The 288,358-nt window shown below is 41.3% G+C and overlaps 5 protein-coding genes across 19 annotated transcripts; 3 read left to right on the forward strand and 2 right to left on the reverse strand.

Moving 5' to 3' along the window:
* The first annotated feature begins 7,775 nt into the window (after window positions 1-7,775).
* DAZL (deleted in azoospermia like) lies at window positions 7,776-25,986 on the forward strand. 2 transcript variants are annotated; one of them, XM_032991659.2, is made up of 11 exons: window positions 7,776-7,902; window positions 12,804-12,938; window positions 13,214-13,305; window positions 14,649-14,700; window positions 18,182-18,248; window positions 18,568-18,701; window positions 20,106-20,183; window positions 21,037-21,087; window positions 23,410-23,514; window positions 24,229-24,327; window positions 25,094-25,986. In XM_032991659.2, exons 1-11 carry the CDS (start codon window positions 7,897-7,899, stop codon window positions 25,145-25,147), a joined length of 873 nt encoding a protein of 290 aa, XP_032847550.1. In that variant the 5' UTR covers window positions 7,776-7,896; the 3' UTR covers window positions 25,148-25,986. The 2 variants fall into 2 exon arrangements, with proteins under 2 accessions (XP_032847550.1, XP_032847551.1); XM_032991660.2 differs by having other exon boundaries at window positions 24,232-24,327.
* Window positions 25,987-46,162: 20,176 nt separating this feature from the next.
* Window positions 46,163-147,494, forward strand: RFTN1 (raftlin, lipid raft linker 1). Its single transcript, XM_042802123.1, has 10 exons — window positions 46,163-46,605; window positions 56,879-57,034; window positions 87,687-87,873; window positions 100,410-100,518; window positions 114,478-114,901; window positions 120,400-120,603; window positions 129,628-129,743; window positions 140,524-140,627; window positions 142,048-142,129; window positions 145,111-147,494. Exons 2-10 carry the CDS (start codon window positions 56,890-56,892, stop codon window positions 145,492-145,494), a joined length of 1,755 nt encoding a protein of 584 aa, XP_042658057.1. The 5' UTR covers window positions 46,163-46,605; window positions 56,879-56,889; the 3' UTR covers window positions 145,495-147,494.
* A 4,971-nt stretch (window positions 147,495-152,465) lies between these two features.
* Window positions 152,466-171,395, reverse strand: OXNAD1 (oxidoreductase NAD binding domain containing 1). Of its 14 annotated transcripts, none has more exons than XM_042801817.1 (12): window positions 171,314-171,395; window positions 170,760-170,840; window positions 167,084-167,246; window positions 166,764-166,827; window positions 163,214-163,320; window positions 160,179-160,238; window positions 159,508-159,649; window positions 156,258-156,294; window positions 156,052-156,149; window positions 155,006-155,188; window positions 153,765-153,873; window positions 152,466-153,084 (listed from the first exon to the last, which is right to left on the reverse strand). In XM_042801817.1, the coding sequence occupies exons 3-12, from the start codon at window positions 167,212-167,214 to the stop codon at window positions 152,930-152,932; spliced, it is 1,086 nt and encodes a 361-aa protein (XP_042657751.1). In that variant the 5' UTR covers window positions 167,215-167,246; window positions 170,760-170,840; window positions 171,314-171,395; the 3' UTR covers window positions 152,466-152,929. The 14 variants fall into 14 exon arrangements, with proteins under 14 accessions (XP_042657751.1, XP_042657750.1, XP_042657745.1 ...); XM_042801816.1 differs by having other exon boundaries at window positions 156,052-156,152; XM_042801811.1 differs by adding an exon at window positions 169,794-169,849 and having other exon boundaries at window positions 156,052-156,294.
* Window positions 171,396-171,401: 6 nt separating this feature from the next.
* Window positions 171,402-174,417, forward strand: DPH3 (diphthamide biosynthesis 3). The gene is made up of 3 exons (XM_032991506.2): window positions 171,402-171,571; window positions 171,687-171,761; window positions 172,253-174,417. Exons 1-3 carry the CDS (start codon window positions 171,464-171,466, stop codon window positions 172,316-172,318), a joined length of 249 nt encoding a protein of 82 aa, XP_032847397.2. The 5' UTR covers window positions 171,402-171,463; the 3' UTR covers window positions 172,319-174,417.
* Window positions 174,418-189,139: 14,722 nt separating this feature from the next.
* GALNT15 (polypeptide N-acetylgalactosaminyltransferase 15) lies at window positions 189,140-216,794 on the reverse strand. The gene is made up of 11 exons (XM_032991730.2): window positions 215,853-216,794; window positions 214,359-214,904; window positions 209,278-209,444; window positions 208,367-208,571; window positions 200,333-200,500; window positions 199,608-199,725; window positions 198,673-198,867; window positions 194,897-195,028; window positions 193,737-193,838; window positions 192,749-192,889; window positions 189,140-191,821 (listed from the first exon to the last, which is right to left on the reverse strand). The coding sequence occupies exons 1-11, from the start codon at window positions 215,876-215,878 to the stop codon at window positions 191,675-191,677; spliced, it is 1,947 nt and encodes a 648-aa protein (XP_032847621.2). The 5' UTR covers window positions 215,879-216,794; the 3' UTR covers window positions 189,140-191,674.
* Window positions 216,795-288,358: the final 71,564 nt, after the last annotated feature.

The following is a 288,358-nucleotide window of genomic DNA, read 5'->3' on the forward strand; positions in this document are numbered from 1 at the left end:
TTTTTTAATAGGTATAGAAAAAAAAATAAAAGTAAATACACCATAGTGAAAAGACACAAAAGTCTTACGGTTCTGAAGGAGGGCTTTTAGGTTCCAGGCCTTGCAGTTGTCTCTCACTTCATAAACAATCTGATCTTATTTGAGGGTCAGGACTGTTTCACAGTCTGCAGTAACTGCATGACAAAGATTACATCAGAAGATGGCACAAAGGACTGGAACCTCTCTCTTTTTCTCTGTCTTGTGCAATAAAGGAATTTGTATACCAGAGCAACAGCCCCACCCGACTGTTTGTCATACATGTATATCACCTTGGATTTGTCCTGAAAGAATGGATGGAATGAGGTGCCTCAGCACACTGGTTTTGAGGTGGAAGGGCAAAACAAGAAGAAAATGCCCATAACAGAAGTTTTCCAGGAAGGGTTTTGGATAGCTCAGGCCACAAGATTAGTATAGTATTACCACCTAATATTTTTTGGCATAATGTATGTCTAGACTGATAATAGATTTGTAAGACTTGCACATAGCCTATTCTCAGTACTTGCCATTACTCCTCTTTGTTTTACTTTGATTCAAAGATTTCTCAGTGCTTGAAAAGTAATGTTCTGGGCTGTCTGTTCAGATGACCAATCACCAAATGATCCTGTAAATGGAAAAAAAACAAAATTTAAAAAAAAGGAATTTAAAGTGCATTTTGGTCTTTATAACCCTATACACATCAGCTTTGTAAGAGATACACCACAATGATAACCCTTACGTAGTCAATACCCTATCTATTTCTTATTCATTAGCTGAATGTATGATTTTCACCTGGTAGATAGAAGATTGTGAAGGATTTGGAAAATTCTCTCTCTCTCAATCGAGTGCACTTTGCAGGGACTTAATGACTTCTGGCTTAGTGGGTACCAACACTGCAACAAACAAAAAGTGGTATAATACCAGAAACTGTCTGAACATACTTGTTGGCTCCCTTTTGCAAAAGCATGTTTAGGAAGCTATTGTCCTTCCTACAGAATTCTAGCTGCTTTAGAATGCAGGCTTAGGTACGAAGTTTGCAAAAGTTTTTGTAGGATTTACTCACACAACAAGAATTCTTGACATAATATGCTTGCTACGCATGTTGAATGCAACTTTTTTTTTTTTTTTTGGGTGGGGTCGGCAGTATATACATCTCAACTACAAGCTCTACCTTAAATGTAGTTACATTAAAGAAGTAACTTGAATAATATACTTCATTTCTGCTCTAGTGGAACACACAGCCAATTTCAGCAAATGGGCCTTTCTACCCATTTGTCATGTAGACCTTAACTGTGTTTACATCATTAGACTTTATTGATATGACCAATACAGGGGTAGTTTTACTGGCAAACTTTTCAATTGTACACAGTCATATGCAAATAATCCTCAACCATTCAGTACTGGTCTGTAAAAGCTCTGTAGTTACTGGTCTAATAGCTGCTAAAGAGCTCACTCAATCTGCTATTAACCAAGGACAACTCAAATATTCTACTGTTGACTGTTTAACTCTTTGTGTAAGAAAGAAGGACACAAGCCAGAAATGTAGTGTTTACTGTCAATATTTCATTCTGATACTGAGCTCAGCAGGTGATAAATATCATTCATTGTCCTCTTCCTTCTCACTTCAGTCAGGAAGATGTCAGCCTAATAGCATCCATAAATAAACTCAAGCAGCCTCATACCATACCAAGTGCTGCTGTTTGGTGACTAGGGAAAGGTTTCCTGTAACTCCTTACACAACAGGTAAAACATCTTCCTAAACAAGAGAGAAGTTTTAATCCCTGTTTCAGCAGGGAGTGTTCTGTAGTAAACTGATGGGGCAGCTGGATGAGTTCAAACCAGTGTTAGAAGCCCTTTTACCTTTACGTAAGGACCAGCTATTTTGCTTCCAAAACCACAGTGTGGGTTCTCACCTGCAAATGTGAGTCCGTATTGATGTGAGGAACTCAGTGCTAGGTTTATATCAAGAGGTAGTTTTCCTTGCAGGAGCAAAAATGGCAAAGCTCCACTGCTGTTTTTCCATCTTCTTCATAGTGTCAGCACATCAGATAGAAACTTCCAGGGAAAGTAGAATGCAGTTTGCTTGAGTTTAAGAGAATAATAATCCCAGTAGACAGAAGTCAGTGCAATAGGAAGTCAAAACCTTCAGCTAGAAATCAGCATCAAGAGATTAAAGAGATCACAAGATACAGAAGAAATTTGTGGACTTTAATCCATAGATGAAAACAGCCCAAAATCAGAAAGATTTGTCCAAGAATCAAAATGTAAGTGGACATCTGCAGATTCAATATACTAAGTTTTCTTTTTAGAGTTTCTCAATTCTATACACTAGTGTACAAGAGTCTGGATACGCACATAAGATTGCAGCTCATTATTTCAATCATGTCAAATGCCTACGTGTTTTTTTAATTTGTGGTCAGAAATAATCTTTAAAAGCTCAAAACATTTATAACATATACGGTAAATAGCATTTTGAATTAGGGTTTTGTTTAAGATGTTTAAAGGTACCATTACCCCTCTCTCAGTTTTATGCTTTTCAGTAGATAATTTTTCTAAAAATGAAAAATGGTAAAAACCAAATTGTTGGATTTATTTATTCAAATATAAAATGCAGACTCTGTGGAAGTTGTTGCTTTGCTGGCATCTTAGTTGAAATTTAGGCAACAAAGAATGGGTCCAAACGGTGTAAGCAAAAAGCTATTTTTGGACTCAGAAGTGTAAGATAAACATTTTAGTCCTCAATAGTACTGAACTGCAGGGGGATTTTTAGTGTTTCTCCAGAAGGAAATATCCATAGTATAAAGTGTACCACATGAGAACCACTAAACTCAGAAGCACACTGAAATCCTTCAGAAGCTGACAGCTGGGCAAAAGATGTGTTAAATCAGGATCAAGGCAGAGAGTTGAGAGGGTTCTCTGGGCCATGGGTGTATGTTTCCCTAAGGCTGGCATCCCACTTTAGAGAATACAGAAAAGCATTAAAGGATGCTGCTTTTCCTCCTCCTCCTCCTCTTTCTTCTGTAGCAGATTGAAGGGTGATGCTCTGCAAGGAAGTGACAACATTAGTAACGCCATCATACAGTGAAATCTGTGTGACAGACAGTATTTGTTCTATTTGTTCTAGCTTCTACATTCTGTTCTTTTAACACAAGAGGCACTAAGGTGAAACTCCCTGAAGGAAGGGACACAGCTCCTGTCATTGAAAGCAACTCGTGCTCCTTACCATGCTGAGGGAAGAAAAGCTTTCAGAGTCTGTAGGGTTAGAGAAAAGGTAGAACCTGCAGCACACCCAAGAAATTAATGAGAAAAGCAGATAGACATTCAAACTCCCCTTGAAATGAAAACTCTTCCTAGAAACTAGAGGAGACACGTACAATTTGTTACAATTCAGAGCAGCCCTTGCCTATCCACTCAGTTTCAGTCAGCTCAGTGGCTTCTCACCTCTTAACAAAGTTGATTTATGGCAGCATAGGGTGGCAAGAGGAGATTGTTTACAAAGAATTTTAATTTTTATTATGTTTTATTGTTTTTTTTTATTCCAGGAAAAAAAATAATCCCTTGTCCTGTTTAATTACCAGTTCAAATAAAGCCAGTCTTTTGGTGTTTAAGCCTTTTCCACCTTTGAGGAAAAGACCTAGATATACCCACTTCCAAGCTCCAGCTGACTCTCTGGTCTTATCACACTTAGGCAACAGTATTCTGGATTTCTGTTTGGAGCACAGCATAACATCTTGAGCCTGAAATGGCTGGAAATCTCTGTGCTAACTGTGGCCTGCTGTAGTTGAGGCCTTTCTGCAGCACATGAGTTAGTGACACAGGGAGGCAAATCAGTTTAAACAAGCGTAGGAGCTGCTGCCCTGTGAGAGGCCGAGCAAGCCAAGGCAGCTGAGGGAAGACGGAACACAGTTAAGACTCTTCAGTCTGAAAGCTGAGACAACAGGAAGGTTGCTATGACAAAAGCCTATAAAATCATGAATGACATCAAAATGTGACAAAAGGGCAAACGTTGGCTGTTAAGTCATGAATAAGATGGCTCTAATTAAATTATCAGGATAAAAGCTTAAGCAAACAAGTACAAGAAATGCTTTTGAGGTTGCCAAGCACAAGGAGAAAATAAAAACAAGAAAAATAACTCTACATGTGTTCTGTCTTCACATGCTTTCCCTAAGCACTACTGCTGGCTATCATGAACAAAGATACTGAACTGGAGGGACTTTTGATTTGAATCATGTATAGATATTTTTATATGTTCCTATGTACTTCCGTTATTCACTTCTGAAAAATGTTTGCACCAAGAACATTACATATCTGTACAACACATTAATTTTTTTCAGTCATGCGACATGGTGTAGTACATTCAACTAACACGTGTATCAGCTCTCCTGCAGTGGTAGTTATTCAGGTTAAAATTTAATGAACTAGTCAGAATGTAAGTGTCTAAAGGCTAATCACAATGAATCGGTAGTGTTAAATATAACCTTGACCACAGAACAATCTCATACAGTGATTTCAGCATTGTCCTGTCATAGATGATGGAAAACTCAAGTTTAGGTGTTTTCACTGAATTATTGCCTGTATATTGTATTGAGTTAAATTTATTATCAGACTAATTAAGGTGTTCTAAAGTAATGCAGTTTCTAGAAAAATAAGCTCCCAAAAGAATTCCACTTCTTAAAATTAAGTCAATGGATTAGTGTTCAAAATAATATTTGGGTTTTCATCCAAATCAAGGGAAGAAAAACATTACTGGAGTTTTACACGTGCAGAAATTCACTGTCTCTTTTTAAAATAAATTATTGTGTTCCATTACTTCATATAGAGTTAGGGGCAAAAATATTAAAAAATCAGTCAGCAAATGATCCACTACATTTCAAAGGATTTTACCATGCTGATAAGAACATAGATTCTGGTTTGCTTACTGAAGCCAATGGAAACTCTAATAGCAATTTCAATGTTAATTATAACAGCATGCAATTATTTTTTTAATACAAGTGTTCATCACAACATTATGGTATATCCCCTTAAATCACTACCCCAATGCAAACAGCAGTAAAGGAAATGTCCAAAATTTAACTAGATACAGCATGACCCTTGAAAGCTGACTGCATGTGGCATTCTTTCTTCAATACAAAACAGAAAACTCAGAAAACAGACGTGCAAATCCTATTTGGTAACTCAGCATCTTTTTCTTAAGCAAGCTTGCCTAGCTGTCTAAAAATTGGAACCTTCTTCTATTGTTCTTAACCTAATAGCTTGCATATCTCTTTTATGTTCTTCTTCTCATGTTCACATTATTTCCTAAGAGCAGTTTGCTGCTTTAGCTTTACAGAAAGACTCAACAAGATTTTCAAGGTCCCCAAATTGCAGAAGAGTTCCAAGAAATGCTATTAAAATTCAAATACTGTATGATGCTCTTGCTATCCAGTTTTAGTTCCACGTCTAGGAAGACTGAATCTAACCTGAACTTTAAAGTATGTACTTCTGACCATTAAATTGTAAGATGTAACCACTACTGTTTGTAATCAGATTGATAATTTTTCATCAGACTTTTTTGCATAATCCTTACCCACTGCTATCAGATCCCAAACCAGAGGCATTCCCTGAATTATTTTATCTGTAACTTTAATTAAAAAAAAAAAAAGGCAAACAACCTAAAGACAGAAAGACAAGCCCTGATTCATCTTTATGGTAACACTGAGACAACCACAATAACTGATCATATCTCCTAGATTACTTAGAATCATAAGATTCCAGAAGAAGACAATTTGACTAAGATCCTCAGTTTTTTATTTTAAATGTGTATTAAAGTGAAAAGTACTGTACAGTATAGCAAAATATAAAACTAGTTTCTTTTTCTGCTACTTGGTGTATTTAACAAACAAAGCTATTGAGCAATAACCCTTCCAGTAGCAATATTAATAAAACAAACCAAGACAGTAATTTCATACTCATCTCTTTCCACTCCTTTTGAGATTTGTGTATTGGCAGCAGAAAATAAACGACTCCATCCTTTGTTTTAAGCAACATATATTCTCCAATTTTAGAAGCTAAAACTGAGTTAAGGAAAAACAGGACACAATCCTGACCCAAACCCAGTCAACCGAAGCTCCAGATAGCCTCACAAAACTAGAATCTGTAATGCCTTGGTAAGGGTTGCTTTTTTATAGCAACTACACCACATTGCTTTTGCATTGGAATCACAGAAGTTTTGCTAGAAGAGGACAATACTCACCATTTCCATGATAAAAGGTAAAGAATTCTTTTTCCTGGAACAGCATTTATATTATCACTTCCAGGACAATTATCTTTCACTTAATAGTAAATAGGAGACCCTTCAGAATACACCTATTTAGGGACACAGAAGAGGAGTAAAGAAGGTAAAAAACCACCCAAACCCACCCCCAATCTGGCTTCTGCTCTATTTTGGACTATTAAGAATAGTTTTAGTTTCAAGCGTTATTAAAAGGAAAATTACTCTTTTTACACTTAAGAAATAGTGGTACTAACCTGTTGCCACTCTTAAGGCCAAATACGAATCCATTTTACTGAGGTAATATTTTCCCTTCATGGTTGGACCACATTTTCAAGGTCTCAGCCATTTAAAATAAAATTTTAAAAGATCTGATATGGTACTGTAGCGCATCTCTTTTATTCAAGTAAAGGGGCATTTAGCTGAATGAAAGCCTATGCAAATTCTTACCTTTAAATACAGCAACCCCCGCTAGCTTTAACAAAATCCCTCCAACAGTTAACATAAATACAGCATCTGTGATCAGGGCTTTGTTAGTGCTATCACCTAAACCAAGTCTGGGTCAGGTACAACTAGTGCAGCAGTCTACTTTTGATTCTTAATATCAGCATCTGAAGAAGGTGAACAGTTGGTCCATTGTTAAAAAAAAAAATAAAATCTATGCATTAGAATAAAATCTCATAGGAAAAAATAGTTTACATGTTATATACACATCAGTTTTTTATCTTTCTGCTTCCGTTTTTCATCCTGAACAAGTATCATTCTTATGCCTTTACCATTAAAAAAAAAATCATAAACCAAAAAACTATTATTTTGGCGAGACATCCTTAATTATTCCCTCTCCCTGAAACTTTCTAAAATCAGTATCTAAACACTTGGTATCAGTGGCAAACAACTATTTAAAACTAACTTCCAAAATCCAGTAGAAGCATAACTGTAAAACCAGAAGGGCTTTTGGAGAGCTTTCCCTCTAGAAAGGGTGACTGGTGAACAGACAGCAGGTTGGTTTTCAGTACAGGCACTAAGAGATGTGATGGAAACAGCTTGCTCTAGAACAGCTAGGTAACACTGGTTCATGAAAACATTGATGAAAACGCTTCAGCTTTTGTCTCACAGTGAGTGAAAGCCTCTTCAACGATACACCACTCTCGAATCTCAACAAACCAAGCAAGTTCTAGTTCTTGCCAGAACGATAAGAGCATGCTGCTACCACAACATCCCGCTCAACAACAAGGCCACAAATAATAGTCCCACCTAGTGTCCCAACAGAGAGAGAAGCCCTTCACCCTTTGTCTACAGGCACTCTCCTAAAACACAGACAAGCCAGGAGCTGACCCCTAAAAGGCGGGAGGGGGCGAACCCCCCGAGAGGGGGCTGTGAGAGGGCGGCCAGGGCGGGTGTGGCCTTTCCCCGCCCCTTCCCGCTTGGGGCTACTTAAGGAGAAGAGCAGTGCTGACCAAGACGAGCTGCCTTTCTCAACCTTTAAAAAAAAAAAAAAAGAAAAAAAAAAAAAAGAAAAAGAAAAAAAAAAAGGACTGTCCAGTGTTTGTTTTCTCAGAAAAGTTCGTTTTGTTTTAAAATCTTAGTTTTTTTTTTTTTTAAGTGTGTGGGCGCTGCCTCAGCTTCGGTGAATGATGGTGAGTGGAGGAGGAGGGACGAAGGGGGACCCATGGTCGGCAAGGTGAGAGGTGGGCTGGAAGGGGTGCTCTTGAACGCTGAGCCTGGGGGCGGCTTGGTCTTGGCCTTCCCTGGGGAGCGGAGGTGAGAGTTGAGTATTAACATCTTTCGCTTGTTCTTAGGGTGAGGAACTGGCATCTCCGCAGCCGCGGTAGCATCGCCTTGTAGCGCAGGGAGGGGTGCGTCCCTGCCTGGGCCGAACCCCAGAGGATTATTGTCATTTTGAATAGCTTCAAGGTTTTTAAAGTCTTAGGAGGAGGCGAGGGATTAAGGTCAGGAAGAGAATACCGCAAGTAAAAACCCTGGGGTGTCTGTGGGCGAAAGCGTCAGGTTTCTCAGCCGCTGGCGCAGTGGTCTGGCGACGACTTCGCGACCGGAGGCGCTTCGCACCCCGAGCGGCCATTTTGTGGCGCCGTGCCGAACCGCCGCGCGCTTTCAGCTCTGGGCATGGCCTGACCGGGCGCTCAGGCGGCGGCCGGAGGCCACGCAGGCGCCGCGGCTGGGCGCGGGCGGCGCCGGCCGGCTCCGTCCCCGCTTTCCATACCCATTCCCGCTTGCCGTCGGGGTCAGGCGGGAGCCCTTGCCCCAGACGCCGGGGGGTTTCAAACAGCTGTCGTTGCCCTCGGGAGGGGCGCCTCATCTTTCGCCCTTCCCTCGTCCCCCAAACCCCTTGGGGAGCGTGAAACCCCCTTCCCCCGCGCCTCGGCCGGTAAGGGGCAGGGCCATGCGGCTGGCCAGGCGCGAAGCCCGCAGGACCCGGGGCGGCGGTTGGCGGCGGCACGAGCCGAGCGGCGGCCGCGCCGGCTCCGTAACGCGCTCGCCTGAGGTTCCCCGTGTTGGGGTGTTTTTTTGTGTGGGGTTTTCTTTGTTGTGGTTTTTTTTTTTTGTTGTTTTGTTTGTTTGGTTGGTTGTTTTTTTGTGTGTGTGTATTTTTCTTTGTTTTTTTGTTTTTTTTTTTTTTTTTTCCCCTCACCAAAGTTGTTAGGGAAAAAACTGGCTTCGCGTTGCGTGTGGTCGGTGGGAGTTACTGCCTGAACTGGCACGTTGCTCCTTCGACTTTCAAGTTGCTCTTTCTTCGGGAGTATTTGAAAAATGGAATTTACGGCTGTAACCCAGACACTTCCAACAACAACTTAGGAGTGGGGTATATTTTTTTTTTTTTTCTAAAAAGTTAAGCCTTGCAAGTCGTAGGCGTTAGCATGCGAGCGTTTTGCAGTGCTTGACTGATAGCTCCACCTGCTGCACATTGTTCTCCCTGTACCGGGAGCCATGTTCTGTCTTTAGGTAGTGTGCTGTCATGGTAACCGTGTCCGGCGCACAGAAAGTCTGCAGGAGCTTTAAATAATTAAAAAAAAAAAAATGTTTAAACAAAGAGTGTGTGGAGTCAGGGAAAGCCGGGGGGAAGCCAAAGACATAGGGGACTGTTGTGGCCGAAAGAAAAGTGAAGGTTTTCCTCCCTTAGATGTGCATAAGACCGAGTGATGTTTATAACTCTCTTGAATAGCCCGGTATTTCCACTACCTGTCCCTAACGGTAGTGCTTTTCCGCCTTTTTTGCCGAAAATCTAGCTAGCATCATGACTAATATAATCAAGAGATTAATTTCATAGCATCAGTTAAACTTGATGCATGCTGGAATAATGCAAAGAGCAAGGTGATTAAACTTCTGATGAGAGAATTACTGTTAATTTCAGTAAGCTGAAAACCTTTGAATAAGCCCTAAGTTTCCTAACATACAGAAATTTGGTATTAAAGATGCTACATCAGATGGATAGACAAATTAACCCCACTGTGGGGTATTTTTGAAGGATTGGGTCACTATACCTGATGGTATAATTTCAGGGTAGCCTATTCATCAATTTAAGGATTTTTCAGATTTTGCGAGCTCTAGATGATTTAGGCTTTGGACACTGATTCAGCAGCAGTGTGAGTTCTTTGCCCATACTGTATGTGGAGGTACAGTTGTTTACATAATGCTACATTAGGTATCCAAACAACATTTTACTAGTGAAATATATAATTAACTTGTTTTTAGATAGGGCAGTACTTTGTTCGAATTGGCAAAAGTTTTGCATTGCAGTACTGAAGACTTGAAAAGTGACTTTGAAAGGAGGAGATTTTGTTACCTGTCATTGTACTGTAAGACTCTTGCCACTGTGCATTTTTCAACAACAGCCCTTTTTCAAGTTCTGAGAAACAAATCAGATCTTCAGGCTTACTTTTGATGTTGACCAATTTGTCAGAACGCCTAAGCAGCCTGTTTACTCTTTTATATATTTAATGTGTAAAAGCATTACATAAGTGTATTTTAATTGAAAAACGTGTTCTGCATCGTTGGTGTGAGAAACGAATGCTGCACTTCCATGGCAAGCAAGGCCACCTAGGACTTGCATACCAGCAGTATCTTGTGTGCCTACCTGCTTTCTTGTGCTGGTTCTGGCACTTGCTGGGTGCCTCTGCTGTGAGCTGTTTCCTGTTGTAGGCTGCCAGAGAATTTGCACTGCAAAGTGAATGCTTTTCTTTGAGCCTGGTTTGCTGAAACAGATCCAGAAAGAAAGAAGTAGAAGCCAGGCTAGGTCAGCTTAAGGTTGCTGCAGAGTTGCAGTCTCAGATTTCAGTTCAAAGGCAATTTAGCTGCGGGTGCAGCCAAGGAAGTGGTGGTCTCACCTCTTGCTTGTTTTTTGCCCTTGTCATGTTCTTACGCTAGCACAAGTGTTTACATAACTGAAGAATGAACTTGGATCAGAAGTGGATGTGTCTGAAAAGTAGAAGAAAATTTTTGCTCTGTGAAACGTAAACATAGGATTGATTTCCTTGCACAGTGATGTAAAGAGTTGTGGTACAATAGGAGGGAAGGGGGAGAGCTACCCTCTCCTGTTCATAGCAGAAATGTTCTACTACACAATCTTTTATTATTGTGGAACAGTGGAAGTTGTGGTCTCCCAACTTCACTGGAAGGGTACATGGAGTTTTTAAAGGATAAAGGGAAAGTATTGACTTAAAAATTTTATTGAGAATTTGCAGTAGAAAGCATAGTCAGTAAGTAAATTGAGCATAGGCAACAGTATCTGGTGTGATGGAACCAGATTCTGTTGAAGGTGTAGCTTCATGAAATTATTTTGAACTGAATTGATGGCTTAGTGCTCCTCAGAAGAGGCTGAGCCACCTCCATCTCTGTTTCCTTTTCAGCATCCACTGATCCTGAGGTGGATCTGGTGCTTGTCTGATTCAATAGTAAGCTGATTGAATTCTCTACAATAGCAGAATACTAATTGAGTGAAAAACTGCTCACTTGATGTTAATACTCCTGCCAAATTTGTTGAGCCAGCTTAATTTGAACTGACAAGTGTTAGAACTTGCGCAGAGGAGGTGTGGGCAGAACCTCTTGGCTTTTAGTAATGGTGTGGTGTTAATTTGGTTCAGTCACACTAAAATCATATTTGGAGAGCTGAATTCTCGTTTTGGCTTTAATTGCTGAACAAATGATGTGCTACACATATAGTTTGCTTCTTGTAATTTTCTCATTCACTTACTGGGTGTCCAGTTTGAATGAGTACTTTTCACTCAGCTGCAGTTTAAATGTGCATTAAACATGAAAATTGTGGCATTAAAAAATTGGATGCTACCTATTGCAAATTGCTAGGTTTCAAAATACCAGATAGCTTTGATTTAGTTGGAAGTTTGGAATATATGAAGTAGGGTTAATGCCACACCAGTTAAATTGTAAGGAAAAGCTTATTAGTGTTTCAAAGTACATTAATATAGGAGGGATGAGTAACGCCAAACTGGTCAGAGTAGTTTATATTCTTACCAATCAGGTGAAGTGTGGCACGTGTTTTCTACTCTCCTGAATGAATGATTCTAGCCGAGAGGGCTTGTGGTGTCCGTGGTGCTTATGTTTTATTTTAGTTCTTGTAAATACTTCTGTAAAACACACTTGAAACCTTATACAGAGTATAGAATTCATCTTTGCTCGCAGCAGTAACAAGAAACAGAATTGTATGTTGTCTGTTCAGCTGGAAAAATAGTGAATTGCAATGCTCCCTAAAGAAACAGTATCTTCCTCTGCACTGAATGAATCCATAACTCTCCCAGGTTGTGTCAAAATCCTTTAGGACCAAAAGGGTGCATCTGACGCCTGAGTGTGCAAAGCACGTGATGGCTATAGTTGTGCTGAAATCATAGCATTCTTTACAGTTGTTCTGTGCATGCAGTGCATGCTTAAGATCCTGCTTTGGTGCAGACAGCTCAAGTTTGTGCCCATTCATATTCCTGTTATACTTTAAATTGACAAAATCTTTTTTTTTACTGAGAAAAGGAATAGCATGAATATTCCATCAAAGTCTGATTTCCCTTCTTACAGCTAACTTTTAGTGTAACCCTGTTACCCGTGCTCTAAGGCTGTTTGTAAGCTTACTCACATCTCAAGTAGTCTAAGCTTTTGACCAGGAAGATGATGGAATTTGTTCTGTTGGATAACCAATTTACAGTAAATTGTATCTTTTAAGGAATATAACTTCTTGCTTTCGTTTCAGGGGTTGGGTAAAGTTTTGAAGTTATTTTGATGTTCTCACTGTATGTCTGGTAGTAGCAACACTGCTTATGAAGCTTCATATAGTCAGATGGGGTACTCTTAAAGTAGCCTAGGTTAGGTTTAGATTTAAATATTTAAAGCTTCTTAAAAGAATTCAGCTTTTTCCCAATGAATGGTCTCTTTGCACCAAGTACTTCCTTTAAGGAATTGGAAAGGTGCTATTAAAATTAATGATTTCATCCTATATAGGAGGATGCAGTCATTCCAGTAACTTGAAATGTGCTATGATAATTTGTCTGAAATACATATTTCTGTTTAAATTTTTCAGTCGGCAAATGTGGAGGCTCAGTGTGCAGGTGTCTCGGAGGACAATACCCGTTTGTCAACAACCAGTCAAGGATATGTTTTACCAGAAGGAAAAATCATGCCAAACACAGTCTTTGTTGGTGGAATTGATATAAGGGTATTTATATATTTCTAATTGTTTAAGATAGGTATATGGCACTTCAGTGGGAAGGAAATGGGAATTTAACTCCCGGGCTGTTTTATTTAATGTGTATGTTTACCAGTCTCAAGATACTGCGGTGTCATGAGGGATTTTTGGAGCAGGTGAGTAACTCTGAGTAACTTTCGTTCTTACGGTAGTAGAAGATGGGTTTAAAAATGGTATTGGCTTCTTTAAATCAGTTTTAAACAGCTGAATGTGTTTGAAGAAGTTTAAGACTTTGTTTCTTTCAGATGAATGAAGCAGAAATTCGGAGTTTCTTTGAAAGATACGGTTCTGTGAAAGAGGTGAAAATAATCACTGACAGAACTGGTGTTTCCAAAGGGTGAGTAGAACATGAATACTTGCTTCAAGTTACTACTCAGGTGGACATAATTCTGTCCTGGTTGTTATGAGCAGGTACTATAGCAATACACTTGACATGCTTAAGCCTTAACACTCGTAGTTTTCTGTTGTGGTAAATTAACACTGTGAAATGTGTAAATCTAGATTGCCCCTAAATCTGCGTAATTTTATAAAGAATAGCCTGATTGATTTTTTTTTTTTTTCTGACTTAGGTCTAACTGCTCAGGGAAAAGAGGGTTATTGCCACTTAACCAGTGGAAACAAAGCTTGAAACTTGTGTGATGCTTATGCAGACAGTTCTTTCATAGGACTTTTCTGATGGCTAGAGTAGTTAACAATCTGCAGAATTCAGGATGGTTAAGAGAAGGGGTGGATTTACTCAGGGCAATGGGACTGCAATCTTCTGATGTTCAGGGATAAGTTATAGAGAAAACAACCAAACTCATTTGAGTGAAGAGTGAAACTAGGTGAACAAAGTTGAAGCAAAGGAAATTCCCATTGGATATACAGAAAAATTCTGAATTGTCTGTGGTGAAACACTTATATAAAGATGTGTAGGCCTGTCGAGTTCTGGGGAAGCTCTCCCAAGTTTGATGTTATCCCTGCTTTGAGAAAGAGGCTCCACACTGTGGGTGTTCCTTACAGCCCAGTTTTTTCTAAGATTCTGTGAGTAGATCCTAAAAAGTCTCATTTTTTTCTTGAGCATATGTAGTAATGCATGAGCTGGATATCTGCTTTATTTCCTCATATCTCTCATGCATAGTCTTCATGGTGAATTCTGATGTGTAATTACCCAGTGTATACTCGGGATAATGAATGGGCATACTCCATTAATTGACACAACTGTTCTTAAAATGCTCTGAAATTACCTTAATTTTATAGACTAGATAAACTAGGGGGACAGTGAAATAAATTGAAAAACCTCTTCAAGGATGACTTACCTGACTGGTCTCACTGTTCTGTAATTCTTGCTTTCATCCAAACCTCTGTAGTAAATACAAAATTTGATAATTCAGATCTTAAAAGTTGTGGGGTTTTTTACGTTGAATTAGTGTTCATTTTGAGTAGCAGAAATGGAGGAACAGCTCTTCTATTTCATATAATTCTAGAATCTGGCATTCAGTTCTTTTCATCTGGCCCAGTAGTATATGCTGCTAGTTAGCAGCAAATAGATTTTCATGCTGAATTATAAACTGTTGTCCTACTTGATACTTTTGGCATGGAATATAATACACCTGCATATATGCTGTTAACTGGTTTTCTTCAAAATTCAGCTAACAAATAAAAATCTGATTATTGAATAACCTGTTTTTTTCTTTTCAGGTATGGATTTGTATCTTTCCTGGACAACGTGGATGTTCAAAAAATAGTAGAAGTAAGCTCTTTGTCTAAATTATCTGAGGAAGTTGATATATGAAGGCTGCAGACGTGTTCAGGGGAAACCAAGTTATATACACACTGTAGAATAAATTAGCACAAGGAAAGTCTAGGGCTGGTCAAAAAGCAGACTTGCTGAAATCTCTACTGGTGGTAGAATCTTTGTTTATTTGCTTAAAAAAGAAACAAAATTAGTTTTAGCCTTGGTATGCTTGAATGTCTCATGTCATTGTATTTCTGGTTGTTCTCATTTATGTGCTTGAAAGCCTCGTGTGTGTTCTTGGCTGCTTGATTTCTGCATTGGATGATTGTCATAGAACCCTTGTGCTTATGGCAGATACATAGACCTGTCAGCATTGTTATTGGGAATAACAACAACATGAAAAACAGCATTATTTTTGTCTCAACAGTTGGGAGTATGTTTTTCTTCCAGCATTTGTGCTTTTGGATGTTACCCAGATTGCAAGTATTTTTTTAAGCCTCCTTGACTGTAAGATGCAACTGTTCACATGTCATGTTTTCCTGTAGTTCACACAGGAGATAAAGGGGTAGAACTGTAACAGACCTTCTGCTCTTAGAGTTCAGTAGCAGACAACAGTTATATCTCAGTGCTACCAACCAAATCTGTTACTTTGTTCTAACAGATGTCAGCAGGTCACAAACCACTGACAGAGCTTTTCATTTTCCCTTTTTCTCCCAAAATTGAGTGTAGTAACTATGAAAATAACATGTATTGAAATATTCTCCTCTGAAGTCTTTTCCTCAGATAACTCCCATGTCTCTGGAGGATGAACAGTCTCTCACTTGCTTTGGAAGCTCTCAGATAGGGAAGTAGATGTGAAAGACAAGTCCAGATCAATGTGCCTGGCACAAATCTAGTGTTCTGTGATAGGTTCAGCTGTGTTTACTGGCTGTCCAGCTCCTTAAAGGGAAAAATAATGAGTTTGAATGGAGAGCAGTGAAATTCCAGTAGGAGATTCCTGATGCTCACCAAAAGATTCCAAAAGCTTGCTTTTTTTAACTGTCATGGTAAGCTGATAAAAATACTGCTGTAGTGAGCAACAGCCTTTCTGAGAATACTTTTTTTTTTTTTACCATGGGTTACAGTTATTGTGCTAGATCAGTGTCAAATATTTGCTCTGAGGCAACAATCTCTGTAGAGACCTGAGTAGTGTTGTCAGTCAAGCCATGTACATTGCTGATTTTTCTGTGTGAATTTCTTCAAAGCTAGAAGCCCTCAGTGTATCTCTAATATAGTACTCACTGATGTGACTTTGTATACCAGATGTCTTGGAAGACCCAGAGGTATATGGCAGATTTTCTTCTCAGTGCAAACTTCAGGTGTACAAGCAGTAGAAATTATTCCATGTCAGGAAGAAGCATATAGAGATAGAAGTCATCTTACAAAGCTATTGGCTTCTGGAGGGGATGGAAAAATGAAAAAAATGAACGTCTGCATTTTAGAGCTCAAGTCTTAAGCAGAGATCACATCACTAAACTATTTCAGGCATTATCAGTACTGAGTGGTCACAATATTTTGTTCATTTACATAAAGCAGCCCCTCTGGTTGGAAGCATTCTAGATGCCTGTGTTTATCTGCCAATCTCTGTAGTTTTGTGCAACCTGAAAGTATTCTTTGTTCTATTCAATTTGTAACTGTGCTCTGGTCTAGTGTGAACCTGTTGGCAGTTCAGAACAGGAAGCTACCTTCTGCTTTGAGAGGAGGCCTGTCTTCTTAAGAGCTCTCATTGCTCAGGTGGGAAAGGTGGTTGCATGGTTCTAGGCACAGCAGGATTGCAGGATCAGTTATAAAACACAACCTGTGAAACTAGTCAAAGTGTTTCACCTTTTTTCCACCTGTGTCTTTATTCTATTTTTATCCATACAAGAAGGTGATCGAATAAGACTATCTATATCACTATTCTGCTTATTTAGCTTGTTTTTACAATCAACAATAAAGTTGCTGTTACCTGTTCAAAGCACTTTCTTTAGCAGAAATGGGAGGAAAAAGCTTAGCAAAGTGTCTTAAAATTGCAAAGTGCGTATTTTCTTCTGAAGCAGGCAAGTCCTTTGTGTGGCATGAGATCAAGAATCTAGATAAACTATGTATCTGTACCTAATGCTAATTTTAATACTTGGTGCTAAATTTGTGTTAATTGGGGTAAAACAGAAATCTTACTTCTGAAGAGTGAAGCATTTGTAATCCTCAGTGTAGCCCTCTGAAGTGTAATGGTACCTTTTTTAGGTAGTGTCATGTGTGCTGTGTGGATCTTCACAGGTAGAGATGGTAGCATCTCAGCAGAGAATGTGGCATCAGACCCAAAAGTGAATTATTTTTGGGGAGCTGTGTGTAGAAGTTAGAGAGTACCTGCATAAACATTAATCTGCTTAAATCTGTGTATTAAAGGAAATGTCTGTACTTCAGACTTTAATCTGGTAGATAAAATTTTACAGTCAGTCTAAATAGATCTTGAAGTGTAAGGATGTTGTGGTGCCATTTTGACCTACATCCATGAATGCTCTTCTAGTTTCAAACTAAGCAGTTTCACTGAAGAGCACAGAATTCAACTTCTGCAGGGAGGGAGTGTGCTTTAAATTCTTCCTGTGCTTTTGTTAATAGCCCCAGATATTCTGCTGGCAAAGCAATACTTGGTCATTGATCATTGGAAGTCTGAAATCCTGCTGCCTGTGTGAACTAGCGTTTGGGCAGAACTTGCAGAATTTGAAGTTACATGTATCTTAGGCATTTGCTGACTATTGAGGGGTGCTTTTAGCCCTGTCTTGCAAGTCTTTCAGATGCTTGTATTCCTGGGTTTGGGTATTTGACAAATGTGTGAACTGTACTTCAGTTTCACACTTTCTTGATTAGTCTGCTGCATAGATGCTTTGGGAAAAAAAGCTGTAAAATATCAGCACATTTCTTGGATGTTCTGAAGGAATTAATGTGAAAACTTCTCTAGAGAGAATACAGCAACATGCTGGTAAACAACAGTGCTTAGACAGCCTTCCATTTCCTTTAGTATTAGGTGGGCAGCTTCTAACATGTTACGTGAAGCCTCTTAGGAGGTTTGTGGAAAGGAAGGTAAGTGATGATGTAAGCAGGGTTTCAAGGGACCCTAGGCTATGGTTACACTTCATAAATATCTTTACTGAGGCAAGAATAGTTTGAATCTGTATGCATAGAACCATAAACCTGGCAGTTACTAATATGTAGTTGCAAACTAGTAGTAGTGCATGTTGCTATTGAGGCAAGTGATGTGCACTAGGTTTGGAGAGTTGGTGAGTAGGCAAAGGGATGTGCTGAGAGCATTGCAGGAAATTAAAAGGCATAAAGTGTTGAGGTGGGAGAGGAAAATGGAGGTGGCTGATCCTGTGTGCAAGTTGATAGCATTGTGTTGCAGTAGAATACAGTCTCTTTAAACTCAAACAAACCACCCACCTCACTGATCCTTTAGCTCACAGAATAACCTGTCTTTCAGTCACAGATCAACTTCCATGGCAAAAAGCTGAAACTGGGGCCAGCAATTAGAAAGCAACAAAACTTGTGTAAGTATATATAAACAAATTTGTTCTTATTACAAGTATATATTTGAGTTGTTTTTTCTTCATTATACATTAACATCCTTTCAAGTACTTCTTTTTATCTGATGTAATACGTATATTGCAATTACACTTAAGTTCTAAATCTTGTGACCTCACTACTTGTGAGATGTACGGCTTTGATAATAAAACTCGGGTTGGTAGCACAATGCAGTTAATGTTGACTTAAATCTAAGAGTCAAAATACTTAAGCTTTTTTTGCAGCTGGAATTTGGATTACTAATGGCATACATGTGAAAATGTCTTTATTTTGCTTTAAAACAAGGTTCTTATGTGCATCCCAGACCGTTAGTCTTCAATCCTCCGGCACCACAGTTCCATAGTGTGTGGGGTAGTCAAAATACAGAGACGTACATGCAGCCCCAAGCTGTAATGAGCCCAGTAACACAGTATGTTCAGGTAAGATTGCTCATGCCACTGATTTTGAATCGTAATTCAATATTTTTGAAGGTATAAGCACGTTACAACTTCAGGAATACATATTTAAGATTCCAATCTTGCCTCACCAGCTTGTTTTCTTACTACCTTCCCCAATAAGAAGCACCCAACTTCAGACCACATTAAAAGAATGCCAACAACCTTGAAAAACTAATTCATTGATGTGATTTCTTTATAAAACAAAAGACAGGGAGATACTTTTTATTTTGCAAATGAAAAGACTGTTAAAGATGGAGATAAGATTTTAATTATATAACAGTTCTTAGGTGATCTTGTTACTTGTCACAGATGCACTTCACAAATCAAATGCATCCTTTAATGTACAGCTGCCCTGCCTCAGAATAAACCATAAACTTTAATTTATCTTTTTTAAACAAGTATGGAACCAGAAGCTGTCTGGCATTCCCCTTTTCCCCCACTCCCCCCAGTTCTTGTTTCTGAACCACTGTTGCGTCTTTGTGAGAATACTGTGTTATGGCATCTGCTGTTAACAGCTGTGACCAGTACAGTATGCCTACAGGACATCACTTTATTGGTACTTCGGTAAGCGTTCTTGCTGAGGTGTAGGCAGAGTACTTCTGGCTTTGTTATGAGTCCTGTACCGTGAATAGAAGGCTTTCCAGATTATGGTCTCTTCCTGTATTAACCCTGTATTATATGGCAATACACCAGGGCAATATTAATTGCAAACTGATTGCTTTGTATATTCTTAAGCAAATGAAGATGAGCAAACTGCAGTGACTCACAGAAACACCTTTTTCTAAGGCAGAGAGAGCTTGATAGTAGTACTACTCTTGATAATTCTTGAAGTTTTTTGGGGAGTGAAATATGTGTCAGAGAATAATTCTCTTAAATGCCGGAATGTGCCTTTAACTAGTTTCTGAAGAAGGTAAAAAGGTTCCAGGTTAACACTGTGTTAAAATAGGTGCAGTGAAGAAATGCCTAGAAAATGCGTGAATTTTAATACTTAGCTTGCCTTTGGCTCCAAGAAACTGATCTTCAGGCTGTAGTTGTTTATTTCATAGTAGTTGGTCTATTTCAGGTCTACTTTAGAAAGTTTATGGGGTTTGTTATGCTTCTGAAGTTACTTAAAAAGATCAGCTGCAAGTAGGTGTGGGATTTTTAAATATATAATATGCTTTAGAATCCTACTTCCTAGAGCTTTTTAGTGCCTGAAGTGCTGGCGCCCAATGGGAAATCTGTAAGGATTGCTTTTAAATAATGAAGCCAGTCTGAAACAGGAATTGAAGTAACAATGTGACTACATACCTCTAAAAATGTGCTTCTGGCTTTATAAATACGTTTACAACTATCATACTTTATCTTGCTTCAAACTTGGATTTTTAAAGAAAGCTTTATTTGCAGACATATCCGTACAGTTCACCAGCTTTATTGATACAGCAGCAAGTTCCTGTAGGATATCATCCAGCCTACAACTATCAGGTATGTAATTCTTTAGTAGCAGCTGATTTGATACCTGACAGAACTGGAATGGAATGAAGTGTTAACTGGAGTCTGATCTTTGTTTCTCTTCCTGTGAATTCTATTTTCCTTCAACTCCTGCTTCACAGCAATCAAAAGTAAAATCAAAATTAGTGATATTCTAATGCAATGAAAATTGTTGAATAACTTGACATACTTTTTTTTTAGTGGTTTGTTGTTTTTTTTTTTTTTTTTCTTAAATACATTATGATAAAAGTACTCGCAAATTAGAAAAAAATACATGAATCAGTAGTACTTTTTATTGTGGAAAGGAGCTTTGCATTTGTATGTGCTGTAGTGCAGGTAGTTGATGTGGGTTACTTAGAACAGAATCACCAAGTCTTATCAGACTACGTAAATGTGGAATGTATATAGAGAGGGGATGTGCTCTTGAGCTCTAAATGTCTGGGAAGGCACTTAGCTGATAATGGGTTTTGAACTCATAAGTGAAATGTGTGGGTAAGTTCTGGTACTGAAACTAAACTAGAAGTAGTTTAGTAACTGTAAATGACTAGAGGTTTGAGATTTTCAGTGTGGCTGCTATGATTCCCTTTATTTCCCTAATTTTTAGAAATCTTTTAAAATTTTTTTTAAAACTTGGAATGAGAAGAGGAAGGAGGTAGTTGAACTTAGTAAGGATGATTTTTAGCTAAAACCTGAGGTACATGTGAAAAATCTATCTTGCTGGTCAGAAGACTGTAAACTACTGTTTAATGAAAAATCCAGACATGAAATGTTATAAATGGTGGCTCTTGAAGAGTCTATGTTGGAAATGAATCAATAAAAACTGGTTCTTATCCAATTCTTGTTTAAGGTTCAACCACAATGGCTTGCTGGGGAGCAAAGAAATTATGTTATGCCTCCGGTAAGTCTGCAAAGTTAAACTTCTGGAACGTTGTCTTCTCAATTAGCACACTCTTCAGACAGTTTAATATTAAATCAAACTACTTTGACTGGTACTGTGTAATAACGGTCTATACAAATCTGTAGCTGCTGACAGCGTAGGTAATTGTTTAGGATTTCCTACTTACATGGTGCTTTCAGGAGCTGCTTGGCATAACAGAACTACCTGTTTTAGGGCATTAATCCACATGTTCTGATCACAGAATTCTAGAACTTGAACAGAAATGGTTTTTCATAAAAAGTTGAAGAAAAAATAAGTGGTGACCTGATGCACAATCCTCACTTAACATCTGTGTGATATTACTGTTGATTGTTCCAAATTTTGAAACTTACAAGGCCTCAAAATATTCTGCTTTCCAAGTACTGATTTTCTGGGGGCTCCTTTCAACAGCTTTTCAAAAATGATTTGCCAGGCTGCTACAGACTGTAGGTGGTGCTGATGGCTTCTAAAGAAATTACGTGTTTTCTGTGACTTTATACAAGGCATTCACAAGAGAGGAAAAAATATTGTGTATTTCTTTAACAGTGTTGGAACTTAAACTTTCATTTTAGGGCATTTTTATGTTCTTTGGGTATAATCTTGTATTTGAGTACAGTTTCTATTGAGTGTTTCAAAGCTGTAATACTTAATTTTCTTCTGAACAGTAGTCTTTCAAGCTAATTCCCAGCAGATGTTTGTAGAATGTGTAGAAGGTAAATGGGGAAAAATGAAGAAAATGGAACTTTGTGCATATGTATTGCTGCCTGCGTGCATCTGACAACTGTCTCTGATCACATTTCAAGAATACTTTATTTCTGCTCACTTCCAATCATGCACTAAGCTTTGCTTTCTGCTTCTTGGCAGAGAAGCAGCTGTCTTGTTTTCATGGAAAGTCAGTATTTCTGTTAGTGAGAATTACCTTTTCTTTAATGGAGGCAGAAACAGGCTTTAAAGAGATCAGAAGTCACTGAAATACTGATGACCCTGTTGAATAACATCGATGAACATGGGTACATCTGCAGTATATCACTTAACAACTAAATGGTAGCAAGCAAGAGAGTTTTTAGATTAGGTGTGCATACTGGCTCTCATTAGACATGTTAAACTTGATTATATGAGCAGACAACTCTTCTAGAATGATCTCAGTTAAGCAACTTTAGTCTTTACAGACTCTTTGAGGACAGGGACATAAGGAGATGGGAAACTTCATCCTTCAGTCTGCTGCTTTATACCCACTTAGTTGGTGGATAATTACAGTTTCCATTCAAAAATGGAATGCTGTGTTTGTGGTGAGGTGGGATACTGATACCCCTTTTGCTGGTTTGGGATGGTGCTCAAAGGAATAGTCTGCTAACACCATAGGCTTCTGCATCTCCCAGTATCATCAGCTTGAAATTAAAGGTTCCATCTTGAAGGGCTTTTGGGAGTGTCAGATGGTATACCTTGTGGTTGCTGTGTATAATCACAAATATCATCCTGAAGAATGATACTGCAAGAAACTGAAAACTACTGTCAAGTCTGGGTAAATCTGAATTCTTTGGGGGGGGGGGGGGGGGGGGGGAACAAACCAAATTATACATTTTTTTTTTCCCCTGAAGAGTGAGAATGCTTAATCTTGCTGTTTGACATGCTGGTAAAATTGAATGTAAAAGCTGCCAATCCTCTTTAGAAGCATCTGGAAGGAAGTTTCCATAGAGAGTAACTGCTTTATCAGGCTCTTCGCTATTGTAATGAAACTCTGCACGGTGTTACCAATTGCAATACTGCACTGTAAGCAGAGGGAAGTGGAGAGAGTTTTAAAAAAGCTGTAAAATGGCTTGTGCTTTTCTAGACCTTTTTATATCTAGAAAAAAATGAATTAGCATGAAAGAAGCTTCAAACAAAGGAACTGTATCGAGAAAAGCAACTCCTTGGAAGAGCAGTGGTGGTAGATATTTTGCTTCCCCTGTCATTTGATTTTTAGTGCTTACTTTCTTGAAGTCACCTGCTGGTTGTCTTGCTCTCAGTGAATGCCTTCTTTCCTCAATATACTTCATAGCAAAACCCATAGATGGAGGAAGTAGGTCGAGAAGCTAAATCTCAAGAGTGATTACAGTGAGGAGAAATGACATTAGAATGGCTTTTTGGAAGGAAGCAGAATTGTCTTAAAAGGGGTCAGGATGCAGTATTTCCCTAACTTGTGAAACTTTTGATAAGGTGTGAAGATAAAGTTGTCATAGCTTATGGATAGGTGAGGACCAATGACAACACAACTACACGTTTCCTCAGTTACTGAAATACTGCAATATTAAAAAAACTATACAGGTTTATACTTCAGTAAGCTATCACTGCACTGAGGACCCAGAATACATACAGACAGAATGTGCTGTTCCAGAGCCCACACAGTCGTCTACTAGCAGTCCACAAAAGGTAAGTGCTTTCTTAAAACTTGAATATTTTTTATCATAAATCCTATTCCCAGAAATCTGCATGAGGATAATGTGGCTTTGTGAAGAGAGCCTCTGACCAGTATTGTAGAAGTGAAGGTTATATTTGATGCATTAGCCAGTTGCTGAGTCCCCTGTATCTGATTTTTATGTACAACTTCAGAAACCTCCCATTTCCTTGAAACTGTTAGTACTTGTCTAGTGCTGAGGGCTCTGTAAAACTTGTGTTCTGCTTCATTAAGTACAATAATGTTTTTAAGTGATGAGAATTCACTTAATCTGCTGAGAATTACAGATGAAAAAGCTGGTTGGGTAGCACTGCCTGTTACCTTATGCAGTTTTATTTCAAGCTTCAAACATAAGAATCTGGTAATGTTTTATTCCCTTCTTCACTTTCTCTTGTGGAAGGTGACCTCAGTTTGGTCAGCGGTATGCTTTGAATTCAGTTTTGTAAAGGAGACTTAGTTTTTCAGCTGTCAGTCTAGTCCACAACTGAACTGGCATGCCACTGGTTGGAACCGTTATGTTGTATCATCTAAGGGTGTTAATGAGTTACCAACGTTAAAAGATTGAAAAAGACAAGAGTTCAGGAAAGGTAAGGCAGTTGAGAGGAATCCTGAATGCAAAGTAAACAGTGACACCCACATTGCTAGTAGTGGGCTAAGAAAATCAGTATTGATATCTAACTGTATTTCAGAAGTCTGTGGACAGGAGCATACAAACAGTTGTATCCTGTCTGTTTAATCCTGAGAACCGCCTGAGGAACAGTTTTGTATCACAGGAAGACTACTTAAAGGTATGTAGTGAAAGCAACTTTAAATCCCTAAAACACAGCTGACTTTCAATTTGTTCACCTACAGGATATCATAAAGATGAAGGGATTCATATCTGGAATGCCATTTAGATTTTTTCTTGTGTGTGCTCTTAAGATGTATGGGTTTGGCTCTCAGTTGCTTAATGCTGGAATTAAGTGCCAAAATTGGAGTCGGTGGATTTAATCCAGACTACATAAAAAAAAAATTGCTGAACAGTTGGCATTCAGACAATCAGGACATGAGGCTGGCTAATCATTCCTCAGTGACAAATTGCTGAAAGGGCAGTGGGTGGCTCCCTAGTTTGGTTGGTGGATGTTGAGTTTGAGCGTCGATAGTCTTTATACCAGTTAGGTAGGTACCTACTGTGGATGGTAGCTCTTTATACTTTGTGTAAAATGTCTACTCTTTAACCAATAAACTGTAGTCCAGGTTGGTAGCCAGTCATCACATTTTTGCTGTATGCATTCAGTCTTTTTAGAATTGAGTTTCTGATTAAGTTCCAAGTGGTGTTTAACTTCTGTTGTTTGTTAATGTTGTATTTAAGACTTTTTTTCCATTTATAAAAAGGGCAGATTCATGAACTAGGCACACATACTCTGAAGCGGGAATACAATAGCTGTATTTATCAGTTTTGGAGGGGGATAGAGTACAGAATGTCTTGAGATATTTTTCATGAAACTTCCGTTGCTTTATTGTGATTATCATCTAGAAAAATGGTTTTCCTCTTTTTCTCCTATCCCATTCTAGGAGAGGAAGGTGCATCACTTCAGAAAAGGAAGAGCAGTACTCAAAAGTGTTTGATCAACAAAGACTTTAAGTATCTAAATCTGTTAACTTGATGTTACTTCAGTTCAGTTGAGCAACATATATAACCTTTTCCAAAAAGTTGCTTCAAGTTGAAGTTTGTGTTCCTGTTCTACCAGTTTCAATACAGTTGGTTTTGTTTGAGTAGTTTGAAGTTTTGAAGTTATAACAGTTGACAAGCTTGCAGGTTGTATTAATTGTTTGCATGCTTCCACTGATAACTGGAATGTTAGAAGTTTTATGTAGGAAAAAGACTCTGTTTGCATGTGGATTTTCTTGGCTTTAAGGTACAGCTTGCATGTTACACTTAGTTTTTCTTAAAACACAATTTAAGTCACTAATACTGACCTGTTACCTCTTGCAGTTTAAAAATTGGAGTAATTATTTGCCCAAGAGGTTGTATTTTAAAACTGAGCTCTTAATCAGTGGAACAGAAGAGGTTAAGTTGTAACTCGACTGAAGCCCTTTAGGTCCTGGTTGTCTTTAGACTACCTAATCAATGTGGTTATGTTCCTTAATGACAGTTTATGTACCTGAAGTCCTGAGCATCGCTTTAGTTTTGGCAAACTAATTAAGAGACTCCTAAAATTCCTATATGTAACTTAAGATGCAAGAATGTAATTCAGCTTTATCGGCTGCTCAGCAGAGTGTACTTTTTACTGGAAAAATGTTCGTGATACCTGTATGTTAAAATTGTGAAGAAATACTGCATTTAAGATACGCCTTTGTGATGCAAACTGTTAATCAAAGGATATCTGTAAGCCTATTTTAATAATGATGTAGATTTTAGTCATGTATTTTGAAACAATTAAAATAAATTTTTATTTTGACTTGGCTTCCCGGACTTCTAGTGACATGCTAATATAATACTACAATTAATTTTAAGCTACCTTGAGAAAGACATACAACGTAATAAAAATTTGTTGAAGCTACTGAAAACTTACTACACTATATGAGAATTCCAGTTTTGTAATAACAAACATTGTTTCGTAGTTATTAGCTGCAGCTTTGAAAGAGTAGAACTGATAACTGTATTGAGTCTTGTATGTTGGTTCCTAGTTTACTTTTCTCATCCTATTCCAACACCTCAATCTCTCCAGACAAAAAAGGAAATTGTGCTGCTTTTTCTTGAGGATGTATACATAAGTTTGAATAGAATTGCATGTTCTGCTTCAGATTTCTAGAAACTTCAGAAGTACTAATGGCTAGGAAAAGACTTGCCCAGAAGTAGATGTTAGTGAAATGTATACAAAGGAACTGAGTTGCTACAGACCTGGACATTGAAGGGAATATGGCTGCAGCATGAAAAAGTCCAAGGACTGCTTCTCAGGAGTATTCTGGGTGGAATTTTTATTAATGAAGAAAAGGGGGGTGGGGGTGTAGGAGAATAGAGATTATTATAGGTTTTGAGCCCTCTTATGCAGAATTGCACCAATGTTCTGATAATATAAATAGACCTGAAAAAGTGGAGCTGTTAACCTTTGCCCAGACTGTTCTGTCACTAGAGATAGTGTTCCCATAAGACTCATTTCTTGTGTTAAAAATAGTAGCTTGATTATACCTAACTTCTGTGTTACCAGCTTCTTACAAGTTTTTTTTTTTAATCTTGCACAGTTTAACTCAGTATTTTTTAAAAAATGTCTGGCGTTTTCTGCATATCAGGACCCTTCCCTTTGCAACTTTACATACCTAAACAGCCTAGTTGGGCAGTTAAAAGCTGCGATGTCAGTTTATTGATAAAGGTAATAGTTCCTTTGCAAATGCAGATTTCATGTTGGCTTGATTGCCCTGGGATGTATTTGAGGCTTTATGCTATAGCTATAAGAAAACACAAAGTGCCTGTGTGCAGTTCCCATTGAGGAGTCTCAACACCAAAAGAAGAGATAAACCAAGATATCTACATAGAGTGCATATTTTATGTTTATTTGACCAAGCGTTACCCATAGGACCATCTGGTGAGCGAGCTGATTGTTCAGAATGTTTGAAATGGTGGTGCTAGATATGAACTGTTGTTAGGAGCATGCTGAGAAGGCTTATCACAGTGAAATGCATAGCCCAGGCCTTATGAGTGCCATTTATTTTCTCTTCCATTAGATCATGTTGTGCTGGTTTTGTTAGCCATTTCTTACCCGTAGGAAACTGATTTTTTTTTTTCTTTTTTTTAATTCCCATCTGGGAATTGTACATCTTGTGGCATATGCCAGTAAAAGTAACAAGTTATAACGAAGAACATGCATTTTTAATGTTCTTTTGAAGTACCCTATAAGCATAACACAAAACCAGTAGGTAAATCTCTTTTTTGTGTTGCATACAGAAAGTTGAAACATCTGTTTAATATGGCTGTAGCTGAAGGCATTTCTAAAATAGGGGCATGATTGGAGCTTCTTGCAAATTTGTACTTTTTGTATTCTCAAATCAAGTGGACTGCATTAATTGTGAACTAGTAGGTGGTAGTGAGTGCTTGTGGATCTGCCTTCGCTTGCAGAGAGCACGTACGTTCTGTGTGGAACCCAAAAGCATGCAAGTCTCCTGTAAAGGGTAAGACAGCTTTTTGTCAAAAGAAACAATTGTTCAAACAAGATGGAAAAACACAGGCAGTGCTTGCATTTCCTTGGTATTATAGGGCTATGGCACTTGTACAGTTCTTACCTGAAGTATCCCAGTGAGCTGCTTGGTGCTGTGGCCTTTTCATACTGTTTTTACAAGCACTGCCACCTGACAGAATTATTCTTGGAATGAGACAGCCAGCCAGATGGTATTCTTGGATCTCCATTAGAATGATTGTCTGGCACAGATGCTAATTCCCTGTCAAAATGGAAATATTTTTTCCTTCTAGGTATTTGTGTGCTAAACCAAGATGCTAAATTCTGTCTTGCATAAAGGTGATCTGATCCTTGAACGCCACAAAGAAACAAAAGAATTTATTTCACTGGGTTTTCTTTCACATGCTTTAATGGTGGAACAGATATTTTTAAAGTCCTCTAACAGGTATACAGTATATATTCTTTGCAGGCATGACTCTGTAGACCGGAATTTTGGAATAGATGTTGTGTAATTTAATGTCTGCTACTCTCAGTGTAGCTGAGAGGAGGAAAAAAAAAAAAATCCAGGCTGTGAAGAGTAGCTATCAGGGCTTCTTCAGATGAAACGTGCATCTCAGAAAGCTTTAAGTAGCTTTACAACCTAGATAGATTCTTACTTTTATACTTTCCTATTTGTACTCTGAAGTTTGGGATGAACTTCACCTTAAATTTGCTTGAAAGGGAGTGAGGAGAAAAGGGGAAAAAACACACTTTCATTATAACTTGAAGAAAGGCAGTGCCAGCTGAATTTACAAAAGCCTTTCTATTGCCCCAGTGACTGTTCTGGCTTTAGATACTGAATAAATTGCGTTGTTTGGTTTTTTTTTTTTTTTTCCCCAGTAGTGTGAAATTCTGTGTACTGGGTGCTCAAGACAGGCATGAAGAGGGGTTGTTCATTCTTTTAGCTTGAGAGGCTCTAGTAAGTCTAGTAATGAGGACAGGTTTTACATTTAAAGATATGTTACTGTAAAATACGGTGTCAGAGCTGAAAATAAGTATTTTTATCCATACAGTAATGTGCTTTAGGACTAGTACCATAATTAAAATCACATAGTCTCTAAAAACCTCTAAATATGTAGTCCAGTAAATATGCATGCTGTAGTCAGCCAATATATTTCTGATATAGTGGAATATTAGAGGGACTGCTGGTAAGACAGTATTCTGCCTATGGGTCTGCAACACTTCTCTGCTGTTCTTTGGGTGTGTGGTTGTAATCATGCCCTCCAAGCTTTTAGCTGTTAATCTGTTCCTGTTGGTATTCATGTAGATTGAGATATTTGAATTAAAACAGGGTTAATGGCTCCTGTGTGCCATAACAGGCATGATAAATGATGCCTGTCTTAAACCAGGCAAAGGTGATCTTACATGTACCTGGTGGAGTAGTCTTAGGAACATGCTTAACTGAGGTGGGCACACACTTCCACCTCTGGATTTTAGGAGGATATTAAGGCAGGTAATAGAATATACATTGGTCAGAGACCATTTATGGAATCATAGACTCATTTAGGTTGGGAAGGACCTTTAAGATCAAGTCCAGCTGAAACCCTCACACTACCAAGTCCACCACTGAACCATGTCCCTGAGTGCCACAGCTACAGGGTTTTTAAATACTTCCAGGGATGGTGATTCAAACCAGGTGAAGAAATTTTTCCAAATGGTCCATCTGAACCTCCCATGGTGCACCTGGAGGCTGTTTCCTCCAAAACAAGCAGTGCTGGGACAAGAGTAGTCCCAACATGCACCCCACTGTAACCTCTTTCAGCTAACTGTAGAGGGTGATAAGGTCTCCCCTTAGCCTCCTTCAGCTTCCTTCAACCCCAGATCCCTCAGCTGCTCCTCATAGGACTTGTTCTCTAGACCCTTCATCAGCTTCACTGCCCTTGTCTGGACAGGCTCCAGCACCTGTGTCTTGGTGTGAGGGGCCCAGAACTGAACACAGTCTTTGAGGTGCAGCCTCACCAGTGCTGAATACAGGGGGATGATGCCTTCCCTGGCCTGCTGGCCACACTGTTTCTGATACAAGCCAGGATGCTCTTGGCCACCTGGGCACACTGCTGGCTCGTATCCAGCTGGCTGGTGGCAAACACCCCCAGGTCCTTTTCTGTTGGGCAGATTTCCAGCCACTCTGTCCCAAGCCTGTAGAGTTGCATGGGGTGGTTGTGACCCAAGTGCAGGACCCGGCACTCAGCCTTGTTGAACTACTGGCTTTAGTCTGTTGATCCAGCCTGTCCTGCCTTTAGGCAGATCAACACTCCTGCCCAACTTACGGACCGTGCACTAGATCCCCTCATTCAGATCACTGATAAAGATACTAACCAGACCTGGCCCCAGTACTGAGCCCTGGGGAGCACCACTTGTGACCAGCTGCCAACTGGATTGAACCCCATTCACTATCAGCCTTTGGGCTCAGCCATCCAGCCAGTTTTTTACCCAGAGAAGAGTACACCCATCCAAGCCACGAGCAGCCAGATTCTCCAGGAGAATGCTGTGGGAAACTGTGTCAAAGGCTTTACTGAAGTCCAGGCAGACAACATGCACAGCCTTTCCCTCACCCACCAAGTGGGTCACCTTGTCACAGAATGAGATCGGGTCAGTCAAGCAGAACCTCCCTCTCACAGACCCGCGCTGACCGGGCCTGATCGCCTGGTTGTCCTGTACACGCCGTGTCATGGCACTCAAGAGGATCTGCTCCGTAACCTGCCCAGCACTGAGGTCAGACTGACAGGCCTGTAGTTCCCCGGATCCTCCTTCTGGCCCTTCTGGTAGATGGGCATCACATTTGCTGCCTTCCAGTTGACTAGGACCTCCCTGGTTAGCTAGGACTGCTGAAAAATGATGGAAAGTGTCTTGGTGAGCACCTCTGCCAGCTCCCTCAGCACCTTTGGGTGGATCCAACCTGGCCCCATAGACTTACACGTGTCTAAGTGGTGTAACAGGCCACTAACCACTTCTCCTTGGATTATGGGGGCTACATTGTGCTCCCCATCCCTGTCTTCCAGCTCGGGGGGCTGGGTACCTGGAGAACAATGGGCGTTGCTATTAAAGGCTGAGGCAAAGAAGGCATTAAGTACCTCAGCCTTATCCTTGGTCACTATGTCCCCCCACACCCAATAAAGGATGGAGATTCTCCTCAGCCCTGCTTCTGTTGCTGATGTATTTATAGAAACGTTTTTTATCGTCTTTTATGGCAGTAGCCAGATTAAGGTCAAGCTGGGCTTTGGCCCTTCTGATTTTCTCCATGCAAAGTTTTGTGATATACCCTTAAAGTATCTTCCTTTCTCCTACAGGGCTACTAGGGCGGAACTCTCTGAAGGTAGTATCTTTAATTATTGGGAGAAAATACTCTTCAGCCTTGTCAGGATTTGTAGGACAATACCCCCTGGCGTTGAGCAGCTGCCCTGTGATTTGCAGGTAGGTTTCAAGTTGGCTACAGATGTTTTCACCACAGCTATTGGAGGGCTCTCACATTCAGTGCTACAGGAGAAGGTCACACTGGAATTGAGAGATGTCAAACAGCAACCAAGCTGAAAACATTGGTTTAAGAGATGTGTAGATCTAGCATCCAGACAAAACCTTACATTGTAAAGATTCCCTTTACTGCCCCTTAAGGCTGTTAATTACCTTTATTTTGAACAGATACGCATAATTGATTTGCTTACAATACCAGAGTAAAATTCTTTTGAAAAGGAAAAGGTAGGTTTTTCCCTTTTTGTTGGATGTTTCATTTGTGCAGATAAAAGTTACTGACTGATACAGCACTAAATGTTAGGAATGCTAACTGAGGTTGCCGCCTTAGTGCTTCTGATTCTCCTTTCACTAGAATAGATTTTTATATAGTTAAGCAACTTATGTGCTGAATCTCTTCTAAGGAGAAATATTGGCAACAACAGATCTTTATCGATAAGACATTTCCTGTACATGCTGGAGTTAACTATTTTTGACAAGGAAATAAGTCTGTGTGATCTGCTTGAATGTTACAATAGCTTTCATAAAACTTAACTTGTCAGTTGTGCTTATCTCACTGTTGCAGTAGTTATTCCCTGACTCAGGAGACAGCCAGACTCAGAAATGATTTGTTTACTTAGGTGGTCTGTGGTAATCTCATTAATTAAAAGTGCAATTCTGTTAACAGGTTTTAAACCCAGATTTTTCAAAGTAAGATAAAAAGGATCAGTAGTGGTGGAGTTTCAGGAATGATATTTTAGTGCTGTGTTGCCTGTCAGTAAATTGTGAAGTCTGGGCTGATTGATTAGCTGTGTTTTGCTGTAGTTTCTGGGCACTGGGTGAAATGCACAGCACTCACGAATACTAGGCTACTAGAAAATGAATGAGAAGCTGCTGTGCTGTGTGGCAGTTCACACCAAAGCATGCTTTCCACCACTGAGACAGTACTAAACCTGTCTGCTGAATAGGGATTTTTGACTTCTCTTGCTACTTGATTGTTTTTGTCCAGCTTTAAGTGACAGTCTTTTAGGCAGTTTTGGTTCCGTGCAGGAATATCTGCAAGAGGCTCAGGAGTCTTGAGCTGGAGAGTCAGTGAATTGAAGATAATCCTGGAACTGACACTTTAGCTAATCCTTGTATGTCCAGAGAAAGAACTTTGGCTAGGTTCCTGTGTAAATTCAGGGCCGCTGCAGAAATATTTCATGTCTCGGCATAGCTGAGCAGGTATCTGCTGACTCCACTGCCCTGGGCTTGGGGGGATGGATATGACAGACGGGTACATCTGCTTCTGAAAGGCCCCTTATTTGTCATTTTTCAAATTATTAAGCAGGTCCTAAACTCAGGCCAGCACTAAGAGCAAACAGAGCTCTGACCGAGTGAGGTTTGGTTACGAAGTGAGCAGGAGACTGTACTTATTCCTTAAGATAAGCTAAGCTTTAAAATGGATTTTTCAAATTACATTCTCAGATAAATGAGACTGAATTATTTTTTACATTATAAGCATTGACTTCTGTCTCTTCTCCTAGATTCTTTGATCCATTTTTGAGAAGCTATACCTGAATAGAACATAGCCCAGTATGGTGACTGAGCTGGGCGCAGCTGAAGGTGTAGGAATTTTCACAGACTAAAGCTACAAGGAGTTCACTGTTTTTGTGGTGTTTCTTATTCGCATTATGCTTTGTAATACTTCAGTGATCAGTCTGGATGGATATTAAAAATCTTAGACTAACGTCTGTCTTATAACCATCTAGGTTCTATTTCTGTATGTTAATCTTCACACCGTGGTGGACCCAGCTGTGCAGTCCATCTTCCACGCAGAATTGTACCAGTTGCCATGACAGCGTGTAGCTACCTGCTGGTGGCAGAACAATCGGCATGTGGACTTCTTTGATGACTGTCACAATGTAATTTAGTCATCAGCCAGCAGGTGGGGCATTAAGCTAACAAAACCCTACCAAATCATGTAATTTAAAAAACGTTTCTCTTGTGGAACACTGCCTTCTGTCCTTTTTACAATAAAAGCTGTCCGTTTGCAGAATGTAGCCGTTCTTACTGTAGGCTAATTAATTTCTGTGTTAAAAAATACAGCTGTAAGAAATGCCATGAAAACACTTAGTAGATTACCAAAGGTTGTGTTAGTGCGTGATAGGTTTGGCAGAAAGGCAGGGTTTGTGAGCAGGTCTGACACTGGTTCCGAGTATATTGCCAGGACAGAGCTGGGCACTCCATAGGGAAGCTGGACAAGGAAGTTTAAACCACTGATGTATTCTGTAGCTGAAAAATTCCTGTCAGTTTGTTCATAACCCTCTTCAGTTCCTCTTTTCATTTGTGCTTACAAATCAAATGCTTAAATGAGCTCAACAGTATTTCAAAGGGGTGTAAGTCAGAAGAGGCTTTGGCCTTCCTTTCTGCTTTCAGGTAAGTGGTTTATTCTACCATCCTGAGAATTTGAGAAATACGAAATAGTAAAAAAGAAAAGCCTGTAGTGATACTTAAATCTCAGTATATTCTGAATGTACTCATTTAGCTGCCTTCTCTGTTCGCTTTTTTACAGAGGTGGGGTTGAAATGCATAAGAACATGGACCACTTCTTTAAACTGGATACCCACACTGGATCTCTGTGGAACACAATAACTGGAATGGATGGGAACGCAATTATGTGGTTTACCTTTGCTACCAGTGCTTAGTAATACCTGCTGTTTTCAGTGTCTCCTAGGACCAGATACCTCTAGGTTGATTGGAGGAGGGGAGGGGGTTATCTAGCAGAAATTGTACATAGCTTAACTTTCAGTTGCTGTGTCTGCCTCCCCTAAGGAGCTGTGAGCTCTCTGAAATGTTTGCTTTCTTGGATGACATTTTCCAATATAAATTACACTTCATGACAGGGTATTATGAAGCCAACAGTGAACAGACTAACAAAAAAAGAGGATTCACTTACATACTTGCTTATCTAATTATTATAGAAGCATCACTGAAGAAATGGAAAATAATAAAGTATTTTGCTGAGTTCCTACATTTGGTGGTGACCCTTAAATAATCTTGGTTAAGAACTACTATACTTGTCCAGATGAAGGTTTGTCTAGTTCAGTATTGTAGGTCATTATTGGAAACCTGTCTGTAGATGGAAAAGTAAAAGGGCAAGAAAATAGATTCTCAAGAACATGCTCAGCTTCTAGCAGCTTGTGCCTCGTGATTTCTGATCTTTCATCCTTCCTCTTGGTACATATTGAATGGCGTAGCATGGCAGTCTGTACTGGAGTATTTTGCCACAATGTCATAGAAAGCAGTTATAAATAAAATGAATATTTGCTGTATGAGTCCAATGTGGTTTTGTCCTTGCCTTTATTGACTTAGTAATGCTTTAACCTAAATAACAATCCATTGATTTGCAACAAAAGCTGTTACTTTAAAAAAAAAAAAATCAAACCATGAAGCAACCTTCTTTCATAGACCATTAAGATCCTTTAACAGATTTTCTGCTATACTCGGTGTTCTGAAAATAATTTAAATTCTGTATTAAAAACCCCAACTCTGTGACAGAACTGCCCAAAAAAGAAGGCAGTAGTAGCTAATGCTATGTATTATACCTAGAATTCTCCAGAAGTACTTGATATTTGTTGTGAATATGGTAGTTTCAAGTGCTGTATACATGCTCCCCTAACCAGCCAAGAATATCCTCTATGCAGAATTAGAAGCAGCTCAGCTCCTGAGACCACAGGTTGTGTCCAGACAAGCTAAATCAGGGAAGTTTTAGTGTAAATTATAAAATATTGTCTGAGTAAGATTCTTGTAACAAATGTAGGGGACCTACGTAGCTAATGATGACTCTGCATCCTGAAGCTTTCAGTTCTTGGTGACAGATCCTGTTACGGCTACTGGAGTGGTCTCTTAATCTACGTGGCAGGGGTCTGTGTTTGGGCAGCAGATGATTGAATTATCTCAAACCAGCCTGCCTGGCTTGTAATGTGCAGCTTCAGAAACTATAAAAGTCACGTTGCTGTGTCTGTTCCCTCACATATGTACAAGCTAAGGCTAAACCAGAATTGTATTGTACCATTAAATATTTTGTATAGTACTGTTAATTATTTTTGAAAGAATGCTTTTCAACTTTGAAAGCAAAAACCCTAAACCTCATTGGAAACAGAATTCTGTCTTACGTTAAGCGTAGGAGTCGTTAAGAGGATTGGGTGAAATGTCTATTAAATGACCCTTGCAAGGCACTGTGGGAAGCAGGCATGATCTGTCTTGCCTGATTTAAAAGCAAAGTTCATTTTACTTTGGTTTGAATTAAATAACATGGAGAGTTAAACTCCAGTCTCTGACCTGTTGGGAAACTTAGTCTGAAAACTTGATTTTTGTGATAATTAATTTTAAGAATCTTACTGCTGCTCTTTCATCCTGTGTGCTCCACTTTATACCTAGGGATAAAGAAAAGGCAGAGGTAGCAGGGAAAATGGAATCGCTGTGACTAGTCACAAATGTCACTAGTGTTTTCTTACTGTATTTTGTTACCTATGACAACAAAGATATACTTTAAATATACATACTTAACTGTAAGGTCAGTGATGAAACTTAGTGGCTTAATTTTTCAAATGCTGTTCCCCAAGTGCATTGCATAGCAGAATAATGGTTCTAAAGACTTGCAGCAGATTTTGTACCTTATCGTCCCAGAAAACTAAAATAGTGTAGAAAATACCAGCTTTTGCTGTTACAGTAAGTTAGTCAACTAAAATCTTTGTTTATAAGTGTACAGATAACATCAGGCAAGCTTACGTTTAACGGTATCTGTATGGAAATGCTAATGAGTATAGAGCCCACACTCACCTTGTTAATTTGTCATGTGTTCAATCAGCTTCTCCAACACCACTGGCTTTCTGTCTCTGGTGTCACAGACTATAGAAACTTCTGCATGCTGAAATCACTTTCATAATGGAACTGCCTGGATCAGTTTTTTAGTTTTCAAAATCTGAAACTAACGTGTAGCTCCTCCACTCATGCTTTTTTCTTGATAACTGAGTCTCTTTGGAGAAGGCTAGTCCTGTCCTGAACTGTTACTTCAAGTTGGATTTAGTATAGAAAGTGCTTTTTGATACTCATTCTTTATACTGCTTCTTAGGAGTCTGGGGTAGATCGTGGTTCTTGTTCATATTCTCCTTGCCAAGATTCATCTTACTAGCTATACGTGTGTCGTGGTTTGAGCCTGGTCGGCAGCCAACCACCACGCAGCCACTCTCTCTCCCTTCCCCTCCGGCAATGAGAAGGGACAGAGAGCCAGGCTTGGGGTTCGAGATAGGACTGGGATGGGGGAAAATCCCCCTTCATGATCACGAGCAAAAGGCAGACTCGTTAGGGGAAGGAAAAAAAAAAACATATTTATTACAGACACTAACAACACTTACCAGAGTAGGACAGTGAGAAGCATTGCCACATCTTGAGAACACCTTCCCCCCACCCCTCCCTTCTTCCCGGGCTCAGCTCTGCTCCCGATATCTCTACCTCCTCCCCCAGGGGCGCAGGGGCAGGGAATGGGGGGTGCAGTCAGCACTGCCACTTCTTCCATCTTTGGTGGGAGGAGCTTCTGGAACTTGTTCCCCCTGCTCCAGCGTGGTCCCCCTCTCACAGGAGACAGTCCTCCACAAACCCTCTCTCACATGAGTCCCTCCCATGGGCCGCAGCGTTCCCCACACTGCTCCGTCGTGGGACACCAACTTTCTCCAACTGGATTCCCTCCCACGGCTGCAGCCCTTCCCGAGCTGCTCCGGCGTGGGACTCCCCCGCATGCTGCAATCCTCCCAGCGCTGAATTACAGCAGCAGGACTGCCTTTTCCCATGAGACCCCGGCCTTCTTCGGGCACAGAACCTTGATAATCCGAGCAGGAGCAACAGGCCATAAATCAATGTCTGCTCCGCCATAGATCTCCATGGGTGGCAGGGGGGGCTGCCCTGCCGTCTCCCCACAGGATACAGGGGGGTCTCTGCTCCGGCACACCTCCCCCCTCCTTTCTTCCTCCGTTCCTCCACTGACCTTGGTGTTCACACAGCTGCAGCGACTCCTCCTCACCAGTCCCACTGCTCCTCACCACGTCCCTTCTTAAATACGTTCTCGCAGAGGCGCAGCTGATGGGCTCAGTTTCCAAACAGAAGTGGAGCTGACTTGGAGCTGGGGGAGCTTCGAGAAGCTTCTCACAGGGGGCTGCCCCGATAGCCCCCTCCCCTGCCACCAAAAAACTCCACCAATCACTCAACCCAGGACAACATGATCCAGTTGTGCAACGAAGTCATCTGAAGAGAGGCTGGCACATTGTACTGTGGAGGGTAAAGCACTTTGAAGACTTTTTAGGTCTCAGTAGTTTAAAGAAAACTTAGAGGTAGAGTAGTTCCAGCCAAGGTGACACTTCTGGTGTATAAAACATACTAACACACTCAGAATACACAGTTCATGTACAACATGTGTGAAGTCCTAAGTTTGGGAAATGGATTAATTCATTACAACTTACTTTCTCATTCAGTAAGCGTTGGGCCACTTCAGTGATTTTTTGTTTGTTTGTTTGTTTATTTCTTTTCAAACCAGCTTCCAGATTCACCTCCTGTGTATGCACAAGTTCAGTTTGCCATATTCAGTAATGATTTCCTTGAATGTAGTAGGAGTACATTAGTTTTCACCTGCAGATCAGGAATCTGTTCATATTTCTGCTGAGCAGGTGAATTTCTAATTATTGGAGGACTGGCTGCATTTTTAACTGTGTTGCAGCATGTATAAAACTTTTCCTCATGCGTGCTGATAAAGATCTTTGACTTTAAAAGAGGATTTCCAAAGCTTCTGTGTTTAGATTACTTTTGCCACAAATTGGTAAATATTTTTTTGAGACTTTTCAGCCTTTTCATCCTGATTGCATTACCTGTGCAGGTACCTACACCTCAATATTCAGCACCCTTGGAAGTATTCAGAGCCCACCCAGACTCGAGTTATTACTGCTCAGTGTGCCATTATGTACTTTGTACTGAATGCATTGGGTGGCTGTGCAGCTCTACAACCTCTTTCCTAAGTTTGGGATTTCATCAAAGCTTGCACAAGCATATCAACAATACTACATCTCTGAGATACTAATTCTAGTGTCAACCAGACAGCATACCACAGTGTGTTATGTGGTGTTTTTCATTTTCTTAATGTACCATTTCCTGGGAACTAGAGCATCCATTGAAACTGCTACAGATCTTACCTATTTGTGACTGAGAAGACTGAAGTGTCTTCAGTTAACTTGCAGAGAAGTCCCTGATACCAAACAAATGTGATATTGCTTAGAATTTGATGTCGTCCTCTTTCACCAGAGCTCAGACTGAGGCCTGAGGGCCATATAAAGGATCACAGCTGCCATGGGTTATATTTTTTCAAGGGTCTTAACACTTTTTCCTGTTAAACTAGTAGAGTGACTTTTGAACTGGGAGAAGTGTTCCTTGACTAGAAAGTCTTAGATTGTGATACTGCTTTTAACTTAATGAACTGGATCTACTTGAATGATACGGATTCCACTGCAAGTTCCTATACCAAGCTGCTGTCGCTTCTCCCCTTCCACTACCCAGAAATATTTTTTTTCACATAGATTGGGAAACTGTACTCACCAAATGCACCACTTTTCAGATCACTGCATTAAGTACTGAATTTCCTGGGACTGTATCTATGTAGTGTTTATTCAGATGGAAATGAAGCAAACTCTTTCCACAAGTTATTAGCAATAGGGCTGGAATCAAGTGCTGATAACCTTAAGATAGTGACCCTGTGTAGTCTGTTGCCTGGTCTAGTCACTGTCTGTGCCATTGGAACAGCTGGGCTGCTGCAAATATTTGGAATATATTTTTCAGGGGTGTATTTTACCTATCCATTTACTATAAAGGTAATAGACTGCTTAACTCTTACTAAAAATTTCATTTCATTAATCTTGTTGCATTATTTAAAGTGCCTGGCTGTCTAGTCTTTTTTCATATTAGTAATATTTATTCTAATGAGAATCTCAGTTGACCTCATTAGTATAGTTGGGCACCAGGTGCCCGGTAGATGGAAATCGAAAACATCAGAAGTTCTGAGAATTGCTTTCCCTTATATGTGAAATAGCTTAATGCAATGGAGAAATTGAAAAATGCATTAGTTGGTTATAGTGCTCTGTTAAACTTCTGGAACGTTCAAGAAACAGAAATATGTATGAGTACATATCTAACTCCTTACTGATGGTACCGAGTAGTGTTTAGTCTGGATATCCAAAGAAAGAAAAAAGCAGATATTCCAGCTCGTTCAGTAATTTAGTGTTTCTTGTTAACATTTAGTCTTACTCAGCCTTCTGCACCGCTTATTACTAGATGACCTTTTATCGAGGGTTTTTACTTTCAGGTTTTTGAAGCACCTAACAGAAATTAATGTAACTCTCCATTTTTTACTTCTGAGAACAGACATGCAAGAGAAGCAACTTGTGTAACATAGTCTGAAGCAGGTCATAGCTTCTCTAGTGCTTGGTTAAATTGGCCCTTCTGACGGAAAATTTGGCTGTTGTTTTTAATCACCTAGATCAAGAGCTGCTCTGGTGCCAACTTGATGTAGAAATAAATCTCACGTTCTGGCCAATAGTCTCTCCTATGCATCCCTTTTGGGGCATATCTCTCCTGCTTCTGAAGGTTCTTCTACAGCTTCGATTTAACCAAAATTATAAATGAATGAGAATGTGAAATCTGTATTTGTAAAATGTGTAGTGAAATATTCAAGAAAGGTAAAATAAATGGGGATGAATTAAAGTTGTCAGTAATTCTCAAATGTAGCCACAGCTTTCTTCTAACTCCTACAGAGGCATATCCTATCAGATACTGATCAAGTCAAAATTACGTGCACATAATCTTATGTAACTATGTGTAGTCTTCAGAAGTCTGTGGCCATAAGTGTATTTTAAGTTTCAATACTATAGAAACCAGCTTTCAGAAAAAGCTTCCAAAACAGAAAATTGATCCTTAATTATATGTAGCCTCTGCAGTTCCCTAGTAGTTGCCTACAGATGAGCAATGGAAGCACGTAAATAATAAAAAAAAATTTAAAAATAAAATTGTCCTGTTCCATTAAAATGCAGTAGTGGCAGGACTCATGCTTAAGTTACTCTTCTCTGAAAATAAAATACGAGCTATTTTTGAGGACTAATTGGGCTAAAACTGTGACCCAGTCTGAGTACATAAGTGTGCATAGGTTGCTTCCCTGGAAAGGCAAAAGTAGCTGCTGTTTCCGAGCAAAGGTCAGCTTGTGTGCTGCTGCTGGGGCAGAAATGGTTACACCACGACCACCACCCACAGGGGACCGGTCTAATTCTCTTTAGCACCAGTATAGACTTGACTTCTCCTTAGCCTTCTATTCTGTCTTGGTTCCTTCTGTGATTTGGAGACCGTTTTCCTGGTATTTTTGAGAAGCTATGGCTCAGTTCTGAATTACACCCAATGAAAAATTTCTTTGCAATAAGAAAACAATTTATCAAAAGTTAAAACTTCTAATTTCCACTCAAGCTTATGATCACCTCCGTGTCTTGAGTGCTTCAGCCTGTTGATGACACAAACCTGTTGAAAACTGCAAGACATTCGAGATCTTGAGAGTGCAAGAGCCTTGGAAAAATCGAATTGGAACCAGACATGGGTCAGACAGCTACAGGTCCTTTCTTGGGGCTACCGTGGTGGCAGATTGCCTGGCACTAAGGAATTATGCAAAACTAAAGGAATGGTTTTCCCTATCAATCATACCAATTTGTACCAAAAGTAGTTTGCACTGGTGGTCTTGAAACTAACAATAAATGAGGAAAATAAGCTAATTGACTTGTCTACCTGAAATAGAGAAGAAATACAGTTTTTCTCATTTTGGCTTTTCATATTTTGTCTTGTTAATAAAAATTTCAGTAGATACTAAATAGGCTTTTGCAGAGTGGCAGGTAAATAAAACTCATTTTCTTTATTGGTATTTTTGTATCTGTTTCTGATTAACTTAATCAGAAGTAACTCAAGTTTTACTGAATCCTGTACAACATGGTGTTGCAGGTGTCTGCTTTTTGATAGAGGAAACAGATCTTGTTCTAAACTAGCTCTAAGTCTTTTCATACTACTGTGAAAACTAGAAAAATGGGATGTGGTTAACTTGAATACTAGAGTCTAACTTTTTAGTGAAAAAAAAAACAAAACACAGTAACTGGCATTACACTGAGTTTCATGCAACAAAATAAAGGGCTTACACATATGTGGCTCTTTCCAACCGGTGGTTCAAATTTAGTCTTGGAACAACCAAGAAAGGAGTTATCTAGTCTCATAATTAGAAACACCTTGTATGAGACAAATGCTTGCGCATGTGATTTCTCACTTCTTTTCACAATGTGTAATCTTCTTTGCCTGTGCCAAAATAAGTACAGATATTTGGCAAAGCAGAATTCTTCAGTGCCCTACCAGTAGCAATTTACACCTGCGTTGAACTTGCCTTACCCAGCTGCACCCAGCACTACAATGTGCAAATGGAAAACGTGATCACTCCTGCTTGGGATACAGGAGAGCTCTGCACTGATAAATGTGTGGATTTACAGGAGAGATTACACTGGCTAGAAACAGAAATAAAATTTATCAAAGCACTTTTTAACTCCTAAGGTAAATTAATATTCCCTAATGAAGTGTCTAGGGAGAACATCTTACTGTTGATTAAAGCAATAAGGTCCTTCAGTTGTTTGTAGTTAAATGGTTATTAGAAGAGTATTTTACTATTTAATTATCAAATCACTTGTGGTTTACAGTAATTAATTGTTCTTGGGGGGAGGGGTGTATACACATGCATTTATACGTATGAAAAAAACAACTGAAATATCTAGGATGCTTGTTTAGGTTTTTTCAAGTTCATCACATTTCTCACAGGAATAATGTTGCCTCTTCATAGAGTACTACATGAAATACCTGTTACAGTCAGAATAAGTTCTAGATCATACCTTATCAAATCAAATCTGTACCAGAACGGTTCTGAAAGAGGCAAATAATCTCAAAATATAGGAACAGTGCAGATTTATTATTTTTTTTTAAGAATATATGAACACTAGTGAGTCAGAGTGGAACTCTGAAATTCTCACAGTGGTACTCTAGAAACAGTAGTTCAGATGTGCAGCATCAGTTTAGATTGTATGCTGTGTTTCAACTTGCATGCCTTGATACCGGGGTCTTGAACCATCTTTGTTTTCTCGAATTTCAATGTAGATAACACCTAAATAAGTGATAGTAGAGGTATCCTATCCTGGTAATTATTCTGTTGCTACTGTAATAGACTTTTGTAGTCAGAGAAAAATATGTCAAAAATCCTGCTGAACAGAATTTTAATTAAAATTTGTCTCTATTGAAAAGTGCAGAAATGCCTTAATGGGTTGTATATTTAACACTGGAGTAGAGGAATTCCAGGTTGAGATTGGTGCATCAAAACACCTCGTATCTGATAGCTCTAAGTTTGCAGACATGTCTGATAGTTACTGACTGGGAAATGGGTAGTGGAAAGATGGTTTAGTGCCTGGGTCTGTGCTGTGTGACCCACTGTAAACATTAATTTGAAACACTTTCCATCTGTACAGGACTGTTACTTCATAGCAACCCATGGTCACCTAGGAATGTTTTCTTAGTGCTGATGTCCCTTTCTGTATCTGAGAAGACTTTGCACCAGCAAAAGTCTTTAATGTTGTCAGACATCCTTTCGGTTCAACCCCTGAGGTGTAGATCTGCAAATCCTACGGTGTCTGCAAGGTGTGGTGCCCAGGATGCTCCTTCTGGAGCCATATATGTCTTGAAGTGTTTATAATACAGGGAAAGCTACACTTTCCCTTCTTCCCTACACACTTAGCCAATCCTTCCCCATATGCTTTAACAGTAGTGTTAGAAAAAACAGCTCAGTTACATGGCACCCTGATGTGACTGCGTGTTGCTTTCTCACACAGTTGGAAAGCCGGAGAAACTAATGAGCGGAGGAAAAATTATGAAGGACAAGGAAAGAGGAAAAGCTGTAAATAATTAAAAGAAACGGAGAGGTAAAAAACAAAACACACAAAAGGAAATAGAAAAATGAGATGGGTAAAGTCACCACACAAAATGTACCGCTGGGTGTTAGCTTCGTAGTTCAGCACTGGTAAAGAAGTACCTTAATTTCCCCACTTCCAGTGTTTTGATGCTTTTGGCTGTGGACTACTAGCTAATGCTGACAGTTGTGTTTTAAGAAGACTTGAATGAAGACAGAGGCCACTCTGGGGAAATTTTCTTGTTCCGTGATGACACTTGAGGGAAAAATGGAGGGAGTACTTTCAAATAGATTTCATCTGTCGCAATACGAGCCTTAAATACAGAAACAGTCTGTAGTTAGGAAGGAATTGAGATGCCAAGGTAGTGTTTGCTTATATATTTGTACATAATTAAATTTGGTTTATGCACTTGCACAGCAGGGAGAGAGATTAAGTGGAGAAATTGGTGCAAATGTAGTTGTGTCTGCTGGGCACAAGGGCCTCGAGCAGTTTCAGTATTAATCAAAGGTGTTTTAGGTGCTACTGAAGAGGTTTCTGACCTATTAAGGGGAATTACAACGAAGGTTGCAAGCCAGGTTCCAGACTTGGTCCACAAGCATGACGTTTGGGGTGGATACACATTTTTCTGGAGACGGGGAAGACAAGGGTGGAGGGTTGTTCCCTCTGTAAAAAGAGCAGGTGGAACGTATGGAGCTCTTGGGTGAATAACAGCCTGGTTGAGAACAGTAAGGATCAAAGGAGAGGCTACTGAGGGTGACATGTTGGTGAATTACAGACCAGCTATTCATGATGAAGGTTGATTAAATTAGCAACTTGGTGACACCTGTGGGCCCCAGATCCTCATTCCTGGAGAGGAGTTAGTCTCCCTGACAGCTGAAATGATAACATGGTGAGATGCAAGCAATCCATCACATTTCAGGAAGCTTTCTTGGTATGTGTACCGAATGGGCCAGCCAGGGGTGTTGCACAAATGGTTGTCCATTACCAGGGAAGAATTGTTTAGGAATGTGATAATAGCAACCCTGGTTGTAGTCGTGATCGTACAGTGGAGCTCAAGATCCTGAATGGAGTGAGGAGGGCAAGTCCTAAAACTTCAGAGAGCTTATTTGGGGAACTGGTAAATGGGACGCCATGGGAGGCAGCTCTGAAAGCTGAAGGGAGCATAGGAAAGCTGACATTTTTAAGGAGAACCTTTTTCCTATGCAAGAGTGGTACAAGGAAAACAAGTTGATGAACTGGGACGCTAGCTAGGCTGAACAGGGAATACCTGACTGAACTTCCTTGGAAAACTCACGGTGGAAGCAAGAACAGATTATGGCGAAGGAGTTATTAGAAATGCTGCTAGGGCGTGTAGGGTTGGTGTTGATGCACACAAGGGCTTGTGGAATCTCATGTTGCTCTCAAAAATGATGTTAACAGTAAGAGGCTGAACAAGGAACGTGTAGGCCTGTTGTTGAATGTAAGCAGAAACAAGGCCGGTGTACTCAGAGCTGCCTTTCCCTCAGTCTTCCTGGCCTGTGTGCTTGCAGGCAAGGTTTCAGTAGGTGAAGAACTACCAGCAATGGATGAGGGAGGATCAAGACAGGGATTCCTTCTGAGAACTTGACCTGTACAAACCTGAGACCAGCTGGACTGTAAGGTTGCTGGGAAGAGCTGTCTGACCCTTTGAGAGCAGTTCCTCTCTGTACTTTTCAGAGTGGGGTGAGGAGGGTTCACAGACTACTAAAGCAAGGCAAATGTTGAACCCATTTTCAGAAGAGGCCAGAAAGACAATTTGGGGAACCATGAAGAAATCAGTCCCTAGGAGAATCATTGAGTCCCCTTGAAACAGACTTGCTTTTGTGTATTTCCTCTGTCTAGAAAAGTTGCCATCATGCCTCACCAAATAACTTCTATGATAAAGCAGCTGCATTGGTAGGCATGAGGATGGTAGTAGATGCCATGGCAACTTTAGTAAGGTGCTTGGCACCGGCTCCTGTGCTATTTTTGTACGTGTTTAGGATTCTGTAGTCTGGGTGGGTGGACAGCTAGATGGTTAAAAAGCTCAATGAGTGGTTGGGCTCAGACACTTGCAGTTTGGTGGGCTGTACTTCGCCGGGAGGGCGGTAGCAAGTAGAGGCTTATTTAACATCTTTTTCAAGGACCTGGAGGAGATGGTAGGACCTACTGTTGCTGTGTCTGTGCATGGCCCCATACTGGGGGTGCAGCTGACAAGCTTCAGGGCTGGGCCGCTGTCCAGAAGGACCCAGGCAGGCTCAAGAACAGGACAGCATGAACTTTCTGAAATTTAACAAGGGCAAACATTCAGCTTCTGGGCAGGGAGGGCACTTTGCACAGGTCTAGATTGGGAACTGCCTGTCTGGCTTGCAGCTCTTGTTGGAAAGGCTGCGGGCATGTTAGCAGGCAGCAAGCTGGCCATAGCCAACAAGGGTAACAACAGCATGCTGGTAGCTTGGAAAAAGTGATTATCCTCTTCTATTGGGCACTTGCTAGGGATCTTCTAGACCACATACGGTGTCCAGGTGTGTCATTCCCCCCTCACAATCTTTTGACAAGAAAGTTGTTGACAAGCTGGGACAAGCTCAGTGGAGGCCCACCAAGGCCAGGGCTGGAGCATGGGGCCCACAAGGAGAAGCTGAGGGAACCGAATTTGCTTGACCTGGAGAAGGGAGGATGAGAGAACTGGCACGTTGAAAGGAGATGTTCGGGCTCTGGGTATAAGGACGCCGGCCCCGCTGCGGTGAGCCCAGGTCTGGCTCGACCCTGTGGGGCTGAAAACACCGAGGCGGGGTCCCGTCCCCCTCCCCGCGCCCCGGCCTGAGGCGGAGGGGAAGGGAGCAGAGCTGCAGCACCGGGGGCCGCGGCGGGCAGTGCGTGAGGGACTTCCCGCCCTGGCCGGCGGGCGGAGCAATCCCCCCTCAGGGCCGCGCAGGCGGCGGGAAGCGCCGCTGCCCTTCTCCCGGCCTCGCCTCGGCTCTCGCTGGGCGCGGGGCTCGGCCCCGCAGCTCGGAGGAAGAGGAAGTGGCCGCGGCCCCAAGCCGGCCGCGCTCGGAGCGGCGCGGAGCGGCGCGGAGCGGAGCGGAGCTACCCGGCCCGGCCCGGCCCCGCGGAGGCGCCTCCCCGCTCCGTGCCGCCGCCCCCGGGCTGCACGGCACAAACTTTCTGCCGGGCAGCGGGGCGGTGTGGCGGCGCGGCGCTGCCCCGGCACCTCCCTGTCGCGGAGCCGAGGGGGGAGCGGCCCCGGAGCGCGGCGCGCGGGCACGGGCGGCAGCCGGAGGAGGAGGAGGAGGAGGAAGAAGAAGCACTGTCAGTGGGGCCGGCCGTCCCCGCCCGCCGGGCATCCTTCAGCACCGCCGGGCTGTGCTTCGCCCGCCGCCTGTCCCAGGTACCGGCGCGCACCCGCCCGGCCCGGTGGGCAAACTTGGCGAGGGGGCGGTCGGGGGGGCTGTTGCTGGGTAGGGTCGGCGCGGCAGAGCCGGGAAGGCGGCTCCAGGGGCTCCGACTCGCCTTGGTCCTCCGGCTCCTGAAGTTCGGAGCGGGGCCCGGGCTGGCCGGCGTGCTCGGCAGCGGAGGGGCTGCTGGCGGCTTGCGCGGAGGGAGGCGCTTCCCCCGCCCTCTCCCCACGGGATGTCGGTTGGGCCAACCGCTTCTCCAGAGGGAGCGGCGGTCCCGGGCGCTTCGGTCCCGCCGTTTGCCGAGGGGCCGGCGCGGAGCCCGCCCGCGCTGGGCGTTAGGCCCGGGCAGGCGGCGGGGCCGGCGGGCGGCCCCGTCCTGTCAGCCGGCGAGGAGCCCCCCCCCCCCCCCCCCGGGCTCGGCCGGGGCGCCGGCGGGGGCCGCAGGCGGCGTTGCCGAGATCCGCTCCCAGGCGGCGCGGTTCTTCGCGTCTGGCCAGCGCCGAGGGGAGGCAGAGCCCGGGAAGGCGGCGAGCTCCGAGGGGAGCCGGGGTGGGTGCCCGCCCGCCCAGCACATGCCGGACACCTGGGAGCGGTGCTACCGCGGCGTGCCATCGTGTGGCTAGCTGGGGGGTTGTGGTTTTACAGTTGCTTTTTTTTTTTTTTTTTTCTCAAAGGCTGGGCTGGATATTGCCTTTTTAAGTCCGCGGTACTGTTTCAGCGCATTCTCATTACAACATAAGGAGAGGTAGCGTGACTGTGGGGCAGCAGCGGCGTCTCGGAGTATGAAATACATCCCTCCTCTCTGGTTTATCTAAAATCTTGTCAGATCAAACTCCTTCTCGCAGCCTGCGTATTTCTGGAGAAGGGGAATGTAGTTGGAGGGACTTTTAGAGCTCTTCTGCGATGCTTCCAACTTGGTCAGATAATTAATGGGGGGACATTTGTTTTGCGTTACGGTTGAGCGTGCTTGGCTCCGGAGCGCTGCCAGCTCGGACCAGGGAACCGGCTGAACCAGGGGCTGCTGTGCGGCGGGACTGGGAGCAGTGCCGGAGTCGTCCTGGGGTCTGGGCAGGGGTGACTTGTGCTACTGCGGTGGTTGGGTGTAAAATAATAAAAACTTAACTATACCTGACAAAGCATTCTGTAACGTTTTCAGCCAAAGTTTGGGAGCTGTGTTATGATTGTATGCCTCTTCTATTTTTATTCTCATTAAAAAAAAACAAATACTTTTTTTTTGTTTTTTTCTTATTTAGGAGGAGAATAACTAACATTGTCAAGACATATCAGATCTCTAGTTTACAAGGAGAAATCTTTTTGGACATCTGCTTTTATGTTTTATTTTTAATGAATCCAAGCCATTTCAGCTTCTGGTATTGAATAACAAGTTACTGGCAATAGCCGTCCTTTTCACAATACTAGTGGTCATATTTTTGTATTTAATTTCTGTTTTTTCTAAGAAAAAAAAAATAAGTCCCAGAATGAAGGGTTATTTTAGGAATCTAACTTAACCTCAAGTTAGTTACATTAGACAAGGGGCTTTCCACAGCTTGAATGCTGGCATTCCCCTGGTTCAAGAGCAAGAATGTAGCACGGAATGAGCATATACCACTGTGACTAAATACCTAGGGGAGTTCTGAGCTGTGATACTGGGAAACACAGATACCATATTGGGTATAATGAAGTGGCCTTAGAATCTGTGGTGAAAAAGCTGAAAAGCTGGAGTCATGGCATCTTGACTAATAAAAATCAGAATTGATGAAGTTTGTATTTAAATAAATAAAAAATAATCACATAACTTTTATTCAATCCACCAGCTTCATACCTGGCTCTAGCGGTCCACTTTACCTTTTACCCCAAATTGGTTAGTCAGGGTTTTACTCCATGTCAAACCAGCAGAAGACAGTAAGCATAGGATTGTCAAGTCTCTCTAGCTTTGTGTTTTACTATGGTTTTTCTTACAGTCATTGAAGCTACTGTGCATACGTTGCAATATGCATCTGTTTTTCATGCTTGTTTTCAGTGGATTCAGAGTGGCATCGCATTAACTTTAAAGGAATGTTGGGTTCGTATCTAACATTCCTATGCATGCTTCTGTAGGGTCTGTTCAGTCTTTAATTTGCTGGACAATAAATGCTAGCTGCTGTAGTTTCTCCTAAAGTTCTCGAGAGGAGTTCTCTAGTTCTTCTCAGCATCTCAGTAGTCTCCTGTCTTCATGTGGAGGTATCTTGCTTGAACACTTGCAGCTGTGGTATTTCAGAAGAAATTTTACCTGTGTTTTATCCAGTGACATTAACACTTGGTTATGTTAACCAGAAATACCCTGCCTAAACGTATGTTGTAGAAATATGTGGTACCATCTGAATCTTTTGCCGTACTGAAAGACAGCATCATGGTATCACTAAGTAATAAAACTTTTGGGTAAGTGTTATGGGGTGATGTGGGTGGGGTAAGAAGCAAGGGTCTCCCACCAGACTACTGTTCCTCAGATTGCTCCCCAACACTAGCACAACGCTTGCCTTACCCCTCTACCAGTTCTGTCTGATCCTGTTTGCTTTTCTTTCTCCCACCCTCCTGCCCACACGAACCAGCTTTGCTTCCCTGGAGAGGGGGTTAAGCGCAGCTGGTGGCAGCCCCTGGTTGAGGTGGCTCGCTGACCTGCAGGCCCAGGTACAGCACAGAGGAAAGTAAGCGTGTGCTATGCAGGGCAGCAGAGTTGAGCCCAAGATGAGTGTTGTGAACACCCTAATGAAAACATGAGCAGCTAGTAGTATTTTGTTGAAATCATGTTATCATGGTGGTGTGTTGACATGCTGCATGCTAGGACTGTGCTTTCTCTGTGACCTGTGATTGAGACCTATCAATATGTTCTAACTTCGCTGAATCCATATTGTATTTATCTGTCTATTATTTTGTTTTATTCTTAAGGCTTTCTAAAGCTTAGCAAACTCTTGAGGCTAGACTAGCAATTGTCTTAATTGCCCAAATTATTTTTCCTCCTTTTTTTTTTTTCTTCTGTGTAGGCAGTACATTTTCTTGTCTCCCGGGGAGATGGCATGAAACTCGGTGCAATAGTTTGCTTTTTACTTCTAGCAATTGGATCTGCAATTCATCATGACAGGTCTTCCAGGGTTCTTGGTATGAATCCAAATTAGTCCTCCTGATTTGTGTTCTGCTTCCGTTTAGTTGTGGTATCTTTGGCCTCTCTAACTGGGCTTGACTTCTGGCACATTTCACTTTATGCTGGTGTTTCTTGATCCGAGACTGTAGTTTCTTCTGCTGAGCTTTTTTCCCCTGTCCTTTGAAAGCTCTCTGCTTATTCTACCTTTCCTTCTTTATTAGGTAATTCATCTCTCCGGGTCTGGAAACCTTCTTATGAATTCTCTCGTCGCTTCCTTGGGTTACAAATTCTGCAGATATTCATATTGTAGTTTAAACATGTTCCAGACCTCCCTTATGCTCACGTCCTCCAACTTTTCATTCATGCTCATCTCACTAATGAGTTCCCTTAGTTTTTGAGATTTGGCTTTTGAAATTGAAAACCTTAATTGCAGATTTATTTGTGTTGCTCTACAGTTTAATTTAAAGAAAGTCAATCGTAAAGAATAAATCTGGGATTATTCTTTCACCAACCTTTCTATGAGTAGAGATTTAGTTATCAGCCACGAGTCTAAAATCCTGATAGTGCTAGTCGAATTGGTAAGTATGCAGTGAAAACATTGATCAGTTGTGACATCTACCAACGGGTAGGACTGATTTATTGTAATTGTTCATTGTATTTTCAAAATAAGTCTTTGAGAATCTTCTAAATTACTTGGTAAACATTAGTTACTTAAACAACTGATCCTTCCCTACAAATAAGAATTATTGTGGTGTTTATTGAATATATGTTTACGTAGTTACCTGTATGGTAATACCCTTCAAAAAGGACCAAGTAGGTATCTCTCAGTACAGAATTTCCCTCCTAATGAGTATGATCTCACAAAAACCCCATACAGTGGTAAGCTGGAGAGGGAAAATGGAGATATGTCAGGAGCATGGCTCTGTTCTGGGAACATATAAAGGATCATCCTAGTACACTATTCTCCTTTCTTTGTTTGCCTGTACACCCAGATTGTCAGGTCTGGTGTTTTTAATCCTCTGCTTTGGTTATGCTTCCCTGCCTGATGTTTTGTTTTTTTGTTTTTTTTTTTTTTTTTTGCCTTGTTATTCCTCTTCTGCTTCATTGCTTTAACTATGCTAGGAAAGGGACTTGGCCGTAATTTGCAAGCTCTCTCAGGGTTTGTTTAGAGCTGAATGGGGGACTAAACACTCTGATGTTTTTTTTAGACTGGGAAGGATGCAAGAATTAAGTGACCACATGCCAGCCGGTGAACTGAGCTGAGCATGAAGTGGTTATTATTTTGAAAATGGAAAGGTCAGGGTTGCAGGAGTGAGGGTTTAAGAAAATAAGTGCATCTCATTACTACACAACAAATGTGAAGTCCTGTAATTATTTATAAAAGCCTTCTAGCATCCCTGTGAGGTAGCTAAGTATTACCCATGGAAGGAAGAACCAGGATGAAAGGACTTAACCAAAATCAAGAGAGAAATCCTATTAGTACATTGCAGTTATCTAGTTTCGCTGCTGCACTCGCCATTAAGAACTGTATTCCATAATTTTGTGAAAGGAACTTTGGCAGTAATTTCCGATACGTATTTTAAAAAATAAATTGATTCATGATAAAGCTTACAAAGTGAGGTCACTAGTTCTGGACAATAAACGTTTAAAATGTGTTGGTGCAAGCAAGCTTGTTCTAACTGCACTCAGAACCAAGCTGACAGTAGCGTAATCAGCCTGTACAGCACGTTTTCTTTGGATGTCATTATAAATATTAAAACTACCTTGTTTCAATTTCAGGTGGTAGTGTATTGCACTTACATGTGTATTAGATGATATCTGAATATTCAGTCTAACGCTCTATGCTTAGCAGTTGACTCCAGTACTATATGTATTTCAAACAATTATATAGTAAGTCTTTTCAAATCATCCCTGTAAGTAGTCATTGACACAATGCTTTCTGCAATATTGATACAGTTGAAATAAACTGTTTAGCCAATATGTACTTAGTTGATAAATATCCCTTAAATTGCTTAGTCTGGTAATCTATTCAAGCTTCCATTAGCCATGTGGTTCTGTTACGTTTCAGTGTAATTTTCATTATTATTCCTTGGAGATAAATTGTTATGGAGTTCCATGAAAGGAGGTGGCAATACATCAGAAAATTAGCTCTATTTGTTCCCCAAAAAGCCCCAAACAAAATGTCAGATAGAAGGCAGGGGTTTTTTCTTCTCTTCTTTGTGCCCTTTTCCTGCTGAAAAGGAATCCTGGGGCCTGAGCCACTATTACCAAGAAAATAAGTTGTTAGCTTCCTGATACGCTTTTATGCTTGTTGTTCTTCTCTGCTAATTCTGAACTTGCTGTATTTCATCTATTTTGAACACAGGCTAGTAAAGTGAGAAAGCAAACCCAAGCTGCAGAGAGTATTTTAACAAAGCTTAGGTTCCGAGATGATGAGTTGAAAACTTGGCAGATCTCTAAAAGAGCTATAAAAATTCCTGTATTTTTTTCTAGATACACTCATTTGCATGGATCACAGAGGTGCTTGAAAATGGAAATACTGTTTTTTTTTTTTTTTTCGAGTATTTTTTGTTTTTCATGGGAAAGGATGGTACCAGTTTCAGTAAAACTTGCATTGGGAAGGAGTGTTCAGGGAAGTGTTGGGAAGGCAGGTTATTTGCTATGCTGGGGTGGGTTTCTGTCCTGTTCCTCCAGGTGTTCCCCATGCTTCCTCTATTGAAATACACAACAAAGGGCTGTAATGGTGAGGAGGAGGTAGTGGCAGCAAGAAGCTTATTTTATGGCTTGCAAGTTGGGTGTTTGCTTGGGATGTACGAAACGGGGGTTAAATTTTTGAACTCAGTTTGCAGAAGCAAGCTGCTAATTTCCTAACCAGTGGGGGCCTTTGCTGTCATTCACAAGACAAACTTAGAAATTGACTGTAGGCTTTGCTATTATTCTGTAACTCATCACAGCTTCCATTCTTCATGTTTCTCAAAATTTAAATGAGATGCGGGCTAAAAAAAAAAAATCTGTTGTTAGATCTGGGTTTCAGTTCTAGTTTTATCGTCATGTGGCTGAACACAAGAACAATTTTAGAGATTATCAAGATCATAGAGCATGCATAAGATTAACTTGCAATCCAAGTGAGTTTGTGGACAGAATAAGCTCTTCCAAGATGTGTAGCTGTAAAAGCCCATAGCTAAATCTTAATTTTAGTGGTTAGTATTCTTCATTAGATGTTACTTTTTCTCCCACTGATGGTATTTCTTTATATATGTAACTAGTGAGTTGATAGTTTCTACATTAATGAAGAGGTTTGTCTTAGAACATACTGCAGAACAAAAAATACTTGACAGTTTTGATGTGTTTTCGAAGAATTGTTTTTTAATTTACTGAAAAGTGTGTATTAGTGATGATAATTAGTTTTAATACTGAATAAAAAAAGAATTCACATGCAGGTGTAGAAAGCCAGGTTAAGCCAGTGTAGTACAGTAACCTTAAGCATCACTTATAGCAAAACAATATACCTGCTGAAAAAGCGGATTGAAGTGGGGAATGCATCAGTGTTGTACACTGCTTACAGCCCTCTTTGATAACTTCAGCATAGAAAATTAAGAAGGTGAATGATGTCCTGTTGACAACTAGGTTTGTGACTGAAAAGCAAGGAGATGGAAAGACTGAACAGCATTAACTTTGCTGCATAGGAAAGGACGGAAGAGGGTAATAACTAATATTAAAAATCTTTGGAAAGTTATAAAACAAGCTGTTCCAGTAAGAAGTTTGTGGGATAACATTGAGCCGAATTTGGTGATTCAGTGATTAGTTGTCATACATACATCATCAGTATCTTTGAGAAAACTTTGTTCATACACGTCTGGAATTTTTTTAATGCTTAGTTCCTATTTTAATACAGGAGTCTTTATTTTTTAACATTTATTTTCTACTGTTGCAGCACTTGCATCCTAATTAGTGTGGAAAAGGTTGTGATGTTGTGAAACTTATTTTTTCTACTGATACCTCATTTTTATTCAAGTGAAAACATCCTTTTCCATATGTGTGCGTTAGTAACATAAATGTAATTGCCTATACTTAATGAAATGTGGGGAAGTATTTATCCTCAAGGATACTAATTGAAGTTTTAGCCAAGCAGAAAGAAGGCGAAAATCCGTCTTCTGGTAAGCAGTCACTTAGTGAATTAATACAAAGAATTGTATGTTCTCAGTCCAGTCCCAAGTGGGCAGGTATCTCCATATTGAATGACTTGTGGGTTGGCACAGTTTGCAGAGATCACCACTCACATGGGCAATGAGGGCAGACTGGTTTTCTCAAAAGGGCCAAGGAAACGTTTGCTGGAAAAGCACAGGAGAGTGTCTTTGGCTGCCACTGGAAGCACAGGCTTGTGTTTTCTAGCACTTTCATCCCAATTGAGGAAAGAATGCAAACCTCTCCGTGATGTGAAATACGGAGTCCCCAAGGCCTCCTTCTGCAGCCATCGCTGTCTGGAGTCCTGTGGATTTCAGACCCTTTGTGTAACTCAGGGTTGCAGGCACTGCTGCCTAATGACCTCTGAAATGGATTTTTTTCCTTACGAAATGCCATCTTGTATACTTACGATGTGTAAAAATTACTGGGCCGTCACTAAAATAAAAAATTTGATACACTTGCTAACACTTATTGCTGTCATAGTTCCTCGCTCTACAATATATTAAAGCACAAGTATACTGCTAGATGTGTTCCATTAGCCCATGTTAGGCACATTAATGTCCAATATACATTTATTTATTATTTAATATTTCAGACTTAAGCTAATGATATTGCACAGACAAAAGAAAGAAGCTGATGTATATATGAAAGAATAACCTTTTTTTTAACTTAATGGTAGTGGATGTCATTACCAAAAAAAAAAAAAAAAATTAGAAAGTATAATTTTGGGAACAGGAAAAGATCCTGAGGAATTTTACCATTAAATGGGGAAAAAAAAAAAATCTCAAACCTAGCTTTCATTTATAGAAATTGTTAAAATAAAAGTTTTTACTTTTCTGTCAAAATAAGCATGGAAAGTTGTTTGCTGTGAAGTGAATCCCCTAAATAGTTAAAGTTCAGGAAAACGTATGACGCATCAACCATTCTTCTTTATTCTGCAAGTCTTTCTAGTAAATGTTTTTTCTGCCTCCAGTTTCTGTGTGATCAAATATTTACTTTGGTGTAAGGTTTGATGTGTTTTTTGGTCAGTCCTATTTTGATGTATGTATTAGTGACTTTGCCATAAGCTGTAGGTGTGCACTTACAGAGTCTGCAGATGATGTGAAGGTGGGTGGCATTGCTGAGCCTGCAAAGACTTCCAGCCCTTCAAAGGGTTCAGGAGAATGGGATGAGATTGTTGCTGAGTAGTAGAAGTGCAAAAGAATAGAGTGAAGTTACGGGAGATGAGCTGAAAACTTCTCAGTTAGCTGTGTTGGATACAAATAAAGAGAAATGGGTTCTTTCTTTGTGGGGAAGCTGATGGTAGACTTAATGTGATTCAGCTGTGAATGATAATTTTAGGTGTAGTAGGCATGTTATTTGCAGTGGAGACAGGGAAGTGTCAATGTTATTTTAATAGGCCTTGTTAAGATCTCATTTTGAGCATATGGTCACCTGTGTTCACGTAGAGAAATGGAAACAAGAGCGATGCAAATGAGAATGGGGTGATGGAGCAGAAATCCTGTCTTGTAAGTGTCAGGAAAGGATTTGAGCACATTTATCCTGGCAAAATACTGGAAGGGATTGGGTAACTGTTCATAAAAGTGATTTCACAAGGAAATGTGAAGGTGGAACAAAAATTATAAAAGTTAAAGCACAATGTAAGTATGAATAAATTTCTACAAGTAGATTCCAGATACATTGGTGCTGGAAATCTGACTAACTTTCTAACCATTTGGAGGATGGAGCTGTGGCATAAGCTTACAAGCACTTTAGAGGCAGGGAACCTGAACTAGTTTTTCATTCTCTGCTTTAGGTTTATTAATTGTCAAGGTAAAGGCAGCCCTAGTCTGTGGCTAAAGTTTTTCAGGTGCTAGTTGTTATCCATCAGAGGTTGCAGGGAGGCTGAAACACTGATCTTTGTGATGCTTCATGTGGCATGTTTACACTGAATGGATCCCATGCCTCAGTGTTTGGCTGGCCTGTGGGAGCCCCTTCTTTGTTCCGGGGTGTTTATTCTACATTTCCCTCCCCATCCCCAAAGCATGAGTTTCTCCATGTAGGCAGACAGGATGTTGGGTGGGTTGTAATGAAAAACCTGAGGTGCCTAGCTGGTGTGTCTTCATCTTTTCATACTCACTGCTGCTTGAAATAGTTTGCCTCAGTCTGACCAACATTGCTGAAGAGGATTGAGAGGTTTTGGATATTCTGAGTATTTTCACCACGCAATTCTTCCATTCTTTTATACTCTGAGCTGCAATATTCGGGATATTGAGAAACATCTCCTGTGTAACAGAAATGGCTGTCAGGAGTAATCCTTTAAAGTGTTGTGGACTGGCAGCTTATTAAAGAGAACTAGATTTATCTAGTCCGGTTCTGTGGTCACGTGCCTCTTTTGTTTTGAAGATGGCTTCTATAAAGTGCCATTATTTCCTGTGGTTTACCTGAAAAAAATGAGGTGGAAGAAAGTGAGGTAGCTTTCTAAATGCTGGGAGTTCTCTGCAAACCTGCTTTTTTCCATTGAATTACAAGTCTAGATATTCATTTGAATCTTACGGAGATCTGTGTAAAAGGTAATACTATCTGCCCTCATAGTAACTGCATATATAAAAATTGTTATTAAGTTGTCAGCCCTTGTATTATAAAGTTATTTTGCATTTTCAGCCACTTTTTATAATGGAATACATGTCTTCCAGGGTATACTATTGAATACATCTGAAAGATGCAAAATACATGTATTAAACTGTTGATTTTCCAATATAATAATAGCATGCCTATGGGTTGATGTGAGTAGTATATACTTCAGTTACTGTCTGAGCATTTATTGAAGTATGCTGTCTCATATAGTTTGTAGGTAGCTTGTATTTAAAAACTAAAAATCACCATAATGTGTGAGTGTGGTGCATGAAACCAGACAGAAAAAACAAAATGAATGGTGTTTATGCATTTCCTTTTTCCCTTTCCCTGCCTCTTTGTTTCAGGAGCTGCTGAAATGGGTTGTGGATTGAACAAACTAGAGAAACATGATGAAAAACGACCTGGTAATATCTATTCAACTTTGAAGAGGCCACAGGTAGAAACCAAGATAGATGTTTGCTATGAATATCGATTCCTGGACTTCACAACACTCAATGATAGTAAGTACACAATATTTTTGTTTAGATTTTTTTTTCTATTTAAATTAACATTTTAATTGCTCCATAATGTTTTTTGAATAGAAGTTTTTTTAAATGCCTTCAGTTTCTTTAGGTAAATGCCTTCTCTTCAGTCATATTGCTTACATGCAGAGATCTTATTGAGGATTTTCTATAAATTTTTAACCTTAGACCTAGTTCTAGAGTATCAGATTTTAGGTTCTTTTACCCCCCTCACCCCCCCTTCCCCCTTTCCCCTTTTTTTTTTTTTTTTTTTTTTTTTATTTGTTACTCTAAGATGGATATTTGTTTCCTTAATTTGCATTTTATCCAAGTTTCATATGGTAAAGCAATTCAGGTCCATCAGGTTATATACTTTACTGCTCTTTTTTCTTTCTGCCCTTCTGCTCCCTGTGCTCCCTCAGGAGTATTTTGAGAGGTTTAAGTTAGTGTTTTCAGTTTTGCTAACTTATCTTAAATAACTGTTATGTGGTTACAGGTATTTATAGGTGCACCCATGAGGGTGGAAACAGGATAGTGGGAGACACTGAAGATCTAAAACATCAGAGGGGTGAAGGTCTCATCCAATTTTTACCTTTTTTTTTTTTTTTTTTCTGTCTGAAATGATCTTGCTTTAATTCACATGACAATCCACAGATACTCCATTTCTTTCCTTCCTGATTGACATCAAGTATCTCTGCCAGTATTGCTCACACCATTGCCTGTGCCCTCTTTCACTTCAAAATTAGCCTGCTCTACAAGCAATTACTCCTCACACCATTTGGAAATCTGAAGCTTGAGCAGAAGGCTGGGACCTGCTTCTTGCTATATATAAAACAACACAGTACCAAAATCTGTTCTAGCTAGCTGGCAGGATGCCAGGTAGAGCCTCTGTGCTTTTGCCCTGCAGTGTGCTGCTGCTTCTCTTGTTTTGCAAGTCAGGTCAAAGGAAAAGCCAAAGCGGTACGTCTCTCACTGTGTGAGACAAAGAGCTGCTGGTGTGTCACTTGATGTGACACCTCTAGCATGGTTCAGTATGTTCAGCCCAGAGTGATGCGAATTTGTAGTTTTTTAAAACTTGCTGCAAGTGAACTTGAATTTGAAAAAAGGTAGATGTTTGGAATAGGTGACTGGACAGGAGTGTGCTTTTGTAGGTAATATGGGAGCTGAGAAATTTTGTCTTTGCAGACTTTTCTTAGTGCCTGTCTCTTGCGCTCATGGAATCTTATTTGTTACGCCGTTTGGGTCATGCTGCAGTTATTGAGAGCACCAAACAAATGGGAGAGGAATTTTTTTCATGTTTATGTATTGCAGCTGTTTCTATGTTTATGTATTTTTATTTCAAAGTGAACTGTTTGTGTCCTTTGATAGTTTGACTGCTTTTACTGAGAGGTACTGTCCGTTTTGTCATTAGTGAAAATGAATTAATATTGAGGACACACTTCTGTAGGCTTTTCTGGGATGCTCATCACTGTTTTGTCTGATTGCCTCACTAGCCTTAGCGTTCTCCTGATGCCTCAGGAAGTCTCATCTTTGTCACTCTATGGAGGAAGAATCAGTACATGCGATAGCAATGTGACTTGCCTCAGGCACAGAGGATGTCTGGCACAGAGCAAAAAAATTAAACCCAGACTTTCCAAGTCTGATTAAATTGATAGGTTTGTTGTAAAGCGTACTTGCACATTTTTCTTACTCATCATAGGTTGTTTTATTATGATTTTAGGAAGCATAGTTTTAAAGAGACTGTAAGTGGAAGTACGTTTATAAAATTTTTTGGCTCGCCAGAGAGTGTAAGCTATCCAGCTCCCATTGAGTTCTGCTTTGGCATGTTGTACACCCATCACTCCAGTCTCCGAAGATGTCAGTGGATAGACAGAGCTGTTGTTCCTGCTCTTTTTCCTTAGTATCACCCATGATTGTGTGCTCTCAGGATTGGCAGGACAACAGCTTGTGGTTATGCAGCTCCCTCCCTATTGATGTCATTGGCTGTGTGAAGGCTCATGTTGCATTACGTAGTGTTATGACGTTCCAGGTTTTTCTCAATGGTGACAGCATCACTGGTTCATTTATATTTTTACTCAGAAATAACCTCTGCAGATAACCAGAGCTAATGGGGAGCATTTCACCTATATCTGCAGATTCAGAGGCTTCTAAAAATGAAATGCTCACAGCTCTGTAAAAAGAGCATTCAGGTTGTGAAGTCTGTCTTCTGTGAATCTACTTTAGCCCTTTCAGTGTGTATATAGATCCTGACATAATTTTTTCCACAGGTTTTCTGCTTCATTAGGTTTTTAGAATAAGTCATGCTAAATTATGAGTGGCTGCAGAGTGTTCTAACATTATTCTAGGCCTTATTTGTAATACTAGTGAGCCTGGCTCTGAAGACAGGTACTCGTTTTATTCTGGGGCTTTCCTGTAACATCTACTGCTCTGATAACTGTATCTCTCACAAGTGTTTAATCTTAATGGTGAGAAGGATGTGATTATCTCCATGTTGCAAGTGGAGGCTAATACACAGATCACTGACAGAAGTTGTCAAAGTCCTTAGCATTTCTTCTTGTGTTCCAAAAGCAGCTCTCATTGACTTCAGTTGTAAAGATGGATGCTGGTCATATTTTCAGTTTGTCACTGCCTGTATTCTCAAATCTGATATCCAGATAGTGAGAGATCACTTCAAGAATGTGGCATATGTTTTATCTGCAGTTTCACAGGCAGCTAGGTGAATGTAAGCTTTCTGCAGCTAGATGTGGGGAGCTACTACTCCCCTCACTCTCCTCTGATCAGCTCTGTGAATTGATTTAACTCAGGGATCTGTCAGAAGGCTATGAAGTCTTTTTGTCTGCTTATCCTCTGCCAGATCAGTGTTTTGTGGAAGGGTCTGAAGAATGCTGGAGCTGGTAGAAGTGGTAGGAGTATGCAGTCAGGACAAGAAATAGGACCTTCTTTAAATCAGCTCATACTGTTATGAACTCATTCCTTTAGCATCACTGTTGAAAACAGGGATAAAATACTGTCCTGCTGGTCATTTCTCTGTTAGGTTAGCCAGAAACTCATTTTTGCTTGCTTGCTGTGTTTGGTTACTTTTACAAGGAAATACACTCCTTTATTATACATTTTTATTCATTTACGAACTTGAGCCTTGCTCTGTACTGATGCAGGTGTATAGTGGAAAACAGTGTTAGATCACTTAAATTAAGTACTATATAAATAATGTATAGATGCAAAAGACAGAATTTTAAGGTTGCAAGTATAAACTGCGTCCTGACATTCCCAATATTACAGGATTGACGTACTTGGAAGTAAAGTGTCTAGAGAAAGATTTCCCAGGCTTTCAAGGAAAGCAGGCTATGAAGAACCCATCAGTTTTCATTGTGTGCCACAACACTGATAATCTGCATGGTTCTTCAGAGTTTAAATGGTTAGATTTGCCACTGTCCTTTATTTCTTGAGCAAGTGTGATGATAGATAGTAGCAGAGGGTTATCATCTAGTGTAGATGATTGACGCTTGAGGAATAAGGAGCACTTTGCTAAGGCATTTCAAAACCATGAGGTGAGTATGCTCGTTTTGAGTTGTTGGCTTTATAATGCCTGCTCATGAGACTTACCTTTCTTGTTTCTGCTAAGGTGGCCTCTTCCAAGAAATCACAGTCTGTCTTCAGTTGTCCCTTGACAGTGTCATCCTGTGTCATCCTTAGTCATCTGTACTGTCCAAAGCTTGTGGGCTGCTGCTCTCCCTCAGGTGAAATCACACCAGATTTCACCTGAATTAAATTAATAAAATCATCACATATTTTTACTTGTCAAGAAGATATTAATAGGTTTGTAAATTGGATGGCTCATTGCTGGGTCAGCAAAATGTTAGAGGAGGTGCAGAGGAAGAGCAGCAGTGAGCTACTGGGTCGCCCTGGCTGTAACATGTAGCTTCATTCTGGTGGAATCATCCAGCTGCTGAACTCTACACTGTCATCTTGTAAGGCTTGCTCCTTCACTGAGTTGGGCTCATCTGTCACTGTATAGTGCAGTCCTGTGTCATCTCCATCTTCAGCTGGTTTCTCCTGACAGATTTCTACCTCCGGTTATTTCTTCTGGTGCTCTCATTCTGTCTCAGAGACCTGGCACTCCCAATGGTGGCATATAACGGGTGCAGGCAGTGTCTTGGAGAGGGTTTAACAGCTTACTCTCAATAGCTTTATCTGCAGTTCGAGCATTCTTGTAGCTCTCTGCTGGCTAATCCTCACTTCAGAGTTGCTCAGCTGATTGCCTTATCACTGACTTTGAGACAATGATTGAATTTTATAACAATAAAAAAATCTGAGGAAAGTCAGAGGCAACAGTGTGAGATTAATGTTGCAGGAAACCTCTTGCTATGAAGCCTTTTGGAAGAGACAAATTAGGGTCTGTGCATGTATACTTCAGGCTTTTACTGGAAAAAAAAACCCAAAAGACTTTATTACCTGCCCAAAAGTAAAAAATTGGTGTTTATTTTGCATCCCTCTCCAAATAAATAAAAGTAGCTGAATAATGACCATCTTGTACCTCTTCTTATCTCCAAGTTTTATTGGAAATAAGAGGTAACATGTTGAGCAAACATGAGGAGGATATGTGCTGACAAATGGAATAGACTTAGTTTAAAGCAATCATGTTTTCAACAGTGACTCCATGAGGCGAGCTGGTTTGTTTTGTTTTGTTATTTTGCTTGAAAGAGAAATATTTCAATAATCTGCATTCCTTCCCTGCTCTTATCTGATCTACTTATTTTGGAAAACTTCACTTGTGATGACAGGTCATACAGAAACTGAGCTCTCACTCTTCATCTTTTATCTCTTTTCTTCCACCTCTTTTTAGTTGTGATCACTTTCTGTGAGAAACCAGGGATCTGATAGTTACTTACCTCTTCCCTTCTCCTCAGAGTAGTGTAGAACTTTTGGTATTTATGTGTGTGTTTTTTTTTTTTTTTTTTACCGACTTGATTGGATCCTTTTTTGCTTTGCTTTACATTCCTATAGTAATTCATTGGCCTGATGAGTTATGACAGGTTTTGGCCTTGAATAAAGTTGGCATGAAACATACGCAAACCATGTGATGAGAATGAAATGGGGGGGTATAAATTGTTTTTAAATGGGGAAAGGCTATACTCTGAACAAGCCATTTGTGCTATAAAACCACTAAAATCCAGATGTTTTGACTGATGGAATGAAAAATAGCAATACTTCACATGTCCCAAAGAAGTTCTTAAGTTGTAATGTGAATACAGGGGTATATGGTTTTTACCCTTATTGTCAAGAATTTGTCTCTCTTAGTAAAAAAAAAAAAAAAATCTAAATGAAGAAAATGATTTAAAAAGTAAGGTTATTACTTACATTCCAATATTTCCACCCTATTTTTTGCTTGAGTGTTGTAAGTTTGTCTAAGGACATGTATTTTACCAGGACAATACTCCTAGTACAACAAATTTATTGCACACATAAAACCTTCTGATTTGAGGCATTTTTATATAGATATGTGTATATATATATGCATGTGTATATATATGTATAAAATTTGAAAATGTATATATCTTTCAAGTTCTGACAAGCTTCTGGATACTATAAAACAATGTCTTGGAACCAGTAACACTGCTCAAAAACATTTGTTACAGTCTTATTGCAACTGCTATGGCTGGGCTTTTGATTGTTTTTTGTTTGCTTGTTTTTTTTTTTTTTTTTCCTCATACAAGACACAAATAATGTATTAACCTTTATGAAAGACATTATTATATTACAAGCAGTGATTAAAGAAACATTTCAGTATGGACATATTCTTAATTTGGGATTAAATTTCCATTGTGTGTAGACTTAAATTAATAAACCCTCAGTTTTCCCCTCAGAGAGGGGAAATAAATTATTTAATTGAAACTTGAAAGTGCCATCCACTGGAAAGTGTGCGAGTTGAGGATAGAGAAGGCATTTTTCCTATAGAAAATGTGTGCATTTTTTTTCAGAAAATTGTTTGCTACAGAACGTAATATTTGTTGTTGACTTCAGTGCTTACTGTCTCTTCCTATTGGTAATTTTTATATTACATTAAACAGTTATTTGTGCCTGGCTTCTGCTTTCTGTTTCTCTTCAACATTCACTTAAAAAAAAAAAAAAAGACCATCAGAAACAAACAAAAAACCCCCACTTCTCTGAGCAAGTGTCTGTACATCTGAAAAAAGAACAAACCCTGCAACCCTGCATTTGCAGGTGGTGTTATTATTTGATTTAAGACTAGTAAAAGCAATTGTTTCCCCATTGGTGAAGTTATTTAATTTCCTGTTTTCATTTCTATAAGCAAAAGAACATGAATGAAATTAGCATTTGAGTTTTGTATTTCAAGTTGACCAGATCTGTTACCACCATTTTGTCCTCAGGAGTGATGAAATAAAATTAGCGTGGCAAAATATTGTTAGGTTATTAATGTGATGTGATAGCTCAAACCAGACTGTGTATAGAACATCTATAACAAACTAAAATATTGCTTCAGAAGAGATTAATATCAATGAGCAGAGGGGCCAGTGGATTACATCTGTGTAGCACAGATTCTGCTAATGCTTCCCCTTATTTAAGCTTTGTCCATGTGCATGTCCCGTTCAGCTTAGTTTGATTATGTGCACATGATAAGAAGAATCAGCATAAGGGGTTTGCTTGATATGGGCTTTGGTACTCTCCATTAATGCAAACATGAAGAAATTAAAGTTTTTGGCTTCTCTTGGTATTCTGTTTCAAGTGAATTACAGTCCGTAGTAATATGTAACCCTTCAGGATTTACCACTGTAAGTCACAGCAAAATGAAATGTTCATGCTGTAGCAGTTTATGAAATTTATTTGTATGTCTTGGGAGAACTGCAATTTGACATAAAAGGAACATTCCACATGTTAGTAGTTTAATAAATGCAATAAATTACATCATAAATGTAATTGCTTTAAAGAATTGTTAGGAATAATTTGAACTTCTTTACCATGGTTGCCTTTTTAATAACGTTGCGTAACTTGAAAAAAATCTGTTAGACATATTCTAGTTTCTAAATACAAGTTTTGCTTTCCATAATTAATGTATCTAGATCCTTGTTATGGTAGACTGTATGCACACATTCTCTCTTCTGTGTGCATACCTCTACCTGTACATCTCAATAAAGTGTGTAATGTATGCACACATAGGTATTGTATATGCATTTATATTAATGAGAGGGTTAATTCGTGAGGATGTGAATATTCAACCTTTTACACTTGGCTTTATGGCTACACTTAATTGTACTACAACAGAAAAGTACAAAGGGCTTTCTCTAAAGTCCTGTGATAGAACTGGGAATAGGTCCTGGGCAGTCCAGTGCTTTGGTGGCTAGATCATGGCCTTCAAAGCACCCTTCTCACTGAATCTAAAGCAGGAAGCTGGTCAATATTATGAATTAAATTTCATAGTCCGTTATCTTAATAGTTATATACTTGCAAAAAGGCTAAACCTTTCACATACTTTCAAATGGAAAAAAAAAATATTTGCTGATACTGCCCATCTCTTCAAGATCTAGCTGAATGGTGGCACTGCTCTTTTGTGCTAGAATAATACATTATAGGCTAGATGAAAGCTTAGATACAATATGGTATGTGTTTAAGAAGTCTCAAATATGTTAAAGAGCACATGTATGATGCATTTTGGAGCTGTATTTTCAACTTGTGATTGGAAATGTAGTTTTCTTTTAGATACTTTTGTGGAATCTTATGCCAAATACATCTAGCAATGTAATAGCCACTTCTTCTACGTGAATTCTGCATATGTAGTTGGTCAGTGGGTGTGTGCCAATGGAAAATGGGCTGGGAAGGGAAGGAACATCTGCAGGATGTTTTCTATTTATGCGTGTTCCACATTGTGAAAAAGTATGGGTGCTGCAGCAGTCACGTTTGTGCTAACTTTCTTAGTCTGTACCCATTCTTAGACTGAAGAATGGGTAGCTATAATACTCCATTCTTACCATGCAGTCATTGATTGTATCTACTGTGTTAGCTGAAGCTTCTTCTTAATGTAATTACTGAATTCTTTTGAGATGCACACTGTACATTGCACATACGTGAACGTTGTAATTTATTTGCATCATGGAACAATAGTTACAGATCTGTCTAAAAAGAGTTCTGAACTTCCAAGAAATTTTGTGTTATATCAGCAACTCAGGAACTGCATATGATCTTTCTGAGTGGCCCTGTTTTTCCTTTTGCCTCTGGCTCTGCACATTTTTCCAATCTTCATGTGGTTTTCATCCTCCTGATGCTGTTCAAGAGCCAAAGAGCCGGACTTGGCAGTTTGCAAGGCTGGTAGACAGGCATTTGTAATGGAATGGTGAAATTCTTCAAGCCACAGGGGCCCAATCCTGTTTTCTCAGAAACAAAACCTTCCCTGTATTTAACTGTAACAGGAGTTCACACAGTGGCTTGTAACTTTGAGTAATAAAGGCTCATGGTTTTATTATGGGAGAGAAGTGGTTAGGAGACATCTCTGTAGTGTTCTGCTTAGTCTTTTTATGACTTGTTACTACAAATTCCTTGACATCAGCCAGATAAAAGTTGATATACAAAATCTGTGCACTGTTTTAATTTTAATGTAGTTCTTAATCATTTACTTCGTAAATAAGTGGTGTTGTTTGGCTAAAATCTCATGCAAATGGGAGGTTGAGAATTCGTTAGTCCCAAGGGGAGGGTATCTGCTTTGAGAGAAAATAGGGGTTGTTGGTGTCAGCTGCTCTTGTCTGTGAGAAGTCTCTTTTCTTAACCATACTGAAAGGAAAATGCTGAGTAGGTATACCTTGATTGTGTGGGATTTTTTCTGTTTGCATTTATTTTTCTAATCTTCTAGATGAAGAATAAAGAGTTGCTATTGCGATGGAAACAGTGTGGATGTTTAGCTGTTTCACATAACTTGTAACAGTGTCTTGGTGGGTCACTTGGCTGGCACTGGGCGGTACCGGGCTGTGCATGTCTTAAACCAGTAGTGCGGTGCAAGAGGAGTAGACGGCCAGGTTGGAGCAGTTACTTCAGGGGAGTTTACACTGCATTAAATGCATTGTCAGGGTTTTGCTTTGGATAAAAGTTCGTGTCCTGTATGCTGAACATCCCACTGCGTGTATTTCAAAGCAGCCTGAAGGAAAGGTATCTGAAAAATGTTTGCTTTCCGGCTGGCAAGCCCTTCTGGGGGCCACTCTGGGAGGTGCCATTTTTGTCTCAATGTCTGTCTGACACAGATGACTGTAGCTTGTCATTTCCGCTGCCAGTGACACTTGTAAAGAGATTTTTGCATGCAGAAACAAATCTAATTTCTGTTCTACTTCTGTTCTGGGTTTATTTTCTGTTCCTGCTTTTTCATACATGCTACCATTGCACTTACTGTCTGACAACTCCTGACTTTTTTGCCGCTGGCAAAACTGATAAGCATCCTCCTACAGCTGTGGCAGCTACTGTGTGAGCACACTCCAGACGAGCTGCTCCCTCCCTACTTCTGTCTGAGGAGGAAGACATGGACTGCGCTTTACTTTTTTGAGTTTTCACGCTTCTGTGTGCTCTGCCTTACATCCACTGGAGGGTACTATGTATGGGTGATGGACACAGGGTTGGATCAGTAGGGCTAGTGGTTGCTTCTGCGCTGAGGATGGTGTGGTGGGTCAGAGCTTGCTGTTGTTACAAGCTGCTGCAATGATTTTGCCATCATTAGATACAATTTTGGCAGTCCAAACCTGCTCTCACAGGTGTGGCTGTTGCCCTGTGGGGTCCCATGATTGCAGTACCTGTTGGTCAGTGGCTAACCAGTCTAGGGAGGGAGGGCAGGCAAATTCGCAGTGGGCAAAGTCATGATCAAGGTCTGCAGTACCATCCTCCATGCAGTTCCAAACACTGCCCTTGCAGAGAGGCACAGCAAAGCTGAGGGTCTAGAAGTGAGGAGATTCACTCTTTTCCCAGGGGTATTTGACCATTTGTCCCTTTTAGGTGGGCATAGTTAGTCGGACTTCCCTGACTCTCAAAGCTCGTTTTGACTTTTTCTTCCTGTTGGCAGATGCCTTTGGATGCTGGCTTAATGGTCCTGAGGAAACCTAGCAGGCTTAGGACTGAGTTGTTCACAAAGGAAAAGCATAGCTGAAAGGTAGCAGCAGTATATATACCATGCAGGAACAGTGAGGGGTGGGGGGGGGAAATCTTGTGCCTTTCTCTTCTGAGAAGTGACAAAGGAGGGAGAACTAACAAAGGGAAGAGTGATGAAGTGTGTCCTTTTGCTCACCTGGCTTTGAGAGGAGAGACTTTTAAGGACAGGGAAGGTGGGCAGTACAGGCTGATTAAGTCCTGCAGTATGGAGATTAGCTGTCCCCTATTCTCCACGAGGAAACGTACATCCCTCCCTGGGAAGCATCTGTTTCTTCCCTGCTTTCCTTTTAGCTTGCAGAGGAAATGGCCTGCCACTCCTGTTCATAGGCTTTTGGATGAAGCGCCCCATTCAGAGCAGGACTGTGCCCTGTCAGCTGCTTGATAGGCTGTCAACACTCGGCTGACATGTCAGCTCATATGAAGATCCAAAGGGTCTTCATAGCCAGAATCCTTCAATCCTAGTAACTGCCTCCACACTCTTTCCCACAAAAAATGCAGCAATCAAGATGTCTGTCAGCCTTGTGATGAGCTGTAACATCCCTAGTCCAGGCTCCCTGCCATAGCTTTCCTGCTGCTGCACCCCAGAAAACACAGGCACTTTAGGCTTCTCTGCTGAAAAAGTGGAAACCACAGCTGCAGCTAAACAGCAGTGGATCAGAAAAAGAGTTCAAACAACACCTTTGCCATCTTTATTCTCCGAGAAGACCAACGTGGCCCAAAAGTTAAGAGAAGTAAAAAGCAAAGGAGGGAAAGTGGGATCTGGAACTTCTGGAGCAGGGACAGAGACAAAGGGCAATGGGGTGCTGATATGGTATACACCAGAAACTCTTCAGTGGACCAGTATGTCCAGAGGGCTAACTGAAACAAAAACTGAACAGGCAGAGCCCAGCTCAGGCATTTGGCACCCCACCTACAGCCATGGGGAGAACATGAGAGGTATGCACCCTGTCTGCAGGCTGCAGCTGAAATGGGGAGTAAAAGCAAGTCTGTACCCAACAACCTCCCATTGAACAACACCCCCGTGCCCCTCCCCACCCCAATACAAAGTGACTCATCCATGCTGTGGGCTCTCTGCAGAGGATCACACCCACAGCTGAAAGGAGTTCCAGGACTGTGTTTCTGCTGCTGCTGCTGCTCCCCTAAGGTGTGTGTGACAGGGTGAATTTTCATGAGTGAGGCAGGGGAGAGAAGGGCACTGCTCTGGTGGCCTCTGCCACCTATTGCTATCTCTTCCAGAGAGGTAGAACCTGGCGTTGACCTGTGTTGTTGTAGGTCTCGGGCACGGAGACCCCAGGCATTGCATGTAGTGCCACTGTTGTGATGATGACCGCTGTGTTTGGACAGGGAGGGGGCTCCACAGCAGCACGTCTCTGTGTCTGGAAGCCTGAGAGGGCTGGGTTAGTGTGACACTTCATATGCTCTGCTCACTTTGGCGCCGGGGTGGATGTGGGCACTCATGCACAGTGGGAAGATGAGACAAGGTCTTCAGGAAGAAGCGGGCATCAAGAGAAAGTAGAGCAGATAAAATAGGGAAAAAATACCAAGGGACAGGAGGAGCTGAACATACAGACAGGAATACCATGAGCGTGATGGATGACAGTAAAAATGGAGGGACAGCTGTCATTTGACTTGTTAAGTAGGAAGAGAAGACGTGGCATTGCATGAGTTTTCAGTGATTTGAGAGCTTTCCATTGCCAGAGGGATGCCTTTCTGTTGTGTTGATATCAATGAAACCCAGCAGGGAGTGCGGCTATTGTTCTGACAAGATTTGCTGTAGAGTTCTGCCTGAATAAAACCCATGGTATTGTGCACGGGCAGGCACATGGTCTCGTACTGAAGAAGACAACTTAATTTCTGGGTTCAGATCCCTTTTTGGTCTTTCATGACAACTTCTTTTGTTTTTTGACTCTGAAAATGACACGAAAAACCTCCCCTCAGTGTGTTAGACTTATTTCATTACTGAACAGGGAAAGGTTACTTTGAACCTTAAAATGCTATAATTTCTAGGAAAGATCAACATTCAATTTAAATTTTGTCTGAAGAATAACCTGAGAACATTTAGGTCGTTTAAATCTATCATGCCTGTTGTGCATGGAAACTGCAGGATTTCTCATTTTTTGCTGACTTCTGTAAATAAGTAGAATTGTTGCTTTAGCAACAAGCATAATTATGACTGCAATTTAAATTAAGGTTTTGAATATTGTACTCAACAAAATAATGTAGTTTGCAAACCTTAGTGATTGTGTCTCAAGTGTTAACTGTTCTTCAGGTTAGTTGTTTTATGGCGTTTATGTGGGTTTTGAGTGTGAATGCCTGACCTGAATTTTCTTTGCCTTGACTTCATATAGAGAGAGGCAGTGATTCTATGTCCATGATAGTGCATTATCTACACAAGACCTTTGTTTCCATTCTGTTTTTCAGTGCCTGTGTGTATGTGCACAGGTGATAGGAAGCCTAATAAGTGTTCTGTCTATACCAGATGTAAATGTCCTGCCAAGGAAACATCTCAAATTGGGCTTGGTATAATGTTCCTTTTTGTGTTAGGTCTGTTTAGTGTTGCATTCCAGGTGCTTCTGACACCTGCTTGCTGGTTCATGGCCAGTCTGCAGCAGTTTCAGAATTCTTCAATATAATTTCTTCGTGAAATACTGTTTGAACATTACTGTCTTACAGCCATAACATATTGCAAAGCTCATAAAGGTTGATCTGGGCCTCCAGATCGTGGCCTTCTCTTTAAGTGATGAGGCAGTCTGGAATTATGTTCGTGGCTCATGTGGAGGACAAGAATTTATTAGCATTTGCTGAGCACTGTGCTAGCCTTCATTCCAGTTCCCAAACCTAGCTCCTTTGGCACTTGTTCAGGTATCTTGGCAAAACCTTGGCATGTGTTGTATATTTTTGCCCTTTATCTTAAACACTAAAGGCAAATCTCAGTGACTTGGTTTCATTTTATTGCAGTCATACAAATAGGTGATATCCTGGATTTAAGAGGAGTCCAGGTGACATGATTACTGCATGAAATTGCAACTTGCTTTCTTTGATACAACTTGCATACCCAGCAAACTCTTGGTTTGTGTGCAGTCATGCTTTTGCTAACAATTTGATACTTGTGACATACCATGCTGTATGGTAAATTTAGGATCAGCAGCGCTGTCAGGGGGTTTCCCAGATATGAGATGCCATATGAGGAATTTCAGCTGAGTCCAATGCTTGCTCAGCTCCTGTAGCTAACTGGTATGGCTCTTACTGGTGAATGGTAACCAATGCATTGTGATAAGGTCTTGTACAGGAACTGCAAGTTTAAGGCTTTCCATCCAACTGATTTTTGCAAACCCTGCTTATTTCATATAAATGGAGCTCTGTTTAGTTGAAATTGTAAAGAACTCTCAGCTTCCTTCCTTTCCTTCTCCCCCCCAAATAATCATCCTCTCAACTTGAGACTTGCAGTGATTAGCTACAGATTCTTCTTGAAAGAAACAGTCCTTTCAAGGGGAAGAGAATCTCATTAAGCCTTTGCTGTGAGCTGCAGCTCTTGATCAACTCATGAAAGACAAGCTTGACAGTCATCAGGTGAGGTAAGAACTGCAAAAATATTGCCTGTCTCTGTTAAACAGTCATGAGTTGAAAGAGTTCACCTCAGTCTGAGAATACAGAGGCTTTTGCATACTCTGTGGCACATAAAAAATTAAAGGCATCAAGGATGTGAGAAGTCCTAAAGATGCCATGCATTTCCAAATGAATTGATAAAAGGCCTTAAATCTGAAAGAGAATGAGGTATGAGGTTTACAAATAAATAGAAGGAATTTTGAGAAAGTTAGAGAGAAGCCAAGCAATGGTTACTGGTGTAATACACATAAACAGCAGTCTAGTGTTGTAGTTCCTCAGTTGCTAAGCCCTCTATTGGTGTTCTTTTATTTGAACAATTGTTTCCTGAATTTCTTAATAACAACTGATATAAGAATTGACAAATAGTGCTAAATTGCATGGGTTAATTCACTAGCAATTATTGTGCAGATTATTAGTAAGCAAAAAAAATTAGCATCTACTTTTATCTCAAATCACAAAACAAAAGAACGAAAAGAGAGTGACAGAATAAATGGTCTTTTGTTAAGTTATTGTCTCATAAAGTTTGGAACTGTGTCAGAATCGATTTTTTGTTTTGTTTTGTTTTTGTTGTTTATTTACTTGGGAATGCTCAGCTCAGATGCAGCATCTGTCTTTGCAGTCCTTCTTCTACCCGATTTTTCCAGCTGGCTTGAATGCCTTGATGAAGCCTTTCAAATGATCAAATAGATAAAATTGTACATATTCTGTGGGATTATTTTCATTGTTCTTCACCACATGTTCACTGAATAACATACTTCATAATTGTAAGGCTTTGTTTTCAAGCTGCACTCTTGCACTACTTGTCGGCTTTGTTGTTTGTTTAGTTTATTATAGTAAATTTTGGGGGAAAATTGATCCACTCATCAGCAGATACTTCCAGGAAATCCTTCCAGAACCATTGGTGAAAACGCAGGCTATTTTATCAGTGATATTTCATTATTAGCCAGTTGAAGATCTGGCCCTTCTTGTCCTAAAAGGACTTAGAAATTATTCTCTATTTTGCATTTAGGAATGGAGAGAAGTGAAAGTGTCTTGAATGTGGGTGGTCATATGGTTATTAGAGCCACGTGAGGCTGCTTGTGACCTCTCTTTGGGTTGCATTATTAGGAACAGTGAGAGCACAGAGTTAGCCAAGGCATAGAGGCACTGTGCTTTGTGTACTCCCACAGGTTTGCTCCTGAGGTATTGCCTGTGCTAGCAGTGACTGACAGGAATAACAGCAAACAGTTCTGTTGTTGCATGCTGGCTGTGAACATGCATCGTCATACGCTACTGTGCCACCTATAAAGTTTATTTTCCGTTCTCTGTAAAGGGAACTGAGAAATTGATCTGTTTATTTGCTTCTGTATTTTATTATTTAATCAGTAAGAATGTGCATATATTGAACTAATTTTTTGATGTCAATAACCCAAAAGGGATCCTATCCAGGGGGTAAGGAAAGTCTTAGATTTTAAGATTGTCTGAATAATGCTTGTTGATTACCGCCTTCATACCATGAAAGAGTTCTGTCCCTGTTGGACAGGAGATCTGCTACATCCTTATTGCATATACTTATTACTTTGGGATTAGATTATAACAACTTCATTAAATCGTCCTTTGGCAGCTTTGAACGTAAGGTGTCTCTGCTTCTTGCCTTTTCATTTCCAGTAACAGTTTTAGATGCAGCACTTCTTCTGACAGAACTACACTAAGAAATAAAGGTAAAATGATGCCTTCTTACAAACAAACATTTGGAGAAATACTCCGGTACTCTTTGCAAACAAAATTGCAGCAACAACCATTTTGTTACAAAATGAAATATCAAAAAAAAAAGTTATTAATTTGGCTTTGGTTGTTCCATTCTAATGATGGTTGAATTTGCGGCCATATTCCCATGACCCATATTAAACAATAGATTTGCATGCTATCAATATTACTGTGTGGGAATTCTTCACTTCAAAACAGAAATTGGCCACATTTTTCTGAAACGAGGGAGTAGGAGTTCAAATTCTGGAGAGTGACAGGAAAATTTGTTCTAAGCAAAAAAAGCAGGGTTTTTTGCCAAGAAAAACTTTTTTCTTTAGTAAATCCATCACCCATGCTCTAGCAGACTTGCTTAAAAAAACAAAACAGTACTTTTGGGAAGTGCTTTGTTAACTTTTAACAGCCTTTTCCACTACTCTTTGGCTTTCTATCAAGCGTTCTTGCCAAGTTGAAGTGATGTGGTGTGTTTGGCAGTGACATACTTCTTTTAGGTGCCAGTGGTGAACTATTGCTTGCTAGTCGTTTTCAATATTCTGTGAAAGCCTTATTGCTGTTAAATACACCGTTAGAGGTGTTACAGAAGGCAATAGCCCATAATACCTTTTGCAGGATTTTCTTTTCAGGTTCTTCGTTTTGAAGGATTTTTATCTTTTTTTTTCAGAGAGTTTGGAGGTGGTAGTGCAATGGGTTTTTCTGTTTTGTTTCTGAACCAGTTTCCTAGGGAAACGAGAATTAAAAAAGGCTCACAGTCTGTCTGTCTCACTCCTCCAAATAACTGCACAATTTCAAACCAATTTACTAGAAATTTTTAAGGACAGTTAGGCTGCTCCTAATTTTGTGGAAGCTGGCAGTTAGGTAGAGGACAAAGACCTGTACTGATCATGGAAAGGTGAGGAGAACCAAGCCGTGGTTGGTTTGGTTTCTCACCACGCTCCCCTCAGTGACAGCAGTGCGCTGGCCAGCGAGCCAGTGCATCGCTCCAAGGTGGCCACAGAATTGCTGTTTCTCATCAGTTTGAGGAATCCAAGGGGTGGGAAGTGTAGAGAAATCTGAGGCTCTGGCAGCAGTGAGGTTGGAGAAGAAAAGCTTCATCAGTGGGAATCACTTTTCATTAGCTATGCTAATGGAAAAAAACTTGAGTAGGAATTTGTATAATAGCACTATATAGAGTGATACAGGTAGCAGAAAGTCAGCAGAAAGTGTCTTATCTAGCACCAATTTTAATCAGATCTTTAACCACCTTTGTGTACCAGTAGAGTTGGCAAATTCACTAATGCATTGACTGTAACGTAGGTCGTCTTTGGTATAGCTGTAACTCTCCTGTACGTAACTTCTAAAGAACACAATTGCCTAACTCATTGCAAAGTAACTGATCCATTTGGTGGTTCTAGCTTCATATCTTCTGGAATTAGTTTTAGTTTATGTGGTCATTCTGAAAATCATAGATGGGGTAATACATGGCTCTTCCACATGCCAAATTAATCAAGAACTGTTGGGAAATTTGCTTGACAGGAATTACCGCCACCCTGTATTTTCAAATATCTGCACCCAATTCTTTGCATGTTAAGTATGTCATTGGAGAGAGGGTTTCCTGTGACCATTTTAAACAGTGAGTACTTGGATTACAAGATCTTCCTCTTCAGGCATGTTTTGCTGCAACTGTCAGGAAAGCTTTAGTTCTAGCTGGATTGCTCCCTCTGATGCTATGGGGTAGCTGAGATCTCTAAGTACAGCTCAGCGATGGTTCTGAGAGCAAGTCTTGTGAGGGTGATATGAGCTCTGCTGTGACAATAAAATTTAAATCCTGCCTGTGTGCAAACACAGACTCTTCACATGAAATTCACACGCCCTAACAGGGGTATTTGTACAGTCGAAGTGATGTGAATATATTCCTGTTGTCAGTACAGCTGAACAAAAAGTAGAAGCGTGGGGCAGGAGAGCTGAGCGGAATGGTAAATACTTTCTAGAGAATGTTTTGCATTTGGTTTTTCATTGTAGTTCCCCAAGCAGGCCTAAGGAAATGAAGACAGATCTAGTTTACTTTTTATTCCTTTTTAGAATTTAGAGTTTTCCTGGAAAGTTCGATGGAGTTAGACGGATCAGTTTTGTTTCTGTTTATAATCCAACAGCTGTTCGGTGTTCTTGGTCTTACATAGGTGCCCATGGAAATGTTTGTCTTAGGATCACTAGAGGGTAATGTGTTAAAAAAAAAAAAAAAAAAAAATCTGAATGCATTATATCTCCTTTTCCTCTGAATTTAATTTACCTGCCCCTGAATATCTCCTGTTTATATTGAATTTCATCATGTAGCATTCTCTTACCCAACTTTCTTTTTCAAACGTAACCAAACCTGGGGCCAAAACCTAAATGAGAATATACCTTCAAGTAACACTGCTTGCTTAGTTATATAATGCATGTTACATTTTTGGCTCCTTTAACATTTATTAGTTTCAGCAGTAAAACTGAAAACAATTTAACAGACATTTATGAAAAATTACAGGGTTTCCCAAATAGGGGAATTTGATTTAAAGAAGTACCAAAAGAACACTGAAAAGTTACACTTTTGTTCTCTTCCAATGAAAAGCATGCATAAGTTTGTAAATTTCTTCTCTCTAAAAATTAAAATATTTCAAGCCAGGAAAAAGATAAAAATAAAAAGTCACTGCTACTTACTCTGATTTAAAATATTAAGTGTTCAGTATGTACCTCTGCCTTTTGAAGAAAAGGAATGTTACTGGTTGATGCAGTCATTGCAGTCAAGAAATGAGAACATCTGAAATAGGATAGTATGTGGACTTCAGTGACAGGATTGGAGAAGAATCCATTTCTAGCTTGTAAAAAAAAAAAAAAAAATCAAACTTGGCACATAGTATCATCCAAAATAAGATTTTACAAGAAAGACTGAAAACACCTATTACAACAGAAGGGGAAAATGCATGTGAAACACTGGAGATTCAAAGTGAATGGAAACAGGAACCAGCAGGTAACATTTGAATAAAGCCTTCAAGCATTTATAAAGCTATCTGTCCTTCTCTGTATATACAATGCAAAGTGTTATGTATAAAATATATACAGGCATGACCTGCCAAGAGGATTTTGGTTTCCCTGGAGACCATCGGTTCCCTGTTACACAGGTTGGCTTGGGGAATAAGAGCTATCTTGATAAATCCAAACCTTTCTTCCCGAGGTTATTTGATATATCACTGAATTTAGATCTTTGTGTTGAAGGCTGAATTTATGAAATGCAAACTTTTAAATGTTCTCTCTAATTTCCAGTTATTTCTCCTGGCACGTACTTATAATATGCATCAATTATCTTGTGAATGGGGGGAAAAAAATTCCTTTATTGTAATACTTTAATGACAGTTTTATCTTGTTTGTCCGAGTCGCGCCAAGTCTTTGATTTTAATCACAATTTTCAGTGTTTCATGAAAAACATACAGCAGATCATAGCACACATATTCAGCCACAGTTACTACCGTTGACTTCTTTCTCCTCCCTTTTCCTTAAAAGTTTTGAAATCTGCTTGACATTTTTCAGTTTAAATCTGATTGAAGCCTAGTTTCCATAGTTATTAACTATCTTGTGAGTATGGAAAAAACCACCCAATATAATGCATGCAATCTACTTTGTTCATCTGTGCTTTATTAAGAATAAACCCAGTAATCTCAAGGTTGTTCTCAGTTGATTTGGATGGAAGTATGGAGATTGATACACAAATCTTTCTACTTTCTAACTCCTTGAAGAGTCAGCACATGCAGTGTTTTATTGAGAATAGGATATAGTGATTTGGAAAGCTTAGAAATGCTACAAATTCCATTTCAGAGGAGACTTTTCTCATCTAGCAAAGTATGCCATAAAATGAATAAATTTGCATAATTTATTAAAGTTATTGAAGTAAGCAATTTTTTGTACTCTTCTGAGGATATTATCTGTGCTTTTACAGTTCTTTTACTGTGATCCAAGTTTGTTTCTTGTAAAATTTACAAAGAATCCCGTGTTACTTCTTTGTTATATTTTGCAGTTCCAAAATCTGAAATGAAAATTTGCCAGGAATATGGAAAGAACATCAAGGTGAAGCATAAAACAGAGAGGAGCAGAGGAAAGGGAAAAGGAGGTGGTTATGCCAGGAAGAAAAGACATATATGTATGTCGTGGTTTGAGCCTGGTCGGCAGCCAACCACCACGCAGCCACTCTCTCTCCCTTCTCTTCCGGCAATGAGAAGGGACAGAGAGCCAGGCTTGGGGTTCGAGATAGGACTGGGATGGGGAAAAAAATCCCCCTTTATGGGCACGAGCAAAAGGCAGACTCCTTAGGGGAAGAAAAAAAAGAACATACATTTATTACAGACACTAACAACATGTAACAGAGTAGGACAGTGAGAAGCATTGCCACATCTTGAGAACACCTTCCCCCCACCCCTCCCTTCTTCCCGGGCTCAGCTCTGCTCCCGATATCTCTACCTCCTCCCCCAGCAGCGCAGGGGCAGGGAATGGGGGGTGCAGTCAGTGCTGCCACTTCCTTCATCTTCGGTGGGGGGAGTTTCTGGAACTTGTTCCCCCTGCTCCATCGTGATCCCCCTCTCACAGGAGACAGTCCTCCACAAACTTTCCCCGACATGAGTCCCTCCCACAGGCCGCAGCGTTCCCCACACTGCTCCGTCATGGGTCACCAACTTTCTCCGACTGGATTCCCTCCCACGGCTGCAGCCCTTCCCGAGCTGCTCCGGCGTGGGACTCCCCCGCATGCTGCAATCCTCCCAGCACTGAATTACAGCAGTGGGGCTACCTTTTCCCATGAGACCCCGGCCCTCTTTGGGCACAGAACCTTGATCAGGCAAGCAGAAGCCACAGGCCATAAATCAATGTCTGCTCCACCGTAGATCTCCATGGGTGTCAGGGGGGGTTGCCCTGCCGTCTCCCCACAGGATACAGGGGGGTCTCTGCTCCGGCACACCTCCCCCCTCCTTTCTTCCTCCGTTCCTCCACTGACCTTGGTGTTCACGCAGCTGCAGCAACTCCTCCTCACAAGTCCCACTGCCCGTCACCACGTCCCTTCTTAAATACGTTATCACAGAGGCGCAGCTGATTGGCTCAGTTTCCAAACAGAAGTGGAGCTGACGTGGAGCTGGGGGAGCTTGGAGAAGCTTCTCACAGGGGGCCGCCCCGATAGCCCCCTCCCCTGCCACCAAAAAACTCCACCACTCACTCAACCCAGGAGAATGTATTAAAAAGTATGAGAATGAGAAGATTCCGTAGGCTGCAGTGTTAGCTGTGAAACTTGCTGGTGTTCATTAGTGTTGCTGCTAAGAAAAATGGTTAGTATGTTAGCTAGAGAGGGGTCAAAGAGAAAATGGTACATCAACCCTCCAAATTTTATTATGCCACCAACTTCTAAGATATCAGAAGACCTCTTCAGTAAGTTTTACTTCTTTTTTTCCTCCTTGAGTAGCTCCTCCTTCCCTCCCTTTTAAAGTTTCATTACTGGCCACTTGCTGTGAGAGGCCATAACTTGCTGCACCAGTGGTGGAAGTGAGGGGGAGTTCTATTACACTACTACTTAAGCTGTTAAAATGAACGGCATTCAGTGTTTGGCTTTGGCAGCTAAAGTATTGCCATCCAGAGATTAACCTGGTGTCTAAAGGCTTTGGGGTAGGGAACCAGTACTTTTTTGGGTGTTGAAAATAGATGTGAATTAACATGCTGACTCTTCTGAACTAATTCCTGTGGTTCAGAATTAACCCCTTTCTTCCTCTGTAATTCAACATAATAGTTGCCTTTTGGAGCTCATAGAGATAACAAGCCCGTATGAATAAAATATTGCAACTTGGAACACTTCCTCCTTTTGGTTAGACATAATTGGAGTTTTCTTGGATTTGTGAAATGTAAATTATCTGTCTTTGTTGTCTCTGTGTTTGGTCTGCATCAGTTTAGGAAGTAGAACCAAGCAGGAGGGAGGGACAGAAAAATATAATTTCAAAAAGCTACTGAAGTACAGAAGGGATAGGATTTGGTTCTTTTTTCTGTGCATAGTTTAAATGTGAAGCCCCTCCCCTCTTTCATCACTTTTCATTTTGCTTTTTGATCAGTCACTAACCCTTCTTGCATCTAGTAGGTGGTCTTAATTTTGCCCATTTTATATAATTTTGACCACAAGCTAATGTGCGTAAACTGTGAATCATTTAAGAAGTGCTTGTCAATTTATTTAGGTAACTACACTTCTGTTTAGTGTTTTTTTCACTTAGTGGAGGTGATGTCCTGGGTATTCCTTATTTCTGAAACACCAAGAATGGAACAATCCCATGTATAATCACATCCTGTTCGTGGCAGACATATGCAGTTCTTCAGATACTTATCTTACACTTGCAAGATACAGAAATGAAACTTTGACTGGGCAATAAACAAGATTACTCAAAGATGTGATGAGATCAGATAACACAGTTGAAGTTGACAACAAAGTTGTCTAATTTCATTGCATCTGTGAGTTATTTTAGTACTTTCTCGATTTGACTAATGCACATATCTACTCTCCTAAAGGAAAGAAAGGAATGTTGGTGTATGTCTGTGTGTGTGTACATATATGCACAAATATATGTATGCATACACAGATATGCACATATCTATATACATACATACTTTCAGAGGGTATATATGCAGTTTCACAGTCCTGTGTTTTTTCCCCTCTCTACCTTCTTAAGATGTGGTGCTTTGCTTTTGAATATTTTTAAGTTCTGTTGTTACATTTTCACTAAAAGTAAACACTATGAGCTTACTGAACAGTTATCCTTCATGTAAAGTCCTGATTTCTCTTGCATATTCATTCTTACTTACTGTGACAGGGACATTTATTCTATTTGTCTTGAAGATTGAAAGAAAAAACACTGAGATTGTCATTTATCATAACCAAAAAGCAACATGATATATTAATGTCCAGTATGTTGCCTCTGCCGATGGCCTGAACAGTAATGCTCCCAGACTGTCTGTCTTGTCTTTGAAATTAAGGAACTGCTATATGCACCTCATAGAAGCTCAAGCTCTATTAGAAAGGAAAAGAGACTGTAGCGCAGCTTGTGTAGTTGTTACTTCAAAAGCTTGAGCTTTTAACTCATTAAATTCTAGCAGTAGTGTGTTTCAGGTAATTAAAACTGTGTGATAGTGTCAGAAGCACGATATATTTTCTGCTAGGTTAGTTGTACTACTTTAGTATTTGTTTGGTAGGTTTTAGTTCAGAAACAATTATTTGGAACTCCTCACAAAGCTTGCCAGAAGGATGTTTACTACTTCGTGTTCTTTAGGTTACATTACTAGTGGATTTGCCTTTATTTTCATTGGAAGTACTCTGATTCTCTGATAGATCTTTGTTGTTGTCATTGTCATGAAACTGTGGGTTGAATGAGGAGAGAATAGTTTAAGTGAGAGTAACACGACTGCATTGTTTTGCCCTGCAAACAGTTTCTACTGCATAAAAGAGAGTGTTTGTAACAAAGAATGAAAATTTGCAATAGATGCCTTAATTTTTTTTGTTTTTGTTTTTGGTTTGAGATTGTTACTGATTGGAAATAACCATGTTCTCCCAGGATCAGTCAAGTGTTTTGATAATATTTATATCATTTAGCTTTCTGATAATATTTATATCAGTTAGCTTTCTGCTCTCTAGAGTAGTGAATTGGTCTTACTAATCCCTGAGAGCTGGAAAGGACACTGATCTGGATTCCTTCAGCTGTTCCAGACTAATTGCTGAGTAAGTCAGTAAAAAAAGCCTTCTTATTTATCGTACAGAGAGGGGGTGTTTCCCAATCTGTGCTGCATCATTAAACGAAACACAACACTTCACAATATATTTTTGCCTTGCACCTTCCTCCAGGTGAATTCTGATGTTCACCTGCCTCTCTGCAAGGAGCTGTGGTACCATTCAGCCCTCAAGGCCTGAACAGATAAACCTGAGGACTTTGGCAAACCAGAAAGAGACCTGTCAGGATGGTCCTTCATTTAGCAGTCAGCATTCAGCTTGCAGAAACTAGCTGCTTGGAGCAGCACTGGTTGGTTTGTCTATCCTAATTGTTGTGAGTGCACCTCCTGTCACTGCAATGGTACCTTTCAGCAAGAAATCACAGTTCCAGTAATGCAGGTAATTCTAAAATTTCAAGTGGAGTGGAAATTCATGGAACCACTGAAAAAATGCACTTGTTTGACCACTAGGATCATGTAAAACATTAACACATTACTTTATTTAACTTCTGAACACTGTCCAAATTAAAAACTTTGCTGCGTTTGACAAGTTCCTATGAAATAGTTTAATGTAGGTGAAACTGCATCTTCTGCCAGTAAACTTTCTAGTTAATTTTTTTGACTGATCCTAATGCAAAGACAATGTTTTGCTCTACTAGAACTTAGTCTGCTGTAGATTTGATTTCTTTAAATTAAATTAAAGTTGCTGGAAAGGAATGAATATTAAATTAAGAAAGAGCAATCCTCATACTGAATAGAAGAAGCATGCTTGTTTTGGTATTCTACAAAATGATCAGGGCTGTTATAAACAATCATAAACATGCTCGGGAAGTGCCCTGTGTGAAAGCATGAGAAATTTTGTGGACTCGGGCCAGATTTATGTGTCTGCTCACACGTGCTCAGTGATATACTCTCTTCCCACATTATTGTCTCCATTCGTCGTTGCTATTTAGTTTTCTGCCAGCAGACATGCAATTACACCACCTTGGTGGGATGCGTGAGGCACAACAGAGCGAGCTAATGCCATTTTCCACAAGGTGGTCACTAAAGGCAGGAGGTAAATAGCCAGATCTATTATAAAGCCCTGCAGGACATCAGTGAATGGTGTTGGGGTAATGACTGTATTACCATATGACCATAATTTTGCTGGTACCTTGTTTTCATCTTACATGTTCGTTGCTAGATCCGTTAACAACCGTAGACGCGAATGCCTGGACATTATTCAGGTTCTTTCAGGTGGTCTCCTATGTGCTCTGCAGAGTGCAGTGGGGGGAGATTTGGGTGCTTTAGGGCAGCAGCAAAAAATTCACACTGGGTAAGGAGCTGTGTGGAAGTAGCGAGTAGGAGTGACTTAAGTGTGTAGCGTGCCCGAATGTTTGCTCCTTTCCAGCTCACAGGCACAGCGCTGCTCAGGGGTGCCTACCTGCCTTTGAGCCTGCAGTGGGGAGAGGGACAGCGGTGCTACGATTGCCTTTGTGGCCCTTCTGTCTGCCACTTCCCTCTTCTGAGGGAGGGCTCCATCAGCCCTGAGCTCTCCTGGGGAGAGGATGTGAGGGTATTGCCCTTTCCATGAGTCACCCGGAGCAGCTGTAGCTTTGCAGAGAGGCCTGCAAGGTTTGTGGTGCTGGAGGGAGGACGTACGAGGAGGAGCACAAGTGACTCTGTAGCCCACTGGCTGTGGGTGCCTCAGATGGAAGTGGCTCACAGGAACGACCGTGGGCTTGGGAATGGCCTCATCCCATGGTTTGAAAAAGAAAACAGTTAGGACTCCATTTCTTGAAGGGTCTGAGACTACTGCTGTGTGTTAGGCCTGATCAGATGACATAGACAGTGGGATCAAGTGCACCAAGTTTGCAGATGGCACCAAGCTGTGTGGTGTGGCCAACATGCCTGAGGGATGGGATGCCATCCAGAGGGACCTGGACAAGCTGGAGAAGTGGGCCCATGTGAACCTCACGAGGGTCAACAAGGCCGAGTGCTGCATGGTCCTGTACCTGGGTCAGGGCAACATCCAGTATCAGTACAGGGCTGGGGGATAAAGGGATTGAAAGCAGCCCTGTGGAGAAGGACTTGGGTGTGTTAGTGGATGAAACACTGGACATGAGCTGGCAGTGTGCTGGCTTGTAACCTAGGTGGCCTGCTGTGTCCTGGGCTGCACCAAAAGCAGCGTGGCCAGCAGGCTGAGGGAGGTGATTCTCCCCTTTCTACTCCGCTCCGGTGAGACCCCACCTGGAGTCCTGTATCCAGCTCGGGGGCCCCCAGCACAAGAAAGGCATGGACCTGTTGGAGCAGATCCAGAGGAGGTCACAAAAATGATCGGGGGGATGGAGCACCTCTCCTATGAGGACAGGCCAAGAGAATTTGGGTTGTTCAGCCTGGAGAAGAGAAGGGTCCACGGGGACCTTGTTGCAGCCTTTCAGTACTTAAAGTGGGCTTACAAGAAAGACGGGGACAGACATTTTAATAGGGCCTGTTGTGATACGGCAAGGAGTACTGGTTTTAAACTGAAAGAGGATAGATTTAGATTGGACATAAGGAAGGAATTTTTTTGTGATGAGGATGGTGAAACACTGAAGCAGGTTGCCTGCAGAGGTGGTAGGTGCCCCATGCCTGGAAACATTCAAGGCCAGGTTGGATGGGGCTCTGAGCATGCTGATCTAGTTGAAGATGTCCCTGCTCATTGCAGGACCTTTAAAGGTCCCTTCCAACCCAAACTATTCTATGAAATAGCAGTAGTGTGCTTGCAGCTACCAGGGAACTCAGTCTCTGCATCACTTAGTTGTGTGGGTCCACCGAGTTTGCCAGTCTTCCTTTTCTTCTTTCAAACCCCGTTATACACCACATTTTGGGCATGTATTGGTGCAAAGTGCTTTCTTCTGTACTCAGTATAGACAGAGAGTGTGTACGATCTATGTACCCACCGATTTGATCTTTGTTTTAATGCCAAGGAAAAAGGCTTAGTTAATGTTTCATAATAAATTGAGGAACATTACTTTGAAAATGCAGATGAATGTGAAAATTTTAAAAGGGAACAGAAACTAGTTAAAAGGAGTCCAATATTTTTGTGGAACCTTTTCATGTGTAGTGTGAACTGTCATTAAGGGCTTCATCAGTCTTTAACAGCTGTGACTGGAATAAGAGCGTAAAAGCTTAATCAGGAAAACATGTTAAAAAATGAAGACCAAAAAATCCCAACAGTTAGTTTCTTTTGTTGGAGTAAACAAGTTAAGTAAACACCTACACAGGATAATAGAAATTTAGAGTAGAACTGTATGCCTGTCCTTTTAAATAAAGTATTTAATTGTCTCCCAGCCGTATTTCTCAGTCTGCTCTCAGTCCCTCAGGATCCCTGTGTCAGACTGTACCACCTTCCTCTGTTTCCCATAAATTGTTTTTTGGAACTGCAGAGATGACTCCTTTCAAATATATGTGACTCAACCCGTAGATTTTTATGTCAACTCAATCATTTCATTGTTTTTTTCTGCGGCAAGATGGGGACAGCGTGTGTGTTTGGTCAGGTTTTTCTATTAGCAGCAAACAATGCACGAGTCTCTGGATCCAGGAAAGTCACCTATGGATATCAGTTGCATAATACAAACTTTCTTTTCTTTTGAAGGATCTCTAAGCTCTAGTTTTCTGTATGTATATGAGCATTGCTGGAAGTGTTCTCAGCTTCAGTTATCAGTCAGGCAACAAACTAATTTGCCTTGTAATCAGTTCCAAAAGCAGTCAGCGCTTCTATTTCCACTTTCAGCCTTAGCAAAATTACACAGCATCTGTCATTTACAAGTTTCTTACACACTCGTCTACATGTAGATAGAATAAACAAAGGAATCTTTTGAGGTCAGGTTGTGTAGTGCAACAATAAATTAGGAAACATGGAGCTGAATATAACACTTAGAGCTAGGTGCATTTCAAGAGCAACATGGAGTCTGCTAAAAGAACTCAGCTTTGTGTTTTGGCAAAACAAAGGGTTATAATAAGCACTGGAGTTATACAAGTTTTTAATTGGTCTTTCATTTGCTCATTTACCTTATGCAAATCCCTGTTGTACATAATTTTGGTTTTACTTTTTCTTTCAAAAGTGGCGTGATTAGAATTCACGTTAAGAACTAAACCAAAAGTTTTAATGGGTTTTCTTGGAAGTAGTGTAAGGTTTTCTGAAAATGTTAGCATTTTTCTAAGGTAAAAAAAAAAAACTGGATCAGTGACTGGTTTCATAAATTAGGCATTTTCAAGTACGTTGAACCTACAGGTATGCACCTTAGAGGAGTTAGCTGAAGAAATAATTGGAATCTTATCATTTAAGTTTGAAGACTGTTGAAAGATGAATGTGACTCTCCAGGAAAGTGCGATGTCCTTTTTCGACCTACTTTTAAAGAGAACTGTATGATTGTTAGCCTAACTTAATGCCCAGAATGATGCTGGAACAAATAACTTCTAAAATATCCAGAGGATGATGAATAGCAGCGATTTGCAGGGAGGGATCTGCATCACACGAACCAGTCTGTCTGTGGGAGAGGAACAAGAATGCACAGCACAGGTCTGTAGACCCAGGAAACTTACGTAGGCCTTGTGGGCATCAGTTGTGTAACAGAAACTGTCTTTTCTTTTTGAAGGATTTCTAGTCCAAGGAGAAATTAGCAGTAGTTCAGCATTAAACCTAAAAGATGTATTAACTGTAAATAGTTCTGTCCAGAGTCTGTTAAAATTCCCTGTTTTCAATAACTAGTCCAGCAGAAGACTTCTGAGTATGATTTATTGAGGTTTGCCAATCTGAGAAGTGCTCTTTGCACTGTGGAGGTCAGAATCCAGAAGGGCCCTTGAAAACAGAAAGAAAAAACCCTAAAATTCACTAAAGGCAGGGACATTTGGCCGCTGTTAGTTGTGGGGAAAAGAATTTAATTTTTTTTTTCCCAAAATGATGTGAACTGATAGGGGATGTATCATAAGCATGAAGGAGCTTTTCCATTCTTCAAAGATGATGTTTGTGCTGGATCACAGTGGTGAGGTTTAGGTGCTATACTTGAAGAAAGATGTGGACCAATTGAAGAGAATCAGGAGAGGACTGTCAAAAAATATTTAGAAATCTGGAAAACACAAGGGAATAGGAAACATCAGAAGTACTGGGTTTATACAGTCTGAAGTGGTACGATTAAGGCGTGACAGGTATTAGGAATTGTAAAATACTGATGCAGAAAAGAAATATTCTAATGAGGAAGTAGCAATCTTGAATTTCAGAGAGGGAAATTTAGGCCAGGTGCTAGGAAAGGGTTTTGAATAGTAAGAACAGAGGAGTACTGAAACATGACTTATGGGCCTTGTAGAATCTCCATTACTAAAGGTTTTTTAAAATAGATGAGAAAAACTGTGAGAAATAGCTAAACTAGACCTGATCCTGCCTCTAGGTAATAGGACGGACTAGTTGGATGATCCCTGCCAGCTCTATTTTCTATTACCTTTCTTTTTTAATCATCAGGCGTACATCCCAAGGCTCCAGTTACACGTGCGTTCATACTTTCCCCTCATGTTTAGCTTTTAGGAGGAAGCAATCACCTTCCCATGTTGATGACTAGACTTTCTACTAGTTTTACCAAGGCATCCTCAGCAGAATCCAGTTACTAGGTTCGTATGCAAGGCAAGCATCAGTTTTCATAATGATTGTTAAAAATTGGAGCACCATTACCAGGATTAGCATTACTGAATAGTGTTTAGTCATTCCATTCTATTAAAGTAAAACTGTCATTTAGAAAGGTATTCTGGCTTTCATATTCTTTCAATTAATTAAATTATTTGCAGCATAGTCTAAAATTTTTGGAGTTTCTGAGCCACAAGAGGGAAAAAGTAGTTCTAACATCTGGGTTTCCCCATTTTGATCCTCAGTAGGGTCCAGGAAGTAACAGGCAATTTTATTATTTATTATGCATTATTCATTTTGCCATCTCTTTTTATGACACTGAAGTGATTTGTATGCTGCTGTAGAAGGTAGAGCCCTGTTGTCAGTCAATGTACACATTGCTTGGATTTCTCATTTTATTTGCAAAAATAATAAAAATTCTGCATCTTACAGTTCTTGGTCAAAAAGTTCCATTATCCTCTTCTGGAACATGGTCTTATATGAAGAAAAAGCATAGCAAGCACAGCTTTCTATTATTATTTAAATTATTCCTCTGTATTATTGGTTTTGAATATTTATTAGTTTTTTGATAACCTCTTTCATTATTCATAAAGGGTAGCCACACAGTTTGATGAAAAAAGCAGTACAATGAAACCTTATTTTGCATAGCTGGCATCTTTCATACAAACTGTTCTCCAGTGCTTTTTTTTAATGAAGGCCTGCAAGGTGCTGGGAACCTCAGTCGTGTTTCTTGCGACATCCCCTCCCTATTGGTTTCAGTGGGAGGGGAAACCATCCAGCATCTCACCACCCTATATTGTCTAGCATGGTTAGGGTTGAAATAATAAATAACCCCCAAGAGAGATGGAAATGAAGAGACAAAGGTCAGGAAAGAAAGGTGTCTTTTCCCAGGAGATATGAAAAACATACGAAGAATTACTGACATAGAGAGAAAGAGAATGGAAGGTTGTTTTAGGTGATTTATGGGATTTTCTTCTGAAGCCCACAAGACTCCAAGGAAATAAGGGCAACTGCTGTACTGACTGCAGTATGTGTGTGTATATTGAGTGTCTGACAGGAGTCAGCATCAGATGCTTCACAGGAAGGCATAAAACCCCCCAGTAAGCAGATTGGGGAAGGATTATTATCATGTACTAGGTCTCATCCTCATCTCTTACATGTATAGGTTTGCTTAAATCCTGAGGTATAAGGTTTAGTGTCTGTTCTAAAGGTTTCTCATCTTTACAGGTATGCATTGCTCTTAGCATTCTTGTTATCAGTATACCTACAAGGTACTCCTTACACATATTGGTGATATTATGTCTCAACAGAATTTTGCATCAGTGATCTCTTAGTCTGATAATAAAACTTCTGTGTAGATGAATGCTTCTGTTTATTGCTTTTGAATTTGACATGTTCTACCTCCACTGACTATCCCCTTTCTCTTGTTTTATATTTTTGACGCATGGCTTGCTCTCCTCAACTTGCATTACTATGATGACTACTAAAACTTAGAATATCTTTTGACTGACTGCCTTGTTTTTATTAAATCCTCCACTTTATCTCTGCCAGGCTATGTAGTGGATTTGGCATTTTAATGTATCTGACTAATTGTTAATTGCACCAGCCTCTTGTGTGATATAAGTCCTTTGCCAAGGCAGCCTGGTTAAAATCTGAAATACAAAATGGGCCTCAGGAAAGGTCAATTTTTGTCTTAATATTGTAGAACAGTGTGAAGCTTGCTTGACTCTGAAGAGCCTGGATTTTAAAAAACATGATAGTCCAGTGTAGGATTATTGACCAATTTCTTTTTGTTTCCAGCTGAGCTGCCAGGATCATCTGCAATCAAGCTCTCCTCCTTGCGTGATCTTCCAGCTCAGCTGCAAGAATTGTACCAGCAGGGCTTCGTCTTGGCTGCTGTCCACCCTTTCGTGCAACCAACTGATGAAAAAGAGAAAACTCCCCAGGAACAAATCTTCAGGGCTGTGCTTATCAAGAAAACAGAAAGGTAAAGCACTTCCAGTGAACTGAGATAAAAATAGACGATGTGATTTCCTGCTGGGTTTTGACCTACATCAGGAAATTATAGCAGTTTACTGTGCAAGACTTGATTTTTTTAATTTTTTTTTTTTTTTGTGGGCTTGAATAGGCTTAACATGTTCTTCATGTTTACAATTCATCTGCACTTTGGCAGACAACTCAGAGAATAACAAGTTGAAATATGCTCTGTATTTTGGGATGTGTTGTCACAAGAGGCAAACAAACAAGCCCTATGCCTGATGATTTCTGAGGATGGTCCGGTTGGTACCCTTTAAGAATTTATTGGATTGAGACAGAAGAAATGTTTGCTTAGAAAAGACATATTAGATGGTTACAGTTAATGCAGTTAATTGGAGAACTGCAGTACTAATGCATACTTCTTAAATTTATGTGTAGACTTTAGGCCCTTCTTTCCTCTAAACAGTACAAATTCTTTTAATTTTTCAGTCAGTGCAAACTCCGTAAATAAAAAGATGACTCTCCTTCTTTGTTCAGTCTCTTAAAATGCATTAAGAACATTTTACATAATCACAGTCTGAAGATGAATAAATGAACAGGAATACTATTCTGTTTTAATCTGATTTTTAAAATATCAATAGAATGGACTGCTAAATAGACCAAAAGAAAAATAAAATGTGAATATTTATAAACATACATTTATGATTTTTAGTTAATGATTTAAAACATAATTTTACGTTATCCAACCATGCACAACTCTGCAGCTACTCGTGTTGTTGCAGCCATTCTGTACAGTTTTCCTACCTTAGTTGCACTCCCTAGTCCACCCCTTCTTACACTGACCTATGCTGAAAGCTGGGGCATAATTCAGCCTCCATTTGCCGATCCTAGTCCCTCTCTTTGTGCTGATGCTTGAAGGAGAGGATGTAACTGTTTTAGACACCTCTATAAAACTAAAGTAAACCCACCATTCAATTTGCTACAGCCTGGTAATCAATCGGTAGCAATTTCTGACGGGGTCGAACTTCAGTCTGTGACCTAAGGAAAAAGTTTTGCATTTCATTAGCAAATAATGTGGGCATTAGGTGTCGCCAGCAATTTTAGCTTCTAAAATAACTGTCAATTTACCTTGACTTGTTTTTAGTCTCATAAATACAGAACTTCATGCTGGCTTGCCTGATATTATAGTTTAAAGGGTTTCCAGTTTTATGGTCAAAACATAAAACATTTGGCTGAACAGTGGACTTCTTGAGTAATATTAGGCTGAGCTTGTCTGGTTTCAGGGCCTTGCTTTCCCTGCCTGCAAAATAACCTGCTGCAAATAATGAAAATATTTACGTGCATGAGTTTGCAATGTTAAGTAAGTGCTTAGGCACTTCTGCTGGATTGAGGTCCAGAGGTTCAGCATCTTTCAGGACTGAGCTGCGGAGACACGTCAGGGAAAAGCAGCATCCTTCTCGGCAGAGTGATTCGGTCTTCAAGCCAGAACGCTCAGCGTATTGCTGCCGTCTCGCACCGTATCCAGTAGTTCACATCTGTGCAGAATGATTGTGAAAGAGTACAAAATCTTAATTGCCTACTCACTCACTTGGGTGCCAGTGTTTCACACACTTCAGACAGCTGTAAATGACTGTACAAAATTGAAGACAGTAGAGAGTCTTGAACCAATTATATTTCCTTTTACATTCACACTTCATTTCTTTGCATTCCCTTATCTGTCATTTCTGACTGCCTAGGGAAGTGGAAGAGACTTGGTGCGGCAGGAAAAAACAGACAAGTACCAGAAAGGGAAGTAACATCAGTTTGGTGATGCAAATGAATGTTTGCACTGCCAAATGCGAAGAGAGATGGGGGTTGTACAGAGTTCAGATGACTATGGCCTGCATAGAGATGAGCTATATTTGAACCATGAGTTTATCCCATTCCACTAACAGCTGGGGAGAAAAAATAGGCAACAGTAGGAAAAAAAGAACATACTATTAATTTTTTAAATTAATCTTTCTCATTACACTGTTGATAAAGAATAAATGATACTTTTTTTCACTAGAGACTATCAGGTCTCTGGCATCTGTAGGCTGTCTCTGTATAAAACAGTTGAACTGTTGGATAGAAGTTAAGGTCTGCTTAGGGTATTGATCAGATGAGCGTTTATTTCTGTTGTAAGATTTTAGGATTATAAGTAGTTCAACTACCATTGTAGGATCACCAGTAACATCATTGATGCTGTGAAGTACGAAGTGGTTCCCTGCTGTTTTCTGTAGTGGCAGTGCCAGGGATTCATGGGGAGCCAAGGAGTCCTAAAAAGTTCTGTACCTTGGTGTGGGGCTCACCCTTGGGCTTCCCCGGCACTTTCTGCAAAACACCTGGGGCTGTAGCGCCTTTCTTACTGCAGGTGTTTCACCACGGATGGCTCCAACGCAGTACGCTTCATCTGTCACTTGTCTGGCAGATACTAGGTGCAGTTTCTCACCTTGCTATTCTTGTTGCCTGAATGGAACAGAAATTAAATTGTTGTATTAGTGCCTTTTTGGTACAGCATTGTCAATTCTGTGTATACCGAGACTGAACTGGACGCTTGAATTGGTCTTTAATCAGTGTTACACCTTTATATGTCAGTTTTATGTTTTAAAATTAATACTGTTGACTCACATTTTGGGACCTTAGTTTTATAGCACTGCCTCTCCAAAAGTAGGAAGATGCTATACTAGCTGCAGCAGGCGATGTACATCAGGAACTACATGCTGCTGCTGTTGCTGAGATTTGCAGTGCCTTAATTTGTTCAAGAATATAATGGAAAAGGTAGTGCTTAGACGTGTTATGTATTAAAACCCACGGAAAAAGTACCTATTAGTGTTATTCCTCCTATTTTGCCATTGTCCTGCAGTTTTAAAATAGTGTGAATTTGCAATGTCATTGTACATTCAAGATGACTTTTAAAATCACTGCAGTTGTTTTGTGTTTAAGCTGTACTGGTATCTCTGTGACTTCATTATCTTATTTATCTAATAATTTCTGGTAAATAAGGAAGCAGAAGTCATTCCTGCTTTAGGACATTTGAGGAAACACATTCCTAACATATGTGGAAGCTGTCAGTGTTAAAAAGCAAGGTTTGCCCCTTGGAAGTCTTAGGAAGAATATGTAAGTAAAGGACAGATTTATTTTTTTTAAAATCAGCAATACAGTTGTTTGCACTGCAAAAAGTGTCACATACAATTAAAATAAATGAAGTAAATACAGGACTATTTAATTTGTTAGAGACACTGGGCAGGAAGGTAGTCTACCAAGTAGCTGACGGACTCTGCCATTGCTCTCATTAAATTTAATATAATAAATATTTCAGTAGCACTAATTGCATTGTGCACACTAGCCAGTTGATTGGAAGTGGTTTGGAAGCAGAATAGAGTTGGATAAAGGAATAACAACTTCATTGCTCCTGTGAATAATTTCTCCTACTTTTTCTCTCTAAATTTCAAGGGACTTCTTAAATAAAAAGCAGTTGATTTTTTTACTGGCTGTCCTGAGTTCTGAGATACTTGGGTTTCTCATAGAAGGCATCTCCTAAAAAAATAAGCAAAAAAAAAATCTTCAGCTCCAGGTTTTTACAGATTATTTTGCTGAACATAGGGAAGGCTCCAAGTGTGAAGTATAGTCCCTGGCCTGCTGGTTCGCATTGATTCACGCTTGAGAAAAGTTGATTCACACTGATTTACACTTGAAGACAAGAATCGTGGGAAAAGGGATATAAGGTGGTGCCCTGGGAAGCGTGAACATGTGACAGCAGATCTCGCCTGGCGAAAGGGATGGGGGAAGGTCCATGCATTTGGGAGGTTCTGGCTAACCAAGATAAGGAGAGTAGCATGTATGTTGCTTACGTTGTGCCAAGGAACAGATATCATTAGTTCTCTGTGTGTGTAATAACCTTTCTCTCTTTGCCCTTTTATTTCCATACTCACTAGTTTTTAATACAACAGTCTCTGTTTAGGTGTCTTGGGCACATTACTATTTTGGATGGCTTGTGGCTATGGCAGATAACCTGTTCCCTTCAAAGAAATCACAAAGTCAGCCCCCAAACAGACCTGTAACAAAATCATAGCACAAAGCTGCTTTAATTTATTCCCACCTCCCTGTAGTGTGACACCCCTCTCTGGTATCTTAAAGTTTCAAAATTCAATGTCAATTAAGATGTTTTTATTTTCTTTTCTTACTACTGTGTACAGGAAAGTAAGCTCCATTTTCTTCCACTAGGAAAGCTACATGGTCCAGGCTTGTAAACTGTCTGCTTACAGTACTTTTGACACGTTTGCAGATGCTCCATATCACCACATTAAAGTGAAGCAGGGGGGATATAAATTGAATTCCAGAAAGGTCTTTCTCTCTGTTGTTCCATTTATGTCTTAGGACTTACCCTTCTACAGGTTTTTCCTCCAATCAGTAAAGCAATCAGCAGGGAAACGTTGCTGTGCAGAAGCAAACTAAGTAGTACCATTTAAGAATAATTTTTTTAGAGTAGACTCCTATGTTTACCTCAAACAACTCTGCAGCTGTTTTCCCTTTCTGTAAAATAATGAGGTGTCAGGTGTTCCAGTGATTCACTTGATGAGATGATTCTGATTCTGTTTCTATAATTTTCCTATATACAATTAATCCTGATGAAATGCAAACTTTCATCCCTTGGCCAAAAATAATTCTGTTTATCTGCAAAGGGATATGATAGACTGAGTTCAAAAGTTTAATAGTAAACCAGGATTTTTACGGTTTCTTTTTTTTTTGCTGGTATGCAATGTTAATTCCAAGTGATTTCAATTAATGGCATCTTCTGAGAGATAGCTAAATTTTTGTGTCCTCTGTGTCATTTAAAGTCTGGATTTACAGAAAATACAGAAAATGGTTTTCTAGAAAGACTGGATTTATAGGAAAGTAGCATGATGTAAATGCAAAATATTGAAATGGCTTTAACGTGCAACGTGAAATGACTTAACACAATGACTACTGTTTTGTTTATTTCTTTGATGCTGTGTTTGCATTTCCAGTTGTCAGTGTCTACTTGGTATTTGCTTAATTATGTTGACTGAAGGGGAAATCCTTGTTTTTCACACCTGAAAGACCAACTCTTCACTCTGTCTTTTGCCAGTCATACTAAGCTCCACTTTTAATAGTAGTGAACAGCTATGAAAGAAAGGAAAACTGTATTATACCAAGGAACTGATGAAGTATGAAAAAATATAATTATGTTGGGAAGAAGCAGCAGCAGCCCCTGGAAGCATTATGCTTTGTGAAGTCTTGGTTTGGTCCTCTGGCATTTGGATTTGCACATTTGTCTTTAGAAGACAAAGGAAAATGTTTCTAAAAACGTCCAGACAATTAATGAAATTTCTGATTCTTAGCTGTTTGAGACACTTTTCTTCAAGCTTTTTTGATAGGAACTTGAAACAATTCTTTTTCAGACTTTGTGTCAATGAAATGGATAGAGCCTTGAGCTATGACTAGTGTCTCTGCCTGGCAAGCCTGTCTTTGAATTTCTCTGGATATTTCTTCATTTTCAATGTGAAAATTTTTCATGCCACGTTTGACCTTCAGTGGCATATCACTGTATAAAACATGCATGGTGGTCTTGAGCTTTCTTGGAGCACACGCTCTGCCATGTCATCTGCAAACTTGACAAGAGCACACCTTGTCCCCTCCTTCATCATTAAGATGTTAAACATGAGAGGTCCCAGGGTGCAGACCCTGGGTGGGGACTTGACTTTTCACTGGCCTCCAGACATGGCTTTACCATTAACCATGGAACTAGTTTTCACTCATCTGTTTTTCCAGACTGTAGTACCCTAACTTGCATACAAAAATAATGTGGGAGGCAGTGCCAAATCTCTTGCTAAAATTGTCATCAGTAACAGGCCACTGCCTGCCTTCCACTTGCCTATAAATCCACTCGTTTTAACATCAAAGGCAATCGGGTGGGTCAAGTATGATTTACCCTTACTACATCCATGCTAACTGTTCCCAGTGCCCTTCTCCTTCGTGGACCCTGAAATGTGCTACAACAGATCTCTGTAGAAATACAGGAACTCCAGCTGAAGCTGTTGCAAAATACAGTCTGACAGAAAGCATCAGTGGTCTCCTCCAGTGTTTCATTGAATTGGTGGAAGTGGATACTTTTAATTGGTACAATATATTTTTAATTTAAATGTAAAGGTGTGTGTGTATGTGTATCTGGTTTTCATGTAGAATTTAGGCTTGAAGATGGCAAATGTCTGACCTTGCCCTCATGAGCATTAGGATCAAACATGTTTTGTGTGCAAAAGCAGTGCGTGTTGTTGCTCTCAGCAGGCTGATTTCAGCTTGCTGAAAAAATAATATTTATTCCATACCCATCTTCCTTTAAGGGACAATGGCTTGAGTTTTTAATGCTTGCTATTTGTTTCAAGTTCAAAGAAATACATATTTCCTTGCAACAACTTCTAACATTGACCCAAAATAAATGTTCTTTCATCTGTGTTCTCAAAATTATAAACACTGCAAGTTAAAGATGCCTATGTCTCCATACATGCCTGAACTTTTAGCAAGTAACTCTATATGCTGTCATTAAAAAAAAGTGTATACATTTTATTAAAAAATAATACATATTCCAGTGATACGGTTTCCTGTATAAGAAAATTCCTAGTGAAGAAAATACTTAGGTAATAAAGTTAAAAGAATGTCATGTGGGCTAGAGTTGAGGTGGTTATGATGCAATATAATAATTTTTTTCTAAAAACCAGTGTGTTTGCTGGGTGGGCATCACAAAACCCATGTGGTTTTAATTACTGCCTTCTTGGTCTTCAGGTACTCTAGTTTTGCTAGATTTTTTACTTGGAAGAATGCAGATACCAGCTGCTCATGTTAATCACCTTGATGCGGTTCTATTTTTTGTAATGTAGATCAGTTTGTTGTAAATGTACAGTTATATCTTGAACTGTAGAGGTATTCCTATATAGTGGAAGATCTCAAAACTGCACCTACATTCCTAGCATCATCTTAATCAAATAGTAATTTTTAGAGTGCCTGCGTAGCTTAGAAGTGTGCTTTCGGCTTTCTAAATTCATTGGCATGGAGAACTTCAGGAAGATTAGGACCAAATGTTGGCTCCCTCATTTCCTTCTTGTATCTGAAAAGGATTGGAAATCCAGTTTGTAACAGACACCAAGTTGTCAGCTTTCATAGTTACTGTGTAAGTTACTGGTACTCTACAGCTGGTAATGGTTTATCTACCATGAAGTGGCGCTTAACTGCAAACAGCTGTACAGGAAATGACAGCCTACTGAAACAACCATCGTAAAATATTTTTGGCCAGTGAACTTCCAATTATAAGTGAAAATCTTATTTATTCTATGTATTTTCTTATTTTTTAATGGCACTGGAGGTCCTATTTAGGATTCAAGACGCCACTCTTTTTACTACTGTGGTCCTCAGCCTTTTCCATATCAGTAACGCTTGTGGGTACCCTCTGCCTTTGGCCCTGATGTGCCTACAAATGCTGTCCCTCTGCACAGGTAGACTGAAGTTCTTTTTCAGCTCTTTGCCACCCCTCAGTTGGGGTTGTCCATGGTGGTCATTCCTTCTTCAGGAAAATAGATAAACGAACAATGAGATACATAACAAAGGAAGAAAACCAAATGAAAGCCCAGGGTGTTACAATTTTGTTACAGCAAAATTTTCTGTCATTCTCCATGGTTAACCTGTGGTTTTCCTCTCCTCGGGTGATGAGGAGGAGACTGTTCTTTCCCACTGCAGGCCAAGCAATAGCGTTGTTCGCGCTGTCCCCGAAGTTCCTCTCAGGTATCACAAAATGCGTTATGGTGTTTACAGGGTGTTGCAATGAGTTGGGTTATACCAGCTTCTCCAGTTCGTCTTGGCTTCCAAGAAGGGTACAGCCTTACTGTATCTAGGTGTGCTTCTTTCACAGCTGGGCCATTTTTAATCAATGCAAGGATTTTTTATTAGAGGAACAAAGGTAATAAAAAAACCTCAATGTTTGAAGACAGTGGAGGGACGAAGATTCAGTTTTCCAACCTTAGGAGGAGGAAGAAAAGAGGAAGAAATTGCTGACTGTACATCCAGAAGTTTGAGCTTACACATTTTTTTGACTACACTGATCTCAGCATTTCTCTTTCTCTTTCGCTTTCTGTTGTGATATATTTTATGATGGGAAAGTGGAAATTATCTTTACATAAAACCATTGCTTTAATTTAAAAATATGTTAAAGATTGGATTCCCAGTAACTTCCTATGCTAGAAAACTGGTAAGAGACTCCAGAGTATGGATTATTGAGTTATTTCTCAAAAGAGTGACATCACTCCTTCTCCAGAAGAGGAGTATGCAAGTGCAGGGACAAGACTGAAGTCGGGAGTCCTGCGCTCTGCTTTTGACTTTTCTTCTGACTGCTGTGATCTTGATAGATGTGTGTATTTTGGGGGTCCTAATTCATAGTCTCTAATAAAAGTATTCCTAAAAGTAGCCCCATTAAATGAATAAAACAAAAAATATAATAATATCTGTTCAGTGTAGAATTTACCTGTACCTATATTTAGCCACTTCTCTATGGCTGTATTAATAATATTCAAAGAGTTTAATGAGAGACTTTCATGATATTTATGAAATACTTTGCGATTCATTTATGAAATGCATAATTTATTGTATAGAGGCTGGAAATAATTTCTTGCCCACCTGGATTTGCTCAGAAAATTATTTTTGTGGTCTGTGAAAGCCACAGCTATTTATTATTTTCATGTGAAAAGCTATGGCTTTTGTTTTGTTTGTTTGTTTTTGATGGAATAATAGGCTCTTAAATGTTTCCTAAAAAGGTGAAAACTACCAGTATAGGCAAAGACTTGCCTTTAACATATATGGACGTATTTTACTTGAAGGCATGGGAAAATAGTTTTTGGCAATATAGAGTACTTCTGTTGGAACATTTTAACTAAAGATTTTATGGCCTTTAGCAGGATCTGTTAGGCATGTTCTGTAAAATAATGTTCCTAACAGTGCAGTGGTATCTGATGCAATTTCTTTCATGAGCCCTAGTTCAGAGGTAGCTCTGAGACTCTTAGAGGAAGAATTCACTGTCTCCTGTTTGCTTAAATATTTATAAGCAGCAAGTGTATTGTTAAAGGAGGCAAAATAAACAGACCATTTTAAGCAGTTGCAGTAAGAATCACTATACTTTTATGGATATATTCTGTATCTCAGATAACTTGTACCCTTTCAAAGAAGTTTGACGTTGGTCCTCCAGAAACCGCACAACATCAGAGTCCAGGGAGCTGTTGAGGGGGAGGAGAGGAATTAGGAGAGAGTGAGTAGTTCAAGTGCAAACTTCCCTATTCCCTTAGGCCTGTGTGTAAACCTCACCAACATAGGGTGAAAGGAATTTGTTTTTACAGGTAGCCAGTGGATTTAAACATGAAAATAGTCTTTCTCGGTCTTTCAGAGCAATTGGGATAGTGAGTTTTTATGTTTATCACAGCAGGTATTTACAGCAGCACCATAGTTTGCATGGAGACCTGATTGTTACGTAAGGAACAGGCCTTGGTGAAAGTGTGGGCACAGAAATACCATGGCTCATACTTAATTTCTGGGATTTGATATCTTAACTTTGAATTTGAGGTGTGTCATTTCAGAGCCTCTGGGCTGGGAGTATGGCTTCCTCAGCTGGGCTGCAGGGGGGCTGCCATGAGTGCGGTGGGTTGTCCCGCCGAGGGAAATGGCAGTGACGTTTGGTCCTCACGTTTGTAGAGGTTTGGTGTTGTCTCCCCAAAATGGGATTGGTTGTCTAAAAAAGGGCTTGGTTCCTTGCTGCCTGTTCCTGTTAACCCACTTCTGGTTTGTAATTAAACAGCAACCAAAGCACTGGAGAATTGTGTTTGCTCTGTTTGATGTTGCACTACAATACCAAGTGGCAGTTTTGATGGTCTGTTGATTGATGGAACATTAGAGAGCCCTAGCTCTTAGTTCTATCTGAAACATGGCTAGATAACATCAGGGCTGAATTTCCAATTAGTCATACTCAGATTTTAGAAAAAAAATGTAGGTATAGTACTAAGTATTCTAGCAGGGAGACTTTTTAAAGTTTACGGTCTTGAATTCATTGAGTTCATCTGTGGCGGAAAATCTCCACAGATTAGATTATTTTATCTAGGAATTTACCTAGAACAGCAGAAATGGTTGTCTGCAGTTCATGTGTTGTCCCTCACAAAATGATTTTGTTTTTTCTAGTCCTTCACAAATTTGTTTGCTGCTGAAATTAATTTCTGTACACCTGTTACAGAGGATTAGTAGTAAAACACTTCTAGTTCCCCAATAATGATTTCTGTAATTCCTATAAAGATGTTTGGAGAGTTTCCACTGACACCAATGTTTTGTTAAAAATTTTGTCCAGACTCAAGAACAGAATGGGACCACAAGTTACGAGAACTTGGAAAGGAGGAGAAAAGCAAATAGGGAAAGGACTTCAGTGTTCCCAAACAACTCACAGTTGGGTAGCACCTGTCCCATGTACAAGCGAGATAAGAGAAACGAAGTGAGAGTATAGCCCGTGTGAAAGCGGGAAGATCAAGTGCAAAATGTAATGTCGTGTGATGCTTCAGAAAATTTCTGCAGTATTGCCTAGGAAACACAGTGCCAGTTTGCAGTCAGCAGCCTACGCATCTCACATGGCTCCAAGTAACTGTTAGCATCTCGGGAAAGCCCCTGGGACCATCTGTAGCTGAAGCGTGTTTCACGTGTCACGCAGTCGCAGTCCCCAGAACAGGGCTTTTACACAGACTGGCTACTGTAAGCATGGCAAGCCTGCAGAGCCCTTGTTTTGTTGTTTCACTGCTTCCGCAGCGCTTTCAGTTCCAAACTTCTGCATCTTTCTTCCTGTCCTGTAGGTGCCCAGTAAATCAAGTGACTGCTGGCCAGGATTAGTTCTTTACTTCAAAGTACATCTTTTGATTCTCCATATGCAATGTTAAGATAACTACTTTGTTACTAATCCCAAGAATTACAGGTTTGCTTTTATTTTTGTACATTCCTCCGTGTGTTCTCCTAAAGAACTGATAAAACAAATGATTCTCTAGAATTCCTCCACTGACCAGGCATATCAGTTTCCTTTCATGGGAGTCTGGAGGAGATGAAAAAAGCCTTCAGTAGCACTGTTTTGCTATATGTGCCTGCGGACTGTTTCTCAGGATCGTTCAGGAAAACTTCCAAACTTTCTCTTGGCATATTTTGACCGATACCATGTTTTCACAGCACTGATTTGTTCAGCCATGTATACGGCAGATGCCATACGCTTTGAATTATTTTAGGAGTTAGTGTCTTCTGAAGGAGAAGAGATTTCACACATAGCTTTACATTTCTCCACAACAAAACATAAGGTAAGACTGAAGTGATACCTTTGAACTAAGATTATTAGAAAACAGATATTTGTGGAATAGAATTATTAAGATCAGTTTAAGCTGTTTTAACCATTTAACCATTGTGCTGCAGAACAAATACTAATCTTTTGAGGAATAGTTAGAATGATGTAGGATGAGGAACTCCTAAATAATCCTACTTGAGACAGTTCGGCCTCGTCGTAGCAGGTGTGAAGAAACATAAAGATAAGGAAGCTGCAAATTAGCAACAAAACCAGACCAGGCCAGCCTTGGAGGACAAGATACGCGTGACCACAGGACTGAGTTTGTGAAGCAGTAAGGGTCAACTGGCAGACACAGTGAAGAAGACTATGAGCCTTCATCTGAAGACCCCTGATGACCACCTGAAGCCTCCAATAGACATGCACAGGAGACATTGACATATGCTAATGAGTTCCTAGAAAAGTTATGAATATGATAAAATATGATAAAAATGCAATGAATATGTATGATTAAGGTCGTATAAATACTTGTAGATTTTGTTTTCACACACACACACACATTATGAGGAACTATCCCCTGTGTGTCCGGGCGCTGTAATAAAAAATGCCTGTTTTCTGAAACTCCAAAATTGAGTCTTAGAGAGTGAATTAATTACCACTTTCCAGTAACAGAAGCGTAGACTACTTTGATTAGCCCCTGATTTTTAAATGTTGTCTTAGAATGGTGGTAGGTAAGAGAAGGGATTCCTTTAATTACTGTGTGTGAAACACACCCTACATCAGGCTGCCCTGAGGGGCCCAGAGCATCTGTCAGCCCATTGCATTGGAATTTGCTTTCTGCATATTCTGAATTACATCACCTGTGCATCTCCTTGGTGTTGGCTATAGATGCTAGGCTGACAAAGTGTTTTTTGGACTGACAAAGAAATTTGGAAGTTCTTGAGGTGTCTTTAACCATCTGCAGTCATTGGTGTGATTTCCCTCCTTAGCAAGTAGGTGAGATGCTGTAGCTGCTGCTTGTCAGAACTGTGTCAAGTTCAGTGGAGTGAATGTGTTGGAACCGAAGTTTGGTCTGAAGGTTAGCTCTCCGTGAGAAATATTTATAAAGGGAATGTCTGGATATCCAATGTTAACAACAGAAACTGATCCTTTTTTTCTCTCTGCTTCTTCAGATCTCCAAAAGGAGACATCCACAGTGAAGGATATGTCTTGGAGGTAGACTGCTGCTCCTCTTTAAACCAACTTTCAGACAAAAAGGAGATACCTGATTTTATTAAGAAAGTGAGTAAAAAAACAAACAAACAGGCAAAATCCAAAACACAGTATGATTTTATTTGCACTGTAATTACTGCTTCTAGTTCTGTCAGTCTGACAATAGGAATATGTGTACATTTTGTGCAGTTGAAACACTGCACTAGAATTCGGTGTTTTGTAGTTTTAAGTATCTGAAGGGCAATTATATTTATGGAGAGAAACAGGTTTGATCATATTATTATGAGAAAATGATTTGTAATGTCACAGGAGAGTGACCTCTCACAGATGATGTCAACTAAGTTGCCAGTGCAGAAGGCAGTCCTATAATGGTGTAAACATTTTAAGTTTAAACAATATAAGTAATTTCCATTTTAACGTCAGAATATCTTGTTGGATATTAGTGTAGCTAAAAGGCCTATTAACTCCTGGAATCCCTTAGATTATTTAAGCTTTGTTGCAGTATCACATGATGTCAGCAGTTAGAGATGGTACTGGCAACCTAAATCCCTTTGTCATCCAGAATAGTGTTGCTTTCAATAAAGTTTTGTATATACTGGGAAATTTGAAAAGAACCCTGCAATTCTTTATTTGTTGCCTTCTTTTTAGAACTATTCTTTGATGCTGTAATATTCTGCCAGACTGGAAATTAGCAGGTTATGTCCATTTTAGTGAAGACAGATTCATTGTGTATGTTTCAAATTTTGCAGCATCTGTTGTATCCTTTTTCATGTTGTAAAAACTAGCATTAAATACTGTATTTACTTAGCCACATGGCGTAAGAATAGTGTGAGTAGGCATACTCCCCTAGCTTTAATCCATCTTGCAGTGATAATGGTTAAGAAAATTTTGTAGAACAAATTTCAGCACAGGCTGGATGATCTTTATAGGGACTTATCTTGACAGACTACACTCATGTTAAATCTTTGCTTTTTGCTACGAACTGTATAAACTTAAAAAAAATGGCAGCTATGACTATCTGATCATCATCATCATGCTTAAAGATATATAGATTTTGGTATCAGAACAAACTGAAGTTTTCTGAACACTTACTAATATTCAGAAGTTTGAGTCCAAAATTTGTTTCAGGGTTTATTGTGTTGCTGCACTCTTATTCTGATGCTATCTTTGATTATTTCAGTATATTCATACTTAGGCAATACTGGTGTAGTTCTTGTGTATCAGCTTCAACATGTTTGATTTTGTTCCTCAGTTCTTTGAGTCAGAGTAGAAATATAGGCTTATCTGTCACAACTGGTAGCAAAATTTTATATCATTGCAACAGAAAACTTCTTTGTATTTGTAACTTCAGAAAGAGTATGGCTAACATGAAAACAAAGTGACAATCCAGGAGTCAGCTTATTTCCATAAATATCCAATTCTGAGACTTCTTAGAATGCTTTTCTAGACATGGTAATTTTTCTGTTCGTAGAAGCCATTTGATTATGGGGTTATGAAGATGTCTTTTTGAAACATAATCATTTAAATTTTAATAGATAAAATGTATATTTACTGGTTTTCTGTAGGCTGAGTATGCCGCTCATCCTCAGATGTTATTTGATGTAGAGGAATTTGAAGTTCTTTGAAGCTGTTGCTGTCAAGTGTGTGCTGTGTCACCGTCTATATCAGATTAAACGCATTGTGAAAGTCTCAACACTTTTATGTAAATCTAACTCGGGAAACAGGACTTGTTTGGGAGTTGGAATTAATTGTCATATTAACTAATTTGTCAGAGCAACAAAAATGTCCATTGCTTTTAAGGGCATATAAACCACATGTTTACAAACAAAATAAATGAAAAATAAAGGGTGTTTTTCAAAGTAAATAGTAACAAAAAGCTGCTAGAGAGGGCAATTGCTTGCTTTCAGAAAAGAACAACCCTATAATTCTTCTCAAACCGTGGAATACAATTGAAGTTAATAGAGTGTTTTAATTGAATAGGCAAATCCTTGATCACAGAGCTTTTCATAACAGGCTTTTAGCACACGTTTACCATCTTACTGCATTGCAAATTACTATATTTAAAAAAAAAGATAGTGTAGTCATATTTTCAAAACACAATAACAAGTCAAAATTTTGTCCAAGTGTAAATTTACTCGAAAAAATTCCTCTAGCCTGAGAAAATTAGTTTTATTAATTTTGTTATGCACTGCTGAGCAAGTATTGTTTACATGGAGTTTGAACAAGGATGCAATTTTAATAATTTCTTTTCTCAATTGACTTTTTGTTGCATTGAAAATGGATGTCATATTGAATATTAACTGCTTGCTCCCAATTTTGCAATGGCATACAGCATCGGTAATATCTTTTTTCTTCTTCTGTAACTCCATATAAATGTTTAAGAGTAATAAAGTAGAAACAAGGAAGTTATTTCACCTGGAGAATGCTTCTTCCTTACTGAAACGAAGTGTCTCAGTAAATGTTGACTACAGAATATTTAAGAAATGTCAAAGAAGACTCTCTGGTCAAACCTGTGTTCTGTTGCTGAGATCCTTCTCCACTTCAGGACTTTGTCCCAGTTCTTTAGTCTCTTCTGTACGTTTTTGCCACCACTGTGCTTTCTGACCACAGTATGAGCCTTGGAAGAGAGAAGACAGTTAAGTATCAGGGACATCATGTTGAATAGGATACGTTCTTCCCCTATCTTAAAATCACATCGACATCACCCTGTTTTTGTTCTTTCATATCAGCATGGATCTAGTGCGGCTCAGCCTGTCCTAAAGAGCTGAAACAGTCCCATGGTATCTTTGTCATGTAATTCCTGGGCAGTGAAAGAAGTAACTTAAGTGTTGTGTAGTTTACCACTTTACCACTGTATTGGTATTAGCACTCCTGTCTTTTGCTCTCAGGCAAAACAGAGATTAAATATTTGCTCATCTGCTTTTTAATGAGCAAAGGTAACTTCTGAACTTCTGATCACTGTGGCTCAGATCATTCTGAAGTTGTTGCAAGTCAGAGATGTTACTTCTGAGATACCATATTTTGTAACTCTTTCACTTGTGTCTCGTCTAAAATAGGGTTCCCTTTAATTACTTCCTTAGTTGCTCTTTATTTCTGTGTATCCTGTTGTCATTTTTTTAATCTGAGAGTATTCTGAATCTGCTGAGACAAATAAGGGAAGAAGCAGCTAGGCTGACATTCCACAAAAAGAGTTATTTTGGATGCGCAGTCATATATGAATGCCAAATATGTTTCTCATGACCTTTGTTTTCCACATCAATCTGTGTTACATGCTCTAGAAGAACTGTAACAGGCCAGAAGGTTTTACTCCAGTGTTTACATCTTTGCAGTTTTGGTGAAAGGTTAGGAAATGGAGAATAGCTCCTGTACCATATCTTCCCAGTTCTGACTTTTTAAAATTTAGGAAGCCTATCTTTGTACTCTTGGTTGCTTGCTTAATAATGTTCTGTCAGAAGGATGTTAACTTCTATGTTAACTTTTTTTGAGTTTGATCCTATTGCAGAGTTTATATTTCTTGTCCCTGTGGACTCGTTGTCCTTCCCTGAGGAAGTATGATAAGCACAGAAGAGTGTGGTTTAAGAATGCTGCAGCTTAACTGAAATCCAAATCCAGGCATCTTCCTTCTGTGCTTTTGACTAGACAGGGACCTCTCCCGGCTTGTCTGACCTCACCTGACTCAGAAATTAGCCAAATTTCTTACAACAAACCTAAGGCCATACAGATGAGTAATTGGGTTTGCATTTTCAGACGTGGACCAGTTCAGCTTGGAACACGACTGCCATCTTGTAACACCTACGTAATGCTTATCTTGCAAAGAAATCTGCTGGTGAGATGGTGTTTGTCACATCTGCTCATTGCAGTTCCCTCTGTTCATAGTCTGGGTGAAGTTCAGTGAGCGTACAAATGCCGTCACCAGCGCTAGCTCAAAAGCTGACAGTAACATGTCACTCCCTTAAGTGGTCCCCCGAACAACTTCTGTAGTCCGGAGTACCCTAGCAATAATCTTGACTCCTGCAGATGGAGTGTCTTCGCCTGTAAGTTTGTTGACGTTTATTTTCTAGTAACAGCATTGCTGGGCCAAGGAAGTGATGGTACCTCTCAGACTTAAGTGAGTGGGATCCCAGGGAGGAATATGCCAGGAAAGCACATTGCAAGGATGCTGCCACCCCTGTCCTTGTTCTAGAGTTGGCATCTGAAACAGTGACCACCAGTTCCCCCTGGTCCAAAGGCAAGTTGCACAGGGAATTGGACTATTTTGAAAGAAGGGCCACACAGTGCTAACGCTTGTATGAAGAACTCACATGCTAAATTGCTGAAAGGATCTACCATGTTTGAGCCTCTTGTCAGTTTTATGAAATATATGGTATCAACTGGAATTGTTCTAAAAGTCTTTTAAAACAGAAGAATATCAGGAATAGAACTGGCATGAGGAATTAATATGCTTCAAGTGTTAGCTTATGCACTGGAAATTAATACACATTACTATCAACAAGTTTAAGCTGTAGTTGAAATTTAGTGTACTCCTGAAAGGCGAGACATTTCTTGGGGGGGGGTTGTCGATCCTCCTGCACGTTATCTGCACTTGTTCCTTTGGAGGGAGCAGTGGGCAGGCGGCTGGTAGAGTGGTTGGGTAAGGAGCTGCTACACACCCCAAACACCCTCAGGTCAGTCTCACTGCATGTTTCTCCATACTGATGTTTTCGCCAAACTACTGAGATACTTCTTTTCCTGCTCTGGTGTTTTCCCTCCGTTCATCTGTAGCTCTTCTGTTGTTACCAAGATAACTGCTATCTGAGTTCATGTGCATAGTTTTCTGGAGAGTCATCCGTGTCATAGCTGTAACTGGTGAAGAATATTTGTATTAGTATTGCTGTTAAAAAGCAGGTTAATTCTCCAGCTTCTTTTAAGTTGCTAGGTAGAAGCAGGGTTGGAGTATTGAGGAGGACTGCAGTTTCTCCTGTAAAAGAAAAAATGAATGCATATATGAATTCTCAAGAGCTTTTTAAGTCATTTCCATAGATGTTCCTAGTCAAGGGAGTGATTCAGCCCAGACTTGGCTCTTCTCTTATTTCCTACATACTTACTTTCATCAGAAGGAACATTTGTCTTCTGTGATCAAATCAAGCGACATCACATGTCCATATAGTATGTGAAAGCAATATTAAATTATTTTGAACTCCTGAGTTTTAAAACTATATTTACCATCTAACTGAAACATCAAGAAGATGTGAAAGATGAGAAATGTGTCATAAAACAAATTTGTCCATGATAACATGTACTTTTTATGGATATAATTATTTGTGGTTGTAACAGTGTGACAAGCAAATGAGAAGACAGAAGTCTGCATTTTTCTAGAAGAAATGAATGTGAAAATTACTAATCTTGTATTTTTTTTTTAACTTTTCATTATAATTCCTAAGAAAAATACTAGGTTTTATATAGCTGTTCCAGTATTTCTCACATTCTTGTCTCTGTGTTTGTCATTTCTTATTCTTCATCTCTTAATCTTTGCATTGAGATTTCTTATTTAGAAGGAACAAAGAGATGCAGCTAATGTGCTCTGAAGAGCACTAGAATGTTGGCGGGCTTCTTGACTCTGTTGCTACAGTCTTACAAGGATCTCTTATGTGGAGTTTCTGATTGCTCTGTTGGTGCCAGGGTTCCGTAGATGGCTATTGTAATTCTGAGCAATTTTCTTTACTTTAGATATGTTTTATCTGTCCTGTTCAGAAATTTCCTTTGGGCTATTACAGTTAGAGCAGGTGGCAGTGAAAGATAGAAGAGGGGGAAAATTGAGTCTTTAATATGGCTCAGAGAATCATTCTTCAAATGAATAAGCAGTTAAAATTTACTTCTGTGGCTAGAAAATGACCCCTCTAGAGTACTGTTTATTACCTAGGATTACTTATCTAGATGTGATCTCAACCTCTTCTAAAATCATTTCAATCCTTAAAACAAACTCAAAGAATCCCACCCCAAAACCTTCACTCTCCAGGGTATTTGGGAAAGAACAATACAACATTTGTTTCTTTAGTACACTGTAATGAAAAACATTGCTGAACACTTAGCTGACTGCTTTGTTTTCTGCGTGTTTTCAGTGCAAACAGAGCCCCAATTTTATTTTAAAGTATTTGGATCTTAGAAGCAGATATGGTCATGAAGCAGAAGTTGAAACTCAACTTCAATGGTTCAGCTGTTTGTGATCTGCTGTGATAATATTTATTAAAGTGCATTTTGTTAACATTTTGTAAGTGTGTCTATAACAAGAGATGGTAAAAAATAGCATATACTGTATTTTAAACAGCCTGGTGTGAAGGGAAACATCTGTTCCTGGTTAAGCTTCTTTCAACTTGTGTGCTTTTGACTAAGCCCTGTAAGAGTGGTGTTGATATATATCTTCCATGAACATTGCAAAACTATTTTCAGGACTCTCCCAGGAGCCTGGTTGTGCTTTTATAATCCTTTGCCCCCAGCAGCTTTCAGAGTCATCCCCTTGACCAAGATAAAAATAGATGTTATAAAGTATGTAGTTGGTGTTTTTAATGATCCCACTTCTGTCTGGTGGGAAAAAATAAATTTTTTAAAAATAACAATAAATATGATAATATTTTATACTGTGCTGAAATAAAATATGGGCAAATTGTTCAAATTGTAATTTTGGCTATGAGTGACAGATTGCTTAATGAAATAATGAGATTTTAAGGAAACACTCTCTGATTTATACAAAGATAAAAGAATTAAATGTAACGTCTGTAAGTTGAGACTGAATTCTTAATTTCTAAAATATTCCTGTTGTCATGCACCTTTTGTTTCTTTGTTTTCATTGCTTAGGACAGAGACTTCCAGTGTCCCAGTTTTGAATCGTATTAGTGCTAGCTGATCACAAATGAGTGACTGTTTTCTCATGTTCTGCAAAGAACACAAGAGTTGTGTTCATCCAGCTCAGACAGACATTAGATACAACGCTCAACCATCTCTCTAAATCTTTATTTTCTCCTTGCTTATGTTCACTCATTAATGTCGGAGTTTCTCTCAAAAGATTCATGCACAAGACATGGTCTGCATTTTGAAAATGCCTCTTCTCTAGAGAAAGTGCATGGGACAGTTTCTACAGACTTTTTTTGGCAGGGTATATTAAATATTTGGGTTGAGTGAACATAGCTGGCTGCTCCATAGCAGTTTATCCCATGTCTAAATCAATTTTTAAGGAATACGTCTTAAATGGCGTGGATAAATTCAGGATTTCTTTTCAGTGTTTAGGGCAAGGAGGGGAGGACGCATGTATGCTACATGGCTTTTGGGCGGGTACCACAGCCGCTGGACCTATGACTGGGTCCAACAATGTTCACCCTTTGCCAGCTCTGTGAAGGAACAGATGCTAGAATAAGGTAGTAATTTGAGAAGAATCATTGCACCCAGGGCCGCGGAGGATGAGACAGTGTAGTTTCAAGAGCTGTCACCTAGTGAGATACGCTGAAAGGAACAAGCGTACCTGCACCACGCTGCCCGGCGTGTTTAGTACGGTTATGTTCTCGAGAATGAATGTACATCTAACACAAGCTGTAGAGGAATTTCAAGTTGTTACTCTCATCCCTGCCTTGGTTTCAGTAGCAGGAGACATATAGCTTGCTGTAACTTAATATATCTTGGCAGCGCTGTTGTAAGAGCCTATCTTCTGTTTTATTCAGCACAGCAGTAAGTTGCAGTAGCTACTTGCTTCACTACATTTCTCCCATTTCTGTTTGTAGCTTTCAGTTCCATTTTGCAGAGGCTGCTACCAATAAGCATGTTGTAAAACTGAAAAGCTTGCTTTCTTTTTTCCCTGTTCAGTGCTTTCTTATGCTCTACCACAAATGCAATGAGAGCTTAAAGTGTCAAGTCAGTGGTTCTGTTGAATTGGCTGTGTACTGCAAGGATGGAAAGGCAGCATACATCTGTTTCTTCAAGAAACTAATTAGTTTCTAGCTTTTGGGTTTCTTCTCTTGGATCTGTCAACTTCATTCTAATAGTCTTGCCTAAAGTTCCCAAATGGCAAAATTCTGGTCAAGGTTTTAATTGGAAGTATCAATATAAACACTGTCGACAACACTGTTTAAAGGATGACTCTATGGTTTGGGATTATGGTAACATTTTTCAAGGCAGCTCTCCAGTGTTTTATCCCTGATGTCCTATTTTGATGTAACTGACAGTAAAAATAACTGATAATTTGAAAGCCTGAATGCAGACTGGGATTTGACTTTCTAAAAGCTACATTTCCATTTACTTATATTTATGTGAACATAAACTATCTATCTCAAATTCAGAACTGGTGAGTGTAAACTGGAGAAGGTTAAAAGTGCATGGGATATACAGGCTTAAATGACAGAGCATCATAGTCAGAAAGGTTATGTGGGTTGGAAATCTGCAAGTAGTGAAACAGAGTCTCAGAGTAACAAGACAGAGAAATGATTAGCAGTTGCTGCTTTGCTGTTTGATTATCTTTTTTTGTAACATAATATTAGAGATGTAAAAATGCCAAAGTCTTAAAAGCTTTGAATCATTTAGGAAGAACTAAACCCCTCCTTCAGAACATTAGCTAAGCTTAGTTGATTTTAAAATAAGCAGTAAACTCTTGATGACTGTTGCTGTCTTTTTGGGAAGAAGCATGTGGGACCTACAGAAAATATCAGAGGCAAACTAAAAGCCTGTCTTAATTTTAAACATCTGTTTTCAGAAATGAAAAAAACTAGAAGGGGAGGATGTGCAGGATTTCTGACGAAACATGTACTACTAAATATTAATGGAGGAGGGCATAGTTGGAGGACTGTAGTCTAGAACGTCCTTTTCCAGTTCCAACTCCTGGCATGCAGTACGTAGCATTCTCCTCAAACAACAAGATCATGTTCTTCACATGAAGATCCCTGCTGCTACCTCTGTTGTCAAAGGAGATTTGCTTGAATCCTAAAAAGGAGGTAGATAAACATGGTGATCTTGTTTCTGGTGAACGTAATGAGAGCTAATGCCTCTAACATTGTTCTTTTAAAAACAACCACCAAGTAGACAGACAAACATTTATTTTATTGGCTAAGACAGTTTATTCCTGGTTTACATAGATAGTTCTGAGCAAAATTACCCAGCTATTGTTTCAAAGGCAGTGTTTGGCCATCAGCAGGACTAAGTAGCACTCTTTCCCTTAGTTCACTGTAGACCTAACTAAATGCATCTGACCATCGGGAAATCAGTTCATTGCTCCTAGAGAATGTTGTCCAAGCACAATTTTTGCTATGTGTGCTCTTAGGAAGTTGTTTCTGTTCATTTTTCTGTTGGCAGCAGTCCCCTTTACTCAGTTGTTACAACAGTCTTTCAGTACCTTGCTCTATCATGAACCGTATAGCAACCCTGCTACTGAAATGTTCACTCCTAATGCCTAGGTTTTGAAGGTGTGTTTTTCCACATCATCAGGAAGTGGAAGCCTTGAGACCGCTTAAGGGTGCTATAAACTGCAGTACCCTGGTGATGTTTGTAAAACTGCTTTTCCTCTGGATGCATCGCAAAAATGTCCAGCTCCTGGCATACAAGAGTTAGAGAAATTCCTAACACTTGTCTTATCAAATCATTTGTTAAAAAATCCTTATCCAAGAGAGACATCCTCATTATTAAATTGCTGTGCATTATTTCCAGTGTTTACTGATGTGGGTGGACTACTATCCTGAGCTTGCGGGAAGTGTTTGATTTGCTGTGTGCCATCCCATGGGAGAAATGTACAGAATCTCCCCATAAGCAATTACCGAAGCTGACAAAAGTATATGATTCTGTTCAGCATGGGATCTATATCCTTCAGCTTCTGTATTTATAAGTAGTGCCATCATGCTCACAATGAATAGGAGGTTATTACGAAGCTGATAATGCAACAAGAATCACAGACTCACAAACAATATGTGGGCTGTACAATGAACGGGTCAAGTGTCTTTATTCTAAATAGATTTGAAAAGAAAATCTGTATATGACTGTTCAAAATGAGCTTTCAACCTGGATTCTCTGCACTTTTTCCATGGCTATGTGGCCTATATTTTAAAAACAAGTAGTTTCAAGAAGAGAGGATTTCATCATTCAGCCATACTGTTGCCAGGTGTGGTTTTACAGATCTTTAAGTTAGACTGTCAGCCGTTTTCTAATTAGGTAGGGAGCCTTCAAGAGAAGCAAAGTATTTAAAAAGATTGGACATAAACTTGCTAGATCACCATAATGTTTAGTGACACAGCGTTGTGCTGCTGACAGTTCCTTTTTTTCAAATACAGTATAAAAATAGCAGTCAGTCAATTCTGAAATAAACAATAACACTTCATAAATGTTAAGAGTGTTAACACAAGTGCCCCAGCTGAAATTCAATTCAGGTAGTGACACTGGGGTTGGACGTGGGGGCTTTTTCCTATTCCTGCTAGAGTTAGAGGGAGATTTGATATTTATTTCACAGATAGCAAAGGCTAAATCTGTGATTTTTTTTTTTTTTCCCCTCAGGGAAAATGCCGTGTTTCTAATCAAGCAAATTATAGGGATGACATTAAATTATTTAACAGCCTCGACCCTCTGTACACATGAAATTTCACCCCTTCTTTAAGCAGGTTCTATTTTTAAACTAATGTAAATCCAATTTGCCGCAAGCCCATTATAAAAAAATTGGGATATACCCACTTGAGGGTTTATCCAGATTGAAATAAATGAGTTATGTTCTGTTTCTGTTGTTGAACCGTAACATCTTTTGTGATGAAGACCTGTTCTTGTATTTGTGGTTAATGTCATCCAAGCAGCACTTTCTGAGGTAATAAAGATGTTTCTGTTCCTATTTGGGGAAAGAACCAAACAGTTCTTTTTAATTTATTTTAAATTTTGTTGGCACTTCCCTTTTAAAAATTACCCAAGGTATATGAGCAAGTACGTAGTGAATTTAAAATACAAAAAGGTTAGTAAAACAATTGAAATTAGTATGGATCACCTAATGCAAGGGCTTCTTTAATCTAGCTTTTTTTTTTTTTTTTTGATGTAGTAAGTATTGGAGGTGCAGTTGTTCTGCTTTTTATGCTTTTTCCGCTCATTTCATCATACAACATAGTATGACAGGGACTTTGGTTAGTACTTTTTGATAGTACTCTACACTAGTACATAAAGGCAAGTAATTGTAGCATTTATCTGATCTGGAATATGTTCTGGGTGACACTGTCAGAGTAGCAGCATGTTCTTCCCGTCCAGTTCAGCTTGACCCCTGCTTTCTCCCATGCGTTGCCCTCTTACTGATTCCCAACACCGCATCTGTACGATCTTTTCCCAGAAGGCTGGAACAGAGAGACCTGTCTGTGCATACCGGCACAGGGTGCCTGGGGTCCAAAAAATGCAGGTGGTGGGTAGGAACAGACCTTCTGCCCTGTGTAGCTCCTGGGCATGACCTGTCCAGGTACTGAGGTTTGCGCTTGTTTAAGCCTGGGTTTTTGTTTTTTTATAACTCAAATATTCAATATTTCAAATACAGGAAACAGGAAATGTAAATGCATACTGGATGGCATAATTCATTCTGGATGTGAAGGCAACTAAAGTTTTGCACTGGTTAAGCTCTCAACAGATGCTGAAAAATCAAATTGTCTTTGTTTGTAGTTTGAAAATGTTCAGACTTCATCCTGTGTTAATGATGAGAGCTAGCCTCTTCATGGTTTTGTGAAAAGTTGGAAGGAAAGACTGTTTGCGTCTGCTGATACATCACTTTGCTGTTCGGCAGCTTACATTGCACTGTTGATGTAACATTTCCTGCTAAATTGGCTTTATTGAAAATAATGAGATGTTTGGTTCTCCCTTATGTAATTGGGAAAATTTGAAATGCAGGTTTAAATAAGATTTTGTATTCTGTATACTACCAATTAACTTGCTGGGGAAGGGCCTTGAAGATACAGTCTCTTTTTCCAATCTTTCTGCTAAACTATTAGGCTAATATGGCTTAGACTGTCATTCCGTCCTTAGTTCCTTGTATTTCCATTCTGAGAACAAGAGCCTCAGAAGAAAAACCTCAGCATTAGGTATTCCTTAGAACAAACACTTTTTTTGAGTGAGCCAAGACTGTAAAACATTGCTACAATAGCTGTGCAAGCTGTTCTCATCCAAATCACAGTGTGGGAGAGTCTGGTATAGATTGACAGGCAGTCTATTGACAAGGACCAATAAAATTACTACATATGTCCTATCCTCGAACTGTTAACAGTTGCATACTAGTTAAATTTCTATAATTAACTGCCCTGCAACCTACTAAACAAATGTAGCGGTGTGTCTGTGGATTAGTGATAAGAAATGAGCTGCGTTTGTAACTCTTATCATTGACTGTATAAAAAAGTATGTGTAAAGTTACAACAGGGAGTCAGGACCATTAAGCACTTTATGAATGCATCTGTTGTTGACATTCATTTAAACCTTTCTGAGCAAGCTAGTTACATGCTAACTTTCTTTATAGACAGCTATACATTTGATCAGGATACTGCTAGTAGTATTTTAATTTGGAGGTTATGGTCCTCTTTAGCAATGAGCTTTAGTTAAGTCAGCATCCCATGGTCACCAGGCTGAACACCTGTGAAGACCATTGCCTTGTTTCCTGGAGAGCTCTGTTTAAGTTCCTGTGATCATGAAATCAAGAGTTAATTTAACATGGAAAATACAACAGTGATTTGAAAGAGGAAGTTCTTGTTGATCAGGTATCATCTGTAGGTTTGTGTGTTCAGAAGTGTAGCACGTTACCAGGAAGTAGATGATTCATTTAAATAAAAAAAATTAGTTCTGGGTAGGGAAGATGCAGAAATGAGCTTCCTCTTAAATTGGGGGAGGGGGGGAAGGTACAAAAGACAAAAGTCTTCCTATTTACTTACTATTGAAAAAAAATGCCTGAACTGTTTCACACGAGTTCATACTAAATTGAGCCTCAGAGAATAATTAAGACACTTTAACTCTCTGGAATTACATGGTATGCAGAGGAAGTGAAATTATTTCTCCATTCTCAAGGCATTTATTTTGAAATACTGATGTGTGTTTAGACTTCCTATTATGTGAAGAGTATACATTACATGGGAATCTTTCCTTTTCGGTGGGTGATTTTGATAAATGTATCAGCAGACACTCGTGTTTTCGCAGAAGTCTGGCTCTCACTGCAGCTTCTCCTGGGTTTGAGGAGTGTGAGGCTGGTGACTTGAATGGGTGGTTCATCCGTAGTCCTGAGTTTGCCTAAAAGAGATTTCTCTGTCTGCTTCATCTCAAGCCTTCCTTAGTTAATTCCAGCTTTATCTAGTTGTCATTACCACTAGCCCAATGCTTTTTTTCTTAGGATCTTTTGTGATTTGATTCCTTCATTTTCCACCCTTACCTAAAGTGTAAAGGATTAATAATAGCGCCCCTTAATTTCCATATTTCTTCTCCTTAGCTCATCTCATGCCTTTTTCTATTCCAAGTTCTGTATCCTCCCAAAAGTGATGTATTAAAATAGCTTTGCTTTTCTGTATTCATTATGTGAAAGTTTGCCGCTTGTGTCTCGATCCAAAATAGGACAAACAACAACTGTTGTTATAATGGTGCATATAATAAAATTAATAAGCTTTTCCTTGCAGAAATGTCATACTCACATGCCTAATACAGCAGATGTAATACTAAGTCCCTGAGTTCATATGGTTGATAGTAAATCTTTTTGTGAGTAATACCACTTCTGATAGTTTAGCATAAATAAAATTTTCAAACAGATATTTTATCACTTGTGAAGAAATATGCAGGCATTTTCACCCTTTTTTTTTTTCTCCATTTTTTTCTTTTTTTACTCCACTTTCACATTATTTCCGATGGTTTAAGGAACTTTTCATCCTGCTTCTCCGGAATGTTACTTTTTATGTAAATATAACATGACGATTTCTTGTGGTAGTGGACAAAAGTAGCAAAATGACATGCTAGCTAGCTTGAAGGGTATTATATTCTGTACTTCTGTTTAGCTAAGACAGCTTGACAGTTAAAAATCTAATCTTCTTCGACTTGTAGGTTCAAGATGCTGCAAGTCAGGGCTTGAAATTTGTTGGAATTATACCACAGTACCATTCCCAAAAGAACTGTCTTGTCAGCGCTTCACTGACACCCGCCAGTAACAACTCTGTGCAATCAAGAGACAATAAAAATGTTTCAAATGACTCCGAGGATCACGCTTCACCGGATGGTGAGAAAATAGATGGCATTAATGGCTGCAGTACTCCCGCACCAAGTGAGGGAAGTGCTGACCTGTGTGCCACATCCAGGGAGGGCTGGAGCGGTGAAGGACAGGCTCCCGAGGAGCTGAATCTCAAGTCTGTGAAGGGAAACGAAGAACAATTTCAACATGCGAACCCGAGTGTGACAGAAGCAGCAGACAAGCCAAATGGACTTGGGGAGAATGAAACACCAGCACGATGCTTAAAACCACTTACTGGCAGTAAGTATTGTAGTGATCTCTCATACATAAGAGGCAAGTTAAAATTGCCTTAATTATATTCCCAGCTCCTTTGGGGGTAAGGATGTGGGAAGGACCTTACTGTTGTAATAGCAAAGAAAAGATGCACCAAATGAGCCACTTAACATGATTTCAACGTGGTTACGCAGTTCACAACCAGTGAGCCTGAGTCAGATGGCAACTGAGGAGATGATGCCAGTGGGTGCAACTTTGTTATGGCCCGTTTACGTGCCTGAGTGTAAAGGCTTCCTTTTGTGTGCTGTTTAACTGAATTGGTTCAATTCTGTATTTGTTGTGATGCCTTGAGAGCTCTTGATCTTTGTATCCTTATTGTCTATGTGAATAAAAAGCTCTGCTAATCTGCCTGACAAGGTTTTGCAGCAATAGAAGGAATAAGTCACAAAGCCTTATCACAGTTAACCCCTCTGTAGCAGGTGAGCAGATAGCTGAAATTAAACCACATCAGGAACAGCAGAAATATATGTGATCTGGACTCTGAAGTCTCCTGGTATCTGATAGTCAGGCTGGGGGCACTACTAACAGTCAGAATTGTAACTACTGGAATGCAGCAGTTATTTTTGTTAATGGCTCATGTTTGCTAATTCATAATAAAGGTCCTCTTGGTAATGGTGCTCCCAATAATTTGCTTTCCAATTCTAATTTTTTGGTAAGATTATTTTCATATACTATTTTTCTTTCTTTCATTTCTTTGGCATATTTCTCCTCAGGTGTGCTTTCCACTTTTAAATGCCATTTTATGCCATCAAAAACCAAAAGACTCAGCCAAGGTCTCAAAATACCCTCCTTTAGATATTTGTTGTTTGGAGGTTACTTCAGTAGCAGGAATTGTAGTTCAAAATAGCATGTAGACCAGAGTAATTTAGAAAATGAAAAGTCATCAAAAAAAAATATTCTTGCCCCATTTCCAGTTTAAACCTCTAAATATTTTTCTTTCCTATATTTGCTTAAATCCTAGAAAGCAGTGTGTATACTCATTTCTCTTACTGCTTTGCTTACTTTCCTTATGAGCTACAAATGTACATAAGGAAATTCCATCTACATTCCTTTCAGCTGGTACTGTCCTTGACTTTATTTTATCCCTATTCTTTATGTCTTACATAGATTCAGTCAAACAATCCTACGCCTTTGGGGATTTTGTATATAGGACCGAGAATGACTTTGCATTGTGCCCTCCTTGGACTATTGTCTTGGTTTCCGTTGCATTTTGGTGTAGTTAGCTTTTTGACATTAGATTTGGATCACACTCGAGTAACCTTTCACTGTACTTTCTTAAAGTTTTGTTGGACAAGGGGACAGCCAGATTCTGTCAAAGCATAGCTATTATTTGAATAACTTGTTCGGGTTTACACTAGAATTTTATACATTATAAAACCTCTATTAGTTTTATAGATCTAAATTAGTTATCTCCAAGTCTAATCAGACCTGTTGTTTCTGTTTGTATACGCTATCTTTGAGAGAATTAACCTAGCAAGTTTAATCATATTTTTCATGCTGTTCTTCTCCATACTGAACAGTGAAAATCTTCTGCTGCAAGTAACCATGTTCTTAATATTCCTGCATAATGTGAAGCTCTTCACTTCCAATCTTCCCAACTTTTGTCTGTAACACCCCAGGATTTTATTACAACTGATGATTTGCCAGATAAGAGGGTTTATTTTAAAAATGCATTTAGTTTCCTTATTTATCTTTCTTTCTCTCAGTGATTTTTTTGTCTTTATTTATTTCTCATAGTTTGGTTTTGTTTGGTTTTTTTTGTTTGTTTGGGTTTTTTTTGTTTTTTTTTGTAATTGGTGAGTTTTGCAAATACTTTCCAAGACTGAAGGTCTGAGAAGGTAGTTTTATGTGACAGCTTACCTATAGCAGGATTTTCCCAAATCTATTGCCTGTACAACATGGCTGATTTCTTTATTACTCTTGTATGAATTTTTGTTATTACAGCGCTCCCTTTTCCTCCCATGGAAAATGTATTTCAGTCTTTGGCACCAGTTCTCCATCCTTCCTTGGGAACATGAAGATAGAAAGCTTCAGGTGTTGTTTTTTTTTCCAGTTAGCCTGCTTATTCCATAGGAAGTTACCACGCTTGAATTCCTTCTTCCATACCTAAAACTTCAGAAAAAAAAAATGCAGTATTTGTTATTATTTGTGGAATCTCAGTTTTATTCTTTATTTTAGGTTTTATACTATTCAAGTGCTATTTTTATGCTTTTCATTTTTTTTTTTCAGAATATTTTGTAGCGCTTGTTCACTTTCCCTTTTATTAAAGGTCTCTTCAAAGCAATGTTGAAAATGATATGCCAGTGAACAAGGCACAGGTAGTCCAATGGTATGTCCAAAAGTGCTGTGTTACCTAGAACCAAACTGAAGGTGGTTTTGTCCGTGCTTGAGCAGTCAGGCTCGCTGGTGAAAACTATTGTTTTGAACAGTGGTTAGGCCTGGTGTAGTGTACACTCAGCAATGGTGACAAACCAAGGCAACCACCGAGACTCCCACACATCTTAAATGCATGTTGTCAACAGCCCAGTGTCAAATCCAAATTATCATCTCCCTATGGATTTTCAGTTCCATGATATGCTATTTTTAGTATAGTGTCTTAAAATGCAACAGAAAGATTTCATTTCCAACACGAGTCTATTTTGGGGGTCAGAATCAAAACGATTGTAGAAATTTTCTGTGTATCCTCCCTTGAGTTAGGATTATCATAATATTGTTCTTTCTAAACAAGTGGCAAACAGCAACAGGATTCCTGTTAACTATTTACTTCTTTTTACTCTGTTTGAATCACAGTTCACGTCTGAGATGAAGTTTCTTTTTCATGTTTGGTTAGACTGTGAGCTTCCTGCTCTCTTCCTCAGGTGCTGCCAGCCTGTCTCTCAGCATCTCCCTTCTAATATCTTTTTCAATATTTCAAGACACACTACTTTTGCACAGTGACATTTGTTAGAGAGCAATCTTAACATTTCTCTTGAAATCTCTTTCTTTACTTTAATACTTGAGGCTAGAATATAATAACTTGGAAACAAGAGGAGCTTATTGAATCAATGAATATAATGTCTTTACCTTTGGTATTAATATATTTTGCGAGAATTTTTGGCATTTGGAAGTCAATAGAAATTTTATCATTGATTTCCATGTCCATTAATAAGTAAAATAATAATGTCCAAATATTTTTTATTGGTAATTTTATTGACAGTTGTACCCTTCTGAGAATTTAGGCGTATCTGCACTTAAACTTGCTTCCAATTTAGAGCTGTGAAAGCTCCTTTTTTTTTTTTTAAATTTTCTCTTTCCCTCTCCCTCTCCCTCTCCCTCTCCCTCTCCCTCTCCCTCTCCCTCTCCCTCTCCCTCTCCCTCTCCCTCTCCCTCTCCCTCTCCCTCTCCCTCTCCCTCTCCCTTTCCCTTTCCCTTTCCTTTCCTTTCCTCCCCTTTCCTTTCCTCCCCTTTCCTTTCCTCCCCTTTCCTTTCCTCCCCTTTCCTTTCCTCCCCTTTCCTTTCCTCCCCTTTCCTTTCCTCCCCTTTCCTTTCCTCCCCTTTCCTTTCCTCCCCTTCCCTTTTCCCTCTTTTCCTTTCCCTTTCCTTTTCTCATCCTATCACTACACCCCCTGATCCAGAGTCCCTCCCCAGATTTCCTGTCCCCCCTTTAAGCCCTGGGAGGCCGCTCGAAGGGCTCCCCGGAGCCTTCTCTTCTCCAGGATGAACCCCCCAACTCTCTCAGCCCGGCCTCCCAGGGGAGCTGCTCCAGCCCCCCCAGCATCTTCATGGCCTCCTCTGGACCCACTCGAGCAGGTCTGTGTCCTTCTTACGCTGGGGCCCCCAGAGCTGGACCCAGCACTGCAGGTGGGGTCTCATGAGAGCAGAGTAGAGGGGAGAATCCCCCCCCCTCGACCTGCTGGCCACACTTCTCCTGATGCAGCCCAGGGCATGGTTGGCTTTCTGGGCTGTGAGCACATGTTGTTGGTTCACAGTCAGTTTTTCATTGACTGGTGCCCCCGAGTCCTTCTCCACAGGGCTGCTCGCAATCCACTCATGGCCCAGCCTGTATTTGTGCTGGGGATGGCCCCGACCCACGGGCAGGACCTTGCACTTGGCCTTGTTGAACTCCATGAGGTTTGCACGGGCCCCACCTCTCCAGCCTGTCAGGGACCCTCTGGATGGCATCCCTCCCCTCCAGAGTGCTGACTGTGCCACACAGCTCAGTGTCATCAGCAAACTTGCAGAGGGTGCACTCAATCCTGCTGTCCATGTCGCTGACAAGGACATTAAACAGTCCCAGTACTGACCCCCAAGGAACGCCACTTGTCACTGCTCTCCACCTGGACATTGAGCTGTTGACCTCAACTCTTTTGAGTGTGACCATCCAGCCAATTCCTTACCCACCGAGTGCTCCATCCATCAAATCCATGTCTCTCCAATTTAGAGACAAGGATATTGTGCGGGTCAGTGTAGGTAGATGATGTCAGTTGCTTTTCCCCTATCCACCAACGCTGTAACCCCATTTTAGAAGGCCACCAAATTTGTTCAGGCACCATTTGTCCATAGTGAAGCCGTGTTGCCTGTCACCAGTCACCTCTGAATTTTCCATGTGCCCTAGCATAGCTTCCAGGAGGATCCACTCCATGATCTTGTCAGGCACAGAGGTGACTTTGCTCTCAACAATGACTTCTTTGTGATGGTAAGCCTACATTAACTGCTCCTATGATATACTAGAGAAGATATGGATCAGAGTGTAGAAAATGTTCTCATTTGTAAGACCCTTCACAATTCTACTTTCACAATTAATTTGTTGTTGTGTTAATGTCTCACCTTGGCTTAGACCCAGAGTAGATCAACGAACCAGCTAGCAGTGTCTCTACAGTAATGATTCATTGCATTTTCTTTAGGTGAGACCACTACTTGGTGGTTCCATGCTATTGTATTATCAAAACCAGGTTATTTAATACTTTAGTTTAATGGCCATGATCTACAGAATGCAGTTCCTCCTGAATCTACAGTAAGACTTTGTATTTGAACTGTCGTCAGTGTCACAGATCTTCTAGTAGAAAAATAGAGGTACTCTGTGCATTAATTTTTAGTATTTTTGACTGCTACAGTACTTAAAGCAATTTGTGGAGCATGTTTTCCAATCTTGGTTTACACTGATAACTCCAGTAAGGGGGCTGTGCATTAGTACTCAGGTATTACTGTCTTTAAATGTTTTATTATCAACAGTGAACCCCTTATTAGTAACAAATATTCTAACAGTGATCAAAGTATCGTATTGAGTTTTGGGACCCTACTGTGCTGGACACTGCAAAATGTATTAAGGAGATAAGCACAGTGCAAGGTACTTTTCTGCAGTTGCACGGTGTAATCAGGCAATGGCAAACAGTGGGTTTACACTGAATGTAAATGCATATACATTGTTTTAGCTGAAATACTATGATATGGTTGTTGCATTACTCCGTTTTTTTGCTTTTTGTTAGAAGCAGAGATCTTCGCTCTCTTCAACAAGCCAAAAACCCCACAAAGATGCAGCCAGTACTATACAGTGACTATCCCTATGAGGATCTCCCGGAATGGGCAGACTGTCAACAGCTTAGAAGCAAATTGGCTGGAGCACATGACAGATCACTTCAGGAAAGGAGGCTCATTGGTAAACGCCATCTTCAGCCTTGGAATGGTAAATGGTATGGAAATTACAGAAAGCATTATGCTGTGATTATTTTCCTTTCTCCTCTAATAGAGGTCATTATCTTTGAAGAGAAGACATTTGGGAGGTCTTTAATACAGGCTTGGGGCAGATATGTTGTAGATCAGCCTATTTCAGTGAAATGGAATGAAAGCACAAGAAATATTTTGGCATTTGAATAAGGGAAACGCATCATGTATTGTGTTTTATAAACATATTATATACGATCCTGTAATTGCAGAACTATACAGAGTTAATAAACACTACCAAGTAAAATGAATTAAACTAATAAGATTCTGGAGCATATGACATAAAGGGAAGAGTGGCTTCCCTCTGAGCTGTCCGGCCGCACACTGCAGCTGGGTCTGATAGCAGGATTAGTATAAGGACCCTCCAGTTTCATCTGGAACAACGTGTGGTCAGTTACTCCCAGTTCTTGCAGAGACCTTTTCCACCTTGATGACACAGTGCTTTACCAAATTGTCTTCTATTTTTGTTTCATCCTAGCTAGTGTGTTCATATGAATGATATATAAATGTTGGTCTTAATTTAAGAAGAGAAGATTAAAAACTAGATTTTTACATGTTGTGAAAATGTGGCACTGAGTCCAGCTTAATATGGTAGTCAGTCTGTACTATACTCTTGGCCACCATGGCTTTGAAGACAAGCCTGCTGTGCAAAGAAAGACTTTGGTGCATAGTAGGGATTTGAGAGACGTAACCAAGGGAGGTACTCAAATAGAAAAATGTTGAAGTTACAGCCAGATTAATTTCACTGGAAAATTATGTGACTAGTATACTTCATGGTTAAAGTGCTTATGGGTAAATCTTTCACCTGATTTTGGTTTGCTTTGCGTTCTACAAAAGGAATGTGGTAACCCATAGATGGGGCACTACTACTAAGATTAGTGGGTTTGTGCCTCAAAATTACAGTGGAACTGCTTCCAGAGCATCTTCCCATTTTGCTGCTGGTCAGAATTCCAGGGACCCGTGACAAAACACAGTAATATGAGTTGGTTCTGGTAAAAGTCAACCAGAAAATTAACAGGCAATCCTAATTTTTCATTTTGCAAGCAAGTAGCAAAAAAGGAAGGTCTAAAGTTCAGCTGATGGAATGCTTACACACAGCTTCCTGCAAAGCCTTGTAATTGCTAGTTAACTTGCTTAAAAACAAATGGTCATTTGCTTTATGCGTATAAATTGCAACTGATAGCGGCAAACCTAGTTGGGTCTATTAGGCTCAATGTTTTCTTTAATAAAAACTGCTTATCAGTGCAGTCTAAAATGCCTTAAACACAGCATTTTTCTGTTATTTAAACTTCTAAAGTTCATTTACATAATAGGGGCCTGGGGGAAGTTCATGTGCTTGGATACCAGAGTGAGGAGTGCTGGATAACTGCCTGCGGACGTAGATGAAGTAGGCTTGAATGATGACAGTAAAGCTTCAATGCAAACAGGATAACAAATTATGTAAAAGTGGACAGATTCAGGATTAAGGTAGAGATTGAAGATGAACAATTAATAAACATTTTTATTAGCAGTTTACAGTTACAGGAAGAGTAGGTTTAGAAGTCAAAAGGCTCATAGTTAAAGTTTCTAATTAGTGTATTAATTAGAACGTTTATGTTAAAATGCCATGAACATGCTCATGCTATTAGAAGAACATTTGCTAAGAACATCTGTAAGTTGCTATCAGTTGCAGTTAAATGTTTATGATTTAAATCCTAAATTTTTCCTGTGCTGCAGAGAAATGCAACAGCTTTTTCATTCGTATGCCAGCCAGTATGAAACAACCCAGGGTAGGGAGGAGAGAAGAAAGAGGGGGTTGGGGGCTTCTCAGCTCCTTACTTTTTTCTAGTCTTTTATGGCAGCCTATCCAGCTCTTCATAGCTGGTCTCCTTATTCACTGATTAATCCTCTTCCAAATTAAGGTAATATTAGCATACTTTCTTTAATTGGTTATACCACACTTCTTTGTTCTGGGGGCTGGTTTTCTCTTTGGCTTAAAGTATGAAATAATTATTTTGCTTATTAGCCTTAAAAGCAAGGTCATTATCTTCTTTTTCTCCTTGTCCTTGGAATGCCCAGTGAAGATTTCCAGATTGTCAGTAGTCATAAATCTGTTTCTTCCTTCTGCCAACAGTTTAATAATTAGTCTTTAAAATGGTAACAATTGTTTCTTTTTGCTTATTGTACCAGATAATTATAAACAGAAATATAACACAATTGCAAATTACAGTATGTAAATCATGAAGAGTTACACCATATATTAAATGTATTCAGATTTTGCTAGTAAGTTGGAAGCAATAGCTTGCTTGGTCCTTGAATGTTCCTATGCTGACAAATAAGTTATTTAAATTTGAACTCGAGTTACTTGCTGGTGCTTTTCATTCAATTTATGTCATTACTAATTCTGCCTGTAGTGCCAGGTGTAAACTGATCCTGCCTAGTGAGCTAAAGTGATCATAGCACTTCACCCTTGCCCTCCTCTAGTGAGAAGTGGAGACTGCAACAGCAAGCTACAGAGTAATACAACTGCAAATGGAAAGGGTCTAACAGGTGGGGGGTCTCTTTCTTTCCTATAAGGGCAAGTCTTCAATCACCTGTGTGAGGAGGAGAGAGTGAGAAGGAAGGAGGAGTCAAAGCTAAGGTTATATTTTGGTGCCTTAGCAGGGTAATCACAAGCCTGCTCATCTTTAGTTGTTTTGAACTGCAGGTCTTTAAATGCCTGCCATTCTTGTTTTTGCTTTACCATTCTGGTGGGGAATTTCCTGTCTTTCAAACTTAGAAAAAGCCAGACAACCAACCAGAAGACATTGACAGTACTTAAAGACAAAGCAAATTAAACAAAATGCGAGTTGTTTGGAAGAGAAAAGTAGTCAGGTTTTCAGAGGGTCAGATTGATTGTCTCTGTTGTATTCACGCTGCCTCTGACAGAGATAAACCATTGATACATCTGTTCACTTATAGTCACCTTATCCACTGAAGTGGTTGGGAGTTTTATCATTTTTCTCTGTGTGTACTGAAAGTGAAAAGATTCAGGAGGAGGGAGGAATATAAATATGAAACAAAGGCCAAAATTCAGGTCGCATGCCACATAAAGCCGCAGATAGCTAGTTTTCATCATTGAGAGTAACAGCAGCCTAAAGGTTAGTTTCCCAGATAAGGAGAGTTTGTAGTTCAAAGACAACAAGGGGAAAATTGTTGCCCGCTAGGAAAGCTGTCATGGTAAAGTAAGAAATTTTTTCCCATATGCTTCTTGTAAATCAGAAGCAAGAACATCAAAATAGCTTTTCGTCAACTGAGCTACATCAAATATTTATACAACCCAGTGAAAATAGCTTTTTGTGCACAGTAGGATACCTTCATAAAAAATGCAGCGGTAATAGAACATTTTCAGAGGAAGGACAGTGATTGTAACCTTTACATTCAGAGCCTTTTATTTAAGGAAGAGTGAAGTTATGTCAATTCGAGAGTAGAGACTGGGAAATGATACCACAAATAACAAAGTCAGAACAGTTTGTTTTATTTGCATTCCTTACTGCCCTGTTACAAATGAACTAACATTTGAAATTACTACAGACCTTTTTAATGTAGGCTAAGTTCCAGGAGCTAAATCTTGTTAAACAAGAGATGACCCAGACAATACCACTGCATCAGAATCAGGAAATACCTTGCACGAGAAACAGTGGAAACTGGAAGGACCAGCTCACCATCTAAAGCTTTGGATGGCTGACCTTTGTAGATAGGTTAGGTAAGATTCAGCTAAATAAATGTAGGCAGGGCAGACGCCGTAGGTATCTGCATATGAGTTGTCACCCAGAAGTGCCATTATAATCAACGGAGATGTAAGCCTAGACGAATATAGTCAGTAGAATTTGTGTTGTGATCCACCTCATCCTACATCAAATACCTAGAAGAGATAAGATAGATTGTAGTGGGCGATTTAGTGACAGCAGACCTTCACAGGACTGAGATACTCACTGTCTCCTTTGCCTTAGTCTTCACTGACACAGTCTTCCAGGCCTCTGAGCTTAGAGACAAGGTTCAAGGATGTGCAGGACTAGCAGTAGTGGATGAAGATCAAGACAGGGATTGCTTGAGTTCCTGAGGCCAAATGGTCTGCATCCAAGGGTGCTGGGACAGCTGGCTGTTGTCGTAACAAGGCCACTCGTGGTTATCTTTGAAAGGTTATGGAGATCAGGGGAGTTTTTCAACACATGAGAAAGGCAAAGGTTGAACCTGTCTTTAAAAAAAGGCCAAAAGACAATCCAGGGGCCTACACAGTGGTCAGCCTCACTTCATTCCTGGGTAAATCGTTGAGTGAATCCTCTTGGAACGCATTTCTGGACACATGAAGGAGAAGGCAGTGATTTGAAATAGTCAGCATGGATTTAACAAGAGTAAATCATACATGATGAAACTGGTTGTCTTCTGCGATGAAATGACTGGATTTGTGGATGAGGAAATTTGTGGATGGCATCAAGGAAGTGTGACAGTGGCTCCCACAATATTTCTGTATCCAGGCTAGGACCCTGCACCCCAGACAGCAGGACGACTAGATGGGTAAAAAATGGGTTGCATGTCTAGGCTCAGAGGGTCATGGTGAACAGATCACACTTTACCTGGAGTAACAAGTGGAGTACCACAGACATCTATCCCAGGACCTATTGTGTTTAACAATTCTATCAGTGATGCAGAGGAGGCAATGGGGCTTGCTTTTGTCAAATTTACAGATGATCCCATACTCAGGGGTGCAGTTGATATGCTTCAGAACTGGGCTGCTCTCCAGAGGGACCTGGACAGACTGGAAGAAGGTGCTAGCAGGAGCTTTTTGAAATTTCATGAGGACAAATATCCTGCCTCTTGGAAGGGAGAGGTCTTTTCACTAATCCAGGAGGAGGACTGCCTGGCTGGGTAACAGCTCTGTTGAAAAGGTTCTGGGGGATGTTAGCAGTAAACAAGCTGAAGATGAACCAGCAGTATACCCTGGCAGGAGAGAAGGCAACAGCATACCAGGCTGTAATGACAGAATATAGCCAGAAGATAAAAGACAGGGATTATCCTCTTCTACTTGGTGCTCATTAGATTACATCTAGACCACATACCATGTCCAGTTTTGGGCCCTCCCTCCCCCAAATCGGGCAAGGAGGGTGTTGACAAACTGGAGGTAGTGTATCAGAGGGCCAACGAGATAGTTAGTGACTAGAGCACGTGTCCGGTGAGAAGGACTGAAGAAGCTGGGTTGGTTCAGCCTAGAGAAGGGACAGCTTTGGGGGACCTAACATTGCCTGGCAGTGCCTATGAGGAGACTATCAAGAAGATGGATTCAGGCGCTTCACTGAGGCGTACTGTAGGAGGATGAGAAAAAATGTACATAAATTGAAACGAGAGGGATCCTGGTTAGGTATAGAGAAAAACTTTTTCATCATGAAAACAGTCACACTAGAAGAGGCTGCCCAGGAAGTTGTGCGGTCTCCATCCTTGGAGATTTTCAAGATGCAGCTACATAAAGCCCTAGGCAATCTGGTCTGCCCTTGTATTCAACCTGCTTTGAGCAGGAGATTAGACTGGAGACCTCCCGAGGTCTCCTGAATTATTCCATGATTCGATGAAAATGGGTCCTGAATGAAATAATGATTATTTCTCTCCATCAATTGTAAAGAGAGCCTTGGATGACTAACTCAGCTGTAGACCTCTATATCTGAAATACCTAATGTTAAATTATGTGAATCTCATCTAGTGGGCCAGTTCTAGAACATGTGGCTGTAGACTTAAGTTTCTCTTAGAGCTAGAGCATCTGTGTGATAAAGGTATTGCAGGTAGACTCAGTGCATGTGTCCACCTCCTTGTCCTTCCACACCTCTGTGTAAGAGTTTCCCTGAAATTCCTGCTGATCCTGACACTGTAGCGTGGGTGATGTGTGCCTTTTCTCCAAAATATGACCCCATTAGCTCTGTTTCTGCTGCTTTCTCCTTTCCCCCAGTTATTCTCAGCATCACAAATGCTTCATACGTGAAGGAATTAATGATCCAATTATTCTTTCCTCTCCTTCTCCCTTTTATCTGGAAGAGTAGTAGATGACCTGTAAAAGGGAAGATGTACAACCAAGGTGTGAGAATTGGTAAACATGCATTCATGGCATGAAAGATTAAACACTGTAACGTGACAGAGAGAAGGTTGGTTATGGTTAAGGGGGAAAATCTCAAAGACCATCATCAGCCAGTTTCTCTTACAGAATTTTTCACCAGCATCACTCTGTTGAACCTACACCAGTATGCAGCAGCTGTCTCGCCCTCATAATTTTTCCCCTTCCATTTTTCTCATTTTGTATAGGTTTTTTTCCTGGCCAGAAATTTAATGGATCTTAGACTTGGCTGGATGTAGCATTCAACAGTAATCATTGTACATCCAACAAGGAAGCGAAGTCATAGAATCACCTAGGTTGGAAAAGACCTTTAAGATCATTGAGTCCAACAATAAACGTAACACCGCCAAATATATGCATATATTTATATGCTGTCTGTAGGGTCTCACGAGCTCAGCTATTAGTTTCTAAAACATTACATATGTGCCATAATGTTCACATATGTGGAAGCTGTGAACTGCATGAGAGGAATGCGCAGCAGAGTGAAGCATAAAGGATGATTTACAAGCGAGTGTAAACACGCGCATGCTGATTGTGTTTTGATCGCTTATTAATTAGCTGGCAAATGCGTGGGGTGAGCTCAGGCTGCAGTTGTGCCAACAGTGCGACACTGAATTTCTCTGAGAGAATTCATGACACAGGAGCAGTACACTGACGCTGTGTAAAGCTTCCTGGCAAGATCTGTATGTCTGTGTCTAGTAGGGATCTGTGGGTTTCTGCTTTCAGCCCTAGGGGCTCTCCTGTCATCCCTGCTTTGGAAAATTAAAGGCCTGTTTGTACATTACGGGTCCTAAAACAGATTTGGGTATGTGTTTGGGTGCTGGAACGTGATACATTGCACAGAAGTTGAGTTGGTGCCCACTTTGAAATGTAGGGTCTAACAAAGTTCCATTTCTGAATGAAATACGATAATTAAATCTTGTACCCATTTGCATGTGGCAAGCTTGTTCTCTTTATGTTTTGTAACCTGTAACCCAGCTACTTAGTGATCTGGCCTGTTATTTCACAACAAAAATGTCTGTTCTCCTCACTTGGATAAGAAATCTCTCTAGATGACAGGAGTTAGTGCTTTGTAGTCCAGCTCATCCTCCTTGGAGCAGTGTGTAATACCAGCTTGCTGTAGTGGTGAGGAATCTTCGTCTCTGTTCTAAGCAGTGTTACAGGAAACCTCCCTGGGGAAACACTCAATGTGAAAGTAGGCAGTGTATTTTTCTACTTCTTTGAGTATCCCAACAGAAGCCCAAGGAGAGTCCCTAGTAAGTGGTTTACAACTCTTTTTCCTTCACAACCGACCAAAAAAAAAAAAAAAAGCCATGTTATTTTAGATACAAATATACAAGTATTTGCATCTGCTCACTGACAACTTAATGACTTGATTGAAACTGCAGCAAGAGAGAGTAGTGGACTGTGCAAATAGAAGCCAGGAGGTGTGCAAATGCTTGACACCTACAGCAACAGTCTTGCTAAAGTGTGTGCGTAGACATGAGTCTCCAACTGTAGGAGTTTGGTTTGTTGTGGGCAAATCCCACAACAAATTTATTGTTTCAGATAATAAGTTTAATTTAGATCATACGATGACATTGGAAGCTGTTGACCGAGGTGTGTCTGCAAGAGGTAAGAAGCCTCTTAATCCTCTTCAGTGCCTCCTTTGTGAAAACGGGTTCTGAGTCTGTGACACGTTTTCCCTTGGAGGCAGTAATGCCTTCCCACTGGCATTTCTCACCTCGTAAGATCCACCAGGCAAGGCAGGAGGACCTGAGGAAACTACTAAGCAGAGAAGACTCTCCTGTCAGTTCAGAAATCTTATCAGTTTGGCATGTGTGGTTGCATTTCAGAAACATATATCATACCAGTGCAAGGAACATACTTTCCCTAAAATTGTAAAGAAACTATCATGCAAAATGCAACACTTGGGGAGGGGATGAGCAAGGTCTTTATAATCAATCATACAGGCTAAATGTATTATTTAAACTAGAAGGGCTGAAAAACATGCTTTGTGACAATGTGCGAGGCGTTTTCTGTGTTCCTAAAGAGTACAGTACTGCTTATTTACAGTTTTTCTAAATATAATTATATTGCTTCATCATTTAGCTTATTTTAGCAAAGAAAGGTAAGCAATTTTTTTTTTTCCAGTTATTCTGATTCTGTTCTGTCATGGAGCTGACAAAACTTGAGTTCTTGTGTATGGGAGTGATTGCTGATTGTGGAGTCTGTGGCTAAGTTGAAGGAGAAAGTGCTGCTCAAGTAATTTTAATAGTGTGTGTTGTCTGAGAAAAGGCTGAACATGCTGGGAATACAAATGAGAATAGAGAGGCACTAAACCAGATGGTCAAAATGCCTTCGTAAATTGATTAAATAGCTATGAATGTATCTTTACTTTCACACTGTTCAGATATGCCAGATCATTCTTAGTCCATGTAGATCACTGTAACTGCAATGGCTGATCCATATGTAGGTTTCTAACTTGTGTGAATGAACGGGTATAGTCATTAATATCAGTGTACCTTCAAAAGCCATTGGAAAGTTGACATAATACATGCTCTTTGACCTCCAGAGTGTGTGTGTAGGTGAGCACTACAGCTGAACTGAAGACTGAATTAATTTTGCCTGCCCAAAATGGGAGAGCTGGGTTTTTTGAGGACGAACTCTGGAATAGCAGAGTGGTCTCTGAGGCTTGCTATTAGAGAGTAGAATTGCTCTTAAAAACTGGTAGAGGTATTAGTCTTCTTCATTTCATAGAGCTGGACTATCAGACAAAAGTCTATGCGCTTTTTTATTGACATCCTTGGAAGAATTTGTTATTGATAAATTCAAATGCCTCACTACCCATGAGGTGCCTTCCAGAAAGCTCACAGATAACCCTGTGTTTTCACAGATTCTTTACATGGGACAATGGATGGAGTATTTCTCTTTGAAGATGTTGCTGTGGAAGACAGTAAAAGCATGCAGAGCTATGATGCAATTGTTGTAGAGCAGTGGACTGTCCTGAAGGTATGTGTGCAGCTTTTCTTTAAATTTTTTGTAAATCGAAGCACTCCAAGACTGTAAGGCAGACTCTCATGTACTGATCTGTGCTTCAGCAGTACCAGACAGGCAACTGAGGCAAAGGGGTGCTACATAACAATAACACCAGTTAACCACACTCTAGGTTTTTACGATGCTCTTTTGATTTTTGATAATCTCTGTGCTGTATTGGGGGGGGGTAGGAAATGTGAGTGATGGTGAGCAATGAAACTCAGGGCTATCTGTCCCAAAAATACAGATGTCTGCTAGATTAACTGTAAAGAGGATCTCCATTGGTTGTCAGGGCAACATGATCACACAAGTCACTCTAGCATCGCAGTTCTAAAGGCAGCGGCCCTTTAGGTAGGTTTAGCTGCAGTAGGAATGCACAAATAACTGCATTTGCTTCTGTCTGACCTCCTTCATATGCTGAAGGACCTGTATATTCTGGATAGGTCCCTATAAACAAACCACGTGTGTCACAGATTGGCTTTTTACTGATCCAAGTGCACACTCAGATCAGTAGAAACACTGTTTAGATCAGATCTGTCAGTACTGATCTTCCACAGCAAATTTGATACAGAGATTATTTGAAAATACACAAGTATTTGAAAAGCTGGGCTCAGAATTCTTTGTCACTTGAGGCAAGATCATAAAGGAAAAGAAGATAGTCACATAACTCTTAGAAGATTTTTTTTTTAATTGTTTGATTACTCATCTGCCAGAAATAGATGTTAAAGGCTATACCTGATCTTTTCACTTGGAATATATTGTAAATAGTGTAAAGTCCTAAAACAGACAAGCAAGGCACACATTCCAAAAGGATGGATTAAGGTAAAATAGGACAGATGCTAGACTAAATGTGTAAAATTGCAGGAGACTAGGATTAAGAGTTTGGTTATTAGATGATTACTTTGTAATGTAGCAAGAAACGGCCATATAATAACGACTAGAAACTTCTTGAAGAGCTGTGTAATGTGATAATGGCACCTTTTCTTGTGCTAATGTGCATCTGAATGAATGATTCCTATATTACATTGAATGTTATTCCAGTTATTACAGGCTTGGCTTATTGTTAAGTTTTAGGGTCAAACTGTGGTTTTGCCACTCAGAAGCAAGGTTTTGGGGTAATGACAGATGGCTCCATGAGTTCATTAGGTCAGTGCCGATCAGTAGGGCAAATATTAAGAAGCATTAATGTTAACCATATGTTAAAAGCTGTTAGGAAAGGAACAGAGGGTGAAACAGCAAGCATGTACTACTACATACTACTGTATAAGCTGTGGTTTGACAGCACCTTATTTCAGAAGGTTGTGTTAGTGCTGTAATTGTTCGGAGAGCAGAGCAGTGAGGATGATCAGTGATACAGGCAGCTTCCATATTAGGAAGACTTTACATGGCGCGTCCTTTTGGCTTGGAAAATAAAAGAGTTGCGGGGAACGGAATAGGTAGAGGTCTCCTAAATCATGGGAGGTGTGTAAATAGGGATTGACTATTTGCCATCTCTTCTAGTATAAGAACTAAGAACTGTCAAATGGCACAAGTTGGGGCCAGGTGCAAAGCAAACAAAAAGGAGATAATTCAGGTGATTCTTTATGCAACAAGCAGCAGATCTGTAGAACTCCTTCCTGGACAATGCTGTGGGTTCAAGAAGTTCAGGGTTCAGGTGTAAGTGATGATGTTTTTTCCTTCACCTTATCTATCTCTGTGTTTATACAAGCACTATAATTCAGGAGTTCATTTTTGAAGTGGACCTCCTGATCCTCCCCACTTACATTACAGAATGGTCTCATATTGCACAAACTGGGTTCCTTTCCATAGAAACTAAACCAGACGTGCTGAGAGGAAATACACCAAATACTTGGGGTGGGTATGCTACGTGCTTGCCCTGAGATATATAACTCTTCCTTACCTGTCACTTATAGCCATGTTGGAGACAGTTTTCTGAGTTAAGAGGAGTTTTGGTGTGAGCCACTTTGTCTCTTAGACAGCCAGTGAAAGGTTCTCTGTCTCAGTAGGCTATCGCAACAGTTACGCGCAATGGCCCCTATGCCCCTCTTAGTTTGCTCTGTGTGGACACAAGAAAGTTTGTCTCAAGTTACATGACAAGGACAGCATCTGATAATGGGGAACCTGTGAAGGCAGAGTGGTGATCAAAGCCCTGGGGCACAGCAGAAGAGTGTCTTCTAGCAGGGCCCCTTGAAGCATTAGAGCCCTGGTAGGTGGAGTATCATTTGCCTTCAATTCTACCAGTTCTGTGCTGGAGACGCAGCTGGTCAACAGATTAAGGAATCAGCCTCCCAGTGTGATCTGGTGTGTCACGAGATGCTGTACTGCTGCACACCATGTCTGTGTGAGGGCTAACGTGGAGAATCTCTTCCTCCAGACGTAAGATTTCATATGTGCAATTTCAGAAAATGACTGATAGCATACACAGAGCTTGTTGGTATGATCAGATTATTCTCTGCTGTAATTTAAAATTCAGATGCGGAGGGTTCCCTGGCAATTTTGCTCTTCGGAGGTCAAGTGTCCCTCTTTCGGGGACATTATGAACGTGTTGCCCACCAACCTGAAAGTGGAAGAATACAGAGAATAAAAAGCCTGCTGAAGGAAGGAGGTTGAGGCTTTGGGGAACTCTTGCAAAGGTCTTACCCATTTAGAAGAAGAACAGAGCTGACCACCTCTGTTTTCTTCTCCTGACATTTAAATAACTGGTTATTTCACGCCTCCTGTTTTCTGAGAGATAATAGGCATAAGTAGGTAAAGTCATCAAATGAAAGAAAGAAAGACTGGAAACCTGGGGATCTGTAGGCACTTGCCCAGTGTCATACCCAGAAGACAAGTTGCCTCTCTGTTAAACCCTGTTGGAATTCACCTTTATTTACCATAAATGTGGAATAGTGCAGTGGCAGAGGAAGGGACTGTAAAATTGGGGATACAGAGGGAAGGAGGTGGAATTTAGTAATGACAGATGATGTCCAAAAGCCAGTAAAGGCTTTGTTTCTGTTATGAGTACTTCAAAGTATAATTATCACAGAGATAATTAGAGGCAGTGGAATGACTCATTAATGTAGACTTCCTTATTTTTTTGGTATAGGTTCAGCTCTGATCTAGATTAGCCTTTTCCATTTCTCGTTTTCATTTGTACCAAGGCAGTGGAAGAAGCCCTGATGGGCAGCATGACATAAATGTGTATAATGGATCCTTATTTTAAATTCGTATCAGATTTGATTATCTGGGTGAGCTATGGACTTGTTCAGATGTGGTCTAAACCGAATGTAAATTGATTGTGCTGTAGCCCAATTAAGAAGAAACAAACAAAAGAATCTCGGCCACAACAAAAGAAAGCTGTTTTAAAAAGGAAGACATGTAACATGTATTGATGCCCTTAGTAATAAAAAGAGAACCTTTCTGAATGAAAAGGTAAAGTTCTGCTCTTTAACCATAAAGGCAAAAGAGAGGGGTTGGCACACTTCTTAGCAGAGAACGTGCTGCCTTTTTAATTGCTAAGGCTAATAGAGAAAACAAGCTGAACAGTGTGATGCACTCGGTATGTGTGTAAAATGTCAGTTTGTAGAGGATGTAAAGCTCGCAGCTGTCACAGTATGTGGTCCCGCCAAACAGCAGACAGGATGTAATATCTCTGAGTAATTTAACTCTTTCTTCTCAAAGTAGAGCTGTGGCGTCGCCTGCAAATGACCACAGGACTTCCAATGACAAAATGCTGCTCTCGTCCTTATCACTTTAACTCTAGAAATGTCAGGGCATATTAGTTCCACTGCAGCCTCTGAGAATTTGCCCTAAAACTTGTTTGATGGTTTTAATTCTGCTTGTGTAGGCAAATGTGGGTAGACAGTTCTGATTAATCGGAGCCTGCATGATTTCCCTCTCCCCAACTCTAATCTGTTACCTTCTCTTCCCCGTTACCCAAGACAAAATAGCTAATACTGTCTTTAAAATTGGGTGCTGTAACATTTATTTTAATTTCTGCATTGTTCTGCTTCTGAAACCTTGTTCATTTTGAAAATGTTGTCCTTAATTTGCATGTATTTTCTCATTGAAAATCTTCAGCTGGTGATTCATCACTTACTTATTCTCTACTATACTATATCTTTGGTGTACTGACATTAATTAAAATCTCAAATACATCGTGGTGTTGCCATTTCCCTGGCAGAATGGAATGGGGTCACTGTCTGCTATAGACATGGTAAACCTTTTAAAGTGCAACATAGCAAAAGATTTAAAAATTATCTCTGCTGAGCCTAGGTTGGAAGTTGCCTTAACATAAGCCTTGAAACAAATTCTCTGGAAATGAGGATTTGGTTTGTCTGTGAATGTGATTTAGGTGATGTGTCAGTTAAGCTAGGTTCTGCTGCCTGGCCATGGGAGAGCGGCATGACCAAGTCAGCAGAGGAGTTGATGGTGATGGGCATGAAAAGCAGTTGTGTGTGTGACCCTCTTTATCACCCAAAGGACACATATGTTGCCTGGGCAAAATATTTCAGCATTTTGCCCCTTGTTGCTTTTTAAGGAAAGCTGAACAAAAACCTTCAGGAGCCTGTTATCTTGAAAAGGTTTTTATAATTCTTGTTTCATTCTTTTATGTAAGATACAAAAACAGCATATATACATATATATTTGTCTACTGAACTCAGTAGACATATGCTCTATAGAGGAATAAAATCCACAGGCTAATCTTTCTTTGGTTTTGTTGATAAATTTAGTAATAAAAACTAGCGATACAAACTTGGAACTTCCCTGATACTTTCTTGTGGCACTGGCAGCATTGAGTGTCTAACAAGGTGAACGCTTCTTCCACGTGAGTAAAGGGTACTTGAAGTAAACAGGCAGAAAAGGACAGGATTTAAACCAGTAGGAATTAAAAAAAAAAATTCACTTCCTGTCTGTCAGAGTTTGCTTAGGTTTGTGACAAGATCAGAGATGAGAATTGGTTCTCTGCTCACCCATAAAATCTTTCAGGAAAAAGTGAGCATACCAGAGCTGAACTTTCCACTTGAGAACAAGCTATCTCAGTCCTCTTTTATACTTTCTAAAAATCCCTGTGGGGCACAAGTGATGTTTCTGTTCCCCAGCAGGTCACCCTTAGCCCGGCAGTAGTCCCCTGGCTAATGCACCTCTCTGAGCCCATGCTGCTGCCCGGCAGGTTTGGGAGGGGCCTGAGCATTTTGAGGGGTGTGAGAAGCAGGTGCTGGAACCCCAGAAATCGCAGAGACAACCCGCACGGGAGTGAAGGGCAGTGCCAGTGGTTGCCCTCCAGCTGCCCGAACCGGTGGCAGTCGGGGGTCTGTGCTTCAGCTGCGTTTCTCTCGTGGAAATAGGTTCTTAGTTCCGTAACAGGGGGAGTGGTACACAAAGCCTTTTTGCAAAAGCCAAATTTTGTTTTGGGAATAATAAATCATAACCAAAGGAAATTATGTTGGGGAAGCTGTGTGGAGATGATTAAGCTGTGTGTGGTTGGGCACCCTGGAGTATACAAGCTCTCAGTGTTTTTCTGTGCTGGGTTTTTTCCCAAAAACAGTTGGTGGACAAACAGTAAAAGCCGTGCTCACCTTAAGGTACAGTGTGCAAGTCTTGCAGGCATTGTGAAACTAAAAATGCCAGAGTTATTTAAGAAAATGTACTGATGGATTGCTAGATCACTTGTTTTATGTGCTCAGTGGCCAACTGCACATGGAGTTGTCCTATCACATGTACGTTGCCTGTGCGATGGTATGTTGGACACATTTGTTAAGATGCTTCTGTGCTTCCTTTGTGGAGAACACTCCGTGTCAACATCTTGTGGAGCTTTTGGTTCCTATCCTGTGCTTCTGTAAACACAAAAGTGTGTTGCTATGCAAATGTGCTTCTGTGTTACAGGTGCAGAGTGTTTTTGTTCGTTCATACACATGCTAGAAAGTAGGATTGCCGTCTGCAGTAGTCACTGAGAGAAGTGGGCTTTGTGGGCACAGGAGTGTTTTCTGGTTGTTTTTTGTTTTACCCTAGACATGGAGACAGATGTGAACGCTACTCAGCAGCCTATGTATGTATTGAAATTGTGACTGGATACATCTGAATCACCGAAAAACTGCTTTAACAGGATGCTACCCTGTATAACATTACAGCCATATTATAGTCTCAAAAATAGTTCACAGTGCATGGATTCACCTATATTAAGTAACCATAAGTAACTCTAAATTACATATGCCCGGCATAATGAGCAAAAAGTCTCTCGGTGGATTTATTTATTACTTTTTTAACTATTAACTTGCCACTACGGTCCCACTGTGGTGGTTAGTTGGTGTTGGTCAGTGACCCACCTGCTGCCGAAAGCCACTGGTGGTTTCTAAGGGTGCAGGAGCTGCCCCACGCCCTCTGCTCTGCAGCTAATGGCTGTGTAGCAAGTGTCCACCAGCAAGGTGCTGGGGTGTATTACACAGAGAAATTTAGGAGGTCCTCAATAGTCGAGGAGCATAGTCCAACTTTTATTGCTGGAACACTTGTGAAACTTCTCTCTTGCTTCCAATAAATGTTTTTAATGGATCGATAATGTTATATTGTTAGCAGAAATTACCTTTTGGAGGAAGTCTGAAAAGGAAAGAGGCAAATAATTCACAAATGTAGCGCTTGGATTTAGTGTTGTTGTCAGCTCTGTTACTGCAAGCATAAAACATTTGCAGCATGCTTTTTTTACCAGGTCATTCTTGCACAGCCCATACATTCAGTTTCCCTCATTTTATTTTCCTTCTTTTCCACCAAGATCCAAGTCCTGCCTTCACCACTTCCTCCCTTCAGTGCCCTGGAAGACGGCGCTGGCTCTGGCCGTGCTGAGGGCCGGTAACCCGCCCTGGCTGGGGGTGCGTGTTGCCTCCCTCGTGGGCTCTCCCCTCTGGTTTTTTTTTGCAAGGAGCTGGGTTTGAACGCACTGCCTGTTTTCCCCAACAAACAGTAGGTTACACTTTCAGAGCGACTTGTGTTTTTTACTTCCCCTCCTCTTTGCCATCTGTCTGTAGATTTTAGCACGCAGTCTGTTAGGATTTGCTGATAAAGGTTTTATTAAGATCTATTTAATGGGATTTTCAATCTTCCACTCTTTAATCCATGTTGGAAAAAAATATTAAATAGTGACAAACCATAGCTGCCTTGTAACTCAGTCGCATTCACTTAACCCAGGAATGAATGATTTTTAAAGAACTGTCTCGCAAGAGCTTAGTAGTTGTCTTGTTTATGATCTTGCTGTGGTTAAAATTGTGGCAGTAGCGGGGGGGAAGAAAAGAAAAATTGTTAATGTAGTTGTTTGTGTGGCTTGCCCTAGATAGGACTGTTATAATTTTTTAATATTTTTTTTTTTTCTAATGAGCAGAAACAACTGTGGAAGGAGAAATTGCTGAAAGCAAACAGTACAGCTATAAATAAAATTAATTATTTTCATGTGATGCAAGCCAAGGGAAAAACCTAGCTCAATATGCTCTGGCTTCTTGACACTCAAGGTGTGATCAGAGATTACTTATCATCCACAGGAGAGTGGGAAGCAAGTTAATTAAAATTTTCCACCCGTTCGCTGAATGAAATGTCTCCCAGTTTGAGACGCATTATTTGAACACCTCTTTTTTCAGTAGAGCTCTGGCATATACTTTCTACTTCTGCTGGTGTTCAAATCCAGTGTTTGCTAACTAAAAAGAGCATTGCAATTCCAACTTACGGAACTATAGGTTTGAAATTTTATTTCCATTGCCTCAAATAACAGTAGATAAGATAATTTTAATTATTGTATTAAATATAAAAGAAATACAAGATGGCGCTTTTCCTCTGCACCCATCCCCCAGTGTATTGTTTGTTTAGAAGCATTTTTGCTTTGGAAAGCATTTAATATGACACCAATTAAAGGTCTGTATAACCGTGACTCCTGCTGGCACGCAAATTCCAGTGGTGGGATGGGATTACAACCGATGATTCAGGGGAGGGGGGAGCAAGAGGGAGAAGTCCTTGCTCGTGGTCTTAAAGAGAGCTTCACTTATCTGTATTTGCAAGTAAGAAGCTTGAAGCCCATATGAATTACACCTGTTTTTTCAGGAGTGACTCCTTTCTCTTGCCTGTCATCTTCAAATGCAGCCAATAATTAAGAGTAGTTTATTCCCCCCGGGACCTGGGGAAGAGGTGTGGTGTGTCTGCCTCCAGCCAAGTGTCTGCAGAGCTTGTTAAAGAGCATGTGGAGCCCGGAGGAGGTGTGCACCTCTGCATAATGTGTTTGCTTCCTTCCTCCAAACAGCCTGACACGCAGGCTGTGGTGCCGGGTACCAGCACCTATGAAAAATAAGAGGTCACTGCTTGGTAACAGTTGCACAGCACTCTTGCAACAGAGTTTTTTCCATTTCCAGATTTTCTGCAGAATTTCTTTAAACCGAATTGACTTTAATCTTAACTTGATTTTCCAGTAACTTTACACTTCTGAATGTGTTTACCTGCTGTTTTCCTTTCCTGTACCGTCGGGATTGTGAAATGCAACATCATCTGCCGCAGATGCTGCTTAATCCTGACCAGGCAGGCAGGTCCAAAGCCAGCCTTGTCCTGCCACTCGGCGCCTGCAGGGACAGCGGGCTGCGGCAGGAGCGACGGCGTGTCCCTGAAACAATTTGACTCCTGCAGCAGCCAAATGAGCTCTGCGTGGTATTGATGTCCTTCCTCATTGCCGTAATCTCCCTCGGATTCTTGACGGTTGTTGCACATTCTGATGCAAGGAGAAAGGTGCTCCTTGCTGTTCACCCACCCTAGGCAATGAATTCAAAATAGAAATGCTCTTTGCAGGATAAGATGTTGGTTGGGGCACAAACAAGGTCTGCCGTGCAAGTCTTTCCTGACCTGCTAGTCTTCCACCCTCTAAATGAGTGAGCTCCTTCTGCTCTTTCCTCTTACAAAATGCTGTTTGATGGAGGGAATATTTTGTTCAGATCATTTTCAGCATTCTTTCAGGCACTTCGTGGTGGGCTTGCAATGGTGGATGCTGTGACTTTATTCTTAGTGCTCAGGTTGCATATTTTCATACTTATTTTTGGAAGATGTTGTTGACGACTCTCATAAATCTCAGTGTGTTATTACTGTGTTTTCTTGAGATGCTGGTTCTTAAAGGCATCTAGGTACGTCATAATTTTTACATTACCCTTGGACACTCTATTTTAAAATCTGGAAAGACGGTGGAAATATCCCATCTTACAGCGGGAAATGGGAGTCTGAGGAGACTCTGAACCTGTCACGGTCACAGATGTAGGATAAGTCCAGATCACTTCACAGGACATGAGTCAACGTCCGTGCGGTTTTGCTCCCCCCTTGCAGGGCATCTCTTTCCTCTCTGGGTCTGTATGTGGTGATGTTGTAAAGTAGCAGTATCTCTAAGTCCCTGAAAGCCTCTGTACAGAAATCAGAAGTGATGTTATTAGTGTTCTCTTGCATGCGTTTTCTGGGGTAGTGTTTTTAAACATTCTCCTTTTTAAGCAGGAGCGATACAGCTTCTTTAGCTATTTGCATTTGTAGTCATGATCAGGTTTTTAATATTTATAGTCAGTCATTCATTCACTTATAAAGATATCAAGCGACCTAAATTACATTTGCTAGAAAGAAAGGAATAGCTGAGTTTGGAATTCACTAAAATACCTTGAAATAACTACAGCGGGATTTGGATTAGTTCTGATCAAATGACTATTTTATTACTGTGGAATAAATGGATTTTTTTGGAGCTGCAAAACTATTGTGCCTGTGTGCATTGAGAATTGGCAGTTAAAACTCCTTGAATGCACATGAAACCAGTCTAAGTGCCTGAGCTTTTTGGCAAGTGTAATTGTTATTCCGGTGGAATATAGCTATATTCATAGAGACTGGTCGTTACATTTGCCTGCTTTGTGTTTATTAAAATTAAAAACTAGTAAATATGCTCTAGCATCTACTTTTTAAATTACTGGAAGTCTTGGCAATTTGACACCTCGCTGGAGCAATCTTTCTTGAAACCACCGGTGGTTCTTTCCATGTGAATTACAGGGCCTGCCATTTAGGAGAAAGAGAATTAGCAAGGCTCGGCTGCGTAGATCTGCACTGAAAGGCAATGCTTTGGTCTCGCCCACAGATTTCCTGATTCAAAATAGCAAGGAAGTGATGCGTATTTGGGGGTGATAAAAGGAATAAGATCTGTACTTGCATTTCATTTTTGTTGTTGTTGTTGTCCATTTTGCTCTTGATCCGTCCTGGCAAAGTAGCCGGACTGATTTCAGTACAAATCTTCAGCATTTACACTAGCCTAGACAAGCACAGAATCCGGGCAAAGCAATGCTGTCTTTTTTTAACTACTTGAATATCTTTTTGCCTGGGAGGAGATAATTGATAAAATACAGTGAATTTGTCCTGTTCAGATCTGGAATCGTCTACAGCTAGATGGATGACTCAGGCAGTGTAAAAACAAGATCACAGATGTTTGCCATTTTGAACAAACTCATTGAACAGTTTGCAATGTACGGGCAATTGGTCCTGCGTCTCATGTTGTCAAACGTTTTCCTTCCTGCCTAGCTGAGCACCCAAAATGACCCATTTCAGTACAAAAATCCTTTCGCCCTCCCAGAACACCCACCCACGCACGTATTTTTTTCTTTTTTTTTTTTTTTTGGTTTTTTTTTTTTTTTTTTTTTTTTTTTTTGTTTTGGTTTTTTTTTTTTAAATTTTTCTTCGTGTGTCAGACTGGATGTCACACTTCAAGTGATGATGCTAACTGTTGGTTGTCCTTTCCTAGGGAGTCGAAGTGCAGACGGATTATGTTCCGCTGCTGAATTCCCTTGCCGTGTACGGCTGGCAGCTGACGTGCGTGCTTCCTACTCCGATTGTGAAGACAAACAGGTAGGGAGGGAGTGGGAGCTGCCCTGGGGCCAGGGAAGTTGCTCTCCCAGCACCGCAGTCCCTGTGAGCAATTCTCTGAGCGGCGAGCGCGGCTCTCCTGGCACGCAGGCAGTAGCTGCCCTCGCAGGCCCCGCTGCGGCTGTTCTCTGGGTTTCCTGAGCATCACAAGCCACACGTGGCAGGAAGCACACGTCTGGTGGGCGCAAGACTGCAAGGTGGCAGTGTGGTTTCTGCCTGCATTTTTCTGGGTGTTGTCTGCCTCTCTGTAAACTCCCCGATTGTAAAATTCCTGCTCTGCGTCTCCCCGCATCTCTTCTTAGAGCAAAGACAAAACGTGTGGTGCCGTTGGGAGCGAGATGTTGCCCATCTGAAGAAAAGTCATTTTATTCGTAATCACTGTCTGCCTAATGCTGCTGATACACACAGTCTAGCTGAGCAGAACCGGGGGACATTAGTGTGTCATTACTCTAGTAGCCTTGTTTGAGTATATAATCATTCTGCAGTCTACTTCGCTATTGTTCATCTTCTGAGTTTTTAAATATAAATGCAAGTCACTTAAAAATACTCTTCGTAACTGGTGAAAAAAAAATCATCCTTCTTGTTAATCATGAAGATGGTGCTGTCTGATTTTTCACTGGTCAGGGATATATTTATATATACCGATAAAATCAGTCACGGTTTTTTATCTTAAAAGAGTAAAAATATGCCCAGTTCTTTATGAGATCTAGATGAAGACTACTCCTACACATAAAAACCTAAAAAGTGAAGGCCATCTGTGCTGGGGGAAAAACAGTATTTAAGTTTCTCATATATGTTTAAATATAGGCATGAATAGAAAAATCACAATTACGATTTGTAAGCCTTGTCTCTTAAAGGTATATATGGTTTCCTTTCTCTTTTAGCTTTCTGTATCCCATACACCATTTCAATAACACGGGTCAGGGTGACGGTGCAGGAGGGCACCCACTCAGTCTAACCACGGGTGGCATTTGGCGGTGCCTCCTGCCGTGCTGTGGGCCCGGACGGACCCCCCAGCCCCATCCCGGGTCGTGCCCTGGGGGGGGACACACACCCCGGTGGCACAGCCACTCTGCTGCTCACAGGCACTCGGGTCCCTTGCTTCTTGTTCCAAACAGTTTATCCTGTGTTGACACACCAATGTTAAAATGTTCTGCAGAAGTATGTCGCAGGCTGGACAGCCTCTATCAGGCTGAACAGTTGCTGCTTTTTTTTTTTTCTTTTTTTCCCCCCCAAAATACCAGGCTGCTCAAAGACACTGGGGACAGGCAATGTTTAGGTCATTCTTCATTTTGTTCTTCTTTGACCTGCAGAAATAAATGACTGAGATGGATTTTCGTTTTGAATGTTGCTGGATGTTAATTTAATTCATTCTCAGGAGCGCGCATTTGTTTCTTTTCAGGGAGGGGAATTTATCTACAAAGCAAATTGTATTTCTTCAGAGACCTTCCTTGCCCCAGAAAGCAAAGAAGAAAGAATCTAAGGTAAACCTTGTTTCTTTGTTTTTTTTGGTGGTGGTGTTTTAATATTGTAATTGATTTCCCATAGAAGTAAAAATGGCCTATTCAATGTTTCTGTGGTACAGTAGCAAGACACAAGGAATTGTTCTGTTCAAATAAACAAAAAATGCTCAAATGATGCGAAAGCTCTTACATTTCATTCATTGTTGAACTCACAGTAGCAGGAGAGACATAGATTTATCTTTACATAAACCAGACATAAACCTCCAATCATTGACCTAAAATTCCCTACCCGTATTCACTGCCTGCAAGGTGGAACCAATACTGTTTTCTCTCGTCTTTTCCCTGTCTTTCCTGTTTAAATTGCTCTCTCTTTCGTGCTGTGTGTTTTGGTAGAGCCTGGCACAGTGTAGGCCTGATCTTGGCTGGTGTTTCTATCTATTGTGTGAATGTTAATGAATTCTGCTAGAACTTAACCAAAACCAGCCTGCTGAATCCAGCTAAATTATCCGAGAAGCTAGCTGACAGCTAATGATGAATGTATGTTGATAGACGTATGTATTTGCATTTCCATTTTAAAATGTGTAGCTGTGGAAATCCCTGCCCAAACCCGTCACACCGTACAGCTGGGAGAGAAATACAAGGGCTGGAAACTGGGAAGGTGCTGACCTTCCTGGAGTACTCGAAGGTGCCTTGCCTTTTCGGTATGCAGAGAGGTCAGAAAGCCCAGGTGAAGTGTGGAAAAAATCTCCGAAACCACATGATGAAAAGGTTGCTAATTAATCCAGCCTCGTTGTTCCCGCCCTGCGCGCTTGGTGTGAGTGCTGGCCCCCCGAGCGTCACCTGAAGGAGTGGCAGCTCGAGGCCCTGCAGGAGCTGAGCTAGAGCAGGAGATTGGAAACGCTGAGCGGAGCTGAGCACTGGGAGCATTTCACCCAACTTTTTTAGATAATTACAGGTAGTTTTCACCTGTAAAGCCCCCCCCCCCCGCCGCTTTGGAGCCTGGTTCTGTGAAAGTCACCTTTTAGATGCAGTGGAGACCCGGAGAGTGTTTGAGCTGACTGAAGCAGGGGAGAACTAACTGCTGGGAGCACGTCTGTGATTTAGGATGTACCCTCTGTCATCAGCGAAGCTGGAACCCGGAGTGTTCTGTGAATGTGTGGCAAAGCTCACCTTTCTTGTTTTTCTTCTTTGTTTTCAGGTGATTAAAGGGATCTTGGGGTGAGGGTTGGAGTGCCTGTTTGGTCATTCTTTTTCTGCCACTGTCTGTAGTTTGAATGGAAGCGGTGGGAACCTATAAGTGATTGTATGGCTTCAAACAGAAACTAGTATGATACTGATTTCTTGTATTATAGTAACAAATGCATAGCATCCAGATGACTCAAAACTTTGTTTAAATTTTCTCATTCGGGGATATAAAAACTTATTTAACAATGTCTGGTTGACAAAACAAAGGACTTACTCATTGGAAGTACTAAATATACGGACATATTTGAGGGCAAAAATCACGTTTTCATACCAAAGGTCAAGGAAAAACGGGGTACGTTGATTATAGTTACGGGAAGAAATGCAGGACTGATTCAACGTCTGTAAGTGGTGGTTGTGAGTCACATCAAAGATGCCAAACCCAGCATTTGATTAAGTTGCTGAATATTCTGCATATGCAAGGTCACAGGCTCTCAGGGTTTTCTTAACTCACGATACAGGCATGTCTAAAATGTCTGTAGTTAACCCCTCGTAGGAGGGAAATGGGCTGAGAAGATTAAAAGGACGTTGCAGTGTTGGGAACAGATCCATCCTGTCTATGCACACCAACCAACGGCCGTTCAGTTTAGCCAGAGGAACAGAAAAGGAAACATGCAAGTAGTGGTACAATTTTTCAGTAAGACAGAAGTACTCTTATTCAGGCAATATCCAGTTAGTGATGAGGTAATCATGTTCATTTACTTTATACAAGAGCGATGCTTATTTCAGCAGAAACTGGCTGTATGTATTTTTGTAAAATACAGTATAAATACCTGACAAAGTAGACATACATTTGCACATACACAGTTCAATCTTTATCACGTTTAGGGTCCTGATCTTACCTTCCATCAGAGAGCTTTGAGTTTAAGGGGAGCTATGGGTGCCCACTGCTTCTGCAAATCAAAGAGGAAAATATCCAGGTGTCTCTGAATTTTAAACAGTTGAGCTCCAGAACTGAGATATTGTCTTTCCTCTTTCTCTAAACCGTAATGATATTTAAATGAAAGATGGCTTCCTCTAAGTAAAACCATGAGGAATTTCGTGAAAGCCAGTTTTGTTTTGTTTTGTTTTTTTTTCCTCTTTTTACATTAAGTTCTAGCTAGCAGATGGAAAGAGCATTGCTCCGTTGTTGTAATCTAATAAATTCAATAGGTTTTGAATGTCCTCTTGATTAAGGAATAACTAGCTAGATCAAAAACATATGAACAGGAGTCCTTCTTTTGACCAACTTTTGCACAGACCTGGTTGCACTGGAAAGAATGGCTTTCGGACCACAGCTGAATTTGCTGAATGAGATTTATTTATGCCATTCAAACCTCGCCTCCCAGCCCATCCCTGAGTTCCCATCAGCAGGAACACTGCTGACGAAATGGTTGTGCACATTCACGTGTGCTTAGCAAACTTGTGTAGTGGCAAACTCAGCAGTGGCTTGGAACGTGGTCTGGCTTTCCTTGGGAAGGTGCATTTACTTCGGAATATTTTACTGTTTGGGTACGGCGCTAGTTCTGCTGTAAACTTGGTGAAAAAAACGCTGGAAGGACACCAGAGGATTGCTGCGCTCTGTCTGCCCTTGTGCCAGCTACGTGGAGGTGCAAATGGTCTTAGGCCGTTTGATTTGGTCGTGCAGGTTTTTTTTAATCTTAGGTCTTTTTGGTTGAGCTAGTCTTTGAATTAAAACTGAGTAATAAAACCACTTCTGCTCAGGAAAGTAAATGTCCGTGTGAGATTCTTTTTAATGTTTAGATCTCTTTATTTTGTAGTTTCACTGGAGGTTCTCCAAAGAGGACATGCACAACAGACAAATGAAGAAATCCACAAAAGCTAAACCCAGTACTGGGGAGAAGCCAGTGGCAGAGGAGAAGCGGGAATTTGAAGTCACGGAGAACACGAGAAACTTGGAAGCGCGGATGTCGGCAGGAGCCGGGCCTGGCCCGGAGCAGCGGCCGGGGGGTGCCCCAGACCTGGGCGGCGCGCTAGCGGGGAGCCCTCAGGCCGGGGCGCGGCCCGCCGGCTCCCACAGCGCCGGCGGGGAGGCGCCGGCCTGCCCGAGCCAGAGCGCGCCTGGCTGCCGCGCGGGCCGGCCGGCGGCGGGGGCCGGCGGCGGCGGCGGGGCCGGGCCGGGCCCGGGCTGCTCCTGCGAGTGAGAGCCGCCTCCCGGGAGGCCTGCGAGGTGCCCGCACCCGGCCAAGACGAAAGAACAGGTTTTGCTAACTGCCGTCGCTAACCCCGTTGCTCAGTCCAGCGTTTCTTTGGCACTGTGCTTACTTTGTTCCTCAGCACACCAAAATCTTGATGTTTCAAGTAACTGCAGGGCCTGGGCCTTTTATCCCACATAAATTACTTGCAAAATTCCATCCGCGTTACAGGGTGGGAAGGGCCCTGTGCTCTCTCCTAGAGCTACACTTTAAATTAAAAAGTAGGGACAGAAGACGTAGTCGGGTTTTTCTGCGACCGACCCTAGCAAACTAGGTCTGTATCTAGGTCCGGTCAAACGTTCCACTTGGTCAGATTTTACTCTGTAATACTTTCTCGTCTGCGCATCTTTGCTGGAGAAATTACTGTGCCATATGTTATTTTGTCATTAAGCTTGTAGTGTCATGAAAATGGTATTTGGGCTTAAACAGGCTGAAATTGGAAAGCTTAGATAATATGGCTGTTATCTGTATTTATCTCAAATAGCATACTTACTGATGATACTCTCCTCTGAATTTTATTAACTCTTGCAGATTTTTAAGCAAATCGTTGTACCTATTTTAAGCACACTGGGTAAACAAACCCCATGGTAAAATTTGTGTGAGGCAGATGATGCCAATACGAAACGCAGTTTCCCATTTGCTCACATGTATGTTCTCTTTGCCAGTCAACAGTCCATCAGTAGGTGTGGGGGCTTCAGAAGACAGAAGAACAGGAAACAAAAAGAGCAGGTAAAAATGTACTTCTTTCAGTGGCCATCTTGACAAAAATTGGAATTAGATGTTACCCCCTGACCCTTCCAGGTGATTTTACACCACTTCCTCACAGTTACGTTTTGTGAGAAAGAATTGAAGTTTGAGACAAATACCAGGGGTCAGTGACCAACAAATGTCACTAAATAACCTTACAAAATGCAAATATCTTAACAGAGGGGCTTTTTTTATACAAGCAGCCGTATTTTGGGACTGATACCTATCACAATTCTGTACCACTGCCAACGTTTTTATGATTGGAGCTACATTAAATGTTTACCAGTGAATGTACACGTGTAATACAGTCTCTGTGCCAATCTCCTCCAAGTACTTCAGTATCCTTAAAAATGTAGGAAGTAGTTATTTCTCTCTTCTTAACTGCCTTTATCCCTATTTAGAAGTGGTCAAGTAATCTGGTAGGAAGGTGGGAAATACGTTCTAAATTCCGCTGCCTTTGGTTTTTTAAAGCAAGAAGCTCTGTAAGTGATTTGCTGTTTTTTCCCTTGACTGATTGGTGCCTGATAATTTTCCTTAGACTTCAAATCAAAATGCTGTACAAAGAACTATGTTCTGTATCAGATGCACACCTAGAACAGTTCAAAAACACCCTCCGTGCCTAAAAATTACACAGTTGGGAGAACATTGCAGAGAAGGGAAAAATCATAGCACTGTGAATATTCATCTAACTGGGACAGCACCACTCAAGTTTAAACTGTTTGATTTCACACACACAAAGCACAGCGGTAACTTCTTCATTGATTAAAAGAGTTTTTTATTTTGAATTTGGTGGTTTAATCACAGGACTATAAGTAACTACAATTTCTGATGGTATTTTTCAGTTATTTAATTCTGTTTCTTGAGATTAGGCTGGCATTCCAATAGCCTCAAAAGTAAGTTGTTTCAGTTGTTCTACTTAAAACTGCACAGAACAGAGACTTTGTATTTAAGTACCTGTTTGCAGACTTGATTAGCATAAAATCCTTCTACTGATGGTTTCTGTTTCAAGGACTAGCTGTGTTATTAATCTCGTTTAAAAATTCACTATATTTAACGAACATTTTGCTAGTAGAAAGTGTTGCTGTAGAAAGAACTCTCCAAATACATTTGAATAGAAAGCATTTCTTGGACTGCAATTTGACCTTGTTTAACTGGATCCCAACTGCTTACAAAACGAAAGAGAAATAAAGGTCATGAGGAGATTTTTTATTTGTGGTACTTGCACAACTGCCGATAATTTGTCCCCAAAAGGAGGAACTTGGGGTCTCTATGCAGCGATGAGGGGAAGCTCCTTACTACTGAATTAGCAGTGGTTATTAGTGGTAGAGAACTGGCTACTTGGTTTTCCATCACCGGTGCGACAGAGCGTGGAAAGGTCTGTGAGGAAGTTGCACTTGTTCAAGCGAAAGCTTGATTTAAAACTTTGTTCCTGTAAATGCCAGAGCAGCTTAGGGGCTAGGGGAGGTTTGAAGAGAACTTCCATGTTTGTTCGGTTTAAAAAGGGCAAATGGTTTTGGTTTTATTGCCACATAATCAGTTCCAACTTCTGACTTTGAATTACTCTGAGTTAGCTGAGCTATCTGGAGCTGTGCCTGCGCTTTCATCGTGCCCCCGTCCTGAAAAGAACTGAGCGCGCTGAAATCGCCTCGCGGAGGGATGATCCAGGGTTGAGGAGGGCTGGGGGACGGCAGGCGTGGGCAACGGCAGCGAGGCTCCACAGCTGTCACGTGCATTTTTATCTCAGCTGCCTTTCCCGTTTGGAAACCCACCAGCGGCCAAGGAAGCAAAAGCCAGAGGTCACGGCCGTAGCTGAAGCCGGAATGGAGAAGAGCAAGGGCTGGGCTGGAGCCTACCGCCCGTGTCTGAAAACCTGACCCGTGTGGGGAAATAGGCCCGCAGGGGAGAGTGTACGGGGGAGAAGCTGAAAGGGGAGTTTGGCTGCAGAGGTATGGCCTGGATCTTCGGCTCCTGGCGGGAGGGCAGGCTCCATGAGTCCTCACCCAGAGAAGCCACGGTCGCTCCGAGCCGCCGGCTCCGTGGCCGGGTTTGTCACCCCCAGCAGAAGGTGGAGAGAAAAGCCGGGCTCTTTCCTTTCCCCCGGCGAGCTACCATTTTAAGCCCAACCTATTCTTTTCCCCCAAACTGGGCGGAATCTCCCAGTAAGGATGCAAACTAATCTTACCGTGCCTCTCTTGGGAGGGAAGGGGACAGCAGGGCGTGTTGCCGGCGTGCCCAGGGAAGGAGCTGGTGGGTTGTGCTACCCATGCCAGCTGGTGACGACGGAGCACGACAGCACGTGCAAGTGGCACTCGGTGTACTTCAGCGGGGTTAGACCAGCAAAAGCCCCGCGTGTCGGTGAGTCCCGGGAGCTGCATGTCTTTGAGGGGAGAGCACGCGGGCGGCTCTGCCGGGAGGAGGAGTTGGGCGTGCTGGCGGTTGGAGCAAGTGGTCACGTCGGCAGGACAGCGGTTGTTAAACGGGATGAGTTCAGAGGGGAGAAAATCCAGCCCAGACAAGCGAAGAAACGTCAAAGGCTGAATGCAGATGGCGAAGAGGAGCGGCTGAATTAAATGAAGGATGGAAAAGGGGTTTTGTATTGGAACACTGGGGCGGGGGTAGAACTAAGATGGGAAGTCCAGAATGGTGAAGCATCATAATGAAAATAGTTTATGTAGAGTTAAGGAGGGGTTAAATGCACAAATGATTTGACTGACAATTCATCGTGCATAATTTCTTCGATTATTGGATGAGCGCGGTTGGAAACAGCTCAAAGCAGCTTTAACATATGCATGGGGATGAAGCTAAGTACAAAACAATGTACCTTTTTTTTTTTTTTTCTTTCCCCCCCCCTGCAATTTGACTCTGTCAGCCTTGGTTTCTGAGGGGAGCAGAGGAAGGGCTCTGCGTTTGGGTACCCTGTCCTTCCTTTGTAGTTGCCGCGACTCTGCACACTTGCCTCAGGGAGCCAATTATAGGGCAGAAATAAAGCACGATCAGCTTTTCACGCCTGAATTCCATCCTCCCCAAACTGAAGAGCCTAAAAAGAGCAGATACTAATTTCTCGCTGATAAATGCTTCTCAAAAGTATGAGGAATGCTACCAGAACCAGCACGCCTACGAACTAGGAGTTGCGGATGCAGTTCAGGTCTCCAAGGCTGCTGGGGGAGACGTGCTGCTGGCTGTACAAGCGGCAGCTCCTTGCCCACGCGCCCCGCAGCAGCAAGGTGCCTGTGGTGCTGAACGTGCCAGGTGGCTGATCGGTACCTTCCCTCGGCCCTGAAGAGGGGAAAAAAGGCTTTTCAATTGAAGTGCTTTCCGTTATTCACTGTAAAAGCACCCTGCGAGCTAAAATGAAATGACAACTGAGTAGCCACTCTTTTTTTTCAGTTAATTAATGCAAATTCTACGGGAATATTTCATATTCATTGTACAGAGGAGCACACAGCAAACTGGTAAAATAAATGTCACGGGAAGAGGAAAAAGATTCAGTCTAAGACGACTGTAACACCAGGTAACTCACAAACCATCCGAGCTGAAATATCAATGGATAGATGGACACATACCTATCTCCTATTTTGCTGCTGCAAAAAAAATTAAATGTATGTCTACTTTTTCTCCTTAAGTTGCTCTTTAGCCGATGGCACAAATGGAACGAGAATAAACATTTTCTAAAATTACATGTTACGATTAAACAATGTGATGAGAGTATTTCTCCAACTCAGCAGCTGCTGAACAGCAGCAGTTGTTCCCTGTTCCTGACGGTGTAGGCTAATGTCACATTTTATTTATTTGTAGAGCATATGTTTGTATAGGTTAATTTTCTTGTTTTGGTGTGGTTTGTTTTTTTTCCACTATGGGGGAGTCAGATCCACTAAGGTGAAACTGATGTTTCACTACAAGACCACTAAACTCTAGAAAGATTTCCAGAAGATTCTTAAGTGTCAACAGGAAAAGGCTGTGGCTCAAGGGGACGTTAGCAACTCTGCCAGGCTTTTTGGCTCAGAAATGGCATTTATTAGCATTACATGAATTACATAATGCAGGTGTTCCGTGCCCTTTGGCAGGATAACTGCTCAAGAGAGAAGTTCCTGTTAACAGAAACTGAGGTTTCTGGTATTTGGGGGTGGGGAGGTACGAAGTTTGTTTTCTCCTCCATCTTTTGGTGCAGAGCATGTGTGTGTGTGTGTGTGTGTGTGTGTGTGTGTGTGTGTGTGTGTGTGTGTGTGTGTGTGTGTGTATTTAATACAACAACTCAAGCGGGTGAGCCCATGCAATTAGTGAGATGAATCCTTGCCCTATAGCACCCAATCTGAATATAACCGGGGATGACAGAAAGAGGTTAGAGGGGAAAGAGGAGGATTACACAAGCAAAGGGGTTTGAGATGCCTTTTGTTAAATGGATGTTTTGGTGCAGGTCTGAGGAGTGGTTTGTGAAAGAGATGGCCTTTGGGCTGAAGAAAGCCTGTGCATTAAGGGAAAAAAAGGGTAACCCAGTTTATAATCCACTTAATGATTTAAAAGTCGTAAGGAAAAACAACATTTAAAGGCTTCTTGGAATCTTTTTCTCATTACACTGGTAAAACACGCAGAAGCCTAGGGCATGGTTTTATTCAGGGCACCAATACTTCCCGAGAGCACTGTACTGCACGCTTCTGGGAAAAAAACCTCTGCGTCCGCCAAGGCTCAAGCTCCGACCTGTCAGTTGTGATCTCTGTGAACACAAAACCCCCTTGGTTTTATCTCTGTGACAAGCACGCTGTCCTGTTTACGTTCTAGAGTGACCAACCAACCATTCCTTGGAATAGGGGTACTCGGAAAGACTCTTCCTCTCCTTTGAGGGAAGAATTTGACGAGACATCCCCCGCCCCCGGCTCTGCAGGAACTGCTGAGGAGGCGAGTCATTTCAGCTGGCGTGTGTGGAAACACAGGCCGGAGCAGACAAGGCTGCAGGCACCAGAAGATGAAATAGTCCAGGCAAACCCTCCAGCTGGCAGTGCCCCCCCCAAGGCAGCACCGGGAGGTCCAGCGTTTGGAGCTGCCTCTTCCTGGTGGAAAACACAGCCCCCTTCCTTACGTTCAGTTTGGTTGGAGCTGCACCAAGTAGGGGTTTTTCTCTTTGATGCTCAGAGAAAGTGCTAGGATGATTTCAGCTGTTCAGTCAGCCTCTGCAACAACTACAGCAGTAGTCTTGTGCTGAGCTCAAAGCAAGGGCTGCAGAGTTTCCCAGTAAGGCTGCCTCACTGGTTTATTGAAGAGGAGGTGAGCATGGGTGTAGCAGTAGGTATCCCACAAGCTGAAAAACATACCAGAGAGTGATAAAAAGAGGTTAGGACTAGAGGCCAAACAGCCTACTGAACCTGAAATGATTTCTTGGGAGAGAACTACAGCTGGGCTGGAGGCCTCTTCAGCCAAGCACGGGGGAGTTACGCTCAAGAAGGGAAGGGCTTCACAGGGACGGTGGGGTGGGTGTCTCTGCAGCCTCCCTGTAAGGCTGAGGGCAAGAAGCTTGCTGCTATTTAACTATTTCTGTCTGCAACATCAAGCTCAAGGAAAAGAGCCACTAACAAAGAAAAGGCCTCACCTGTTCAACGTTTTTAATAATTCAGTAACTTAGTATATTTAATAATTTAAATGCCCCTTACTGAGGTCTTCAAATGTATAATGGGAATGTCTACCACTTAGGAACCTGAACTGTCTATACATACAATTAACAAACTCACTATGGCTTTTTGCTAGTCTCATCATTTCTGTGATGAGTTTTCCTGCGAGCCGGGGGAAGAAGCTTCACTGAGGAAGGGCCTAAGTGTCGGCCGTTCCCCTTAGAGGTACACTCATACCTTCAAAGAGCAAACTTGCCAGAGACCTCTTCCCAAGCAGAACCGGGGTGCCCTGGAGCTTTGCGAGGCCCGGTGCTGCGGCAGGGCTACAGGGATCTCTGTGCAGGCTGCTCTCCCAGCCTGACGGGGGTAACACGGTACAGCCCTGGCAGAGGCCAGCAGATCCTTAGCACTTACACTCAGTACTTCCAACTCTGGTCTCAGTAGGATTATGAAAAAATGTCTTGTACTGTCAACAGAGCCGCCTGACTTAAATAAACCACAGAAAAGTTTTGTTTTTTTTTTTTTTCCTTTCTAACAAGCAGCAGCAAGAGAACGAAGTCACAACACAGCAACTCTACTTCTATAAAAATACTAATTTATTATATAGAACTGGGGAAGGCAGTGTGTTCACTCATTAGCAAAACAATTTGGAGCTGATTCAGAAGTTGTGGCCTGAATTTATTATAAAATGACCTGGCATTGCTGCTCAACTAGCTCGCTACAGCTGCTGAATCAGGCACTGAAAGTCTTTTTAAAGCAGAGTACCAAGTATAGAAAGTGAAAACACGCTGCTACCCCCTAAGAAGTAAGCAAACCATCAAAACCACAGAAGTTAATGTCTTTAATATAAAATCACTTTTTTTCCCCCCGAAGCAGCAGCACTATTACAGTTCTATTATAGTTAAATTAAAGGAACACCATTGTGATTGAGGACATCTTCACGTATTAAGTAGAATCTTCCAAGTAATTCACAGTCCATCTCAGCTTATCAAAATACACTGGAGGCAAATAATGCAGTCTCTGTTCAGCAGGTGTCACTACCACCATTTCTCAAAGAAAACACAGTTTCTGGAAACACCAACGTTAAATAGGAGTTTGGATATAGATTCTATCATTGGAGGTGGACCGCAGATGTACCATAAAGTATCCTTAGATACGTGTTTTTCTAGATCCTTTTCAGATATTCTTCCCTCTGACAGACAAAAAAAAAAAAAAAAAAAAAAAAAGCAGGAAATGAGAACAGAAACATTAATTACGAATTCATTTCAAAAAGAATGACTGGTTAGAGGTAGTTCTAGCACTGGTTCCGTAAAAACGCCAGGCCTGTTTAAGGATAATAGGTATCAAGATTCGAGGCTTCCAAAACCATTTGTTCTTCTGGGGATTTAGCTCAGTGCTTCCAGTCGGAACGCACAGGATATTAGTCACTGACGAGAAACATGGCTTACAGACAACTAAAAATCCCACATTCAGGTGAAAAAAAAACAGGTAAGGACCTCTACCACAAATACAACAGAAATGGCCATATGATGAAGTATCTCTTACGAGCAGTCAGCTTGTCCTTCATCAGTCCCACCTTAAGCAAAGTAAATATTCTGTTTAATAGTTCCTGGAATAAAATTTGCAGTGGGGAATACCGATATGAAGTTTAGAATTAACAGAAGAGGTTTACTAGAAATGAAAACAAAAGCAGCAAAGGGAAAATTCTTCTCCAAAGAGTAGGATGTACAGTGAAATTATTTAGGCTTAACTCACATCTCATTTTGAGCCTTTAAATATAAAAATACTAAATTAGGCCTATAACTTCACCCTCTAGGATGTAATCAAACTTAGACTTTAGCTATCATCTGTGTACGTTGCCATTATATTTACCTGTAACATGTGGCTGAAGTTCTTTACAGATCTGTGAGCTCTGCTGGGTAACGTGGAACCGACATTGGATCTTTCCAGGAAGTGCCTTCATCAAACCAAGAATATTCTTCTGTAATGTTAAACACACTTGCTTACACCACAGGCCGTTAAATCAAAGCAGATGTATGCACACAGTCCCAGAACACCACTGACTGTTACTGAGCACCAAGACTCCTGCATTTCAGCGCCGAGAACTCGACGGGCCTGACTTCACAGGCCTGACCCGCACACGTACCCAGAATTTCCACACCTGAAATGTCAACACACTACCAGCTACATCGCTACGAGCACCTCATTTTTTTTTTTACAGTAGGCTGCAGTTTGCAAGATGTAGACCTAAGAACCAGTTAGGTCCTTTCCCAACTTCTTCCCCATCTATATTCTCACAATTTCCTCCTTCCACTTCCATATGGGTTTTCCATTTAAAAAAATCCCCGCAGTATTTATTTACCATTTGCTAGAAACTCGGAGTGTCATCTGCTTTATCTGGTAAGATTACTAGGCCCTTTACTCTCTCATGTTCTCCCAAGTAAAACCAACTACAGTGTAATGCTGCTATTTTTACCCGAGTAGAAACTGTAATTTTCAGTTCCCTAAGTCACAACTGTGATAGTTACCACCAAAAACACAGCAGCTTCAGTTCAAATCACAGTTAAAAAAAAAAAAAAAAAAAAAAATCTGTCAGTCAGATGCTGCAGTTAGTTCTGAAAACAAGATTTAGTTACCGTCTAGATTCTGCACCATTTGGGATTTTCACTGCTGGAACAGACACTGGAAATTCTTTCTTAAAATATCATAGAATGGTTTGGGTTGGAAGGGACCTTAATGATCACCTAATGCCAGCCCCCCCCTGCCCCGGGCAGGGCCCCCTTCCCCCAGCCCAGGGGGCTCCCAGCCCCGTCCAACCTGGCCTGGGACCCTCCCAGGGAGGGGGCACCCACAGCTGCTCTGGGCACCCTGGGCCATATATACATAAGGGAAAAAACCCGTCCCCAGTGTCCAAGCCACAACAAGGAAATAAGGGTCACATTCAGTCCTCCTGAAATCAGGAAAACCCAGCTAACCAGCATCTTGAAGTGTGCTGTCTTTTGTAATTCTAACACTGTATGCTTCTACCATTTTAAATAGTGAGATTTTTCAAAAGCAGTGCATTGAGCCGATTTCCTCAGTCCTCTGCACAGAAGTAAAGACTTTTCACATACCTGTTCTGGATTTGAGGGGCGCATGAATAATGACGGGAAGGATTTATGTGAAGCCCTGTGACATATCATTGTGTTCTCCCCCAGAAGCTCTAATGCAAAAGCTCTGCTGTCATAACACTGCTGAAGTGAAACGCGGGAAGTGCTACCTCCTGCTCTGCAAAAATGGTGTGTGCTTAAAGCAGGCTGGGAGATAAGCAGTTGGCAAAATGGAAAAGCAGATAGGTTCCAGTTTATTATTCTGCTTCTAATAAGTATAAGAACTTCTCAAAGAAAACAGACATCTTTGTATCTAGAAATATGGTAGAAGTACGGAAGAAAAACTAGTGATGGATCCTATACACAATTTCTGGAATCGTGACAGATTTTTCACCTTTATCTTATAATCAGAAGCTTTCAATACTTCAAAGAAACCAAATCGTTAGGGTTGCTTCTTCGCAGCAGCTGTGCTAATTTGACCCTAAAATGTTGTCAGTGACCCTTAATGGCTGAGTGTGACAACTGATCTTTAACTGTTAAGTAAATGCAGATGAAGTACTCTACAAGCGGTTAGAAATCCTCCATCCATACACTAGTACCCAATAATAACTAACGCATCGTCAGTAAAGCTCCCCTACTATTGTAGAAAGTATTTCCTTTGGATAGAATTGCTCTTGCTAGTCTTTAAATTCAGTGCCACCTATACTGAGACCACATGGTTACAGTATTATAGCATTAGGCATACTATCAGTGTGTATATACGCATATAATAGTATATATAATATTTAGGATACTTCAATGCTTTTAGTATCAAGATTGTAGTAAAATGTAGACCTTTAGGACTGACTGACTTAGCGAGGTCAGTGAGAGCAGGTGTGTTCAGTAACAGCCTTAATTTGTACGCTGGCTTAAGTAATTAACAAAGGACGCATGGGATTTGAGGCAGGAAATGACTTTTGCCTCTGTAGTGTCTTACACAGAGGGGGTCTCTAGAATTTGGCAACAGAATGGTACACACACTAATAGCTGAAGAGCTGAGATCTGTTTTGTTAAAAAGCCTTTTTATTTACCTTAAATAAGAGTTCGCTTGTAGTTTTTGCACTGTAGTACAGCTTTGCTGTTCCCATTTTGTATCCATTTGCTTTACCCTCTTGGTATCCATGAAGATCTGCTATATGCAGCAGTATAGAAAACAATGGGTTAATTCCAACACCCCCTGCTATCAGCACTAGCTTTACAGGGGAGTCACCGGGCTGAGGATCAAAGAAGAAATCACCTCCCACTCGAAGAGCCACTTCTGAGTCAAGAGCACACTAGGATGGAAAACAAGATATTTCATTTCAGAACTAAAAGCAAAAGTTGAAATACTGTGCTCCTTGCAACACAGTCACAAGACTTGCTGGGCTGTGATTTTTTATTTTTATTGACCAGTGAGGGAAAACCAAAGTACTTTAAAATAAACACACAGCTTCCAGCTATCTGAAGCAATCTGTTTCAGTGTCTCTAGGGATCTAGTTCTACTGTCAGAAATTTCAGTCCTCTGATAAGGCAGGATGGTGGCTCCCCCCTTCCCACCCCCAGAAGATCTGAAAGATGAATGATTCATGCAAGAGTTTTTCCACAGCTGTGTGTGGCTGTGAAAACCCAAGGTTAACATGTGAGATCACACTTTTACCCAAACCCAGTCTCATGTCAAAAAAGGCCTGGCTATGAGGTCACAGAAGGAAATCAGAATGAGCTGCATAGACGTAGAAGGTTTTTCCATCCCCATTCCTAAAAAATAGAAAACACCCAGAAGTGAAGCAAGTATCCACAAAAATACTTCTTGCAGAACCACTTCTGCATTTGCAACTTCAGAGTTGCAGAAGAAGAAAAATCAGGGGAAGATTTTCTCTCTTCCTCTCCACTGGTACATAAGAAATTATTTCTTGGAGAAATTTGTCAAAGCATGGGGGTTTGATACATGGAAAACTAAAGCTACAACAAAACTGACATCTGGGTCAGCATCTTCTTGGCAAACCAGCACTGTGCCCCAGTATGAAAGGTAAAATGGCAGTACAGAGAAGTCAGGTGAGTTCTGCCACATCACTGCAAGCTAACAAAACAAATAGGAGCAGAAAACAGAACTGATTTCAGGCCATATATAGGGTTTTTAAAAAAAAAAAAGAGGATAAGGAAACCAAGGAAGGTGAGAAAGGAAGAGAGGGAAAAAAGTAAAGGAAGAGAGGAAAAAAAGCCACAAGAACTTCTGGAAGATTAGCAGTTACTTACAGAATAAAAATACTTCCTCCAAAAAAATCCTTTTGATATCAGGAAACATTAATTGAAACAAAGGGATTTCCATTCATGACAACTGTATAGAAAGCAAAGGTCTAAACTTGTCACAATTCTACCAGGAGGAAGGAGGAGGCCCTTGGACACAGGTACTGCACAGAACACAGAGTTGGTTGCCTGCCTTAATTATTGTACAGAGTATTATCTCTCAACTAGAGTGTAAGACAGTCAGCATTCATCATCTGAAACTAAGTTCTCTCTCCCTTTTCAACGTACACTGCCAGGCTTTCCCACCATGTTTTACTCTGGTTTAGAGAGGCATGAACCCAGAAGCGTTCCAGATTCATGTGGCAGCAGGAGGACATAAAATATGGTACCCTTTGGGGAAATAAGCATTTTTAGGGAGAAACAATCTCATTAGCATCTAAATCTGTCTCCTTAACCAGCTACAGCTCATCAGGATTGGACACAGGACACAGAAAAAAACTCTCTTAACCAGCAGTCTCCCACATATTTCAGTGCTTTAGCCATGGCAATGACAACAGTGAGTCAGTACTCAAGACAATACAATTCTGGAGTAACATGGTGAAAGTGTTGTCCTTCAGCCTACTTTGTAAATACAGCACTGAAACAGCTTAGGCTGAGAAGTGAAGCAATTGATACATTACGTGTACATTTTCCTAAAGCTGTAAAGTACACTGTGCTAAAATTTATGATTTTCTACACACTAATATTAAAAATACCTCTAAAAAAAAAAACAGATACAGTGAGTAAATGAGTACTAACTATTCCCATAACATCTTTTATTTCTAAAGGAAGTTGTTAGGGTAATTTTGAAACAATTAAGCACCAGACTTTTTTCACCATATATACAATCTTTTCAAATTCTAGGTTGCTATTTTTTTCTTCTTTCCTAAGGAAAAGGGTGCACTTTTGTTTAGCTACAGCAGTCCACCTGTACCCAGAGGTTTCTCCACAGCATCAGGTTTGACCGAGCTTACCTGCTAACTAAAGATCTTCCTATAAATTCAACCAGAAAACTCAGCAACAGCAAATTGATCTACCTCAAAAATCCTAAAAGTCTCTGGAGCCTGGGAATTATGAAGTTAGGCCTTCATATGCTCTAAAAAAGCAATACCAAAAACCAGATGATCCTCTTCAGCATTACGGGCTCTGCCGGCACACGCACTACAAATTCTGCACATCTCAAAAGGGTTATTTTGTTTATGTTCCAGTGGAGATAACTTGACACGACACCAGTTAAAATACTGTGGATGGTAACATTCTAACTACTAGATTAGCACCACTTTGCATATTCTCAGTTCTAGTAAATTTGCATCAATCTTTAACTGTTGGCCACTGAACAAAGCTGCAGCATTTGTAAACCTAGAAGAATCTGTCAGTTTAAACTTTGCAGCCACATTTAAGAAATACAAATGCCAGGCAAGGAACAGTAAATAGGACAGATCACAGGGGGTTGTGAAAAGAACAAAAGTTGACAGGAAAGACCATCTATGAAATATGATCAGCAGCAGGACTAAAACTCTTCTGACTGACTAAATGGAGTAAACAGATGAACAAAACGCTGCAAGGGACCAAGGTGTCAGACTTTACTTTTAATATAGCAAAAAAAAAAAAAAAAAAAAAAAAAAAAAATCAAGCCTTGGGTTATGTCAATGTTACAAAAATATTGGATATTTAAAAGACTGCTACAGGAATTCTGAAGTATTCTGTTGTTTTATCATTTCAGAAAAAACTGATCTAAACATCTCCCCTTTTCTTCCCCTTAATAAACTATATCTATATTTATTTGACAATGATTCTCAGTTTATATCTGCAGAAATGGCCAGGGATTATAGCAAGTTATCAGATGTAACTTTATAAATTGTAACACAGCCTGTTCTCACAGACACAAGGTAGAACAGAGGTTTTTAAACATTTTTCAGTTCATGAATTCCAAAGGAGTAAGAACCCTTATATGCACTATCTACAACATCACTGCAAGTCCACCAAGCACAAGCAGAGTCAAAAAAGCACAATAACCATATTGCCACATAAGCATCCAATTTCAGTCCCTTACTGAACAAAAGGTTTTAGGATGTACATTGTATTAAAAACAGTTGGAAGAAGTCAACAGGAGTTATGCACTCAAGAGCAAGAAGTGGTCTGAAATCACCTACAACACCTCCTTCACCTCCCAAAAAGGGGGGTGCGGGGGGGAAGCACCAAATCTCACAGTTAATCTCATTTACCTCAGTGTGAACCCAGTGAGCAGGAGGATGAACAGTGTACTTCACTGCCAGCTCTAATATTCCTTCTCGTTCCAACAGGCCAGGGCTTGAACATATTGAGAATCCCCCAACTACAGATACTCCAGGAATAAAGAAATCAACCCTAAAAATAGACCAGAAACAAAAGGTTTTAAAAAAAGCCAACAAACCCAAACATGGAAAGCAATAACCAAAACAAAATGGCTGCCTTTGTTTCAGTTATCCTTCCTTTACAAAGACATCTTCATTTCCATAGCATAACTTTTCCAAAAAAGGACTTAATATTAATTAACACCATTTCCTTAGAATTATTTTCATCTAGAAACATGTCATCACCTTTGGTAAACTAGCTAGTTTTTAAACAGTTCTGCTTTTAGCACTGGATGCCACATCTTACAACAGACTAGAATTCTAAGTGTCTAATAAACTGTGTATTAAAACAAAAACACAATATGGTCTGATAGAGTGGCTTAAATCCCATCCTTTTTGGTCCCTTTGATGGGTTCTTCAATTTTCAAACATAAGAAGATTGGAAAACTAATTTTTAGATTAAACGCTTTATTTCCTTGGGAAGATGAAATACCTGAAGTAAAACCATAGTCTGTAAAAAATGTCTCATGAAAAACGAGTTACTAGCAGCAGAATTGCTTTACCTATTGAGCTGCAGTGCCCTCCGGTGGCAGATATCTCTTCCTAGTTGATAGGAAGCTGACCTGGAATGTATTACTACGTTGGGTTTTTTTAAAGCAAGCCATGCATGGGTTTCTACAGATGAGAAGGTAACACATGGCTAAGCTTTTGCAACACCAGCAATTAGAGAGTATGGAAGGCAAACCATTACTACACATGAGCTATAATTCATTTTCATAAAGGCAAGGCTTTGATTTTCCAAGTAACATCAGAAAAAAAGTTAGAGGTTGGTGTCTGATTTAACATTTAAACTCTTCTGTGTTGCATAAATCTTTAAATACTTCAATTTTTCTACAGCATGTAACAAAATGCCTGGATTTCAAAAGAAAAGTATTGTTTTAAGCTAGTTGTGTTGCTGCACTGAGGAAACCACCACACTTGTAAGCAAAGGCAAGTACTAGAGAACCATTATTCAATTCAAGCCTGAGTTAGGCTGGCTCAATATTAGTTAAATGAGAAGGTCACAAGAAATAGAGTCGCTTCCACTGCACATCTTCTTTAAACAGCAAGGCTGTATTCACGGAGATCACAGAGTCTTGAGGGAGGAAGAAGCACTTTGAAGAGTTCACTACCTTTTAAAGAAAAAATTCTTGTCTGCTTACTCCCCACAGTGTTTTTTGAAGAAAAATACCCTCTCTTTCTCTCAAAGGATGCACAGAGTATGCTATATACAATACTACAGCAATAGCATTTTTAACTTTATGCTAATAAACTTGACTGTATCTGACTGCAAACGAAAGGTCAACAATCAAAGAAAGTTGAGAAGGCTTTTTTCACTGTCCTCAGCTTCTGCAGCCTCACTGCACTGACCATGGGGCTCAGCTTCCCTGGCAGTAAGGCTCTCAGAGAGTAGAAAGAACAACTCTCGTATTGCAGCCTTTATTGTATCAAAGAACACCTCAAGATGCTACTAAAGCTCTTTACCACCCTCTGGTGGAATGTAATCTTACTACTTACATTAACCAAAAAAAAAAAAAAAAAAAGAGAGAAGTTACATTTATGCTGTAAAGTAACAATTTACGTTCAAGTCAAAACGTTCTGCCTGACATAGAGAAACATTACTTCTGTCTGGTGGGGAAACATACGTATAAAACTAAACATCACTACAAAACCTAAATCAAATGTAGTTTTTACACTTCTAAAGTGCTAATGTAGGCATACATTTCCTTTTAAATTAGTCCTTATTTCCCAGTTACATAATTCTGAGAGATTGAGAGATTTCAGGGCATAGTATACTATATTATTGTGGACTAGTGTGTATTTCTGATAGATTGTCTCATCTTACTATGTGTAGGAAGGAAAAGAGGAGTCCTGAAGAAATGATATCTGTGACAGCTTAAGCAAAAAGGAGTTGTAGGAAAAAAAAAAAAAAACAAAAAACAAAACAAAACAGTATGTAAACCCACAAAAAGGAGAGATGCAAAAAGGTGTAATAAAGATCTTACGGTGGTTTTTCATTTCCCTCCTTTTCAAAGCTACCTAAGCCAAATCTTTACGAGAACAACAACAATTAACAATTGCTGGAAGAAGAGATAAGAAACATTAAAACCATAAAGCTGCTCCTTCAAAGTATTTATAACATGCATATACCTTAATGCATGTTTTAATACATCAAAACAAGCAACAGCAACAAGTCTCTTCATTATTACTTGCAGTCAGATAAAGACCAATACCTGCCAGCATGCTTGCAAAACAAAGTCACTTTTGCTTCTGAAAAACTTGATAATTAGAACACTTTCAAAAAATACATATATATTAGTGACAATCTTTGGATGTAACATCTTACTATAGCAAATTCTAACAAGTTACCCTCTTCTACTCAGGAAATTGTGGCCTGGTGTTTTGTACTGCTCATCAAAAAATGCAACCACAGTTTATAGCTACAAGTATAGAAAAGTTGTTGTATACCTTACAATAGCATTAGAATATTTTCAAGGAAGAAGAAAATGAAAAAGAGTAATTATAATTAAAGCTTTCAGTTTTCAGCATGATAATTTCTAAAACATTTTTGGAGGGTAAATGCACTTTCCAAGTACTGGCAAGCAAGAATTTAATATGAGTCACTGCACATGTGCAAAAACTGCAGCAAATTACTCCACAAACAAATTATTGCAATCAACATCTTGTGTTCTGGTTCTAAATTTAAGAGCCAGCATATTAACACTACATGAGTAACATATGCTGTTAATACCCTAGCAGCTATACTTTGATTCCAGCAAAACCACTTTTAGATGGCCTAAGTCAATAAAAAGTTTAAGAACATTTAAATGTCCAATGCCAAAAGCAACTACCCATAGTTTTAAATTAATTTCTAAGAGAAGGAAAAAAAAGGTGATTGAGTGGGAGTATTTTTAACAAGGAAGAAAGACAAACATGAAAATCCACTGTATTTCCCTGGGAAAAAAAAAAAAAAGTTGTAAGATTGCTTAAAGAAACAGCTAATTATTTCAAAGGCTTAATAATTCAAGTATTTTTATTTTCAAGTTTGCCTATCTATATTTATATATTAATCTGACCTAGCAGGCTTAATTTGCAGAGTGGAAACTTCTAGGGGAAGAAATAAAAGTTAACAGGCAATTCTGATTTAATTATAAACCAACACTAAGTAACTTGCAAATCAGCAGTCTCGGCTCTGCTGTAAAAATAACTAGTAAATAAAGACAGTACAGACAGCTAGCAGAATAAACTGCAGTGTACTTCAAAGTACTCCTGAAGAAATAATGTAATATACCTAAACCAGAGGAAAATACTGAAACAACCAAACTGAATATTTAAAGAATATCCCTTTTGCCCTGTTAAAATTAATAGTAGCATATTTAACAATGGCTATTGTAAAATTATGCCAGTTATCAGCTATCTGACAGACCACCCAATAATAAAACATCGTATTATGTAAATTAATGATTTTTTCCAAGGCTCCCGTGTCAGAGGCTTTTTAATGTTTTGTTAGAGTGGACTTCTGCTACTAATTTTCCCCTCAAATATCAGAAGATCTTACCACTGTCCTGCTTTAAAAGTAAAATCTTTATTTGCGATAGCCAAACGAAGTCTTTTGACTGTCTCCGATTCATTGGTGATTCCACACACTTTTGCTTGTGAGATTACCTAACAAAAGGAAAATATGCCATTGTGTTACACAGATACCATTTGCAGCAAAAGTACTCACGAATCTCTCACTTTCCATGTTATCTGTGGCATTTCGTTACCGAAGCAGCAGTATTTTTTCACTGGGGCAGAGAAACAAAAATGGATTCACTTAGTCACTGAACAGAGAAATGGTTTTCTACTTACAACGTCTGTCACTTTTGACAGGTTTATTCTACGATTATACACAAACTTCTGTACAAATTGAAGAGAACATAACCATAAAGAGAAGCAATTGCTAGTTACCACTGTTCAGATTCTTTTGACATCTATACAAGGTAAACACTCCTGTATCTTCCAGCAAGAAAGCAGAAAGATCTCTGATATAAAGACTGACAAAGGAAGCCTATAAAAGATCAGCTGCTACTGAAGACCCAGGGAGAATCTGGGACCTGTATCTGGTTTTATTTAAGTAATTGAATGCAATATTGAAAGATTATGCATTAATGCATAATGCATTCATGAAAGAAAACCAACAAGCCTTGTGTTGCTGCTTTTAGACACATAATCCCTTTGACCACATACGTGATCTATGAACATGGGGAAACTGCGACGCAAGCATTCACTGCTAGTTAACAGAACAGTTTTTGTTTGGCAACCAGATGGGAGGGGATGTAAGAGCCAGTTGATATTGCTTTTAAAGAGATTTAAAAAAAAAAAAATGCTTTCTAAATGAAAAGCAGATTTTGCAACAGGACAATTGGGAAGGAGAAGCTCCCCACTTAAACTCTGATGCCCATCAGTACAACATGGATTTTCATCCCCTCTATGCCCTTTCCTCTTCAGGTATTTTTGAGTTATAATTATTAACCTTCTTCCTCTACAAAGAAAGTAATGCCCTAAGTGTTTCCTACACAAGACGATACACAGATTTTACTCTCTTCAAAAATGCTGATGTCATTTACTGCATTAGGAAATACTAATAATACCACCACAATTCTACCGTTTCTCATTTGTATAAGATCAAACAGATTAAAAAAAAAAAAAAAAAAAAAAGTAAACTTTAGGTAACTATGCTCTAATTTAAAACACATGGCAGGAAATTAATTTATTCATACAGCAACATCTGAACACGTCCGCTGTCCCATTAAACAGCAGGACATTCGCTAATTTAAAATAAAGTAGCATACATTTCTTTTCCACTTTAGCAGACAGCATTAAATGGGGAATGCAATCACTCTAAGTTAGCAAGAGAAATGTCAGACACGTGACTTAAACGGTGGTTCTGCTGAAGGAACCGTAAGTGCAGGAAGTGGACATTAGGTTTGGATCTTTATTCCCTTCTTTACTCTTCAGTATACTCCTTAATTTGTTCTTTGGCTGACACACCTGACAGAGGACTGGAAAGCTAATTCTTCATCAGTATAAAGTTATTACAAAAACTGAATTTGAGTCAGGGTGATCAAAGACATTCACCCAGTCGTTCGGACCATCACAAGAGTCTGCGACTGCCCCAGAGCAAGGCTGCAGTGAGAGGGAGGAAGACACAGGACTCCAGACTTTGCCTTGTATTTCAAGAAAGCGTTAGGCACTTTTTCTTGAGCTGGCCCTTTCCATTACCACTCTTCAACAGGCGACACTGTGTAGCATGCACACTAATGCAACACAGACCTATGATTCTTTCATCTTTCCACAGGACTGAAATGGCCAAATAAGGCAATACAGGCTGGGGGAAGCCAACTGCTGATTATCTGGAATTTAAAACCAAGCAGAGGATTTAAAATAAACTGATTTTAAAGTGGTCAGAAATGAAGAAACAAAGAATAAATCAAGCATTAAAAAAAGAAACAGCATAGTCCTCTGATACGCAGAGAATTTGCACTAGCAAGAACTGAGCCCTGCTCTTCCACCTATCCCATACAGCTTCCTCAGGCCTTACACACTTCCCTGTACAACCTCAGAGCTCCCAACACTTCCTAAGGATCCACTTTTCATGTATTTTCCAGCTACCCAGTGTTTATGTTGAGAGGAAAAAATAAGAAAGCCAAGCAGTCAGAAAAATCCAAGATTAAAAAACCATGGTTGCAAAACTCAGAAGTGCAATCATTTTTCCGTGTCAGAAGCAAACAAGAAAGTGCATCTGTCTGTACCTGTCTCTACACTCATTTTCTCCATGTACTGAGTTAATTTGGCACAAATTGGATGCACCTGAGCAGCTGTATGTCCACAAACAATGTTAACCTGTGCCCAATTAAGAGCTGACATTAGGTGTGAGTAGCTGAGGCACGGTTCTGGAACACGCGGCTCCCAAAGCTGGCTCACACCCCGACAGCTCTGGCAACAGAACGAGGCTGCATTTCTCTCATCCCCCTACAGCCTATGTCACAAGTGCTGAGTCTTCAGTTTTGGGGGTTACCTACATATCCTCTCCACCCAGCTTCCTTTTGAGAAGAATTCACTTCACTCGACTCGACTTAATCTCAATTTAGGGAAAAACCCAGCAGAGGAGGACTTAATTACGTACATATAGGCACAATAGCATCTGTATGGAGTATTTGAGAACAGTTTGTTTTGCCGTGTGACACATGCAAAACTGTCCTGTCGTGAATGGCCACTCAAGACTGAGAGAAGCTAACTAAACAATGGAGGAAAACTGGGCACACTTTCCCAACTCCTGGGAATTAAAGACGGGATTTTTTCAGTCAAACAAGTACTGTACTTCTCCTGAAAAGTCTAAGAAAACTGCAGAATTGTTTCACCCGTGAAACATTTTTGAGAACTGAAGTAATATTCTCCCAGTAGTTAAAAATGTCGAAACACCTACTTTAGCTAATTACAGAAAGGAAATAAATATATGAAATCCAAAAGTACATTCATCTCTGAACATTATGTAAAAGAATGCTTACTGCACAAAACTGAGATCCAGAATAAGCATTTCTGGATTTTGATGGAGAACAATGCTCTACCTTCCCTGTACTTGTGAATTAAAATAGATGCAAACTAAGATGCTTTTTACAACTGTCTATTATCTTTCTCTTCAAAATGTCTACACTTTTTATCTTACCTCCCATGTTATAATGGACATCTTCCACATTTTTTAATCTCAAATTTGAATGAGAACTGTAGAAATCCATAAAAATCTGAGAAGCCTACGTAGAGATGATGTGTATTGGTATGCTTTCATTACTTACCATAACCCATGCTTGACCAGAATTCTATTAAATTTCTTGTCCAACATAAAGTAAACAGCATCAGATGTCAACAATTTTTATAATGCATTACATTTTACCCATTGACCACAAAATACACTTATTTTACAACAATATCAAATATGAAAAATAGAGAGAAAATGAAGTAAAACAGACTCCAGTAGAAGACAAAATGAAGCCTAAGAATCAAATACAACTATCCAGTTCCTTCACACCAAAAAAAATTACTCACATCCTAAAGAACAGAACACTAACCTCCTGGCGAAAATTATTTGCTGTCCTCTCTAGATGATCCATTTTCCTTTTTGATTTTATTGTGCTGCAACAAAAAGCAAACATAACTGTCATTTTGACAGCTCTGCCACTGTCCCTTACTGATATGAATTTCTATTAACATAACAATTTAGCAGTGTAATCCAGACTACAGATGACAGAAGTCTAAGTAAGAATTAAACATAAATATATAATTGGGAATTAAGTAAGTATTTATAGGCATGTAATAATTTGTCAGCTTCATTTTGACAGTGTTACCATGACATTCTCTTAAAAAAAAAGTTTGTATGTGGATAACCTACCCGTTCACTGTGCAGTAATAAAAAGCAGAGTGCCTCAATACCACCAATTCAGAACGAGTGAGAAAAATTCTGCTAGCACCTCTCAGTAATTGAGGAACAGTGAAGCCCACATAAATAGCAGCATGAGCCATGACGACTGGGCCGTCTTCAGAATCACCAGCTCCTGAAAAATCCATATAAATATTTGTTAAATGAAATACTCACTGTTTGACGTGGCTTGTTTTCACCCTTTATTTACATGAAATCAGAAAGGCCAAAGCTCAGCTGGAGCTAAAACTAGCAATATACATATAGGGTAACAAGAAGAAATTTTAAAAAGTATGAAAGCTTCATAAAGAAGTGAAAATGTGCATCCACTGATTGAAGGGAAAGACAGCCTTGTCACAGATGATAAGGAAAAGGCTGAAGTACTCGACACCTTTTTGGCTCAGTCTTCGCAGGCAAAGCCTGCACCCAGACCTCTGCTTGTACCAATAGTGTCTGGGAAGGAGAGGGATAAGTAGGAACAGGACCAGCAACTGCTTAGAGAAGCTGGATGTATCCAAATGCAGAGAGGCAGATGGGTTACACTCAAGGTTGCTAAGAGACACAGCTGACGTGCTTGTGAGGCGACTGTCTATGACCCATGGAAAGGTTATCAGAGAAAGTCTCCACTTGACTGGAAAAGAGACTGCAATGTCTACCCGGTCCAGTCAGCACCACCTCAGCCTCTGGAAGCACGCTCAGAGCTTGTCCCCTTAGCTGTGGGAAAGCTACGAAAGTAATCAGGGAGATTCAACACAGATTTACCAAGGGCAAATTATGTTTGATAAATGTGAACACCGACTGTGATGAAAAGTCTGGTCATGCAGCTAAGGGGACAGCAGTGGACACAACACAACTTGACTGTCGTGTGGCTTTTGACACCATACCCTACAGTGTACCCATTAGGCAGAAGAGGCCAGATGGATTGTTGGAGTGGTTGAAAACTGGCTGGGCAGACAGAATTGAAGACTTGATGGCTTCAAGTTGCTTCAGCTGCTGGCTAGTAACAGTGAGAGTACCCACCCTGGGGTTGATATTGGGGCTGATTTGGTTCAATAAATGTATCGGTAATTTGGATGATGAGACAGAATGTACCATCAGCAAACTAAATTAGAGGGATGGTTGACATGCTGAATGGTACAGCTTCACTTCAAAGGGTCACTGAGAAACTGCAGAACTGGAAAACAGAAACCTCATAAACTTAAAGAAGTACAAAGGTCTACACCTGGGACTGGCTTAATCCAGCACTAGCAAGTGTCCTGCTCCCAGCAGGAGCTTTGACTAGATGACCCTCAGAAGTCCCTTCCAGCCAACATAGCTGTGATTCCATATGCTCAAACAATATCTGTTTGAAAGAAGATCAAACACCGAATATGCACTCCCTTTCTATCGGTAAAGAAAGGGTTCTGGCTGGAAAATTTTATAAACATTAAATAAAACTGTTTGTTTACAGGTTTATTTAAAAACATGTAAATCCCTCATACTTCCATGTATCCTACATAATACATCTCTAACCAGTTAAGTAGCCGACACTTACGTGCACTACAGTGGAAACACAGTGTGAAGTTTCAAAACTGCATACTCAAATGGAGCTATGACAGAAAAAGATAAACTGACAGGTACAATATTCAAAGTAAGTCAGAAATACCCATGATTTATAAAGCGTAGGAACAGGTTTACAGTGAGCCAAGAAATATCTCTCATTGCTTGTAAATTGGCCTTTGCTTTTCCTAAAAGGAATTAGCATAATTCTCTATCCCATTATCATCACCTATAAAATTATATTATTTCTACAATGCAGTCCATTGCTTCTTTAAAGCATTCTTAATCTTTTACTTCCATTTAAATATATTTTCTTACATTCTTTTAAAGCATGTAATTTATTTTCAAAATGTTTTTGTTTTCCATTTTGAATCCTTTGAAATGGCAATGATCCAGCTTGTTTAACTAATCAGGCCTATACTCTCTAGGCTTTCACTAACAGCTGCATTGGCTGGTCACTTAGTAATTTGTCCTGTTTGTAATCTTGTGCGAATGGGAGGCAGAGCTTTCGTAAATTAAGCTGCTCAGAAATGGAATACATTTACTGTAACTACTCAAAATGTGTACTTTCAAGCATAAGAAATACTTCCTGCAGCTCTTAACTGTCCATATTTTTTAACAGCTTTTTAGCATTTAATTCCACAGCAGCTTGCAGCTCTTCAAAGCGGAATTATTTAAAATTCTTCTACCACCAGTGAGCAAAATTACTTGAACTTTTCTTTGCCACATCATATACAGAGTACTCTAAACAAAATACTTTGGCACTTTCTACATGCAAATGTGTATAAGCCATTGATAACAAAAGTATTAACGATCTTCAAATATTTTAGCAAGACAAAGTACACACCTAATGAAGAAGTTGCATTCCTCTACCTCAGCATGTTCAGTCTGTAAACCCAGAGTGCTCAAAAATCATTGAGTTACTCAAATTCATCAGATCATTTTATGATCTGGAGTCTTTTAGATAGCATATCTTTGTTATACCCATATACATCTTTTTTTAGGCTTCTTGCTTTTTGATTCATGTTTTCAAGCTTTTCACTCTACCACATTAACTAACTCAAAGTAAAAATGAAGAATGTTTGAAAGTGGACATTCTTATGTAAGCTGTTTATGCCAATAGCTGCACCTTTAATTAACTCACCACAACATCAAGATGAATCACATAAAGCCCAACGATTTTTCTTCAGAGGCCAAGGACTGAGAGTAAAGATTTAATTATTCTTTTTTTGTATTTTTTTTTTTTTAAATCACCTCACAGCCTTCAAAACCCTTTCTGCAATTGCTACAAAACACAGCGACATCTGCTGGTAAAATAAGTGGCCTAACTTTAAAATCCAGCAGAAAGATTCTAGACTGTTTATTTCATGTATTTGGTTCAATTCTGCTGCTATGGTTAGCCGGCCTCATTCTCATTCTCACTGCTACCACTTTAGGAAGCAAATATGTTCACTTCTAAGCATGAAAATGTAAAAAAACCCCAACCAACAGTTCAATATCAATACATAATACTGAAAACAAAATAACCATCAGCCTTATTTTATTGTAGTGGCTATAACTTTGAGGTCAGAGCTGAAAGATCCTATTGATACAGACTATTTTAAGACTGAGTACTCTAAATTAAAAAAAAAAAAACCCTCTTGAACAGTAGTTCAAGATACTTGTTCCATCTACACTATTATCAATCACTTTCCAATCCTGAAAGCCACAATAAAAATCAGTTGTAATTTTTACTCTGTAAGTAATAAATTCCAAAAGCTCTTTTAATGAGTCCTGGTTCTCCTCCACCATATACAAATCTGAGTCATGCCTTCACAAAATGTGAACAGCCTCTCCCCCACCTGTCCTCTCTGCGACTCCCTTGGCTCACCCAGCTCTTTGGCAATTCCCTGCCCACCAAGAAGCGCAGTGCTTCAGCCTCCCAAGCTCCCGACTGGTGGGACGATCTCCCTTTCTTTCTTATTCTCTTCTTACACAAGCCCTTACAAGAAAGAGCCACTCCAAATACTCCCTTTCTTCCACTGCTCCACAGAGAGAAACGAGGGCTCCTTTTGGAAATGACTTGTTCCCCTCCTCACTTAAAATCAAGCAATTCATTTGTTCTCCTTACCCTCTGACCCACTGGCCCTGGGTTAATACCACTTGAGAGCTACAACTGCATGTCTTCTCTTCCTCAATCCTACACCAGCGTCTGAAGGGAGAGAGTTACTTTTAGTTAACCTGTACCACACCGAAGATCGAGTTACTACCGAAGCTAATGCAAGAGGGTGTTAGGGGGGAAGCAAGGATACTTAAGCAAGCAGGATAGGAAGTTTTTTACCAAAAGCATGCATACAGAGAGGCAACATACGCCTTTCTAGACAAACCGCCCCTCCTGCAAACGTCGCGACTGAAAAAGTTTACCCCTGGACACGGGGCGCGTGGGAAGCCCGCGGGTTGCGGAAGCGGGGCAGCAGCGGGGGGGGGGGGGGGGGGGCCGGCCCGGCAGGACGGGAAGGGCACGGGGGCGGCACTGCCCGCCGCCCCCTCAGCCGCCTACCCGGCGGGACGGCGGGGAGCGAAGGGCGCCGGGCCGCCACACCGGGGGGGGGGGGGGCGGGGGGAGGCTGGGGGGTGCGCACCCCCTCATTCGCGCGCCCCACTCCCGCCCGCAGCAACCCCTACCCGCCGCCGCATCACGTGACGAGGAGCCGCGCTACCGCCCCCACCGCCGTCCCGTCACGCGGCGGGATGCGCGCGCGTGCGCCTCTGCGTCTTCCTCCCCCTCCCCTCCCCCCCGGCGCGTGCGCCTCTGCGTCTTCCTCCCCCGCCGCCATGTCGGTGTTCCACGATGAGGTGGAGATCGAGGACTTCGAGTACGACGAGGAGACCGAGACCTACAGCTACCCGTGCCCCTGCGGGGACCGCTTCCTCATCACGCGGGTAACGGCGGCCGGGCAGGGGCGGCGGGGGAAGCGGGGGACGCGGCGTTTAGGCCGCGGTCCCGCCGCCGCTCGCCGCCCGTGGGTCGGTGACCGCTCTCCGGGGGGTTTTGCAGGAGGACCTGGAGAACGGCGAGGACGTGGCCACCTGCCCCAGCTGCTCCCTGATCCTGCGCGTCATTTACGACCAGGTGGGTGCGGGAGCGGGGCTGGCGGGGGCGGTTGCGGCCGGCGTCCCCCGAGCCGAGTTCGGCTCGCCATCCCCTGAAGAAGGCGCGGCGGCAGCTTTCGGAAGCCCCTGCGAGCGCCGGATTGGGGTTGTGTGAGCTGGCGGCCTTTTTATCCGTGGTGACCGGCTGCTGCCTTATGTCTTGTTTTTCTGGCCTCCGTCTCCTGCCGTGTTTGAGCTCTGAAGCACGCCTGCTTGGGTGAGCGTGGGGTGGAACACAAACAAAGCAATTTCAGTGACATTCAGATCTGTCCGTGACACGGGTAGCCTTGCCAGCTAGCCTAGTATTTTTTTTTTTTATCTGGTAGGAGCTTTATAGCTTTCATGTTTTGGGAGGCAGATTCATACCACTTATACCCAGGCTAGAAAACAAAATGGCTACCTGGTGTTTTTTGAGGGAGAGGAGATCCAGAAATAATGAAAGTCAATTAAAACTCTGCTTGCTGTCTTTAGGAGCAGTTCATGCGTGATGAAGTCATTGCAGAACCTTTGACAAACAAGGAGTTGATTAAGTGCTGATGAATACATCATGAACTGGTGCTGCTTTAGAATAAGAAAGGATGGGGATGGCAACTGTGGAAAGAGACATGGTCGTCCTGGAAGTGCTCGCTGCTGTGAGATGCAAGTGCAATAACTGGCTGTCTTCATAAGTTGAATGCAAATTTGCTGGGACATCAAACACATGATGGGTTTTGTTCAAAAGGGTTTTATACGTTTTAAAAAAAAACCCATGTAAGTTGCCATATGTATTCCAGAAGACTTGAGGATTATGAACCTAACTGACAGCAACTCAATATACAGAAGAAGTTGTGGAGTTGTGAAATTACATTTATTTAGAGGTGGCTTCTTAGCCTGTGGAGAAAAGCAAGCTTTGTGTGGGCATATACCAGTGTGAAACGGCATAGAGAGATGAAATATTGGGAGACAAAATTTAGAAGTCCCTAGGACATAATGCCATACAGAATTACAGTTTTGACACCGTGTGGTGTTGCCCAGGATGTGGGCTTGTGTACTTCCAGCCCATACTGCATATGGGGAAAACTAAGAGACCCAGAACCAATGCTGTTGGCAAATTGGTTTTACTGTTGTAAGCGCGAAGGTGCGTTTGTATTTATATTGGCAGTGGGTGGGGGCAACACCTGAGGTGGGCAAATTTGTTTCTTAAATTGCAGTTGCTTAGAAACAGCTTTGGTAGTTGCTGTTATCAAATGACTCTCTGACAAAATAGTGATATACTTCTTGGGGTGTTGTGTGAAATTAAACAAAAGGAGTCGAACATTTTGCCCCTGCAAAGCTAGTAATGTGCAAATGGACCTGAACTTGGATTGTGATCTATGTGTATTTTCTCAACAACTTTGATGTGACTGTTGCAGCAAATATAAAATGGGCTGCAGTTCTTTGTGCCATTTGTAGGAGTATGTTTGCTGAATTTCTCAGTCTTCCTTTTTTAGGTTCTGTCACTTCCTGAATAGGACAGGCACAGATTTCACTTAAGAAAAATGAATTTTTTGGGGTAGAAAAAGAGTTGGAAGAATATACTTCAAAGTACATTGATTCCAAGACTACTTCTTGTATTACGAGTCACTGCATTTAAATACCTGTTTAAAATTATGGACATTCATGTGTTTTAGTAGGATTTGACATCTGTGAAGTTAAATTTTGGGAAAAATACTTGTGTAGAGTTTATATAATTATTTTACTTTAGGCACTAAAGATAAGCAGGTTGTACTGACCTTGAATTTAACTATTTTTGTTCTTACAACATTCTGTGAATGTTGAAGAAGAATATTCTAATTATTTATGAAAAAGAAAAAAAAAGGAAAAAAAAAAAAAAAAAAGGAAGAAAGCTACAACTTATGCACAACTGTCTTGGTTTGGGCTGGAAGACCTCTTCCCTGATACCAAAAAAAAACCCACCACTCCCTCAAACCCAGGACAACAACTTGGAGTGTTTTCACCAGAAGGTGGCACTCATGTTACTTCGATATCAGTGCTTTTTAAAAAAAAAAAAAAAAAAAGGCAGGCTGTGGTACTTCGGTTAGCTACATCTTATCAAATATTTATTTTGATTATTTAAATAAAGATATTTAAGAATCCACCAGTGGTTATAATGGACCATTGCTTATTCTGTTTGTGCACCAGACACAATGGTTTCTAGAGCTGTTGGGTTGCTGCTGTGGTCATGATAGTGGAATTTCTTCAGGTTAGCAAATAAAAAGTGTTTCAGTCTGTCTATAGACGTTATAAAGCAAATCTACAGGAACCCCTTTTGAGATCCTGTTCAAATTCATACCGCATAAATATCTTAAGGATTTTTCCACAAGTATTTTACTCAGTTTTATGTAAGTTTCAAGCGGAACACCAGGGAATGTGTACTCTGATGTAATTATATCAACGTAAATTGCCAGGTGTAGCATCTCTAAACGTGCATAGATTTTTACCCAAGTAATGTGACCAGATTTCACTTTATAATGAAGGTAGGGCACTGTCATAAAGACTTCTGTGACACTTGCGTAAAGAATTATCTATACTCCTTATGGTTGAATTCCTCCATGGCTATAAAAAGTGTTAATGACTTGAATTTTACTTGGTGTGTGCTAATACAAGCTTTGAAGTGATTCTCTGCAGTGTTCCTTGCTCATCTAAAATAGTGGTAGTGGCTGTTTTAGCAAAATTACAGATTTCATTATATCAGTTGGGACTGTCAGTGCTCAAGGTTTCATGATAAACATATCCTTACCAAGTATGAATAGGATCCAAGCTGTATAATGCAATTTTTATCCACATTAAAATTATTTGGTTACATAGCATATATCAAAACTTTATATTAAAGTGTGCATTGTGTTTGCTTTTCTGGAGCTTTTTTACAGCATAACAACAGCAAAGTCTTGTGGCTGACTCTTGTAGAAGGATGTGGCCACATTTGCCTGCATAAACTGCTCTGAACTGCAGTGTCTTGATCTCAAGGCAGTAGTTGTCCCCAAAAAAGGAGGCAGAACAAGGATGGATGTTGTGTATCTCTCTCTTTTTGTTGCCCTTTAGGAATCTGAGAGATGTTTAAAAACTGTTGAGCTCTTCTGTTGCTTTCCCTCCTCGTGCTCTGCAGAGAGGAGTAGAGTTCTGTAGCAACAGTTCATCCTTTATGAAAGCTCAGCAGTGCTAAAGCCAAAGAGCTGCCCACTTCTGTGTTTTGCTAACTTGTAAGAAGCTTTTGACTCCAGTGACTGCAATCAGCTTTTTAAAAATTCTTCCATACTGTATAATTCCAAACCACCAGTTGATGTAATCCAAGTAACCCACCAGAAATGTTTCTCTTCAGGAATTCAGTCACAAGGTTTTTTTCACGGCACCACAGACCGTTGCGCAGCGTGCAGGCCCTTTATGCATTACTTGTGTATTACTTGTTCTTCAAAACCAATGGTTCACTTGTCTTCTAAAAAGGCAGTTGTGTAGGGCACAGAGAAGCCTTTTGCTTGCTGTTTGTATCTGCCAAGCAGATTGATTGATTATGTATTTGATTAGGTCCTGGACTCTGCGCAGGGGAGGCCAGTGTGATGAAAACAGCATCCTGGGAACATTAATGGAGTAAGTCGTGTTTACTAGAGATTAGAGAGGGTGGAACAATTTATGATCAATGTCAGATATTCAGGCTCTGAAATTGCTAACACTGTTAAACACCACTAAACTCCTGTATAATATTGAAAACAAGTAATACACTAATGCCACGACTATGGGAAGATATGGAAGATAATTTGCTCTTTATTAAACTGAAGAGGCTCAGCTTCTCTGAACAATCTGATTCTTGTTTGCATTTCAGAGAAGCTTGCTGAGAAGGTCATGCACTTTTGGCTCATTGTATACCAGTGATACACATAATTAGTTTTGAATAGTTGCTCTAGAAGTCTGTGACAGAGACCCTGGACCTCCAAGAGCTGAGGTCATTAGGCCACCAATTTCAGCTGCTGCACTTGTTCCGTTTATCTGTATGTTGGGGAAGTTGTAACGTCCTAGAGGACCCTTATATAAATACCTTGACATTTCTTCCTTCCATCATGATTTTTAATTTTGATTCTCAGGACCAGTCAAAAAAGAGATGTCCTTTGCAGAACACGAGTTAATAAAGATCGTTACATTACCAGGTCTATCTACCAAGAAGCAGATGCTGATTAATTTCAAATAAACTGTCAAAATTTTAGTTAAGGAAGTGAACTGGCAACTGTGTATTGTCACTAAGAAAAACAGTTCCCGCATATCCCATTTCCATCTCTATTTCAGTTCAATGTTCAGATCAGGCTAACTGTAGGGCTCGGTATTAGTTACACTGAAAACTTACTGAAATGTCTTTACAAATAGGATTTATTGAGATATTTAGCATAGTCACTAGTGTTTGCTGTGATTGTTCTCCTAGCACAGTTCCTTGCGGATTGATTTGTCTTTATATTTAGTTAGGACATAGCTTTGATTCTGCTTCTTGGTGACTTAAAATGCTGATTTCTTAATGCCTCTCCATAGTAGCTGTGGCAGGGAGGATCCAGAGGATCCTGTGTAACTGTGGAGATGCTGGACTCATCCGCCCCGAAACCGGTCACACCTTCTGAGTGACAGAGGCAACAACTGACAGAAGCTGTGCCAAGCTGGGCGACAGCTCTCACAGTGTCACCTGTGGCTGGGGGCCGCACGGGACTAACCGAAAGGGTAAAAGCTTAAGCCACCTGTCATCACTCCTTCCCCTCCCCCTTGCTGTCACCATTTCGAGCTGTTAGCATAGCAGGTCACCTCTCCAAAACTCTTGGCAGCTCACCGGTCCAGCGCAGGCTTCCCCTCGTACCGTGGAAAATGATTGCCCTGCTGTTGGCCCTGCCAGCTGAGAGCTGCTGGCTCCGAAGGCGAGGTGGTGTGCGAGGGGCAGCGCCAGCTGGGACTTCCAGAGAGTTCTTCAGAGCTCTACCTGAGTGGATTTTTTTCTTTTACTTTTTTTTTCTGAGCCAAAACCTTGATCGCAGCGTCCACCGGTGGTGCACCGAGGCAGGAATAGCCCTGTGAGCCCTCACTCTTTGCTTTCAATGTTCACCCTTGTTCTTGGCATTCTTTGTCTTTCCTCTCCATAGAAAAGGGAGGAGCTCTGCCACTATTTGGTGATCTAAGGGAATAATTCAAAATACGTGTGATACTGGTATTGGCAACTGTGTAATCGAAAAGGAAACTCTTGGGACCCCCAAATAACGGGTAATTGTGACACAATTCCGAAGGAAGCAACTAGACTAATTCAAGAGTATTATGATCTTATGCCTGCTCTCTTCCTTCTGGTGGAAAATTAATTTAATTTGCATTCATGGAGTAGTAATTTTAATTCATTAATATTTGCCCTATATATATATATTGCTAACTAAGCATCTTTTCTTTTTACTCCATATTTTCAGTTGTTGTGTGATTAATACAGTGTAACTTTCAATGTTCCATTTTCTTCTCAGAGTCACTTCCCCAACAGATTTTCAGTCAGCTCACTGATGTTGTTGAAACCAAACTGTCAAAATTTATGAGCTGGGCCCCTGAAGATCCTAATTTTGTCTTGAAACTGTAGTATTAAAACACAATTTTAAATTTATTCTTTCATATTGAAGCTTTTAGGGATCATGTTTTCATTTTGCTACCAAGATTTTTGTTTTATAGTGGTCGTTTTTTCAGGTTTTTTTTTGTTTTTTTTTTTTTTTTTTATTATTATTAAAATCAAAGCTAAGATCTTTATCATGTTATTTGAATGCTGAAGCTGTTGCTTTAGGGAAAGATCCAACTATCAAGACTCGGGGTAAAATCAACAGGAGCTGGCAGAACATTGACCCAGGAGTCACTCCTTCAGGGCCCTCTTTGGGCTCCCTGGCAAATGTTTTTACTTTGATCAGAGTTGTAGTCCTTCTAGACAAGTCAGAAAGCAACTTCTTGACGTGTTCGTTATTTCAAGCAAAAGTTATTCCCGTCCACCAGAATGCTAAATAGTCGCAACATTTCTGAGCATAATCTTTTGTGCATAGTGCTGTGGTGTTTACACAAAATACAAGTGTCTGGTATAATCTTAGGAAGAATTAACTATTTCACACTCCCTAGGAAAAAATTACATTTTTCAAGGGAGTTTCTTTTTTGACTTTTAAATACGTTGAAATTGATACTGCTTAAGAGTTCTCATTTCTGCACGTCTGTGATCACAGGCCTGTTGCTGTTTCTTTCTGTGGAAATTGTGTACCTATGCAAAACCAACGCAAACATCTTCTGGTATTTATTTTATCTTTCAGACAATAGCGAGACTGGTGAGCTCCAACTCAGCTTTGTATACTGCAGCATAAATTTATCATTGTGTATCACACCATAGCAGGGGTTAGAACTGATTTTGTAGTTTGTGACAGATTTTTAAGATTGTTTCATTTCATTAAATTGAGAAGAAAGTAGATAAAATATGAATCTGACATTATCCTACCTTTTCTCTCGTTATGGTGGAATATATCTGACATATTATGTCAGCAGAGGCTTCTGTGACCCCCAGTGCACTGCGTAGCTGTTACCACATTGGAGGATGCTGGTGTACATCCCTTAGCTTGACAAGGAGAACCAGACTCTGAATTTAGATGTGAAAACAGTGTGGAGGCAGAGGTGAGGACAAACCGCCTCTCAGAGTGCCACTTCAGAGCCAGTAAAGAAAGTTTCTGGCCTAGAGGCTGAGGTGAACTGTGGCAGCAGAACAGGTAAGTGCATCAGAGCAGAACTGGCTGTCCCAGCACAGACCAGGGGTCCTCCTGGTCCCCCCCTGTCCCCAGCACTGCCCTGCAGCTGGTGAAGAGCCTCATAATGACCAGGGCGAGCACGTGGGGGTATTTCCACAGAACGCCTTACCACACAATTTGTAAGTCATGGACTTTTTGAGACTGATGATTGTGCGTTTCATAACATAAATATGTACTTCTATGAATTAGGCTAATCACTTTTTGAATCCACAACTCAAAATCCACTGCATCCCATGGAAAGGAATTACACAATTTAAGCACACTTTGTGAAGAGACATCTCTTTTTGCTTGTTTTGAACGTAATGCTCTCTAGTTCATTTGAAGACGCTTTTGGGGTAGGAATAGAGTTTTCTGCTCTCTCCTCTCTATCCTACTGAGTGTTAAGATATTCTTCTTATCTCCCCTCAATTATTTCTTCTTCCAGCCTGTAAAGTCCTTGTTTAGTGGGCCGCTCTCCACACAGGAGCTGCTCCAACCTGGGGTTGTCTCTGTTGCCTTCTCTGAACCTTGCGCAGCTCTCCTGCACCATTTTTGAGAGGGAGGGAGATAAGAACTGTGCGCAGTCCTAGACACAGGTGCATCATCCATACGTCAGCATAGTAATATTTGTTCTCTGTTCTGCTCTTTATTTTCCAAAAATTCCTCACGTGATGTGGCTTTTTGGCAATTGCTGAGCACTAGGCTGGCATTGTCCTAGAACTAATATTTCAGTAAAGGAAAAACCTTTTAGAATCTAAGCCTCAGAATAACCATGTCTTTCTCCTCCTTACTCTTACTCATGGTCTAGGTGTCGTTTAGAAGACGAGGTGATCTGAGTCAGGTATCCTGAGCTCTCAGGTGACCTTTCTTGCGGGTCCCTCCCAGCCATTGTTCTACCACAACCTCTGATGGCAACTGATGAAGGCCTGCAAGCTCCGTGCATTTTGGTGGGGCTGTCCCAGACTGGTTAACCCTCCCCTCCTCCCATCATTTGGCTGGCTTTATTTGCTTAGTGTTATAATTTGTTACTTCCTTCCACGTTCTTTTTATTTAGCCATATTGCACTTCTTACGTGGCTTCATCTCTTTCCTCAAAGCCACATCAGTGTGCTTCTTGTATTTCCTTGTCTTTCCCAGTGGCTTTCCTGATAGGTATCTGAGTTTTCCAGGTGGTGAAGCCTTTTACTGGAGTTGGTGGAGTGTTTCAATGTGGGATTTCTTTAAATTTGAATACACCGTATTTAGTTTTCTAAAAGGAGTGTGAATGCTGCCCAAGATGTACATATAAAATAGTGCCCTTTTTGAAAGGGCAAAGAATATTTTTTTCATTCGGATCTACTATTTCTTTGTAGCTTCATTTTCTGATACTGGCCTGGGGGACAGGGGTGGGGGGAAGTCTTATCCTGAATAAATCATGAGTGGTGAATGTGATAGAGTGAAGAATTCTTGCTTTTCCTTTTGAAGAAGAGGTTAATTATAACTCACAGCCTCTCTCCTCTTGCAGAAGTACTCAAGATAAAGCTATTTCTTGGAAGAATACCCTTAGGAAGTTAGTGACCTAGAATGAGCTTGGCATAGAATTGCCTTTTAGCCTTAACTGTGATATTCACTGCTGCGATCTCCATACACAAATAGTTTTTGACAGGCTTTGCAAACAGCCTGAGGTCAGAGCCTTCGAGCTTTCCTTGGGCAAATAAAAGCTGTGGAGTCAGGAACTTAATCCGTTTCTTGTTGAGACAAGCAGCAAAATTCCCCAACCCTGGGATGGTGCGTAGTGGGGCGCCAAGACTATTTTAAATGTCCCTTGATAGAAGGCCCAGGGGAAAGCAGCAGGCAATGGCACACTAAGCTGGCATCCTCCCTTGGACATCAGAATCTGTTTCTGTGGCCCCTGTACCTCCTCTGCAAGCTGCTAAGCAATCTAGAAATGTGGGTTTGATGTGGAAGCAAGGCTGGGCGGGAGGGGGGGCTGAGACCCAAACCTTTCCGAGGCGGATTTCCTCTGTCTGCACACTGAGGGGCAGCCGGGGGGGATGCGTCGGTGCAGGGCCCACCTCCTCCTGCTTATGAGCGGGAGGATTTTTCTCCCCACTCCAGCTGTTTGTTCAGGCACTCATCTCAGAATTTGTTTCTTGCTGGGTAAAGCTAGCAAGTGGCCTGGCAGTTTGGGCTGCGTGGTTATCCCCGGTGCGTACAGCAACTGAGGGATGATGTATAGAAGATACACACTGGAAGAATTGAATCTGGTCCCTACAAAACACTCTGATCTTTGCAAATCTTTTTTTTTTTTTTTTTTTTTCCTTGATGGTTTCTTCAAGTCTGGGATTTTCATAACTGAAGGAGAGAATTCAAATAAATCAGCAGCTGGAGAAAACTCCAAACAACTGCAGTCAATCTTTCTCAGTGTTTTAAACTAATAGACCCCCTTCTCAAGATATTATGCCTAATAGGATTTGCTTGTGCTTTCTCAGCCAGAGAATTTCTGTCAGTACCTCTGCCAAGTGCGTGGTCTCACGGAGGGAGGATTTGATAGTGATCCAGGTTAAGCCAGCCTCTTCATTCAGAGACAATGACTGCCAGCCCCACACAGACTGCAGCGGGGCCACCCAAATGTCGAGTTTCCATTGAGGAAGGCCAAGTTCCCCACACTCTTTTTATTTTTGCAACTGTAGCAGGGCCGTGTCCTTGGTTTCTTTCCATGCCAAATAAAGCGTCTGCACATTTTGTCTGGTTTGGTTTTGTTCAGTTGAGGTGTTTATATACCAGGAGCACCTGCAAAAATAATGGTCTGAAGAAAGGGATTCATTTCTGACCGGTTAATCAAGCAGAGGAATGAGGAATTATCATGGTAGATCTGTGAACACGTTTGCAGGTTGCCTTGCAGGGGCAGCTTGCGAAGATTAAACTGGCTGGGGATATTCTGATCCCAAGGCACGGAGTAGCCTGTGAGACATGGCTAATATAAAATACTCCGAGGCAGATCCTGCCATCCAGCACAGCCGCGTAAATCTGGAGTAACTCGGGCTGCTTTGGGGCTGTTACTTCAGATCCACTTCACCCAACAGAAGGGCAGAATTTAAATGAATTACCCATGAACAGAGGATAAAGCACATGTGCAGTAAATTGATAAATTTCTGGGTTTTCTGCCCTTCGTGACTCTCATAAATATTTCAGGTTCATTCTGATAGTTGCTTCGCCGCGTCAGCCAAAAGATCAGACCTGGCAAGTGCGTTTTGGTGTCATTCACATCTGAGGCTGTTCTGGCTCGGGGTGAGGCAGAATGACAGACATAACCCTGATTTCTGCGTGTGAGGCTGTCCCCTCCAGAGCCGCATTTGAAGTGCCACGAGGCACATTCTGTGACTGCTCTTGGTCAGATACAGCTCCTGTTCTGTATTTTTTTATCTCTTGCCGAACTGAACAGTAGGTAGGAGAGAGCAGAAGCAATTTAAAATCCATAAAAATCAGTTTGGTCCAAAAATGCCAAGTGAAGCATTTTATTCTGAAGAAGACAGTATAAAATATCATAGTATTTTTCAACCCTGCACAATCCCTCCATGCAGGCTGGCACTTGACGCCGATCTGTGAGCAGTTTCGGTTCTTCCAAAACTTCATTTTTCAGGGCAGTGAGCAGTGAGTCTGATTTCTCTCTTTTGTACATTTCTGCTGGATTTTCTAGTCACTTGTTCAGCAGCTCTGCAATCTCTATTACAATGCCCTCCAGATGTAGGATACCTGATGAGAATCAGCCCCCATCACCGTAACTTGCTTCATGAGGTCAGGCTGTTGGCCCCACCACCCGATGCACCGGAACACACGGCTGCTGTGTTACACCCACTCGTGATGCTCCTGACCCCTTGTGCAACGCTGAGGAGCAAAATGCCTCAGCAAGATTGGAAGAGCTACGTTCACGCCTGGAGGCACAGTGACCGTTGAGAAACATCCTTTTCAGAAAATCTGAAACTACTCAGTTTTAGTGTTCTACTCTCCTACTGAGTCCGCTGTCATATTTTAAACCTGTCAAATATGTTTTATCAATGTGAAATACTGTTTACTTTTGCTCATTCTTGCACTGTCCAGATCTTTACTATGCGGACTCTTTGCAGTGTTTTCCCCCAGGTGTAGCATATTGTAATTCATTGCTCGTGACTGTCAAGAAATGACAATTCCAAGACTGCCCATAGTTCACAATACAGTTACTTTGCTGGTGGAAATTCCATCATTTTTCTCATTATAGCCAGTCCAGCAAAAAGGAACCGGAAAGCTAAGCAAGATGAGCCTCTCAAATGGGTCAGGGAGGAAACCGCAAGTATAGATTTGTGCATATATCTGACAAGTCCAGCCAGAAAAAAAGAAATCTTTGTCTCAGTAGAACAGATGACCACCTGCACGTTGTCACAGCCTGAGAAATAACCTCCTCCGTCTTGCCACTTCTCCTGCTGTTACGTGCTCTGCTGTGTTCCCCATGAGCATTGTCTTTCTGTTGCCAAAATCAAGAAAGAAAGGATATGACTCTCCTGTGTTCTTGTTGGATGTAAACTTTGTCCACATCTAGGGGTTTTATTAATTTTACTCTTTACTTTGCAGGTGTGTTCTAAACATTTTTAATAATTGCACTGATGAGACCTAGTACAGGAGCAGGTATAAATTGCTCTTGCTCTTCCTTGCAGCTTAATATTCTCAGTTCAGAGGGGGAAATCACCGGCCTGGAAGAACTAGGTCCCCACAAGGTAGGGCATTTTAATGGTGCTGCCACAGCTAGAATTGTCTGGCTAAGGGCTGCAGAGAAAAAAACAGCAGGTTTTTGTTATTAAATGTCAAAATGAGGATTATCTGGAGGGACGGAGTTTCATGGTCTGCAGTACATTTCCACATTTCCAGTGTTCATCGTGCCAAGAGTATTCTTCCTATTGAGAAACAGAAAGGTACAGGTTAAACCTGTTATCTACAGAGTCACCCTGAAACCCCATAATGAAATATCAATAATTGAGGATAGCTGTTTGCTAAAAAGATTACTGACAGGCATAAAGTAACAATCACCAGTAGCTATAAATGAATTTTATGTCTTGGATATTTTCCTGGCAGACTTTCAGTCTTTCATTAAGTTATACAGTAGCAGCCCTGGATTTGCACAACTTGTGCTCAGAAGAATAGTAGGAGGTTTTTTGGGGTGCCAGAAGGGAGAAAGGGTAGCTAGCTTTTTTTTTAAATCAGTGTACCATCATTTTCTTGGGTTAGCACAAAAACATACTTCCCTCCACATACAGAGAGCTCCATTTCAGTTTGTTCTTCTGCAGAATCCTGTATAAGAAGGAAAAAGATGAGATAACTCTTCCTGGAGAAAATCCAGACTGTTAATGAAAGGACTGGCATTTTGACATTAATTCCTTACTGCCTGGAGTTCATGGCCATACCGGTACTTCACGTCTTGCTTTCATGTTAAGAGCTTTCCAAGATGATCTCTACGAATGCATTTTTTTTTTTTTTTTTTTTTTTTTTTTCCCCTTGCCACTAGAGGTCCTAAAAATAATAAGGAAAGGAGGCACGAAGCACCCGTGTCTTTGACGCTAGAGCATTCTCACAAGGTGGACCTGGGTGTCGGGTCACCGGGACCTGCCGTGGGTGGCTGCCGGCGTGGGTCAGCGCTAGGCAGGCCGGGGGGACGGCGTCTGACTTGGACCCAAAAGATCAGCTTTGCCTCCGGTCCCGAGTGATTTTCGTGCATCCCTGCCCCCCCATCCCCGAGGAGTGGGAGGTCGGCTTTTCTTACACTTGGGCAATGCTCAGGGTAATTGGTCATGCCACCTGAGGTAGAGGATTGAGTTGTGGAGGAAGGCTCGGGCGGCTCAAATCTACCCAACAAGGCGGAATGCCAGCGGAAACCACGGGCGGGTCAGGCACCAGGGTCGGAAACAGCGGGGTGGCTACTGCGGCTGAACCAGCTTCAAGAACTTGGCTCTGGGCCCTTAATCCCCAGCCTCCTACTTTGTCCTTTCCCCTCCAGAGCTTGGTAGGGGGAGCTGAAAGTCAGCCCAGGTGCCGAGGAGAGCAGAGAGAGAGCAAATGGCCTGGATGGATGAAAACGTAGAGAAAAGCTTTCCCTGCCAGGCAGGCTGTTAGGAGCCAGCACTTGGGACGGAAACCTGAAGGCTGCTGTTACTGTTGTAGCCCTGTTGGGTGGTTGTTCTACAGCACTCTAGTGCTGTAAAAACAACTGGATGGACGTACTTGGGAATTGAAGTGAAATTCAGCTTTTCCCACTTGCCACTCTATTCTTTCCCTCTGTTAAAAATCGAATATTGATTCTCCTCATTCTGCTGAGTCTGCAGTCTGTGCTAACAGTGTAGTTGTTATAAACACGTTCGCTAGATTTGGCAAAGAAAATTCCAGCAAAGCAATATTTTATCAACATTTGCCAGCTTGTTGAAAGCAAGACAACCCAGAGGAAAACATTCTTTCTTACGATGGGGCGACAAGGAAGTGGAGCCCAGGACCCTGCCATGGGCAGCCTGGCCTGGGGACCTCTTTCCTCGTGCCCCTGGTGAGCATCCCGGCTCTGTTTCAGAGAGTAAAGGAAACACCAGGTCTTGTTCCACACTGGAAGCAAACCGAACTGAGAAGAAAGCTTGGAAATTCTGCAAAATGGAATTGCCACTCTCTGCCAAGCCTGAGCCTCCTGTTACAGTGTCTAATGTTGAATGAAAACGTAGGAAATACTAAATTTTTCAGAGAAGGCGGACATTTTCTTGTAATTAGAAAACTGTGGTCTTGTACTTATTTTGCTTATCAAGTTATTTTTCATGTCAAGACCTATTTTGTTTCACCCTTCCCTTTCATCACTGATTTAAGAGTTGTTCTTGGCACTAGGGAATCTTAAGAGTGCTGTCACGAGCTGCACGCAGGGGGTTGTTCCAACAGCAGGAACTGGAGCCGAACCCACTCGTTGTTTATACAAAACAAAAAGCCATTTCCTCAGCATCAGCACCAGGCTCCGTCCCCGGGGCTCTACGTGTGCGTGTCTACAGGGACACCACAGGCTGCCGGCGGTTTGTTGCGCTAGGAAACGAACGTTTCCTTTGCTTCTGCAAAGAAAGGAATCGGCAGCAAACTGCCCCGAAGGAGCGGCCCCTGCCACCGGCGGGGGAGCGCCACGGCAGCTGGTGGCCCATCAGCAAAGCTGCACGAAGTCGGGAAGCTTTCCTTGCTCGGTCGGATTAAACGGTCTTCTAGGCTGCAGGGTTTGCCGACTGATTTGTAAGTTAAAACAGCTCTTGGCACCACAGCCGGTGAGTTTTCGGCGGGGTAGGACACAGGCACAGATGGGGTGAGGTGACACAAAGCCAGTGTTTCAGACAGACAACTTGGGCAACGAGAATTTTGCTGCACAGCTTATTTTGAATTGACACGATGAGTTTTACGCATCTGCCCACTTGAGGTATTCAGGTTATGAAACTGTCTCTTTGTTCACTGCTTGGCTCTTGATTTCTAAGCAGGCAGAGCAGGCAGAGCGCGCTAATAAAAAGGAAAGAAAAAGAAGACAACACTAAAGCAATGAACTATCTTCTCTCTAGGACTGTTTCGCATTAAACATTTTGGTTCGGGTACAGCTTTTAACCACTTTTGGTTTGTTCAGCCATCCCAAACCATATGTATGTGGAGTGATTGACAGAATACACTGTTTGAAGCAGCCTCCCCATGGGTTGTACTCACATATAAATACCTGATGTTCTAAATCTTGAGAGATGAACTCCTGCTGCATCAAAGAACCAGCTGATTTTCATATCTGCGATTCAGTTTTTCATGTAAATGTCACATTAAAAAAGAGACTGTAAAAAAAAAAATGTTTTCACCTAATAGGATATTAAGAAGTTAAGAAACAATACTGTGGAAAAACATAATACGAAAGGATGTAATCCTTTAAAGCTCATTTATGCCTATAACCATATAAGTGACGTTATTAGTTTATTTTTTATCAGCCTGTAAGACTGATAGACTAATAAATATATGTCAAAGAATGGAGATGTGTGGCAGCGATCTTTTGAATAACTGCACGAAATATTTTAAAATATATTTAACATTCTTACATAATGCATATTTTAAAAAATTTGTTTTCAGTGTCTTCTCAATTTGTAACACAGAATTACCATTAGTGTAAATAAATATCATGATAGTATTACCAGAGGTCATGGACTTTAACAAAGGTCACAGTATACCTACTCAGAAATTGAATAATGTTTTCAGCCTTTAGGCTGGTCTGTACGTAACTTGGGCTCAAGCTAAAAAGAAGAACCTTACTAACAGTCCTGATAGCTGTATCTGTTCTGTATCATGGCAAATCTGGTGTAACTTTCTAGCCTACTCAGCAGAAAGATATAGAAGATTTATCGTTAATATTAGAGCTAGCATCTTCAAAATTCTGAAAATTTAAATTCTTATGCTGTTGGGACCAGATCCTGCTGTAACAGCTTCCTACACAGTGGGGTCTCCCAGTTTGTGAACAAAGAAGCAACCTTGGGGAAAAAATGGGCAGTTAGATGTGAGCGTATTTGAGGAAACCGCAGATGGTAGCAAGGGAGTTTGTTCCTGGCTGCCATCACTGTGCGTAAAGCCAGATCCGGGGGGAATCAGAAGCGCTGGGCGCTGGCGTTGGGCTCCTGGAGGGGATTTTAGCCCGGGGTACCCTTTGGATGATGTTCCTTCCACCTAACTCCAGTTGAAAAGCTACGCATGCCATCTAAATTAATCATTAAGACTCCCTTTCTAATCAGTAGAGAAAGCAAGCTCTTCTAGATAGTGATTCACCCATCTGGTTTAAATATTTGTCTTTGGAGAGAAAGATGTCACCTCTGGAAGCGTTCTCTGCTGACCCGCAGAAGCCTGGACAACCAGCTTAGTTGTGTCAACTGTTTAGGTGGCTGCAGCTGACAGAGGTGAACCCCGTCCCGTGTGTCTGATGCACAGTAATCCCCGAGAAGGATCGCTGTTTTACAGAAACCCACCATTTGCTGCTAGAAGGGCAACAGAAAAAAAAAAAAAAAAAAAACAAAAATGCCGTGCTTGCTATCCCGAGTCAAGTAGCCAGGTTGTTTTTTTTGGTACATCCTTCCAAGCCACCGGTTGAGGAAACAGCTCTGAGCTGTCTGAAGGGCGTGCCAGAGATCGTACGTCTGCAGTCCCTGTTCAGACCTTTCTGCTGAAACCAACAGAAAATGATGGCAAAGGACTATAAAAGCAACCCCCCTCCAAGCCCCTGTACATCCCTGAGGGCTAAATGAAGGCGCAGACCAGCTATTCTGCAGCAGGAGGAAGAAGGGGCATTAGCCAATCATATCACGAGGAAGAGGAATGAAAAGACAACATTTCACTGTGCACTGGTGTACTTTATTCAGGGCAGAAATATGCAGGTTGCACAGCTTAAAAACATGAGCCAAGAAGTTACCAGTATTTGCAAAACACTCCATTTTTACTCTCTTCAAATACGTTCATGCTTTGAATTGAACTGCTGGGGGAAAAAAAAGAGATAGAAAGGCAGAATCTGAAAGCTCTCACTCACATGTCACCTTCCAGCTGTTACGCAGATCTGGGCTGTTGCTGTTCTTGTCCTGGTGCCTCAGCATAGCCCCTCTCCTTCCTGGGGAAATCTGTAGTCAAAGTTCCTGCGTTTTAGTAAGCGGAGAGTGTTACAGCTTAATTAACATCTCGGAGGGAGGGCCTGGAGGCACTTACACGTGGACTGAGAGATGCCCTGAACGTTTCTGTGCTATATGATTTAGCATAAAGGTTGCTCTGACCCTCCCCCTGCTCCAACTTCACATTGGCACGTGGAGAAAAACGCTGCCGTTCTGTTTCTCTGCCTTAGTGATGACACCTCCCCTAACAGGACAAACCCCAAACTACGGCCGATACCAACTGCATCAGCTGGGTCTGGCTTGAAAAGTAAGTTGGATAATACTTCAAGCCTTTACGTTCTTCTATTTCCAGTCAGCTGGAAGAGGAATAAACCAGGCTATGGATTGAGTGTTGTCAGCTGAAAGGTGACCTGCTCTTGAATCTGACCTTTTAGCTCAGCTTCGTGGCTGGGTTTGGCTCAGAGCATTCCCTACGCCTGGGCTGCCAAATTCAAAGAAACAGGTGGAGTTAGGCTGTAAGATGGTCACTCGTGTGACGCTGGAATTCCTTTGCTCCGGCCCGAGGCTCTACGTTGGAAACTGCTGCTCTGCTCCTGCCTGAAACATTCTGTTGTTACGTTTCTCTCCTGTCAGTTGGGAATCAGAGGAACCTGGAATGCTGTTCCCTGTCTAAATACAGAGGTAAAAATAACTCCGTGTTTTGTGATGCTCAGAGCATTGCTGCCTGCTAGTATTGTGTGAAAGGTGGGCAAAAATGAGGAAAACACACTAGCACCCTTAGCAGAGACCCTTTGTTGAGCCCCCAGTACAACCTACACGAGGAGGAGGGTTGAGCTGATGGATCTCACCACCAGGGCAAAGCATAAATGATACAACCAACCGATCCATTCCAAAGTCATACAGGAAGGGAACTAGGAAAACCAGGGGACAGATGTTTTCTGTTTGCTTTTTTTTTTTTTGTGTGTGTGTGTAGTAAGAGGTTACGGTCGTGTTAGAGGGCAGTGTGCTCCATGGCAGGGCCCACAATCCGCGTCCCCTTGCTGTCCCCGAATGGAGACCTCCTGGGCCACACTGCAGCTCCCTTCTGGCCTGTGCTCTGGAGTTTAGTTCCCTTGGAAACCAAACGCACATTTACACCGTTACTAAAAGAAACAAGTATAATAACAGTTACTTTTTAAATGGTACCGAACCATGTATTTTCATTTTATTGTTGGAAGAGGCGTTATGTAACGTGTTTTTCTATGGTACATACATATACACCACACCTTATTTTCTAGGTTTTTATCATTATGTTAAAAAGCAGTAGGAGATGAGGATGTCCGCATCTCTTAATTCCAAACATTTCCTCTCTGAACTGAAAATAGTTGAATTCTGTGATAAATCCCACTTGTGATCAGTTATCCCATTTGCATACACTTTTATCATTAAACTAAATGCTGAAGGAATGACATTCCCCGTGTAGAGTCCAAAGTACAATAAATAATACATAATTTAAAAAATCTGGCATACTTATAATTTAAAATAATCACATGTCACTAAACCAGCATTTCACTCAGTTTTTATGCAATTTTAGAAACTGTCTTTTCTCACGCTAGATCTGGGCAAGGATCAGGGATCATTTGGTGTTCTGGAAGAAGTTGCTACCATCCTTTCAGCTGAAAGCTGAAGCGTTTTCAAGAACATCACAGGAAGTTTTAAATGAAACAGCAGCAAATGGTATTAGATTCTGATGCTATCAAAGGAAGAGTAAGTGGTAATTAGGGCGATTGGAGCGATGCCTGAACGTGGTGTGGAATCTGTAGCACTCAAAGCAACCAGAGGCTCCAGTGGGAAATATTTTGGACAGCAGAACACAGAACGCTGTTTGTGACTTCTGTTGTAGCCAGTTTTGTGTGCTTGAAACCAATTTATTACGATTTAGCAAGAGCAGGTGACTGGAAGGCTCCGAGCAGCATATTCTGTTATTCCTTTCTCTAAAGTTCAAACAATGTGCTGTACGGTTTACAAAAAAAAAAAATTATAAATTCTGCCTCTTGAAAAAACATTCAAAACCAAATTTCGGTTTCATTACTGATGCCCTTCCCCTTTAAGAAATACATATGAGTATGACTGATTTATACTATAAAGCAGGTGTGGTGCTGATGTGGGAGGACTCCCAAATCTTTGTTCTTCTGTCTTAGCAGGCTCTTGGAAAGCGTCATCGTTACTGGTTTTAACTCCAAAATTGAAAGTGCCCTACCAAAATACTGACAGGAGTTCACTTTGCCGGTGCATACTGGATGAGAGCACTCTCACTACCTCTCGCTCACTTCTCTGAAGGACGGGTCAGCAGGGATGCAGGCTCTGCAGAAGCAGCTAGTTTAGAAAATTTAGTATGCTACTGTCTTTTGAGGATCAGCTTGGAGACCCACGACAGCAAGAATCTAAAAGATCATCTTGGCTAAAACTGACAGTGTGAAAGACTTACTCACAGGGTCACAATGTGAGGTTTAGGCTGCAAGCAAGTGAAGTGGGCACCAGTATTTTCTTCCTCGGTAGCCACTGTTGAAACCTGCCTTTTCCCTTCATTTGCTGTTTTCAGCCAGCTCTTTTGTCACTGGAATAATAATAAGCTCGTTCCATAGCTTTATAAGAGCAAATGGATGTCACTGATATTTTCCCTTTCAAAATAAGCAGGGAAGTTGTACTTCTTTCTAATCTAGTTCAGTCTTCTTCCATATTCCACAAAAGTTTCCTGAAGAGTTGTTCTTCAATTTCATTAAAACAAACAAACAACGTTGTTAATATTTCAGTCTCATTCTCCCACCCAAATTAGACTGTGGAGGAAGGATTTAAGGAAGGGTGTGCCAAACACAGAGGACTGTTGGTATTCCAAGTCAATTGAAGCAGCTAGTGCCTAATTAAGTGCTAATTTATGCTCTGTGCAATCTCACAGAGGGTAGGAATTTGGCTCAAGCTCACTGGAAAACAAAATTTTAGCTATCACACGTGAAAACATCTACTACTTTTTATGCATACAAAATCTACTTTATTTTATATGAGTCGAGTGCACTGTAAAAAAAGGCAAAACTCTTTATCTTGGTTTAGCTGGCTTCCTCTTACGGTTTAAAAAGTTTCACAAACATTCATTTTCCTGTATCCTCTGAAGTCACATAATATGCTGGAGACAAGCTGTCTGGCAGCCAATTTTCCATGTTTCTTTCAAAGGGCAAACTTAACTTGTCTTCTGCAATAGCAGAGTTGAGAACCTATTGATGCTCACAGTATCTTTATTCCCTGCTTCGCAGAATAAATAGAAATTCTAGCTAGAACTGAATAAACCAGGAACTGGCGGCAGCTATTTGAGCCCGGCTTTCAAAGGAGAGACCTTCCTAACTTCCCTGCATGCTACAGCAAACACAGACATCTTTCATGTCCATGCAGGAAACGTAACTTAAATCCCAAACAGAAGTAATGTACAATTTTGGGGACTTGGCCTCCACAGCGACCTGTTGGTCATCTCTGACGTAGCGCATGGGAACGTTCGAATTGCCAGACCTGATTTGCATTCTCGTTACACACACACAAAAACAAGTCCTTCTCATCTTCGCTCTTCGCCGCCTCTATGCATTTGCCAGAAAGGACGTGGACAATCATTCCATTCTATAAGATGAGAGAAGGAGGGAAAGAAAGAACAAATTACAAATAAGGGGTTTCCAGTAAAAGCTAGGCCGTGTTTCTGAAACCTTTTACATACAACAGACCATCAGTAATGACTGGTTGTTCAAAATTTTTTAAGTATTGCTCTGAACGTAATGACTGGGCTTAGCTTTGAGCCTCGGGCATTGTGAGTATTCATAATTCCTTTTGAAGCTGACAGTAGAGGTGGGTGCAGAATTCAGGAAATCTCTTTTCCACCACTATTTGTTTTCTGTGGGTACAGGTTGTCATCAGCATCAACTACAGTACTAAAGCCCCCCAAATTTCAACAGGACCAGTGCTTTCCTTAGGAATCGAAACAAATCACAGTAGGAGCTGTACCAGAGGATTGCAGCATCCCTACAACTACAGGAACTGCTATTTTCCCAGGCTGTCCTAGAGCATGACATTTTTCAGTCTTGTAGAGGAGTACCTGCTCTGCTGCATGCAGTCCACTGAATTAGGAAGCTTACTCCCCTCTTACAATGCAGAAGGAATTTTAATGCTTCCCCTACTCCCAAAGGGGGGGAGTCAGGGTTCCCAGACCCTTCCTCTATCCAAAAGAAGTGGGCAAGCATTTGCCCTGCTCTTCACTTTCACAACTACTGATTCTGATTCTATTCCTCTAAGGCCACCAAGACAAACAGGTAGAACACGGACATATGAATTTAGGTAGGATTTCTGTAATTTGCGTTTTTAACCCAAATTTATTTCACACAGGCAGTGTAAATGGGCAAGAAGCATCCTAAATTTCTTGGGTGAAAATGGTACAGAAGTGAAACTTGCCCTTCAAGGACCCCAGCCCTCCCCCACGCAGGAATCCTGTGAATCGCCCAGCGACCCCGCAGCCACCATCAGCTGCCTTCCCCGCACAGCGGAGTCGCCACTGACCTCCTGGACATCCCAGTGCTGGTGGCTGTTGTCTGACTCCTTTGTACAGTTTTGAGGGATAACCTTCCCGTGTCTGACATCAAAGCAAAACAGCGGAGCAGAACCAAGCCGGATTTCCTTCAGGCTGTTATATTCAAAGTGCTGGAAAAGGGAGGATTTGTTTGAACAACAAGGGAAGGATGTCCCAATTAGTTTTAAAATGCTAATTCCAAAAATAATTTCCTGTACATGTTTGTTAAGATGCAGCCCAAACATGAGGGATGGAGACCCAGCAGCCTTGACCCTGCAAAGCAATACCCCCACTAGCTAATTCTGGCATAACTGTTTACCTAAGGTAAGGCTTTGTGGACTGCAATTATGTATAAAGTAAACCCACCCTATAATAAATGTTTCTAGTTTAATAAATATTTTAACTGAAGGGTGTTCCTGACAGTGTCCACACACTGCAGCTAGAAGCGTGCCGGCAGCTCACCCCGAGCTCAGTGTGAGCAGCAAAACTTGCTTGGGACCTGGAGTAAACATCTACAGCCAGTCTGCATTGGTTTGGCCTCTCTCACTGCAGGAACTTGCTAGTCTAATGCCAGCTTAGGGGTCCACATGAATTTCCCTCCTGTCTTTCGACTGCAGTTTAGGCACTGATGGGGGAAACCCATCCCCTTTATTCTAGAATTGTTATGTATTTTTTTACTCCCAAGCTTTCTGTTCTCCAGGCACTACCAAATACACTAACAAATAGGCGCTTACTGATTTCTGCTGGGGCAAGGTGTGGGGCTCTACCTGGCCTCAGTGACACGCGGAACGTTGCCATTTTTCAAAGGGCACTCAGCTGCGGGACAGCAGGCATCAGTGCCTTAGCACATGCTTAATTTTGAACACGTCAGTACTTCCACTAATGTCAACCCAGCCTTTTACATGCACGTTGAGTGACTGTCTTCCGCATGGTTCCCTAGGTCTGACAGAGTGCCTATATACTTGAAATATACAGTACCTGGGTGAGACTGTGACTGCAAGGGGAGAGTTCGATAGAGCCTTCTGCAATGGCTCTTCCAGGTCTGTAATCTGCACAGAAGCCAACGCCCGTATTGTAAAGCTGTAAGTAAAGGTTTATACTGAAATCACAATCAGACACAAACAAAATATCCTCCAGTTAACTTCTTTGTGATTGTATTCCTTTGTGATATATCTTTTTGCTCTTAATTCAGGCATTATTTTTTCCTTTCAGACTAGATCTTGCATATTGATCTGGAAATTGACCTGATATAAAAGGCAGAGTCTCACCAAAGGTCAATGTTACCCAGTGAGTTTTGTTTAAATTACAGGTACTCACTTCTGGTTTTAACTATTATGACAGTTAAGAGAAATCTACCAAATTTTTTATGCTGATGGAAAATTCAGCTGGACACTGTAGTCAGAAAAAACTCAAGATATCCCAGAAGAAAAAAAGGTGACAGTTCCTGTGATCCACACTCAGTTCTTACACTCTTCTCAAATAAACTTTGATAGTAAAGAACAGACAAAACAGTAAAAGGACACAGTAAAATCTGGCTACAGATAGCAGAGAGTGACTTAATTAGTGGACCTTCTTGCCTTGTTGGGGGAAAATCCCTTCCAGTGAGGCTGCCTGGAACAAACTCATACTTTAATGAATGATAATTATCAACTTACATGTTAAAAAAAAAAGCACTGAGACTATTGCCTCTTGTACACAGTCAGCCAAGGAACTGCCACTGCTACCACCTCTGCCCTTGGGGGAAGTGCAGGACTGAAGAAATGCTTTTTTCACTTCAAGCACATGGGTCAGCACGGAGACATCTCAGCTGCTGTTACGGTTGCCATCTGCATGAGGCAACACAGTACTTTTTCTTTATGAATGGCACCTAAAGAACCTAAGGGTGGTATCCTCTGAGCTGTGATGCTGAACTGAGTCACACAGTCTGAGCTCAGCTCCTGGTGAGAATTTGGACCGGCTTGTTTGTCTCTGCTGTCCTTTTCTCTCTCCTCCCATCCTTGCTGCGTTGTCTGTTTGGACAATAAACTATTCAAAGCAGCCTCTTACTCTATGCTGAGTACTTGCTACATGAAAGGCATACTGGGGTCTTTGAACAATGCAAAGATATTCATCATTTTTTAGAGTGTGTTTTCTCTTACCTTGCCAGAGAATCTTGGTGCGTCTTCAGGTTGGGAGAGCTCAGGGTACACATTTGATACAAACCACAGGAAATTTCTACAGCCCAGTCTCTTCTGTAGCTGAAGGCGCTCACTGCAGTCTGGCTTCTCTGCCTTTAGGGAGGAAGCACAGGGGCAACGAGGTTACTCGTGTATTTGTGTTAGTCATGCGAGAAGTGAAAATGACTACATAGAAATTATTTCCACCACCTCTTCTATCCTGCGTGTTTTCAGTATTGATATATATCTCTCATGATTATGCAAAGGAGGAGGAGCAGCTAGAGCCTTCCTCCAAGTTTGTGCTAAAACAGCATTTAGCCTGGCACTGTGATGGAAGTAAATGTTTCAGAAGTAGCATATACTGTGAAAATAAGTATTTTCTCTAAAATGTATTATACTGTGAGATAAGTCAGTCTTTGTCATCTTTTTAATTAAAAAACTCAGGGCCAGGTTTGGTACTTGTTGCACTGAAATCAGGGGGATTGTATTAGATTGTCATTCACTATGCAATTTGCCCCACTGATTAAAATTCAGTTTCTTGGCCTTCAACAGCCCAAATTACCCAGTTATTGTCAGTCCTCCGTGACCAGAGGATGTAAGTGATGACAAAATTTAGCCCAAAATATAGTCTATCACACTATTATCTGACAGCTACTAAATCTAGTAAGTGAATATGTTTTGCGGCTATAAAGACATAAACCCTTTCCTATGATGTGTTTTATTGCTTTATGTACACATAATATGAACTCTCACCCTTCCTGGTAGCAACTCTATTCTGAGAAAGGTCAAGTGCCTTCAACCCTCGGTACAGCTACAGGCATCTGCACTGCAAAGGACTGACAGTCTGAATATTTGAGGGTATTTAGCACTGAAGATGGCTAGCAGGGTTCTGAAAACCTAAAGCAGGTAAGTGTCTAATCCTTCAGTTTCAAAATGACACAAAACACTTTTCTAAATCTCTCAGTGCCCGAATACTGAAAATATCTCACCACCCTTAAGAGTCCCTCTCCTCTTTCTTGCCAGAAGTAGATTTCCCCCTTCATGTTTCTACTATTTAAAAATGCCGTTTTGGATTCCAGGAAACTGGTCTGGATTCCTACATCAGAAATTAAAATTGGTAACACAAGCAAAGAATCGCCGATAAATAACTTTGCCTCAGACCAGCGATTTCTCTGCACCCATAAGAAAGAAAAAAGGACTTTGCGACATGCCTGGGAAACGCTGATAAATGAAGGGCCTTGGAGATCAAGGGAGAGCTATCAGTTTCTAACGGCAGGGATCAGTCATGCCTTGTGGCAGGGTTTGCCAGCCCCTTCAAGCTGCACAGGCAAAGCTCAACAGTTGCAATATGTTAAAGAGAGCCTCATAGTTTAATATCAGTCGTAGATTCAATAAGCGTAACAACATTCAGCAATTCAGCACCACACAAACCTGTACCCGAGAGGTTTTCTTGGAAAAGGGAAATAGAGAAGTAAAATGCTTCCCCTAAAAAGAGATGTTTCTCATGAGACTCTGCTTTGGCTGAAGAAGGCAATGGCGGTAAATCTCATTTTGTCATACGAGTTACAGTCTGCGTTCGATGCCAAATAAATGGTGTAACTAATGTAAACAAAGTCATTATCCCTGTAAACCAATCTGAAAGGAAACTGTGCTTGTAGATGAACTAAACAAACCACGCAAGAAAAAGGATAAAAAGAGACGGTGGCTGAAATAATAGAGAGCTGGGAAGAGCCATATTCATCTGCATTAACGCTCACGCCACGGGCATCCTGTGCAGAATGTGATGCAGAGACTTACAGAGCAAGCTTAACGGCAGTCACTAGTTATTTTCTGCCAGTGGGCAATGTCAGTGGTCAAGGCTCACCGACACTTTTGTCGAGGCCAATATGTGGCTCTGCTCCCCCTCCCAGAGCAACAAATCCCCGCAGATTTGCAGGCAATAATGTCATGGCTTGCTTGTGTCTTTTGAATAACATCCCGTTGCACTGGCATACTGAAAATATCGGCTGTGAAAGAAGGGAACAGAGAAAAGGGCCTTTTATGTTATGATATGCTGAGCACAGAGATCATAAAATTGAAGGGGCGTCATACTTGGGGAGTACTAAAAGTATTCTGGCTAGAATAAACTCTCAGGCAAAAGGTCACGGTGCTGAGAGCTAGTAAACGGTATCACTGATGGCTGTAGCTTTTAGTACAGAAAATTGCTTCTGAGTTGACAAGAAAGGCCTTCAGGAAATTATTAAATGATTTAAAGACCTAACTGCCCATCTTAAAAGACTTGGCCTGGCATCCTCCTTGCAATTCCATGGCTGTAACCTTTGTGAGTCATTTGATGAACTTCTGGCCAGTGGAGTTCAAACCTACAACACAGACAAGGATGGGGAAGCTTTTTAAACAATTGAAAATAGACTAAAAAAAAGGAACGTGATAGCCTCAGGCTCCAGGATTAGTATAGCAGGCTGACTGGAGGGGCAGATCCACTGGTGGAGTGTAAGGAGGTCAGACTAGGTGACAGGGGAGAAGCCACGGTGAAGCACAGCCCCTTTCCTCTCCCCACTACAAAGCAGCTCCTGCTGGATCTGGCTTTCTTAAGCAATGGCCAGCACTGCAATGACTGAGGCATGCAGGACTCAAATGCAAGAGCAAAACGGAATGGGAAACTTTGCACAGCACCTACCCATGCTCTGCCCATTTTTCTTAAAAGCATGGCATTGTTAAATGAAGGAAAAGATGAATGACACATTTTCATTCACCACTGCTCACAAGCTTGTCCACTGCCTTGTAGGAGAGGATACTGTTACAAGAAAAGGTATTGGAACCAGAAAAGCCCTGACAACTGCAGCAACGTTAAGAACTTCACGTTGTCATTAACAGCTTATCATTAACCACAGCTGCACGACTCCCAGTAAGCAAACATCCACTGGTTTGTCATACACGGGATATACGGTCCCTTGACTGATCCTGATCTGCAGTGGATTATACAGTAGCTCAAAACCAAGCGTGGCCGTTCTGTAGTTGTTGGCTGGTGTGTAGCCTGCAGACAGTTCACGGGTGGCTGCATGCCCGGGCTACACCACACACCTGGCTGCAGGCCTGTCTTAGCATACAGGTTGCTGGGAATCCAACTCCCTGGAGGTCAGACTGGTGCCTGCGCGACGCTTCGAACGAAAAAGTAACTTGTAAATAGTGGCTATGCTGAGATCTTACTTTTTCAGTTACAGACAGCTGCTTCTGGACATCTGTCAGTTCAGGGAAAAAAAATCACCTTTTTTGTCACTAGACCACTCAGGTGTGTTTCCTTCCAGCAGGAGAGACACCACAGTTTGCCACGTGCCCATGAATATTACTGAATATCCTCATCAATCACGTGAGGAAGAGCTTCAGTAACGAAGAATGAAACCTCTGTGAGCACGAAGTGCTGCTAGCTTCCACTTCAGACTCACTGCAACCCTCCATGTACTGTCGGTGGAAAAATAAATCCCAGCTTGTTGGGCAAGCTGAAGAAGGACTCATTTGGAGAAAGAGTCATACTCTAAGAGATTTGATAACTTCAGCAAACAATTCCTAGGCACAAGTTTTTTTCTTTCCTTCCTGACCTGACAGCTCTTCCCCTGGAAGGTTTCATAACAAGACTATCCCCACCACCACGCACATTGAATGTCTGACTGCACACAGACCCCCCCCACCCCTATCCCACCCCCTTCACTTACCTCAACACACTCCTTCCCTCAGAAACAAACCACTACAGATGTCTTTACCTTGCTGATTAAGAAAGCCACTGTGTCGTGCTTGTAGAAGTTCTCTTTAAAAGAGCCCAGCCAGGTCTCCGCTATTCGGATTTTGTTCCTCACAATGGCCTCTTCATAGGAGAAAGCACGGGGGAAGTGATTTCGATAGACATGCCCCACTCGGGAGCACGGAATAATTTCTACAGAGCCACCACAGAGCCAGGTCTGAAATACAGGTGAAGGCACAAAAGGAGATTACCTTATTTAGATCACCTTTATCTAAAAAGGAGAAGCTCCTTTCTATAGACTCTGCCTCAGGAAATCCTAATCTGCACATTTCTAACAGCAAGAGCATTATTATGTGCTTCTTCATACACTTGTTCCCCACAGATACAGAGACACAGAGAAGATACTGAGCAAGACAGACCTTTGATTTGACCCAGCATGGCTGTTTATATGCTTTTATGTCTTTCTGTGCACACAGTGCAGTATAGCAAAGAGGCCTGGGGGCACACCTTCTTTCGTCTGGGACATTATATCATGCACTCTTTGTATTCAGCAAAAATCAATGCAAATAATTTAAGATAAAAAATTTGGTATTAAAACTAGATATTGGCAAAGAAATGAAGCTCCTCTTCCTTTGGTGCATGCTACATGCCAAAAAAGAAGAGGAGGCAGCTTTTAGAAGGTGTCAAAACCAGTGACTCTGTCCTCAAGCAGATAGTGATAGCCAGTGAAACTTCCTTCTCCTGACATAATGCTCCCAACTCACAGCAGCTTCATGTTCTTGTACAGTCCTGACAGATCACAGTGTGGGGAGAGATATCTGCGAGGAAAGCAATATTCTCCATATCCCAAGACATTTTGCACTTAACTGCTTTTATAAATTGCTTCTTGCCTTATCATTCAGGTTCCTTAAAAGTCCAATAGTTACCCCAGCTTGATGTTTTAACTAAGGTTCTTACCCTTATAGATAGCTCCAGATTTTCTGCTCCCCACGTGGTCATGTCAGAATCATAAGCTCCAGTGTTTTGGAAGTAATGTCGATCCATGGCCACCACTGCACCAGCTACCACAGGACTCCTGTGTAGAAAACAGTTTGGAAGTGAACACCTTCAGTTTTGGGTAGGGAATTATGTGAAGGATGAAAATCCTGCCATTTTCATAGAGATAGGATTGCAAAATGATTGAATACCACTCCATATAGGAGTGAATGAATTGGTTATATAACCAAAAGAAAGAACAACTGAAACTGAATTCTAGGATTTGCTCAGGGAAGAGAGACAAGAGCTGAATTATTAAATAAAGCTCAGAACAGTGGGAAAAGTTACATACATGTACACCCAAAACAACAGACAAACAGATCATGATTAAGACATCTCTTTTAACTCTACATGATCCATCTTTTGCTTTCCCTCCAAACCTCCACACCTTGTCTGGTCAAGTTGTATACTCGTTGTCTTAATATCTGGAAAATTATTTGTCGTGTTGAAAGTATGACTGCAATCTAGTTAGAATGATTACTGAAGACCAACCAGATTCAGTGTGAACCAAAAACCTACCCCTTCAAAGAATGCTAACTGAGCATATGCAAGTAACCACGTCTCTCTTCTGCTAGCTGGAAGACGACCCAAATTGTACAGTTTTGCTGCTGAGCTGAGCGGAGGCATATTGGCTGATGGACTGTTACCTGATAGGGCTGATGGGAGACTGTCGTACCTTCTCTTCACGCTCTGGCACTGGTTCCCAATGAAAATCTAGTTTCCAATCAAAACCACCTCTCTGCAGGCCCACAGAGTGATAGTACTGAAAAGTCTTCCAGTCTATGACATCTATGACAGGGGAGACAACGCTGTTTCTGAAAAAGACAGTATAATCTATTTTCAAAGCCAAAGCACAAATTAAGTTCACTACTCTCTTAGTAAGCAGTGGTTCTCCTTTTTGACATGGTCAAGCGCAAGCATTCCTCTAGATGTTGAGCACCCTTATTTTCCCTGCTGACAGAAACTCGGGTGCTCAGTGCATGGCAATACTGAGCCTGCAGTGAGGAGTCTAAAGTTCAATAATTTATTGATAACCTATACCTCGCATTGTCATTCAAAGCTAATCAGGATTTTGCTACGAGTTAACCATCGGTATTCTTTTAAAGCTATTTCACACAGAGGCTCCAACCTGTGATGATAAAGGCTCTGCGTGGATGCACAGTTTATAGCAAAAGGTTATTTTGGCCCCACACACTTTACCATCCTTTGACTCTCCTGTAGATATCCCACACACTTCATGAGTTTGTCACTTCAGGCCAATGCACTTATCCTTATTTTGTTCTACCAGTTGTTCTGCAGAAACATTTATCACTAAGTTCATAAGCCAGCTTCTGCTTGTATTTTATCACAAGCTTAAAATGCTTTTGCAAATGCACTGTCACAGTGGGCAATCTACTTTCAAGTGCCAGAACAGAGCCATGACACTGTAAACAGCAATCCTCCAAATCATTTCTAACTTGAGTTTAATTTGGATTCGACTGAGAAGAGGTATTAGACATTTCCCTGTGGCAAACATGCCACGGTATTTCACAGTGTGCTTGTACATCATCTTGGAATTAACTGGTAGTTCAGAAGAGCCATCAGAGTTCCTTGTTTCCAGGTCAATGACATTTGGAAATTTTCAGAGTACAAATGCAATGGTATGAGGGACTGCAGGAAAAAAAAAGTGTTGAAGAACAACGTTATCCATCCCTTCTCTGTTATGCAAAAAAAAAAAGGTTAGCCTCTGGTCTCAGTGTAAGGGCTTGTCTAGAGACAGAAGGTCAGCTGGATAAAAATCAGTAACAGTTACTAGAGATTAAAGTACACCGGAAAAAATTACTCTTGTTCTAGAGTAAGGGTATCCATATAGGAAATTATTCTGGAGTAGCCCTTTCCCTAGAAAATAGCTTCCTGTTAAAACTGAGAAAGAGAAATTAAATGGCCATTTTGGGGGCAAAAAGTAGAAGGTTTTATCTCCTCCTCTTTTAAAGATGTATATGTTGGTCAGAGGTCCCTCTTGAGAGAAATACGCTTAAAACATAACACTGTCAATGAAGAAAGGTCATCTCAGAAGCCTCCAGCAGAGTGAGCCCTTTGGACTTTTCCATGGCAGAGACCAGAACCAGCTGAGGAAGGTGGTAGCTCTAGGTGATGTTAATGGAATCCTGACATATATTAGCTGCCTTTACAAGCACTAATGTTATTTTTCAGTATTGGGGTGAGGGGAAACTCCAAATTTTGTTTTATCAAAGTTGCCATTTCCTGTAGAGAATTTTAGAAGCCCATGGAGAAACAGAGACTACTGATTGTCAGTGAATTGTATGAACTATGCAGAGGGTAGCATTAAAATGACTCAGTTATTCCTTTGCTTCCTAACGAGAGCAGACTGCCCTACGATGAGCTAAAGGCAGAAAGATTTAAAATAGAGAAGTGATTACATTTCTCTGTTTGGGTGTAAAACCAGCCTTTGTAATGTGTAATAACAGGCACCCTTAGAAACAAGCATCGGGTTTATAAATAGAAGAGAAAATTTTATGGTCACCTGCTACATTTGTAGGCATATACAGTAAGGCAGTGATTTGATGTCTTTCTCCCCAAAGACTGAAAAAGAAATGGAAAGAAATGATACTAAAAATAATAAAGCTGATATCCTCCCCTGATTCTCTTGATGATACCCCTGTGATATAGTTTTGTATCCAGGACAGAAGCAATCACCTCAAATTCAAGCCAGCAGGGGCCTTTCTACTGAAAGCTGTATTTAACCTTCACTCACTAACAGCACGAAAGGGAAACTAACTTCTTCTAGAAGTTACTAAAAGGTAATGTCCTGATGGGCTGACACAAGAAGGTGTTTTCTCTTTGATACGCTGAGAAAAATCCATCTAACAAGTTAAATGGGTTTTATACGACTAAACCTCAAAAAATGAAAAGTCACTGTAACTGTAATTTCTGCAGCCTGCTGCATTCCCCAGTGTACAAGTATCTCTGACAACTGCCTGGTTAGGAGTGTAGTTGGAGTTGTGTACTTCCCACCTCAGTTTGTTGCTACTTGCTGAAATGCATGCTATCTAGTGCTATTTGTTTATCCATTGTCATCCAGACAGGACTGAGGAACTAATGATCCCAGGTTAGTTTATTTTACAGTTTCAGAGTCAAGAGCAAAATATCAGGAGGACATATTTGAGTGAAAGCCAGAGGAGGCAACGTAGACTAAACAATCCAAAAAACTTTGACCATGAAGACTAGCCCACATGTGCATCTCCAAGATAGTTCATACAGAGACAGTGCAGATACGCTCAGATGATCCAGACATTTCAGACTATCCTATATTTTCATATCATTTCAGCCATTTAGAACTTGTCCTTCTTTTTGGATCCTCCTTAAATTTGTTGCCACTATAAAACTCTTAAAACTTTAAATATTGGGAGTGTCTTTCTGATCTGAAATAGAGGAATCCAGTAACTTTATCCTGTGTGAAAATTGGTCAATGTCCAATTTTAATCTTAATCAAGCTGTGCTTTACCTATCTTTCGGTATCAATGTTTTTTTAAGAAAAGACCTGTTTTCTGTATATTCAATGATGGTTTGATGTTTGTGTGGTTCTAAATGCAGATTTGCAGCAGAGGCAATTGAAAGTTGGAAGATGTTCTTAGCTATTCTTTTTGTTTTTAACTGGATAACTGGAAGACAGTCAGCAGCTTCTCAGCACTCTGAAATGAAACATACACTGGCAAACTACTGGTAATTTTACTCTGTGGAATCCAAGGAAAGGAAAAAACAGGAAATTCAAATACAACTAGCAGCAAGGCTTTGAACTGTTTGACTAACTTGTGAATATTTCAAATGCTTGGAACACAACATGAACTACAAAAGGTCACAATTCCATGAAAAAGAGCAACCCAAACAAGAACAATTTCCTGGTTTGGGATTTCTCAACCAAATACAATTGCAAATGAAATGTCTTCCCATGACCCTTTACAGTCACCATGGACATGATGTTCTTTTCTATCTTTAAAGTAAGTAATATGAGAAGAGGAAGATTTAATTAGCACATCTGTTTTGATGTTTTAGATACATCGTTTTTTGAAAGTGCTGTTTATTGATTTATACTTTCTTTTGGTGGGAAGAGAACAGATTTTAATCTGTTTAAATCCCCCTTTAAATAAGGAGGAACAAAAAAAAAACCCCAAACATGAAAATGATGTGTTTTCCTCAACCAGTTTCAGAGTGGATCATTCCCTGCAAAAATTAGATAGCTAGGAGATCCAGGCAGTCCAAGTTCTCTGGCTCTGCACGTAGTCAAAACTTCAGTAAGTAACTGAGAACCCAAGCTGGTTCTACAGCACACTGCATTTTCACTGAAAGCACTTTGCTAGCTGGCTGAAGTCTTCAGGGAAATAGTAACACAAAACATTTGAAATTAGATAGGGCTAATATAGAGATAAAATGCAGTGATCAGAGATGGTAAAGCTATGGTATAAAGGATTACCTAAATACTGCCTTACAGACCAACTCCAGACTAACCTAGGGCATATGAACAGTCTCCTTGAGCTGATGGACTACTCGTATTCTAAGCACTGAACGCATACTTCAGATCTCTGCTAGGGAATAGTGCTAATGGAATGTTTTAGTCAAAAAAAAAAAAAAAACCCAACCTTTTGAACCTGTCTTTTTCGTTAAAATATTCAAATTTGTATGCGGGGTACCAAAATCTGTGGGAGTGACCAACACCTCCTTACACTGGACGGTCAGGGCACTGTGCCATGAATCACGCCTAAACCTTCATTGCTTCTTTTGGCAGCAATATTTGCTTTTGGCTTTAGATTCTCATGTTCAGTTTCTTTACCTCAGCTTCTTTAAAATAGGTCACCTACTGATCCTGATCAACTATGAAAGATTGCAAAGAGATAGCATAGCTTCACACAGCATACCGTGTAAATGCAGAACGTTAAATTACTGAATTTGAAATGAGTGCTAGTGATAACTGGAGGATATAAAAGGATCAGGCAAAAAGAGAAGTCCCAGGAAGCAGGCTGTTATACGTGAAGTATATGGAAGGTTTTCAAAACAAGGAGAGTAGCACGGAAATGCATGCTCAGATGCTGGCGTTGTGTGGGCTCTGGATGGATAAGATCATCTGAGCCTGTGAGAAGGTAGAAAACAGATGGCTTACGTATTTGGTAGCTCAGAAAGCTGGGGTATGGGCCACTGAGAAGTGGAGAATCAGATGAAAAGAGATGAAGGAGCTGTTCAACTCCAGCGCAAAATATTTCCCTTCTCTCCAGTGTATTACCATAAAACTAGAAACACACAGAAATTTTCTGGACAGCAGAGCTCTCTTTCTATTCCTGTACCTACAAGCAGAGGCTCCCATTCAATCCTGAATGGGAGCAAATAGCAGATGAGATACTCTTCCACTGCTGTTTTCATTTCTTATTCTATTTAACAGCATTTTCATTAAAGATTAGAGACCTAGAATTATGGTGCTATATAGAGGCACTTTGAATTTTAGAAACTAAATAGGCTCCTTTTAATAACACCACAGGCTTCTGTTTCCTAACATTTGAGCTGTGGTACAGGCAGTGCACCAGCACAGAGGGAACCAGCCCTTCCAACAAGGAGCAGGGGAAAGGTCCTAAGGGCAAGCTACCCCTTTGCAAGCCACCTCTCTGCCACAGAGGTGGAATTCCTTGTCAAGGATATAATCAAGGCTCATTTTGCTTTCATGCAGTACTCTCGGGAATCACACTCTGGATCTTTTTTTTTTTTTTTTTTAAACCATCCTGCTTCAACATGATAGTCACTATATTTAGGTTAAAGGAACAACTTTTTCAAGGCTTCATGGCACAGTTCATTATATGTCCCCTCTGCCTTTCACTGCCTTTGGACTGAATACAAAATAGCAGCTGTCTCCTGCAGTCTCCTGGGAAAAGCAAACCCCTCAAAAGATGACGGTAATAAGTGCACAGCTGCATTAATATGCACCATGCTACTCACCTGGAATTATCCTGGAACACAAACAGTTGTCAAATTAAATGATCTGTGGGGCGTCTCATCCAGTTTTCTAATGTTGTCCAAGTGCCTACAGTATTCATCCATGAATAATCAAAATGTCTAGGGATGCTTTTACAAACTGCTGAACCATTCTCTAGGTGATATACTAAGCTGATGCACAGCTTCCCAGTCAATTTGTTAGGTATGGTTCACAGCACTAGTCCCAGTTCAAAGTGCCCATAAGTGTACGTGTAGTGATTTTAGAAAGAGTTAATACTTTGGGGGGAAAATAATCTTGATTGGGTTAGTGAATAAAACCATCATGTAGGTAGATGAAATGTCATCACCCAGAGCAAGTCAAATATCTGTCAAATATTTCCATACTTGTAAAACTGCGATAATTTTTCTCATGTTTGTCCTGTCTGTCATTATCACAGGCTACTAAGAATTGGGGGTATCTCCCATTTTTTGAGTATGTTCAACTCGCAGTGAGGTTTCAGTTTCGGCAAGGATCTCTCAGCATTGCTCTAAGGCAAGTCACAATAATAGTGGTACATCTGATCAGGAGTCTAGAAAATTAGGCTTAAGCACAATTTTAAAAGTTAAAATCTCCCTCCAGCTCCATTAAGTTCTTGAAAAGGTTTGAGCTTTGGAAAGGCTGCACTTTTCCGTGCCAGCAAACAACTCACTCACTCTAGGTGATTAAGTGTTTTCCCATCCTGCCTCTCCAGCAAAAGTGCATGAGCTGCAGCTTGACTGGTACGTTAAGAAAAGGAAAGATGGATGTTTCACCAGTCACTGTAAACCTTTTTCATTACACTTTCCTCTTTTGGGTAGTCTCAGGGAGTGCATGTGATTCTATTTAACAGCTCCTCAACTGCTAAATGAAGCCAAGTTGACTATGCTAATGCTTTACATTTCCATAGCGATCTCCATGCAAGCATTACAAGCAATTTCCGAAAAATCGTGAATTGACTTCCTTATCAGGTCAGTGTTATTATCACCATCCTTCAGCTGGGGAAAGAGGGACAGCAATGGAAAGTGATTGCAAGGTGCTTTACAGCCTGCCTTCCCTGTGCACTGGAGAATGGTGCAGGTTCTCCACACTTGCAGTGACAAAGCTTCCAGGGTCAGACACAGTGACTGATAACAGCATGCAGAAAGCCATGGCTTGGCTTAGCCCATGATGTTATCCAAATGCTCTTCCACCTTTGTTCCATTAATTCAATTAGCCATTAGCTAACTCACTGTTAAATTCCGCCCTTCTGGAGGAATGAATGAGCATATGGGCCCTATAGAGGAAGAGAATCCCTTTCTCACCCCCTGGTGACAGTGCTGCAGAAATCTCAGAGCAACAGTAAGCTTGGTGGCTGTGCGTTCCCTCAGCAGGGATAATTTTTGACAGTCAATCACTACACTTGTGGTGGGGTCCTAACTTCTCTCTTGCCATTGTAATTCTCTCTTCCCTACAGCTCTCCTCTGAGACTTTTTGTCAACCTCTTAATTCCAGCAATATAGCCTTGAATAAGGACGGGCCAATTGATACAGATAGTAGTTTTCTGTGAACATCAACAATAGACTGTAGCTCAAGGCAGAAGAATCATGAAGTATATTCATAATAAGCCATCTAAGTCAGGAGACAAAAAATAATCTGCTTTTCCAAGGACAACCTTTTAGAAAAGAATATTCTTGACATCCTAGGGCAGCATTACTTTTCCTTTCAGTATTCTTACTGTTTTCACCCGAATGATGTAATAATTTCTAAAAACTCACATTAATTCTCTTATAAGCAAACATAATCAGCCATAAAAGCAGCTTGTTCCAGCGCCTGGGAACAGCCTTTGAAGGTCCTTAGTATGACTATTTAATGGTCTAGAAAGGGTTTTAAAGATTTTTTTTTTTCTTTTACCCCCTCTAGCAATTATTCATTTTTTCCAAAGTGGCTTATGGGTAATGATAGACAAGCTAATATACAAATTTTTCTTTCAGAAAAGTCCCTTTAATAAAGGATTTACTGACATGTAATTCTTGAAATATTTGCAGTGATTTCATCTCTTTGAAGGACTGGGGGACTGCATAGATGAGCTCAGCTCTACATTAGAGCGCAGGCCCAAGCACCAAGCTAAACATGAAAGACTCAGAAAATATGAATCTGTATCTTTCTCTGTCAGTCTGGTGTCAGTGAGAGTATCTGCGATTAGCTAGAATGGTCTAGGCTGCCCAGAAAGTCTATTTTCTTCTGTGGAAGAGAAATGGTACAGGTGACATTGGTATGTAGTCAAACTGGCTCAGGAAGACAAAGCATTTTATCCTTGGCTTCTTCACTGAGACAGCTAAAAAGTAAAAATAATGGAGTCTTACAGCAGTTGCTCTGGTGGATGTTTGCCAATTTGGAAACAGCTTGACACCACAACCTTTTTAATTCAGACCACCAGGAAGCCTTCTTATAGCTCTAACTGGAATCAAACTCTAACAGTTCAGTGATACTGGGTGTGAAGTGAGGGTTATCAGCTGTGTGACCCACCCTGCTTTCCACGTATCAGTGATGTGTGTGGTAATAAGGTAGAAAATAAAAGCAATGTGACCAGAAAGAAGAAGGTAACCAAGAGAGGATAAAAAAAAAAAATACCTAAATCTTTCCAAGTACATCTCTTTCAGCAGAAATTAGCATATGCAGGGAGTTCAGAGGTCGTGGGGATATTTACCGGTTGCTGGACAGCCTGGCTAGGAGGGGTTCCAGCCAGCCCTTCTGACACTCGCAGTGTGAATCCATGAAGATGAGCACGTCCCCAGTTGCTCGTGCAGCTCCTAGCATCCGACCTCGGATGACTCCAAGCCTCTTGTTGCTCCGGATGAGTTTCACACCGTCCAGCTTAGAGATGTATTCACTCAGAGCCGACTTCAGGGGCCCTGTCAGAAAGAGAATGGTCACCGAAATGTTTGAGCTTTGATTCAAGCTGTTATAGAAAAGCAACGGGTAGCAGGAGATGCTACCTCTTGCTGGTAAAATGTTTTGGGGGCATTTGTTTTACATGGCCAAGTAGGCCATGTTCCAGATATTCCCACAGCAGGGTAATGTCAAAAAGAAGTAGAGACTAATGGAAACTGAGATTCACTAGGTGTGAAGCTATTCCTGCAGGAAATTTAATAGCCTCCTCTCCTGTTTTCAGCAAAAGGTGGATGGTCTCATCATCTCGTAAAAGGCGAAGATCAGAGTGAGGTAGTACAGGTGTTTGGCTTTCCCAAGTGCTTTGGATTGCTTTAGCAATGTGGAGTTTTCCACTCTATGCTTCAGCCAAAGTCCGAGTCTGGAAATTATTACAGCAGTTCTGGTTCAGTGGGAACGCTAGGATTTGCATACTGTGATCTCATTTTGAAGTAAGAAAGTTCAGAGTGATTGGAAATGATGGGTGAAAAAGAAACATATTTCAAAGTTGAAATGCTAAGCTGAATTCTAGGGATGGAAGAGTGAAACCTGGCAGCCAGCTCAGGGCTCTGCTGAGCTCTCCTCCTCAGGGTCCTCTTTGCCTTCTACTCTCCTCACGCACTTCTTGGAGGAGGCCAGTTTCTTCCCCGAAGCTTTGGAAAAAAGAGCTTACAGAGAAATGGAGTCTACCTTGCTGGCTGAGATCGTCGACTAGGATGATATCCTTGAGCAAGGCCTTTGGGGCTGTGTCCATAATGCTGTGCACGGTTCTCAGCAGAGTAGACCAGGCTTCGTCATGGAAACAGATGATGACACTAGCAGTAGGCAGACCAGAGTCATATTCTTGCTGTAGGCACCTGCATGGGATCAAATAAGGGAGACACTGGAAACACTGGTACGACTGGCTACTTTTCTCTCAGAGCAAATGGAAAGCAGTTTAAGATTTCAGCTCACTTCTAATGAAGAAAAGGAAGCATTAAGGTGTCCAAGACTGGAATACTAGGTGAAAATACATTAATGACACTATAAAAATTAAAATACAAAAAGAGCGAAGTTTCATTGTGTTCTGGGACACATTCTTCTGCTCTGGCTGCCTCAAAACACAGAGCTCTAACAGAAATGGTCTGGAAGGCAACGAAAGACTGAAAAGACAATTAGACAAAGCAGAGAGGGGGATAAAGCAGTTCAGTCAGCCTCCACCAATTTCCACATTTTCTCAAGTAACAGATAAAAGAGTGAACTGAAATGCAGTACCTTTAAGACTAACAAGTAAAATAACTCATCAGCACAACAGATCAGTATCCCTGTGCACTGCCTGACCAGGATCCTAGTGAATGAAGAGAACATTTCAGTGCTGTACAGGAAAAAAAAGGATCCTTACGTGGGCAAAACATGTCTTACATGAAAACAAATGTAGATACATTTAAGAAAGAATGTAGTTTCCCTATCAAGTTTGTAAAGGTTACTTTTTCCAATTAAAATAAATCACTGATGAATGAGGCTCCCAGCTGGATAAATTATCTCTGTGCCATCTTCTGCTACTTATTGTACAACTTCAGGTACTGACACAATCTACTGCAAGGCACCTGGCTGCATGGGTCACTGTACAGCATTCCTAGAGATGCTCCAGAGTGCCAGCTGGGGCCCACGGCTCCTCAGTTTTTCCACGGGGCCAAGATTTCACCCATGACATTGAAACAACTTCCATCAAAATTACCATGAATTAGATGTTGTTTTGAAAACTCAAGGATTTAACAATGAAAACCACTTCCTATTCATCCTCACAGAAACTGTATATGAAAACTATAAACTGTCGTCAAACAATTACTGTTTCATTAATGTAAGTAAAGGATCTACAAATCACATTCATGACAGAAGACGTGCCAGTCTTGGTTCAGAGACACAGGACACACTATACTGGCATGATGATGCATATAGTCCAGAAAAGGCCTTCAAATGCCCGTTGTAGAGATGCAAAGACTGTGTCTAAATATCTGCTTTGCTTACATTAGAAAACACATTTTAAAATCTTCTCATTTCCTGAGTAGCAGTCATTCGGTTTCCTAACTCATTTAATCTCTAGCAGCAAGAACTTCAAGGAATTACAGAATTGGCTAAATGTGGCCATTGTTATTTCAGCATTTTTGTACTGCCAAGCAAACCATCATACAGATTTTACAGTGGTCGTTAAAAAATGAGCTCCTCAGCAGAAGATTATGTAAGGGATATAATTTTAATATCGCCATGTTTATTACCATTTTACTTAGTGCTTCTATTAATGGACTGAGACCCTATGATGCTATCCAGTCACAAATCTGCTTATCATTTAAGAGAATCCATAGTCTGAATGATTTAATAACAAATACAAAGAAATGAATACTATAGATACACTTTTGGGAATATACATTTAAAATGAGCACGATTATAATAATTTATTATAGTTTGTAATATTTCATATTAATGTATTTTTTTATAGAGGCAAATTTTCATGATGATTTTCACAGTGTAATGAATCTGTGTTGTCCTTGGCTCACTAATTTTCTGTAATCAACAACGCTGTTATTTCACGATTTCATATAATTGTTTCAATTTTCAGCAGGATGGAGAAGAGGATACTCTCACGACTTGGCAGTGCTTGTAATTTCAGGCAGAAGAATCTAGAGGTAATTAAGAAAAGTGAAGATCTGATGCAGACCTTTTACTACCAGGCAGCTCTTTCAACCAGGAACATTCAGTACAGCTATAAGCACCAATATTTCACACCATAATACTACAGTACCTTTTTTCTAGTACTGCGGTTATAGCAAGAAAATAGGCTGTTGTGGAATCTTAATTGGAAAAGAATTGAAAATAATTGTACTTGGATACATAACCTAGGTGGTGAGTGTTTAGTTGCCATGGAGATTGGCAAAGACTTGCAATATAGATATCTAATCTTCAGAAAAATGAAAAAGGGTACTGGTATACAGAAATATCTTCCCTGTAATTTGGAGCAGTTTCACAGACTGTCCATCATAAATTGGCATTTCAAAAAGCCAGGGCTGTGACTGATATAGTGATTTAATCCAATTTGTGAAAAATAAGGAATTGTCACATGCAGCGATGAACAGGAGAGCAATTCTGACACGGCAAAGGCAATGTCGACAGGGACTCCCACTCACCTTCAGGAAAATGTGTCATTGAGATTCAGCTCCCAACAGCACTCGAGTGGGAGCTGTATTTTTGTAATGAAACTCAAAACCTTTTTAGATACTTTCTAAGTTTCTGTTTGCCTGGATACATTTGACACTCAAGCCCAAGAGAGGAAAACAGGTAATTTTTCAGGCAGAATCCCCATCATAAAAGTCTCAATGACAGGCTTGATTCAGGTCCACTGTCCCAGGAGGGTGTCAACGGCAGCTGGACGAACTGATAGCAGCAGAAAGCACTCTGAGGAATGAAGATACCTCAGTGGATGAGCCTTGATGCAGAACAACTTTATAGTACAACTGGACAAGTTATTAGGCTTTTTCACCCAGAAACCCTGGCTATGACAAAACTGATATTCAAAGTAAATGGATCAAAACAAGGTATCTGATTCATCTGCCTGGGTATGTTTTACAGTAGGAACAGTAGAGTGCTGTAAGAGACTGTTTTATGCATCTACTTTCTGAAAAGGAGCATAAAACATTCACCTGGAAAGGTGTGCAAAGAGATGTGGGTTATGTTAGAAGCTGGGGTTTGGTGAGAGAGGTCTAAAGTATTGCTTTCCAGGTGAGGAAGTTGGATCCTGGGCTGTCAAGGCACACCACAGCCCACAGGCTCTGATTTATTTCCAGCAGAGTTCTGTGCTCTTCACGTAAGAAAAAACTGTAGTTACGCTGCTCATTGCTCCAATGCAAAGTACAACAGACCTCTTTATATGATTTTCTAAGGAACAACAGCTACGTATATTTTACGGCATTTACATTTTACACTCTGGTTTAAGAATAAACATGAAGAATTCAAGTGTGAAGTTTGGCCAGCCCTATTTTACAGTATCTGGAAATGCTTTACAATTAGTAGGTATAGCTTCTGGTGTGACAAATTTACCATCTAATGTCAAGTAAGAGAGACTGAGTCCATGGAGCGAATTCACTGAAATGCATCTAGCTGGTTGGGTTCTCTGACACCATGGCTTAAATCTTACCGAGATTAGTATTCACTAAACCTGTCTCTAGCTGGATAGCCCTTCAGCTGCCAAAGTAAAACTGTTTTTTTGGCTCACATCACAGGCAGTAAACCAGGGTCATTATTCCTCCCTTGAACGTTGCGTAGTTCGAAGACTTGCCAGAGAAGCATGGTGAAAAAGAACTGACATAGTATCAGCATTTCATTATTCAGTGGAATTACCCAAATTAACACTGAATCTGGTCAGCAAGCATAGAAAATAATTTATCTTTCCTTAAGATTGCCCCCTTAAATTAGATCCACCAGCTGTCTTTAAACATATGAAAATCATCACTAGAAAAAAGTATTATATATATTCTGTGTCTTAAGTGTTTTCCGGTGCATCTTTTTCACTGTGTCCTACGGGAAAGCTACAATAGCTTGCATTACAGGAGGCAAGACAAAAAGATAACCACACACATCGCTTTCACTCCCCCCTGGGCAGGGGAGCGTCGGAACACCTCGGCCCCTTTTTAAGTGTGATGAGCTGCCCGTCCTGGGCTGCTGGGAGTACCTGGCTCTCAAGTCTCCTCACACACTTGCTCCATGCGGCCTTGCAGCCGGGCTCCTGCCAGCTACCGTGGTGTCGGGCAGGCCCGGTCAGACCCATCTCCACCTTCCTGCCTCCCAGGAGTTTCCCTTCAATGTTTGTCGGGTCCCTTACACCAAAAAAAGCCGGAAGCCCCAACCCCTGACTCCTTTTATCACCCGATCAGCCCAGCGACCCCACAGCCGCGGCAGGCGCCCGCCGTGAGGAGAGCGCCGTAGCGGCGGGAAGCGCGAGGGCGGGTGGGCCGGGGCCGGGGCCGGGGCCTGGCCGAGCGGGGCAGCCGCCTGTCCCGCTCGACAACCCCGCACGCCCTCGACAGCACCCAGCAGACAGACCGACAGAGAGACAGCCCGCGGAGGGGGACGGACGGACGGACGGACGGACGGACGGACACGGCGGGGGCTTGGGCACACGGAGCGCGCCCGGGCCGCCCCCCGGCACCTGCCGCGGCGGAGAGCGCCCCGCCCGCCGGTAGGGGGCGCTGCCGCCCGCCGCCATGCCGTGGGGCCGGGCCGGGCCGCCGCGGTCGTGCCGTGGCGGGGGGGACGGACGGGGGGACGGACGGACGGACGGACGCGGGAAGCGCCGATAACAGCACCCATCAGCCGCCAGCCCTCCCCTTTCTGACCCGGAGCCCCCTCCCCTCAGCCCCCTCCACTTCTGCCGCCCGTCGGCTCCTGGGGGGCTAGGGAAGAGCGGCGGTGTTTCGCGCCGCCGCCGCCGGCTCCGGCAGCACCTGCCGCGGCCTCGGGGTGGCCGCGCCGCCGCGTGTTCCCCGTGGGAGCGGGCTGGGGCGGCTCGGGGTGCACCTGGCTCTGAGGGACGTGGCGGGGGAGAGGGTTTTCCTCAGGCGGCGTGGGGAAAAGCGTTATCCCGGGCCGGAGGGAAGAGTTGGGTAGGAAAGGCGCGGGGTTTAGAGGAGACGTTCACGGCGGGTGGGGGGCGGGGGGTGGTGGTGGGGATGGGGTGGAGGGACGGCGGCAGGGTAAGAAGCAGGTTTTCTGCCAGAAACGAAATAGGTTCTGTTACTTACAACGGGTGTCGTACCTCAGGCAGCTCCCTGCGCAGCGAGATCCGCTCGCTGAGCGCTTCGTTAAAGCCGTGGGTTTCCAGGCCGGGCGGCCGCTCCCCGCCGGCGGCCCCTTGCCCAGCCCGCGGAGGCAGCGACAGGGGCCGGGACTCGGGCCCCCCCGCAGCCTCCCCCTCCGGCCGCCGGCTCTGCTGCCTCACCACGCGATAGCCCTTCCTGGCCCTGCTGTGGTCCCTTCTGCCGGTGGGCGACACAACGGCCGCGATCAGCTCGTCCTCCCGCAGGGAGATGAAAGGTGACAGCCCATCCAGAGGGTAATACTGCTGGCTGTCCTCCTGGGTCTCCAGCATCTCTTGGGTCTCCACGAAGTCCACCTGATAGCCTTCCCGGAGGTTGAACTCCACAGGCTGGAAAGTCCCTTCCTTGCTCTGGTTGCTGGGTGGTGGATTCAGCGTTGTCACCATCAGTAGCAAAAAGCCCAGCATCAGCAACAACAAGAGAAACTGCAGCTTACGTGATCCATATCTGCACTTCTTCCTCAAGAACATACTGTTGGTGACAAAATGGTACAGATGGTCATGTTAAATATCACTTGGATCTTCCTCAGACTCCGGTCCTCGGGTTGCAGCAAAGCCCTGGTTTTCACTATCTGCCAAGAGGATTTTTTTGCTCCCCTCACATTTCACTGATGCCGTTTCATGCTTTCCTCTCTATTTAGAGGCAAAATATAGCACTTCTGTTAATATTGCACTTACTGTAGTAAAACGTAGCATGGATCCAGTGAGATAAAGTAGATCCCTTTATTATACAGAGTCGCAGCTTGGTTAAAAAAGCGCGTGCTTAGCTGATGAAAAGAGTAACTAAAGTTTTGATTTTTCTCCTTTTTAAATTCTAAGTAAAAAGAAATTCCATTTCTTATAGTTTCCTTCCTGAGTAGATCCTGCTTCTTCAAAGTTTCCAGTTGCTGCCTGGATTGAAGCACCTATCTCTGCAAGCAGATCTGACAGCTCTCCCCCGTTCAGAGGCTTCAAGTTAACTGTGAGCAACAGATGAGAACTAGTCGGTCCCTGACTTTGTTTCACACATAACTACGGCACTCAGTCAGGAAGCACTTTGCCAGACATAATACAGAGCAATGTGTGCGTCCTTCTCGTGGTCCTAATGCCCTCACTGTTCTTGTCCTATCAAATCAAAACTTTGCAAAAGCTGTAAGAGCTGAAATATAAGAAGCAAAACGTTGTATTAGCAAAGAAATCAAGGCACACCAGGACTCACTCTACTTCTGAATAGCCATATTAAGCTAAGAATGCTCAGAGCAAGAAGGAAGAAGCAAGAATTTTATAAACTGAATAAAACGTGGAGTGCACATGATGTATTTAAGGTTAGTTTTATTCACATGGTAATGTGCTAGCTGGAGTATAAGAGTATATTTCATATTCAATAAATATTTACAGCTGTAGGGATTTTAACACTGACATAAGGATGCCAAATTATCACCTGGCAGACTGAAGTTTTCTCCTCATCCATAAAACTGATATTGCAGGGCAAGCAGAACTTCAGGTTTTTGTTAGTCCAGGAATAACATGTAGAAAGCCTGGGCTGGAACAACTACTGACTGAAAGAAAACGGCGACTTCTGTGATTAAAAGGGGAGCTCAGTGTCTGAGGTCAGTTTGCTAATATTGCTGGCACGGGTGCTAGTGGGCACAGACTCTGTCATTTTTGCTGCTTTCCAATGGGAAAAGGGGTGAGACAGTCCACATGATTCAGTATCACACGCCTCTTGGTCTGGCAGAGATCAGGATGTAACTCAGGTGTTACCAACCCTTTTGATGCTGGGGACATGGGATGTGGGTTTTTCCATATCTTGTAATATTTCATCAGCAGAAAGCTCCAGCTCCAGGAGGCACTTGATTACTAGAGAACTTCCATGTTCACCTTCTGTTAAAATGTATCTTTCTAGACATTACAGGTAAAAGAAAAGCCTGGAGACATGAAAGCAGTATACTCTAAAGGGAACCAAGGATTTGTTGTTTTTTTCCTTCTTCCCCATACTTCCCTGTAAGATGTTCTGTAAATTCAGCCTATGGTTCCTGGTAAACAGCTTCCAAAAAATTAAAAATGAGAGGACACCTACTTTCAAACTGAGTCATGACCTTCAAAAGGAAGGATGAGATAGAGCACCTTAAAACTTCTGGAGGCATGTAGTGTGTCTCACTTCTGTGTGGACTCCTTTAACCATTGTATACAGAATGCCTTGAGATAGGGTGACCAGCCTGCTGTGTCTTGGCACCTTCCCTACCTCAGCTGTTCTTTAAAAGATAGAATACCGCCTTAATCATATCTTGGGTAGAAGGAAGATTTAGCCATTATTTTGATACTTCACCGTGTGTGTGTCTCCCTTTTTTAGGTTAAATTCACATCCCAACTCCTCTTCAGCCCTGAGAGTATTACTCTTTATCCTACTTTTCATAGGGAAAAAGAAGTGTTGATGTTTTCAATTCAGTAGGAAGGCAGCACATATTTGCATTAAAAAAATCTGAGTTCAAAAGCATTAATTTAAATAACAATATGTGTCAGCCATAGAAAGACGAAATGAAAATGAAGAGACCTGTCCAAGGCACTCTGCAAACAGCTGACACCAGCGACTTGCAAAAGGTTCAGTTCCATTGAGTCCCACTATCAGTCACAGGGAAGCAAAAATAAAAGAAAATAAAAGGAGAAACTTCAGAGTGTGTAGCTTTTTTTTTTTTTTTTTTTTTTTTCACTTTTCTGATCTACCCAAGTAATCTGATTTAATTTAATTAATATTTTTGCCCTGGCTAAAGTATTATAACTGGATGCTGTAACAACACTGATCAAGATAATTCTAGCCTGCAGTGGTAATTGCTGTATAAATTCTGGCCTGGTATGTTTTCTGTTGCTGAGCAAATCCACCTGGGTCACTTGTGCAGCTATGTTTCAGCTACAGAGACCCAATTAGACAAATTTACAGCAATCTTTGCTACTTTTGGGACAGAACTGGTAGGTAACATTCTCACTGAAACATATGCATATGGAATCTGGGCTTTGAATCTGTCCTGACCATTTTAACAAAGAAGAAATGAACAATTACAGAAGGTGTTTGGAGGTCAGTCTAGTCCATCAGTTGTGCAGGTATAAAACCCTGGGTGGCACACTTCCAGCAGCCTCTGTTCCCTGTCCAGCATGGACCTCTCCGTTGAAACTTTCTCACAGCCATCCCCAGTTCTGCACAGTGAGCCTTCCTGAACCATCTCCCGTCAACCAATCTGCTTTCCACCCTTGTTTCTTAAAAATGAGCCAGGACTTTCCATTGCCAGCGCAGAAGAGAGATTGTCTTTCCAACGGTTGAGCCCTTCAGTGTCTCTGAGAGGACATGTCTTGTTTCTGAAATGCCCTCAATAGCAGCACTTTCTTAGCACCTCCCCACCTGGAAGCCAAGAAGACCACATCCATGGTATTTTGCTTTCTACCTGTGGTTACTAAAAAGCATGCTACAAAGTAGGCCCTTCACTGGGACACAGAATGGGTTGCTCTTCCTGCCTAGCTGTGGGGGAGTCCCTCTCCCCAGGCATCCTAGGACACCTTCCTGTGCATCCTCTGATGGAAGAGGAAGGAGCACTGCGTGTCCCAGGCTCTACCCTCAGCCCTAGAGCCACTGCCTTCTTCCCTGCTTCCAGGCTCTTTGGTGCTGCTTCGTGCAGGTAGCCCATGAAAGAGGCCATCCACAAAAGGTATTGTTGTCCTTGAACTGCTGTTCTACTGAAGACCATAGAGCTTCTCAGTCAGTGGGAGAGCAACACGTTGCAGGCTGCACCAAATATTGCTTTGGAGCAATTGCTCCAGAACAGAAAAGGCCAACCTCCAGTGCCAGTATTGACCAGTGCCGATACTGTGTTGTCTTTCCTGCTGGTCAACCCATGCAAGTGCTGAAAGAGTTAGGCTCCTACCAGTCCTGCTCAGGCAGACAGGGTTGTGGAAGGTACACGTACCTTCAGTAAATACAAAGTCAAGCCATATTGACTACTCCATTTTTTAATGCTTGCTCATGCCTCTGATTGATGAGGAAGAAAATACTCACCAGCCTTCACTGGTGCAAATTTTGCGTACTAATTGCCAAGAGCTAGGACATGAAATCAAATCTAGGTCATATTATTAATTTGAAAAGCATTAGGAAACATAGTTGACTTATCCAGAGCAATAAACTTTTCTGTCACTGTGGTGTAGCTGTTTGTACTTACCCTTTCCTCCCCACCTCATTTTGGCTTGTGTTTTTGTCCAAACCATTCCCCATCACATACTTGTTAAATATTATGTGACATGTTATATTATCCGTACGTAAAGAAACAACACATACTTTCAATGTGCAGAGCCTGTATTTAACTGCCAGGAAAATAACAAAGCAAGAACAAAACCAAGGCTGGATGGAAGAAAGGGTATGTGGACAGGTTGTTACTTACTCTTTAATAAACATCTTGGATTGATTTACACTCCTATGCCAAAAGCAGATGTGCCACCTTCCATTTAAAGACTCAACACGTAACAGCACTCATGGTTTCATAGCTGCATGTATTATATGCCACAGCTCTTTGTGCCTTGTAACAATGACTTCATTTGCACAGATGTGAGGAAAGTCAGTGCATAAAATGAGACTGATTACATGGTGCACAGGATTTGTGGTGGTTTTATAATCAAGTTACTTTCCCCATCCTTCCCAGGAAACAATAAGAAATATGTGTTTTTAGATTATCACAAGATATTATTTATTTGCAGGTGTTGCAGATATTTTGTGTACTCGGCATTGTACCAAATATTGTTCATTGAATGAGATTTTCTAATAGCAAGTTAGTAATAAATTAGAGCAAGATTCTGTGGAACTTGGTTTTGGAGGCTATCAAAGCTTGATAAAATCTGTTGACCACTGGCAGGGATTTTGGCACTAACATTGTGATTTATGCTTGCCAGGCTGTCAGTGAACGAAATGCAGCTGCAATTCCATTTTTACAAGATTTCTACTCATAAATCACGTGGCCAATGTAAAACGGAGCATGGAAGCCATGGACCTTTGCACTGCTTTGCAAAAGCAGTTCTGTGGGCGTGAAGGTCAGCAGTGCTTGATAGAGAGTAGAGGGAACATATCACAGGAGTGACGGCTTCTGGATTTACTGCACCACAGCCTCTGGCTAACTCAGAAATGGGAGCTCTCAGGACTTTGAGGGCAGTAGTCTGAAACCTAGCCTCTAGCATAGTCTTAGAGAGTTACCAGCTACCTGTGAGGGGTGAGACTTTTGATCATTATTAACCTACCTAGAAATTATACATCTCAAGCACTTTGGGCAATACATATGCCATCGCTACCTCCTGCCTCTTGTACTCAGCCACTACTAATATCCTTAAGCTGGAAAGGGTTCTGTATACCTTCAGCCCCCAGTACCCCAACTGAAGGTAACCTGAATCCAGCTCTAAACTAGCTGGGACTGTTTTAGTATCAACATCCTTCGCTAGAAAATCATCCCACGTTGACCATGAAATCTAACCCACCATTAGAGACAGTGGGACAGGTCCTTAGCTGGCTCTAAATTGCTGTAGCTGCACAGATGGAAATGAAAATAAGGTGGTTTACTCTTTTGGAGTGGCTATCTTGGCCTCTTTGGCTTTAAAAATGAAACAAATGAGGTAAGGGAAGTTGATTCCTGATGTAATATTACCAACATCAGTAGAGTTACTTCAGGGATAAATTCAGTCCTGGGTGGAGGTTCACAAGAAGGAAATCTCCAGCATGGGTTCCCCCTGGGGAGCTCTGCCTGTAGAGTTTCATTTGCGGTTGGAAATTTACTTTACTTCCACAGAACAGGCCGTGAAACCACTTGCAAACAGAGCATCTCTAGAAATCTGAGTGATACTAAAGACACCCATAGCAAAGCCTTTTTTCCCTACCCGGTACTCTTTCCCTGGTGGGCAGCTCTAACTTCACATCTACTCTATTCCTGCATATACAGGAGATACATAAACAGCATATGCTTCCCAGGAACTTTAAATACAGACAGCATCTAAAAGTCACAATATTTATGTGGCGAGGGTGTCCCTATAGAAAGTATTTTTAGTTAAGATGGTGTTTAGGCTAAGTGAAAAGCAAAAGCTTTAAATGGTTCTTGCATCTCTTGACACGCTAAAGTATTGAGTGACATGCAGTTACATAACTGATTGCACCTGTTTCGATGAAATTGTCATCCACATCACCCAAGCTGGAAATTACCTTTTTTTTTTTTCCTAAATAGTTAACTATTTGTGTGTACTTAATATAGTTAATAGCTGCTCTTCAGATACCTGCTGAATATTAGGGGTTTGATTTATCAGGAAAGTTGACAGAGGGTGTCACAGTTGTGAAAACCCTGATGAGAAGACAATATTTAATGATAGCACGAAGTGCGAACAATTTCACTATTGCTGGGGTGGGTTAAGAACTGAGTAAAGCTAAGTCACTGCAGGTGTGCAGCTTAATGAGCTGCAGTTGGGCGGCAAGTGAGCATAAACTGGGAGCACAGAAGGTGTATCTGGGAATGTGGTTATGATGGAAGAGCTGGAGTAAAAGTTTGAGGAAAGGCTACAGTAGATACTATTTTTCTTCGCTTTTATTTTTAATATGAGAAAAATTCAAAGAAAATGGAAGTAAGATATGTTAATATCACAGGCAGATGATTTGGACCTATGACCTCTTCATATCTCATAAACATAACCTATATTCTTTAACTATTTGTTAAGGCGAATGTGGAAAGTATTAATTTTTGCAAGTCTGTTGCTGTTACTAGTGTTTTTCTTTTAACAATGCAAGCTTAAAAAATACATTATGTACATAAGAATTAACACTGAAGTATCCTGCAGCTGTGTGTATGTAGAAGTTAACTTTCAGGAATAGAGGCCTAGATTCCTTCTGCCCCTACTCCTGTTGAAGTGCAGCTCATATTGGGATGGATATTCTATAAAATATGAAACATTGCATACTGATGTAGACCTTGGAAATGTTTGTTCAAGAATCCAAAACAAACCCTGTGCTTTTCTTCACATTTGTTTTGGATCATCAATGTTCTTGTTGAGTGAATAAAAGTTAAATGTATAGTAGCATTAAAAAATGAAGCTGGGCTTCATGCGTGAGATATTCCAGATAAACTAAGTTTAGCCCAAAGATGCACATATGCACTGCCACTGATATCTATGGCAGCTCTGTGTGTGGCCTATGTATTTAAGAGGAGAATTGCATTTAAGGAGAAAGACAGAAAGGAAATGTGTGTGTATAGAACTTCAGTCTGTGTATACTGTATATATTTGTGTGTCTGTGTTATGCTATATATATATATGTGTGTGTGTGTATATGACAACATAAACACATAAAATAAAAACATCCTGGTCTATTCTCATGGCTCATGCGTCCATTCCCACCTGGATTATCCTAACATCCTGTCCTATGTGCTCTGTTTTGTTTGTGGCAGGGTGACTAAAGAAAGGAGTAGACTGACTGCTGAAGATACTTCCTTTCTTGCCTTTTTTTTTTTAAACTGGTATAAATAAAAACTCTTATTCTCAACTCTCTAGCAGTATAGAACTGAATTCTGTACAGTTGAATTAAGTATATGGTTTTAATTTGTTAATATACTTTTAAAACTTGTTATCTATACACTTTCAGTTAGCACTGGTGCTCTGGGAAGTTGCCCAGTAATGGCTGGAACTTAGAGAACAACTTAAAGCAAATTCTCCAGTAGAAGCAGACTTGCTTCCATGTTGTGACGATCACTGTGACTCTTTCTTTGTTTTGGATCAGCTATTTTCTCCTGTCTTAAAATAGAAGACCCAACCACCTTGCTTAAGGAAATCTAGTAACGAATATGAGACCCCTTTCTTTACTGTTTCATGAAAATATCTTCATGTTGGCAAGCCATTATAAAAAGAATAACAGAGTGGAAGGAAGTAGCAAGACAACTGAGATACGTATTATTTTACTACATTCCCTATACAAGTCTGTGTTTCCAAAGGAACTGCTCTGGTAGAAAGGAAAAGAGTGTCCTTTCTAAACATGGCCTTTGACAGGGGTGAGGCATGCAGTTACAAGGGTCTCTTGCTACAAGAAAAGCCTCCTCTTGCCTGTAGTTTGCAAGACTTGTGTCTGTGATTTTCTGAGCTTCTTTCTATTCTGAACAGAAACTTAGGCAGGAATAGGGATTTTGGAAACTAAGTTGTAAAAAAACAGGACTGACATAACAATAGGTTTAACCTCTAAAACTTCTGGCTTCTTGGCAACTTAAGAGAGAGGCAGAGGTGGTGGAAGGTACGGCCTGTGGTCACTTCTGACTGCCAAACAAGAGGCAATAGGAATAGATATGAACAGTTTTATTGTTCTGATTGCAAGCAGGACAGGTTGTTAGTAGACATTGATTAATATTTTTAAAAGATATTCCTGCAAAAATATCCAGGTTGTAAAGGTCATTGAGGCAGGGATTTCTGACTGTCAAATGCCAGGAAAATTAGTGTCATTCACCGGGCCCTGGATGTGCTTTGAGCTGCACAAGAACACAAACTGAGATATGTGACCAATTATTCCAGCTTGTTTTCTCTGTGTTTGTTAATGAAGTAAAAGTTTGTTTCTCTTCTATTACTTAATTACTGCATATGGCACAAGACAGCTGAGATTTTTTTCACTGACTTGTTCACTCTTCAGGTTAAGTATTGATTTTTTTATTTTATTTTATTATTTTTTTCCATGTAGGAAAAAGGCTCTCTAGGCATAGGTGGGATGCTTGGTTTGTGAAGGTGGTTAGCAGATGTAGGTTGAGAAGTTAGTAGGCTGGTTAATGCTCACAGAAATTGAAACAAATGATAGAGCTATTAAACAGGGAGAAAAGGAAAGCTCAGGAGGCAGGCTTGCAGTTCGTAATTTGAACAAAGCCTTTGGTCAAGGTTCTTGAGGCAATGCCAAGCACAAACACAGGCTGGGTGGTGAGTGGATTGAGAGCAGAGAAGGACTTGGGGGTAATAGTGGGTGGAAAACTGACTGTGAGCCAGCAATGTGCGCTTGCGGCCCAGAAATCCAACTGTGTCCTGGGCTGCATCAGGAGAAGTGTGGCCAGCAGGTCGAGGGGGGGGATTCTCCCCCTCTGCTCTGCTCTCGTGAGACCCCACCTGCAGTGCTGGGTCCAGCTCTGGGGGCCCCAGCGTAAGAATGACATGGACCTGCTCGAGTGGGTGCAGAGGAGGGACACAAAGATGCTCGGGGGGGCTGGAGCCACCTCTTCTGTGAGAACAGGCTGAGAGAGTCGGGGTTGTTCAGCCTGGAGAAGAGAAGGCTCTGGGGAGACCTGATAGTGGCCTCCCAGGGCTTAAAGGGGGGGCAGGAAAGGTGGGGAGGGACTCTGGATCAGGGGGTGTAGGGATAGGATGAGGGGTAATGGTTTTAAACTGAAAGAGGACAGATTTAGGTTAGATCTAAGGCAGAAATTCTTTCCTGTGCGGGGGGTGAGGCGCTGGCCCAGGGTGCCCAGAGCAGCTGTGGGTGCCCCCTCCCTGGAAGGGTTCCAGGCCAGGTTGGACGGGGCTGGGAGCCCCCTGGGCTGGGGGAAGGGGGCCCTGCCAGGGGCAGGGGGTGGGACTAGGTGAGCTTTAAGGTCCCTTCCAACCCAAACCATTTCATGATTCTCAGAAATCATATTCTTGTCATCCATACAACAGAGATTGAAAATGCAAAGCAGACCATTTTGGTAGGAAGACTACTACTTCTGAAGGTGCAGACTTGGAGATGACATCCTGTTTTGGAAGAGCCTGGTGACTGTAGATGTTATATCATGGTGTGGGAGCTACAAACCCGGGCTGTTCCTTTGCTAGTACTAACATTTCTGTCAACAGCCTTAGAAGAATAAGCTCATGTGAGTTTTGGGACACTATTTTGGGAAAGAGTGATTCAGATTCTGCACCAAAATGGAAAGTGAGGGAGGAAATTTTTCAGAAGATGTTTAAAATATGGTCCTGCAGGCTTCTCAGGATTTTTCTTATGTAAAGAAGGTCATCATGCAGGGCAAGAAATCATTCCTAGAATCATTGTGGGAAATTTCTGTTTGGGGTCAAAGATGGTGAGAATTTGGCACTGCCACATCTGAACCCAAACCCACCAGTCCATGACCTGGGCAAGAGTCAAGATCAGCATCTGACTCTGAACCTGTTCTGCTGGATCATCTCCATCTATTAAGATGCTGTATTGTTTCTACCTTATAATAAAGCTGTATTACTACACAGCTGTCTGGGTAATAGAAAGGCTGATCTGTAGTCCTGAATCATACAAGATGCTGTACACCAGAATCTGGAAAAGTGGCCTACAATTTCAAGAGGAATTCTCCAAGCCAGAAAGTAAAGTGAGCGTTCATGTTCAGGGGGTGATGTTAGGCTTCTGGAAACCATCACTCAGCAGGTATATGAGCAAAAATAACAAGTCTTTATAGTGGTTTTAATAAAGTGCACTTTATAGCACCTTTCATCTTCAAAGAATGAACCAAATTTATTGTTGGTATAAACCCACTGGGACCAATGAAGATGAAGAGTGGGGTGCAGTTACCCCTTTACTAATCAGGGTCGTGATTTCACAGGACTATTATTTTGTACCTTGTCAGTAACTATTACAAAATCTGGGAGGCTGCAGTACAAATTTAGCAGCAAAAGGCAAACTGAATCTTGTGACTGCAGGCTTAATGGCCGTCATTAAGTATGATATATATGCATAGCTGCAGTACACTTCTTTTGCCAATTTTCTGGAAAGATCAGTTAAGTAACTGACTACAGGAGTGTAAAATTTATACTTCATCTCACTAATGAGTCCTTTTATTCCTACTGCACGCAGTATGAAAGTCTGTAGATCATATTACATACAAAACTGCGCCTCATTCTTTCACTCTCTTGCACAGCGTCACTTTTAGTACATTCCTTGACAGCATGGAAGCTGTCAAACTTCACATTGTGGAAGGTGAGACACTGGACATCATAGAGGCACCCAAAAACGAAGCAACGTATTTAAGCCTGTTAGTAAAGCAAAGGCCTTTGGAAATAAGGATACAAGCAAGCTGGCCTGTATGTTTCAGCAGGGCACTGAGAACATTTCTTCCATGTTGTCTCAGTCATTTTTATGGTGTGGAAAGGGCACAAGGCCAATAAGTGAAGCTAGCTCACTGTTTGTTTTCCCCTTGGCCCTACATACTGGGAGAGCAAGCTAATGCATTTTGCTTGGCTCCTGCAAATGAGTTCACGGATCTCCTCTTTATCTGAGCAGGCTTTGGCACAATCTGTCTGCATTTTGCTTTCTTAGTGGGAGCTTTAAAGAGAACTCCATTTGCTAATGACTGGCAAACCAATGTTCAGGAATGTCTCAGATGTGACTAAATGGTGTTACACTTCTGATGTTTTACTTTGGGGGGAGGGGAAAGGGGGGAGGAAAAAAACCCCAGGAACACTAGGAAAGCAAAAGCATAAATTTAACATTAGGTGTTTAAATACAATATGCAGAACCAAACCCGTTCAAGTTAGATGTGGAACTGTTTCATTACTACCAGTATTTCAATAGTTTGTGGATGGGATTCTTTAAGAAAAATATTGGTCTCGTTTCATTTGACTTGCATGAATGCTTGGTGGAACAACTATTGTCCATGTAAAAGTAGCTGGTTAGGGTGCAAAGTCTTGCAAGTACTTTGCAGAGCTCTATCCTAAATAGAGAATTGTGCAGTAAGGACAGATTCTAGCTTTAGCTTTCAAATTGCCTTTTTAGGGTTTAATTTAAAAAATAATGGGTGGACACTGTACAACATGGAAAAAATCATATTCATACAAATAAATATCACCTTGTATTATTTCTCTTAAATGCTTAAAATGCTTTGAGAATTTAACCTGCTCTGCTGGTGTGATACACCGAGTTTTTTGCTGTACTGTAATTTGTCTCTGCACTCTGTTAGGCTCATTGGTTTATGTGAAATGATCATCTGTTCTTGGTATATAAACATTGCAAAGAGAAGTAACCAGGAAACACATTTTGGTATTATGATAACTGCAGAGTAAGCGACCAGGAATTCCTTTGGAAGCTGCACAGACTGCTCTGTTACTTGTTGCTCTGTAAACAACACTAGAGCATATGCCTTGTGGTACTATCTATGCATGGAAGAAGGTAGAGGAAATAATCAAACTCCTTGAAATTTGCTTCAGAAACATGCAGCTAATGGTGACAGTGCCCTGGAAACTGCACAAAGATGGGACATGAGGAGTTGTGGATTCTATCCCCCTTCCTTGTTTGGCCATTGCTGGTGGATCACTTGCATTTGTTTTTTTCCTACATTTCTGTCTGTTTAGATTTCCACCTTCTCCAGATGGGACCTGTGTTATGTCAAATGTTCATACAGCATCTCTGCAATGTTGGTCTTACCTTAATGGTAGTCATGTAAAGGCTGGAGCTACTGCGGGCAGCGAATGGAGGGAACACTTAAGTTCAGGGGAAGCTTCTCTTAGCTTGGATCAGGATACCATACCTTGAGTCCCCACTTACAGTAGTGTAGCATCAGACATATTAACAGCTACAATGAGGCTCTTTTACCAAGCTGTGACAGAAAGCAACCTAACAACTAGATGTAGGTGAAACTGGCTGTTGTAAACACCTGTAGTTCTGAATAACAGATCCTTTGTACAACAAAATCTACTGGTGGAATGGGTTTGCAGCCAGAACAGCCTTTCTACAGAGAGACTCAAAATGGCTAGGACATTTCAACATAGTAGGACAAGAGATTTGTCTCTATTAATCTTCTGCTGGTTCTTCCAAATGTGAGTTCACAAACTGGAGCTTTCAGAGCGCTGCAGAAAGAGCTTGTGATGTGCTGTTGCCTGCAGCTCAGTGTGGCTGTTAACATCTATAGAAAATTGTTTTTTCTCCTGCAATATTTAATTATTTACATGCTGTCCACTGTATTTTTTTAAGCATTTGCATGGATAAAAGTGATATTCACAAGGAGTCTGTATCCTTCAGACTTGTTCATCTCTTACAACAGGACAGTCTATGCTGTTGCTTAAAGAGTAGCCTTATAACGGTACAGAACTAGATAATGTAAGGTGAAATCACATCACTTATACAGAGCTTGTAATAACAATTCCCAGGTCTATATTATCACAGGTATTATTCCTGCAAATGATCAGAGGACTGTAGTTGGCTCTTCTCTCCTGCAGATAGCAATCGCTACCACAGGAGTCTGTTGCCTCCTCTCTCTCCTGACAGACTTTTGTATTAGTGCACTAAAACAGACTGTCCCATGCGATCTTCTGGTTCCACTGAGCTTGAGGCAAATCCACAGATTCCCAAGATACCTCAACTCCTCAGCTGCTTCACACTTCTGGGATGGTGTGGAGAGATGAGGGACCTGTGGTATGGAAGGAACTTGCCATTGTTTCCCAATACTAAATGTTTGGTGTGGAAAAAATGTCTGACATGGCTGAGGCCAGCCTTCAAACCAGGAGAACCTTGATAAGTGGTTATAAATAATGCTGGATATTTTGTAGTTCTTGATGCATGGGCTGCCTGCTAGTCAGCAAGACAGCTATATATAGTCTGAGGAATCACAGCCCCAGCTTGCAGATGTTTGCATCCGTGATACATCTGTCTCTGTGATTTGTTTTTTGTGTTGAACCCGTGGCAGTGGAAGTATGAGATCCATGCACTATTGCTCAATGACTGCTTGGTGCCAAGGGAGGACTGAGGCAGAAGAATGAGTTGTAAACAAAGAAATAAGCAGCAGTAAATTTATTTGGCCGGACCTGTTGCCTCAGTTGATGTGAGGGGTGTGTCTAGTGACAGGGTGCCAGGCCAAATGTCTGAGGCCTACAGCTGTGGTAAATAGAAAATGCAGTTTATTTTTACAATGGCAGCTCTTTAGGCTCGCCAAGGGAGATTGTTGGTTACTATTGGGTGGAGGCAATGTGCGAAATGAGGAGGAAACTGGTTGAAATCCTGATGAGGACCATTACTCCTGGTACCTTATCAGCACCCTCAGCCCACTGAGGTGCTCTATATCCATACTGCCTTCCAGTCCTGGACGCCTCCATCATCACGTGCTGGCCTGCACTTGCTCCATTTGCTCTTTGTCCCCAGCCAGCAACGTTCAGCTCTGCACGTGGCTGCACGGTTTGCCTCTGTTGTTATTCATGGTTGCTCCCTCCATGCGGGTGCCTGAGCAGCAGCGCGGTGGTGTAGGCAGTAGCTGGTGTGCATCATCAGCACGTGGGTAATAGTGGTGCTGGCTTATTTAGACAACTGAGGAGATGATTCCTGTCTGTCCCGTGATGGGGCATGGCTGGATTTAGCTGAAATCGCTGGAAAGTTGAGTGCTGCCTTCATGGCTGAACATCCCCAGCCATGTGCAAAGCCAAGCTGTTATCTTCTTCTTGGACTGGTGAATATGGAAAGGGGGTGTTGAAGCTGCTGGGGTGGCCTCTCCTAGTTCTGTATTTAGTGTGGTTTGTGCTAGGCAGCAACAATGTTTGGTTGTTTTTTGTTTTGTTTTGTTTTGTTTTTCCCTCTGACCCAGCAGTGCCCTGCTTTTTTTGAGTTTAATACAAGTGCACGCATTAGTGGTTGCAGCAGTGGGGAAGGAGGGTGGCCAGTAAGGAGTGGCTTCTCCAAAGCCTGGATGAAGCTGTGTTATTGTCAGATGTGGACCTCTGCAAGTGCTAATGCATAGGTCAGATATGGGAAGCTGGTAGTTTGGAGGGTGCTTCTATCTGGCCCTTATGTTATGCTGAAGGGTTTCTGTTGTGGGTATAGTGAATAGATAATGGGCACTTGTGTCCACGTGTCTCCAAACAGCTGTTTAGTACACCAGTGTTGATGGAGAGTCTTAGCCTGAGTGCTTCTTTTAACATGAGTCTAACAACCTTTCATATCTCTCTGCCCAAGCAGACCATGTTGCAACAATATCATAGTTATATATGAGTAGGAGTTAATCTCTTGCAGGTTGTTAAAGTATTAATTTCATGTTGTCCATTTTGTCAAACATATTTTGATGTATTCCTGCTTGACAAAGAGGTCTTGCATGCCATCCTGCATTCTTCTCTAGCTTGGCTTCTAAACCTTTTATTCCCAGAAGGTAATTTTTACATAGGTAACAATTTTGTTGTACCAAACCGAGTAGCTATCTGACCCTACTTTATCTGGACAGTGCTTACAGCTGATAACTATTCATCTTCTTTTCAAACTTTTTCTGGGACTTGTCATATTTAAATGGTAACTTACTAATGGATCAAATTTACTGATTTTGGTTGTAAAGCAAATCTAGGAGCTGCCACTGTCTCTTTGGAGACAACAGCAAAGACTCAGACTAAGCTGTATCCCATCTACAAACCTGATTAGAAGTCCAGAGTCAGACAGACAGATGATATTTGAAATGGTACTTACTACAAGCAATGCAACTGTGTATAGTCACTAATTTTAAAAAGAGATAAGGGTGGCGAAGGGAACAATTTTGAAGCTTCCTCTCATCTAGCAATGAGCAACTAGCTAGAGGAGCATATGTTTCATAGTATGTGTTCTGTTCACCCAAAGATGTACAGAAGTGCCTTCATTAAAGTGCTTTTAAAATTAATCTAACAGCAAATTAAATCAAAATAAAATTATAATGGTTAAAAAATTTTTTTTCCTGTGACAGGAATTCATCCTTTTAGGGAACATTTCCTAGAAATGCTTGTTTCAAACAAATATTAAACTCCCTGAAAATGCTCACCGAACTTGTTACCCACTTGTGTTGGTTAAGGATTCAGTCTGCATCTCACCTAGATTAGTCTCTGGAAGTCTTTCCATTGATTTCAGTGGATGTGAGATCAGGTTTCTAACTGGGAACTCCAAGGTACCAGCCAAACCACGTTGTGTGCATCACCATGGGCTTGTCTGCTCTTATGCTAGGTAAAATACACTTTTATTCTTTCTGCTCATGCCAAGCTCATGTCAGACTTAGTGCGTTGTTTTGGGGGTTGGGTTGTTTTTTTTTTGTTTGTTTTTGTGTTGTTTGTTTGTTTGTTTGTTTGTTTTTTGGTTTGTTTGTTTGTTTGTTTGTTTGTTTTTTTCTTTCTCTTTTTCTGGACTATGCCTGTATTGTCCTGATGCTCTTCCTAGAGCAGGAGACTATCAACACATCTCTGAGATGCTTTTTGACTGCTCCGAGAACGAATTTATATTAACAACAAAGCAACTACTGGCCCTGGATGTTCTGCTCTCCTTGCTACTGTGCAGAAATTGTCAGAAGTTAATGCTGGAGAATATCCCTGTGTCCTTTGCCCTGTGGAAGCGGACAGGGTTGTTTGTGTCCCATCACCTGCTGCCCAGCAAGGCTCTCCCTCAGGGGAGCCCTGGGGCTCTTGTCCAGCTTGAAAGTGGCTCCTGTGGTGGGGCTGCACCCTGTGTCACAGTCCCAGCTACTGAACGTTGCCCAACAGGAGATCTGTTCCTGCCAGGTTTTCCTCTTCAGACTGAAAATGTACTTACTTGTATGGTGCTTCTTGAGACGGATATCTAAATAACAGTAATTTACAATCCACACTGATGTGATGCAGAATTCTAGATGTGTTAGAACAACCTGGGGGCCTGTTATGCTCAGTTAGTCTCTGGGAAGTGCTCTGCTATTTATTGTATGATCTTCTGGACTCCCAGGAACATTGGTCATGTTGCTGTTGGATAAAGTAAGTCCATTCATTCTCTGCCATGCCAGGGTGGCTGGCTGCCACAGCCTGCTGCCTTATTGCCCATCTCACAGAATGAATGACTTCAAGCCTGATTATCTCACACTTTTACTGGAACAAGAAAAAAACCTATTAATTTTTCCACACACCAAGTTTGCTTCAAGTGCTAATTTTTGTATGACCACTGTGTTATATTTTGTGAAAAAACACTTGGTTCTTATCATGGATGCTATGTACTGAAGCATTCCCAGGACACTGAGCAGTCTTGGGGCTCCTAATCAGATGAAGGGTTTCATTTTGCTTGTTGATATCTCTCTAAATCCTCAGCAGCTCTAACATGAATTTGTAATAGTGGAGATATTCTTGTTTTCGAGCTTCTAGCAAACAAAGTGTCATCAGGCAACCATTCACTGCTGTCTTTTAGCTTGAGTATTTGTGTTAAGTATGGATCACAGTCTCATTCTGTAGCTTTTACAGTAGATATTTTATTTTGACACTGTTTTCTACCAAGCCCTTAATTTGGGCTAATGGGGATTGCTTGTTACATTTCTAAATTTGCACTTTATTGCAAATGATTTAAACTCACACTTGCTAGGCTGTACTCCACCATCAGACATAGTCTCAGTTGTGCCATTTCTAATGAAAATGTTTTTTGTGCTCCCTGATGTAGTGTGGCCATTTTGTTAATGTTTTGCACAAAGGCGTAAGGCAAGTACATAATTTTTCCTCCCCTGTTAATATAAAAAAAAAAAAAAAAATCTTTGCTCATGTAGCTCTTGAAGCAAAGATGGGCTCATTTACCTGAGCTGGTTTCTGTGTTTTGGAAGAAATCTTAACCAGGTTCCTCTGTCTCTAGGTCCAAAAAAAGTCTGCTTCATTCATGGTCTGGGCTCTGTAATGAAAGAGTGGGTACAGTGTGTCAACTAGTTCTTAACAGTATGTTCTTCTACACTTACTTTGCTAGTGACTCACCTAGGCTTAGGGACATCCATACTATTTCTAGTCTTTTAAATCAAGCAATTTGCCTTGTTCCTAACCACATTTAATAGATATGCTTGCCTCTTTGGGAGTGAAGTTCTTCACCTTGTTGCTTCTGCAAGCTTCAGGAGAGGAGCTGAGAAAAATAAAATCTGGTTTCTCTGCACTCCCATGTATCATGACAGGGAGGTTTCTAGCTGCTTAGGTAGAGTTTCGTGGTTCAAGCTGGGGGGTCTGAAGACCCGCTGCCAAGTATGGAGTGAGGGAGGATTAGAAAGAACGACTGTAGTTTAGATCAAAGTCTTTATTATGTCATGTTCTCTGTATGTTCAAGACAAACATTCTCTACAAAATTGTCATTGGAGCACCCATCTTCTACCACCCCATGAGGTTGCAGACCATATCCATGGGACCTCATTTGTTATCTTGCATTTTCCTGTGGAAGTTGCCATCCTTGCAGTCCACTCAAGGGGTTGTCACAGCAGCTGCTGTCTCTTCTCAGATAATTATTCCTTCTGGAAGATGATAGCTTTCTCTAGCAAAAGGTGCTATGCTTTGAATGCAAGCAATTATCTCTGGCCACTATATTGTCTATTCTTTAAAGACATCCAGGAAGAAAATCTTTCACTTAGCAATCAAAGCCCCACATTTAGGAGCATGGACAATCTTGTGATGAAGGGTTCATGTCAGTGTTTTTATGCAGGGCTACTATTTAACCAGTTTTTCATATTGACGTTGAGGCTTAGTAGAATTTTTTGTCTGGTTTTAATCTTGGCAAAATCTTCCTTATATTTTGCTTCCGTGAGGAACATGATAGTGATACTTGTTTTAGATTCATGCCTTAAACAGATGGTTTTGACCTGCAGGAGATGATCGGTGAAAATAACCCTGCAGTGAATCATTAGGCCTTAGTAAAAAGCAGCATAGGAAAATGTTTCTTCTGTCTGGAGGTTTCCCTGTTACATCATAGGGGTGACGGATTGTCTGGAAGAGAGAAGGCTGTTGAAATGCTGGGATATATCCTACTTGATTCTGTTTATATAAAACATCATCGTTAGCTGCATCTAATCTTTGTTGCTGCTGGTCTAAATGGCTCAGTGCTTCATCTCACTACAAAAGTCTGCTTTTGCTCAAATGTGGTGTGCCAACATCTTCCTTATTTCAAGGGTAATTTTGCAGGAGTTGGGAGTGCTCTATCTCAGCCTGGTTGGATATATTCCAGTTTTTAAAAAATATTCAAGAGTTCAGAATGCCTCAGTAACACTGTGAGGTCATGGGACTTGCTTTTATCCTTAAAAGTTGCTGTAGCCAAAGAGGCAAGTTTTGGCTTTTCATGCAGAACCAATATGGTTTTAAATTGTGATGTTTCTCCATTTTAGTGTAGTCACTATGCCATTTATCAGATCTGACCCTTCTGCAGATACAGCCATAGCTGGCTTTGATACTTAATTTTACTAACCCTTTCTTCCTAGATGAATTGATGCTACTTGGAGACATTCAGCTAGGTGTTCAACTGAGTTGCTTAAGTTGCAGATGTTTAAGTTGTGTAAACCCGCTGCAGTTTGCACAGCTATCAGAAGGCACAATATGAGGTGCCAGGGTCTGGACAGCTGCAGTATAGCTGTTGTGATGCTTGAGAAGGACTACAAGCTACGATAAGTTAGGTTTACCTTCACATTTCAAAGGGTGTTTATGGGGACTGTAATCTAAAAAAAGAAAGGCTTAAAGAGTTAATGGTTGAGAAGAAACTGACAAAAAGAAATGGAATTTTGCTGTGCTACATTAACAGAGTTCAGGTAGAATTGGCAATCACATTTCATACAGAAAATTGTATTTCAGACTTTGATCTACCATATAAATCAAGAATAGGAAAGTAACAGTTTTGCATGATGATACAGGATGATTAGTAGGAGAGACAGCTGAGGCAGTGCAGTATGGCTTGCCTGTTGCTTTAGTCTTTAAATTGCCTGCACTGCTTGTTAACTTCAGAGTAACTGTTTACTGAACTCTTAAAAGATATTTGGTATCTCTGTATTTGACAACTGAGAGATACTTAGCATATCTGCTGACACGTTTTATCTGTGCCTTTATTAATATGTATTTATCTCTTTTAGTTCTATTTAAAGCTGGATTATTTCATCCAAATCCATCATAGATAGTGTTATTGTAGCCACAATCATCGAGGGTGTAAGAGAAACAAGCCTCAACTCCTCCTATAAATTGGAATTTTCTTATACAAATGTTAAATGGCTTGATTTGCTCCCATTAGATTTATTATTTTGACAGCTGAAATAGTTTGATATTGTATTTTTCTGAATAATATATTTCTGATTATTTTAAGAGGGTGTCTTCTTGCACATAAATGAAATCCCATCACAGCAGCTGTAGTTCTTCTTAAAATGCTAGCTACATAGCAACGTGTTCAATGTATAATTAGCCTTGCCATGTTATTAACATCTCTTTAATATTCACTCAGAAATACTTGGCTGTTAAAATTTAGAAAAGCTAATGTATACATATAGCTTATTTATATGCATAAATTAGTATAAACAGGAAAAATACGAATGAAAAATGTAGGATAGATGCCCAGATAATCTTCTCTGACAGCCAGCTTTGCTAGGCTGTGGAATCAAGCCTCTCGGGCAGCCTTGAACACCAGAAGATACCCTGTGGCACGCAAGGGGCAGAGATCTTGGTTTGCCAGCTCTGGGCTGGATGAGCTGTCATAATTTGATTGCCACCGTAGTGGCTTCCCTGCTGATGGCAGTACTCAGGCACTTGCCTTATGAAAGGGTCGAGACTCGCTGCCTCCAGGTAACAGGGTGATTTATGCTTTGCCTGACAGTCTCGGTCTTCTGAGTTCAGGTTTGGGAAGTGTGTCTGACAAGGGACAGCTAGCAGTCACTGGGGGTGGACGGTGGCACGCTCTCTGGCATTGGTGCAAGTGAGAAAAAGTGGAAGCAGTGGCAGTGGGAGGTTCTGTGGCTGTCCCGGGTGTGCTACAGGGCACAGCACGCTACTGGCATGGTGGTACTGGGAGTCAGGCTGGCTGCACTGCCTCGGGTGTATTTGTGTCCTCTGGATCTCCAGATGAGGCGCTGCTCTGGAAAAATAAATTCACCCCAAGGTATCTTTCTGGGGCAGGGGGACTCATGGCTTCTCACTATAGGACAGACCATTTGCAAGATCTGACCTCTAATTCCTATCAGAGGTGGTGGTTTGTAATGAGAAGTAGATCTACTGACTTAGAGCTGTGACTTTTCCACCTAAGTTTGTTTCTGAAATCTGTGAACCACAGAAAGCAACTAGCAACAAAAAAGTAAGTATTGCCTGTTGGTTTAGGTTTACTATAAAGTGTCTATATCTCCTCTGAATTTTTTGGGGGGAGGAGTCTAGGGGAAAAGAGGATAAAAACTCCATCCTCCCCTACAACAGGCTTTTCAACTGCTGGTATTATTATGCCAATAATGCCATGGAACACATTGTTCATGGTTCCTTGGAGGATTTATCATGCTGCATCACTCACTAATAGGCCTTGCTCTCTGGGAACAGTTCTCAGTTGTATATTTGGTGGTACTCCTGTCCAGAGGTTTATGAGTATGCCTGTACTAGTAAGTCTCACAAGCCAGCCTCTGTGGGAGAGAGAGAAATATGGCCCAGCTTCCAGGTGTAGTGCACCTCTGGCCACCTCCTCTAAAAGGGCTGGTCCCTGGCCTGTGCTGTCTAAGCATATCTTGAATTATGACTCAGAAATGCCAAAACCACGCCAAGCACCATGCTAGCCAGTTAAATGCTACAGGATGATCTTGTACTAGTGGTGAAGGCTTATGTCCTGGCCATGTCTTGTTTATTACTACAGATTAAGTTACTGTAATTGCTTCTAGATGTTTCAAAATCCATTTTCATGGCTTCATACGAATTCATGCCCTGCCAGACTCGTGTTCAGCTTGAGTTTGCCAAAGCTCTTGTCGCTCAGTGAACAACTGTTGGTGATGTGCCTTTATCTCATTTGCTTTTCTTGGATCAATTAGGGAACAAAAGAAGGGAGAGTGACTAATGCTAGTGGTGCATGAATTGCACGAGTGGCATTTAGATGGGGACACCTCTGGGGAATCAATGGAGAAAAACACGTCCCCCAAAGATTGATGCAGAGTGAACTGGGGATAACACTCCCTGTAAGCAGTGAAGTGGGAAAAGAAAATGGCTGGGCTTTACATCACAACTTCCAACTCGGTGAGAGAGGAAACCGTTCTGACTTTTCAGACATTAGAGGTTTCCTGCTTCATCTGTTCATGATATACCCCTTGCTGCCTTCAGCAAGTCATCCTCTCCTCTCCCATGGAGTGCTTGAGACTGGAGGAGGGAAGTGAAATGGAAATCGTTATCATTTCTTGGCATTTTAAAGGCATGATGACATGCTTGAGACATTATTTTTTTTTTCTTTTTTCCTTCTGCTGTGCTTCTCATATTCTCCTTCTTCCCCTCTAATAGGAGCTGCAGGGGAAGAAGGATGGGAAAAGTCACAGAATTTCTTTCCAAAGCTAAAATTAAAGGACATAGAAACTGGAAAAAGAAAAAAAAAAAAAAAAAAAACAAACCAACCAACCAACTGAAAAAGAATCCCACAACAAAACCCAGAATACCCTTTGCTTTTCACTGCATAAATAGACAAAACATGGTGGCAGACAGTCAAAATGGCAGCTGAGGTACTCACAGGCAAATGACTGTAAAGCTATCTGATTTACAAGGCAGCTTAACATAAAGGTAAATTATGCACCATTCATATTGGGCAGGGGCTAATTGAATCCATATATCTCTGTTAACTCATATTCCAAGAAGAAAGTTTCATCCATTTGGATTCTGGCAAGGTGGCAAATTCACTGCTTTAATTTCAGAACTTGATTTGTCCATGTTCATAACTGCTTAACTGTAACAGGAGACAAAATGTCTGTGTTGGCTCTTTACTTTTTACTCAGTTTTCATGACTAAATGAGGCACATTGCATTATGTCAAGGAGTTGTATTACTTAACACAAGAAGTGTATTCAAAGATCCTATTTTGGGCAGAATGGGAAGTTTTTGTCAGAAAAGTACAAGGCTAATTTGTGTCCATGTAGAGAAAGAAGAACAATAAATGCTATTTGTATGTGAGTTTACTAGCGTAACCTTGGAATGTCTCTGATGATTGCATGCAACTGTTTGCTTCCTTCACTCTGGAGGTAGAACTCTGCAAATGTTCCCACACTACTGTTTGACAAGGCATAAATATGGCACCCACAAGGCAGAAATACAAACTGTTATCCTTGCAGGCTCAAGCTGTACTAAAGCCAAGGCTTGCTGCCATCTCACTGATATATTAAATGCCAAGCAGTTGAGAAGAAGAAACTGTTACTTCATCCATCTTTGTGACTGAATGCCCTTGCTTCCCTTACATCTTGTTTATTCATGAGTATTTGGAGACATTCTTCAGTGTGGGCTGTGTAGCTGCAATTTTGTCTCCTTGGAGTTTGCCTCCTGTCCACTTAGTTTGTTAAACGTTGTTTTTGCATTTAAGGCAGTGCTGCTTGTAGCTTGGTTCATGCCAGCCTGTTCTAGGGAAAAGTAAAGGAACAATAATTAAAGGAACAAGTGCAAAGAGGTGTGCAAGAGGCAAGGAAGAGAAGGATGGCAACAACCTCCATTGAAACAGGCTCATGGAACTGGGAAGGGAAAAGGAAGGACAAATAGTGCTGGAACACAGGGTGGAGGCAAAAGCCAAAACCAACCTCCTAAAATAGGAGGCTAGAGGTGATGGGAAAATATTAATTCCTTTATTTGTCTGTAATATACTTCTAGGACAGTTCCGTTCTTGGGTGATGAGACATGACTGATTACCAGTTAGAGAGAATGAAAGGGGGAATGGACCGTAAGGGCTAAAGTTGAGGAGTAAAGGAGTGTGGAACCCTTTCTGGTCAGCCCTGTGATAACACTGGGAGCTTTCTGGTTTTCTTTCCCTATCCATATCCCAGTGTAATCAGAGTGGCCCCAGCTGATCAATCATGGAGAGGACTAATAAGCTTTTTTTCCCTTCAAACTGTTGTGATTTGCTTTAGAACTGTTACCAAATCTTTCAAGCAGGAGTTGAAATATTGATTTATTGTCTTACACCTCAGATTAATTCCTATTTCCAGCTATTTTGGAAAACCCAAATACACTTAAATAGATAAAATAGTCAAAATACCACACACAATTTCCAGCTTAGTGGAGGTCTAAGGGCTTAGTATTTAAAAAAACCTATAGGAGTGGTCCAAGAGTGTCAGGCAGGTAAGGAATTAAAATACCTAGAGTTAATGCATTTCTAAGTTATTTGCCTCCAAAGTTTAAAATTGGCTTACAAGCACACTGCAGTATTTAGCCCCCATTTCTGATACAAGTTACTGAGTTAAGCTGGCCTCCTGGCTGAAGGACAGCAGTTGTCCTGCTTTTTCTCTGTGCTCTATAATCATGCCACAAGTATTTAAAGACAATGTTAGGTTAAAAAAACCTGCAGAATAAAGTGAACCCTCTGAAAGACAGGGCTATTTGCTCCCATCATTTGCCTCAGCATGCAGAACTGAGGCATGGTTGTGCTGCAGTGGGAAAGCTGCTCTCCTGGAAGAGAGCATTAAAATATTTACCCCAGACCAGGCAACAAGCTGGACCCTCTCAAGCATGAGCAAAGTCAAAGGCAGGCAGTGAACTGTGTTTCAAGAGTAATCTCAAGCTATGTGGTGGGGCAAGGGAAGACATGGATACCTGTAGCATGGCAGAGTGAGGAGCAGATGGTATCTGCAGCTTTTAGATGCTTTGTGCCAGAGCTGGAAATTCAAGTGCTGGTGCATCACATCAAGTTAGTGCCAGGTGACTACAGAAAGCAGAATAGAGCTGTTGGGTAGTGTGGAACACAAAGGATGCAAAAATCAGTGACACAGCTCCAGTTCTCATTGCCCTGTGCAAACTAGCAGATCTTTCACAATGTAGGCTGGACTGTTTCTGGTGAGGACACCACCCTTTATTGCCGTCTTTATTGCTGCCACTTTTCATACTCGCCCATGTGATGGTGAGTAACAGGATTTGTCAGAGGGGTGAGAAATGGCCTTGAGCTTTCCCAGGCAGGGCATCGCCCTGGTCTGAATGTTGGTGCTTGAGCAGAGCAAGGTGGAGGGCCAAATCAGGTTGGCTGGGGGCCTCTGTTCCACCTCACCTGCGTGGGCTGCTGTGAGCAACGTGCTGCTGCCTGGAGTGGATGTGGAGGAGGCTTGTAAGACAACTGAGCTGTTAGTCCCCATCCATGAGTGGATGTCCCAGGCTGTGCCCCAGTGAAGGCACTGAGTCTTCTTGGATGAACATAGCCACATATGGAGGCTGACCTTCTAACATATACTTTGTGTGCCATATCTCTTATATATGCCAAGACCTATCAAAGCAACACAAAGTAGAAAGTCTTTACCTGCTTGCAGGTTCTCTCCCACCATATTTAGCATGTTAGTATGTTATAACGATGCTGTCCTTGTCACCTCAAATGCTGCCATGGTATTTTTATGTTCCTTTCCTGAATTAACTGTCTGGGCTGGATTCTGACTGTGGTTGCAAGGAGCTGTTCTGGATTTAGGTGGTGTATATTGTAAGTAAAATCCAGTTGAGAGGCAGGATGAGTATCACGTGTAGCTAAAAAGCATATGCTTAACTATACCCCTAGAGAAGCCACAACTTGCCAGCTCTGGAGTCATGATAAATTGGGCTGATTAGTGCTGGGAGAACAATACTTTTTTTGTTGTTACCAAAAATGTGAAAACAAAACCTGCCACAAAAATAGCAAACACTATTATTCTGGTGTGGATAAAAACAATGCCAAATTGACATTATCAAGTAGACAAAAAATAATAATGAAATGCGTGTTTAGAAAACAGTTTAATAGAAATGAAAGTTTATGCAACCAGTAAAAAGTGACTAATCTGTACTTCTTCACCCCAACTGCAGACTGATGTTCCAAATATCTTTCCCAGAATTAGTATGTAGAGAGTGTTTATAAGTTGAAGTCTGGTTATAAGTTTAAAACTCAAGAGCAGGCAGCTAGTGCACAGAGGGTTTTACTCTTTCATCCTACTCTGTGTTCTATGTGAAAAGGATGACCGCTCGGATCAAATAGTCTATTAATGGTCCATGAAGATTTCTGACCTATAAACTGACTGAAGTCATTCTCTCTTGCCTAATAACATTGGATTCGCTGGTGTGTGGGGAAGCAATGGTTCTGCAGTGTATTTGAAGGCTGATTGCACCATATGGCCCTGCCCACCACCAGAATAAGCCACACAGCCTGCAGGCTAGAGGGGGTTGGGCTTTGGTGGGCTGCAACTTGCTCAGCAGCATTTCTGTCATCTTCCTGCTGTTGTTTGTGGAATGTTTGTGGCTCTGTGCAGCCATTGGTAGTGATGCATTGATTGTTCAAAGATGCCTTTTGTGTCTCATATCTTTTCATCTCTGAAGACAAACAGCTAGTGTGAGTCTACTCTTCCAGCTCCTCATAAATTGCAGGTCACTCACTAACAGACTTTTCAGGGTCTATTCCAAAATGATTGTTAGAAAGCTTTAATTTTTTTTTTATTTATTTAGCATCATTATGCAATTATTTTAGTCATGGAATATTATTTTTTTGAATAGCTAAACCACCAAGTGTTACAGTGAAAAAGATAATCATCACATTCTTAACAACATGCTTCTAGGACACTTCTGTTGTTTTTCTAATGTAATGATACACATAAGGGTTTTCTTTGTTGGAAACAAATATGAAATAATCAGACGTTAAAAGCTGTTCACTGATTCAAATGATAAAAGGATAGCAAAGGCATCAGTCCTAACATATTAGTTCATCAAGAAGTACTGATGAGCCCTTGGTTAACAGAAATTCTTCATTCTAATATGAAGTAGACAAACCAAATGATAAATTTTTTTTTTAATGAGATAAACTATTTTCAATTGGTGAAGCTTCTAGTTTTTCACTTTCTAGAAGGAGCAGAAGCAATGCATTAGTGTAATGGAATGATAACTGCACAGTTGTTCCCCTTTGGGAGCAGTGATATGCAGAGATGAAACCTGGGTCTGGCAAAACTCATTCATTTATGTCATTGTCTCATGGTATCCTTATATATACACTCAATGACATAGTTTGTTTACCTATTTAATATTGGACTCTCTACAAACAGAAGACATCGAGCTATTTAATTTTGGGTGCATTTTAAGTGCTGGTTTGTTTCTTTCAGTGTAAGCAAGAAGAAAACATCTCTTCTTCTTTCATGTGTGCTCTTTACTGTTTGAGTAGTCCCCTCCAAAACCATCAGTACAATGGTTTAGGCATACTCATGCCACCTGGCTCCAGTCAGATCAGAATTTGTGATCTATGAGTATCTGGAGGGGTAAAATCAGTAAAAGTGAAAGCTTTGAGCCGACTTCGTTGTCATTAGTTTCTTAACTTTCTTTGTTAGAAGTTTATGTGGCTTGAAAGTGTGGGAAAGGTTGAGAAAACTTTATGAAAACAGTCAAAATAAATAAATCCAATCTAACTGAGGTAGGACTTGGTAGGTAATGCATCCACAGAGCACATGTATTTTATGTAAACCTCATAAATATTTTATATGATCCTTTGTAGAATCACTGCATATTCTTTCAAACAAAACACTAAACAACCCTCATGAATAATTTATATAAAATAGATAATACAAAATGGAGAAGGTACCAACTTAACAATTTCACATAAAGAACACAGCAGGCCACCTTCTGACTTATTGAAAAGTGACTTTTCCTGCCAATGTAGAATACTGCTTCTCCCATAAACAAGATTCAACAAGTGCTCAGCAAGCACCAAACAGGCAGTACCAGGAGGCATTGAAATCGGAGTCAATAACAAAATTAGTGTGTCTCTTTTTTTTTTTTTTTTTTTTTAATATGTGATGAAACTGATATCTCAGCATCAGGCCTACTACAGCTGTGTGTAACAGAGTAACTCTGTGAAGATGCTAAGTAAACAGTAAGAGACACAGTATAAATAGGGCCCTCAAAGGTCAGGGTGCTTGTGCTGAAGGAAGGGCAATAGAGTGTCTGAGATGTGATCCAGAGTTACAGACCACCAGCTTTCCTCTTCTCTCCTTAGGACAGGAGATAGCACAATGTCAAAGGTTCACAGATCTTTTTCTCTGGCTCTGCATCCCACCTGTGCCCCCTTTTTCTTTTGTCCTTCCTGTGGCAGGAACAGCTCAACCTCTGGTTCAGGTTCTTTATTCCGGGAGGCAAAATCCACTTTTGCCTACCTTGCTGAGAAGTCCTGAGACAGCCCTGTTTATAGCCATGATCCTATGAAGCTAGAGAGCATCTTACGGACCTAAATGTGTCTCTGTGGGTTCTCTGTGTTTCTGATGCTAATTTGACAACAAAAGCTTGATGTTTCCTCTTAGCAGAAGTAAAAGCTGAAGCATGTCGCTGAATATTTTTTACAGGCATTACTAGTCATCTCTCAACACTTTTCCTCATAAGGGTTCCTTTGGACTATTTATTGAGTATAAACTAACAAGTTTGCAGAAGACATTGTAATCGGAAAGGAAGTGAACACAATCAGACTCTGTAATAAAGTCTGATTCTTTTCTATAAAGACCTGGAAAGAACAGAGTTTTGAGACTGACAGTGAGAAAAGTAGTCAATTGTTTGAAATCTTACTCCTGAGGAGAAAAAAGTACTAAATATTGTTACACCAATGGAGGTAGGAATATAAGCAGTGACTGTGCTGCTACAGACTGGAGTTGTTTAACTTGTTGCATTTTTATTGAGATGATAGGGTTCTAACTTTTAGTGCTGCCTGTCCAGGGAAGTGTAACCCAATAGCATCTAGTCCTTTGTTGCATACAGTCAGTAGTCACTTTATACCCATTACTTCCTTGAACTTCATCCGCAGACAACAGATTATTTAAAAACAAAAACAAAAAACAAAACCCAAACAGACAAACAACAAAATAACAGAGGCCTTTCTCATAATCATGCTCACATCACAACTGACTTTTAGCCTGTCATAACAGCAAGTTTACTGCATATGAGTTACAATCTCATTTCACATTCCTGGTAAGTTTTTGTCTAGATGGGCAGGGAAAAAAAAAAAATCTAAGCTTCCGGCGAAAGTAAGATGCTCTCATAGGGGAACAGATAGCAACCCTGAAACTGTGGCATGAGCAGGGGATTGTAACCAAGACATTTTCTGTGGATTTTTCTTTCCCACTTTGCTGCCCTGGAGCAGAACACAGGGCTCGTGCTCAAAGACAGCACCATCTTTCTTTAGCTTTCTTTGCCCTACTTTCTTTCTTCCCTTCCTCTCTTATTTATTTGGATAGGAACTTGTTTGAGCCAAGGACTGTGTTGATGCAAAATCTAGCCCATGAGTCTCAAACTTCACAGGAGACTCTAGAGGCTGGCTCTATGAGAATTCTCATTTTCTACATAATTCCATTTCCTTTAAATTTTTCTCACTTTCATTTGCAAAGTCCTTGAAGTAAAAGCAGAAAACTGAACCATGGCTCTTTTCTCCTTGGACTTTGCTCTGGCTGAATGTGTTCTGCTCCTGTGCAGACCACTGGTGGGCTCTTAACTGGTTTGGTGACCCCAAACCCGTTTAAACCCATTTGAGTTGGAAAATAGACCATCTCAGAATGGAAAGCAGCCAGTGAGAGCTCACAGCATGAGAGCCCTGGTAGGGAGAAGATGCCAGGCAGCATTCTGAGCAGCACTGAGCATCCCTGTGGGCGGCAGGGGCTGGTGCTGTACCCGCTGGGGAGCCCTGTGGATGTTAAGGACATAGGCTATAATAGTATAAGATACAACACAGCATTGCAGACAGTCCTGGTGCTTGGCAGGTGCCTATCTGGAGACATTGACAATAGCTGAGCTGTTACTCTGATTAGCAGAAACACTTTTGGAAGGCTGGTATGAGTTTAGCAAGAACTTAAAAACATTGATTTGAATGGATTTTGGTTAGGGTTAGCTCTGATTCAATCCCCCCTTTTGCAGTCCCACCGGGGAGGCATAGAGACTGTTTTTTGAACCTGGGTGTTGGCAAATAGCACGTGGGCTGGCAGCAAATTTCCCTGAGGGAAGATCTGAACGGGAGGCCGGAGGACAGTGTGTGTACATTGTCATGGCTCCGTGTGCCAGAGAGCTCTGGCTGTCCACACTCTGTCTGCTCCATGTTTCCCCCATCACCACAACACTGCCAGCCCTTGTCATGGCTTTGAGATAGGGTAAGCTCTTCTCAGCTCTTCAGCTTGGGCTGGCGAGGCCAGGATACCCATTAGCTTCATTAAACAGTGTTAACTGGGGAGAAGGGTTTAACCCTTCCTAGCAAGCCTCAGTCCCGTGGCACAAAGAACAGCTAGACAAGTGGAGCTTTTCAACAGTAAACAAGACTATCCTCTTCTCTGCAGGACAAGGTACACAGCAGGAGAGCCATGATTCAGTTAGCAAAAGTCTGGCTCAGACTTGCACCACATCTCGGTTCCTGAGCTGTTTTTTGAAAGTGCAACGTCTCTGGCATCTCCTCTTTTCAGATCCTCTGAGGAACATTGTGGTTCCTCAGATTTGCTGTCAGCCTTTTTAAAGAACCTGGAGTCTTTCAGGTTCCCTGCAGAGGGCTTCCTGAGAAGGTAATATATTGCTCCCCCTTGTTTCAGCCTCAGTCCCAAGGCTCAGGAAATAAGCCACTACTTTTTAGCAATAGTTTGCCAATTTTTGTTGTTGTCAGGTCCATGGAGGAAGCAACCTAATTCATTCTCCTTTAGGCTGTACCAGTCGTTTCAAGCACTTTTGATCAGTAGAGGTGGGGACAACTGCCTTGGCAGAAATAAACCCAGAAAAAATGCCCTTGTTTTTATTCATTACTTTAAACAGACCTCTTAGAAGTAGTCTGCAAGCCTCCAGAGTCCACTGAACTCAGGTTGAAAGTAAAGTGTTTATCACTATACACACAACTATGGGAACTGTGATGAACACATTATAATATATTTTCACATTTCCCATATAGCTATTAAAATGCCTTTCTTTAATCAAGATAAGCATGCCCATAAATTTGTCAGAAGGTTTTTCTTAAATGTAGAGACATTAATGTGTTCAGTGATGTTGCAAAGCCAGTGCAAGGTGCTGCATATTCTACTTCTGTCACTTGTCAGATTTACCAGACCTGTATTGATTTACAGTCCATAGTTCATGACCTGCAAACCTATTTTCCTCTGAATGAAGCACATTTTAAGAATATATAAAAGATCCTCAGTCTCTTTGTTATTGTGAACTCTGAAAATAAAAGTTCAAAAATGAACTCCAACTGGAACACTCAGTGATGCTCCACATTAAATTCCCATCCAGAAAAATATTGGTGGAAGCTCCAATGAACATAAATTTAAATGCAGGTTCTATTTCCCTGGATTTAAAGCACATAATGTTGCTTTGGTTCATATTAGAGGAATTTTTCTGTTGACACTCATACAACATATTTTGTGGTGAGCTGGAAATATGAGCAAACAACAAAGGCTGCAGGGTTGACAAAATAAATGATAGAAAAAGCTGAATAGGAAAAGGTTTCCATTGAAAAAACATAAGTTTGAGATGTTTATTAACATCTGGATGCTATTTGTGAAGAGATGGAATGGTGGCTGATGGGAGTTTGGAAGGAAAAGAAACTAGAAAGGCATTGAATTTCTCATGCCTATTTTCATGCAGACTGAAGCAGCGCTTGACTGAAATGGTGCATTTCACAATATATGAAGCAGCAACAGAACAACTGTAAAAAATGTGTAGTGATGAGAAAAGATGAAGTCGTTTTACACTGTTTCTCTCTTAAAGTGAGATGGAACGTGTTACTTAGCAAAAGAATGTGCTAAAGATTACCCAGTCTGCCTTATGGGAGGAAAACACCCATCCCTTTCAAAGGTTTCTTTGGATTTAAGTGATCTATTTTAGCCTGTAAGTCAATATTTTGTGTTGCTTCCTACTCGCTGGAAAAAAAGCAGGTTTTTTTTTAGGGGGGGGAGGAAATAGTAAAAAGTGAGGTCACTACAAGCAGAACTATTGCTGATATTCCTTCTATCCAAAGTTCAGGAGCAAGGTGAGATACCAGTAGAGATGCATGACCATCACTACTTGAGTGCAAAATACAGAGGAGAAGAAAACTTGGCAAGATTAAATCCCTAGGGAGCATCTCGTGTCTGCTTCTCTACAAAGTCAAATCAGAAGCATTTGACATCTCTAGAGTTGTTGGACACTTCATTAAGCAGGGACACGTTATAGACATTATAGGATGTCCTGGGTTTGAGTGAGTGGTGGGGTTTTTTGGTAGTAGGGGAGTGGGCTATAGGGGTGGCCCCTGTGAGAAGCTTCTCGAAGCTCCCCCAGCTCCAGATCTGCTCCACCTCTGCACCAAAACTGAGCCCATCAGCTGCGCCTCTGTGATAACATATTTAAGAAGGGACGTGGTGACGATCAATGGGACTGGCAAGGAAGAGTTGCTGCAGCTGCGTGAACACCAAGGTCAGTGGAGGAACGGAGGAAGAAAGGAGGGGGGAGGTGTGCCAGAGCAGAGACCCCCCTGTATCCTGTGGGGAGACGGCAGGGCGGCCCCCCCTGCCACCCATGGAGATCTACGGTGGAGCAGACATTGATTTATGGCCTGTGCTTGACATGGATGATCAAGGTGACTGTGCCTGAAGAAGGCTGGGGTCTTGTGAGAAAAGGCAGCCCTACTGCTGTAATTCAGCACTGGGAGGATTGCAGCATGCGGGGGTGTCCCACTCCAGAGCAGCTCGGGAAGGGCTGCAGCCGTGGGAGGGAATCCAGTTGGAGAAAGTTGGTGACCCACGACGGAGCAGTGTGGGGAATGCTGCGGCCCGTGGGAGGGACTCATGTCGGGGAAAGTTTGTGGAGGGCTGTCTCCTGTGAGAGGGGGACCATGATGGATCAGGGGGAACAAGTTCCAGAAGCTCCCCCCACCAAAGATGGCAGAAGCGGCAGCACTGACTGCACCCCCCATTCCCTGTCCCTGCGCCTCTGGGGGAGGAGGTAGAGATATCGGGAGCAGAGCTGAGCCCGGGAAGAAGGGAGGGGTGGGGGGAAGGTGTTCTCCAGATGTGGCAATGCTTCTCACTGTCCTACTCTGTTATGTGTTGTTAGTGTCTGTAATAAATTTATGTTCTTTTTTTTCTTCCCCTAACGAGTCTGCCTTTTGCTCATGACCATAATGGGTGATCTGCCCCTCCCAGTCCTATCTTGAATCCCAAGCCTGGCTCATTTGTCCCTTCTCACTGATGAAAGAGAAGGGATGAGTGAGCAGCTGTGTGGTGTTTGGCTGCCGACCAGGCTCAAACCACAACCTAGGAGAAGAAAAGGGCTGGCTCTAATGATGTTTCATTCTGCATATCTACATAGTTACAGAAGGAAAGCTCATAAAGCTTGACACTGGAAATGCATTTGATGTGCCTTCACTGCAAGCCCCTCAAACAGCAAAACTATGAGCGCAAAATTTTTCTGTCAAAGCACCATTTGACAATAATTAGTATGTTTTTATGCTGGCTGCCTCATCTTACCATTTAGAAATACCTTTAGTTGATGATTATCTGCCCCTGTTGAACTCAATGATAGACACCTGTGCATTTCAGAAGGGATAGGATTTGCAGTGGACATTAGGCTGTGATGCTACCCATATAATAAATTTGTTGGTCCTTGAATCAGACATCTTTTTTTTTTTTTTTGCCTATGAATCAGATCAAAATAGAAATGCAGTATGCATAAAGCAAATAGTAGAGAAACACAAACTTTAAAAGCAAAATCCAAAAGGTTTCTATGTGCAAATTATCCACAAGGGTCATCTTCTCTTTATTTATGATTGCAATTTAGATTTTAGCTGTTTCCTTTCTCAAACTACCACTACCATCTGTACTGATGGATTAGGTTCCTTTTTGTACCTAGCACAGCAAAGAGGCTATAATAGCAGTCACCTTGACATTAGTGTACAATATCGAGGTTGCAAAGCTCTGTTGCCTTGTTTTGATAGACAAAACCCTGGAGGAAAGGGAGACTACTTTTCCAGCTTGGAACATGATGTCTGTCTTCTATGTGACATGATGCCTTGGTTCTGTTTTTTTAAAAAACAGGTTTGTGCCAAAAATGACAATTTAAAGGGCAACACTGAAAGGAGTAATCACTTTCTAGACACATATGTGCCTACAAGCAACAACTTTGTTTACAAAGATGGTTGCAGATTTTGCTTTCTATTATGAGCAGTTCTAGATATCACTGACATATTGCTGAGGAAGAAGCATTTCATCCAGCAGACTTTCACTTGATAAACTGCATGGCATTGGAGGTTTGTTTTGCTTTAAGCGAAGCCATCCTTTCCCCTTGTCTGCATTTCCTCTTCACAGATTTAAGTAACCCATACTGATCTCTTGTGAATAGTCTCTGCTCTTGTTGTTCATAGTTTTCCTTCTCTTTCTAGTCAACAGTCCATACAGGATAAGAATAAAATGCCTAACAGACAGAAGGAGTTACCACAGAGGCAAAAATAGCATCCTCGTTGCCCGAGATGTGCTACACAAACATTTATCTATTGCCTACTCTCTACCATTTCTCTCTCCTTTTGGATTTAAGATATGTAGCTGTTATGCAGATAGCCTGTACTAAACATTTCCTTGTGCAGTGCGTGCAGTTTGTTTGTTTTTATTCAGAGCATGAATCATTTGGTGCTTTATGAGGTTTTGGTGCATACCTTGTGCATGCAGCCCCATGAATTATGTCCCTGTAGGAATGTTGTCTATTATTAGCTCTGCAGAGTAGGCTCTGTGACTCTCTGGGAGGTGGCTGTGATAAAGAAACTTATCACAGAAAGGTCGTGTGCTATTTCTATTAACTCTGTTGATGAAATTGAGAAAAGGTTGTAGCCTAGTAAACAGAATGAGACTGGCATTAGGACTTCTTAATCCTGTCTCTGAGAGTAATGCCTCCAATAGCCTTGCAAAGACACACAGGGCCAGATCCTGTAGAGTGTTTTCGTACCTAAATTCCATCAAACTTGGACTAAGTATAATCAGGAAGCATTTGAGTACCTGAACCATTTTGTGTATCTGGTCTTCTGAGCCTGTATCTACTTGTTGAGTGGGATGTGTAATACTCGTAATAGCATTGTTGGAATCAACATATAAATATGGTTTGGTTGTCTTTTAAAGTTATATTAAAGAGAAAGTTGCTTTCAGTGCCAGACATTAGTGTTAAGTTTTAATTCCCCTGTCACTTTTACTGAAATCTCCTAAAAATCTACCTAAAAGAAATAATGATTTGATCTGTTAGGAGATAATGAAGTACAGGCATAAGTAATCTAGAAATACACAGAAAATGGTGGGCCTCTGGACTCCAGTGTTGGTTTTTCTGACTCAGGCTAATGTATGCCAAGTTTACTTTAGATCTTTTATTTATATATGTATCTATGTCTACAATTTTATGGAGCTCTGCTTGTCGGTTTAGAAACTCTGCAATTGAATGTTACAGAATACACATCACTTTCACAGCAGTTTGTGGCAAGAATCCCTTGAGAAATGGTTGAGAGAGCATAAGTTTGTTGCCAAATAATAATGTTTAGTGACTCAGAAACTGCCATCTGTTATACAGACTCTTAACTTGAGTTCTGCGTATTGAAAAAAGCCCTGAAACATCTGCAGGTTTCCTCTTGACGTTTAGGCTAAAGCATCCACCTAGCTGGAATCTCCCACCTCGTCCTCAACCATTCCCCCAGAGGTATTTGCTTATCATGGTTGTTTGGAGTTTTTAACCTATCGCAGTGTACTGTTAACCACACATACACTCAGAAATACCTCTGATTTCATGCTCTTAAACTAATGCTTCATTCCAGCCACTATAGGCCAATATTTCCATGGTGTACCCAAGGTAAAAATTACACTCTCAAAGACTTCAAATCCTGAGGGGCAATGAGAGTTGTACCGCCTGTGTGGGTGTCCTGGGTTGAGTGAGTGGTGGAGTTTTTTGGTGGCAGCGGAGGGGGCTATCGGGGCGGCCCCCTGTGAGAAGCTTCTTGAAGCTCCCCCAGCTCCAAGTCAGCTCCACTTCTGTTTGGGAAATTGAGCCCATCAGCTGCGCCTCTGCGAGAACGTATTTAAGAAGGGACGTGGTGAGGAGCAGTGGGACTGGAGAGGAGGAGCTGCTGCAGCTGCGTGAACACCAAGGTCAGTGGAGGAATGGAGGAAGAAAGGAGGGGGGAGGTGTGCCAGAGCAGAGACCCCCCTGTATCCTGTGGTGAGACGGCAGGGCGGCCCCCCCTGACACCCATGGAGATCTACGGTGGAGCAGACACTGATTTGTGGCCTGTCGTTCCCGCTCGGCTGATCAAGGTGCTGTGCCCGAAGAAGGCCGGGGTCTCGTGGGAAAAGGTAGCCCCGCTGCTGTAATTCAGTGCTGGGAGGATTGCAGCATGCGGGGGAGTCCCACGCCGGAGCAGCTCGGGAAGGGCTGCAGCCATGGGAGGGAATCCAGTCAGAGGAAGTTAGTGACCCACGATGGAGCAGTGTGGGGAACGTTGCGGCCCATGGGAGGAATTCAAGTCAGAGAAAGTTTGTGGAGTACTGTCTCCTGTGAGAGGGGGATCACGATGGATCAGGGGGTAACAAGTTCCGGACACTCCCCTCACCGAACATGAAGGAAGTGGCAGCACTGACTGCACCCCCCATTCCCTGCCCCTGCGCCACTGGGGGAGGAGGTAGAGATATCGGGAGCAGAGCTGAGCCCGGGAAGAAGGGAGGGGTAGGGGGAAGGTGTTCTCAAGATGTGGCAATGCTCTCACTGTCTTACTCTGTTATGTGTTGTTAGTGTCTGTAATAAATGTATGTTCTTTTTTTTTCTTCCCCTAACGAGTCTGCCTCTTGCTCGTGATCATAAAAGGGGGATTTTCCCCCATCCCAGTCCTATCTCGAACCCCAAGCCTGGCTCTCTGTTCCTTCTCATTGCCGGGGGGGAAGGGAGAGAGAGCTGCTGCGTGGTGGTTGGCTGCCAACCAGGCCTAAACCACGACAGTGGGTAATAACTGAAGCACCGTATGCTCCTGTCTGAACTCCAGTGCTCCCTCCTGGGCATCTGGAGTCCCCAGTGTGGCCCCGTGCGTGACCTGCGCTGCTGTGTGTCGGGGAAGAAGCTGTGCAGCCCTCTGCGGAGCTGCTGCCTACTCGCTTGGTGTTGGCCACCTGCTCTACGCCTTATTCTCTGGATGCACGTTTGAAGATTGTGTGTACCCCTGAAAATGCACTGCAGGGGTAGAGGAAGACACAAAGGGTCCTGTAAACTTGCTGCTCTTTGTCGATCTGACTACCAAGTCTTCCCATGCTTTGTAGGCAAATTCGGTCTGGTCTCTCTTAATCTTCCCACCCTCCCTGCTGCTTGCCGCTTTGCAAAGCACAGAAATAACCCTAGTGCCAGCATTTGAGAAATTCTTCAGGAGCAAAGTAGGCCATTGCATTAAATGATATGGTGTTCTGCTGGCACTGTCTCTCTCACACTTTAGTGATCTTGTGTGAAGTGTCCAGACCTAGTCCCTGTGCACAGGGATCTTCCAGGCAGAGGTAAGCCACAGGAGCCTACTGAAGAGTCATCATGGCTTGACTTTCATCTCAGATTTTTCTTCTTTTGGGGAAGGTGGAGAAGGAATAAGGCAAGGGACAAAGGCTGGAAACTGAAAATAGCATTAGATGTGACCAAGATGCGTGCAACATAGTTATGAAATACAGATGTGAGTGGAGGATGTGTTGATGCATAGGTATTTGTGAAGGCACGTTGCACACTGTACTCCTTTCAGATAAGTAGCTGTAGATGAACATTGGAGGAAGTAATAGTTGTGTGGCTTTGATGCTTGGGCTTATTTTTATACACTAAGCTCAAGGAATTGAGAGATAACTCCAAATCACAGGTCAGCCACAGGGAATGCCTTTCCATTTGTTTATTCTGTAGTTGTTCCAGTACATATAAAGACATTGCAGTCCAAGAAAATGTCCTAATGCATTTATGTGATAAGATACTGGCTAAGCATATGAATAATCCACAGCATCACGTAAGTTTTAACCAGAAACTGACCTTGTCTAAATATTACCATGAGATTCAAGTATCTTACCAGAAGAGTGGCTATGAATAAATCTTCTCAGAAGCACATGTATCTCCTATAAAGGAGTAAATTCCATCTGGAGATAGATTCCCTTGTGGACAAGAGCAATGATTTCTCTAAAACAGCTTTGCGTGACAGCATACTCACTTAGATATAATTTTATTTATTTATTTATTACTACTCATTACAGTAAAGGAGAAATTGTTTAATTAATTAAAACAGTTATTAATATTTTAAATTCACAGGAAGATTTGAATTCTTAATGATGGTGATGACTCATGGATTAAACACCCCTGAGAAGCTTTCACCTCTGTCTCACCAGTGAAAATCCAGATATACGATCCACAGTCCGCTGTCTTTCCCCTATTTGCTGGTGGCATGTGTCCAGTGTTGGCACAGTGGGAGACAGATATTTAAGCAGCTGGGGTTGGTTTCCTCTGAAAGCACAGGTAGAGGGAAAGATGCAGGAAGAGGACTGAAACTGGGGACAGGGCCACAGAGCTGTGGAGAGCTAAGATTTTGCTGTGGCCATTGAGGCAGCCATGGGAAAGTACTTAAAACATAGGCCCACCCTCTGTTTTAAAAGTTTTGCTGGCAGAGAAATGTCAGTGAGGAGTGAAAGATTTTTGCTGATGTGTCAATAACGGTATAGCCACAGTGCAAATGCTGGCCAAAAAATCCATTTGGTACTGTAGCATGTTCTGTTTAAGGACTAGATACAAACCACATGGACAGAAGAACTTTTTTTGGCCAACACCTAATTGTGCTTACCCTAGGAGGAGTTGCTGGTATGGAGATAGCTTTTAAATGCAAAAAGACTCTAGACCAAGAATGAGATGCCCATCCTCTCAGTTTTGTCAAGGTCTGATTGTGACATTTGGATTACAGATTAATTCGTGGATTAATTTATGATGAGCCAGCACGCAGATTAGTTCAATGTCTTTGCATCAACTTTTACTGTGGAGAAGCAGAACTGTTTCAGTCTATAACATAGCACCTAAAACTGCTTTGGTTCCAGCTGATTAAAAAGTGGCAAATATGACTTCAGTATATAAATATAGATTTTCAAGAGGGTCTGGGAATTAGCAACAAATAAGTCTAATGTCTGTATGAGGAAAACTGTAAAAAGTGTAGTAAAAAGTAGACGCATAAGAAGACACATAAATAAGATATGGTAGGAAAGACTTATCATTGCTTTTCTAGAAGGATCTCATCCCTAGGAAATTTATTAGAGGTTTTTCTAGAGTAGTTACTAGCATATGTAAAAAGCTGATATGGTAGGTCTGAATTTCCAAAACAACTTTTGCCAAACACTTGCAAAGGAACAAAACTACTAAGCAGTGTGACTGTCCTTATATGAGCCTGCAACTCATTAAGAAATGGGAAACAGACTTGGATTCAGTGGCCTAAAAACAGGCATTTTGTGCCACCTGGGATGCTCTGTGATATCCAAGACCTCTGTATGAAGCTGATAGATGTGACCTGGGATTTAAGGGAAACATGGGCTTGTCGGCACCATACAGGCTACGCTGCACACAAAATTACATGAGATGTTTTTCTTTATACACTGAATCTCACTCAAATGATAAGAATTGGATGATGAGTTTTCAGAGGGAAGGAGATCACTGGAGTCTTGTGGAGATCAGTACTAGAGCCAGCACTGCCCAAGTTGTTCATGAGTGATCTGATAGAGAATGATGAAAGGAAGTTTCAGAGGAGAAACAGAGCTTACTTCAAAATGGTGTAGAAAGATCACATTTCATAACTAGGTGACAAAATGCCGTCTGACACTTACTGTTGATAAAAGCAAAGAAGGGCACTCTAGAGAACAGCCTTAATTTCACATATACAGTCAGGCCGTGAAGTAGCTATTAGTAATCACAAAAGATCTTGGAGTCCTTTTGGACAGTTCTATGAAAGTGTCAGTTGAGTGTTCAGTGAGGGTCAAAGAGACAAAGAGAGTATTAGGTGGTGTTAGAAAAGGAATGGAGCAGAAAAACAAGAGAAACAGTTGTGCTGCTGAAAGAGCCGAGGGTATGCCCACCTCGTGAATCCCCCATTCTCAAAAAGGATGGGTAAAGAGAAAGTATACAAAGAAGGAAGGTAGCAATGATCAGAGATACAGAATACCTTCTTTTCAAGGCATGACTAAATAGATTACACCTCTTCAGCATGAAAAAGAAACGACTAGGAGAGAGTAATATGATAGAGAGCTATAAAATAAAGAGTAGCAGGGAAGGTAGACAGGGAACAGTCATAGGGAACAGTCATTCACCGTTTTTATTACTTCTGTTACGTGATGCCAAGTGAAAAACAGGTTCAAAAGTTCAGAATAGTTAAGTTTTGACAGCCTTTGCCACAGGGCGTTGTGGGGCCCAAAACTCTGCCCAGGTTCAAAATGCAACCAGACAAGCTCACAGGATAAAATTTCATTAGCAGCTAGGATACATGAGCATATGCTTCTGGTTTGAGAAGTCCTAAAGCCATTGATTGCTGGGAGTGCATTCTGGCAAGGCAGCACTGTGTGCTTAGCCTGTCCTTATGGTCTGACTTCAGCATCTCTTACTGGTCCCTGTCCAAGAAAGGATACTGAGCTAGAGGATACAGCACTCTGGCCTAGTATAGTTATTCTTACCTTTCTAACCCACGCTTTTTGCCTTTTTTTCCCCTGTAAGGAAAGTGCCCATTTGATTCAACAGCTCCCCTGAGACACAGGTGATAAAAACTATCGCTTGCATCTGGAGATGTGAATTAAGCTTAAATCAGCAGTGTCCCAGTTTCTCATTATGCAAACCTGGTCATATTGTAAAGTGCTGTGAGACTGCAAGCAGCTAATATAAGCAGAACGGGATATTGATGCTAATTCTTACTTACTGATACCTTTTTTGAATGCTGCACTTCTCTAAAAAGCCTCAGTCTTCCCATCCTCTAGTGATCCTCAGTAACTCTTGAGATACTTGTGTTGTAGCTTGGTGTGAAAGTGAGCTCATCAACCAGAAGTGAATGAAAATGAACAATATCTTTTAGACTTAGTTGGAGCTCTGTTAACCCCATTGAGAGAAATACTACTTTACTATATGCATTTTATAAAGGGGGGAGGGTGGATAAAAACAATGCCTATTCTGCTTTTCTGCAATGTAAGCTTCACAATCCCCATAGTGTTAACCTTGCTATCAGCTATTATCTTCAGACATTATACTGAAAAATAATTTTTCTCCATTTGTGTTTCCTGAACCTCCAATTCTTCAGCCTCTGGTGCCTTTGTGGTATGGCACAAAGCTCTTCAACTTCTCACTTGCTAAAAAACAGTCTGGAAATTATTAATCCACTTCAGAATAAAATTCTAGCTTGCATAGGTTTGTATAGTTACCAGAATCTTTTTCAAGTAACAAACATACTGTAGAGTCTAAATGCCAAAGGAAAATGTAACTACTAAGACATAGATAAGATGTTATTGAGAAACTAACAGTTTCCTCACATACATATTCCTTGGACTAGCTAAGTGGGGGAATTCTGAGGGAAAATTGTTAACAAAATGCTCGGTGTTGTTTGTCTGGTTCTCTTTCTCTGCCATAAGCAGACAATGTGCAAAGCAAACAATTAGGAAGTGTCCCTATGTCCACCAAATTGCTATAGACATAAATGACAACAAGCCCACCCTATCATCCCTTTTGTTGTTTTTTGTTTTTTTTTTTTTTTTTTTGTTTGTTTGTTTGTTTGTTTTTTTATTATTGTTTTGTTTTGTTTTTGTTTTTTTGGGGGGGGGGGTTGGGCTTGTTTCAGTTTGGACTTTTTTTTTTTTTTTTTTTTTTGGAGTGTATGTAGTCTTAATGACTTAGAAATGTTTTCTTAGAGGAAGTTAAAATCCATGTTAAAGCAGGTGCCACATCTGCCACAAATAAGTACAAAGCCAAGTTAAAATGTTTTGGTTTTGTTGGTTTATTTCTTTTTTGGTTTGTTTGGTTTTTTTCCATGGTTCTACAATACTTGTCTTGATCATGGACAGTGATGGTGAAAGGCTGATGTGGCAGAGATTTAACAGTACTGTGAACTCAGTGATCCTCACTTAGTGAAGTTCAGAGCCCTGCAGAAGTAAACAAGATGCCTGGGACCATGAAGGCCAGAGCCTGTTACTGTGGGCTTGTATTATCCGTATGTTTTGGGGGAAAATTCTGCTTTTCTTCAGTTTTGATTAATGCACTTAAAGGAGAAGAGATAGGAACTTTTGCAGGATCGGCTTCTCTGAAAAGCAGCAATCTTCTTGTCTTTGGTCACTGCCTAAGGATATAGACTGTTCTGGGGGAAAAAAACAAACCAACCTACCTCAAAACTGAATTTACATTGAAGTAAAGAAACCACTGAGTAGGAGTATTCACTCTTAAGTCAATCATCTCAGGAAGAACAACTGAGGATTTGGGGACAGAATTGTATTGTTGTTATCAAAAACTCATAGATGGCACAATACATAGAATTGTTCATTTGATGCTTCTTCTCCTTCACTTTCCAGAGTAATAGAGAAAGGTTCTTGAGAATCTAGATAATAGGCTTTGAAACAAGGTGGCCTCAAGAAAGGCCTGAGTTAACTGTCCTCTTTTATGTCTGTCACGGGTGGGAAAAGGATGGCTGGAAGATCTAATGGAAATAAAATATCTGCTCTGCTGAAGATGAAAAATATAAGCACAGACAATGAAAATGTTACTTGCTACTTGACTGCTGTGTTTAGATGGAACTGCTCACTAGGGAAGGTATATATTGAATAGTTTCACAGTAACAAGAGGGCCAGTTATGTGGGAAGTGTCTTGGAACAGAACAAAATGTTGCAAAAACCCTTGCTGTGCCATTACCTTCACCAAAGACGAAACCAAAAATCCTGCCTGTTTTTCAGCGTTTCTTCCTCTTTTGATTAAAAGTTGTTTTAATTTCCAAGTGTGGGCTGAAAAACAAAGCAGCAATCAGTGTAACGAAATAACACCCACAAGCACCACTTGCCATTGTGGTCTCGTGTTCAAGGTAAGGGCTTGGGACTGTCATGGCCCCGGTGGCACTAGCATCACTGGGGCATCACTCCCCATGCCCTGCCTGGTTTTATTTGGATTTGTTAACTTTGCTTGGAGGGAGGAATGGTAATTTGGAAGAGAGGAAGGGTTTTGGCTTGCATGCTGGGAAAAGAGTCTCGGTGTTTAAAGAAATGGCGAGCAGCCCTGAGCTGGTCCTGTGCCACCCCCACCATATTGCCACCATCCCAAAGGGTGTTCCTATGCAGTGATGGCAGCTGCAGGCCCTGTGGGGTTGAGAGGCCCCCAGTCCCACCAGAGCACGCACCAAAGGATTCGGGCCAGCAGCTTGGATGCTTCGATGGCAAGAAGATCTAGGTGGACACCAAGGCCAGATGGGGATGAAAGCAAACACGGAGTCTGAACCATTCTGTCATACCTGTGTCCCATTGTGGCTACATATGCTTCTAACAAAAGAATTACGTTTTCTCCACCCCTTTCTTATGTTCTGTGTTTACCCAGGAGAAGAGGCATCTCTACCCTCCTCTTGAAATTTTGGAGGAAACAGCACACCAGACCCCCTGAGCTTCTTCCTCAAAATTTGTCCCAGCCCAGGTTTGTCCTTTCCTCTGGCTTGGGACATTCAGCCCTGGGATACTATGGCCTCTCCTTGGGCAGGTAAAAGTCAGTCCAGGCTCTCTTAGCCAGACTGTGTTTCAGGTTCTTTTCTCTTCAAAGTGCTTTAGAAACAATCAGCAATACATCTTCTCTGAGATTTGCTTTAGTACTGACAAGTTAAAATTCCCACCAGAGGAAACTTGGGTAGCAAGTCTCCAGATTCATCCCTGGTATCTCCACGGCACATCTAATAAGGTCCTAGTATGTTAGGTTGTGCTGTATTTCAGCCTGAATGTCGATAAAATGTCCTCGATAAAGGAAGTCCAAGTATTTGTTGTTGAGGGTAGCCAGAAAATTGACAGATCATGCTGTGCTGGCACATCCATCAGTAAATCTCTATATGGAATCTGAATATATCAGTTTTTCATTAACTTTACCGTTTCCCAGAAAGTTCACACAGGAGGGCTCAAGCCTATTTTCCTTCTGTCCCAAAGGCTCCCAATAGTTTATGGCTCTGGCCTTAGTCTTGTATTTTTCTCCTGTTTACCCCTCCACCAGTTTGGACAGTGAGATAAAGTTATTGGTTTACAGTGTCTTTATAGCCCAATGCTATTTTTGTGATTCTATAGCAACTATAATCCTTGAAGAGGATGTGGAAATTTTCTGTCCAATTTTTTTGACAAATATCTGTCACTTGGTTTGCCTACTCATTCCCTTGTTACTGCCTACAAAACCTTCAGTTCTGCCCTGGAAAGAAATGGAAAACTCAAGAGGCAGGAGAAAACCTACTCATTAGTGCTGACATTTAGGAGCTGGGGGTGTATTACACAATTTGGTGGCTATGTGGGGAGCAGCTTATGACACTTCTGCTTCCCCCCTGCCCCTCGCTCCAGTCCCTGCCCTGTGCTTCATTGTTGCACCTCAGTTTTACTGGTAAGATTGTTAAAAAACAACTTTTTCTTGATGCTTTGCTTCTGAAAGAGACGGCAGATAGAGAGTAGTTTATATCTGGCAGGCCAAACAAGCTCAAGCTCATGGATCCAGTGGTGCAATGCAAGATAGCAAACAGTTTTGTGTGCTCCGGGGTGGATTAGCTCCCTCAAGCTATTGAGGGTCCATCGTGCCAAGCCCTGTCCATGCACACACATCCCTGGTGATCCCAGACCAAAACGCGTGCGATAGCAGCGCGTAACCAGAGACAACCTGCTATCAGATGAGAAGCTGATAGGTGAAATGGCCAGTTAGGCTGCTGCTTGGACAGTCGCTGCCTACTGACTGCATGTCACCTAGTAGCTAGCTGTCCCACTGCCTGTGCAGTGATGTTGATGGTGTTGTCCTATAGGTAGGCACAAGTCGAAGCCAGAAAAGACAGCAGTGATATTGCTAGGATGTCGAGAGGAAACAACATATGGTGAGAATGGTTTCTGTCACTTCAGGCGCAGGTATGTGGGTGTTCTTCTGTACCCACATTCTCAGGCTGAGGATATTATTGGTAATTGTATGGCACTGGTGATGGAGATACTTATTTTTGCTTACATCTAAGTCCTTCTGATGAAGACCTTTCTGTGGTGACATATGGTGTCATTGTTTGGCAGATTGCAGAGCTCACCACTTTGAGGCGGGAAAACATAAAATCTGCTCATAACTGAAGCTGGTGCAGTCTGTGTTGATTGCTTAGGTAGCCTTACGTGGAAAAATGTCATTTCACGTCTATGAGGCCATGACCTTGTGTGCTCACAGGTGAGGTTGGGTGTGTTGATTTAGTAGACGTGCTTTACCTTCAGGTGCGTGTCAGGCAGCCTCAGCAGCTCACTGCTCTGCTTGTGTTCCCTGACTCGGATCCAGAGGGTCTCTCTAAGCATCTTTCTCATTTCTGTGCGAGGCTGAGTAGCTCTTGATCACAGTTCTCCACTTAACTCTGGTGTCAGGTTATACCAACTGCATGATGGAGGATGAATATGATCATGGTAGAACACAGTATAGTTACAGGACTCCCTTTGGGTTGACTTGAAGGTGGAATTAATGGAGAAGGCTTGAGCAATTACTGCCCTTAATTCATGCCACAAACCTTTTTCCAAAGGTTTTTATTAGTGCTGGAAGCACAACCAAGCAGAAGTAAATGTGACCATGAACTGCAGCTTGTAGTAAGTGCATAAAATTGAAGTCAGTCATTTTATTTCATGCTGATGTGTCAGGCTGTAAACTGCAGCAGGTAGGTACTCCATGTGACAAGCTCTTCTGCAGGGGTGGCAATGTTTGGAGCAGGGTAAAAAGGACAACGGAATGTTAGCAAAATATACTTCATGTTAGAATTGGAAGCTTTTGTTCTGCAGAGATGTGGATGAAAAGGTTTTGATAGTGGCTTGGGTTTTAAGCTCGTATAATGGGGGTTCTCTTTTTATAGAGAAGTTGACATTGAACTTGATGTAACCTTCTGATAAAATATTGAAAACTAAGGCCTTTGGCCTTGAAAACAGATGGCCTGTAGGAGTATCCCATGGGAGCCAGTGTTCAAATAAATAAGGCTTGAAAGATCAGACAACAGTTGTGAATTTCAGGATGTTTGGTGAGACTGTCTTTAAGCTACTTATGGTTTAGGAGTAACTCCAGTCCTGGGGTAAGTTATGCAGCCTCGTATCCTTGTATCTGCTGCCATTATAAGAGTGCCCTGTCATTGGTGATGGGTTACCTTCCCGGAGTGCTCAGCACTCTCATCAGGACAGTGCTGCCTGAGGCCATAGACATTAAAGCAGGATCTCTCTGTACACACATTTGGCACGATTTGGTTGTCTATAGGAAGGTTACACACACACATGAGACTCTTCCAGGCTCTCTTGGAAAAGTCTTCACAGGATATTTCCAGCCAGGTTTTGCTTTGAAAGTTGCTGCAGAGCACTGGCTTTCACAGGTTTATACTGCTTTGAGTCATTTGCCTGTTTAAATATCGCAATCAGTGCATTGCTGTAAACAAGTGAGCAAACAGCCACATAACTATGGTTCCCAGGAGAGAATGATCTGTTAAAAGGGAAAAGTTCTTGTTTGGTCACAGCTGAATTACTAATATTCCTATAAATTTCTTCTTTAGGGTTGTGTAACATGTTTGGGAATGTGGCAATAAGAGATGTTGAAATGGGGAACAGACTTAGAGGAGTAGAAATGGAAGCAAGCCAAGCCAAAATACACAGTGAGCCTTTTCCAGAGACAGGTCAGCAGTGATCCAAGTGTATTCCCACAAAATGGAAGTTCAGAAGGGAACCGTAAGCAGTGGAAAATATTACATGCTCAACTTTTGTTATGAACGTCAGTCACTCTGAGTTCACTGTAGAAAAAATGTTCCTAGAGTTTAAAGCCCCTTATTATTCTGTTCCCTTTTTCTTCTCCTATGTTTTTGCACTAGGTAGGCTAAAATTAGGAGAAAAAAAAAAATAACTGTTTTTCTAGCATAGAAAACTTCAACAATAAAAATACTTCAGAGCTTTTCATTTATAGCATTTGTCAGGATAAAACATTCATTTCTCCTTAAGGGGATGACAACTCAACTCTGTGGAATATCTTTCCACTTGGTTTTTATCTTTGTTTTAGGCTTGTAAATTACTTGCTGCCTTGCTGCTTTCTACCATCTTTGCCAATATAGACACCATCCCTCTCTAAAAACAGCTGCCCAGGCAGGGCCAGGCAGCCCCTTAGTGAGTGGCAGTGGGGGAACCACCTGGCTTGAATTCACTATTTGTTCTCAGCTGAATTTTTTTTGCTGGGGAGCATCATGCTAACAGTAAGACAGTCTTAGGTGTAGCTATTACAACTCAGACTGGCTGTTCCCACGTACACTTGGCCTGGTAGTTGCTGTTTCTATTTCAGACCTGGAGAAGGGCATACATACCCCACAGAGCTCAAGCACTGCATTAGATGTGCAGGCTGGCTGAATAAAAACTATTACGGCCTTCCCTCTTATTATTGTATCTTGCTTGTTTGAGATGGGCTAACTCTTGCCAGCCAGCCAACCAACTGGTGATAATCTTTCAGCTGAAGGTGGGATGGTTTTGCTTGCTTTGTTTGTGTGCATTTATATATAACCTGTCTTATCTTTATTTTGAGTTGTTTAGTGTCCTAATGGCTACCCGTTATCCCAGCTAGGGGATAGTATCAGTGATCACTTACAGTGATCCCCTCTGCTTGCAGAGTCCTATAAGCTGTTTTCTGCAAGTAGGTCCCCATGAAGAAGACTTTGTGATGTTTATTAATATTAGACTTGTCTTCTATTGTAAAACTATTGTTTGCTGTGTGCATATCTGCTACCAGTGTGTTGGTATCTAATTACAAGCTAGATGCAAACTGTACTTTTCTTTTGTTTGGAAGCAGACAGAAACCATTAGGAAAGATCAGAGAACAGCCTGCTCTACAGCTTTGACACTACAAAGAGAAAAGACAACCTGGTAGTACTAACAGCTCCAAACTTCTGGCACTGATTATGCTCTTAAGTCAGGAACTAGACTCCTTAACATTACTAATGGAGAGAGACAGAGATGCTTCCTCTATTGAGAAGGGGATTTATAGCAGGACTGTAATTTAGATAAACTGGCTCACCCTAGGGAGGTGCATCTGTTTCTCCCTCTCACTATTACCTACAGAGAACCCGAAAGACTTATGGTAGATATCAACAACTAGGTTGTATGAATATCCACCTCTGCCTTAATTTCTCAGTTCATAAGGAAATCTTGTATCACACTTGTTTGTGGGGTTTTATTACTGCTCTTGAGAAAGCAGACCAGACATCTTTGTGGGTTGTCCCTGCTTGTGATCTCCCCAAAAGAAATAGATCAGAAAGCCTTCTCCCCTTCCTACCATCTGTGGCTGGTCAGGTTGCCCATGTCTGATTTCTTACCTCAGGGATAATTATCCCCTTGGCCCAGACAGACCATTGCATGTTGTACAATTGTTAAAGTGCTCCCAGGCTGGAAGATTTTTTGTATACTTTGTATTGAAATTGAAGTAAAAGCGGGGAGGAAATTTATTCCTAAGGCTGATCTGAATGATGCTGGAAATTCAGCTGATTTGAAACTTGAAACAGAGAGATTCCCTTGGCAGGCCAGTCGTAGCAAGATGGTCAGCCGTGTTCGCGCTATGGTCCCTGTTCTGCTACCAGGGGAGATTTGAGATCAAACTCAGTCTCCTGGTTCATCAAAGCCTAAATAACTGGGGATTTAACAACAGCCAAATTCATCCTGTCGGAGAGCTAACCAAGCCCTTTCCCATGTTCAGTGCCTCTCTGTGGGCTTTTCCCTCACGGATTTAGGTGTGCGACACTCGGGTGGCTGCTCAGCCGTGCTGAGAACACGGGAACCGCAGCTCCTTGTAGTGTCATCTCCTTCCCAGCTGCTGCCACAAGGAATTTGTTTCTAACCTCGGTAGAAAGCTTCCCTTCTCCCAGCTGTGGGAGTTCAACCTTTTACTGATGTAGCTGGGTTACAGTTACTGCTTTCTATACCTCTTGGCTACATTTTTTTTCACCGTTCCTTAAAATTTGATCTATTCGTGCTTTTGAATGACATGTTGCTAGTGTTCAGTGTGTGATGTGACCATAGGGATTAGAGGTATGTCTTCCTGAAAGACATATACTAAGAAGGGCTTGTTATTTGCCTATTCAAATTACACACACTGGGGTGTCCAGCTGCACACTGAGTCCATCATTCTACCACCTCTTCCAAGGAGAGAGATGAGCTGCCCTCATTAGAGCTCATGGAGAAGTGAAGTCTCTGTCTGTTGGAAAACCTAGATTATCAAAAGCAAAAATGTCCAGTTAAGGTAAAATGTCTGAAATTCTATTTCACAGAATGGTAAGTGAAGAAAAACATTGATTCAGATTCATTTTTATGGTGCTCTTCAAAATATCTTGGAATAGTATTTTGTGCAGAGTAGGGATACTTTGTTCTAGCTCAGGTTAAAACAAGTCTATGTCCCCTCTGCTGTTGCAGTGCGTCATGAAATTTACAGTTTGACAGTCTCATGCTTCAATTCTGTATAAGCACTTCTTCCTGGCTGACCTGCATTTCTTGTGCTAATCTATGATCAAAATTCCCATGAAACTCAGCGTTGACCTGATCACATTTTGTTGGTAAAATGCTTTGGAGTAAAACAGGAACTAATGCCTCAAACTATAGCTCCCCAAGCCTCAAAGCCAGGAAGACCAAACAGTTTAATTCAAAAACTCAGAGATGTATGATTTAAGTCAGCTTACCTGTTCGATTTTTTTTTTTTTCAGTTTCTCGACAGATAAAAGAAAAAAGAAAGAAGGAGGTATCTTTCATATGATGGGAATTATTTTAGATGAAAACCTGTTGTTGCAATAATATTTTTCCAGCTGTACAACCATTAATCAAGCATCTTGTGTCTAAAATGCCTTCAGTTTGCAATTCTGACTTACTTCCATCTCTCAGGTACTTTTTTTTCAGACAGTCTAGAGTCTTGCTAACCTCCTCCTTGTTATGGAGGATCTGAAAATGGCTGTTTGTGGCAGAACAGGCTGCCAAAAGAGATCACAAGAGATCACTGTAGCTGACTTTTTTTTGGTTTGGTTGGTTTTGTTTGGTTTGTTGGGGAAGAACTTCAAAAAGTAACAGCTTCACAAAATCTTGCACATAGACTTAAACAGAAATAACAGAAGAGCTCTTAAGAGCCAAAAATATCCCAAACCAACCCCACAGGTGTGCATGAGTATGTGTAATATGGAAAAATAATTAATTATGCTCTCCAAGGTCATGTTAAAACCAGAAGTGAGTAAAAACTAGCTAACATGTGGGTTCACCTTTGCTTTTTTCTGTCTGCAGATCCCACCCCTGGTAACATATAAAGTACATGGAATACAAATTATATGTACCGGGTGTTCATGTGGAAAAATCTGTATGACCAAAGCATCCCAACAAACCACAGATCCTGCTGGGTGAGTTAAGAGTCTGTCTTGAGGGAATGAGGGATTCAAAACTCCCCATGCAGGTGAGTGTAAATCTCTTCCTCCTTTCATGGTTTTAGCTTTGTTGGTGGTTTTAATTTCCATTTACAACTATTCATTGGAATGAAATGAGAATCTCGAGGTGCTGCCAAATGGTTCAATAACCCCAGGGTTTTTGATGGGCTCTTTCCTTACTGTGGTTTCCCTGGCTAGCTCTGCTCACTGGAGTGAACCTGAACCTGCTGCCAGTCTCACTTGCATCCACAGTGTAAAGGGAAGGTGCAGCAGGTGTCAGTTTGCATTGGGAGCAGTATTTCATGGCTTCTGAGTCATGCTCTAAAGCCCAAAAGGGCTTTTCTTGCATCACTTTCCCCTGTACCAAGCCTTTTCCCAAAGTAACAACTCTGAGCATGTTAAACTTGAGATTTTTATTTACTTTTTCATAATAGTAATGAGTTGAAAGTGTTTCTGCATTATGTAATCATCTAATTCTGGTTTGGTTGTGTTTTTTGTTGGTTTTTTTGTTTGTTTGTTTGTTTTAAAAAAAAGCCTAGAAACTAGAACCCTGAGTACTGTGGTGAATTTATCCCTTGAAAATTAGTACAGCCCATAAAGAGGAGACAGGATGATGATTGGTTAAAATTAGTCTCCCCCTGAGTTTCTGGCAAAGGATTGCAAAGTGTAATTTATGCAGCAGGCTTTCTAAACCACCAGACTTCAATAATGTAGTAAAAATATATTAGTAATATAGGTACATGTGGCTGAGGTTAACTGCCTCAGAATTTTTCCAAAGCTAAAAAAAAAAAACCAACAAAAAAACCCCCTCTTTTTCTTCAGCAAGTTCTGAAGGTCGCATTGAGGATGAAGTCCAAAATAGCTATTTCAGTTTGATCAACTGATCCTTTGGGAAAAAGCTTTTGTCCTCAAGAGCCAACAGAAAAATGCCACAAGCACCTTGAATGTCTACTGAAGACAAACCCCAAATCTGTTCTGGGGTGCTGGAGTATGATTGCCTGCCGTCAGCAGGTCTCATGTCTTTGTTATTGTAGGCTGTAAAACACAAACATCTGGCCTGCATAGGTAGACATGGAACAGTGCTGGTGCCAGGACGGCTCTACGGTTTGTGGGACCATGCGTGACCTCGTGAGGAGATGCATTACCTCACTGTGTTGGACAGCCATGTACAGTCAAAAATCGCAAACTTCAACCCGTACAAGGCTTTTAACACTTCCCCAAAATGGCTTTGTCTCTCACCCAGAATGGTTGAAATTGTCTCGGCGCACTTTTAACTCTTTCGAAGCATAAAACCCCTGGCAGTCAGCGCCAGGTTGCACTGCCAGCCCTTACGGCTGGTAGAAAAAGCGACCTGCGTACGGCTTCACAGGCCGAGCCTGTGAAGGTTTTTTTTGACCTTCGTACGGCTTCACAGGCCGAGCTGCCCCCCGGCTTGCTCGCCCGCAGTGCGTGCACGTGGCCGCCCAGAGCCCACCCGCCCGGTGGCGTGGCAGCCACTGCCAGGGCAGTTTGCCCACGGTGCTGCAGGCTTGGGGCCACCTGAGGATGGACAGCGTGACTGCCGAAAGCCTGTGCTGTGAGGCAGGGAGGCCATATGCGGTTGCTAGCAACCACTTCACAAGCCAGATAAAATTCCTCAGCAGCAGAAAACAGAGAATTATCACAGCAGGCCAGCTGTATATCCAGATATACAGGAGTATGTACTTTGTCAGCCTCATGTAGGGCTTGTGGAATGAAGTTTTGGAGTTGTGAGGTCTTCCTGTTAGCCAAAACAAGAGACAGACTTGTATTCTGTGCGAGGCTTCTATTTTTGGATGGCAATCATTCATCATATTGAAAAGAAATATTTTGCTTAGCCCCATGTTTTGCTTTCCGGGAACTTCTCAGCAATCTGAGCATTATCCATGCAAACCTCCACAAAAGTAAAACTTGATAACTATGAAGGCTCAAGGGTTTGCTCCACTCAAAGTAAGTTGTCTTTGTACTACTGAAGTCAGCAACACTATGCACTTGCACATCTGCTGAGCATCTTGTCCACAAGTATTTGCAATAAGCTGGCAGTGATATTTGTTTCATAGAATGAGATTTTTTTTTTTTAATTCCTCTTCATATCTTCCAAGATACAGACTTCAAGATCTGCTTCTCATCCTCTGAGTCTGCTCGCATGAGAGCTGTCCATGAATGTGACCAGAGAATTGGGCTTCTGACCAATAAAGCTAATATTTTAGAAAAGGACATATCAGGAAATGTAAACTGCCCTCACAAGGGAAGTTTACATGTCTGAAATGTCTAATGCTTTTTAATCTTCTGCCTCTCCATGTACTGCCAACTTTCTCCAAGAGAATCAAGCTTCCTAAGACATCCTTTCCGACTGTAAATTATTCTTACGTTTCTAGCTAGAAGACAGACTATATAGTTGCTGGACTGTCTCAAATGGATATATCAGGTAATTATTAGTCTCTGTAAACAATTCACAATCAGCTAAAAGATTTTGGTTTTAATTGTATGCATGATGAATACATTAAACTTTAATCTATTTCTAGCAGTTTCATAAGCAGCAGATGAGTTAACATTAAATACAATATGAAGTATTCTAATCCTGGAGTTTGTGAAGAACTCCATTTTCCTTTACTTCCCATACCCTTCTCTTTCTACACCTGAACGAAGCATCACACACCAGGGTGATCATGACTGTGCTCAGTTAGGAAGCTATACTAAAAGAGTGTGCTAGATTTTCTTAGTCCTATCTACATTCACTACCATTCCCAGATATATTTTTTTTCTCTTCCTTTGGCTCACACTGCCTCTCTGCTGGGGTTTATGGAGATCCTTTAGAAATTAGCCCATGTTGCAGTTGCCAGAGAAAATGCTCTTTCTGTCTAGATTCATGGTTTGCTATTTTTTTTTTAGCATGTGATATGTGCATGCCTGGGGACTTGCAAAAACCCAAGGCCTCTCATTACATGTTCCTCTGCTCCTGTCACTGATGTACAGAATTTAAATGCTGGCTATATGCCTTTTACTCTCGTGAAACTTTCAGTGCCACACTGACTTTCACCTTAATCTCCTCTGTTTCAAGTGGGGTTTTTTTGTGCAACATCTCTATGGCTCAGGTCCTCATTTAGTTTGCTCTGAAAAGCTGGTCCAATTCCCACAGTACCTTTTGGAAGCTAAACCCCAGTGCCATTCAGGAGTTAAAACGCAGAGCTCTGCATTTTATTCAGGACCATAGCAATGAACTCACAGATGCAGCTTCATTAAAGACAGATGACTCTGAGATGAGGACTATGTTTTTGATACTATATACGTGCATAGGCCTATGTCTGTAACGTTTTTCTTTGTCTCACCTTCTCGTTGTATTTGCAAGAACTTGCGATATTCTTATTTTTAGCATTAGTGGCCTATTTCTAAGACTTTTATTATACAGAATTTCAACAGGTGATAGTACCAGGTGTGTTGCCCTACCCTCTCTACCTATGTAAACTTATCAGGTATTCCTTTTCCATAGGCAATTGCAAACTTTTTTATTTCTCAAGACTATTTCTCCTTACAGGGAATAATCTGCCCTGTGTACTCCTTCAGTTTTACCCATCTATATTCCACATGAGTCAACTTTCTCTGCAAAATCTTTATTTTAGATTCAGATGTCACATTAATCAGGGTAGTCATGTCCTGTTTGTAATAATCATCTCATCTAAATCCAACATAATATTCCAGTCAGTGGATGTATCTAGCTCTTGAATTTTGATATTTTTTCCTTTCTGTAGCTGAAATTTCTTTTATTTGGAATATGTGTTCTTTGGACTTGTCTTGGGTATATTCTTTTCCTTTTCACAGATTGATGTAAAAATGTCTGGTTTTCCTGCAGACAGAAAAGTTTTTTTCCAATAGCTGGGCACTCTGTATGTCTGATCTTGCTCCCATGTGTGCTCCTTACCTCCTGCAAGGTTGGGCTGTTCACAAACTTTGTAGAATAAGCACCCTGCGTTGCTTGTGCTACTTGCTGTCTGAGGGTCTTCCCACCAAGATCTGATGGGTACCTTCTGTGCATCTAATTAGTCTTTGCTTCTTCTAAGTTTAAATCCAGCAAGTTTTAAAATATTTCAGATTTCTGATCCCCATTAAAACACTGACATGACTAAAAGTCTTCATAAGCAGTCCAGAACAAAGTGTTCGACTGCACAACCGACATCCTTCATTTTTTTGTAAAGTTATAACTACTAAATGTCTCTCTAATGCCTAAGTGACAGAAAAAAATGCAAAACTATGGCTACTTTATGCTTTGTTGTTTGGTTGTAGGGTGGTTATTTGTTTTTTTTTGTTTGTTTTTTTTTTTTTTTCTTTGGAAAGTCTGTATCCTGTCATGAAAAGAATATGTCCCTGTTCAAAGCTTCTTTATTTGTTTAATTCCTGGAGGCTTCAGGAAGTAAAAGAGTCCATGTTCCTTGCACATTGTTTTTTGCTTTAGTTTCTCTCTTTTAAAAGTTTTTTTTTTTTTTCTATCTCTATCCTAACTCTGCTACATAGGCAGCATGGTTAGGTGCCAGCTAGCAAGAAGCAAGCACCTGAACTTATGCCTTAGAAGGGCTGTCAATATAACTAAGAACCATTAGAATAAAGTGCCTAAAAGGGAAAGAAAGCAGAGCATGTCTGCCTTTGAAGGCTCCAGGTCAAAGTTCTGTGTGACTAACTAAACTAGTTCCTCTAGATCACTCCATTTCAGCCCAAGTTCTAAAGGCTGGATAGCCTTACAACTTCTAAAAGAATTTGGTAGCTCTGCTATTATTTTGTGGAGGTAAAAAGCCAGAACTTTACTTATGTTTGCTTCTAAACTTGCAGTCATCTGATCAGCTTTCTAGGAATGGCTGTCACAGCTTTTCTGAAGGACTAGATAAAAACTGAGCAAAGATTTCATTGTTCAGCTCCCTGTACCAGCACTCACATGACTGGTGCCCATGTCTATTACTGTACATTATGATTTAAAGTTATTTGAACTAATAAAGCCAGGGGTAGTTTCCATAAAGTGGTGGTGCTCTCTTGCTTTTCCACTGAATAGACCCAAAAATACTTTGGCTCATGTTAGATAACACAGTGAAACAGAAAACTCTTTTTCTTTGATCCATAGAGTTTGAACTGCAATGTAAACCAGATGGAAAAATCCCAGCAGATAATTTTCCCTTCTTTTGACCGTTGAGGGCCATCAATCCAATCACATGAGCTCAGAGAGCCCTTGAACAGCTATAGTATATTTACAGAATGAGTTGGACTGAGAATTTTATTATTTGAACACAGTGGCTGCATGGAAATAATTTAATGATATACCTATCGTATTGTCTAAGGAAAGGCCGAATTGTATAAAAGACCTTTCATTCTAACATGGATCTGAGACAGGGTGACTGGGGCCAGGAAATGATGAAATTTGTGGAATTCATAGTTTGACATGCTTTATTTTTAGTTGCCCTAAGCACTTATAGGCAGCTCAGTGCTTCAACATCTGCTGTACTTCATAATTTTGTCTTACCCTACTGCACACAATTTTAATTAAATGTGTACTAAATTAATTCCAGTTTTACCAAAAAAGTTTCAGAAGTACATAAAACAAATTGTAAACTGAAGTGGAGCAATCCTGAAATACAATAAGCTTGTAACAGGCTGTTTATCAGACACATATGTTCCACCTTTAAGTTTTATTTGCTGAATAGATTTTGTACAGATGCATATATCCTGCACAAAAAATACCAGTAGAGAAGCAAAAACATATTGATGTGTAAACAGACCATGTAGTGCTTAAATAACCTAATGAGTGTTCTTTAAAATGTCTCCATTTAAGACTGGTATATGCTGGCGCTTACTTTTTACTTTCTGAGCACTTTATTTATTTAGGTATACTTTTACTGCACTGATGCTAAAATCTGTAGCATTGTTAGTGTCCAGTCACCAATGAACAGCAAAGTCTCAGATCGCTTTGGCTGTGTCCAGGATGCTCATCAGACACCAGAATCCTAAAATCAGGCCTTGCTGAGGTATTTACACAGAATGGCACATCATGAGACCCACAAAGAAAGTTTAGGAATGATAATTTTATGGAAAACTTTAATATAAAGGGGTGCTTGCTCCAAAGATGTTGCTGGTCTGTCTGCTGTAGCTGTCTAGCCACACCTGTAATCTTTTGATTAAAGATTCAGCCAGTAAAGGCATTGGCTCCACTTTAGCAGCAGGTAGGAATTTCTGTTGGTCTCAGTGGTGACCTGCAAAGAGAGATGACCTCTGTTTTAGCAGATGGGTCCACCAGAGGTAGGGAGACTGCAGGCGTATGCTGCTGTAACCCAGCTGTTTTTAATGAGTTTATTGCAATGCTGGCATGAACCAGCATTGGAAAAGATTCAGGGCCAGACACAGTCCTCTGTAGTGAAAATATTTCAGCTCGATCAGATATTTTTCTGTGGTACAGCTGTTTGTTGGCAGCACATAGACTTCAAATCTTGGAGAGGTGATCACAGGCAGGCAGATGTATTACATTATAGAAACTTCCACGCTTGGCACTTCAGAGTGGTGTCTATTGTCTTTGCAGGAAGAAAAAAATCTCTGATAAAACTTTCTGATTTGAATTCTGTAGAAAGCTTGTTCACCTGGAATAGCTGCTGCATGCTCTGGTGTTAAAGTTGTCAGTGCAGGGAGAACTTTGTTCCTGCATACAAGCACATTAGGTAACTCATCTGCCTTTAAAGTGATCTTGGCATTTATTTTGGAGACTCATTTGTTTATGTGAACACAGGTGTTCTTAACGCTGCTGTTCTTTGCTCTTCAACGTTCTTGCTAGTGCATGGGTTGCAGAATTTGACCTTTTTCATTAAGAAATTAAATTTGTCCTGCCTAGATCCTAGCAGATATTTAAGAGAGCAGTCTGTATTCCAGTAAACCCTGTTCTGCTTAAGTAGATGCAAATGACTCTCTAGCAGGTGTCTTAGTGATCCAGTACAGCCAACATTTGCATACCTATTTTGAGCTAAGTTACTGCTTCGTGACTGCTCTTGTCCTTGCAAGTGAGTTACAGTTTTAAAGATAATGCATATGAAAGCAGAACTTTGTTCTTAAGTCGTGCCAGCCAACTGGTTTATTAGCTCGAGCAAACACTTTAGTGACTTGCTCAGTCCTGCAGAGAACAAAAACTAGAGACTGCCATAGAGGAGTTTTCCAGAGAAAACCATGGATAAAGCTTAGAGCTTAAAAAAAAAAAGAAATTTAGGCCCGTATTTGTTATTGAATAGACAAGTGATACCACCAACCCACTGGAAGAGAAGGCAACTGCATTGTGTCCAGCTGTTTTATGAAAGATATATGGTCATATGTCTGCTTGGCAAGATAAAGTTAGTTTTGATCAATAAGAAAGGATTCAGAGTAAGGATAATTTGAATTTTAGTCACTGTTTCTGTAATTATTACCATAAGACTGACTTACAAATTGGGAAGTGCTTTGCCCAGGTGTTTAAATGAAATAAAATGTTAAGTCTGCCAATAGTTTTCCATGCTGGGATTACATGGAAAATCTCAGTCTGTTGGTTCATCTTTCTCTGGCAAAATCCAGGTATTCCCAGATTTGTTGTGAGGAAAACTAGTTAGCAGTTCAACTGGGCTAAAAGAACAACTTCAAGCATTTCAACTGGACTGTCAGGAAGGGCAAAGAAAGGAGACAGATGTGCAGCATGAGCAAAACATGTACCATTTCTCATACTCTCTCACCTTTTTTTTTTCAGAAAATGCTTCATTCTGTGGTTCCCCCATTCTTCTTGTTCAGACCTGCATGATTTAAACACTGCTGCAGACCAGGTTTGGTACTCAGCAGGGCTATGAACGTCATGATCAGACAGTGGTTTTGAGGTTTGTCAGAAACCTTTTGGTGTCTTTTCTCTTCAAGGTTATAAAGCTATAGTACATGACAATCCATTGGAGACTGAGGTTTTTGCTGAAGTCCCAGACAATATTGCAGTTCAGCCCAGGGAGGCTTTGAGATTAGTCACCACATATTTGCTTTTTTCTTTCTGTCAACACCAAGTCCTTAAACTGCAGTTAATTTCTTACCCTTCCCATTGCTGCAGTTGTTGGGCACCAAAATCAATGGAGAATTATAAAGGGACAGCTTAATGAGGAGTAGTGGTCACTGCAAGCTCCTTTCCATTGCATTTCAGTTTGCTCACTTGTTTTGGGTGGATAAAGGCATTTGAACATTCTGCTTCCATCTCTCACCAAACTGTCGCATCCTTTTGGGGAAGTCACTCCACCCTCTGCTGCCCTTATTGCTTACAAAGCGGGTATCCTGGGCTCCACTTTCATTTGGGGATTACACTGAAAACCACAAACACTGGTTTCTGTATGAGAGTCCTGGATGAACAGAATTTCTGCTTTGCATGCTGTAATGTGATGATCTTAATAATTCTGCTTATTAAGAAAAAAATTAAGAGAAGGAAGGTAGGTAAAGGTAGGTCACGCCTCACAGCAGCCTTCTCCACCGGAGTGTCTGCTCTCCAGGGTCTACCTCCAGCACACTACAACCACCTATAAAAAAGATCCAACCAGTGTAATTTGAAATTCTTGTTTGTCTTCAAATGACTGTGATATATGATGGTAGCTCTAGCCAATCTCAGAGTATTTATATAGTCCCAAAGTGGGTGTGCTTTTGACTGGTTATAGAGCACTTATAGAAAGGATTTGTCATCTAGGGAGATTTGTTTGTAAAAGTGGTGCTTGAAATTAATTCTTTCCAAGTCATGATTCAAATTATTGTCCTTCTGCCACAAAGAATTTGTGTTGTGACACCTCCCCTGCTGCAACTTTTGAGTTTGACCTGTTCAACTGAGGTGATCCCTAAGACCCTGTCAGGGATGGGATATACATGTCTGTTAAGTCTTTGTAAAGCAGCTCAGTTTAGCTAACAACTTCAAATAGAGTAGCTGAGGCAAAATCAGTGTGTCGAATAATTTTAGCAAACATGAAGGTAGTAAAGTTCAAAGTTAGGCTATCAAAAGACATTTAGTGGAGGGAAGGTGGGCTCAGGCTGTGACTGTTGAAGAATTCTTCCTCTCACTGAAGTCCTAGAAGAAATATAGGTGGATTTGGGGGATCTCTTTCTGTTTGAAGTTCATTTATGTTTTGTTGTGGTTTAAGCAGAGAGAAAATATTTATACCACTGATTCTTTGAATATATTGGTCATACTGTTGAATAATAATGTATTTTTCATATTTCACCTTGGCTTTTCTGCGTGCATGGCCTTTTTTATTCTTTAATCAACCACAAATAGGAAGCTTTTATTTTTCCCTATATTCTTTGATTCCCAGATTCCCACACAAGCCTGCCAAGCCTTCAGAAAAACGACTCACTGCTTAGGTATTCAGTGTATTTTATTCCTGCTTCAGTTTCTCTTGGTTGTCTTCTCTCCTTCATCAGGATTGAAGTCATGAAGTCAGCTCCCTTTTTTTTTTTTTTTTTACCCCCTCCCCCTCCTTTTTTTTTTTTTTTTTCCCCCTGTTTTTTTCAACCTTAATGTGGATTTTATGACTTTGTCCTTTCTTTTGGCAAGTTAGTGGTAGATGGATTTGGGAACACTTTTGTTTGAGTGTTAATTGTCCTTCACCAATTAGCCAAGGTCACTGGCTTTTGAATCAGTTCAATCTGCAGAAACAAGCAGAGGGCCAGGAGTAAAAAGGAAAGTAAAATATTCCTTTGGCATGGTAATCATCTAATATAGAAGCAGGTGTAATATTTGGAGTATAAAACAGTGGTATGGCCTATTAGATATTGATTTGAGAGAGGGCTTCAAAATATATAAAGATTTAAATCTTTCTTGGAAAAATCACATTTTTATTTGTTATTCAATTACCTGCATCTCAATTCTTAAGCATATCTTGGTCTATCCCATAGCTTACTTGAAATGTAATTGCAACATAAAGGCCAAGTCTTTGAGCTGGATTGTAGTACTGTTGGTGCTGGTCAAATACAAAACAAAAAATCTTCTTGTTTCAAAAACTTTAAAATTTATTCTCTTCAGAATTAGTCATTTTACTGTTTTGGGTTTTCTTCCCCCAATAGAGTACAGTGCAAGTAGTAAATAAACAACAGAAATGCATCTGTAAAGAGTGCTGAGGCAAGAAAATTTACACGACAGGATGTTCCAGCCTGTGTGTGTATAAGCCCACCACTCCAAGCAGTTCCTTTAAAATCAATGAAGTTCATGAGTATAGATCTACATATCTGGATGTTAAATAGCACAGTTTTTCCAGCAGATCTCTTCATACCAAAAAATACCCTAATTTTGAAAGCAAATTTTTTGGAATAATGTTTTTTTCAGAGTAATATTTAAAAAGTGCTTGCATAACATTAGAAAATAGCTGAAAGTACATAATTTTCCTATCTATGACAAGTGTTACTATAATTTTGTGGTGTGAGCTAACAGGAGAATTTATCCTAAGAAGAAAGTTACAAGAAGCTGAAGACAAGGAAATTCCAAATCAATATCTTAGCTCAGTCCTGTCCACAAATAAAGGAAGCTGATAGTATGCAAAATCCACCTTAAAATTAAATTAAATACATGTGAACATGTGTTTCCATTAAGTAGATATTTATATACATTTATAATGTTATTTTTGTACATGCTTTAATGATTCAAGCATGTAATTAAAAGCTGTGCATAAGACTTTCTAAGATCTAAGGGACTTAGATCTCGTTTTCAACAATAATATTGACACTCGTGAGCCTTTATTTCCTTGAAAGTTAATGGAGCATACAGTCCTAGATGTTTGGAGCATTCACATTTGCAAATGGAATTTTTTATTCATGCCTGTTTAAATGCAATTTTAAAATGAGTGATGTATCAAAACATACATGGACGAAGAAGCAACATTAAGAACATTTTTTACCTGAGCATTTTTTTCTGCCTTGCTGCCTCCTCCATATATCTATCAGTGGCACAAAGCAACCCGAAAACAACAGAGACTGGAGGCCTTAATCCCTTGGGTTCATTCCTTAGGCTGGAGGCAGATTAGGTGTCGGGAGCCACAGATCTCCTGGAACCCGGTGGAAATGCTGCAGCTGCGTGATGGTGACACCTTTGCTGGCGTACTTTGTCCTTTGTGGGGTCAAAGCAATTCAGGAAATATTATGGAGGGACTGTGAGCCAGAGTTTGTTCGGCTGTTTCTGCTCTGGTGGTTTTGCTGAGCTCCTCAAAAAATGAGCTCGTGGGGGGAGGTGGTTCCTGGTGCTTTCGGTTCTTTTTCCCAACCGTACTGTGCCCTGCGTATAGTTTCCTTTTACTTGCACTGTATAAGTATGAAGTGCATATCCCATCCTTGACTTCTATAAGAAACGTTAGCAATAAGGTTTGGAAAATACGGGTGCTAAGTCCCTTAACAGATCATCTGCTAATCACCAGGTTCATTTGGGAAACAAGAGCATGGCAACCCTGCTTAGGCATACCTACTGCTGCATGGCTTGCTCTGCAAAGTGCACCTAGTCAGTGGCAACACCTTTCTGTGGGAGGTGAGCCAGCCCTGGAAGGTCATGCAGAAGGCCAGTCCTCTGAAGGAGGTAGTCACAAATATTCCCACCGTGCAAAAGGCCTGTGATCTCACTGTGTACCGGGGAAGACCAGGGCAGGGTTAGTATCAATGCAATTTAAAATACCAGCATGCCGTGCCCACAGCAACGGTTGATAAAATTATTGTGATATGCATTCTCCCCGCCTTACGGATCAGGGTGGTTGTGGCAATAACACAGACGAGATGGTTCAGACACGTGTCTGCCTGGTGACTTGGGAATGCTGAGCTGCTCTACTGCTGCAGCACTGACCACAGCATCGGCCTGAAAGAGATATTGGCACGGTGCGTGCCACACTGTCTGCCTCCCAGGAGGCTCGAGAACCCCACACAGACCCTTCTGAACAGGCGCTTCACCAGTGCCTGGGATGTGTGTGGCAGGAGCTTGAGCTTCCACCAGCTATACTCTGCTTCAGTGACAGAGTAACTGGGAACTGATCAAACTCAACCGTGCGTGCAGGAGAGGCAGGCATTGGTACCTTGCTCATCAAGTCCACATCAACTGAATCAAGAACCACCATCAGCGAGATGGTGTGACGCACCTGTCTAATTTCACTGTTGTCTTTCTGCCAAATTTCCACTTCCTGCTCTGAACCTTCACAGTGATCCTCACAAAAGGATGGGGAAACCTGCCTTTGTCGCTGGTTTTTGTTCTAGAAAGCCATCTGATCTTTTGGGGATATTTCCTAATTGACCTCAGGCAGAGAAAGAGCGTGGAAGATTTCAGACCTTAAAAGTAAAAGGTCTGACAAAGTTAGAATCAACTGGAAACAGTGGGTATGATGGAAAGTATTAGCCTGGTGTAACAATGGATAGAGCAGTAGCAACACCTATAATTATAATTGTAAGTGACAAAGCAGAAAGGAAAACTACGTTCCAAGGTATTTAAAAGGATTTTTTTTTAAACCTGGGCCAGATTGTCTCCTCCCATGTTAAAACCCACAGGAGGAGATTTCTGCATGGAAACTTCTACATGGTGATCTGCAGACCTCTCCTAGACCGACTCATCCCAGAGGACAAATATCTCTTTCTGCTCTCCAAATGGCACAGATTTTCTCTTCCAAGTGGGCACACAGATGCCTGACCTAACTTGTTTCAGGTCCTGCCCTAAGGGTCTTTCTCACCCCTCACCTCACCCCTATCCCCAGTTAGCCTGTTTTATTTGGAGACACCCTTGTAGCTGTCTTGGTTTGTTGGGAACAGTCTCTAGAATGCAAAAGAGAGAGATGGAAACTATGCAGCCTCCAGCCCCTGAGATGCACAGGTTATACAGAGATGGAAAGGGACAGCAGAGTTGGGTAAAAAGCAGACCTGGTTTGCATGCAAGGAAGCATCTGCACAGTGTGAAGAATGCTAGTACCTGGCTGCTGGCTTGCTGTTAAAATATTACAGCTGCCCTTCTGAGGTTGCTAAAAAGCCTAAATAAAACATCACTATGCTATATTAACATTTTTTTTTCTTTTTTATGGTATGATATTTTTAATATATCTTTTGGCAACATGTGCCTAGAAGCAGAGATTTTCACTGAAACGTGGGACCTCAGAAGAAAGTCTGTTTGTCCCAAAGTGTCATGTTGTTCTATGACCTTTCACAGATGTTTCATGAATTTGTCATCCTGAGCTACAGAATCGCTTTTGTTAGGATGTAGAAACAGCTCTGTTCTTGCAGAGCTGTTGGTGACATGACTCACAGTCCCGCTGCACAGACTTGGACTAGTGCAATAGTTGGATAGAGGGAGGGATTTTTTTTTTTTTTTTTTTTTTTTTTTTTTTTTGCAGTCTGTTGTGGTAACAAAGCAGAGAAATTGCACTAACCTTTGCTTTCTATCCCTCCAACCGGTGGTAAAAGTCTCAAATATATTCATAAGAAAAATGAGTGATGATCTGTAATAAGGATTTATTACTTTACCAGTTACTTGAATTTCTCCCTTAAGATTAGAGGTGTTTTTTTCTTATTCATAGAGAAGGGTCTAGGCAAAATCAGGTAACAAGGAACAAAGCTCAAAACAAATGATGACACTGTGAAAGAATCTGCCCTCAGTCACTGAAGAGTCCTCACAAAATCATCTAGTTTATTAAGAAAGCATAGTCTGGGATTTATTATCTAACAAATATTTATTATTTTTAATATCGAGTGAGTGTTTTTCAGATACATGTCCTAGAAAATGAGGAAAACATTCCTTCAAGCACTTGCTGAAACCCTCTTTGGACATTAGGAAGCCGTCTCTATCCTCTCCTTAATGACAGCAGGCACCCTTTAAGCCATCCAACTGAGATACTTAGATGTGCCTCTCTTGGCTGTCCAGGTTGCAGGACAGAAATAAAGACAAGGTCAAGCCACTCTTCTGGACTGCAGGAACCTAGTCAAGTGCAGAGAGCTGGGTACAAGGCTGGAGGGACATCTTTGGACCAAACTGAATGGTCCTTGGTGCCTGAGGGCCACTACAGGGACAGGGACAGTACAGCAAGAGAGAGACAAGCTTCTCTTCATGGGAAAAGTTACCCTGCCCTTCCTGTGACAGACACTTACAGCTTTAGTCCTACCCTGGGACAAGGCAGCTCTGATGCTAACAGCTTCACCACCTTCCCAGCTGCATACGTTTCTATCACCCCTGTGTCCCTACTGGCTCCCTCTTTTCTTCATTAACCTGCATTTTGGGGAGGGATGGGGATCTGACAGTCGTTGACACCCCCAGGATGAGCAAGCACCTACAGCGATAAGCCCAAGGAGTCTTCCTGTAGCTACCTTCCACCCTTTTGTGATTTTGAGCTAGGAAGGTGTATTAACTAGTTGATACTCCCAATAATAAGAAATACATGCTCTTTTGCCCCTACGTATTCCTGAGAGAAGGGAATGATTGTGGTGTCGCTGGACTGTAAGTGGGGGCAAAACCTTCCCTGAGGAGCCCTGCAGCAGTGATGCACGTGGCAGGAGGTGCTCGGCTCAGTCTTCACAGTCCTGGCCAAGTTTGCAGCTTGCCATCAGAAGTTGTGTCTGATATTGGAAAAGGAAACTTCAGATGCAGCCTGTAGAAATCCTCAGGGAGACTCTTAGCCTCCTGCCCCATGGCATCCTTTTCAGAGAGCCATTTCTCAGGGCTTCCCTGTTTTTTCCTGGGGCTGCCCTGCTCTTGTTTCTTGGGAGGACAGGAGGAAAAACAGTGAGACAGGGCTGTGAAATCAAGTGGGATGAGATGTGATGTTTGTAATTATGGAGGAAACCTCTGAGATGGATTACAGCATATAAATTCTGACACTTTCATACCTCTTTTGTATTGATGTCATTTTTAAGAACTAAACCTGATACTCAATAAACAACTAACTAGTGAGTCAGAGCAGGAACTGAGCCGCAAACCAACAATCATGTCGTACATGTTTGGCTACTCCTAGGAGCCTGAGTGAGGGGAAGGGGTTGCTCCATAAGGAGCGCGGCAGCAATCACACAGCTATGAGCACAGAAGGTCTACCTTGGGGTGTCCCAGAGCACGTCCCCTCCGTAGCACTTTGGAGATGTACCAGATGTTGCTCTTGATGTTTGCTTACAAATACCAGAGAGAAAGGGTGGCCTACAAGAGCGTGTTTTAATTGCTTGCTCCACTGCTCAGTGTCAGCACTAGGCCAGAGCACCTCTGTGTGTCCCAGGTGGTGGGGTGGCACAGCTACGGGGTGTCACTGGGGGGAATATGCTGATGGGGTTCCTGACCCCTCCCAGGAAATCTGTGCCTGATGCCTATGCAAGGGTGGCCAACACACCACTTCACATGGACATTCTAGAGATTGATAACCCCTGTTGATGTTTGCTGCTCCCAACTAGCTCAGCTCCAGATTTAAGGCTGGCCTACAAAGCTCTCTGTCTCCACAGCCACTAGTAATGGCCCACCTGTGTTCAATAGTCTCAAATTTATGTGGCATGGATGGTGGCATGTTGGTGTTCTTACTTTGGTAGCCAAGCACATCCTGTATTTTACAGTTCATTTACAGTCTCCAAGGTAACTAACGCTGATTTATGTCCTTCCACTGTGAAACCCTAGTCTTGTGGTGACAAAACGGCAGGCCTGCTCTCAGGATGCTATTACAACCAGACATAAACACCATCAGCTCGCCACAATGCATGTTGTTTGCTTGCCTTTACAATATCCCTACAGAGAAAAGAATAAAGCCTATTCATATTCTGCCACTCAACCCTTTTAAATCCTTCCTGACAGAGGCAGCGTGGCAAGGGAAGCAATGGGTGTTGGAACCCCATCAACAGCTGTTGAACTCTCGGTTGTAAAGTCCAGCCTGTTGAACTCTCAGCTGTAAAGTCCAGCCTCTCTGATACCTCTAGTCAGCAGAAATCAGAGTGCAGTGTCAAGCCTGGTGGCCTTTTTTGGGAGAGAGGCCTCTTGAAAGCAGGACGGACCCTGTTTATCCCTGCTGCCCATAAGGACTCCCCACTTGGTCCTTGGAGATGCTAGTACAGCAGCCACGCCAGGTGACCAAGGCTCCTAGTTTGTGGAACTTGGGTGAGGGATGTCTGGGACCATTTTTAGCTGCTTTGCTATGCTATGTTCCCTTTGCAGCACAGCCATGCACACTCGGACAGCATCGTGCTTGGAGGAATTTTTAATCCAGTCCAGCTAAGATAAACCTCTGGGGCTTTCCTCCTTGGCAGTTAGTAGGGCTGTGTGAACAGGCGGTTAAGAAAACATAAAAACATAAAAGAAGCCATTGGAACTGCCATGGTAGGTCAGACAAAAGTCCTTCTTTTGCAAGCAAAACAAAGATACCGAGAGGCGTGCAGCAGCATTTCTCGTGGTATGCACTCCCGGCTTTCTGGCCACCAGCCACCTAGGGACATTCTGTTCCAGTCACACTGCAGCCTGCACCTCCTGGCACTGCTTTGGTTACACATAACGTTGTCATTACCACGACTCCTGGGACTGCAAGTATGGATGAGCACTTTGCTGTGTTTATCAGCAGAAAGGACATTGAAGGCAGTTTTGCCAGTGAGCTTGGCATGCAGGTGTCATTCTCTGCAGCAAGGAAAAAATGGCAAGGGTCAGAGTTTAGCAGAAAAAATAGAAGTCATAGGGAAAGAAACAGAAGAAAATGTATCTGATTCATTTTGCATCTGTTCTTACTTATGGACTATGTTCTTGTGTTGACTGGTTACTTCAGATTCAACATTCAAATGTAACGTGAATTATTTTTAACTCCAGCCTGGTAAATATCAACTATCTGCTGCTTGAAGTGCATTAGCAGATAAATTGCCAGGCTAAAGTGAATTCATTAATTGGCAACAGTAAAAACATTTACAGGACAGGAATCATCACAGGAGGAGGGAATTAAGACATCCCAAAGCATAAGCAAACACACCCTGACAATTCCCCAGTAGAAAAATTAGTCAACAAAACTATGAACTTCTGAACTGATCTGTGTCCCCTCAGCTTGGCCTCCCTGATTGTAAGCTGGAAGAAGCCTCCGTCCGAGCAGGCTGAAAACATCTGCTGCACAACGGAAGCTTTTCCCTGCATGTCCACCCAGCTCCATTTTCCCCAATTCCTGGACTTGTATGAGCAAGCTGTCAGTGCAGCTCCCTCTTAGGCCATCTCTGCCCATCAGTATGGCTTTATTGATAAAACATCTGCATGTCCTACATGCCGAGACATTTTGGTGAATATCACGTGGCGGGTATGACTCTAGGCCACAGAGTCTTCTGCCCATAGTACATCCTTCATGCTCAAGAGCATCCCACATGTCAAAATAGGCAGTCTCAGAGACACAGCCCTCTCATAGTCTAAATGTTCTGTAACATACTTTTTTAATTAGATGGTAAAGAAAACTAAATCATTCCTTCCTTCCCACTCATATGGTTCTCCTTAGAGCCACCTTCTTTCCACCATCCCTGATCTTCTGTCCTCTTCCTCCAAAACAAATAAACATTCCTCATTTTGCTCATGACTCCATTTGCAGGAGTGCTGCCCGTTTCCAGAAAGCAGCACTGCCCCTCTATTCCCATATTTCAGACTCAAGAGATGGACTAGCTGGGTGAGACCTTTCAAGCAGAACATTTTTCCAGTACAAAGAGCAGCATTTGCATCGTTCCCTGTACTTGCTGCTGCCAGCGGGCTTTGCAGGGCTCCCAAGAGGTGTGACAGCAGGCCAGGGCACCTCAAAGAGCCGGTGGTTTTGTTTGCATCTTGCTACGCGTGTGATGGTACCAATTCTGGGTTGATTCCTTCGCCCACCCTACCATCTCAGCTGTGCTTCGTAGGGATGTTATCAAGGATTTTTCTGCCAACTACACAAAAAGTTGCCATAATTTACTCCTCTTAGGGTGAAAATACTGCTGAAGATCCTAGCACAGAAATATAAAGTTTCTTAGTTACCTAAGGTGAGCGTAGTGGTTCAGAGATGGTTCCCAGCTGATGGTTTTTCTCAATTAGATTTGTTTTCAAAATGAATGGGTTAAGATCAGTTGCCATCTGGCAATTAAAGCCCTTGGGGGAGTCCACTCCTGTAATCAATGAGAAAGCTGGGCCAGAATTAAAAAGTCGGAGTGGGACTGTGCATGTAAATGCAAGAAAAGGGACAGGTGGACAAACAGAAAATAAACACCCCTTGCTAAAAGACAGAATTTCATTTTCCCCGAGAAAACCTTGAGAGGTGGGATAGATGTGCTTGGGGTCAGCCTCACGCAGATGGACACGGGGCCTTTGGCGCATCTGGGAGCGGGGCAGGATGGCAGCGCCGTCCTCACACCTCTGCAAGGATGCTGCTCTGCTCAGCCAGGTAGGAGGAAAATCTCACCAAATGGTGAGTTATGGGCCTCTGTCTGGCCAGAGGTGTCACTCCTGACTTGGAGCACTTGGATCTGGAGGCATATGGTCCAAAGGCAGGCTGAAAGATGTTTTGATCCGTGAATGGGGTGGTTCAAGGCTTTCTGTGCAAAAGAAATAAGACTTTGAATATGTTTCTACATAGAGGGAGTTACTCTGATGATGTCTCAGTCCACCTCCAGTTCTCCTTCTGGCTGGAATAACAAAATCCTGAATTTCAGCTATCAAAAGGGATAACTCCAGTCACAGCGTTGCAACTGAAGGCTGAGTCATGTGAAGACAGGCAGAAGCAGCAGAGCAAGAGCTGTGCTGTACTATGTGTTTTTCTCCATCTTGACTCACGTTGTTAGAGACTTGGGTGACGATGTAGTCTCCATCTCTAACTTTGGAAACTGCTATAATCTGCTCTGTACTGCTGTAACTTCTTTCCCCCAAAATCTGCACATCTTGTCAGGTGCTGGCATTCCTCTTTAAACACAAATGTTCCTCTACTGAGGGATCTTTTGTCAGGTTTTTGCTGCTAATAGGTCAGGAGTTAAGGAAACTTAGTTAAGTGCTTGTATTTCACATTTAAGTAAGGTTTGTTCCTACTGAAAATATGCATGATTTTTACATAATGAAATACATGGAAATAAACAGGGATGGTTGTGGTGTAGGGGCATTTTTTGAGTCAGGAAAATAAATTATCCATTCAATTTTCAATGTATCTCTATGAAGATGCGGTCTTTTCTGGAGACAAAGTGGTAATACGAAGTGTTCATTCAAAATGAAAATGGCTAACTTGCCAATAGATTTTGATTAGCCAAAATTTAATGCTTGGAAATTTACATCATTTCTTAATCCTGTTCCATAAAACTACACTGCCATACGTAAGTGTTTAACATCACATTTGTAGGAATTTGATCCAGTTTAACACATAGTAAATTAGTTACATGAAGGTTGCTTGCTTTATGCTACTCTGTCTGTTCCTAATACTCTGCCTGTCTGACATTCCACTCTGCCCATACGTTCCATCCCTGACATCTAAAAATATAAATTCAAGATGAGAAGATTAGGGCCACCCTGGAATATTCTGCCTTTACTATTTTCTTTAGAAAAAAAAAAAAAAAGAATCCTGTATTTTGGCTTCCAAATAAATCAAGAAAAAAAGAAAGATTATAAGAATTCATTTGCAGATGATAACAGAATATGTACTTCCATGGATTTACAACAAGAGTCTCTTCATTCATGTGGAGTTACAAGGCTCATGTCATGTTTTCAGGGTCAGGTCAAAGAGAAGAGCAATGAGTTTGTTTTTAACTCAGCAATGCCATCAGTCAGAAGTAGACAAGTTTCCCAGGTGATCAAAGTACATTTTAAACCAGCTGACTTAGGGAGCTAATATTAATTTGGGGGGAATTTGGGTCAGATATGAAAGGATTTAATCCCCACATAGCTAATCCTCCCAAGAGCTAATTTAAATGAAGACTGATCTGTCAGTTACAGTATTGCTTCACTACACAGTAAAACTTCTGAATTACTGAGGCTTAATTTAGCTTGAAAATGTGTTAAAGTCCTCTGTTACTAGTTCAAATAAAATGGAAACAAATGACTGAATTGAGAAAGGAGATGTCTAGTTTTTTTCTCCCATCATCGAGGATGGATTCCTTTGACTTAAATTCTGTTTGGGGAGCTTGCCCAAGGTGGATCTTGGTGATGTTTTTGTATTTTTTGGTCAAATGTGACCAAAAATACAGATTCAAGGCAAAGAAAATTATCTTCGAATTTGTCAATTTGTAGAACCAGCTTTTTAAACTGGCTGAAAAAGAACCTTCATATTTAGTGTCAGTATTTTCTCCTAAAATCCATTTGTTATTTTGAAACAAAATTTAATTTTTATACCTGAAGAACATTTTGAAGAACCTGCCACCTCCTGAACTCCTAAAATGAAACATTTAATGTCAGGTTGACCGAAACAATCTCTTTGACCAGCAACAAAACATTATGGCTATTAATTTGTATGTCAAAACTTCACATTTCATTTCAGATTACTCTAGAACAATGCCTTTGACTTGAGGGTTCACTCATCTGCCCCAAGCATCTGTTTTCATTCAGCTCTTCTCAGGGACTCTGACAAGACAAACAGTGAGAAGAGACTTCAATAAGAGCTGAGCTGTGGAACCGACCCAACAGATCACAGAAAACATGATAATTCAATTATGAAAAATGTTCTCCTTATGTCCAAATTTGGTTAAAATCCATAACTTTTGAGTCACATTCTACACAACAAATGTTTTTTCAGACTCCATAGTGATAACGTAGCAGTGTTTTAATAGCATTAGAAAAGACAATGACATAAGCAGCTGCCTTAAATTGCCAGAAGTTTTGCACTCATAAATACAGCTCAGTCTTGGCTGATTAAATGTGGAAGTAATTTATCCAATTGAAATGCTTAGTCTTTTGCCAAGATTTGTGTGTGTGTGTGTATGTGTGCTGGATTGATCAAGAATATAAGGCATGCTAAAATGGGAATCTCTGCTAGGTTTGGGATAATGTTTCTCATTTCTGACCCCTACTTGCTCCCCTAGTTTGCTGCCATTCAGCATAAGGGCATTTTCAAAAGAGAAGAGTTGGGTGCAGGGTTGCTTTCTCAACCTGTTGGTGTATTCAGCATTCTGAGTCCTTATCTTCTGCTTCCACATCACACTTTGTAGCATTCATTTTCACTAAAAAAAAAAAAATGCCTGCCACGCTTCATTTCTCCTTGGTCAGCTTCACGCTGGGCATTTATCACATTCCCCTTCAATGCAGTGTTGAGGTTCCTGTTGATTTCAGTCAGCTCTGGAGCAGATCTTTGTGCTGTACGACCCACTTCGTTTCACACTGGCAGGTTAATCTGGGTTTTTACACTTCTCTGTCTCTGAAAGCTTTTGAAGGATGCCTGCCCCTCTCTCGGTGTCCGTTTTCCCCTTTCCTCCCCACGACCAGTTGCAAGTTGGCACCAAAAGCTCTCAAAAACATGCCCAAAGCGTTGCTCAGTGACAAGGAGCATTTGCTACCCTGCCTCTCTGGCTGTGTAGCAGAGAGGGGACCAGAGCACACAAGGGCCGCTGAGCTCTTTGGGGGGGGAAATTGCTGGAGGCGCAGCAGCTCAGCAAGTGCCACAAGCAGGCCAGAAGGGCGATCAGCTGCCTTCGGATCCCAGTGAATAAGATTACCAGTGTTGTGGTTTAGGCCTGATTGGCAGCCAACCACAATGCAGCAGCTCTCTCTCCCTTCCCCCCCGGCAATGAGAAGGGACAGAGAGCCAGGCTTGGGGTCCGAGATAGGACTGGGATGGGGAAAAATCCCCCTTTTATGATCACGAGCAAGAGGCAGACTCGTTAGGGGAAGAAAAAAAGAACATACATTTATTACAGACACTAACAACACATAACAGAGTAGGACAGTGAGAAGCATTGCCACATCTTGAGAACACCTTCCCCCCACCCCTCCCTTCTTCCCGGGCTCAGCTCTGCTCCCGATATCTCTACCTCCTCCCTCAGCGGCGCAGGGGCAGGGAATGGGGGGTGCAGTAAGCGCTGCCACTTCCTTCATCTTTGGTGAGGGGAGTGTCCAAAACTTGTTACCCCTGATCCATCGTGGTCCCCCTCTCGCAGGAGACAGTCCTCCACAAACTTTCTCTGACTTGAATTCCTCCCACAGGCCGCAGCGTTCCCCACACTGCTCCGTCGTGGGTCACCAACTTTCTCCGACTGGATTCTCTCCCACGGCTGCAGCCCTTCCCGAGCTGCTCTGGCGTGGGACTCCCCCGCATGCTGCAATCCTCCCAGCGCTGAATTACAGCAGTGGGGCTGCCTTTTCCCATGAGACCCCGGCCTTCTTTGGGCACAGCACCTTGATCATCCGAGCAGGAACAACAGGCTGTAAATCAATGTCTGCTCCATCGTAGGTCTCCACGGGTGGCAGGGGGGACCGCCCTGCCGTCTCCCCACACGATACAGGGGGGTCTCTGCTCCGGCACACCTCCCCCCTCCTTTCTTCCTCCGTTCCTCCACTGACCTTGGTGTTCACGCAGCTGCAGCAACTCCTCCTCACCAGTCCCACTGCTCGACACCACGTCCCTTCTTAAATACGTTCTCGCAGAGGCGCAGCTGATGGGCTCAATTTCCCAAACAGAAGTGGAGCTGACGTGGAGCTGGGGGAGCTTCGAGAAGCTTCTCACAGGGGGCCGCCCCGATAGCCCCCTCCCCTGCCACCAAAAAACTCCACCACTCACTCAACCCAGGACAACCAGGCAAAGCTAATGAAGTTTCCTCTCCAGCCTGAGATAGCTGAACACACTGCTGTCCGCGCAGCGGCTCGGAGCTTGGCTCTGGGGTGAGGGCACAGCATCTCTTCTCCGCCACATCTGGGGCATCTGGCCACCGCCCATTGCCTCGCAGAGCAGCACTCACTGGGGGGCACAACCTGCCCCTCCTTTGGGCCTTCAGGAGTCTGACGGGAAGAGCATGCATTACTCAAGTTTGCTTAGTGTGTCCCTCAGCAGAATAGACCCTTCTGGACAAGTACTTGCTACTCATGTGCAAGAACATAAAATTTGTGACATCAGTTCTTCCTTCTTTCTTCCTCCTCTGTATTTATTTGTCTCTTCTGAAGTTTATGCACTGTAGCCAGTTTAATAACACATGACAGTAAAGATCCAGGCTTGCCTGTGTCATAATTCATTGCTTTTACTTAGCACTAGAAACTTCCTGTGGCTGCTAGACAGATAAAGGATGGAGTGGCTCCTGAGCCAAAGTCATCATTCTGTATTATACAGTTATTTTAAAAGTTTTTTTGCTAGACATAATTGCCAAAAATAGCACTGCTGGTAAAAGCAACCTTAACATTTACACCAATGTAAAACACTGCTAATAAGGGTCTTTGTTAAACAGGAATAAACAAAGTTGGGGGTTTTATTTTGTTCAACTTCCTCCAAGAGCCTTTAGATAAAGGAATGGAGGTTAAGAAAATTTTGGAACATTACTTTCCCTTTAATCATTAGATCCCTCAGCTGACTCCACACTTTGTTTTCATGCTGAAGGAGAAAAAATATTTTCCTGGCAGGTTGAGAATGATTT

This window comes from Tyto alba, unplaced genomic scaffold, assembly GCF_018691265.1.
Source record: "Tyto alba isolate M040663 unplaced genomic scaffold, T.alba_DEE_v4.0 Super-Scaffold_38, whole genome shotgun sequence".
Lineage (NCBI taxonomy): Eukaryota > Metazoa > Chordata > Aves > Strigiformes > Tytonidae > Tyto > Tyto alba.

Excerpts from the sequence above, each read along its gene's own strand:
- DAZL (XM_032991659.2), top strand. Across the intron at positions 12,939-13,213 it reads TTGGTGGAATTGATATAAGG|ATGAATGAAGCAGAAATTCG; the intron begins GTATTTATATAT and ends TGTTTCTTTCAG. Across the intron at positions 18,249-18,567 it reads TAGAAAGCAACAAAACTTGT|GTTCTTATGTGCATCCCAGA; the intron begins GTAAGTATATAT and ends CTTTAAAACAAG.
- OXNAD1 (XM_042801809.1), bottom strand. The coding sequence starts at position 167,214 with ATGGCTCATGCTGCTATTTATGTGGGCTTCACTGTTCCTCAATTACTG. Across the intron at positions 166,828-167,083 it reads TATTACTGCACAGTGAACGG|CACAATAAAATCAAAAAGGA; the intron begins GTAGGTTATCCA and ends TTTTTGTTGCAG. Across the intron at positions 155,189-156,051 it reads CAAGCGAACTCTTATTTAAG|CCTGCTTTAAGCACACACCA; the intron begins GTAAATAAAAAG and ends CTTATCTCCCAG.
- GALNT15 (XM_032991730.2), bottom strand. The coding sequence starts at position 215,878 with ATGAGGAGAAAACTTCAGTCTGCCAG. Across the intron at positions 199,726-200,332 it reads TCTCCCATCAGCCCTATCAG|GAGTCCTGTGGTAGCTGGTG; the intron begins GTAACAGTCCAT and ends TTTTCTACACAG. Across the intron at positions 191,822-192,748 it reads AGCACTGGGATGTCCAGGAG|AATGGAATGATTGTCCACGT; the intron begins GTCAGTGGCGAC and ends CTCATCTTATAG.
- RFTN1 (XM_042802123.1), top strand. The coding sequence starts at position 56,890 with ATGGGTTGTGGATTGAACAAACTAGAGAAACATGATGAAAAACGACCT. Across the intron at positions 100,519-114,477 it reads TACCTGATTTTATTAAGAAA|GTTCAAGATGCTGCAAGTCA; the intron begins GTGAGTAAAAAA and ends TTCGACTTGTAG. Across the intron at positions 114,902-120,399 it reads CTTAAAACCACTTACTGGCA|AAGCAGAGATCTTCGCTCTC; the intron begins GTAAGTATTGTA and ends GCTTTTTGTTAG.
- DPH3 (XM_032991506.2), top strand. The coding sequence starts at position 171,464 with ATGTCGGTGTTCCACGATGAGGTGGAGATCGAGGACTTCGAGTACGAC. Across the intron at positions 171,572-171,686 it reads ACCGCTTCCTCATCACGCGG|GAGGACCTGGAGAACGGCGA; the intron begins GTAACGGCGGCC and ends GGGGTTTTGCAG. Across the intron at positions 171,762-172,252 it reads TGCGCGTCATTTACGACCAG|GAGCAGTTCATGCGTGATGA; the intron begins GTGGGTGCGGGA and ends TGCTGTCTTTAG.